General features: G+C 43.7%; 14 protein-coding genes and 1 long non-coding RNA gene across 29 annotated transcripts; 7 read left to right on the top strand and 8 right to left on the bottom strand.

Moving 5' to 3' along the window:
• Positions 1-43,971: 43,971 nt before the first annotated feature.
• Positions 43,972-52,067, bottom strand: LOC128765989 (uncharacterized). Of its 4 annotated transcripts, none has more exons than XR_008415939.1 (6): positions 51,149-51,491; positions 50,964-51,082; positions 50,342-50,425; positions 49,454-50,208; positions 47,839-48,238; positions 43,972-44,166 (listed from the first exon to the last, which is right to left on the bottom strand). It is a non-coding gene; the product is annotated as an uncharacterized LOC128765989 (long non-coding RNA). The 4 variants fall into 4 exon arrangements; XR_008415940.1 differs by lacking the exon at positions 43,972-44,166 and adding an exon at positions 51,630-52,067 and having other exon boundaries at positions 47,729-48,238; positions 51,149-51,278; XR_008415941.1 differs by lacking the exon at positions 43,972-44,166 and having other exon boundaries at positions 47,729-48,238; positions 49,454-49,601; positions 50,007-50,208.
• Positions 51,761-55,188, top strand: mmadhca (metabolism of cobalamin associated Da). Of its 3 annotated transcripts, XM_053877280.1 has the most exons (9): positions 51,761-52,390; positions 52,769-52,801; positions 52,927-53,059; positions 53,239-53,456; positions 54,086-54,191; positions 54,259-54,371; positions 54,446-54,532; positions 54,637-54,861; positions 54,924-55,188. In XM_053877280.1, exons 1-8 carry the CDS (start codon positions 52,247-52,249, stop codon positions 54,853-54,855), a joined length of 1,053 nt encoding a protein of 350 aa, XP_053733255.1. In that variant the 5' UTR covers positions 51,761-52,246; the 3' UTR covers positions 54,856-54,861; positions 54,924-55,188. The 3 variants fall into 3 exon arrangements, with proteins under 3 accessions (XP_053733255.1, XP_053733246.1, XP_053733264.1); XM_053877271.1 differs by having other exon boundaries at positions 51,762-52,390; positions 54,637-55,187; XM_053877289.1 differs by lacking the exon at positions 51,761-52,390 and adding an exon at positions 52,413-52,525 and having other exon boundaries at positions 54,637-55,188.
• A 525-nt stretch (positions 55,189-55,713) lies between these two features.
• Positions 55,714-64,787, bottom strand: LOC128746565 (ly6/PLAUR domain-containing protein 6-like). The gene is made up of 5 exons (XM_053843695.1): positions 64,756-64,787; positions 59,018-59,148; positions 58,183-58,281; positions 57,969-58,099; positions 55,714-57,904 (listed from the first exon to the last, which is right to left on the bottom strand). The coding sequence occupies exons 2-5, from the start codon at positions 59,121-59,123 to the stop codon at positions 57,752-57,754; spliced, it is 489 nt and encodes a 162-aa protein (XP_053699670.1). The 5' UTR covers positions 59,124-59,148; positions 64,756-64,787; the 3' UTR covers positions 55,714-57,751.
• A 7,377-nt stretch (positions 64,788-72,164) lies between these two features.
• trim25l (tripartite motif containing 25, like) lies at positions 72,165-78,592 on the top strand. The gene is made up of 16 exons (XM_053869085.1): positions 72,165-72,834; positions 73,499-73,594; positions 73,667-73,900; positions 74,048-74,207; positions 74,275-74,307; positions 74,558-74,593; positions 74,668-74,712; positions 74,783-74,836; positions 74,912-74,950; positions 75,014-75,070; positions 75,945-76,151; positions 76,221-76,337; positions 76,416-76,451; positions 76,777-76,839; positions 76,905-76,970; positions 77,220-78,592. Exons 1-16 carry the CDS (start codon positions 72,229-72,231, stop codon positions 77,792-77,794), a joined length of 2,424 nt encoding a protein of 807 aa, XP_053725060.1. The 5' UTR covers positions 72,165-72,228; the 3' UTR covers positions 77,795-78,592.
• On the bottom strand, positions 77,915-90,609 carry trak2 (trafficking protein, kinesin binding 2). Of its 5 annotated transcripts, XM_053869049.1 has the most exons (17): positions 90,480-90,609; positions 87,841-88,017; positions 87,022-87,213; positions 84,820-84,879; positions 84,249-84,325; positions 84,045-84,161; positions 83,751-83,969; positions 82,699-82,777; positions 82,478-82,608; positions 82,328-82,402; positions 82,082-82,219; positions 81,908-81,987; positions 81,508-81,648; positions 81,148-81,443; positions 80,608-81,072; positions 80,439-80,538; positions 77,917-80,188 (listed from the first exon to the last, which is right to left on the bottom strand). In XM_053869049.1, the coding sequence occupies exons 2-17, from the start codon at positions 87,893-87,895 to the stop codon at positions 79,417-79,419; spliced, it is 2,997 nt and encodes a 998-aa protein (XP_053725024.1). In that variant the 5' UTR covers positions 87,896-88,017; positions 90,480-90,609; the 3' UTR covers positions 77,917-79,416. The 5 variants fall into 5 exon arrangements, with proteins under 5 accessions (XP_053725048.1, XP_053725024.1, XP_053725030.1 ...); XM_053869073.1 differs by lacking the exon at positions 90,480-90,609 and having other exon boundaries at positions 77,915-80,188; positions 87,841-87,895; XM_053869055.1 differs by lacking the exon at positions 84,820-84,879.
• stradb (STE20 related adaptor beta) lies at positions 90,579-97,125 on the top strand. 2 transcript variants are annotated; one of them, XM_053869106.1, is made up of 13 exons: positions 90,579-91,654; positions 91,735-91,801; positions 92,212-92,256; positions 92,500-92,580; positions 93,915-94,017; positions 94,288-94,409; positions 94,476-94,584; positions 94,669-94,792; positions 94,878-95,049; positions 95,140-95,244; positions 95,357-95,613; positions 95,698-95,740; positions 96,022-97,125. In XM_053869106.1, the coding sequence occupies exons 4-13, from the start codon at positions 92,536-92,538 to the stop codon at positions 96,181-96,183; spliced, it is 1,242 nt and encodes a 413-aa protein (XP_053725081.1). In that variant the 5' UTR covers positions 90,579-91,654; positions 91,735-91,801; positions 92,212-92,256; positions 92,500-92,535; the 3' UTR covers positions 96,184-97,125. The 2 variants fall into 2 exon arrangements, with proteins under 2 accessions (XP_053725081.1, XP_053725073.1); XM_053869098.1 differs by lacking the exon at positions 92,212-92,256 and having other exon boundaries at positions 90,583-90,828; positions 91,582-91,654.
• A 796-nt stretch (positions 97,126-97,921) lies between these two features.
• Positions 97,922-132,032, top strand: nbeal1 (neurobeachin-like 1). Of its 2 annotated transcripts, XM_053854762.1 has the most exons (55): positions 97,922-98,283; positions 98,433-98,640; positions 105,026-105,117; positions 105,956-106,117; positions 106,196-106,277; positions 106,500-106,627; positions 106,772-106,854; positions 108,094-108,179; positions 109,132-109,501; positions 110,018-110,124; positions 111,331-111,417; positions 112,900-112,983; positions 113,146-113,244; positions 114,136-114,707; positions 114,850-114,982; positions 115,207-115,326; positions 115,436-115,745; positions 115,949-116,034; positions 116,126-116,215; positions 116,314-116,491; positions 116,769-116,902; positions 117,573-117,732; positions 118,451-118,553; positions 118,643-118,802; positions 119,437-119,595; positions 119,677-119,836; positions 120,697-120,785; positions 120,873-121,460; positions 122,044-122,219; positions 122,291-122,579; positions 122,658-122,966; positions 123,051-123,200; positions 123,276-123,433; positions 123,517-123,641; positions 123,729-123,858; positions 123,966-124,114; positions 124,194-124,327; positions 124,404-124,505; positions 124,587-124,682; positions 124,763-124,887; positions 124,971-125,111; positions 125,193-125,323; positions 125,427-125,536; positions 125,750-125,867; positions 126,277-126,374; positions 126,456-126,572; positions 126,656-126,745; positions 127,052-127,161; positions 127,329-127,501; positions 127,756-127,850; positions 128,000-128,116; positions 128,592-128,753; positions 129,077-129,225; positions 129,309-129,444; positions 130,255-132,032. In XM_053854762.1, the coding sequence occupies exons 2-55, from the start codon at positions 98,590-98,592 to the stop codon at positions 130,342-130,344; spliced, it is 8,253 nt and encodes a 2,750-aa protein (XP_053710737.1). In that variant the 5' UTR covers positions 97,922-98,283; positions 98,433-98,589; the 3' UTR covers positions 130,345-132,032. The 2 variants fall into 2 exon arrangements, with proteins under 2 accessions (XP_053710737.1, XP_053710738.1); XM_053854763.1 differs by lacking the exon at positions 111,331-111,417.
• A 12-nt stretch (positions 132,033-132,044) lies between these two features.
• LOC128752947 (uncharacterized) lies at positions 132,045-136,707 on the bottom strand. Of its 3 annotated transcripts, XM_053854767.1 has the most exons (8): positions 135,348-136,105; positions 134,684-134,902; positions 134,543-134,611; positions 134,411-134,457; positions 133,259-133,351; positions 133,026-133,163; positions 132,574-132,685; positions 132,045-132,235 (listed from the first exon to the last, which is right to left on the bottom strand). In XM_053854767.1, the coding sequence occupies exons 1-8, from the start codon at positions 135,469-135,471 to the stop codon at positions 132,162-132,164; spliced, it is 876 nt and encodes a 291-aa protein (XP_053710742.1). In that variant the 5' UTR covers positions 135,472-136,105; the 3' UTR covers positions 132,045-132,161. The 3 variants fall into 3 exon arrangements, with proteins under 3 accessions (XP_053710742.1, XP_053710741.1, XP_053710740.1); XM_053854766.1 differs by lacking the exon at positions 135,348-136,105 and adding an exon at positions 136,208-136,707 and having other exon boundaries at positions 133,259-134,457; XM_053854765.1 differs by having other exon boundaries at positions 133,259-134,457.
• fdx1 (ferredoxin 1) lies at positions 136,284-141,343 on the top strand. Its single transcript, XM_053854768.1, has 4 exons — positions 136,284-136,699; positions 138,332-138,456; positions 140,546-140,675; positions 140,876-141,343. The coding sequence occupies exons 1-4, from the start codon at positions 136,584-136,586 to the stop codon at positions 140,982-140,984; spliced, it is 480 nt and encodes a 159-aa protein (XP_053710743.1). The 5' UTR covers positions 136,284-136,583; the 3' UTR covers positions 140,985-141,343.
• An 81-nt stretch (positions 141,344-141,424) lies between these two features.
• LOC128752945 (rho GTPase-activating protein 20-like) lies at positions 141,425-153,775 on the bottom strand. Its single transcript, XM_053854764.1, has 16 exons — positions 153,569-153,775; positions 149,726-149,811; positions 146,777-146,950; positions 146,569-146,718; positions 146,232-146,273; positions 146,083-146,167; positions 145,922-145,999; positions 145,793-145,859; positions 145,515-145,703; positions 145,277-145,449; positions 144,755-144,919; positions 144,395-144,507; positions 144,140-144,332; positions 143,956-144,070; positions 142,842-143,617; positions 141,425-142,765 (listed from the first exon to the last, which is right to left on the bottom strand). Exons 1-16 carry the CDS (start codon positions 153,635-153,637, stop codon positions 142,142-142,144), a joined length of 3,099 nt encoding a protein of 1,032 aa, XP_053710739.1. The 5' UTR covers positions 153,638-153,775; the 3' UTR covers positions 141,425-142,141.
• A 1,105-nt stretch (positions 153,776-154,880) lies between these two features.
• Positions 154,881-161,385, bottom strand: pspc1 (paraspeckle component 1). Its single transcript, XM_053853393.1, has 10 exons — positions 160,900-161,385; positions 159,582-159,731; positions 159,361-159,512; positions 159,204-159,299; positions 158,890-159,086; positions 158,694-158,778; positions 157,913-158,018; positions 156,962-157,019; positions 156,621-156,757; positions 154,881-156,467 (listed from the first exon to the last, which is right to left on the bottom strand). The coding sequence occupies exons 1-10, from the start codon at positions 161,293-161,295 to the stop codon at positions 156,219-156,221; spliced, it is 1,626 nt and encodes a 541-aa protein (XP_053709368.1). The 5' UTR covers positions 161,296-161,385; the 3' UTR covers positions 154,881-156,218.
• Positions 161,386-161,438: 53 nt separating this feature from the next.
• nudt15 (nudix (nucleoside diphosphate linked moiety X)-type motif 15) lies at positions 161,439-162,907 on the top strand. Its single transcript, XM_053853397.1, has 3 exons — positions 161,439-161,833; positions 162,266-162,462; positions 162,520-162,907. The coding sequence occupies exons 1-3, from the start codon at positions 161,685-161,687 to the stop codon at positions 162,639-162,641; spliced, it is 468 nt and encodes a 155-aa protein (XP_053709372.1). The 5' UTR covers positions 161,439-161,684; the 3' UTR covers positions 162,642-162,907.
• A 163-nt stretch (positions 162,908-163,070) lies between these two features.
• On the bottom strand, positions 163,071-169,669 carry LOC128752319 (carboxypeptidase O-like). Its single transcript, XM_053853394.1, has 11 exons — positions 169,545-169,669; positions 169,235-169,251; positions 167,714-167,873; positions 167,543-167,582; positions 167,379-167,480; positions 167,210-167,314; positions 167,020-167,136; positions 165,018-165,111; positions 164,574-164,776; positions 164,401-164,485; positions 163,071-164,333 (listed from the first exon to the last, which is right to left on the bottom strand). The coding sequence occupies exons 3-11, from the start codon at positions 167,779-167,781 to the stop codon at positions 164,071-164,073; spliced, it is 1,077 nt and encodes a 358-aa protein (XP_053709369.1). The 5' UTR covers positions 167,782-167,873; positions 169,235-169,251; positions 169,545-169,669; the 3' UTR covers positions 163,071-164,070.
• Positions 169,670-169,867: 198 nt separating this feature from the next.
• Positions 169,868-174,423, bottom strand: cpo (carboxypeptidase O). Its single transcript, XM_053853396.1, has 9 exons — positions 174,335-174,423; positions 173,673-173,712; positions 173,288-173,389; positions 173,116-173,220; positions 172,484-172,594; positions 172,170-172,263; positions 171,872-172,074; positions 170,905-170,989; positions 169,868-170,831 (listed from the first exon to the last, which is right to left on the bottom strand). Exons 1-9 carry the CDS (start codon positions 174,406-174,408, stop codon positions 170,569-170,571), a joined length of 1,077 nt encoding a protein of 358 aa, XP_053709371.1. The 5' UTR covers positions 174,409-174,423; the 3' UTR covers positions 169,868-170,568.
• A 10,335-nt stretch (positions 174,424-184,758) lies between these two features.
• On the top strand, positions 184,759-238,659 carry cckbra (cholecystokinin B receptor a). Of its 2 annotated transcripts, XM_053874821.1 has the most exons (5): positions 184,759-185,051; positions 200,163-200,411; positions 216,972-217,233; positions 228,645-228,772; positions 230,969-238,659. In XM_053874821.1, exons 1-5 carry the CDS (start codon positions 184,919-184,921, stop codon positions 231,541-231,543), a joined length of 1,347 nt encoding a protein of 448 aa, XP_053730796.1. In that variant the 5' UTR covers positions 184,759-184,918; the 3' UTR covers positions 231,544-238,659. The 2 variants fall into 2 exon arrangements, with proteins under 2 accessions (XP_053730796.1, XP_053730805.1); XM_053874830.1 differs by lacking the exons at positions 184,759-185,051; positions 200,163-200,411 and adding an exon at positions 201,114-204,147.
• Positions 238,660-252,095: the final 13,436 nt, after the last annotated feature.

The following is a 252,095-nucleotide window of genomic DNA, read 5'->3' as shown; positions in this document are numbered from 1 at the left end:
CTGTCTGCTGTAAAAACTGTCTGCGCCATCTAGTGGCCTCTGAAAATCAGGACACTGTTTCATCAGCCTGGCAATTCTGTTTCATGATACCACATCTACACAGCACCACTGAATACTATTGAATAGGCCTGGCTCTGAAATGTTCTACATCATGGACACTGTTTCTGGTGCAGTCATGTTGTCGATTTACAATTGTGTTTCTCACATCTTACTGTATTTGATACTGATATTGTGCCCCACCTGGGAATGGTGGCCGAATACTTGGCAATACATGAGGCTGCCTTTAACTCAATTTTGCTTATGTTGCAATATGTTTTTTTGCCTTCATTGCCAACATATTTTTGAAAATTATTTAGTCAATGAAATTACCCGCTTTTCTTCTCTTCCCTCCCAAAAATAATGATGTTTGTTTTGCTTCTTTGCTGTCCTCCTGACGTTTATGAGTCTGGATTGGATTGTTTCACTGCCACGCTCAAGTGTCGTGCTGTCAACACAGAGAGGAGATATAGGTCACTTTGTGAGGCCGATGCAATCGGATGGAGGCTCCGGCAGCTGGGGCATAAACAGCCTCGTAGCCATGTTTATATTAAGAGTCGTGCATATCTCAGGTGTCAAATCTCTGGCTGACGAGGAGCTGGATGAAAGAAAGACGGAGAAAATGGAGCTTTTCAGTGTTTCATTGCGCTTCATCAAGCATTTGACTTGATGAGGTGACACCTGTGCTTGAGGAACTCGCTCTTGCCGGATCTGCACCCCGACCACACAGGAATGGTGCTTTCCTGTGCACGACAGAGCACAAACAGCCTCGAGCCAAGTCTTTTCGGAAGCACAAACGCATCCAGGACGACGCGGGTTTACCCCGGCTGTGGTGACCCAGTTGAATAATGGGATAAGATTGTGTTGCAAACTCGTGCTGTTGATTCTGATCAGAAATATAGGCGAGTGCCTTCATGTACGTTGACACAGACCCAAAAATACGATTAAACCGATGAACATATCAGCGGTCTGTAACATTGCCTCCTTCCATAACCAAGGTCGAAAGCTGGTTCTGATTTCCGTGGTGTCAGATTTCAAATCTGCACCAGTCCCTGGACCAGGTGGTCATTTGCAGCGAGGGCTGCCAAGCAAGCTTTCCTCCAGCAGCTGCCACGTTTGTCAATGACTTCATCTCACCCAGCCCACCTGAGATGGATGAGGTTGTCAGGTGAAAAATAAATGAAAAACACGCAACTGTGTCCTTGATGATTGCGGTTTTCACCTGTGGCGTTACTGCCTGACATTTTCAAAAACATTCTCTGATATCACAGCCCTCAACTGTGTATTAACGCAAACTGAAAACTCACCGTGAGTTTCTGTCACATTTATCCGGAAGCCTTTTCTAAGAAGTCTGTTTAATGTTTTGCATTGAGGATTTGCTTCCGAAAATCCAGTGGTTTGTTATGGGAGGAGGTGGGGTGGGGGTCAGTGATGATAATGGGTTTTACGTTTGATCTAGATGCCATAAAGCATCTGCAACAAGATTTTATGACATGTTTTAAGTGAAATATAACAGCTTTTTGGCTTCTTTACTCTTTCTCATGAATCTTTTGTGAGACCTACTTTTTATCCACTTCAGGCCGCCGTAGATCAAGCTACTTGCGCTAGCTGTTTGAGTTGATCAGGCTGAAATAAACAATGAATATGTGTCTTTTTCACGTGAGTTCCGTCATATCTCCGCTTTGCTTTTGCTGATTTTCTTCATTTTTTCTCTCTCTCGGATGAAGCGCTGATTTACGTATCTCGGATGCGTGTTGATGATGCGCTCAGGGGTGTCGGAATTTCCTATGCTACTGAAAATAACCGGCGTAATAGTAGCTGTGCTGCACAGCTGACCGGCTGTGGAGGCGGAGCCATGTTCTAGCGGGTTGACTGGACTGCGTAGCATCATGGGAAGTGTTTAGGTCACCGTAACTGACTGTGTTATTGGGACCAATGCTGCTCTGCCTAATGTAATGTTGACATTAGCACATTAAGCATGAACATTAAGCTGGATAAGAAGAGCCGGTTTGACGTCACGGTTTCCACTGTTACGTAGAACCTTTCAGTAGAACAAGATCTATACGTGGCGCTCATGAAATTACATTGAAAATATGAGTTTCTCAGCTCTCTCAATCAAAAAGGTTCCCGAGCCCTGCTCTACTGTCTGAAGATTTGGCTGAGGAACAACATCAGGTCTGCAGACTCACAAACTCAGATGAACTTCAGTGCTGGTCCCGTATGACTGCGAGCCATGTTTTTCCAGCACAGCTCTCTGGTTCATGCTGTTTGAGCGTTGCCTGTTCACAATGTTCCTAAAGCCATTTTTACATGGAAAACGTTCCAGTGTGTGATGGGTGGCACCACGCACATCTGAAAGGGCGGCACACATGTGGAAGGCCGTTCATGTCGCCCTTGTTTGCTCGCTCAGAGGGAACTCATCAGAAATGAGGCAAAACGATTCTGCGAGAGCCTCCGATGGGATAAAAGCAGAGGTGGAATGTAACTTTTGAGGCGTGACAGGATGCAGATGTAAAGTTAGAGTCGGGACACGGCGGAGCTCGAAACTGCTGGCATCGTTTCGTCAAGATGAAATCTTCCTGCTAAGCCTTTTCACCACCAGCATTTACTGCATCAGCTGCTGACTGATGCTGCAAATTCATTCCATGTTTGCCTTCTTGTCATGCAGATTCTCAGCTGCTCGGGATTTTTGGCTTCTCCGGTCTGTTATTGTGAAACAGGGACGCCGATGGCGAAAAGAAAAAAATAGTTTCAAGTTTGAAAATGTGTTCCAGCTCTTTCCTAACATGTCTTTTATGGTGTGTTTTATTGAGGCTGACTCTGGGAGGGGAAAGTTTTGGATGGTCTATTGTGTAACTCCCTCCTGGGCTGACATGGAAGCATGACTCACTCTTGACTGTTGCTGCTCGAAACCGGGGGAATAGAACCGAAACCAGCGGATCAGCTTTGCAAAGCAACGTTTTCCAGGGGGTAATATACATGAGTCAATACAGCTGATGACTCTGACAGCCACTTTTCTGTCTTATACAGATCCACGCTAAACAGCTTTGTTCAACTCAGTCAGTGGAACAGTTGGCGTCCAGACGAGGCCGATAGTTGACTGATGAAAGCTTTCTTCATTAGCAGTGAGAGATGTTAAGGCTTTCTTCTGGCGAAACTTTGAAGAGAGATTCCAGTTCTGCACAGAGACAGCAGTAACGGAACTGAGAAATGCATGCGCTCGTGCTGACCCGGGGCAAAGGGTTATATTTTCTTTTAGAAAATATAGCCTGCTGTATTCATTAGTTCACTGAAATATTTATTTTTCATGAATAACTTGTTGAATTAAAATAAATATAACGCTGAATAAATAATGACCAAATTGTGTAAAAACCATTTACCCGATAAATATAACAAATTCAAATGCACCAGAATACTCTGGCTTTGTTGTGGGAAGCCGCATGGTTGTATTAAAGAGGCTAAATAAGAGCGTAACTTCACAGCATTTCTTGTGTAACAGATCATCAACACCAACTTCATGTCTGTTTTTGGGCATAAGCTTCAAGACAACTTTGTTGCCCTAAAGGGTGTAAACGCTACGCAAGAAAACAACAGCTAACAAGACTGAAACTCGTGTGTTTGGTCAAACGGAGGGCGAACAAGTGCAGGCGGCATGAATAGTTGATAAGCTGTTTTATTTTCTTTGGGTTCTGGAGGGGGAGCTTGTCAGCGCCACAGACTGTGATGCAGCCTTTACAAACAGAGTCCAGCTCTGCCTACAACTGGTTTAAGAGGGAATTCGCAGCTGTATAACACCCACTAAAACGGACTTTGTTCCCTGCTCCATCTGCGTGTCCTCCATAAGCCTTGCAGCAGTGGCTGTCATGTGTAGCTGGTGTGGGAGGCTGGAGCCTGAGCTGAGACAACAAAGGAGAGTGGAGCTGTTTCGAAGCGATGCCACTTGATTTGAACAGGAACTAGACATGAGCTGACAGAGCCGGGGGAACCAGCTCCATCATCTTCACATGCTGGCGTCACCCTCTTCACGTACAAGCAAACACCACGAAGGTTTCAAACTTGGTATTAATAGCAGGAAAGTCTGAAGATGGTGGTCAGAAGGGCGTCGCTGCTTCGAAGCACAACTCAGATGTTGCTGTAGATTCCTCAGAGCCAAGTTAGAGCAGCCATATTGGCGCGTAATGTCGCTATGCTGAGGTGATGCTGCTGCGGTGTTTTTCAGTTAGTGACATCAAAGATCATGCATCACACATTTTTTTTTTTAATCCAGAGAGTTTGGAAGCAAACCTGTCCGATCTGCCTGTTATGACTTTAAATTGTATTGATGTAAAACAAAGAAATAAAATATCTTTCTATTCCAAATACAAATAATTAGATTTAAAACATTTTGAAAATTAATCAGCACAAATAAATGCAGTTGAATTGAATTTCTTTTACGCAGAATAGCAAATATTCACTGGAGCAAACTGAACATCATATAAATGGTTTGCGTCCACACCTGAGCCTGGACGCTAAAGCAAGGTCTTCAAACTCAAGTCAACCGAACTGAATATTCGGTGAAAAGTCCATATCAGACATTCATTAGGAGCAAATCTGAGTCAAACGGAAGAAGATTTTGGCAAAGAGGTTCAGCGGATTTCTCCTCAGGGCACGAACATGTACCCACAGTCCTGGCACACGCTTCTCTGTGAGGCTCACGGATGGGATTTGGGAGCATTATGAGTTCGCATTGAACTGAATGTTGAGTCAACTACAGTGTATTTATGTAAAGGTCTGGTGACTGAGGCCCCCGGGCCTCTGGTTTGGAATACACTCTGATGAAGGCTCCCCGTGTTCCAGTCAGTTGAGTTAAAAAAAAAAATTCCTCATGGCGGGTCACGAAGGCCATCCAGGCCTGATTATGCAGCTCAGTCCACACTGTTTCAGGTCTGACCCACATTCTGTACCAAGGGTTGTTGGTAAGTTTAAGAGAAGCGATGGAGGGAGGGGGGCTGGTCCATGGAGGGTCTGCAGCCCTTCCTACAGACCAGTGGAGGTGAGCTCATGCAGCGGTTGCAGATGTGCTGCGAATGATTTCCGCTCTTTTCCCAAGATCAGATATTTTCATCTGCAGCTGTTCCTGCTGTTTTTTTTTTTTTTCCCACAAGTGTCAGGTTGACTCACACGCAGAGAGAATGCTGGCAGCTCCCTGCGAGGGGAGCCCCTCCCTTCTCAGGAGGGGGGCGCACCACTCATTTGAAACGAAGCTTCGCGCTGAGCATCTGATCGATGATGGCCTTCCTCTTTAGAGGAAGTTAGTCTCATGCTGCAGCCCAACTTCGCTCCCACACTCAGGCTCAACACCGCGCCAGAGATGCTTTTCTCCGCTGCACGAGAGCATCCTCTTCTTCATTTGTCTGCCGGAACTTTCCGACAAGCGTGACACACTATTCATCATCTTGTTTGTAGAAGCCGGCAGCTCCTTTTCGCCATCTTGATTAGAAAATAAAACTGGCTTTATGGACCAGCGGCAACTTGGCAGAGCAGAAACCATCAGTCAGATGTGGCCGTTTTCCGTACATCAGCTCTGGTGAGGCGGAGGCCGGCAGGAAAGTGAGCTGTAAAGTTTCATGTCAATACAGCGCCAGTCACACCGCTATATTCTCACGCACTTTGGAATTCAAATCCCCAGGCTTCACCCGAGCGGAGAGCAGATACCCATCCCCTGCAGGAGCAGCTGGGACGGACACAGACTTGGAGCGCGCAGATCAATAGGTCTAATCTGGCGGAGCATTGTTCCCCCACAGTCCTGCTGCCTGAGACAATCCGTCATGCACAGCTGTAAAGTGGCGACCGGCTGAGAGCCCAACAATGGAGGTATTTTTACAGAAAAAGCTTGTGTTGGATCCACCAGAGGGTTCGAGAGAAAGGGAATGAAGACAAAACCGTGTGGCAGGGGTTCATTATGATCCAGCAGATCGCCAGTCAGGCGGATTCTACTGGTGAGGCTTCCATCTATAATTGATATTTCTACACAAGCAGCGGGGGATTTTGAAATCCTAGAGACATGGAGTGATCCCTCATTTTCTATCAGGGGCCCATCGGGTCAAACGAACCAAAGGAAAAAAGTATTTCATTTAAATTCAATTTTGTGAAACAAAGCGAAAAAAGAAAAAAGTGAAATTACGGCATGTTATTATAATCATAAAATATATTGCTGGACTATATGTTGCATCACTTTACATAAGGATTCTCCATTTTAATCACTTTATAAAAGCGCTTTTCCACTTTAATTTATTTATTAGGACAGGGAAAAGGATTAGTATGTAATATTTAAATTTTCAGACAGATAAACTGGACATCTAAAGTTATTTTTAGAATTTAAATATGAAAATAGAATTTAAAAAAAGTACAACTACCACTCATTGTCCTGTCATCCAAGGAAATAAATAAATAAACAAATACAAGCACAATATGCCTCAACTGTCTACTACTACCTACTTTTTTCATTTTCAGATTTTTTTTTTTCATTTTATTTTATTTTTGGGGCTATTTTCCTCCAAGTTATTAGAATGCTCTGCCCCCACAGTAGAGTGACGCTTTGGAAAAAGTACAGTCAATAGAAACATTATTATTATTATTATTATTATTATTATTATTATTAAGAGCAAGGGTGGGATTCACTTCCAAAAATCTAATTATTTAGTGAATCTCAATTAATCACATTATAATATGACCCAATTTAAGTTGAATCAACGCAGGACAACAAACCAGTAGCATTTTTGGGGCTTCTGTCTCACTGGGCTCCTTCATCATGGAAGCTGTGGTTACGACATTGTATGAGCATATGACATGACAGCATACCCCTCTCTGGCTTCTCAGCTCATGCTCAAGCCTCATGGGTTCTTGTTTTAATATGAACCTGGAAGAGAAAAATCATCAGCTCTGAGAATTGGACTGAAAGTTGGCTGCCAGACTCAGGCATCGACCGAAGGTGCCGTGTGGACAGCTGCGTGGTGAGAACATGACTGCTGTTCAGCAGATCCCTGTGGCCCTGAAACATGGATTTACCTAGAAGAGCTAGTGAAAGTTTCTGAGGAGGGGAAGCCTGGGCTTCTGCACTTTGCCTCCTGCCCTAGTGACCTGACCTCAGATGAGCAGTAAAGAGAGATGGATGTTTTGTTTTTTTCTTACCCATGTGGCCATTAAAATGTTTCATTGCAGGATTTGGAGTCACTCTTCTGTTGTTGTGATTTTCATTTGCCGAGTCGTCCAGTCATCTAACAGTAATGCGACTGTGACTCACTCCGTTGCCTCTGCCTTCATCAAAACAAAAGAGCCTTCGGTTCCTTAGTGCTGCAGTGTGTGAAGCAACTAAAGATAAACATGACGGATAACATAGTTTTGCTTTCAAATCAGTCACCGCACCTTGAATTGAATGTAAACCAATGTCAGAAATGAGCTTTCTTTTGTGTGAAAAGTCTGACGCTCAGTCCCGAGGACCATATGTCCGACTGCCCTCATGGCCGCCATGCAGCCCACTAACCTCCTGCTCCTCTACTGAAGAGCAGAGAAACTGCCATCTGGTCCCTTCTGGTCCAGGTCCAAGTGTTTGGTGGACTTATGTCTGAGCTCACGGTCCTTCTCCAGAGCGAGATTGTGATCATGCAGGAGGTGATGCTCGGCAGGCGACACACGGGTCACTAACCTGACGGCATCTTCACACATCAGTCACCCCAGAGGAGGATGAGCAAACACGCGTGCGTGAATAAGCTGAGCCATGAAGATGCTTCCATGGAACTCACCATTCTTCCCAGAGTCCTCATTGTCTGAAACAAAACAAAAACCCCATCTGCTGGGATTAGCATGAATCAGCTAAGAGAGGGAGCCAGGCCGGGCCACCAACCGCAGACACCCAGCCCAACGCCGCGCTCGGCCCTTCCGTCAGCGTCTGCTGCAGATGAGTCCCTGCTGTGCGCTGGTTTTGCTGCGCTCCAACTCGAGCGGAGCATGACAGTCACTTCCAATCATCTCACGGCGAGGCTCAATCTCTCGCTCATGGACATTGTTCCCCGTGACGGGGCTTTGAACGTCGCTTATCAGCTCGCCCGCCCCCGTCCTCTTTATGCCATGCAAATTGGCACCACAACACATTTTCATTCTGAAATATTTGCCTGAAGTGCAAAAGCAAACAAGATGACAGAGCGAATAAACCGGAGTGTGAAGTGCAGCGAGAAAAAAAACCCCAAGCCAAATCAGGAAATGAGGCTTTTAGAAGATCCTAAAATAGCACGCTGAGTTAGGAAAGCTGCGACTAAACTTCTCCCCATCATCGTGTTCTTCAAACCTTTTGTACACATTTACATTCCTCCCTGATGCATGTGAACGTCCAGCCTCAAAAAAAGCTATTGCTCAAGCAAAAAGGTCTGAATAAGAATGCGAAACTTAAAAACATTGTCGCAACATGAGAGCTCCAGTGTTTCGGGGTGGGGCGGAGCAGGGCTCCGAAATGTGCTGATGGAGCAGCGGGTGAAGACGCCGCACATTAGCATAACTGTTTACTAAGTCGATCAACCTCCTGCCAAGGTCACGCAGCCAATGAGGTGTCAGTCCGGTAATTATCTCCATGGTAACACACGACATTGTCCTCGTGCACTAATGGGTCGAGTTGTTGATGTTGCGAGATGTTTAATTCCAGGGTGCTATGCAGCGAAGCTTAAACATTCAAATGAGGAACAGAATGTTTTCAACTGGAGGGGAAGTTTAGTTAATGGTGTGTGTTTTGTTCAAACAGAAGAAGAGCCTGTGGACTCATGTAAAACCATCACATGCCTGAAAACATTTGCTTATTGCAGAATACTATACGCTCAGCTGAAGCTTTTCACGTTTGTAATAATTATACACGTATCTTTTCCATATTTCACATCTAGGAATATCACATCTAATGCATATGTTCATCTGTACCCCTTCAAGGTCAGCATATGTAATGAAATATTGTACTTACTTTCTACTGTAAATGTAATATTGCCTGTAAGAATTGAATGAACAGACTACAGATATGAACAAAAGTGAGGCTCAGTTATATAAAACACGGCTGCCCTACATAATTTCACTGGATATTACATTCTCCCTGTGTTTAGTGTCAGGAGTCACTCACAGCACTCGTGTGTGTGTTCCCTTCTTCCATCAAATAACTTCCCATTTTAACACTTTTTAAGTTGCCAGAGATTTAAATCCTCACTTTCAAGGAAGCCTGTTAAATAGCAAAACGTTCTGTCTCCTATACATATTGAAAGCTGTCATCAAATGGCTTAGCAGGATGGATTTGGGCCCCGGGCCTTGAGTTGGATGAAAAAAAAAAAGTGCTTGTCAAAAAACATATATTTTGTTTTATGTATTTAATAATTTCAGAAATATTTTATTTATGTTTCAAAGCTAAAAGTATTTCCTCTGAATCTGCACATCTTAAGACCATTGATGCTCTTATTTACCCATCTATTTCAAACGATTCTACCAGCACTGGTCACGTGCTTCTATGCATTTTAATGTTGGTATTGCTGTTCACCAATATATCCACCAGGGGGAGCAGCCCGAGTCAAAAGTTCATATTGATAATGTACCTCTTTCACAAAAGTCAGCGTTGTAGGAGGTGAGGCCGTGAAATATCTCACCACTGGCGGACGTAGAGTTTCCGCCTTTGTTATGTATTCTTCGTGTCTCTTTAGAACTACGTGTCAGGTAGTAACAGAAACACTGCCCCACATGGTTTCCGCTGGTACTGTTAGGTCCATATCTACAAACTTTGTGGAAAGGTGCAGAAATATGGACGAAATTAATACAGAACACGGACAGAAGGCTCCGTCCGTATCCCGATTTGTACGTAATGTAATAAATCGGCCTTTTCAGCTCAGTTAGGTTGGTTGGTTGACCTCATAAAGTCAAGACCACCTAACCCAAGACCAAATCAAGACAAAGTCCAGAGGAACCAAAGACTTAACAGTTTGAGACCAAGTCCTAGACAGAGACCAAACCCTGAATACAAAAGGACAAGTCAATTGTAAATCCAACTACGATGGTTCATGAGTGGACACTTGGCTAGCACTCAGGTGGTGGGTTGTCAAAAAACACCACTTTACTGGAATTGGTCTTCAGTACTGATGGGTAGATGATGTATCACATACAATATTGCAGGGCTGATGAAACAGCGTCCTGGTTTTCAGAGACATTTTAAAGCAGACAGCACCATCTGGTGTCCTCTGAAAATCAGGACAGTGTTTCATGAAACCTCATCTACCCATCACTACTGGAATGTAATTCGAGCAGTAGGACATTATGACATAGGACATAATGAAAAATATATCGGGCTGAACTGGACCAGTCTGATGAAGCCGCCCTAGAAGACATGAAAGTGACCTCACGATGCTCTTGTCCCATAAGCCACCCTGGTGTCAGTTAACAGACAGAATCCAAGTTCAGTGACACGTCCAGTTGACCCAGACGATCTGATACACCACGCTAACAACATTCAGTCATGAGATTGCAACGAGAATTCAGCTAAAAAGGTTAGCGCCAAGTACACACGCGCCATGTCAGGAATGAGATCACAGTTCAGCTGCGACCTTGGCTAAAGGTCATCGACAGTGAAAACCACTCAAAACACTTCCATCGTCCAGCTGCTGCTCTTTATAAACCTGCAGCGTGTTCCGTCATGCTCAGGCTTGTAAAACACAGATTAGAAAGCCAGTTACCTAGGTACATGACAGAGAGAGGCATGAGAGAAAAGCACCCAGGGAAATCAGGGGTTTCTAATCCCTCATCCCAATTCATGGACGCAGGTGCCTCATAACTTGGCGACATGCATGTTAAACCACCAAGGAGGTTATGCTGTACGTGGAATCCTGCTTGGACAGTAGTTGCCCATCCATGTTCAAACATAGTGATGGGTAGATGAGGCATCATGAAACAGTTTTGCAGGGTTGATGAAACAGTGTCCTGATTTTCAGAGGCCACTAGACGACGCTCTTGGTTTAGACATTATGTGAGGTTTCATTGAATTAGTTGTTCAACTCCAAACATTTTAGAGCAGAGAGCACCATCTGGTGGCCTCTGAAAATCAGGACACTGTTTCATGAAGCCTCATCAACCCATCACTATTCAAACACCTACAAAACCTTTACGACCAATAGAGCGAATTTCATGATTCCCATTCGTAAACTCTTTTTAACTTAAAGCTTCCAACAAACAACTTTTTCATATTTTCAGATCATGAGAATAAGCTAGTTGACATGTAGCAAACCATAACAAACCATACTGTTACGCGTGTTGGTTGTATGTCAGCGTGAAAAATATATATTTGGGAATTGTCAGGAAGTGTGTGCACAGAACCCAAGTGCAAGTGGTGACCAGCAGCAAAGAGACACAACAACACAAAAGCAGACAGAAGGAAGAACCAAGAGGAAACACAAACCGAGGAATAAATCTCAATTTAATTTAATTTAATTTAATTTTATTTTATTTTATTTTATAAGTGAAGGGAATTATTAACTGAATTTTGCTGGTTGTATGTCTTTTACATAATGTGAATTCAAATAAAATAATTGTTTATTTATGTTACTTTAATGCAATAAGTGGTAATGGAAGCGGTTTGGAACTGTGCACCTCGGACCTGTCTTCTCTTTCCCTTTCCCTGGCCTGCTCATACAGCAGTCTTGATCAATCTACTCGCATATATCTGGCATTTCGCTGGTCTTTTTGGATGAGTTCAGAAGAATTTTCTTTCCTCCAGTGTGGGTCTAAATCATTTGCTATGTCAGTAAATAAGTGCTACATTTGTTCAGAGACATGGACCAAGATGCACTTCAGCGAAATTCCTTTCAGTCAAAGATAATATTGGAGATGTATGGAACGGTAATCACAGTAGTTGAATGTGACATTGGAGTCTGAGTAACAGGCTGAAAGCAATTATGCTCTCGAGTGCCGTTGTTTTTATCTCAGTGTGCTGCCCATGTCTGCTGATATAGAGGCTATTAAACTTCAAAATATACCAGTAATTGAGTAAATCAAATCCATTAGTTGATATGAAGTAAGATGCTCCATCATCAGGAGTTGAAGCCCATGAGCGCAGACTTCACTCCTGCACGCAGGCTGACAACGTCGCAGTGTTTTGGGTAAGAAATATTGTCAAGGTTAGTCAGGCCGACTCCGACTGAGACAGAAACCTGGAGCAGAAACGGTGTGGAGATTCGGGAGCGGTCCAGGACTGAGTGGTGAGCGGAGTCTGTCAGCGGTGAGAAGCCCACTGACCCTGGGCTACCAGTCATCTGTGTGTGAGGCGGGATCACAGATGGAAGAGGCCGCCGCACTGTTACTAGAAAGCTTTCTGCAAATATTCACATGGATGCAGGCGCCAGCTCACCGAGCTGAAGGAGAGACCACGCACAAGAGCAGACCTGGGCAAAGTGTGTCCCGGGGGCAACATGTGGCCTGATACCTGTATTTTTGGGGCCCGTTTGATGTCAGACTAAAACTATAACTATTCTGTCCTATTTGTTGTTCTGTCTCTTTTAGTCACCACCACCACTTCAACATTAAATATAGCATGTTCTTGTTTCAAGACTAAAAGTTTATTCTTTTCATCGGCCATTTCGGTTTAATTCTTGTTCCTTAAAATACATTGAAGTAATACTGAAAACGTATTTTGAAATAAATTGCAAGAACACGGACCGAGAAATACTCTCAAGGGCAGGCGAAAACCTGAAAAGAGGCGAATTATAAATGAAGCCCAATTAACAGGGAGAACGCAAACACACTGGGACAAATAACAGAAAGCACTCGGTGGTGGTTCTACACACACACACACATACAAGGAAATAACTACGACGAGAGGAAAGCGAAGATGAGTTATACAAAGAACTCACATACAATCTAATAGCAAGAAACAGAAAACTGAGCGAGGAGAACAAACTAAGGATGCGACAGAAAGAAGATCAAGCATGCATGGAATTTTGAAATAAACAACAGGAACACGAGACACACAGAACGGAGGGTAGAGAGAGAGTTTACCGAGAGGACGTGGAGCAACCATCTGGCAACACAGACTGAAACCCAGGTGCAGAAATAAGTGGTGTCTGATCAGCAGAACGGGATCCAGCTGCGCTGCTGTGAAGCTGAAGAGCAAGAAGAAAACGACACACAGGAACACCGAAAATAACAAAATAAAAGCACAAACAAAATGAAACATGACAGTCTAGTCCAAACTTAATTTATATTCAAATTAAGTGCATATAAAATGAAATATTTCAATAGGTTTCATGGCATATTTACACTTCTTAATATCTTCAATTACATTTCATCTTCTTAGGTTCATTTGTCCTTGTTACTTATGTATGCGTTTTGGACATTTTTCCATCATGTTTTGTAGTCATCACTGTCTTTCTTTTGATGATAGCCCCTCACAACCGTTACAGTTTCGAATGTGGCCCTTAAGGAAGTTTAATTGCCCACCTCTGCACTAAAGCACTTGGAAGCCAACTTGGATTTTTCCAGAGTGAAAAGCAGAAATATGTTACTAGACGATTCTGTCAATTCTCTCAACCTGATGACCCAAATCTGTGGCAGAGTCTAGTTTTTGTCTTCAGGATATTCATCTGTGATTCATGGATCCCAAGATATTTTTGATGCAGAGTGAGATATGATGTGTCTCCCTGTGGTTTTTTTCCTACCTTCAGATCTGCCTTCTGATGAGCCTCAGGACGGCGTCCTTGTCACAACAAGCTTGGCCCACATTCTGTTGTTTTTCATGACAGTAAATACTGCAGTCGTGAAACCACACTTTAAACCCAAGATCAGGCCAAAAATCTGATGTTGATCTGTCCATGTATCGAACGTACATGATGAACCTCTGGAGGAATTCATGTTTAAAGCCAAAAAGAACAAGATTCCGCACAAAGAAGCAGCAGCTCTAACCTGAGTCTCTGCCGTGTGACACAAGAAGCAGTACCTTCATTCCCAGGGCACCGTGACTCTTGACCCACATATTTGGGACGTCTCTGTCAGAAAATTCACTTCATTAACTTTGAATTTATTCCTCTTAATCTTCCATCATTCTGTTGTTTTTATAGTTCTCAGGAGACCAAGGTGTTTTTTCCATTATAAGGATGTGATTCACACAGAGAGATGAAGGAAGTTAGTCCCCAGTCTGAGAGACCTTGAAGATGAATAGTTTTGCATAGTACTTAAATAACACGGTTGCTGTAAGGACACACAAACACGTAAATTTCTTCTTCGTGGCGGCGTAAATAACCCATGCTGCACGTCTCTACAGCCTTTCTGCTCCAAATATTCTATTCTATTCCATTCTATTCTATTTTATTTGATGGTTGGCTTCTCAATATGGTGGGAGAGTGGGTTTCCATTTATTTTTGTCAAGTCAAGGTTGTGTCCAGAACTTGTGTTTTATACAAGAGAGAAGAACAAGAACGAGATGCACATATAGCACATAAACCAGACTTCCATGATGATGATGATGATGTTAAAGGTGTGTGTGGGCTCGCTCATACTACTTTGTGGGGACCAATTCTTGACAAAAGACTGTCCTTGTGAAGATCGTATGACTTTGTGGAGACATTTGGCTGGGCCCCAAGAGGTTAAGACTCAATTTGAGGATGAAGACTTCAAAATAACTGGGTCAATATAATTGGGTTTCACACTGGTTCAGAGTTCTGGTTAAGGTCAGCCATGTGTTTTGGAGGGTTAGGTTTAGGATTAGAGGCTGGGGAAAGGGACATAATAAAAAAATAAAAATTAAAAAATGTACCACTACTAATAATAATACATTTCACAGTAGGTGCCCCACTTTCTGGGTTGAGGACCCCCCAAAAAAGTCAGTGCACATGCCTGGTGTTTAGTTCACTTTTGGTTCATAGGAAGGCCAGATGTATACACTTTACAGACGGTAAATGATGTAGCAGGGATCTTACTGAAGCTAGTTCCACTTCCAGCCCCAGCAACCCCACAGCAGCGAGGTAGTCCTGTGAGAGAAGCTCCTTGTGCTGGAATCCTCTCCAGCTGCCCGCTCTCTCTGGAGGTGCTCAACAGCCAGAAGCAATTTGCGCTACAGGAGGTTGTGGATGACTCCAGCACCAGTCAAAACTCAATTAAACAAGTGGGATATTGCGCAACTGAAGGAAAGAGGAAGGAAAGAGGAAAAAAAGAGCATCCCGAAGGAATGGCGTCTCCATCTGGAAAATTGAGAAATAACTGGGGAAAGTCCCGAAGGTGTCCTCGAACACCTCGCGCCGTGTAATCAGGTAATGGAGAGATAATTCATAGATCATGTCGAGCTCGTGCGGATACAGGTTTAATAGGTGCATATGTTCAATTCCCTGAACAAGAGCCATTGTTAACCCCGGTTCTGTCCGGGAAAGCAAGCAGCTAATGCTTTTTCAAGACAATAGCAAGCCTCCAGCCGCAGGGAAGGAAAGGCCACTCATGTAGCGCCGCTTGGTGTCGGAGTCTTTCTGCCAGACAATGGGCCTCTCGTCTTTTGTTGTGAAACCATTACCACACAGTCTTCTCACTCTACTCATTACACTTCCAGCTCTCTGCTTTAATTCCCGCGCCAGCGTGTCAAAACTCCTGCCTTCCCTTCAGCGGCAGGAAGAGATCCACCATGGCATCCTCAAAATCATAAAAGCTTTTTGCAGCTGTTGAGTGAAATTGTTGTGCGAGTGCTATCATTTACGGTAAAGTGCTGCTTTGGCTTATGCGGGGATAAGTGCAGTGTAAAACAGAGAGAGTGTGCCTCAGAAAGGAAATTGTAAGGAGAAGAAAGGGCAGGGCAGACGTGACTCCGGCTGACTTTAAATGGAGTGACTCCTTGTCATTGAGTGTCTTGACTTTACTGCATAAATCGTGATATTAGTGGAGTGAAAGAAAGAAGGACGGACATTGGACAGAAGAAAGAAATGATTTTCAGGTTTGTGGTTTTGTGTTTTTTCATAAACAAAGACCAAGATGCAAAAACAACAAAGAATGAATGAATCAAACCAGAGTCACTGAGCACCGTGGGGAAGTTGTTCACTAGAACTTGGAGACAGCACAGGTGGATCTGATGGGAGTTGAGATGGAAACGGCTTGTCTACAAATGAGACTTCCATTCAAAATAGTCTCTACTCAGTCCTTGCTTTCAGCAGGTCGCCTCCCTGGGGCTGGTGTTTTTTATCCGTTCCGTGCATCCGTCCCTTCATAGTGTGAGACGTTGTTTGACAGTGTATTTTGAAAGTTATTCTTTAAATTTAAATATTTTATTGACATATACATATATAGTATTGTTGTAAATGTAACTCTTGACATCTACCAGCAGGGTCATCAAACTGATTGTCCTCAGTCTAGTTGCTGGCATTAACTCGTGGTAAAATACAGATCTAAGCTGTAGTCAGTCATCGCATCACACCACAGAACTGCTGTCTTTCTTCGTTCACAAGTACAGAAAGATGATGACCTACCTGAGGCAAAAGAATCGCGCAGCATGAGCTGCAGACGATTGGAAGGAGAATGACCTTTGATTCTTCATGACCGGTTGACTCAAGCGAAGAAAATAGCAGATTGAGTCAAATGTCTGCATCTATTGTTTACTTTGGGAATTGATTCTTTGCTTTCTCTCTGTCTGTTAAAAGGTCACTGCTTTAAAGACATTGCTGTTTTTCTAGGTTTGTAGTTGCACGTGGTGACGCAGGTTTTACAGTGTCCACTGTTAATGTGCGAGCATAAAGTGTGAATTAGGGCACGGTTGATAAGGTTTGGGTTTTTTTTTACTTTCACCCATTGTCAGAATGATTTCAGTGAAAATTGTAGTTACTATGTTTGTAGTGAAACATATGTGATGCTGCTACAGTATAGTGTCACCGTGCAGTGTGACACAATTTTGTGGCTGAAGGTGAACGTGACAGCTTTGCAGATGATCCAGTTAATACCCTTGAAGTAATTCCCTTTATAGGTCAAAACGAAAACTAATGGGGAAGAGACTCCATGGACCATGATGTTTGCTGATGATATAGTTATTTCTGGCAAGACCAAAAGAGGGCAAACACGAGGATTGTCACAATCTTAAGCAATTTTTTTTTTTTTTCATCCGTCAGAGACTCCACACATGAAGATAAAATACAGTGTCATTGAGCAGTGTGACACAATTTGAGTCAGAAGGTAAACGTGACAGCAATGCTGCTTACAGATCATCCAGTTCATACCCTTGAAGTGGCTTGCTAGTTTGCAAACAGCATGTGACCCTGGATCTGAACCACGACTCTTTTCATCTTAGAGACCGGCTGTCGTCGTCCATGACACAGGGGTGTTCACTGTCGAGCATTGATTCGGGGGTGAACTGACCTTGTGAGAAAAATATGCCTCAAATGAAGTATTGATCCGGAATGTGAAAACTGTGAGCATAATGAGGTTGAAAAGCTGTCAGAAGAGATGATCTACGATGCAGCCCCGGTTTATTAATTACAGGCTTGTGATAGGCACCGACTCAAATGTGTTTTGTCAATTTATCTTTAATTAATCAGATTTCTGCAAGGACGACATTCAAATGGGTTCCAACAAAAATAAAGTCTAGATAAGTCTTTCTTGACAAAAATGTTATTTTGGTGAAATATGAGTCTTCAGAGGTCAAAAACAAAACTTTTCAAACAGGACTTTGTGTTTTCTCTTGTGTGACTGAGTGGGAGCCAAGTGGACAGGTGAAGTTCCAGGATGCAGAGATAAAGAAGGTGGAGGATTTTAAGTACTTAGGCTCAACTGTCCAGGGCAATGGAGAGTGTGAGAAAGAGGTGAGGAAGCGGGTGAAGGATGGATGGAATCATTGGGGAAAAGTGTCAGGTGTGATGTGTGACAAAAGGGTGTCGGCAAGGATGAAAGGGAAAGTGTACAAAAGGGTGGTGAGGCCAGCAATGTTGTATGGTTTGGAAACAGTGGCACTGAGGAAAAGACAGGAGGCAGAGCTGGAGATAGTAGAGATGAAGATGCTGAGCTTCTCTCTGGGAGTGAGCAGGATGGATAGGATCAGGAAGTAGTAGATCAGAGGGACAGCACATGTGGTCAGGTGTTTAGGAGACAAAGTCAGAGAGGCTAGATGGAGATGGTTTGGACATGTACAGTGGAGAGAGAGCCAGTACATTGGTAGGAAGATGTTGAGGTTGGAACTGCCAGGCAGAAGGTGGAGAGGAAGGCCAAAGAGGAGATTTATGGAGGTGGTGAAGGAGGACATGAGGTTTGTAGGTTTGAGAGAAGAGGAAGCAGAGGACAGGGTGAGATGGAGGAAGATGGCGACCCCTGAAGGGAGAAGCCCAAAGAGAAAGAAGAAGAAGGCTTTCTGTTTTCTCTCATGAAGGTAAACGGCTGCTCTCTTAATATGAATTTGAGGGAAGATAAAATTCTCTCTATGAATCAGCCTTCACCCCCTTCACCATAGCAAACAAATGGTGAGGAGTCTCCATGGACCATGATGTTTGCTGATGATATAGTGATTTGTTGCAAGCCCAAAGGAGGGCACACACACGGACTGTCACAATCTTAAGCAAGTTTATTTCATCCGTCAGAGACCCCACACATGAAGATAAAATATCTAATTGTTGTGTCTGTGGTGCTCCCTGATAATCTCAATCTCTTATATTTAATATGATTTTATTGCTGGAGATCTTACAGTTCCAAACTCATTATAACATCATAAGTCATTTTTAACTGTTGTCTGCATTGAATTATATGTATCGAGTCATTTGGAATGTGAAACTGGCTCAGCGCCCCCTAGTGTTTTTTTTAATCCGCCACTTCCCAGCAGCTGTCTTGATGCTTGTCCTCAAAAGAAAACACATCACACGGAAAACTTGGAAGTGGACATGGCGATGATCATTACAGGTGTTTTGTTTTCAGCAGAAAAATCCCCTCAGAAACATATAATAGTGATCACATCCGCTGCTCGTGGAGCAAAGCTCACGAGTGATGTCCAAACACCGGAAGAAACGGACCGAGTGAGCACAGCTGTAGACTGAGTGTTGTCATTGTCCATCAACCTCAATAAAAACCAAAACAAGGGATTTTACTTCCTTGTTGCCAAGTCAGATCGCTTCAAGATTGGTTACATTCCGTTCCACATCACAGTTGAAGTGGGGAGCCATCAGCTCTCCCCACTCACATAGAGATTTTTAGTCATAAACATTAAACATGTTCAATATTTGTGACAAATTTGCTCTTCACTAGTGATGAGCTGATAAGGCTTCATGAAACTGTGCCTCTCTAAATAGAGGGGTTATCGTTACGTGTGTAGCCCTCCTTAGAAGGAGGTGGAGAGGAAGCTGGAGAGGTGGTGATACATGCAGCTGAGAAGAAGAATGAAGATCAGGAAGTGAAACTGCAAGATGTAGAGGACGTTAAGTTCAGTTTTTCAGAAGAGAACTGAATGATCTCGAAAGATGTTTCAGTGAGTTTGCAGAGCATGTAAGCACACCAGTCCATGAGATCCAAATCCAGGACCACCACCTCCAACCAGCCACCTGCACAGCGACTCTAGCAATCACTCTGTGGGTGTTTCATCTGCATTGTCTCGACCTGACTGCACTTCATCACCTCAACTGACACTGAACTGAACCCCTGTCTTCACTGTACAGGGCAGATGGTCTGGGTTAACTCTTGTCAGTGTTATGGCGTGGGCTCTATGAACACAGGTACATTGTATTGATGGGACTTTGAATGTTCAGTGCAGCTGGATTATCTCAGCAGAGGAGAAGCGCTGGCTACAGTAACAGATTGTGACCCAGGAGAAATTGGCCTTTGTTGTTCTAGTGTCCGACTTTCAGCAAGTTGCCTTCCTTCTGCATCAAATTTTGAAGGGACAAGTGTTCACCCTTTGGACTGTGGGCCTTGGGTTTGACCCGTGACATCCAGGGTTAATATTTCTCGATCACCCTTCAAGCCTCTTTAAAAGGAAGTGGAAGCTGTGGTGGGTGTCACTTTGGGGAATCCATCCAGGCGTGCACAATCAATAGGACCACTTCCTCATGTATCGGGTGTCGGCGTATGGCTACATCCTGTGTCTGTCTCGATGGTTCCCCTCCACATGTGATCAATATCTGCTCGCTGAAGAGTGGAGATGGATCCGTTAACACCACTTTATTAACACAGTCATCCTACCTACCAAAGAGAGTCCACATTGAATTTCAGTAAGTGATTCCAATAACGTGAATCAAGCTTTAAATATGAATATTTTCCTCATCATATTCTCTGTCTTTAGTGTATTACAGTAATATCCTGCGATAAAACCCAGCAGAGTTGGAGGAATGTGTCCCTGCTCTTTGACCTTGCATGTAACTCAGGAGTGAGTGACTCCCTCCGTCCTCCTCCGTTCGCCTCCTTCCTCCCCTCGTGGTTCCTTCTTTTAACTGGGAGTGAATCCACCGCCGTTCAAAGAGAAGTCTCAGGAAACGCAGATACGAGGATGGCTGGTCTCAGGAAACATTTAGATCATTTAGAAAAAACGCGGATGAGCCGAGATAAACGGCGCATGTCAGATTGGGAGACAGCAGCACCAAACAGTCACTGCTGTTTATGTGACCCCTGATTCACCCCGCCGCATCTGCGCTGTGCTAAATCACAGGTGGAAATAAACGTGTGTCAGATTTAAAAGCTGCTATTTGTGGTTCAGTTTATGATTCAGATGAGTGGAGACTGCACACGTGCCGCAGGATGAATAAAAAAGCTCGTCCTGTTATTCATCTTTATGTTAGTTATCTCACGACTTCTGTTCCTTGGCTCCATGTTCCAGTGATTGGTGCAAAACACAGACGCAAAAGAAATTTAACTTCAACAACAAACATGTTTTAACAGGTTGGGTTATTTAAGCAAAAAAAACAATGAGATGAAAAAGTAGGAAATTGCAAAACAAATCTCAACTCTGTAATGCTTCTAACATCTGAAATTAAATTCATGTCGCACCTTCATTCTTCAGTGCTGCTGTCCATCTGTTTTCCGTCTGATTTCTCAGGGCAGTTGAGATCCAGACCAAGATGTGGGAAATATATTTTGATCACTCATCGAACGGCTCACACAATGATGCTTATCTCACGCCCTCATCCCTAACTTCCCATGCAAAGTCAGTGGTGCAGTATAGGGGACCTATATAACAGTCTTAGAAAGCAGAGTGAAAGAACCATGTTCATCCATTTATTAAAAGTGATGTCAGCAGATGTCAAGGTCATTCATGAACCCACAAAGGATCATGGGGTCGATGACGTCCCGCACACTGTAAAAACAGTGCCACTTAACTATTGCCTTGGAAGACGAAAAAGTGTGTTTTCATTTGAGGAAGAGAAGCATGCAGCCGACCCTAAAAAGTGAGCACGAACAAAGACTCCATGGACTACGTATGTTTTTGAAGGTGGAGCGGAGGCTGCAGGATCCTGATCCTGAACTTAACATAAAGACAAAACTGTGGCCTTTATGTGGTCCACAACAAACCAGAGGACAAACACATGAAGCCAGGGTGAAAGAGAGCATCTTATGTCAGCGTGTGAGTTGGGAGTGTGACTTCACATGCTTCAGCCAGTACACTGATCTAGAATGTGCTGAAATGATAGTTATAGAATATGTGTTTTTGGCAGCGCTGGTGGTCAAAGAGTGTTACTGCAAACAGCAGCCATCTAGTGCAACGCATTATTGATTTCAGTCACCGCTACATGTAACTATTATATAAACTGTTATATTTTGTTTGTAGTACTTCTATGTTTGTCTGTCGTATCTCCTACAGTGTATATAATGGTATATAATAGCTCTTCACACACTGTATTTTATAATGTAAATAACACTTTAAAATATGAAATATAGAGTAGTAACTGAAACAGTGGACGTACTTCATTTTAATCTAGATGTGTAGGAAATTGATTGATTTCGAAAAGTAAAACAATACAATCGTCAACATTAGTTTTGCACCATCACATATTTCTTTCTTTAGTATTGTTATTATTCATTGTAGTTTTATGCGTTAAAGTATCTCATTTCAATCATGCAGTGTGTTAAAAATGAACAAGTGTGTACAGGAGAGATTTACTGCAACACCAAGTTCAAACTCGGGGCTCCACCAAAGTCTGGATCTCATACCTTCAATCTGCTCATGTAACTCTCAGTCCTTGTAGAGAAATAAAAGTCTCTTCATCCACCTCCGTCGTCATAGGTGCGCCAGCAGCCGCTCTGGCGGTTTGTGGGCGTCGACATCAGGAGACAGCATCTTCTCCCTGTAGATCCGTCTCCTCGACGGAAGCTCAGTAAAACGGCTAATTAAAAAGTGCTGCGGGTTTGTCTGTGCCGCCTCTTTGGCTTTGATGAACGTCCGTGCACAGTACTGCATGGCTTCCAGGAATCTCAGCACCACTGCGGATCAGTTAAATATAGAAAGGACAAAAGTTCAGGTGAAAAAAGGGATTCAAAGTATTTTAGTTGAGCGAGACGTGAACTCTAAAGTTGGACCCATGAAAACACTGAGCGGCAGATTTGGTTCTTGTTCTGCTAACTACAGCTTTAAGTGATGAACAACTCACTGTGAAGGTCGATGGCCTCACAAAAGTAGACGCGTATATGAAGCTATGATCACTGTGAATGAATGACAGCTGTTTCCAGAAAGATTTGTTTTGAGGTCAGTGTTCTCTGTTTCCATCTCTGGTGTGATTCCCTCCAAATATGGATCGGATATGAAAGCGACAGCGGGAGTTTGTGACGTCTTTGCTGAGGGGGTTTCTGCTTCATATCCTTTAGGAATTGGTCACGTATCACCTGTCAAATTTTTTATGTGACAAGCACATCCTGATACGGTCCTTCTGTCCGTGCTCTACATCCTTTTCGTCCGTATTTCTGCATGCTTCCACAAAGCTTACAGATACAGACCAAACGGAGCTGTACCACTGGAAACCGTGGGCGGCAGTGTTGCCATGACTTGATACGTAGCTCTGATGAGAAATCCAGTCACGATATATATTTAAGGGCCTCACTGACCACCGCCTCCAACAACGTTGCCACCCTTTTCCTCTTTAGTGCCAGAGGGACATGATCAATGCTTACTAGAGTCAGGCTGACTACACTGGACAACACAAGTCTCTGAATGTCAGAGTAAAAGGTCTAACCAATGACTTTGTTCAAATACATTTTAGTACGTGTCACGTTAAGTTGCTTTAAATTCTACCAAAGCCATTTTCTGGTGAGATACAGTGACTTGTACTCTCATTTAAGTATCACTTTCAAGTTCTACAAGACTGCTGGTAAAGGAGAGAGAGGTGTTTTGATGACTACAAAAATAAATCCCTAAAAGTGTCTTTCCTAAAAGTGTCAGGACACCTGGACTAATCTCATCCTAAGCGCCGTGATATGACGAGAAGTTCTTCTGACTTGGCGTGTTCTCGTGGAGGAGAGTCTTCCCGGCTGGTGGGGACCCAGAAATGTCAGACTTTGATGTATTTTTATAAAAGACTCAGAGGAGGGAGATTTTTCTGCTCAAGCTACTGAGCATTTCTCCTGCCTTATAGACTCGCTTGTCAGTTAGTGTAAACGTGATGTCGTCCTCGCACACACACACACACACCATGCCCTATAGTGATGATAGCCAATGTCACAAGGTTGACCTGCAGTGTCAATGCTGGTTTTGTGTGCGCGGCAGTTTGTATTCACATGAGAGCAGATGACAGTGGTGAAAATAACAACACTACTGCACAAATTATTCATGTATACAATAAAATATTCATGACATAACCGTGTGAAAAAGAGGTTTCCCACCGCAAACACATGTTGTTTACCCCTCGATCATATGCGATCGCACATGCTGTTCTACCGCTGCAAAAACTTTAGTCGCACGCTTGCTTCTTTAAATATTAAATCAGGACATTACACTTGTCAACTTTTGTCTGATGGTTAAAAACAGTAATTGGGAATTGTTGTGACTTTGTTCTCTTTTACATGAAGTCATATAAAATCCATTTACAGTGGCACCTCGGTTCAGGCTTTTGTAGGAGTGAATGTAGAGTGTCTGCTGCAGGTGCGCTGTTCCTCTATGTGTGTGGCCACTGCATGTGGGAGGGGTTGCCGAGTGAGTGACGTCTCTCCAGAAGTGAAGAGGTGCCCGGTGCGTGTCCAGCTCTGAATGTGCGCTTCTGTGCAGTTTGGCTGTGACAAAGTCATAAACTAAGTCACGCTCTGTCCCAGACTCGCCTCATCCCTGTCCCAGCTCCAGCCCACAACAGGACATCAAACCCTGGAGTGAGCGCTCCAGCCTCGGAGGTGTGGAGAGCGAGCACCTCCCCTGTGACACTCTACCACGGTCCAGTGTGGAGACAAGAAAGGTTTTACACCTCAATATGAAGAAAAAACAGTCAGTTAGCTAACGGGACACGTCTGCATACAGAGGCTGCGTTATACACAATAACAAAGCGCGTCATGGGTCAGCTGATCGGTCCGTGCATGTTATGTTTTTCCGGCGTTTGAGTTCTGGATTTTCGTTTGATTTCCGAAGCAAAAAAATCTCGAAATTTGATTTTTCTATTTATTCGAAGTCCAGGACGTTGGAAAACCGAGGTACCACTGTATTAATATAGGCCTTCTCTACCTTCTCTCTTCAATCAACATTTCTTCATCAACAGCTTGTGGTTTAGCACTGAGCTGCATGAAGGTTCTCATAGTCGACTGTGCGTCCCACTCTGACGCAGCTGAGGCAGCCGTCAGTGCTCCATATTGACGCACAGGCATTTCAATGGAGGAAAAAAAAATTTGCATGGGGGGAACTACAAGGCACAGTGAGACATTCAGAAGCTCTGTTCAGCGGATTACAGCTGTCAGTTGCCATATATAACCCCAAATCAGTGTTGCTTTCAGTTTTAGTCTTAGTTCTAGTCTTTTGAATGAAAATACTAGTTTTAGTCACATTTTGGTCATGTCTTCTTTTAATAAGTAGTTTTTGTATAGTTTTAGTCAACGAAAATTAAAAAACATTACATTAAAGACACATCGCTGGATTAGTGAGTCATCCTCCATTACAGCTGGCTTGTCCAGTTCCAACTGAATTTCCTTTTTGACGACCCCATATATCATGAGGTCATTTGTCAACTGAGCGTGTGAGGTCTTAAGAGAGGATAACAGCTGTTGTATTTTGTAGTATTTTCTGTAATTATACAGTCGTTTATTGTCCTTCCGTTTTTTTCATTTTGTATATTTATTGAAGCTGTCTATCAAATACTGTTTTCTCCACTGACGACCATGAATCTGAAAGTCACAGACATCTGTTGCCGAAAATATAGCAATGGTGGAGGAGGAAGAATAGACCGAGTCACATGGCACCAGGTTGCTGGCATCATGTGACAGTTTGTCCACAGCAGCGGTAGAACAAAACTATGCCCACTCTTTGATTCAATGACTACGTTTATGGATGACTCGCTCGCACGCTGCTCTGAAAGGAATCGCTAAGATCCAGCTCCCACAGAAAATCTGCTTCAAACACAAGACGATCAAATCAAAAGAGGAAGCAGAAATTTCTCTGACACACAACACTAAAAAACTTTCATTGACTGACTAAACCAACATAAAGAGCCATTATCATCAGCAAACAAGTCGCCAATTGTTGTTGTTGGAAGATAAAAGCGGCCTGCTTCCAGTCCCTCTGTGATTTTGCCTTTTGTTTCGTGTTTGTGCTGCTCTGTAGTTTGAGGCGGAAAGAAAATGAGGTTTTCAGCTCCAAGACGACTTCAACAAAGGAGAGGAGCGTATCTTTGTCAGGCAGATGCAAGTGAGGAAGGAGAGCGGACATATCCAGTCATAATGAGGCAGTGATCGCGCTGCGTGTCTCAGTCTGCGACACAAGAACACGCACACAAACACACAACAGAGACCTTCAAGTGCAGACTGGCGCTTGTGTTGCCATTTGTGTCTCATTTTTACACTTCTGCTGCTCCTGAACTGTGATCCTCGTAGATGACAGTTTATATTGGAATGTAATCTGAAACAAAACAGACAGTGAAAATGAGACAATACTGGCTCAATAAACACAAACACCCAGTTTATGTTTTTATGCTTTGTTCGTTGACCTAACCCTTTCCCCAGCCTCTCCCCCAGAACTTAACCCTCCAAAACACGTGGCTCACCTTGATAGTGACGCAGCTATTCAGAAGTTTTAATCCTCAAACTTGTGGGGACCTGCAAAATGTCCCCACAAAGAGATGTGTTTCCCAGAATGACTCCCCACAAGTATCGCTATATAAGGGCCGCACAGACACTCACTCTCATTCAGGAGCATGTACAGAACGGTTTGGTGCCTTTGGCTCATTAACATGCACATAAATGCCGCATCACTGTTTCCTCAAACTAGTGACATCACGAGCGGCGCAGGTTTACTTATCCTTTTTCCATTGTCTCCAGGCGAAACATGAGCTTTAATTGCTTTCAAACTTTTAAATGAGAGCAGTTGGGCCGCCTGAAAACAAACCTTCTGCTGTTAAACTTCAAAGGAAACTTCACTCCTGCTGCACATCTGGCCACGTCTCATTTCCAGTCGCCACTAGGGAGTTCATTAGATTTGGAAATGAGATTTCTTAAATTTGGTTTCCCAGGGTCGGCATAACGTGCGAGAGCAGAATGTGAAATGAAAAATTCCCAGGTGTCCGTCTGCCCGTCATCGGGAAATTTGCTGAGGCTGACGCTGAGTGAGCGTGAAGCTTGAAGAACAAATCGAATGCATGAATCACCTCTCAACGCTTCTCCTGCCAAATGTGCAACATCGCCGCTTGACTTCCACATCACATGAGGCGTACACTGAATCCAGCACTGTTCCAATGATGGTTTTATTGGCCGTGAAGTGTGTAGAACTCAAAGTCATTAATTTGAAATTGTCGATAAATGTGTCCCATCATTTAACTTTCACTTACTAAAAAGTGGATGTTAAATCATGGGACATATTTTACTAAAAATATACTTACTAAATATATATGTATATACATATGTAATTACACTGATGCACAAGACACATGGCAGCTAGGACAACAACAACACACGGAGGAATCCCCTGAGAATACGTTACTGGGACTTATAGGGGCCAATTTTCATTTTAAGAAACTGCCTGATGGAAGCCTTGATAAGAATGTGGTTTTCTGCAAATTGTGCTTAAAGGAATTTGCATACCACCGGAGCGCATCAAGCCTACGATACCACCTGAATGCTAATGCAGCGGGCACTGAAACCACTGGAGCTGTTTGCACTTCAAGACCTGGTAGAAATGCCACCTTATGTGGAATTGTTGGTTATTTATTTAACATTTAAAACGAGGACTGTTCTGGAAAGCACTTGAAATGGCACTCTAACTGTGAGCGGTTGAATCTGACCCAGTTGTCTCTTTGGTTATGTATGAAAAGTAATATACTTGTATCTGTGTGTCTGCACAACATGGATCTCTTTTCTTTCATTTGCACATTCATATTTGATTCCACACTGCTTGTTTTGGGTCAGAACATCGCATGGACATTCCAAGGTCAAACTAGACTGCAAAATCATTTTCTTTAAATAACTTCCAAAACATCGCTAAAATGCCCTGACATCATTTTGTGACCCATAAAAGCCAGCACTCTGGCATGAGCGAGGCTCCAGATGTGGGCAGGTGTTGTGGGCTCTCTGGGCCCTGGGCAGGTGCTTGCAGGCAGAGCAGTGGCAGGAGGCTGCAGGGAGCAGCAGCGCTGATGTAAGTGGACAGAGTGTCACCGCAGAGTGCAGAAGTCTCCACAGGCTGCTGTCAAGTCGTGTTCGCCGACCGGACTCTGATGCCAATATAAAGCATATTCCTGCCGAAGCTCACAGTAAAATACATCCATCAGCCTTGTGAATATCATAACATGACAGAATATCAAGATCAAACCATTGAACAGAGTCAGCAATAGACAAAAAGAATATATCTGCGACATGCTGCAGTTCAATTGAAACAACTGAAAATGTTCCCCGACAGCAAGAATTATTTAGCTATTATTTTTAATGTTGAATGCAACGGCAAATGAAGCATATTTGTAACTTGAAGGGGGAAAGAACGTAATCTCCATAATCGTCAGCATAATCGCAGGCGAATCCTCCCCTGGTGCGGAGCTGCTCTCCGGTCGAAAGGATTTGCTTCGTGTGTCTTAAAATCAATACACAAGTGTGTTTACATGGATAAACTGGAAAGGAATAGGCTTTGACTGGATATTGATGAACTTTTAGACACTCATGGATTCAGCTGCAGCTCAGCCGCCAGCCTTCATCTTAACTCACTGTGACTGACTGCAAAAACGCAAAGTCACCTTCCGGATTTCTTTCCACTGATTTAATGAAGTTGGAATTTATTCCCCTTGATATTATGCTGATCCCTCCCTCGTTGGGGGGGTGTCGGAGAATCGTCCTGGCGGGAGGTGGAAGCGATCCTGCCGAGAAGCTGCTTCTCCACCAGACTGATGGTTGTGGAGACCAAAGGGAATTACCAACATATTTTCTTTCAGTTATTTTCAGATGAAACGCTCAGCCATTATCCCTCTGTAATCTCCATCACGCGCCAGAGGCCTCGGGGGTGTCGGCGCAGCAGCTGCCGTGGCAACTCTCCATATTGGGGATGGCAACAGTTTAGTCTGACAGTGACATACACGAAGCTGACACATTAAATATGGATGTACTTCATTAGACAGTGAGAGTGGAGGCGTGCCCTGCTGCCGCCTGTGTTTGTGTCCAGTCAGGCAGCCAACACCTTCCAGGCTCACTCTTAAAGCTGATCACAACCATTTAGGAATCTTATGATCCCACTGTTTTTTTTTAAAGAGCATAAAGGTGGGACGGCCCTCGAGCTGTGTGTCTGCGGTGTTCAGACTCCTGTTGGCTGTAAACACACTGAAACTTGATTTTCAGGTTCATGATATCACACGTTTGAGTGACAGACTAAACCTGCTGAGGAGTGCTGGTTATGTAACATTGGCCTCCCCGCAGACAAACGAGGGAAATAATCCCTGTTTTGTGCTTCAATAAGAAAAAGAAAAATTGTTTGCATTTTAATAAAAGTGTGCTAAACTGTCTGGTTGTCTGAAATATATCAGAGGGACAGATTAGTAGAAGGACGGCTGGGAACAGAGGATGGGGAGCAGGAGTAAGACAATGGGGGTGAAGACACAATAAAGGAAAGAAGTGGGGAAGGAAACTGAGGGAATGAAAGAGAGAGGGATTGTTGAAAGAAAGGAGAATATAATGGAAGGTAGACAGGAAGCAAGAATGGGCATTTTACTGTGATTGTAGGTAAGCAATTTAAATATAAAGAAAGAAGCAAGGAAACAAAGTTAAAACAGAGATACGGCAATTAATGACAAATCTAAATCCATAAGTAGGTAAACACTTACAGCATTACTGTCCTGTCCTGCTTTTATTTTGGCATCTTACTTCCTGTTTTTTTCCACTATCTGTCTCTGTGAGCTACACAGATGCTGCATGTGCTGCTGGAATAAAGGAAGGATGGATGGACGGAAGAACGACTGGGGCAGAGGGAATTGAGGGAGGAGGGAAGAGGCAGAAGGGAGGAAGGATGGAAGGAAAGATGGACAAGGGGCAGAAGCAAGGGAGGGCGGGAGGTTGTGATGCAGGAAGGCAGGAAGGAAGGAAGGATGGATGGACGACCAACAAGGGGCAAAAGGAAGGGAGGGAGAAGGGATGAAGGAAGGAAGGATAGATGGACAAGGGGCAGTAGGAAGGTCAGGAGATTGTGATGCAGGATGGAAGGAGAGGCAGGGAGGCAGGAAGGAAGGAAGGAAGGAAAGTAGGAATGAAAGAAGGAAAGCACGAAGGACGGACAGGCGGACGTGGGGCAGAAGGAAGGGAGGCAGGAAGGAAGGACGACGGGGTAGAGGGAAGGGAGGGAGGATGGAGGAGGCAGAAGGAAGGAAGGAAGGAAAGATGGACACGGGGCAAAAGGAAGGGAGGGAGGAAGTAAGGAAGGAAGATAGGACAGGGGGCAGAAGGAAGGGAGGGGGAAGGGAGGAAGGAAAGAAAAAAGGAAGGAGAGACGATGAGGGGCAGAAGGAAGGGCGGGAGGCTGTGATGCAGGAAGGCAGGAAGGAAGGAAGGAAGGATGGATGACCCGCAAGGGGCAAAAGGAAGGGAGGGAGGAAGGAAGGAAGATAGGACAGGGGGCAGAAGGAAGGGAGAGAGGGAGGCATGAAGGAAGATAGGACAGGGGGCAGAAGGAAGGGAGGGAGAAGGGAGGAAGGAAGGAAGATAGGACAGGGGGCAGAAGGAAGGGAGGGAGAAGGGAGGAAGGAAGAAAAAGGAAGGATAGACGACGAGGGGCAGAAAGAAGGGCGGGAGGTTGTGATGCAGAAACGAAGGAAGAACGGACGGACCGATGAGACAAAAGGAAGGGAGGGAGGGAGTATTAAATATTAGTTTGAAATATTAGCACTACAAAGAAAGCCTTGCTGCTGTACCAGTGATGTCAATGGAAAGTGTTCACTTGGAACCTGGGCTCTCTTCAGCGTGATGTAACGGAGGACAAACTCTTCCATGAGACCAGAACATGTGGAGAGGAATGGATTTGCTGTCATGTGCATGTTTAACACGAGGTCATGCGGCGAAGGCATCAATCAGCTCCCGCTGTGATCGAAGACTCACTATCTCCTGAAGAAGAAACACAGAGGGAAAACAGTCGCCCAGTGAGACGGCAAGGTTATTACTATCCAGTGCAAGGTCACCGGAGAACCGCTGGGTAATTGAGAGGAGCTGGAAAGGAAAGCGTGAGTGTGAAAAGGCTTCACCTCCATCTGTCAGGGGCACAGTCAATCCCAGCTATTGCATATCAAGGCTGGGTTTTGTGTAACGGGGAACAGAAGCAGCCGGAAATGAGAGTTTTTTTTTTTCCATTTCGGGTGCTCAGCAGAAACATGTGGCAAGAAAGGAGACGGAAGCTTATCTGCTGCAGGGAATTGGGCGAGTGGACTCTTGTTGCTGCGGGATTCAACAAAGGAAAAGCTCTCTGGCAGGAATCAAAGTGCCCCACTGTCTGCGTGAGTTCAGCACTGCGGCGGTGATTTCCACTTTTTGCCTGTTACCTGCAGAAGAGCTGATGGCAGCGGTTTCTGAAAAACTCGGTGGCTTGTCACCCAGCTGCACCGCCTGATAGCTTTCTTTCATTACGGTCTGTTTTGGAGAGGCCATCAGCTCCTCACAATGCCCCTCGGAGAGCCGCCTGTCCTTGACCCGCGTCCCCCCTTGTTTGCCTCCGTGTGTGCCCATGAATAAGCAGGCGAAATTGTGTTTGCAAAGGTGGCAGGTTTTTTTTTTTCTTTTTGTAGCGGCGACCAGAAAAGAATCTGTTAAATTCAAGGTTCCTCTGATTACAGATTCTTCACGTGCCTGCACATCCAGTTGACCGGAGCACAGTTACCGACGGTGAATTCCATGTTGGAATTGTTTCCGGGAATATTCAGCTGCTCCCTCAGCTCGCAGCTGCGTTCCGTTATTTAAAGAGCAAATATAATAGTTACAGAATTTTGAATGCAGTCATGAACGTCGAGGTGCCGCAAGGCTCGGTAATGTGCTGTCACAGACTGTTTACCTCCTTCATGTGGCCTCCACCAGAGCAGGGTGGGGGAAGAGCTGAGCTTGGAACGATCTGTCACTGTCTCTTATCCCCAACTCATCTACAACATCTCCTTTTGTTCTCCGTTGGTCAGCAGTTACCACTCTGCTGTTATCGAATCAAGGCCCAGTGATTTCATTTCAGGTCCTTCTGTTAGAGAGGTATATTTTCAGCATGGGACCACAGATTCATGGGAATTGTGCATCTATTATACAATATTAATATTGTTGGAATTGCTTGTGCCACTAATAAACAAGTTATTCACAGACGGAAGAATGCTGAATGTGAAAGTGTCCGTGAGAAAGAGAGAGGTTACAGTTGGAAGGAGTGAAGCAGACAATAGAGGCCTTGTAGGCGGGTCTAAGGTCAGACAGAGGCGGCTGGAAAGGAACCATCTTCTTCAGGGCTGGTCCTGATAAGAGCCACCTGGGTCCGAAGGAGGGGAGCGTGTCTTGTGGTCGTTGCCATGGTTACGGGGGAGCCAGCGACTGACACTGGTGTCAATGTCTGAGGACCAATCAGACGAGGACAGAGTCCACGTGAAGAAGTTTTGTGTATAAAGGGGTCAAGGTCTCAGATAGATTTTTGTCGCTCTACCGGAGGACTGCTAAGGCTAAGTCAGGTGTAGCTGCTGACCCAGAATTCTGTGTATGTATGGGACTCCTCTGTCAGGATTTCTTGGATGTGACTTGTTGGTTTCTTGGTAGTCATTCTCACGAGACGCGCGGAGATACACATGAGGTGTATCTCTAACAGGATGCAGACAACCTACACAGTACAGTACAGTATATCATCGCCAGTGTTGGTGTCTGTTGTCCACCACAGCATTGCCTAAACACCTTTCTTAATAAGGGACACACTGGCACTTTACATTCTTCAAGAGAAAACTAAGACTGCAGCCAGAACCAACAGTGTTATCAAGTCAATTTTGCCCGTACAAATGACTTAATTCAATGAAGCGTGCGATAAGTTTATTGTCGAGTGAGACCAAACATTTGGAACAACAAACAGCCAGACTGAAAACATAGAGGCTGAATTAAATAACGTTCATAAATTCTAAAATCTAAAAATCTCTGCCGATGAAAGGTTCAACTCCAAAATGATTCATGAGGCGGGATGCACACACACACACACACACACCTGTTTGTATTTCTATCCTTGTGGGGATATTGTGGGGACCTCTCGTTGCCATAACCCTTTCCCCACTCTCTCACCCTAAACCTAACCAACCAAAACAAGTGGCTGTCCTTAACCAAGACTCTGAACCCAAGTTGAAGCAAATTCTAATGACCCAGTTATTTTGAAGTTTTAACCCTGAAATTGAGGCATAAATGGTCCCCATGAAGGCATAAGGTCCGCACAAGGAGGTCAAGAATTGGTCCCCACAAGTGACGATAAACCGGGTATACACACATAGGTTTGTCGCACTTTGTTCGGTCCAATCACCGACATACTGTAATGCGATCTCTTGCTTTTCATCTTTAAATTAACCATCCAAAACACATGGCTACACGGAACCAAACAGCGACAGATAAGGCTACGACTCAATTTCAAGTCCCCCCTGCAAAAGGTCCCCCATAAATTGCAGCACATCATGTTTTGTGGGGGCATTTTATTGCCATAACCCTTTCCCCAGCCTCTCACCGTAAACCCAACCATCCAAAACAAATGTCTATTCTGAACCAGGACCAAACTGAAACCCAATTATAGTGACCTAGTTATTTTGATCCTCAAACTGAGGCTTAAGCTTGTGTGGACCAGCAAAAGTCCTCGTACTATAGCTATACAAGTTCACATACACGCACATTTATATGCAGTGTATTGCAGCCTCTGACACTGGGATCCCTTCTTGGCTGGGTTTACAGATCAATAGTTCATCAAAAATCTCTTTGATTGCTTCTGGATATTGCCGTCTTCTGCTTTCATCATTGAGCCCAGTCCACACACAAACACAAATTGATTCTTAGAAATTAGGATAATTCTCCTCGTCCTGTCAGCGGATCAAACGCAACATCGCAGACAGAATCAATATGAACTGAGCAGAAATGCGACTGGGAAGAGCAAAAGCAGTGTATTGTCTCAGTGTTCTTTTTCACTTTCACCGTCTACTCAAAAATACACCAGTAAACTTTACATAAAAGCACTTCACAGATGACGTTCATTTTTATTTCTTACCTTGAAGGGACTACATTAGCTACAGAAAGATTTGTTGAAGGTACTGAACGCTGAAAGCTAGTCGACATCTCAAGCCAATAATCACCCAAAATGTCTAACATGGTTTATATAAAGAAAGAGAAATGTTGCTGTTACTGACTGCGGATGGCAATAGGTCAATGAAGTCCAATTGTGTCATGTTCTTCCGGTCTACATGCAGCGAAGAGACAATCGAGCTATGAGTAGTTCACCTCCGTGACAAGGGGTGGCGCCTTCTTCAGTCCGTCCTTTTCTTGTGACTGTGGAGGAAGAGCAGTGGAATCTGATAGGTAGCAAGGAGCCGTTTCAGACTGTTCTACTGAACTGTGTGGACAGCGCTGGTGCTGACTGGTGAACTAGTTTCACTTCAGAGGTCCAGAATCAGAGAGCGATGGTTCAACGCCGACGCCGTCAACACGCTTCCTTTGGCAGATTTTGGAATTAAAGTCTGATGTTTCTGAATAAAATTAAATATTCAGGAGACTCTCTTGTCTTTGTACAAGAATGATAGATGTGAGGTAACTAAAGCACAGAGTCACTCTTTGGATAACTGGCGCGAGCCTTGACCAGCTTAGCAGCCATGCTAACGTTTGCTAACATGGAGGGAATGTCTCCTTGAACCAAGGGAAGTTGAAGACAAATCTGCAGATCATTGTTGTGAGTTCCAAAACACAGCTGATATCAGGTTTGTCATGTGATCACCGCAGACATGGGCTCAGACCGAGGTACACACACACTGCACATCAGGTTCCACACACCACTTCTCTGTTGTATAGAAGGTTATTAGACATCATTAGACCAGGAGTTTGTTTACTTCTGCTGCATAGCTGAAGCTCGCGGAGCCGCGCATCACCCAGCCCGATCATAGTCCAGCTACTGGCTACATTCGAGTTCAGTCCAGCTATAAACCACATTATCCAGGTGGTGTTGTCCGACTCTCTCTATTAAGCTGTTTACATACATTTTAAAAGTCTGACCCAAGCAGGACTAACACTGTTACTCAGGCTTCGGAGCCGTCATGTGACCGCACAGTGAAGGCACACCCATCGACAGCACTGAGAAATTTGAGCTATGATCCATTGTACTTTACAGTCTGTTTGCTGGAAAACCACAAACTCTTCCATACAATGCAGAGGTGGAGGATCATTGGTTTGCACCCCCTGGACCACTAAACCCACCTTTCTTGCTTATAGCTCCTCTATGTGAGCTGCTCATCAATTCCCATCAATGAACGTGGCCACCAGGGACTTCAGGGAGCGACCTCTTGACCTGAAAACCCACTTATCTAACCTTGAGAATACTGCTTTATTGCCTCGCTGCTGCCTTGATTCACTTATCTTGTCTAGTCATCGCAGAAACACACCAGCCCGCTGCTTCCCAGCGAACCCACTCAGGATCCAATATATGAGTTGCAGTCCGATGGAACTAAACTCATACACTTCCACAACAGCACCTGCAACAACAGGCTCATGCTTCCTTCAGTATTGATTTTAGAGCTCCTCCTCAGAGGTTGGGGTCTGGAATTGGGTGGCTTCATTAGTGTTGGCAGCCGGAGAGGAGGCACGGCTCCACTCGGAGAGGAAGATGTTGGGAGATTAAAGCAGGTACCGGTATTGATCGGCAGATGGATGGAAGTTAGGTGACTATTGATCCGCCACCGATTTATGGCCGCAACATAAATTGGGTGAATCAATGAGGCAAATAAAGAGCGAGCGCATCAGATCCCAAAATATGATCTTCTGTGTGTTCCCGGAAACAAAAAGGAAAATATTCCCTGCAATATTGGAGTGTTTACGCCGCGATGATCCAATTTAAACCTCATTTTGGCTGCAAATAATGTGTGCGCTGACATTTTTCTGTTTTGTCACCTTCATTCAGCGAGTCTCCGCGTCTCTGTGGAGCATTTTGACCTTTTCAAATGACCTTTGGATCAATACAACAATAGATACAATTCAGCTTCTTTTATATTCATGAGGCTCCACAAAAGAAAGAGCAGTCTGCATAACATTAGCACAGATGGAATATGGAGCGTAAGAGAATGTGCCCGAAAAACACCTGAGTGAGTAGAAGCTAGTGATGGGAAGTAGCGGTCTGAATGAGTTTATTATTCTAAGTTGCTTTACGGCAACGGAAACTGTAACGTTAAGTGGGTCATGTTCAGAGATGTCTGGAGAAATGGATAAAAAATACTTTATTTTTGCTGGCATCAGAACACCATTACATAAGTATTGCAATGAAATACATTAGATAAAACGAGATGATGATTTTCTCTGCAGCATGAGGGAGCACAGCCAAGCCCAACATCATCATTGTATTTCTCCAGAGAAGAAACACTAAGGAATGAAGATGCTGGGACCCACTTTCTCTGACTGAAAACATATGATCCGTGTGGACAGGGCCTCTGTGATACAGATCTGATGCGCACAGAGCCCCAGCCTTTGTCATCCCGAGCAGTGCGTCATCGATTCCATGATCCTGAGCATCCTGCAAACGAAACATTTTAGGCAGACCTATTTTTACAACTTCACAGATGGAGTCTCCTTTCATTCTCTCTCATCTCCCTTCACCGCATGAGTTGAATTATTTCAACCCATTACCCGTGGATCCACCTGGATGTTGAGGCGTCGCCTCCATCTGTTGAAAGCTCTGACACCTTCACATCAATGTTTGGTTCCACTTTTAAATATAGCTGCCAGACTTCAGTTCCACAAGTTCCATGGTCTGTTTCTAGTGATTTAGTTATTATGTTTCTTTTGGAATTTTTCTGTTAAAAACACACAGAAAACCTCCATAATCATGCCCACCCCCATGATGCATTGTGTTTGCCACATATTTCAATGTTTCCACTTCATATTAATAAGCACTGTCAATAGATTAAAATTTAAATCTCAATCAATCGCACTAAAGCCGAATTTACTTGCGATCAATGGCAGATGAATCACACGTTTTGTATCCGTTCAAAATGTAACTTAAAGGAAGCTGTTCTCAACAGAGTGGCCAGTAACATTTGTTTACTCCAACTGGGGCAAAGTATGGCCTGGGGGCCATATGTGGCCCTTAGCCTTCATTCATGCTGCCCTTATGAGATCATAGCGAAAACAGCACAAAATACTTGGGTTTTTTTTCATCATTCATTACTAATTGAATTCAAAATGTAACCCATTATTTATTTTTAGGTAGGAAAACTAAAGAAAAGACCTAAAATAAGTAGTGAGTATATTTATATATTCTTCTTCCAACAAAGCTATTAATAGTTTGAAATCGAATTGAAATCATTTTAATGAGCAATGCTCAATTTAACAATATTTATTGTCTATCAAAATATGAATAAAATACATATATTGAAAAATAGCTCCAGTATTTATGATCGCTATCGGAGATAAATGCAAATAACATGTACCATCCAATCACTTATTGTATAACGTTTTCTTTTTTTCCTTTCACCGTTTCGTAATATTTTAGGCGCTAAACTTCAAGAATATTTTTCTTCTGTCCTTCGGTCGTCAGCCTCTCACAAGAGTCAGAGTATAAGATGTGGCCCTTTGGAAAATGTAATTGCCCTGAGCCTCAGAGGCTCTGAAGAGGCTCAGCAACATGCTAACAGCATAGCATTGTAAACGTTACTGGCCACTCTGGTGTTGACATCGTCTGCCTATAACTTTCATTTAGAACAGGTACAACGTGTGGGATACAATTGGCAATTGTTGTCAGTTAACTCAGTGTGTTAGTGCGATTAATTGAGATGAAACACTTTTATCTTGACAGCCCTAGGTGTAATACATGTGATCTTTAAAAGAAACAGATCATTATTCTGTAGGGCCGGCAGCACAGGTAGCAGAAACCCAGCACCTCATTGTCTTTCTGGGGTGGTTACATCAAGGAGGATACCTGTTGTCTTCATCCATCTATATGGGCCGTGGGTCAGAGATGTCTTTGTGGCTCAGCAGACTGAAGAAGCATGGAGCACAAACAAGTCAACTGTCAAAGAAAAAGTGTGGATGTTTCAAGACAACATGTGGATTTCACCACCATCAGCAGAGCACATTCCAGCGGAGATGTCACCCGCTGTCAAGTGGCTGCAAAATAATGTTTAATAATAACCGTGGCCCAGCAGAACCGAGAAAACCTGGACATATTTCACTGGATTTCCTGCCAAAAAGGCTTCATGGAAGGAATGTAAGTTTGTCCTGGATCATTAAACCCACCATCATCCTCCCCACCCACCCCCACCTGACTCCTCTCCACCTGTCATGACGAACAGCTGCAGGGAATTCAGATGCTGCACGGGATGCTGATGCTAACATGATCAGATAAGAGATACCCCGACCAAATTAGGTCAGCCTCGGTCGGATCATTGCGCCTGTCTGATTGAAGCGAGGTCGGCGCCCTCACCTTGTCTGGCACACACACACTCGCACACTGTACCCTGGCAGACCCGGGCGGTAATAGCAGAGCAATATGGTCATGGTCCAGCGCGCAGCAGTGGGCCAACGCCTGGAGACCTCAAAACACAGACACTAGTCAAGTGCGCGCCGCTTTATGGACGGTGAGTCAGAGACTGAGGAAGGGGCATGTGCACACTTGGATTTGTCACAAGACCTTAATTTAATGAAGCTGCAGTGCAAAGGTTACCGGGGCAACAGGGTCGTAAACATTGGTATTACTATGACTATCGACTGCTCGGTTGATTGACAGCTCTTTTGAGGAATTCCTGTAGTTTAAACACACTGAAGGCGTGTGGATCGATAGTTCTTCATTTACAGAGCTGCGGATAACTGCCAGCAATGTGAAAGGTGACAGGCAGCGGTGATGACCCCGCAAAACATTAGATTTACTGGCGGTGGAGAGATCGCTTTGGTCGGCATTGCTTTCATCGCAGCTGCAACACTGACTCACATATTTCTAAGACAGTTCCTTTCATGTTGCGCAATCTTTCTTCCCACAACACAGACGCACTGTACAAGAAGGGTCAGGGTCGCCTCCATCTTCTGAGGGGACTCTGGTCCTTCGGCGTGTCCAGACCCCTGCTCAGGACCTTTTATGACTCTGTGGTAACCTCAGCCTTCTTCTACGTGTCTGTCTGCTGGGCCCCGGGCAGCACAGAGCAGGACTGGATGAGACTTAACAAGCTGGTCAGCAGGGCCAGTTCTGGACTCAGGGGAGGAGGAGGAGGTGAGTGAGAGGAGAATGCTGGCCAAGCCCACCTCCATCAGGGACAACAGCTCTCACCCATATATATATATATTATATATATATATAATTTCTCCTTGGTGAGGTCAATAAAGTCTGTCTTCTTATCTTCCATTTTGTTATTCTACTATTCTATTCTATATGACTACTTCTTTTAGCCTCGACTATGTTGATGGGCCATCGTGAATCACTGTGGTGGAATAAAAAAAAAAAGCCTACAGCTGACAGTAGTCAATAACATTCCCCTGTTCATTGCCATTTTAAGGAGAAAAATAAGCAGTTAACGCCTCAAAATCAGAATCAGCTTCTTTGTCAATGTCAGCGAGAATCCCACCAACTAGGAAGGTGCTTTGGCACATCGTGCAATAATAAAATAAAATAAAATAAAACAATTTACAAACAACAAATGCTGTTGACAGATTCATCAGGGAAGGCCTGTAGTTGTTGTTAGATCCAAGGCAATTGGATTCTCACCTTGAGTGAGATCACAATCTTGTCCTGTTGTGTGTCATTTCAAATTGTTTAATCATTGAAAATTGAAAGGTGATGAAGGATACCTTCCTGCATGTAAACCAAAATCCCACCTGAGGAGGTAGGAGACGTTTGGCGAGGCATGACAACCAACATCTTCCATCGGACTAGGCGCTGGGGTTGCATAGTTCGATAACTGAAGCATTTCACGGTGTACATGCATGAAAGCTGTTGTGATAATGGGATTCATTTGGTGGTGTCCTCCTTTACATTAACTTTTATGTAACAGTGGAGACGTTTCTTTGACACTGTTTCGACAAACAAACCCGCTCTTGAGAGTAGGATACGCACCTCCCCATCCTGCAGAGGCAAATGTTGATATCACATTGGGTAAACTTTGTTGGTCCACAGCGCCCTATCAGTGTTTGTTTCGGACAAAAACTGGCCCTCGCAGTTTGTTTTCCACAGCCTCCTTTGCCACAACTGATGATGGCGGTCCCTTCTTCTTGATGGATTAGATTAGGTTAGCTCCGTCTCTTGCTTGCTGTGAGCCACTACGATTGGTCTTCAACAGGCCACATGCTTCCTCTGTGGATCATAAATGCTACATCCACTCAGAGACGCTGTCTGTTTATTTCTGTGACACTTTCTGGCGTCCGCAGAAAATGATCTAAAACAGTATAGTACACATTCCAGGCCTATAGTGTGTGCTGTAATGCTCTAATAACAAACTAAGAAGACGTCATGGTGCATAGCATAGTAGCCAAAGAAACCCAGAAAGAGACATTGGTGTGGACCATTGATAAGATCAAGCTGTTATTATGAGTCACACTGAACTCTAAATCGACTAAGACAAGAGAGAGTGGCCTGGGACATGTGTTATCAGACCTGTGGGCACCTGCTTTTGGCTCCATTGACACTGGTGGGGTAGTCATCTGTATGAAGTGTGTGTTGGGTTACGAACATGGCGTTTTCAAATGTAACCAATGTATTGTCAGAGCGAGAACTTTTGAGGATACAACCGTCTTTGTGTGGACACACATTGACTGAGAATGAAAGTAAGCACACTGCGAGTATGTCCGAGCAACAAAAGACCCAATACTGCCTTGGTCTGTGGGTGATTCGTCACCTTGTCTGCTCTGTGTGCTGCCCACGGTGAGATAACACATGACACATACCTGCCTTATTACTGCTGTTTCCCTCTGGTGCGTTTGGATTACATTCTTCATCACAGTCTTCATGGTCACAGACACATCAACCAGCACTCTCTTCTTGTGGAATTCCGGCGCTCACTCCTCCGCTCTGCTTTCTATTTTGAAGGTTTCATTTTTCCTCCTAACAGTGAAGGACTCCAAAGGCAAGGGTACATTGCTGGTAGTAGAGGGGAGGGGAACAGCCCATTTAACATTCCATAGGGACAGGGCCTTCTGTCCGTGCTCCACATTCTGTTCATCTGTATTACTGCACATCTCCACAAAGCTTATGGATACAGACCAAACGGAGCAGTACCACTGGAAACCATGGGGGGCAGTGTTGCTATTATTACCCGATACATAGCTCTAATGAGACACAAAGAAGACATAACAATGCTGGAAATTCTCCGTCCTCCAGTGGTGATATATTTAACATCCTCACTGACCACCGCCTCCTGCAATGCTGCCTCTGTTTTCTTTTTTCTGCGATTATCACTGCCTCTCTCACAGTCGCCTTTTTTGGTTTTGGAGTTTGTTGTTGTCATAAGCATTTGACTGTGGGCTGCTCCCCCTGGTGGATACATTGGTGACCAGCAACACCTACGTAAAGAGCACATGGACGCATGTGATCAGTGACGCAACATCGTTTGAAAACGACAGGGACATATACGTACATAAAGAAACGTACACAGGCCTTTAACAAAACCAAAAGGTGGAGCTTCTGCCCATCTTCTTCTACGCCCATATATCTGACTACATGTCGGAGATAAAGAATAGTCGATTCATGAACAAGCCATCTGGGATCAACCGAAAGTGAATGTCACTGGAGTTTCATTCCCTTCCCTGCTGTAAAATGAATGAAATAGTATTTCAAATTAACTTTACACATTAGAGCTAGAGGCTGCTGAGTGCTGTGACCCCACCGCAGCAGATGCTTTTTGGATACCTTAGTAGGATGATCGCTGTTTGACTGACTGCTGCTAACACACGATCTCCACAGCATATTACCGCCTGACACAATGTTTTCCCCCCAGACTAACAGCAAATGAAGAGACACCAGTTGAACCCTGGAAACCATCCAGATGACCGTTCAGTGTGAGGCTTCTTAATTTCTGAAGGTTTCCTGACCACTGGCAGCAGGATCATGCTGGTGTGTGTAATGCAGCCAAGAAGAGTTAAATCAGCCCTGAGGCCGGTAATGTGTGATGAACTGGTGTGAGCGCCCCCAGCTGTCAGCTAGCATTAGCCACTTCTGTTAAATGATACTGGTCATTACTCTGGAGGCTAATGAACGCGTCTAATTGTTTAACTGGTCGGTGTCTCATATGACTCACGTGTATTTCCGTCACGGCAGCAGCAGCCAAACGTAAATACACAATACCCGATGCATTTCTGTGGATTTGAACACACACCATTAAGGTTCTTCTAAAAGTGTAGGAACAGAATATTTGTAAAATAAGAGCAATAGAAGCAATTGCTGTTTTAGAAATGTTATAATACAGTAATAAGTGTAGTTGCAATGACAGTGGTCATGGCATCACTTCTTGTGAAAATGCCCTTTGCATTCTACAGCATTTATACATAAACTGTTACCGCCTTAAAAAAGAGAGAGACACAACCTCCCACCATTCCTCTTTGGTTGGTGATCCTAAGCTGAGAGGAACAGACAGAGAAGGAAACAAGCTTTCAGTACTTCCGGTCTTCTTCATAAGCCTTCCTGGTTGACTCTTTCTATGTCTTCTTCCATTGCAACTGTGTCTGGCCTCCCTGATTCCCCTTTCATAACTCGCCAAACTGCTCCTTCTTAGTCAGTCCCATTGAAAACCAAGGCATCTGCAACTGCTTCTTGTGCTTGTGCTAGAGCTACTGTAACCCACACATCATGGCAAGCCTCACAGTCTCCTCCCACTCCACCATACCTACACTTTCCTCTTCGCCTCCCTTGATTGCTGTTCTATACCAAAATGCATTTGGCTGCAACTGATGAGTAAGTTTTTATTATTTTTTTTCCAAGTATGCAGAAAAAAAAATGAGTCAAAGAAGGGTAACTTGTCTCCTGCAAGGAAAAAGGGCAGGTGCATGACCACCTCTAGGGGTGCATATGTGCGTGTCCCATCTGCAGCCCTGGCCCTTTTTTTAATGCTGAAAAATCATTGACAATCCCTCCGGACAACTGAAGACGAGAGATTAAAACTGTAAGTTTCCATGTGGTTCCTGACTTCATGTTAATTTAACCTTACTGTTAAACCATTGTGGGAATTTGTGGCTGCAGAAATGTGCAGCATTGTTAAACACAACAGTGGGCCACGGCCGCTGAAGGTTTTCATAAACAATAAATCTGCACGACTGGTCCAGACGTGTTAAACAGTGGCTCCATCAATCACTGACATTCTGAAATAAAAAGTTTTTTTCTTTTCTCATGACACTGTGAAATCTGCCTCGCTGTTTTGATTCCTCTGGCTCCAGACATGACAGGAGTTATTTTTGCCCACTTTTAGAGCCCATTCCTGGTCGGCAGCACACGCACTGTAATCCGAACAGACAGTGCTGTGAGACAGTGGCAAGGTTTTACGTGCCTTCAGAAATGTCACAAATCCTTTCCTGCAGCTCCACACGCCAGCATGTGCATGTGACGATTTGAAATACATGGAGTTTAGCAGCACGACTGTTTCTCACAGCTAATTCACTGGCAGGATGAAGCTCCGAGCCCATGGTAAATGTCAGACTGAACCTTATGTGAAGTGAGCGTTAAACGGAAGGCTGTTCCAGAATGAGCAAATGGCAGTAAACAAAATATTGTACATTCCTCTTCTGCATCTTTAAACACAATCGAAGTGGTGCTAAATCGTCAGCCTGTCATTCTGACCTTCAAAGTTTCATCTGTCTGGACCGGCTCATCGCCTTGGCTGACCTTACAGGAGCATTGGAGTCCTGCTGAGATGAGCAACTGAGTCATTACAATCTGTCTTGTAATTCATTCTGACACAATTACACTTTCAATATGCCTCCACTAGCATAAAGACTCGGCATGTTGATGTAATAACAGTCATTTAGGCGAGCAGACAAACATGAATGTCAGATGGTAAATTGGAACTATGAATTATGGTGAAAGGGATGAGCCGCCACAAATCACAGGAGCCGGTTTCTTCCTCTCATTGGAGCTTTTTTTTTTTTTTTTTTTTTTTACGAGCGTTGTGGAATTCAGAGACATCTAGAGGTGAACGTCCAGATTGCAGTCAAATAAACGTTCAAATTCTTGGCCCAGCTACTGTGAAGAGCCAGTGTCCTTAAGGGCTTCTTCAATTCTGTTGACTAAGAAGCTGAAATCATGCAAAGAATTTGAGTCTGTGCTTCTCAGACGTGACTCGAATGATCTTCATCCTCTCTGATGCTTCGTAGTTGTCGTCTGTGGCGTCTTGTCACTGGTCCTCATTTCAATCACCAAGCTGAAGCGATTGGCAGCTAAAAAAAAAGCAGATCCTCAGAGAAGTCATTCAAAAATAGTTAGCAACGGAAACATGGCCTTCCCCAATGCAGAATTCTAAAAATGATCACATCCCTTTAGTTGGGGCTTTGAAGAGTCAGTGACACGCCTCTAAAACAATTTGTTTTTGAGAAGTGGTAGGGGAGAAACATTATTAGCAAAAGTCTCTTTAGAGAAGTGGGGGTAACTGTAACAATCCAAATGTGAGAACTTCACATTCTGTTGTTTTTGGTGGTGAGCACTAGTGGGAGCCGTTCTGTTTGTTTCAGTTGAGGTCTGTCCACACGTGTGGTTTTCGCTACTGTCTCAGCTCAAGTAACCAAACTTTGTGCTCCTTGATTTTCTTTAATAAACTGCGTCCCTTTTCAGTTGATGCCGCTTCTGTTTGTTTTGTTATCACGCGACCCCAAAACAGCGTTACAAAACGATGATTAAAATGGGCTGTACTTTAGACAGGGCCACTGTAAATGGGCCCCCAAAATGTAAATAAACAAAGATACTCATCTACAAGGGAAGATTAAGAATGTTGAGGAATGGTCTAGAAACTCCCCCAAACTAATACAAATCCCCCAAATTCCCCCCAAAACTTATAAAAAATCTCTTCAAATAATTGAAGTTAATAAGTTAATAATAAGTTGGCTGACATTCAATTCATATTTCATGTTTACTGAACTGTGTAATGCAAAAGTAATAATTTTTTCATTTACATTGTTCTGCCTCTGGCTGCTTTCCAAATGTTGCTGTTCTGAATGATCTTAAGACAAAACGTGCCTGTGCAGTCATATGTTTGTTGTCTTCACCTTCCTTCACCACCATTGCTGCAAAAGCATTAGCTGTCGTACGACAACTAACTGTTTGTTTTTGCTATTTGTGGCCGCATTAGTTTGGAGTGCGACTAGAAACATACTAGATACTAGACCCCAGTTAAAAGAGTGTCTGGTAGATGCTGAGGAAAAGTGCTCCACACAGCTTTCACTGGAGCGAAGCCTCCTCACGATAATCACTGCACAATTGTGTGTTGAATAAAGATGTCATTTCCATCAGCAACTCACACACACGAATGGTAAATATAGCAATTTAATATACTCGCCACCAGAAAATGCTAAATTGCATGTAAATCCCCCAACTTTCATGTTGACAGCAGCAAGCGTCCTGTTTTGTTTCGCGGTGTCTTTAGGCGTGAGCCAACCGTTTTGCACGTTTTGGTACCTGCAAGCCATCTGTGACTGCTCAATGTCTTTGGGTGATACAGTACTGTGTGGCAGGAAATAAATATGTGATCCAGAAGTTAAATCTACATTATGTCTGGGTTGCGTATTGTTGACTCTGCATCACTGTTTACATTACAATAGTTACTTGTTTGTTTGTTTTTTGCACAATTCTACTGTTTTTACTGCCCACAATACACAGTACATTACACTGTCACTCTTGCACTCCTAGTTGCACTTTAAATGTTTGCGCTCTCATTTTTAACTTGACATTGTTGTCATTTTTATTTTTTTTATTTTTTTTTTTTTACAGTTCTCGCTATTTACATCCAGTGCACTTAGCATTGAGCTACTGCACTGTGCACCTGTAGCCTTGTCACTACACTCTAAACTTTGCACGATGGTTGCCCCCTGCTTTTTTTTCTCACCATCTCATCATGCACACATTCCACCAGTCATATATATTGGATGTTATGTAAGTTATGTAAGTATGTTATACATGGTATATGTCACTGCACAGGCCGCCGAGTAATGACATTATGTAATGCATATCACATTGACAATAAAAGCTACCTTAACCTTAACCTTAACCTTAAGAGACCTTGTGTGATAAAGTGAATAGTCAGGTGCAGGGTTCATTTGCCAAAAGCAGCGTTTTATTGTTTTAAATGGGGGATATGATTGGGTATTGTTGTAAAAGCCTTTTTGTGCTGAGGGTTTGCAGCTCGCTGGCCCTGGAGTGAGTGAACAACACAGGGTGTCTATGTTAAACAGTTCCAATGTTTACCTGCCGTGTGTGGAATTACAGCATAATGATATGTAAAACAGCGTAACTGATGGCTGAGTCTCACACTGCAGTGTCTCACATGCAAACTGAGTCACACTCATCTTCCCGGCCATTAGAACGGCCGTGAATTCTGATGAGCTCTCGGCTGCACGGGCCCGCGCCTCTCAGGTGGTGTCATCTGCTACGACGTGTCAGCGCTCGGATGCACCCCGGGGTGGCCCATACATGTACACAGTACAGTGTGAACAGTGAAGCGTAGGTACACACACAGCTCATTAGTGACAGTGGCCCGAGGCTGACTGCTGGGGAAAAGGTCTAATTGCACAGTTCAGCGACACTGACAGTGCTGAGGGCGCTTTGGAATGCACTTCGACAAATGAGCAGCGGGTGAAATCACCTACAGTGAGAGCCTCCTGTTTCTGATCTCCTCTGTGTGGAGCGGCATTCTGAGCTAGTTACTGTAACTTTTCTAGAACAATGCCGGCACATCATCGAGAGCGAGAGCGACGGGAAGTGTAGAAAGCTGGAAAACCCTTCAGACTGATGGAACTCGACATAGCTTCTGTTTAGGACATGGAACGCATCGTTCACCATCCAGTGTCGTGGATCTGTGCGTGAGGGTTTTTAACAGCCTCCAGGGGTATTTACTGTTCATAAAGTCTCATTAATGACTCGGTTTAGAGCCTCTCATCTGAGCAAATATGACTCATGAAGAACTGCTATCTCAAGAGCAACACTCCCTCACTCACGTTGCATAATATATTGACATTGGGAGGTGGACTTTTGCATCCTATACTGATGCCAAACTCCCCTGCCAGACTGGGAATAGCAGGTGTAGCATCCTCTCCCATAGAAAATAAACATTTTTTTGTAGTACTGGAAATACTAGAATACATAGAATAAGTTTAACTAGTTTTTTGGGCACTAATGTGAGCCTAAATGGTACAGGTGAAGCAAGATAGCAAACTAGTAGACGGTTCTGTGTTACTAGTATCACCAGTAAAGCTATGAGTGATTATTTTCGAAGTCTACTAGTAGTACATGTAACTCAAAATTGTATACTAGTTGACAATTCTGCTTCACTTGGATCATATAGTGCGCAAAAAACTTCACTAGTAAAACTACTTTGTTTACTGATAGTTACTTCAAAACAACACAGAACAAAACAGCAACAACAAAATGTTCACAAGCAGTTTTTGGTTTGCCAGCCTGCTAGGAAAATCTTAAATTGCACTAGTAGTACTAGCAGATGTAATGCAAATGGAGGGGGGATTATAGCCAAATTCTGCTCTCTGATAGGCTAAAATATTTTCAGTAGACAATAAGAAGCCAGAATTCATGTTTTCCTGCCCAATTATTGGCATATAAGGGTTGCTAGTGGCACAAGTATGTGTTTTAGAGTTTACTAGTCCCACTAGATGTCTATATGTACGACTAGTGAACATTACTTGTAAGGTGTACTAGTGCACTAGTCAACTAAAACTGAGCACTAGTACTCGAAAATATAGTACTAAAACAAGATTGATTAGATTACATTAGATTAGATTGCCTTTATTCATAATCACCAATTTATGACCAAAGAGCTTTTGAGGGAGGCGTCAGGCCAACAACTTAGACTCTTCACATGCTTCTCAGAGACTGTTGGAATTCCTCACCAAGGAAGAAGCGTTTCCCCTTGATGACAGAAATGCCTCTGGATTCTCTTGACATGACCTTCAGCCAGTTTCACGTTTTCCTGGAGTTTTCTAAGTAGTCGTACTGTGCAAGCCTTGGTGGTGGTGAGATCATCCATGTCAGCTCTGACCAGTGGCAACCTCAGCCCTTGTTTCATCGGCTGTCCACCATGATCCCAGCGACAGGCCTGGGTGATGACCTCCATGGCAAGGGTGACTCTGCTGTTGACAAGCTGAGCTGGATGTCCTTGGGGTAGGCCTGGACGAGGGTGGTGAGACCAGCTGGGACCCTGATCCAAAGGCTGTCTATTGGAGGTTGTGAGGGCCTCCACAATGGTGATCCAGGAACACCAGCATTAAGTCATTTATCAGAGTTCCAACTCTGTGAGATGAGATGAAAGAGTTGTGTTGGGTTGATGCGGTTTCATGACACAGTGTCCTGAGTTTCAGACTCCACCAGATGGCGCTCTCTGCTCAAAAATCTTTGGATTTGAACAACCTTGTCAATGAAACCTCACATCACTTTAAAACCAAGAGCACCGTAGCAATATGAAGGGCGGAGGACACAGTGTTGAATGGTGTGTCCAGATTCTCAGAGTCCACTCCTGATGGCACTGTCTGCTGCAAAATGTTTGGTCTTGAACAACTAATTCAATGAAACCTCACATCAGTTTCAAACCAAGAGCGCCACCTGGTGGCCTCTGAAAATAGGACACTGTTTCATGAAGCCTCACCCACCCATAACCACAGTACAGCATTATCATTCAGAGATCATGATCAGAGCTTTCACTGAATTGCCATTTATGCCTTTCCTATGTTGCTTATTCCAACACTTTTCACTTTTTAAGAAACCCTCCGAGCCCTGACAGTTTTAATGATGCATTCACTGGCTCCCAAAGCTCATGTCAGCGGACTAATGAGGCAGCCGAGTGCTTGGCTCACTATTTATATTCGCTGTGCACCGTTCATGCCCTCCCAAACGCTCTGCGCCCGCTGTGGCCATATTCTCCCATCAGGAACAATATCCAGTCGAAAGCCAACAGTGATAAAATGAATTTGGAGGTGAAGACCCGATAAATGAGGACCATTGCGGAGATCCCACCCGGGGGACCCGAAGATGGAGCTTCTTTGACGCTGATGATGGAGATCTAGCATTTACACCGACGGCACAAGTGAATCACAGAGGCTAATGTCCTCAACAGGGACCACGTTAATCACGTCCCACGGGAACTACACTTGAACTGCTTACTGAAATACTTAACTGGTAAATATGGCTGTTATCTGGCAGCCAGAATATTCGGGATATATTTCCATGAAAGTCTCAAACAAGTTTGCAATCCTTAACATGAATTTTGTATGAAATTGTTTAAATAATGCATGTTTGGAGGGAAACATCTGAGCGCTGTATTTACCAGTTTTGTCTGCAAAACATTCTTATACATAAGGCCTGGTTTAAAAATGAATAATCCGTCTTAGTAGATGAGAATCTCATATTTACCTTCTCTCTAAAGGTAAGGATAAGTGCTTAACATCCCTCTAGCTGAGGGAACATCTCGCCACTGTCAGGTGTGGCGGGAGGTTTGGAAATGCCACGCACCTGTTCTCAAGTCAGAGTTGAACTTGGAAGGAATGACACCTTGAACACTGTGTGTTGTTTTCAGTTGAAGTCTTGCTGTGGGTGTTGAGCCCAGACTCGCCTCAGATGTTCAGGCCAGACAGGAAATAACAGTCTCTAACCTGAAACCCTTTAATGGAGGACAGAAGCACAATGGAAAGAGTGAGGATTTAAGGGCCATCACATGGGTGTCAGGGTTTAATTCCCATATCAGCAAGCGAGAGTGACCTCCAGGGCGAAGGTGCTTCAGGAAAACATCCTCATATGTCACAGCTTAACAGAGCTGCAGTGCCATTTTCTGTGTCAGGCAGTGTTAGAGATGTGTGTGTGTGTGTGTGTGTGTGTGTGTTCAGAAACATTTTTGATATCAGGCAGGTTCTGGCGCTGGATTACGTTTCCAGGCTCCAGAGCACCAGGACACTTCAATTACCAAACAAATCCTGTCTGAGGAGTTCAACAGATGAAGGGTTTTTAATATGAATGTACCTGGATTGCGAGGGCTGGTTTGGTGTCACATAAAAATGGTATTACCAACCTCTTCCATAGGAAACCTCCACTCACGATGAAGAAGAAAGTACCATGAGCTATAGAGTGCGCCGGAATATTAGCCACACCCACTAAATTTAAGGAGGAAAATACATCTTGTTCATCCATAAGCCGCAGTGGTCTATAAGCCGCGGGTGCAGTGGTGTCGTCTGCACCGTAGAAAGGTCGTCAGTGGTGCACCAGGCTTGAAACTGCATGAGGAGCAAAAAGACTGACTCATGAAACAAACTGGGCAATGTTCTGAACTTGAATCATCAACTCCTTACATCTGTTATTGACATTAAAACTAAATGTATTAATTAAAAATGTACTGTTTTCACCCACTTGTCCCAAGTTCTGACACCACAGCTGGTCTCAGCAGCTGCTTCTCATCTCTGGTCCTCCAGGAGACCGGCTCTGTGGGCACAGCTGCAGACACATGGGTGAATAAAACACCTGTGATGTCATCGGTTTGACGCTCTTTAGCAGGTAAAAATCCATATAGTAGCCGCGTCATTGATTAAGCTGCAAAATAAATAGATTTTAAATCATCTCAAAATGCGAAGAACAATTTTGCTAAGATTTTAGTTGATTTCCATTAGGTTTCTAAACAATTATCATTTTTATTTTTATTTCAGAAAGCAAAAATGATTGTGAATTCTAGTTTTCATTCGTTTCCTTTTACTATCATGACCTTGGTTCTACGCATATGCAACTGGAAGGACACCTTGCTGAGATCATGCCCACAGCTATGTGGGAGGCTCAATGGAGGAGATAAGTCTGGGCCTCTTTGTAACATGTTTACACAAGACACAAAGAAGAATAACCTTCAAAAGGTTCATGGAGTCAGATGGTTCAAGAACTAAAATCTACTCTTCTGTTCCTTGTCCTACTGTCAACATTCCCTGAAAAGTAAGACAAAGACAAACCCAGCCAGCAGGGTGAGCGTATGATTCGTAGTGCTTACATTAAAATGAAGTGGAATTCTGTCTCGCGTTGCTGTACTGCTGCACCACGCCTCAGCAGTGTCGCCCACGGAGGCTCAGTCGAGCTGCATGCAGGCCGTAGCGCCGCTACAAATGATCCCTGTGAGAGAGACGTTGACAAGCTCTCAGTGTAGCTCCACGTGCTCCATCACCACATCACACACACCCCCATAAGACGTGTCACACGGGCGCAGCTGCCCTCTGTGGTCCCGGGGTGAAATCCCTCTGCGAGTCCTGTCAGCTCCGACGCCTCAGTCAGCCGTCCCTGTCAGGGATGGGGCTGTACCACGTGCCGTCTATCTCGCACAATGGAAAATGAAACCAAAAATGCGATATTGTGGCTTTCAGACTTTCTGGGCAGTTTACACTTCCCAGAGGGAGAGAGAGCTGGTGTGTTCATTTAAATGGCTCAGACAATAGATTTCAAAGCACCAGATATGGAGTTACAGCGACAGTAAAAACTCATTAAATGAACATGTAACATTTGAACAAAACCATTCACCACCTACGTAGTGTTTCCCCTGACAGTGTGTACACCTCATAATTAATATGTAGCCCTCACATGACTCCATCACATTTTTGTTATGATCCTTTTTGTGCCTGCTATTGGCTTTATTTGTCCGTTTTAAAGTTGCCTTGTTTCCCACCTCAGCGTCCTGACTTTGTTCTTCACAACGGCAGGAATGTTTCTCGCTGCTTTGTCTGGCTTCAGCAGAATAAAAGGTACTCGAGAGTATTGAAATTGGTTTGAAGTAGTGAGCTGAATCATTCTGGATGGTTACCGACTCTTCAAATTAATCCCTGACATCTGTGCTGTGTTGTTTGGCGCATTGTTTGTGAGGTTCCCCCAGAGCTTTTTTCACACCAGGACCTCTTAAGCCCCTTTTAAGGCATTGCTCCTCTAAGCTGCGATGTTTGTCGTGCTTCTTTTGACCATTATTTATTGGCAGATAGTGTGGTCCATGCCTCCAGTGTTCCTCTACTATCACGTCCTGTACAGCCTAGGATATGTGACCTTATGCACGTTATTCTTTAATCTCATATATGTAATGCCGATATACTTTTAGAGCCTCCAAGAGTGTAGTCTCAGGTTGTCACTGGTATTCTTGTATTCTTGGCAGGATGTTGCCTCCTTCCTCTTAAAGTGTGTTTTGCTGCCATCTTGTGAGCAAAATGTAAAATGTTATTCTTTATTATTTGTTGACGGTAGCTGTTTTTTGGCCGCTAAAATTGTATCAAAGCCAAAACGTATTCACTATAGCATATGTTTGTGTTTTATGAAGCTGTTAAATTTAGTTTAGTAGATGCAAAACATGGTTGTTACTATGGGACGAAGTGCGAGTGCGCAGAATGTCCCTCGTCACTTCCCGTATTTGTTTTGCCATCGGGCGGACGTGAAGCTTTTGAGGTATGATCCACTGTGTTTAATATGTCCTTGTCTTGGAATGTTTTTGTTGTTGTTGTTTACGTGCGTGTATAGGAATCCTTATTTATGCTTCAAACTATGTACGATTTTATCGAACGGGAAGTCAGACAAGTGGAGGTATCGACAGGATTATTAACTGAGCCTTGTTTATTACATAACAATGAAAGTGTTTAGAGGAAATGAGACGACGAATACTATCTATTTTTGTTATTTGGATTCCCCATGTGTGAGAGTAAATTCGTGTTGAGATCTCTGAAGGACGTTTCGGGTGGTTGCATCATGTTAGCTGCTGTGCTAGCGGTGGTTAGCTTCGGCTTGTTTTGTTTACTGCTTTCGCTTTCATATTTTTATGTCTTATAGGTCGTGCAGTTCACCCTAAATATGCCTAGCAATGTAAGTATTTGTGTCCACCATTTCACTGAAAGCATTTCTTTGCCGTAACTTGATACATTCCTACTAATGTTATATATGAGATGTGATTTTATGTTTCTTATTTTTGCGTTTCTCATGTGTTGCAGGTGCTGTGTGGAGGAGGCCGGTGGATTATTTCCCGTCAAGCAAGGTCTCCTTTTAGGTTACTCAGCCTCGTAAGAATGTTTTCTGCCACAAGCCCAGATGAGCCTTACGTTTCCATATCTCATGCCGATTCAGGTGAGACGACCATTACTGGAAGGTTTTGGTTTACTAGGGCTTTCATTTTGTATTTTTCAAACCCTGGTTTCACTTACCTCAAACGGTTTGGTTGAGAGTTATGTAAGACTGGAAAACTAACAGTGGTGTTAGATCGCAGTGGTGGGTCTCAAAGATCAAGAGACTGTTGGTGCCCACAGGTCCAAGAACAGTTTGGCCGGATGAAAACATGGGACCATTCGGACCTCAGGACCAGCGCTTTCAGCTGCCGGGTAATGTCGGATTCGACAGCCACCTGGATGGAATTGAGGGCAGAAGAAAAACTCTGGTCCACAGAACAGTACCGGATGTACTGTCCGCGCCCAGCAGCACAGAGAGAGTCCAGTTCATACTGGCCCAGTTCGTCTCTGAGTTTCAAGTAGGATTTGTTTTGTCTCAATAAATAAACCGATAATAATCATGGATTGTTATTACCAAATAATGACCGATGCTTTAGCTAATCATAGGACAATATTCAGATTATTTCCCAAAAACGTTTTAGCTTCCAGAGATGTCCCAATCCAGATTTTTCTGCTGCTGAACCAATCCGATTCATGAGGGATTAATCCCTCAGATACAGATTCATAACTGAGTCAATACTTACTCTACGAATGCTTTGCTTAAAAACATTGATGTATGGAATATAGCTACACAATTACGGTATATGTACATGCTGAAAAATAAGTTGCTGTTTTTTCCTCTTGAAAGTGCTGAAGTTGTTGCTGCAACAAAAGAACTATTCTTACATTATTCTTATTCTTACAAACCATGGAAACAAAGTCCAATTATGTTCAAAAATCCTGTCATATTGACAGATTGATATCCTGTATCAATCTGTCAATATTTTGTCAGCGGGATTCACTAAACGGCAGGTGAGACACCCTCGGATCGGGACATCGCCATTAGCTTCTGTAGTTACTACTCTTCTGCTCTCCTCTGAACCTGAATGTGTCCAGTGTACAAGATGTAAAGAGTTGAGCCTAATTCATGAAATCTCATGTTTTTCAGGATAAACTTGGTCCTGTATCAACAAGAGTTCACAAGGCGGAGCAGTACTTTCCTCAGCCCCACACAGACTGTTCCATTAGTCCGTGCCCTGAGCTGCTAAAAAAAGGTACTTGTAACTTCCCAGGCCATCTTTCTAACTCTAGCTGGTGCTAAGGTGTGTGTGTCTGCGCCAGATCTTGAGCTGCTGTTTCCACTGGCCCCAAGCGCTGCCGCCACAGTCGTCACCGTGACACAGAAAAGTTTCAGTGAGGAGACGGAGCAGAACGATGATCAGCTGCTACACAGAGTGAGTCCAGCCACGATTTGCATTTTATGTTGAGAGCATCTGTGTAATGGAGACTGGGTTTCTCCGCGCTGCAGTTCGTGAACGGTGCCAAAGAGATGTGTTTCGCTCTGTGGACGGCAGGTTACTGGGCGGACTTCATCGATCCATCCACAGGAAAGGCTGTGAGTCTGAAGATAATTTAGATTTGTGTTGTCTTAGGCAACAATATGATGTGTTGGTCGCTGTATATCGAATCAATAATTTCATGTGGACTGTCCTTCTGCAGTTCTTTGCATCAGCCACTGGTCTGAACTCCCTGCATACAGAAGGAGAGCTGAGCAACTCAGGCTTCCACATCGAGGCTTCAGGTGCCTGCACAGTGATTCGCCACATCCTGAGGGGAACGTCCGTGTTTGTGGGGACAGTTTTTACCAACGCTCCCACTCACAGCATGGCTGTGACACGACTACAGGGACTCACAAGTGACTGGGACGACGAGCAGTAGAAGCTGGTCTGTAGTCTTATTACATGCTTGGTGACAGAATCAAGGACTTACTTGAGATTTAAACACAGATTTGGTGCTGCGACGGACCTTATCCTGCTGATCCTCACAACGGCAGGTGTTTGGTCCAAAGCTCCTCTCACAACTGTGTGACTGTGTGTGTGTGTGTGTCATGTGAACATCTACTCCGCCAGCTCTCTGCCTCACTCGCGGATGATAACACTTGAGACTTTTGCTTTATACTCTGGCGTTGTTGCACAAGCCTTTGTCATAGAGCGACATTGAAAAAGTATGTTGAATAAATCTACCTGTGAACAGAAAATGCGTTGTTCATTCTGGTCAGAACGTTAAGATGAACCTGGAAAGAGGCAATAATAGTTTAAGCTGCTCTGGAATAATTTGGTGGTGAATAAAACTGTTTCGATTTAGTTCTCTAACACCCGCGTGTTTTGCTTCTTTGAAACAGTAGTAGATGAGGTTTCATGAAACACTATTGGAGGGTGGATGTGGTTTCATGACACAGTGTCCTGATTTTCAGAGGTCACCAGATGGAATCTGTCTGTTGTGAAATGTTAGGACTTGAACAACCGATTCAATCAAATTTCACATTTTTTCCTAAACCAAGAGCGCCATCTAGTGGCCTCTGAAAATGAGCGCAGACACGAGTGGTATGTCACCGACTTGTTTTTAATTTAGACAGGTATTTTTATTTCTTATGTTCATTGGAAAGCTTCTGCAGACATGCGGTCTCGCCCTGGAGGGCAATAATAACTAGGCAGTTATTTGAATAGGCACTTGATGAATTTAAAGGAGGATGTGTCAAGAAATTCAAGGCCACAGATTAGTTACTGTGATCAGAAATGTTTTACAAACTGTAAAATGTCTCCCTCTGGTGGACAAAGGTGCTCAGCCAATGCGACAGACATAGTATATAGTATTACCATAAGGTAGTCACCTCCTCCAGGCTCAGAAATGGCTTTGACACCTCAAGGGAATTTATAAAGAAAAACACCCGGCAACACATATTCTATAAAATTCACCAAGAAGAGGTCAATTAACATGAGTGAAAGTTGTGTACAATGCCAAACTTCACATTTATGTTCTTCAGCAAAATTCAATTGTTTATTTCTATCATTTGTCAAAGACTGAACAAAAACAGGTGAAAAACGTTCTATTTTAGCTTCTTTATTAGATTTCACCGTCACTAATGTAGTCGAAAATTACTGACTATCCTACTGATTCATGAAGTAAGCAAGCATACTGTAAATATATTTTTTTTAAAAGTCTACTGGTGGGTCACATATCCACACAGGCCTCATCTTCCAGAAATATACACAGATCAACTACCGTATTTTCCGGACTACAGAGCGCACCGGAATATTAGCCGCACCCACCAAATCTAAGAAGGAAAATGGATTTTTTTCATACATAAGCCGCACCAGTCTATAAGCCGCGGGTGCACCGTTGCTGTCTGCGCCACAGAAAATGCATGAGAATCACTTCTAGCGATCCTCTAGTACTAGTTTTGAAAACGGGGTCCAGTGTCGAGACTGACTCATTAAACAATCTTGCCAATGTTCTGAACTCCAGTCATGAACTCCTCACATGTCATTTACATTTAAAGTGTTCAGAAAGCGCTGTTTTCACCCTCCAGTAGATCGTCTGTGTTAGCAGAGCTGTGGACACGCGGGCGAAAACAGCGCAATTTGAGCGCTTTAAAGGTAAATAAAACGCCTGTGATGTCATCGGTTTGATGTGACGAAGCTCAATATTTTTGCCAGCAAAGAGCATGCTCATTAGACTGTAAAAACTCGGGATGCTCCGAGAGACTGGGAGAGCACTCAGCTGAAGCAGCTGTCTTCAACCTCTTTCATGAAAGTTCTCACTCTGGACGGTTGCAAAAGTTTCAGATTTAGGTGGTGGACCGCGAACGCTGCATCTGACACACACAAGACTGCAGCGGATTCGGCCGCGGTTAATTCCGTCTTAAAACGACACCTGAGAAAGACTGCTCATCTGGCGCGGTGAAATTAATGATTATTTCTCGGGCAATATGCTTCGCGTTCTGAACGTCACGCTCAGACCGGCGAGTGTCGCGAGTGACCGCTGGTTCCTGCAGTTTAACTTTCATGAGCACCAGAAAACTCTCTGTGCTCCGTCAAGTGCTGGTGTTTTAAATATCGTATTGAATTCGTGGCGTTGACGCCCTTTAACGTGCATGTGCTGCAGGATGCAAACTTGACATGGCAGACTGAAAAAAGCTTTCGCATTAAACACGTCGTTGCCAAGCGAGTGGCGAGTCGGCAGGGAGGCGCGGACGCATCACAAACCGCGGGCGGTGCCTCATCAGAACAGCTTCTGTCACATGTGATCGGATTTTGTGACCGGCAATGACAGGCTGTGGTCGGCATTCACAGATCACAACCAGTTCAGCCTTTCATAATCGATTGCTTGGAATATCCCTGTATTAAAAATCCATATATTAGCCGCATTGTTTTATAAGCCACGGGGTTCAGACCGCGAGAAAAAAGTAGCGGCTTATAGTCCGGAAAATACGGTAATCTAAATGGACCATGAGTGTTAAGACATACTTTCTAGCAGAGAAGGGCAGATGAGGTTTCATGACACAGTGTCCTGAATTTCCGAGGCCACCAGATGGTACTGTCTGCTGTATAATGTTTGGACTTGAACAACTAATCAAATGAAACCTACTGAACCAAGAGCGAGTGGCCTCTGAAAATGAGGACACCGTCTCATCCACCCTGCACTACTGTTTCATGAAACCTCATCTACCCTAGTAGGAGCATGTCGAGAAGTCCATTTGTTTCTCTGCTCCTTCCAACATGACCCAAAGGAACCTGACAGATAGTCCCAACGGAGTCTGGTCTTCTGAGTCTTCTCAAATGAGTCTTGAGGTGATGCAGCTCAGAGTCACTGACATAAGTCCCCATCTAATGTCCCTCCGAGGCGACGTGGATGAGAACACGGCACTGCTTTCGTTCCTGGGCACCAGCATGTTGCAGATGTTCCCTTCACAACAAGACGAACACATCTGCAGGCAAACACACTTTTACTTCGGCTCCTCAAATCCACTCATGACTTTCCCTGATACCCACCTTATAGCCGTTATCAGGGACGTATGAACAGCCGGTCAGCAGGCAGTCCTCCCGAGTGGAGCAACGTTTGGTGACAGACACACTGTCTCCATGGTCGTCCATCACGTGCTGCGTGTAGCAGTACCTGCTCTCTGCAGGACCACAGAGTTTCACACTTCATACTCCCCAGACCGCTGAGAAACAGACACACTTTTGCATGTAAACGTTTGGTTACCTCTCGGACAGTAGACATCCGGCGCCCAGCGATTGCACTCATAGTTGTCTACAGCTTCTTGACATGTGAAACACTTGAAGCCTCCAGGAAAAGGAGTAGCTAGAAAAAAGACCAAACACATATTATCCCATGACTGACCACATCGTTCTCTTGCTGCTTTAATAACCTCCAGTCTTAGAAAAATACCAACTGATGTATATATATATATATATATATATATATATATATATATATATATATATATATATATATATATATATATATATATATATATATATATAAAAGCTTAAACATGAGGGAGTTGTGAACTTATGTGGCGCCTCCAGCTGTGTCCTAAACAGTCTCTGATTCTAAAACAGTGAAATGGATGTTTCATTAACTCGCATACATCATATTTATCAGAGTAGCAGATCATTTTTCTGGCTTCGATTATTTGCCCTGTGCATGTTCATTTCTTCATCTTCATCTCCTACTAGTTCTGCAGCTTATCTTCGCTAGCTGACAGGAGCGTTCACTCGACATCGGTCTTAGACACATCTCCGGGCGCATTTGTGACACCGCAGAATGAACAGAGTGAACCCTCCTGTCGATCATGTGAGCGTCGGTCTGGCTGTGAAATGACAGTTTAGGCAGAAACACATGACAGTGCAGTAGAAACAAAGGGAGGAATGTCATCATTACAAAGCCTGAAGCATCACCATTAAATGAGTCAGTCCAGATTATTATTGACAGTTGTGTCATTTATGGTTTATTATTGTGACAGGCCTCTCACAAATGGTGAATGAGCTCATTGTCTAATAAATAGAGGAACCACGGGTAGAAAGCCGGCCAGTACTTGAGGGGTGCAAGCGGACGATGTCTTTCGCGGTGAAGTCACGTGACAGTGCAGCCTTCACGTGGCTCAGCAGCAGGATCCAGGCCCAAGACGGCCACGGCTCCATCTCTGGACATCTATCGCTCGCCTCCCTGTGACAGACAGACAAGACAGGGATTCAACAAAAGTGTTTCACTATCTTCGGCTCATTTGCCTGACATTCTCCTCCCTCTGCTGGTGAGTGTCCGCATCAGCGCCACATGCTGCTCCCTCCAGGAAGCCATCTGCGCCCCCAAATCAATCACGCAAATCCTCCCCTTATTGTCTCCATTTCCATCTGCTTTTGCACCGTTCTTTCGCTTCTTGCCTCCGTCTTCATCGAAATGTTCTTTGGCATGAGTCGTATTCCATTCAATCAATGGAATATGTATTTAAAAAAATGCAAATGTGTAAAAACACTCCACACTAGAAGAGGCTTCACATCCCCTCGCGTAAGCCTTGAAACATTCAGGTGCTCAATGGAGTTATTCTCCAAGTGAAAATAAAGTTGCGCTGAACAAAACACCAGGCTTAAATATCCCAAGGATTCATCTCTGCCTCCGCTAATACTCGCCGCCGAATAGATGAATACATTACCTCTGTCTCTTCCAGCCACATCATCTATCGTGGCCATTAACGCTGTCACTGAAGATGAAGTAACGCTTCGATTCCAAGCAGGTTTTGGCCTTCTGGGAGAGCAGCCCTCGCCTCCATAACGACTCCTCTTTCCAGCCACGACGAGGGTCATTTATTGTTTTAGCCAAGTCAGCGAGTGCATTGTCTTTTGTCAGGCTCCATTAGACGTCAACAGCGACTGTCCTCCACCAGGAAATGTCCCCCTCGAGACCTTTTTCCCCTTCCACATCAGCTCCGTGGCTCAATCGCTCTTGGTTCTTCTGGGCCGCGTCATGTGAGGCCTGCAGTCTGCAGTACTGAACTGGCAGATATCATAAAAGCTTAGTGCTCACTTCTCTTTGTATTCACAAAGGTAGTCCACAGTACAGCAGTACATGACCTGGTTTCGCCGTCGAGAGTTTACATAAGATCAGCCTTTCAGGTCTCTGTGCTATCTTTTATCCCCAGGCATCGGGCTGAGTGTTTGGTTGTTAATGCTTGTTATTTTAGCATTATCCACGCCCCAATAAAAGCTCCCCCCACCCCCGAAATGCACAGTCTGTAGTGGATATAATATGCTCTTCAGTGCATCAGTGTATCAGATATGATGTTATCAGAACCGACACTGCCATCTACAGTAATCCTGCTAGTGTCATTGGTAACAAGAGACTAGCATTTTTATCCCCTGTTCGGTTCAGAAATGAACTACTGGCTCAGATGAAAGAAACACAACCACCATTTGAGGAATTCATCTTATAACAAAGCAGCAAAATCACTCAATTTTTTGGACCAGCTGAGGATAATAAAGTGATTTTGAAAAAAGAAAATGTTGGGTTTCGGTGCCCAAATCTTCAGGGATCATATTTGGAACAGATATTCGGCATTTCAATCATAGCAACTGGACATTCTGGCATCTTTAACCTTCGTCGTCCGTGTTGAAGTGAAGTTTTGATGTGACGTCACAATGGAGGTTTAGTCACCGTCGCTCTAGGTTCCAGATACATCGGACGTTGGAGCTCTGAGCTGAGAAGTGACGTCATTGCTCATCACGTTCCAGTTACCAAAGTCTAGTCTAACCTAGCCTAGTCTAACCTAACCTAACCTATTCTAGTCTAGTCTCGCCTAGTCTAGTCTAACCTATTCTATCCCATCCTATCCTATCCTATCCTATCCTATCCTAACCTAGACTAGTATAGTCTATCCTATCCTGTCCCATCCTATCCCATCCTATCCTATCCTATCCTATCCTATCCTATCCAATCCTATCCCATCCTATCCTGTCCCATCCTATCCTGTCCTGTCCTATCCTATCCTATCCTATCCTAACCTAACCTAGACTAGTATAGTCTATCCTATCCTGTCCTGTCCTATCCTATCCTATCCTATCCTGTCCTATCCTAACCTAACCTAGACTAGTATAGTCTATCCTATCCTGTCCTGTCCTATCCTATCCTATCCTATCCTATCCTATCCTAACCTAACCTAGACTAGTATAGTCTATCCTATCCTGTCCTGTCCTATCCTATCCTATCCTATCCTGTCCTATCCTAACCTAACCTAGACTAGTATAGTCTATCCTATCCTATCCTGTCCTGTCCTATCCTATCCTATCCTATCCTAACCTAGACTAGTATAGTCTATCCTATCCTGTCCTGTCCTGTCCTGTCCTGTCCTGTCCTGTCCTATCCTATCCTATCCTATCCTATTCTATTCCATCCTGTCCTGTCCTGTCCTGTCCTGTCCAGTCCTGTCCTGTCCTGTCCTGTCCTGTCCTGTCCTGTCCTATCCTATCCTATCCTATCCTATTCTATTCCATCCTGTCCTGTCCTGTCCTGTCCTGTCCAGTCCTGTCCTGTCCTGTCCTGTCCTGTCCTGTCCAGTCCTGTCCTGTCCTGTCCTGTCCAGTCCAGTCCTGTCCTGTCCTATCCTGTCCTGTCCTGTCCTGTCCTATCCTATCCTAGCGTAGCCGAATCTAATCTAATCTAACCTAGTCTAAAGTTTCGTGTGCGTAAACAATAGTACATTTTCCTCGAGCATAATTCTCTCTGAGAAACTGTGTCGTGTCACATGATCCAGATAAAACCATCAGCGGGTGGTTTGTAAACGCGTCTGCTTTGAAACGTTGATTCAAAGCAGACGCATGTCTGCACATGAGGAATGCTGGTTTCACTATAGCGCCGTCGCTGCTACACGCTGGAAGACTCAGGAGATCTGGGTCCCTGAATTGATGAAGTGCCGTTGCTACTGTATCGTTCCAAATGAAGTACTGTGGGCTGAATAGAGAACTTGGGATAAGCCCTCCGACTCTGAGCTGTCCCCGAGATGCCTGGGTCAAGTTTGTTCAGAGGAGGGGGCCGAACACCGAGGATTAGCCACAACAGAGAGGTTTAAGCCTCATCTCCCCTGACAACGGAGGTAGGGTTCGGAGGGTAAACGCTGAATGACCCAAGGCGGAAATCTGAATGAAGTGTTCTCTTCATGTACGCGGAGAAGGTCAACATTCTGGTTCGAAAATGAATAGTTTGCAGCAGAACAGCACAGAAGCTCTCATGATTCTGTCGTCAGAGCCAGCTGAAGTGGATCGAAACATGAGGAAGTGAGACCGGAGCAACGAACAATACTTTTTAAAAAAAATAACATTGACAGTGATACTGAGGAGGCCGATCCAAAGATGGCGGGAGGCTTGCTGCCACTGATGGTACCGTTTCAAACACGCACACCTATTTAAATGATCCATCATGTGTTTCATGCTTGGTAAGTTTGGTGAGACACAAGCACAAAAACATATTTTAACTACTGTTATGTGAAATTTGAACGTGAAAAGGCACTTCCTTAAACTAAAGGGTTCATTAAATACCCACTTGTTGTTACTAACCATATTGTTACAATTTATATAATAACATATAAATTATTATTACAAGATGTTATGTTAAATGTTATGTTAGGGTGGTACGGTGCGGCAATGGTTAGCACTGCTGATTAGCATTAGCAAGAAAGTTCTGGGTTCGAATCCAGCTTTCTGGGTGGAGTTGCAAGTTCTCGCTCTGCCTACGTGAGTTTTCGCCGAGTACTCTGGTTTCGTCCCACAGCCCAAAAACATATTATCATACGTTATTCTTTATATGATGAAACAACATAATCATTAATTTCACCGAGCTAGATGACCAGCTCTTCTCAGATGTCGTTTACGTGAATACGGAAACGACCAGATCCGTCGCCGTTTTGGAGTCAGGTGCAGTATTCGTTAGCCACTGGAATCTGAAACTTCTGCAATTGTCCGGAGTGGAAACTTTCATAAATGCAGTGCTCGCTGTGTCAGAGTCCCACAACAAACTGCCAGTATGTCAATTCATGAACATAAAGTCTCTGGATGTCCACCTGCGACGTCTCACATCAAATGAAACGTTTTTCAGTTGTCCTTCCGACAGAATAGTTGCTGCATTCCGCAAGGTTTTTCTACAGTTTGCCTCCTTGAAGAGGTATATAAAAACGTGTCTGAATTAAAATGATATAATGGTTCATGTTTTCACATCATGTACACAGATGGTCTCAACATTTAGATAACAAATGCATTGTCAGTCCATGTGATATATCGGTATCGGTGATCAGCCTGATCTGAGCAGCCCTAGATTTGTAGATGCTTCTAACCTTATTCTTCTCGAATGCAGCATCAAGTGTGAACCAAAATTAACAAAAGTTGTTTATCACCAACCTGAAAACACCCAGCAATGATGTAACAGCGCTGTCTGGCTGGGTACACACCCTTCAAGTACTTGATTTAGTCATGAAAGCCAGCTACATACAGACAAAGGCTCTTCATGAGTAACCAATCACAGCTTCAAATGTACGTCTTCGCCCTCCGCCTGTTCGCTCTCTGCCACCATGACCTTGACCTCCCTTTTAATCACTTCATCCCCAAATGTGAGCGGACATGTGTACCAGGTGTAATGAAAATCCCTGCAGGTGTTCCTGAGATATTCACAAGAATGTAAAGGTTATACGCACGAACGGACAACATGAAACATAATGCTGGTGGCCTCCACTGTCACCTGCCCACAGGCATCAAAATGAACAAGGAAGTCCAGCAGGATTACTGACCAGGACCGGACCAGTCAGTGGGTTCACGGAAATCAGGCGGTGAAATTGAAAACACTTTAAACTGAAGGCATATGAAAGGCGGCAGATTTGTCCGAGATGCCAAGCGGAGGAAGAGATTTGGGCCACCTGCCATGTTCCTGCTGCTGGTGCCCACCAGACACACATGGCACAGGCTTAACTTCTGCTCTTGTTACACACGGAGATCATGACCACAGCAGGGTCAGGGTCACACTCAATGCTGGTGTCTGCCCGACAAGAGCGAGACTTACACCGCTCTAACATTCTGGCCCAGCTCACACCAATGTTTGTTCAGTCTTTTCATCCGTTTTTTTTATTATATTCACTCAAACCTACATCATCTCACCTTAGTCTTCAAAAGCACAAGAGTGGCTTTACAGATCTCTGAGTTAAGTCTGTCTTGTTGCCTAGTTTTACATGTCCCTTTAACAACATAGAATCCTGCTTTTTAGTGGTTTTCCTTTTTGTTTTTAATAAACGTCGGTCCATTAACAATGAAGTTGGACTCACATATATATATATATATATATATATATATATATATATATATATATATATATATATATATATATATATATATATATATATATATATAATAACAGCTAATTTGAGGGTAAGAATGAATGTAGGCTCCGATTAAAAAAAAAAACATTAAGGTTCGCATTGCTTGCTTGATAATTAAGACTTCGTGAATAATGAATGAGTCTATTTATATGATTAATGTGGGGGGGATCAGCAACCCCCCATGGTTTCACTGACATTCTAAAACGACCTTCCTTTGTCACCGATAATTTTAAAAAGAATCAACGTTTCAAAGTAGAATTTTCAGAATTACAACCGGGATGCGATGACACCAACTTGCAAAGTGGACTCACAATCTAGAAAGTGACGCTCGAACCGCCAGACCAAAACACACTTCCACTGCAGAGAAAAGTATCGGCGTCTTGGTTGGTTTGGGTAAAAGCGGAAAAAGTGGAATCTTCACCTACCGCAGCAGCGTTGGGTCCCTCTTCCTCCAGACTCCGTCCGTCACCAAAGAAGGCTGCGCGGCGGGGACCAGGAGCGGGCGCGCTGACGTCAAACGCGTCATCGCCACTACTGCTCGACACGCGAACGTAAACATAACCACGTGATTTCGAATCGTTTATTATAATATGGTACATTAGTAAACGCCCCACGCTTCAAATGCGTGTGTACTAAGTACTAAAACATTGTTTTTTAAAATGTATTTATGTATTTATTTGTCTCGTAACGAGAGCCTGGACAGTCACGTACTTTCTATGGAAGGAAACTGACCCATTAAATGTTTAATATTCTGCATTTACTTGTCGATATGGATGGCGCCGCTGTACCTCATAACTTAAATGTTTACTTGAAAACGCTTGGAAATGGACAAACCTTGGCAGTTAAAGACAGATGAATGACAAAAAAAAAAAAAGAAAATCTGACAGAAATGGGTGCTAAAACAGGGAGTTGTGGTAAAAGCATCATTTGTAAACCAATAAAAGAATCTTACAATTAATTCTTATGCTGTCAAGATGTCCAATGCAGAGCTTTGAATACTGGCGCCATCATTTACTTTTGCTGTGAGTTCACTTTTCCTGTGGAAGTATCTAGTGCAAATGCTAAGATCACAGTAAAGGTTTTTTTTTTTTTACTTCAGTGTTGTGATAAAAGAATTTCACTTCACTCCAGACCTCATTGATTGAGAATTGTCCTGGTTGATCTGAAGAAAGTTCTCTGTAATCCATGTTTTTATATCTGAAATGCATATTGGAAGTTCCTCCCGTGGGCGTCGGTCATCTGGAGAGGTGCATATAGTGTCAACTGCGGATGATAACCCAAGTGTGGAACATTTACTTGTTGAAAAACAATTGGCCCTCAAAGCGACCTTTGTGGTGTAAGGAGTTATATTTGTTGTTTGTCTCTGTCGCTACGCGCGGGTCCGTTTTATTTTGGAGGGGTAACGGAAATGTGGAACGGTTGATTGGTGTTGACAATAAAGGAGCGGCAACGTTCGGGGCCGCTGTTCAATGAAACAATCTAGTTCTTGAGTCCTCAATTCCTCTTCTGCAGAACAGCTCGGCTACATTGGTGGCAGCGGTGGGATCACCGTGCGGGTGAGAATTCGTCGCTTAAGCTGCAGTGTGGAAGTTAGAGTTAGCACCTGCTAACCGCTGTAGGTAGTGTGAAGTTTTCAGACAGCACGTGGAAGAAAAATACCGCGTGTAGCCAGGTCGTTAGTTGTTCGAGAGCTTGGACCTGAGGAAGATGTGGGAACAAGTGGACGACTCAACAGACACCAAGTTCGAACGCCGTGACCGTTACTACTCAGGCAACGTTCGCATCGAACTACCCCCGCCCTTCGCCGGAGACGAGGAGCAGGGCTTCCCATGCTGGGTCCGACAGTATGAGGTGGCCGTGAGTGCGTTGGTTGGGAATAATGACCAGGAATGTGAAGATGAACTGAGTCACATTTTGCCAACTCGACTGACGAAAGCTGCCTTCCTACTGTGGGACAGCCTACCGAGGGCAGTGCAGAGGGACTATGCGGCCGTGAAGGCGAGATTGATGGAGGCGTTTGGTCATGGCTACTTTCTGGACCGCTTCAGAACGAATCTGTCCGCCCGGATGCGTGCCCCCGGTGAGAGTTTGGACGTTTATGCTGCGGACATTAGTCGACTCGTGCATGAAGCATTCCCAAACTATGGACAGGTGGCACAGAGGGAGGAGAAGTACCGCCGGTTCTTAGCTGGACTTGACCCGGCTTTAAGAGCAAAGTGCCATGAACAGGGGGCAACAGATCTGGAAGAAGCTTTGATGATCGCGAGCAGGTGCGAGATGGCCAGGGAAGCTCTAAAGATGGATTACGGGACCCCTTATCAACGCTCCGCCCCTGTTCTGCAAGCAGCTGGTACTGTGAATTCTATTTGTACACAGTCATCATTGGATCGTTTACTGGATGAGATGAGGGAAATGAGAGTGGAGATGAAGAAAATAATGGAGGAAAATGACAGATTGAGAAGGCAGGCAAACAGGAAAGAGTGTGAGTGGTCAAACCGTGGACGAAGGTGTAGATGCACTTGTGGAGAATTGGACTGTCAGTCAACTTTGTCCGACCGGCGCTGGCGGGAAAGGAACCGGGAACCCAGTCAGGAGAGAGTGCATAATGCTGGAGACCGAGGCCGGTCCCCCAGCCGGCGCAGTCCAGAGGCGACAGGTGGAAACACTCCGAGACGGGGAGGTGTGCGTTTTCTTTCTCCCAGGAGAGGGGAAGCGGGCAATCAGTCGGGAAATGCTCAGTAGCTGATGTTGTGGGCCAGACACCAGCTACGGTCACCAGGGGCCCTGAGTTACATGGAGACCTGCATCAACTCTCCAGGGAGCAACACTGCTGCACGTCATATATTAGGGGCAGCGTTGAGGGCACTGAAGTGAACATTTTGGTTGACTCTGGGTCCACTGAGTCGTTCATTAGTGCAGATTTTCGCATGTCAGTTCCTTCTTTGCGCAAACGACCCCTACAGACTGCTGTTGTGGTGGCTCATGCTGTGAATGGACAGATGCTGGACACATTAGGCTCAATAACTGTGACTCTGCGCATTGGTGAGCACTCTTGGCAACAAAGGTTTTACGTGCTAAGAGAGTCATCCCAATCTGCAATACTTGGACTGGACTTCCTTCTTTTGAATCACGCTCTTTTGGATTATACCCATCAAAGACTACAGTTATGGGATGTGGTCGTCCCCCTTATGCAGGACAAGGACTTGATCCCTTTATGTTGCAATGTCTCAGTATCATCGGACGTGACTTTGCCTCCCCTCAGTGAGACACTCCTGCCAGTAAGTGTTTCTGCTGCTGTGGGTAGAGATAAGAACATGGACTTTGTGGGGTATCTATCCCCTAACTTACCTTCTACATGTGAATGTGTTGTGGCTCATACCGTTACTCACGTAAAAGATGGAGTCACCACTGCAAGAATCTTGAATCCAACAGATCAAGACATGGTGTTGAAGAAAGGCATGCACCTTGGTGAGTTTTTTTCAAGGAACGAGACCGAAGTGCTGTCACTTCCACAACCTCTTTGTGTGGCTGAAGCAGTGATGCCAAATAAAGACCGTATTATGGAGTCATTACGGGAATCTCCAGCTGAGGGGCATCAGAAGATCCAGTTGATGGAATTACTTGAAGAGTTCCAGGACATCTTTAATGTATCGAAAGCTGTGGCAGGTAAATGTTCACTGGTAAAACACCATATTAGAACTGGTAATCATGCCCCACTTCGGCAACAAGCTTACAGAACTTCACCGGAGAAGAGAAAGGAGATTGACAACCAGGTGGCGACCCTTTTGTCTCAGGGGGTTATTGAGGAGAGCTGCAGTCCGTGGGCCTCACCTGTAGTGTTGGTGAAGAAAAAGAATGGCGACTGGAGGTTTTGTATTGATTATCGTCGCCTGAACAGTATCACCATAAGAGACTCTCATCCTCTTCCCAGGGTGGATGATACACTGGATGCATTGGCTGGCGCTTGCTGGTTCAGCACATTGGACTTTGCAAATGGTTACTGGCAAGTTGAGGTGGCGGAAGAAGACAGAGAAAAGACAGCATTTTCCACCGGCAGGGGCCTCTATCAATGGCGCTCGATGCCTATGGGCTTGACCAACGCTCCTGCTACGTTTCAACGCATGATGGAGTTGGTGTTGAGAGGGTTGCCATGGCAGGTGTGTATGGTTTACCTGGATGATGTGCTGGTGTACAGTCCTACCTTCGAGCATCACCTGTTGACTCTGCGTGAGGTATTGTCCCGGATTCAAAAGGCAGGACTGAAGCTGAATCCTAGCAAGTGTCATTTTGCACAAAACCATGTGGTGTTCCTAGGACATGTGGTATCGAATCAGGGGCTCCAGCCTGATCCCCGTAATGTTGAAAAGGTCTGTTCATGGCCCACACCCCAAAATCCTACAGAAGTCAGGGCTTTTGTCGGATTATGTTCATATTATAGACGTTTTGTGAAAGACTTTGCTTTGCATGCAGCTCCACTTCATAAACTGACTTGCAAAGACACACCCTTCAACTGGACTCCCGAATGTGATGCTGCTTTTCAATATCTCAGAAAAGTGTTGACGTCTCCGCCTGTGGTATTGATGCCTGACTTTACACTTCCTTTCAAGGTGTACACTGATGCGTCTTTGATGGCTGTGGGGGCAGTACTAGCTCAGGATCATGAGGGGTTAGAAGGAGTGGTTGCTTATGCTAGTCAAGCACTAACCTCCACTGAGAAACGCTGGTCTACATTTGATAGGGAGTTGTGGGCGATTGTGTGGGCGGTGCGTCAGTTTAGACATTACTTGGGGTCGGCAGAATTCACAATCTTCACTGACCACAGACCGCTATTGAACCTTCGTACTATGGCCATTGATAAAGATCCGTCTGGAAAGAGGGCTAGGTGGATTCTGGAGCTAGATCCATTTAACTGGGTCCTCAAATACAAAAAAGGAGAGTTGAATATTAATGCAGATGCTCTGTCGAGACGCCCTCAAGTCAGGTCGTGTGTGGTTGAGGGTGGTTTCTCACCGCAAGTCTCATCAGGGGTGAATTGTGTCATGACTCAACCGGATGAGGAATCTTCTCCTGTTGATGCGGCATTATTGGACCCTTCAGCGGATGCTTCGCTAAATGCAGAGCTGAATGCTGATGAACTAACAGACGTGCCAAGTTCTTTCCAACAAGAACTTTCTATTGACAGAGATATTCTGATTCAGCGCCAACAGTCTGATCCAGATATCCGAGTCGTTGTGAAATGGATTTCTGAGAATGTGTCCCGGCCTACGAGGTTTCAGATGAGGGGCAGTTCACGATGGTTGCGTAAGTTGTGGACAGAGTTTTCACGCTTGTCACTCCAGGATGGTCTGCTCTGCCGGTCTTTGACATCTTCACTCACTGGCGAGGCTCTCTGCCAAGTAGTGATTCCCTCCTCAATGGTGGAGGAGGTATTAAAGCAACTACATGGTGGTCCATTAGCAGCACATTTTGGGGCTGACAGAGTTTGGGAGAAAGCAAGAGTCTCCTGCTATTGGCCTTACATGTTTAAGGACATTCGTCAGTGGTGCGAACAATGTGTTCCCTGTCAGACTCGCAAAACTCCTACACCGAAGCATCGTGCGCCCATGGGGGGTGTACAAACAGGACGGCCTTTTCAGAGGGTGGCGATGGACATTCTTGAATTACCTGTAACTTCAAAGGGCAATAGATATGTGCTGGTGGTGGAAGATTATTTCACTAAATATGTCAATCTATATGCTCTGGCTAATCAAACGTCTCAGACTGTTGCTGGCTGCTTATTCGAGGATTATGTTCTGGCACATGGGGTTCCAGAAGTTCTGCATAGTGATCAAGGTAGACAGTTTGAATCAGAGGTTGTCCAAAAACTGTGCATGCTTTTGGGTATCAAGAAGACACGCACCTGCCCTTATAATCCGAAATCGGATGGCATGGTTGAACGTTTTAACAGGACTCTCATCAACCAACTGGCCAGAGCATTGCTTGACTGTGGTGGTGAATGGGATGACTTCGTGAAACATGTGGCGTTTGCGTACAACACTTCAGTCCATGCATCAACACGCTTCACTCCTTTTTACCTGACACACGGAAGGGAGGCTAGAACACCCATGGATATGCTCGTGCCAATTGGTCGACAACATCAGGGGCTGACGCACCCTGACTTTGTCACCTCATTAGCATTGAAACTTGACACTGCGTTCAAGGTGGCCCGGCTAAACAATATGGTCGCCCATGAGGAACAGAAACTGTATTATGACTCAACAGTTAGACATCATTCATATGCTGTTGGGGATTTGGTGTGGTTGAACAATCCGACAGAGGGTCGTTTGAAACTTGCTGCACATTGGAAAGGTCCATATCGTGTCATGTCTGTGTGTGAAACGCAGGGAGAAACAGGATTGACCTATCAAATCGGTGCTGCATTCGAGCTGGACGGTCGTACTCAAGTTGTTCATTATGATCGTCTAAAACCATATACATTGCCTGTTCCTGTTGAAAACCCCATTGTTTTTTTGCCTTCACAGCAAAACGAGCAGGCTGAGTGCATTGAAAATGTTGGGATGGAGAGTGATAACCCCATTCCGGAGAATGCCACAAGGGGGCCTCCTCAGGCTGTGACTCGTGCAGGGAGACGAGTTAGGGTCCCATCCCACTTTGATAACTTTGTTATGTCTTAATGGTGTTCTGTTAATGTTCTGTTAAGATAGAGTTATGCTTCATGTCAAACCTGTCAGACATATATCATTCCTTGGTGTGTTTTAAATCTGTCATATATCAGCTAATCTGGTATATAGGGACAGGTGGGAGTAGTAGTTCCTAATACCAAGGTTCTAAGTGATTGTGTGCATATGTGTATATATATATTCATTGTATTTCTGTGGGCACAGTGTTTGGAATGGTATTGCCTTTTCATGCGGTGAAACGGGGACGTTTCTTTCTCGAAGGGGGGGAGAACTGTAAGGAGTTATATTTGTTGTTTGTCTCTGTCGCTACGCGCGGGTCCGTTTTATTTTGGAGGGGTAACGGAAATGTGGAACGGTTGATTGGTGTTGACAATAAAGGAGCGGCAACGTTCGGGGCCGCTGTTCAATGAAACAATCTAGTTCTTGAGTCCTCAATTCCTCTTCTGCAGAACAGCTCGGCTACAGTGGTAACCCGCTGATAATAGATCAGTTAAAACAGCAGCAGCAAGGCCGACAAGGTGAAACCTGTTTATGTCATGGTGTGACGATCTGCTCTATCAAACAATGCTCTCAGCTCAAACCCAACCAGGACAAGAAGACTCCTCTTCTCACGCTTGGATTTTTAAGAAGAAACAATTTGCGCTTGGAGCTTTTACGTAGAAATAATGGTCAAACAGCGCCCCCTAGCTGCTATTCTGGTGTATAAAGTTGTATAAAAGAAGAGCATCCGGGGAGGAAAGCTCAAATCTAAAAAGAAAACTGACAATCTTTACGTTTAAATTACCGAGTAACTGTAATATCTATAATGTTAGAACAAGTATAGGCTTGCTAAAAAACTGTGTGTGAGCCTTTGAACTTAGTTTCATCTTAGTTAAATCAATAACAGGAAGAGCCAATGGATCACAGTTATTTAACACAGACAGACGTTTGAAATCATGCTATGCTTGTGCATCTGTTGCGCACTAATAACATGGGCTGAAAACGGAATCATTCGGGGGTTTAAAACAACAAATGATTGTCAATCTCCAGTTATTCTTAGACGTCTGCAACACTTGTTTTCCTCGCCAGACCTGCCAGGTGAGTCTGGCCCCGCCCATCTCACCTCTGTTCTCACCCGGGACACAAGATTTCCTTCTTTCACTCCGGGACACTCACCTGGGACCTGCGTTCTTCAGCGCTCCACTTCTGTATTAGGACTGCCGACCTGTTAGCGGGACCATGAGTAGCAAACCGTGGACAGAGGAGCAGTTTAACTGCCCAGTGTGTCTGGATCTCCCAAATGACCCGGTCACCATCCCCTGCGGACACAGCTACTGCATGGCCTGCATCAAAGACTACTGGAGCAAAGACGACCCTAAGGGGATCTACAGCTGCCCGCAGTGTCGCCAGACCTTCTGTCCAAAGCCGCCTCTGTCCAGGAACACCATGCTGGCGGAAGCTGTGGAGCAGCTCCGACAGAACCCTCACAGGTCTGATGGGAATAAAAGCATCCGCGGAAGTCGAGCCGGAACCAAGCTCTCCTCCTCGGCTGTGCAGTGCGACATGTGCAAGAGCAAGGCCAAGGCAGCTGTCAAGAGCTGCCTGGTGTGCATGAGCTCCTACTGCGAGGCCCACCTCAAGCCCCACCAGACCAAGAAGGCCCTTAAGCAGCACGAGCTGATTGCACCGACCTCCAATCTGTCGGAGAAGATCTGCACCCAGCACAAGTACCTGCAGGAGTTCTATTGCCGCCAGTGCAAGAGCTTCATCTGCTGGCTTTGCACCAGCGACCTGCACAAGGGTCATGACAGCGTGTCCACCAAGACTGAGCGCCTGGAGAAGCAGGTAGGATGGGTGATGCTGCGCTGCCCAGCTGGATGCATAGGATGGTAGTGGAAGGGGCCTTCAAATAAATGAATGAAAATGAACGCCAAAAGGATGAAATTCAAGTTGAATCTCTGAACATATGCTTAAAGTTTTAAACTTGTATTTTCCATCCATCAGCACAATGTCATTCAGTATCTTCCATCATGGATGATTTGGTTGTGTCACCACATTGTTTTAGGTTTCATGACCTTTATTAGTCCCACAGTGGGGACTAGTGATAGTAGTAGTAGTTTAAGTGGTGACTAAAAAAAGTTCCCTGAGAAAGAGAGCATGTATGAGATGAATCTGTTGTTTGAATGGCTTCATCGCTTCTACCCTATTTTAGATATGTTTCCAGGAGAGCAGAACCCTACATGTGCTTGTACTGCTTGTGGGCCATGAACAATATAGCGGCCCCAGGGCCTCAGGTCTGTCTTAGATGCCATCTGCTCCTGTTTGGAGGCCACTAAAGTTCTGTTTGTAGAAAGCCATGCTGGGGAGGAAGTGTTGAGGAAGTGTTCCTGCTGACTCTTCGGCGTGAGGGCGTGGTCCGCAGACACGCCACACCGCATTCCTCTCCATTCATAAGGCCACACGTGACTCCACCCTCTGACTCAGTGGTTTCCGTGACCTTGACTTACAGAAAGTGATATCAGAGATGCTGACGGGAAACCAGCAGAAACTGAAGGAACGAGAGCAGGAGCTGAAGGACATGAAGAAGATGATGGAGGGGATGAAGGTAGGGCCGTTGTCATTGCACATCTTCTCAAGACTCGCTCTTACTTGAGGTCAAGTTGCTGATGTTCCACAGCGCTCCGCAGACAAGGTGCACACCGACATGGGACAGGTCCTTGTGGAGCTACAGCGCTCTGTGGAGCGGCTGGAGGAGCTCCTGGAGGAGGTGCTGGATCAAGCCAACCTGGACAAGATGAACCAGGCTCAGGAGGTCACTGACAGCTTGGAGGCTGAAATCAAGGAGCTGAAGAAGAGAGGGGAGGAGATGAAGGACCTGTCCAGCTGTGAAGACCACATTCATTATCTGCAGGTCGCTGATGTTTACTGCTGTCAAGCGCTCAGTGGAGGTCGCTTTCATGAAATCTCCATCATTGTTGTTTAGTCCAAAACACTGAAAAACAATGCATGAATCCTAATATCACAATGACCCTGGTTTATCCACGTGACTCCCATGTAGACATACGAGTCCATGTGCGGCCCCCTGGAGAGCGGAGACCTTCCTGTAGTCAACGTCAACCCAGATGCTTCCTTTGAGCCTGTCATGAACGCCATCCTGGACCTCAGGGAGCGAGTGGAGGACATGTGCAACCAGGAGCTGGGGAAGATCTCCAAACAAGGTAAAAGGAAACTCGCGCTGACTCAGTGTTCTTTGCATCTCACTGCTCGTTCATTCGTCTTTTTCAGTCAACGACGTGATTCTGTTCACCCTGGGAGACTGTGAGTCCAACTTCAGTCTTGTTGTGTTGAGCGTATTGAGTAGTGATGGGTTGATGTGGTATCATGAAACAGTGTCTGATTTTCAGAGGCCACCAGATGGCGCTGTCTGCTGTGAAATGTTTGGACTAATGCAATGAAACCTCACATCACTTCTAAACCAAGAGCGCTACCAAGTGGTCTCTGATAATTAGGACACTGTTTCATTGACCCTGCAATAGTATTCAGTCACTGATTCATGTTTTCCAAGCAGCAAACCGAAATGGACCGAAAGGAGGGCTTTTAAAATGTGAGTTTGTTTTCATTCATGGATTTTTGTCTTTTTTTTGTGAAGCTCCTCTCTAATTGTTGTTTTCTATTCAGTGTTTTCTGGTCTGGGATCTCGCAACGCAAACAGCCGCTCTCCATGTACGTACAGAATCTGCTCGAATCCTGGATCATGCGTGCGAGAAAATATAACTGGCCTGCTTGTCCTCAGCTTCCACACCGACTCTCTCATCGGGGCCCCGTGGAGCTGACAGGCGAGGCGTCGGTACTGAGCCTTTTTATTCATATCTGTTTTCTGTGTATGTGCACGGGTTAACACACTCTTTAATTCTGGGATCAGGATATAAAAGTCAGGATGTGAGGAGCAGGGACACGAGAGGTGAGTCGTGAGCGGCACTGTGACATCGACTCAAGCTTACATGTTGCTCATTGCTTTCTCCAGGAAACACTGACTCACCCAGACAGAGACAACGGAGAGATGAAAGAGAAAGAGAGTCTGGTAGGTGTTTTCCCATCGAGCTTTCTCCATCCTGACCTCATTTTGTCTGTGGGTTTCTCCATGGCTCCGTTCTTTGCTAGCGATGGGCTACTGTGTTTAGGACAGGATTTAAAAAATCTGTTGGCACATGTTTAATAGTTCAGAATGAAGGGATAAAAAAAAAAAAAAAACTGTAACACGGTTACATTACCAGTAAACCCTCAAGAAAACAGACCTTTGCAAACTGATCATGCTCATCATACTGTTCTTTTGTTGAAACAAATATTATTGCACTGCATTCACAATGTATCTATGTCATTTTCTACCTTTTTTATTTGAAATGATTTTGAAATCAATGAGCTGAACAGAACAGTAGGTGATAGTAGCGTGCAGGAAGTCAAGTCAAAAACAAGTGGGGAATCCACAAAGATTTTTAGCCACAGGTGGCAATTCGGAACACAAATAATATTTACTCATCTTTTCCTCCACCCACAATCAGCGTTTACTGGATTGAAACTTGATGCCGTTTGGAATTTTCATCTACGTTGGATCGAATGCAAGTTCTACTTTTAGTCTTGACTGCTTGGCATCTCAGTTTTCGGTCAAAACTATAGCTGAAAAATTTCTATTTCTATTCCATAAACTGGTGAAATACATTATTCAGTAATAATTCATTGTTTCCCCACATATTTTTTGACTTCTACATTTGCAATCGTTTTTTAATTATTACACCACATTTATCAATACAATGTTGTTTCATTTAACAGCCAGTCGATTTTTGTGAAGTCACAGAATTACATTTATTATTGATAATATAATATAATATAATATAATATAATATAATATAATATAATATAATATAATATAATATAGTGATGAGTGATTGTGCTTGCAGTGAGGGAGCCCAACCTCAGACCCAGTCCCAGTTCCAGACCCAGTTCCAGTCCTCGACCGAGTCCCACCCCGAGCCGAAGAGAGTCCCACTCCTTGTGGAGCAGGTCCAGTCAAATGCAGGCAGCTCCCGCCCCAGCACAGACCCCTGCCACTCCTGCTGCACCGGCTCCAGCTCCAGCTCCAGCACCAGCTCCAGCACCATCAAGAAGTAAGACTTCATCCCACCTTACGACTCCAAACAACAAGACAGCAGAGCTTTCAAACAGGTATCCTCCAGGTTTTAGCCGCATGGCTTCCATCAGCAGCATCTTCCGCTCTCATCGTCGAGGCACAACTCCTGCCACACCTGTTAACTCGGACGTCAGCAACACACAAGCTGCAGGGACAAACCCATGTAAGACCACAGTTCAGCTGGTCATTGTCCCTCTCAACCAGGTGCCTAACTGTGTATGTAACCCTCTCTATACGACAGGGGGCGTTGCTGCTCTGCCTGAAACTCCGACAGACAGTAAGTGACACCACTTCGATACCACTTCATAATGAATCAGGATCAGCTTTAATGCCAAACTAGGAACGTGCAACAATCAACAAAACGTAACAATAATAATAATAAATGAAAAATAAAATGAATACAAGTAAAGAAAAATATTTTGACATAAAATAAAAATGAATAGAAATAATCAATGATAACGGGAGGCAACACGTGAATAAATAACCCACAAACAACGAGGGCTGTTCACGAATTCATCCATCTGATGGCCGAGGGGAATAAGATGCTCTTGTGACGGAGGTTCTGGTATGTCATAATCATAATCCTTATTGTGAATTTGCAGTCAATCCCGGTCTCTTCCTGGACTCTCCGTCACCCACGAATGACATGCCTGCTTTTCCTGCGTGTGAGTAACGTGCAAAAGTCAGCTACAGACTTCGTGGGTTGATCGTTCATCTCCTCTTGTTTCAGTGAGGGAAATTAACCTCGACAGCATCCAGGCACCGGAACCGAGGTCCAGAGAGGATTTCCTGCAGTGTAAGTCTCAATGTTGAAAGACATTTTATTACAATAGGGGCCATTCCAGACGTCGGGTATGGCGTTCATTAGCATCATCACAAAAAGAGGTCATTGTGTCCAGGGCACCGGTTTCTGCCATACTCAATTTGCATATTAACCTGAACTTCTGTTTTGTCAACCAAAAAATGTAAAGTCCTGGTTCCAAGTCCATGGATCTGAAGGGTCCAAAACAATCTCTAACATGATCATTCAACTTCCTCTTTCTAGATTCCGTGTCCCTCACTCTTGACCCAAACACCGCTCACCGACGGCTGGTTCTGTCCGAGGGCAACACCAAGGCAACCCTGCAGGGGGCGTCTAACCCGTATCCCGACATCCCTCAAAGGTTCGACGGCTGGACCCAGGTCATGTGCCAGAGCCCGCTCAGCAACCAGAGTTCTTACTGGGAGGTGGAGTGGAGAGGACGCGGCTCCTCCATGGGGGTAGCTTACGGGGCCTTGACCAGGAAAGGTGCAGACGCCAGGGCGGCGCTTGGTTACAACGCTCAGTCTTGGACCGTGGAGCTGTCCGACACCTGCTGCTCCGCCTTGCACGACAACGAGAAGAAGGACATACCGGTCACCTACTCGCCGCGCGTGGGCATCTTTCTGGACATGTCCGCGGGCACGCTGGCCTTCTACAGCGTGGCCGGGACCATGACACACCTTCACACCTTCCGGGCCAACTTCACACAGCCACTCTACGCCGTCTTCGGAGTGGGAAGTGGCGTTGGAGTTGGTTTGGACTTTGCACTTGGTCAGTTCAACTCCACCTCGGACAGCATCAAAATCTGCCCCATGTAATCACGCAGTTCAGCTGCCTGACTGAACGTTCCTCTGTCTCAATGTCAGCAGAAACATGAAGATCAATGTGTGAAATAACTGTGCAGAAAACAGCACCGATCATGAGAATTTATGACACACACAACAGACAACAACAATTCATCATTTTCCTTGGCTTTATTTTAAAAAAGAGGCATCAGAATTCAAGCTATTACAAGTTTACAGGTCCTCTTCTTACACAACATCGGGCCACACAGGAATTTCCTGAAGCCACAGACACGTGACCTTTGAGGGCAGTAGGGTCTTATACCAAGATGGCTGGACGCAACTTCTATAAATTAATAAAAAATAAAAACAGTCTCCATATTTCTTTCTTCAGCCCTACAAACAAAACATTTTCAAACTACTCATCCATCTGATGTGAAAACATGGTTTTGGCTTTAACCCCAGACCAGAGTTCCCTTTTCTGAAGGAGCACAATATCTGGAGCAAAATGATGGATAAAACACTGCATAAATGCGACGACCAAATGTTAGTCAAGGTCGTCACTAAGCCTTTAAATAACAGGCACACATTAATTACATCTACATATTCTCTTCCATATTTTAGCATCTGTATACTACAACATCTGTCAAAGAAAACGCAACGAAAAGTGCGGCAAGTTAGTGCTGGAATAAAAAGGTCACGGGGAGTCAAGTGCAAGCCAAGAGCTGGCCTGTGGCAAACAGAAAGGTATATACAGTTGCGGACACTGGGTCGACCAGTAACACCAATCACACTAAAAAATAAAAAATAAAAATAAATCGAACCTCAACGTGAACCGGGATGTGATTTGAAAAGAAAACAGTGGCCTCCTGAAAACAAACCCTTAAGTCAAATCAGTTTTTTAATGTGCTAAAGGTGCTTCACCTCAAGTCCCCACCAAGAGCAGCCAACACAGAGACAACAACAACAACACAGCGCAAAGGATGAGAATGCGTCACTACTTCATCATAAGGCCTCTACTATTAAAAACATTAAGACCTGAAGGGAACCTCATTTTACTTGCCTTTGGTTACTGATGTCTGTCAGAGCCTGGCCCCGCCCATCTGACTGTGACGGGCGCATGCTGGGACCTGCAGCTGGTCACTTTGCACGGGTCATGCAAGACATGGAGGCGGGCGGAGGCACACCGACATCAAATAGGACTATTACTTTAGCCACTACGAGATGAGCCTGGCAGTATGCAAGTTCTATTTCAAATTAAAAGCCCTTGAAATATAACATCTTTCTTTCTTTCTCACTTTCTTACATCATTCTCTTCTATCCTTCTTTCTTTCTCTTCTGACATGACTGAACATGCAGAGACCATTTGTCTTCAAACCTTCACTTCTTCCTTTCCCATCTACGTCCACAAACCATCTTTCACCTTCGCGAGTCTTCCATAACGGGTCGGAGAAGCTAAGGCTCAGGCCGCAACAACAACAAGCATCATGGTGTTACACGTACACACTAAAAACAGTCTGTAAAATTGTGCTTTAAAATAAGGTCATTAAAAAGAAGGGATGGTTGTGCCCACCTGGACAGCTCCCACAGCTGTAGGAAGGAGGAGTTGATATCAGGGAAAGGAGCTTGACATGGTTTAGAAGTCCATAATCTGGTTTTCAGCGTTTAGAATTTGGTGGCACACGTGACGCCAGCTGCTGACGCCGTTCTTTCAGGTTTCCCCAGGGCGGCGGGGGTATGGCGAGGGAGGTAGGGTGAGCTGGGGGTGGAGTCGGGTTTGCGGCAGATTTCCCAGGTCGCGCGTTGATCATGGCCGGGAGGCTCTGGTTGCGTCTGAGTCCGTCCATTAAGCTCCCACCGCCTGTGGACACAAATGTGGCAGAATCCTGTCGTGACTCTGCTCCCTGGAGAACTTTGGAGAACCCGAGTCTGCGAAGCCGTTCTAGCAGGCCCACGTTGACTGGGTCCGGGCTTAGATGTCCTGTTTTGAGGGATGTGGCAAGCGCCGCGGGTTCCTGGGTGGGGCTCGGCAGGTCTGGATGCCGCGTGCGACCCAGATTCAAGCCGTAAACATCCTGAAGAAAAAGCTCTGCGGGGCGCGATGCCAGAAAATTATCCGCCGAGTTCTGTCGTGACTCCGGGGGCACGGGTGAAGGCGTGCGGGAGTGTGACGGGGAGTTAGGCGGTGTTCCGGGGAGAAGTCGGAAAAGGGGCTGTTTGGCTGTGGGTCTTGGAGATGTTGGGGGCGTTTCAGTGGAGACTTGAGCCGAGATGCCTCTTTCCAACACCAGCTTGGCAAGACCGCTGGTGGCTGCAGGCGGGCGACGTGCAGGGAAGGAGTCTCCCAGACTGAGCCTGCAGGGGGTGACAGGTGTACTCGGTCCAGTCCTCATGGAGCTGGGCGTGTTTGCCATCACGGTCGACTGAGTGCTGCAATACAACACAGACACGCCAAGACACTTTAAAAGTGCTGCTCGTGCTCAAGTTATGAATGATTTGTGATGTGCTTCTGAGGCTTCATGAAACAGCGCCTTCATCTACAGAGCCATTCTTTGGCAGAGAAATTCTTTGGCTTGAAACAACCATTTTAATGAGATCTTTTTAAAATAAGAGCGCCACCTATATGAGCTTTGAAAATAAGGACACAGTTTCATGAAGCCCCATCAGCCCCTGAACTCACCTGGAAGTCACCTGTGTGATGTCACTAGGATGCAGGATGCGGCAGGTGGTGAATGTATAGGTGGAGAAGGTGGAGCTCTGACACTTTCCTGGATTTGGACCTGGAAGGAGAAATTATTTTTAGCAATGATGCTGAAGTAAAATGGCAAGACAGCCGTCTGATCACGTACCAGACGAAGAGCAAATCTGACTTTGTGACTGGACGGCTGGTGTGGAAAGCGTTTGGGAGGGATGGCTGGGTGTCTCTGTCCCATGACTGGTCACTGAGCTCATGCAGAGCTCAGGTGAGAAAGTGGCAATAGATGCGGGAGTGGCCGAAGACAGGAGTGTTGCGGGAACTGCCAAATTCTTCTTCTCCCTTCTCTCGTCTGGGGTCGACGAGTAGCGAACGTTGAAGACGATTCCGCCCTCATCTTCCTCCTCCTCGTCTTTACCTCTCTCGGCAGCCCCCTTCTCCAGGACAGCCATCCCTCTCAGCTCCACTTCCTCCTCATCCTCCTCCATGTCTGACAGGCGATAGACGGCGTCCTGTGCCAATGGCCGGAAGCCCTTGGTGACCACGCCAGGGTGGGGGTCCAGAATCGTAGCGAGATGAGGTTTAGCTAGCTGCTGCCAGTGATGGAGAGTCAAGGAGCCTGAATGGATAAAATGTTTAATTTTATCAAATATCCCACTGCTATGCTTTCTTTTGTCTGCATTTGAAGCTGTACCTTCCATGGGCTTGACAATCTGCAGCTTCTCTGGAAGGAAAGTCTTAAAGATGCTGGAGGTCATAGACAGTTCGGACAGATTGGAGTAGGAGGAGAGGACGCTGCCCATGGGCGAGCTGCAGCCGCTTCCCTCCACATCTGCATCTCCGGCTAGAGCCTGCAACTTCTTCTCACGTTCCGCCTGGAAGAACTGCCGCTCGCACAGAAAGTTCTGCCTCCGCAGCGATAATCGGTGCAGAGCTTTGGTGAGGTCGTTGCCCCCGGGGCTGCCAGGCTTCCCCATTTTCACCTCATCCCTGGAAACAGAAACGCTGCTAAATCACACCCATTCATTTATTATTCAACACCGGAGTGGCGCACCCTTGGGCAGACGCGAAGGGCTGTGCGGTCATCACCAGGGAGCTCTGGCCGGAACCAGGGATCGGAGGCGTTGCTGAAGATGGCCGGGATGTCAGGGAGTTGACGGAGCGGACGGTTTGGAATACACGTTTTTGGGAAATTCTGCATGGTATTAAAAGACAAACAGACAGTAAGAAAGTGTAATCCAAGCCACAAGAGAACAGCAATTCAAGATGTTGGTAGAGGTTGAGATGATATAACAAAAAAAATGACAGTCGCACACATCGCACACTTGTGCTGCAGCTCGGTAACATTTTCCTGCGATGAGGTCCAGCGTGTGATCAAAAAGAACTTTCAGTGCACTGTCAGAAATTAATTAATTAAATGAATCCAGAGCAAACAGACGCTGAAGGCTTCTCACTTTTGGTCCTCAAGCGCAGTTTCCTCTTCAACACTCAGCTCTCTTCTCATCGTGCCCTCAATCTCCGCTGCCAAAGAATCCTGAGGCACAAAAACGAAAAGTGTACTTGGATCCCTCTCATTTCAGCCTTACAGTTCAGTTCAGTTTCAGTTTAGGGTCAGCTGTGTGTCCCACCATGGGGAAGGGGCCGTAGGAGAGGTGTCTTCTCAACCCCACTGAAGGAGCGTTTTTACTGCGCAGCTCTTTGATCTCCTCCTGCGACTCGTGGAGCATCTCCACACATTCTGCATTCCTCTCCGCCAGCTCGTTCAGCTGCACACATCAGATTATGAGAGTATGTCCAGAGAGGTTCTACCAACAATTGACTTGCACTAATCCAGTTCCCTCAGAGTGCAAAATCTAAGACATAAATGTGTGCACCTCTGCTGTGAGTTGTCTCTGTGCATCTTTGGAAGCCTGCAGGTGGATCCGTAGATCTTCCTTCTCCAGGGCCAGCTATCGAGACAATAAAAGCAAATGCCTTGTAGCACCACAACCAATAGAATGGCACTTAAAAGGTCCTTCGCTCACCTCTTTGACTCGGTGCTGTAGTTCAACGATCTGCGAGAGGAGCTGAGCGATTTCCTCCTGATGCCTTAGCAGCTCCTCGTTCTTCTGAGTGAGTTCATCTGACAGAGTGACCATCTGGCTGCTGGACTCACCTGAGACAGAGGCACCACAAAGTTCCATCACTTACTCTGTGTGAAGAGTAACTTAGTTTCCAGACAGTAATCTGTGTGACTAATACTCACGTAGCTCCTTGACACAGTCACTGACCAGCCGTTGTTCCTTTTCCTCAAAATTGATGGTGTCTCTCTTCAGCTGGCAGGCCTGCCAGAAACACATCAACTGACTCAGTTATGGAACTGCATGTGATCGAGCACCTTGTAAAGTGTTCGGTTATAGTCTTTAAAAGTCATAGCTCTTATACGACTTCTGAATTACTTGCAAACAACCTCAGTGCAACTTTCCATGACCAAAGAATATTGAAGTTATACATTTATGCAACAGTCACATTCTTTTTCCAGATATTACACACCGTTTTGATGCTGTTATTCACAGATTTTTCGGAAGCGTTGATTTTTAAAACTCTTCTTCAGTCTTGAGTCGGGAAATTGCATCACAAAAGTCCCTGACTAGGTTTGCTAAAAACTAGGGCAGTGTATCGGCAGGTATCTTGCGATACGATAGGTAACCCGGTACAGGAGTGGTGACACGATACATGGTGATACCTGAAGTTCAACAATATATTGCAATAACAGTCATCATTATAGGGAAAAAAAATTACACAATTAAGTACAATATCATGTGCACGAAAACAAATTTCATCGGCTTGACATGACGCTCTTTAGCCTGTAAAAATCCAAACATTAGCCACATCCTTGAATAAGCAGCAGGGTTCAGACCGCGAGAAAAAAAAAGTGATTTATAGTCCAGAAATTATGGTAATTTGGACTACAGAATATGATTTGGATGGGCCAGAGAGTGAGAAGCCCAGACAATGGTTACTCATATCTTCTTGTGGGTGTAAAGGTCAAGGCTTTTGTGGTGTTTATGTCAGCAGTGTCGGCATTTTACCATAAACCTGCTTTCCTTTTTATAGAGTCATATTTTTGATCACTGTGGTTATCCAGTTGAATGAAGCCTTCGGCACAGTTATGGCCAGAGCCACTCCCATGGAGGAGAGAGGTCACTCAGGCACAAGGTTGAGTTTTAGTAATTGTTTCTTCATATATTGCCTATATATGATTCAGTTTATTGTACTAGTTTTAGAAAAACTAGCAGATTAAAGCCACCATCTCACCTCAGACCTCAAAGCCAAGTTCTCCTCTTCCAGGTCATGAAGTTTGCCTTGCAGGGACTCCAGCTGGCTGAGGGCAGCAGCAGCCGAGACAGACCCCGGTGGCTGCTTCTGCAGCAGAGGCGTTGACACGCTGGAATCGGTCTCGCTTTCCTCCGAGGCACTGGCGACCATGCGCAGCAGTTCGTCCTTCTTACTGAGCTCATGCTGCAGCTGGTGGACCTGTCCAGGTTTGAGAAACCAGTTTATTGAATGATTGAGTTTCAGATTGTAAGATTTCCAGGGTGCTTCGGTCACCTGGTCCAACGCCTGAGTGAGCTGCTCCTCCACGGCATCATTGCGTTCTTGGAGCAATTGGTTCCTCTGAAGCAAGGACTGACCGATCCGAGCCGCCAACTCCAAGTCTCTGTCCCGCTGTCCAACCACAGCAGGAGGGCATTCAATGTTAGACACTATATTCTCACATCTTATTAGGCAAAACAATGACAGAATCATTCTCACTTCTGCCAAGAGATGGGTGACCACTTCAATGTCATTGTAGGTCTTGGTCATCTGCTCTACCCGGTCAGCACTGAGGACTAAAAAAAAAAAAAAAAAGTTTGAGGCTTCAAAGGAAAACCAATAAATACCTGGCATGCTACCAAACTATAATTTAAGCTATGGTTACAACACACTCAAACAAAAAAGCAATTACAGAACAATCAAGCAGAAGCAATAAAACGAAATAGAGCGTTGCTAAACACAAGTTGTGACCACAAGCAACAAGGATTAGACATTTAAAAAATATGCACTTTCATTTTGTGTGCTGCTCCTGACCTCAATTATAATATTACTGAGTAATTTTAAACCTTTATTTGGGGAAAGATACACTTGAGAACAGAAGTTGCTTGTGGTCAATATGTTGTTATCAGACAAAACATTCCTCCACCAATACAAAAGAAAGACCACAATATACATCTCTATTTTGCAATTGAAGCAAAATGGAATCAGTGGATTCAATCTAAAATGTGAGTTTCAAAGAAACTGAAAAACCACAGGAGTTGCTGAACAAGATGGTGGAAACAAGAGATACCTTTGGAGAGGCTCTGAGAGCCCGCGTGGGAATAAGAGGAGGGCTCCAAAGCAAGATAGGCTAGACAGGTTTGAGAGAAAAGGAGGGATAAAGAGAAAGGCTGATAAGAACACAGTTGAAAAAGAACTTAGTAGAGGGTGACAGGTAAAGCGCCAATAAAATCAACATCTCCTACAGACATTAGTTTTCCGTCTCAGGCAATCTACACGTCTATTAGCTTGGTCTGAAATCGGCACCTGAGTTGGTGTCACCATCTCTGCACCGCTCAGCCTTCCACCTGTTTGAAGAGAGTTGCATTTCTAATCACTCATCTGGCAACTGGACCAAGGCAGCCACAGGAGGATTTTAGTTGTTGTCAACATGCTGAACTCGACTGGTGCAGCATTAAGTGGAATTGCATCGTTGCGCTGTTGACTCCCTGAATATACTTGAATACTCACTAGCATTGTTTACTTCTAGTCATGTGACGTTGTGAAGGCGTGGAGCTACCGAAGCCCACAACTCTGTCATCACACTGTACTGCAACAGATGCAAGTCTTCACCTTTAAATCAAGTGTCATGCAAAGATCCAAATGTCGGCATAGATTATGTGCAATAAAGAGAGAAAAGCAGCTTCAAGTGATGCAGCTGCTCATCCAGTAATCCGAGGCTCACACTGACCTCTGGATCCAAGCACCGGTTAAATATAGCTCCAGCTAAAGCGGCCAGATACTGCACACTTACTGATCACATTGTTACAGTGACGTAAAGGCAACAGCCTTTCATTTTAAATACTGAAAGGGTTTACACAGCAGCGTATGGGAAAGATACATTAAGATAACTGATAGCCAAGATCAGAAATGTCACACAAGAATTGCATCTTTGTCACGGTAATGAAAACCTGAATGCACACCAAATAAACCTTTGTTTTCAATGGACAAGACTCCTAAAAGCATTTAATATTAAGGACGCACACAGTTTGAACTTAAATAGTGAGTATGTGAAACTCAACACATGCCGATATCCTTCTAATAATATTTTTACATTTAAACAAACACTGCTCTGATCCCCTGGCAGCACATGCAGACAGTACTTAAAAAGAATCATTAAAATAATTAAATATAACTTCGATAAATATCAGAAAAAAAGTTGCCAAGTCAAAAAGTTGATCATGTGATCACAGAACGTCAAAACATACCAAGTACAGTGTTTCATAATTTATTTAATGTAGCAGTAAGTAAACACTTCTATCATGTAGGTTTATCTCTGTGGTACAGTTAAATATGAGACATTTTAATATATAATTGGCTCAGTCGTTAAATCTGCATCTAAAGATAGACAGTCTTTCAACAGACATCGGCAACAGTTGAGTGGGAACATGACACTCGACCTCATTCTTGTTCTGCACGTGCAAAAACAATCACCAGCACATCACAAAAAATGCATTCTGTTCAGTGAATGCTTTAACGTGCACATATTATCAACTATCACATCAGGAGCGAAGCATGGATGCATAGATGCATGTCAGGACAGGAACCAACTTTAGGGAACAAAAAACAAACAGGAAGTTGATATCTCCAGGCAGGCATGTTCAATGTAAACACAAGGCCTTCGTTCATACTTGCTCACTTCCTGGTTTAACCCTGTAAGGAGTTATTGGAAACACACACGAGCATCAAGGCATCAAGACTCCCCCAGCACCCCCGCCCCAATCGCCACATTTCACGGATGTTGAAGACACAAATAAAACTAATATCTTCCCAGCCACATATAAATGCAGTACAGACTGAATGAAGAGCAGAGTCTCTGCTTACCCTCCATGGCAAAAACCTCATACAGATCCTCATTAAAGACGTTTAAAATGGGCATGTTCTATCTCAGCCTTTCGTCCTTCATTCTTTTGCTCTCTGTCCCGTGACTACAGCCCTGATTGTGAACTCAGCTGTGCTTCACTCTGGATATCCCTCCCTCCTTGCTCCCTCCCATATTCACAAAGCTGTGCCGCACACTCAGGCTAACACCAGCAGACAGTGTCCAATTATATCCACTGTAAATCCCTTCAACAGTTACTGACCAGGATGTCAGCTGAAAAGGTGACGACAAAACTCACCTACAAACAACATCTTTTACCAATGATATTAGAAGTCTTGAGTGTAAAATAAAAATGAACTAAACAATAAAATATAGCATTTTAAAAAGTGATTTAACATCAGCAGAACTCACTCATGTAGCGGAAAGTCTCCTCAGCCAGCAGTGGCGAGATCGCTGTGAGCTGGGCTGGTCCTTCATCAGGTGAGCAGCTCGGAGACACCACCCAGTCCTGGCTGTCTGACAAGTAGAGCGACCCAGAGCCAGCCGAACCAGATCCAAGCGACCCTGATCCAAAATGCTTCCCACTGCTGCCAAGGCCTTCATCTGCACGTCAAAACATAGACGTTGATACACTTGTAGTCATAATAACGGGCAGATATTGAGAATTGATTAACCCATCATCTGATATAGACATGGAACCACCAAAGTGGCACCCAGATTATGACTTGCCAACATAAAAATGGTCGACTGAAAACCACTGAAATTACTATTCAGGTGTGATGAAACAGTATAAGAAGCCCTGGCAAAAACACATCTGAATGTTGGAACTGGAAAAATGTATTTCAAAACTTATTTTTAACTGAATGATATATTGAAAAAATAAAATAAAAACAGCTGCAAATGGAGCGTGTTGGATGTGGGATCCATAATCCATACTGATTTATCATCTTACAAGGCTCCTTCAAAACAAAAACATGAGAGTGCATTTATTAGTGCCTCAGCCATTGACACATCTCGGCTAATGCACTGCCATTGTCAGCCTATGTGTGTTGACTCATTAGGGAAATTCTGTTCCACTTCAAATGTATGGCTGTTTGGGACAGATCTGGCAGCTCACCGGCGTCGGCGGCATTGGTCACTCTGCCTAAGCAGTGACCACACTAGTCTCTTGACAAGCACTGGATCAAAAATAGCATTGCTCTATCTATCATTGCAGCACAAACATCTTACCTGTCTCAGTGCTGGATTCCTTCCTATCTACCTTGCGGTGTTTGACTTCAAACATGTTGGGAGTGGCAGCAATGCCACACTCACAGTTCGGGTAGAAACAGTGGTGCTGCTACAGCTGCGGCATCACATTCTGTAACTGCAACTGGGTGGTGCCCACACAAACACACACCTTTTTACCTGCAAGAGAAGAGTTGTCAATAATGTTTTATTATAATTGTCTTTTTTAACGTAACTAAAAAGCACCTTGGTCAACAATCACAGTGGAAATAAACCTTTCTGACAATCAGTCATATACTATAAATAATAAATATAGAAATCACTAAGCAAATAGGCCCCAACACATGGAAGAACACTGGAAGTATAGCATCACGTTATTTAAATGGATTTCACTTCATATTTATATATATATTATATATTTATATATTTATTATGGACATTTCTGTCAGAAGAAATATGACGCACAGAATTGTCTTACGTTATTAATCCCGTAAAATGAAAATTCTGGACTTGAGAACAAATGCAAGCTCATGTTCATTCAATATGAGAGCATGACGAGTTAAAAAAAAAACCTTTTCTTTAGTAGGGTGAAAAAGCACTGACCAATTAAAGTAGTTCTTGTAAATACAGAGGCAACCTACTGTTTCCACTCCTCCTTGAGGCAGTTCACAAACCTCTAAGGGTTTAAATACGGTGGGAGACAGGATGTGCTTCCGGGTAGTTACTGTTCTTCAGGCCTGCATTTCGCCATTAGTCACTGGTGCTAGACTACTAGCTTTTCATAATATTCTGCTGTGTGGTCGACATATGATGCAACAAAATGAAAAAAGAATTTCTAAACAGTAGGTGAGAGTGAGAAAAACACATATATTATATTTCAATTCTTTTTTTTTTTTTATTTAACCGTGGTCAGTTATTAAGCTACTGTCTTAGAGCGACTATGAGAAGACTAAAAATCTTTAGAATGGATTAAAAAAAGACGAAGAAACTGATCACTATCACAAAACATGAACTAACCTTCAGCGACCTTCATGACCATAATTAAATATCAGCATATTGAATCCGCACAGTTATCATGGGTCACAAAAATATGACTTAGGGCCACATTTGCGCTTCCAAAATGCAGTATGACTTCCCTTTATAGCTGTCCAGTGACAACTTAAAAAAAACACAATAAAACAAGATATATTGTAAATGTGAAAGCGAAATGACACCAAAAATTGTCAGAGTGAGAGACAAAATTTATTCAAGAAGAAGCTGAGGTAGTTAATATAGATCAGGGTTTTGATAATCCCAGAAAACAGACACTTGAGGGCAGAGCAAAACTGCTGGCGCAGAATGCCAGAGAAAATGTGCATCGCTGTCATTGACTCTGGAATGAGTCCTTGAGCAGCGCTCATCTGCCTCTTACATAAGACTGAAACTGAAACAGTTGGTTCATGAAGAAGATTACAATGATGCACGACATGCTGCTGTCTAAAGCGTTGCTTATCATTACCGGCACGTTGAAATCAAGGTAAGTGCTTAATGATAGGGCAGACAACCTGCTTGGCTTCTTATTGGCGTTGCCCTTGCTTTTAGAGGATGTAAAACAATGCAACTGGGATGGAAATCTTGAGTGTCTCAGTTTTTCCTAATGCACTTTTACCGTGCAGAATACTGTAAGAGTAACACGGGAGCAGGCGTCATACAGTAAACATATTAAACACAACCACAAATTGTACTACAATTTTCACAACAGAAAGCGACAACATTAGAAATCAACTATGATTTCAAGATGAAACCAATGAGTGTCTTCATAATCTAATCACATGCGGAATAAGAAGGTAACTGCATTACCAGATAAACAGCCTGCTCACATCAGCTTATCCAAAAACACCCATGGAAGCTGCTTTCATTAGGAGAGCAGTCTGCCTGCAGGCATCCATCACACTGGCACCTCTAACAGTGTGTCATTTAGGACACTCGTCCAAATGTGGACTCGTCATACACAGACAAAACACAGGCTGACTTCTGCTCCAAGTCTAAAAGTCTTGGACCGTTGTGACCAAGCGCTAGCATCCAAAAGTATTGAAGTGTCGCCATAAAAAACATCACTCCATAAAAACACAAGCAAAAGAGAATGTGTGCAGATGAAGCCACTTATATGACACACATAAGAAATGATGCTATTCCTACTGGTTGTACACGACATTCCAAAGTGAGGACGTTTTGCCATATGGACTACAGTGAAGCACACATGAATTCACATGAAATAGACAAAACAATGTTCGCTTGTGAAATTTATGAAATCATTTGAATTGAACATATAGCTACCTACAGTAGATAAATAATATACGTACTATGGTTGACAATACAAAACCAAAACACTAATATCGAGGGGTCCGAAATGTCTACGTCGGAGTTACAAGAATAACAGTAAAATCAACAATATGCTAATTATCAAATAGTAATGGCAAAGAAACAGCACAATCCAGAGATTAGCCTTGTGCACTTCCATCAAAAGGGCGAGGATGACAGCTTCCCTGCTGCCAAGAGCATTAGCATGAGCTAGCATCATCGTCACATGATCGGCAAACGAAACCTCCGATCTACATGATTAAACAGAGGGTAGAATAGGTTCAACTGAGCCATAAACTCACCCAATATCGAAATTATTCCACTGCATTCCAACAAAACATACGTCGCCTGTCTGTCTCTAAGTACAAGGCAGGAACAATGGTGGACGGGATGTGAGGAGTCATCAAGCTGCGACAGCGCCGTAGGCGGTTATGACGAGTTTATCCCCCGTCTGACATATGTGTCAAATTAAAAGACCCGACAGCGGTGTTAGGGGACACCATTCCGTAAAACAATATGCTTATAAGATGTTAATTCAGACATTGAATCGACACGTTTGTAACTAATCGAACTATTATGGATTTGTTCGGAGTTATGGACGCGGTTCTATATATTTGCAGAATTGTTTACGTCGAAAGCTTCTGTCTGAAGGTAAGCACATTCTACAGTATAATAACCGTCAACACACGTTATCGACATTTACTGACTGCTTAAAACGTTAGTTTGCCTCGTGTTAATGATCAGACTGTCAAAGTGTTTTCGGGCAAGTCATTCTGATAAAAGGCACAACTCGCTTTTGTGTTGTTTTTGTCATTCGATATCCTAATTCTGTATGTATTCATCTACTCATTCTATTCGGATTATTACCACATATGCAATTTAAATGATAGTCCGTGCTAAATATCACCGAAATTGAAATAACCTTGACTTACCTTGACCCATAATAACTGCAAGAGGAAACTATACATGAATTCTGAGGACATTCAACACATTAATAAGGTAATAAAATGTTATAACGCAGATTTTCTTGTATACTGTTTCCGATTTTTCTTGACAATTTTATGTGTTATAAGAGAGAGGTGTGGAGATTAGGGAAGGACATCAACATTGTTTTTGGCACAATAATGAGATGGGTTCATCTATGGTTATGCAAATTTTGATATTTGTGGACATCACTGTCAATTATAGTGAAACAATTGTGTAGTGAGACAAACCTGTGGCATCAAGTGTTCATGCACTCACATACTGTACAGTAGGTCAAATAGCAAGTGTGAAAATATCTAGTAACTGAAATCATATCGTGTTCATTCAATGAGACATGGAAGAAAGAAAAAAAAGCCCCCAGCTTTCTAATGGCTTTAGCTGAGGCAGAGGTTTTGTGATGTGTTTACTTCCTATCATCAGCATTGATGCCACTGATGCTGCTGGACGGGGATTAGCTGTTTCCCCAGACTTGGAGCTGATCTAATGCATGCAGGTAAACATGATGCATCTGTTGGCTGCTCGACCGGAAATTGCTCTGTCTCATATTACACTGCCTCACATTGTCTCTTGCAGTCAGTGAGTGGATGAATGTCAGAGCAACTAGTTTTACCGTCACCCAAAGGACCCCATGTCTTTCCTGGTAAGACAACATGAATGAATGTTTGGTTACTATTGTGAACTGTTTACTCTTTTACCTTTGGAGCTTTAGATATCATCTTGATGGGGATATTTAAGGGTATTTCACCTTTAGGTATATAAACTTAACAACGTAGTGACTAAGAATTAGTCTTGCTTAGTTTCAAATAAGTGTCATGTAGGAACGTTTTAGGAATCAACTTACTGGTATTGTGTTGGTATGCCCTATGGAAATGAACTATTTAATACTGAAATTTGAATTTTTCATTCAGCAGAAAATACATTCTGTGGAGGTCCACACATTTATCAGCTCTAGCATAGAATACTCACTCAGCACTTCGTTATTGTACAGAAATTGAATGAGTAGTTGATTTCTACCTTTGGTCTCCGTACGACATCTGTGTTAACATGCAGCACACTCGAGGACTCCCAACATGTCTATCTTATGGAGACATTTAGGTGGGAAATAACTGACACTATTCCATTGCTTTCAATTATGCATGCTGCTCATGTGTTGCCCTATTGGGACCCATCACTCTCTTCACCGCTGTCAATTTCTTTTATCACTCCCTGTATAGTGCCTTTCACGCTGATATCACCACATGCTTGCTCTTCTGCTTCCCTTCCTCCGAGTGAAGCATCACTTCACCCTCCATTCACCATGTAGCATGTGCTCACCTCTGCTCCTCCCCCCTCCACCAGGACTGTTCCTGCATCTCCCACACTCAGGTCCAGCCCATGGACATAGAGGAGCACTATGAAGACAGCAGCCACCAGTTTCTGGTTAGTAGCATGGACAGAGGCATCCCCTTGGTACAAGTCCATCATATCATTTCCATTCCACTCATTTTTTTGCCTTTAAATATCCATAATATCCATGTCTGACAAAAACACATTTTAGTGAATTTGAAGCCTTATCTGTTGGTTCCTACAAATGCAGGGATTTCATGGATAAGGTTGTCAAACTCTAAGACGATGTAAACCTGTCATCTTTAACTTTGGCTTTTGGGTCAAATATATGCTGATAATATAGTGTGTAGGTGTCATATATATATGTTTTTGTTGTGTGTTTGGTTGGGCTGCCATAGTGATGTATAGACCGTGGGTCATGTGGGTTTACCAGTGCAGCATATAGGGGCTGGACTACTGTAAATGTGTATGTTGATGAGCCAAGTTAGGTAGCCGTTATTTTTGTTGACAGTATTTTTCTCATGATCTAAAAGACACTAAATTCAGTTTGACTCTAGCTGCTGTAGTAGCAGTCATGCATGCTTTTTGGATTGACTGCGATGCAATACAGTGTGAGAGTAATGACGAGTTGGAGAGAGGTGAAGTTCGAGTTAGAGAGAAGATATTGTATGTGTGAAAATACAACTGATGAAGTTACAGCATGATTTGAGGTTGTGAAAATAGATGAATTCATGTGTTTTTCATCAGTCTTATATAGTTATCGACAAGGGAAGTGAAGTGAGTGCACGCAGGGTGAAACAGGTCTAGACAACTGGTAGGGGTGATCTCTGCCAAAAGAGAGTAGCACCGAGAGTGAAAGAAAAAGTCAGTTGGACAGATATCTGACATGAACTTAACAACAAACTCAAACTCAAGTTGCACTTTGACTTGAAATTGTCATCATCAAGATTGCTTTGTCTTGTGTCCAGATGTATTCAAATAAATGTCTATTGAACACATATAAAGTGGAATTCCGAATATTAGATCAGAAACATTTTGACCCCACAGACTTGGTAAACTGCTCTGTGAGTGTGAGTCCTGTTTAGATAGCATGGCATTTATTATCAAAAGAAAACTAATAAACTTCGTGTGATGATTTTTTATTTAGCGTAAGAGATGTTGTCATACACTGTTTACACTAATTTTATTAGTTTCCTTCTTGCTGATGCTTGACACCCATCTTCCTTTTCCTTTCTAAATAGTTGCCTTCCATGTGACCAAAAATGTCAGCAGAAAACAATTTAGTAAACTCTTAACATTTTAATGGCTACTGAAAAAATAGCTACTGATTTGATGTAATGAAGTATGAATCCACTTATAAATTCACATGCTATGTGTTGCTATTGTGCCGGACATTGCAGCTGATGCGTCTGTTTATGTCCCAACAGAGCTCAGACACTTCTGAATATACCCTGCAGGGTCCATCAAGCAGTGATGACATCACAGGACTGTCAGCTGAGCCAGCTCACTACCAGATTCTTGCTGAGCTAGGTGAGAACGCCTGAGAGCTGAATCTACTCTTGTCTGTTTTTCAGCTTGTTTTTTATTTTTAATGTTTCATTGACCAATCTCTTAGCAAATGCTGCCTTACAATATTGACGCATGTTAAAGGAATGCGTGATGTCAAATTAAGAATGGTTTTGAATGTGAAATTCAAATAGCTAAATAAATGCGCTTTTGTGGCCTTTAAAAGTGGCCGTTGAACTTCTGCTTGGCTCTAATCCACTGGTTTCCGCTTGGAATCGATATCTTCTGCTGCAGGGAGGGGCTTTAACAGCCTGAGCCTGGTGAACCTGGCTCGTCACACCCCGACAGGTCAGATGGTGGCCATCAAACGGACCAATCTGGATGAGTGCACCGAGGAGGAGCTGCTTCACCTCATGGTGAACATTTATATCGAGGCTTTGAAGGAGTCCTGTTGGTTGACTGCGTTTGTGTCCTTCCTCTAGAATGAAGTTTTGCTCTCCAGGCTGTTCCGTCACACAAACTTGCTGACCTCTCGTCTGGTCTTCAGCTCGTGTAGTCAGCTGTGGGTCCTCACACCTCTCATGTCTTACGGTCAGTGGCACTCCCTCAGTGTTCTTTTCTTGTCAAGGATGCTCATTTTTCTTTTCTACCTCCTTAAAAACTCACCAATCCCAGGTTCTGCAGACTCTTTACTGAGAACTTACTTCCCTGATGGAATGAGTGAGTCATTAATCGCATATCTACTGTTTGGTGTGCTGAAAGCCTTGGAGTACTTGCACCGTATGGGCTATGTTCACAGGTCAGTGACATATTTGACTTGTAAACCATTAATATTTCAATTATTTATATATTAATTCTGATGTCATGTAATCATCTCCTGTCAGAGGTGTGAAGGCCAGTCATATCCTGCTGTCAGAAGATGGCCATGTCTACCTATCAGGGCTCCATAGTATTTACAGCTTGATGCGTGACGGCAAGCGGATGAGAGCCGTATTTGACATGCCCCACCACAGCCCCGCCCAGCTGCCCTGGCTCAGCCCGGAACTACTGCGACAGGTCCTTTAATTTTAAGCCTCTTCTGGTCGATCATCAGAATGAGTCTAATTTTAGTCCCTATTCCTTGTCATTGTTTATCGCTGCCAATAGGATCTGCATGGGTACGGTGTGAAGTCAGACATCTACAGTCTGGGCATTGTAGCTTGCGAGTTGGTCAGTGGCAGGGTGCCCTTCCAGGATATGCCACCCACTCAGGTAGTTAAACCTGCGCATCGTTTCACAGTTGAATGCTGTTTCCATCTGGTGGCCTCTGAACTCCAGGACACTGTCTTATGAAACCACGAATGTGACTCTTGTGTCTTTGCAGATGCTCCTTCAGAAGTTGCGCGGCTCTCACTGCTGCCTTCTGGATATTGCCCCCTTCCCACTGGGCGAGCTTGGGGGACTTAAAGTGTCTCGCTCTGGAATTGACTCTGGAATTGGGGAGAGTGTAGTCACTGGAAGTCTGACCCACAGCGCCACTGCCCCACCCACCGACAGACCTCAGAGCCCTGGACCTAAAAATCACTCGGCCACTCTGCACAACCTGGTGCAGCTGTGCCTACAGCAGCAACCAGAGAGAAGGTCTGTTAGGAAGAGCTTGACCTAATTGAATTAGCTACATATTCCAGAAACCTGCCACCATTCATACCTTAATATTGTTTGCAGGCCGTCTGCATCGACACTGTTGACCCACGCCTTCTTTAAACAGGTGAATATTTTAGCCAGTTTATTCAGTGTTTATTTTCAATGTCAGGGTCAGTTTTTGACATTTAAGTTATTTAATTTGTTTAGTTTTTTTAGATTCTACATATTCGATTCAGATTCTAGAAAACAAGAACAAATGTAGTCAACTGAGCCGGTCCAATTTTATTAAATGATTTGCCCCATATAATTCAGATTGCATTACATCTGTTATTGTATGATAGTTGAATCAAGAAGGATGACTTGCAGTTGAAGTAGATTATAAATGCAATGTACTATGTGTTGCAGGTGAAGAGACACACCAGAGACTCTTTTCTTAGCCTTATGTACCCAGCAGCTCCTCTCACCAGCCCTGAGGATCCTCCAGTGTCCTGCCCTCCCGGCTGCTCTGACCACACTTCCACTCCGACCGTGGGGGACACAGCAGAGTCTGTGTGGGACTTCTCCTAACTGGCTTCTAATTGTTTTTCTTTGCAAGCCAAAACTATACACAACAATACAGTGAAAGGCCAAACCCTACTGTGCTTGTATTTTCAATCCTATATAGTCTTAGAATTATTTTATATAATGATAAGATAATCCTTTTAATGGTTTATTTCATTGTTGCACATTTGAATTGAGGGAGTTGAGGTGGATTGAGGTTTGTTTTAATAATACGTTTTTTTTTATTGTTAAAATAGTAATAGAGTAATGTGAATCTCATGCTGTGACCAATCAAACAATATGAATTCAAAGTATACTGGGTACTATCTATGTTCATTGTTATGAAGTGGTCCTGAATAATGTGAAGGTATTTAAAGTTAAAAATACACAGGGTCATTCATACAATGTGGATCTATCGAGTTTCATCTCATATTTTGCCATTCAGTTTTTATCCAATTGAACACATGCGAAAACAATGTAAATACATTTGTTGCTGTATGTTTCATGAGTTGTAAAAGATGCCTCATAGCAGCGAGGACAAACCTAAGATGTAGAGGATTGCTTGTCTCAAAAGCTGTGAGTAGATGCAGTAATATATCTATGAACAATCTATTTTACTGTTCTGTGACCACTTAAGGCCTTTATGTTATCATTCAAAGTATGATAATGTTATGTGTAACTGTGAATAAATGTGCTATGTAGTTGGCTGGACATATCAAACATGGTAGCTATTTGAGCCTTATTTTAAACTATATATACTATATATTCTTGTATATGCAAATGTGACTTTAAATAACCTGTCTTGTTTCTGTTTTTTATGTTGTTTATTTAAATATATATTTTTTAAATGCTACTTTCATTTTGATAAACATTGTCATTTCAATTCATTGAAATGTTTCTATTTCCCTCCTCGTTTCAACCATGAGTTTGTTTTCATGCCAAGCCTGGAGCTGATAGTTACCAACCAGTAACTGCAATGTTTGCTGGATTCATTATGATTTCCTTCAATAAACTGTTGAGTTTTGTTAAGCGCTTAATTCTTCACTGCACATTTAAAATGCGAAGTTTGGGAAGTTGAAGAAGAAACTGACATAGTATGTAAACACATTGCTGTTTGTTTAAAAATAATATTTATCCAGTTTTAAATTCTAACCACTAGTTAATGAACGTGTTTTTAGTTTGAGAAGCTTCCTCTAGATGGCAGCAAAATATTTACCATAGCCTGTAGCATAACACGATCGCGGTTAAATTCGATTGGATTATCCTATAAAAATCTCATCAATTGTTGCTGATCAAAACGGATTCATAAATCACCTACATTTTCTCTACTTTTCGATATTTAACCGTTTACAAATAAAGCGCTCACGCTAGTGAACGATGTTTTACGCCGCCACCAACCACGGGATACTAGGTCCTGTCGCCAAAATAAAGGTATCACTGCAAATTTATTTTTTACTCCTTTATTTTTATAAGTGCTTTTACATTGCCATATTCCTTTCAAGAAATGCCATACACGTCACACTTAATCAATGTATGTTTTGCATAATAATACAATAATACAATCTTGCTTTTTTTTAACTGTTGGGATTTAAACTAAAACCAATTTAAACTAAAACAGGTCAACTTTATAAATTGTTGATACAGACGCCCAGTGCTTAATTTTAAAATATTTTTGCAGTGGACTGTCGCGCTGTTGTTTTATTTTGAAATTTGAACCACGTCGTTTAACCGGAAGACTATTTTTTTCTTGACGAGTTTGCCAACTTGACGTATTGACAACAACTCTGAAAAGGCGTCAGTTGTCAGTGGTAGGGCTCCTCGATGCTCAGGTGGATGGTCCAGCCGCGACAGCAATAACCAGGTAGTTACTCGTTAATAAAGTCATTCCGGGCAGGAATCCAAAGGGGAGCTGTGAAGGACGCCGCGGTTATGTCACATGAGCGGGGGCAGGAGGAGAAACACAGCCTCATAATATAGAAATAGCCGTTTTTGACAGCTAGCTATCTGCTAACGTTAGCCTGGTCAGGTAGGGTCGACTGGGAGAGCAACCGAAAGTGTAACGCCAAGAGGCACGGATCTAATGGAAGTCTGTTCTTTGGCCGGAGACGTCTGAGGTCCGCACCAGAGGTTCGTATTTTCCTCTCGTATTGCTCGGAGCCAGAAGGTGGCCGCAGCGCGAGTGAATATGTCTAACATTTGCTCAGCACTGTCGCGAACGTATAATAGTCAGTAATGTTGTACTTGACAACCTCTTTGGCCTGATATTTTCCATCCAGTACTCGGGCCCGGGGGAGAGGGATAATACATGTGGCGATGTTGAGCACCGACCACGTCCATCGGGAGAGGTTCACGTCATGAGTAACATGGAGCAGCAGCAGCCTGATAAGTGACCTCGGCGGACAGAACAGCCCGACTGTGCTGGACACCAGCACCATGGCGTCCAAGGAGAGGCTCTATGAAGTCTGGATGCTCTACTGCAACAAGGTAGGGTGCGTTCTTCCCCGGTCCTTTCATCGCACATGCATTGTATTTTAATGGACTGGCTAAACAACTTGTCACTAGTTGCTTGAATTGGGTTTAGTGCTGAGTTATCATCACGGGATCGACTTCCTTGGAGACCCTTGTCTTATCTATACATATAAACGAGTGGATTACTGTGACTGTACGAAGAATATTCTGGTGCACACATTTGTATACATGCTGAACCGACCCAGGATGCTGAGATTGCACATTCTCAGCACAGTTTAATTTTGGTCGCAAAATCCATGTACAACATGCATCCTAGTTTCAGAAAATGATAGCGTAGTATTGGTCAGCAGTGTTCTAATTCGGAGTCAGTATGCTAATGGTTCTGTTGGTTGTGTTGTTTTTGGTCCAAATAGTTCCAAGTGAAGTAGATTATTTGCACATTTTGATGGCCTTAGAGATAGATGCTTCAGTCACTGATAACAGGTAATTCTTTAATATGGAGAATCAATAATAGAGACCAACAGTTTTACTACAAAGCTATCTAATACCACAAAGGCAATCTGAAGCATTGGTTATCGCAAAAAAAATGCATTGTGTCATGTGTCAGCTAAAAGAATTCCGGCTGTAATTGAGATTCAGAGTAGAACAAAGACAAAGCCTCACTACTTCTACTAATGAGATTTATACATTAGAATTGCTACAATTCAATACTATAGTTTGGTGTTTCTAAATCAAAATAATAAGTCTAGGAGAAGTGGATGTTGTCAATTTGTTGTTATGTCATATGATTATTCTCTATGTGGTTTGACGAAGTAGAAATTTCCATATGAAAGATTGATTTCAAATTGAATTTATTTAAACATCGAGTGTGTCGAGTCTTGACCTCTTCAGGTTATTGATCACAAGCATGAGGCTCCAGTCAAATGCATGAAGATTATGTAATAAGGCTGCAGTGTGCTACATCTATGGTCCATGAATGAAATGCCCACCGGTGGAGCAACTTTGAGTCAGCTGTTGGCTAGATTTAATTCGGTTGGCGATAAAGCACGAGCACATGCTGACGTCCAATCAAAAGGGGCCGTCTGAGCTGAGCTTCATGTGACTGCGGACTCACACTCCAACTGCAATCCCTCCCCTCTTTACGCTGACTAACACAGTTTGCAGATCTATTGGTTAGCTCGAAAAATGAAGCTGTGTGTGACATGGGCAATCGTGGATAAATAAAGCTTGCTAGCTTGAAAGATGTGCCAGGGAGAAGTTTGGTGGTTGCGAGGGCTTTGCTTTCCATGTCTCAGTCACTTGTGAAAATGGCATCATTTGCTGCAAGCATACACATTGGATTTGTTCTAGCAGGAGAGTGTATTTGCATTGACAGAGCTTCAGTCTGTGAGGAAGGCTCATTTCATTTCAGCCTGGATTAAAGCCAAGAGCCTACCAGGCTGATAAGTCTTTCAGTGTGAAGCTGTGGAGATGTCAGGGAAGCAGCATTAAAATGTAAGCATGTGTAACAGCCTGTTTCTTGCCCAGAGGAACTGAAATGTCAGGTATGGCTCAGTTTATAAAAAAAGAAGGCTCCCTGGATGTTAGCCGTCATTGAGGATTTCCAGTCATGTGCCCTTAATAAGATGAGGAATGTCAATGTGCAACCCTGGTCAATGACACCCCCCTTTGTTTCTCACTGAAGGGTTAATAATTCAACATGGAAACCCAGTACTATCATTTGTTTTCTCGTGCCAGATGCATATAATGTGCCTTTGTTGCGCTGTTGGAATGAAAGTATGAAATAATTTTCATTTTCTGGTTGTTGCATGTCAATGTAAAGTTCAATAGTAGTGAGTAAAAAACAAACAAAAAAAACAAAACAAAGTGTCACATGTTTGTTGTTCATCTTGAACAAGCACTCATGGAATTCACAGTTGCTCTGGTGCTGTAGGCACATCCTCTGTGACAATGTTCTTGACCTTCTTCCTCATTTTTATCTGTTTAATGATTAGCAAGAGCACGATTGATATAATAAAGGCCAGAGTTCAGCACTCTGCGAGATGACGAGTTAAATGAGAGAAGAGGCTGCCCGACTCGTCCCTTTTGACATCAGCCACCGATTTCTTATCAGTCTGTGTCAGGATCGCGGTGCTCGCCCACTTCCTGTTGCAGGGCTATTAAATTACTCTTCTAGAATTCAAAACCAGGTCAGAAATAACATGGTCCGACTTTTCTGGACTTTCACGACAGCTGTCTTGGTGATGAGGTCAGACATTTCCAGCTGTGGCGAGCTGAGTTTGGTGTGAGTTGATTGAGTTGGAAAATTCAACAGCTGAATTGTAGAATTAAACAAAAGAACAAGCCAGAGGATATTAGTTTGAGATGGCTAAATGGTATCATATTCAGGCAGCTGAATATGACTGTGGACATTGACATGGAGCTTTCAACCATGGTCTCAGAATGTTTATTCATTTCACACTGTCAAGCAGGCAGGCTTGTAAACACGTGCTCTAAAGTATATCATTACTCAAAATATGAAATGGAATGATTTAAATACTCTTCAAAGTATTAGATTAATCACTTCATTTTAGAGTTTTGAGAAACCAGCAAGCAGATTAATGTAGTGTTGAGTTTGTAAATGGATTCGGTATACAGTTTAGATGTGTAAGTGGCCAGTGACAGTCGGGTCTGCATAATCTGGTGATATGATACGTATCCCGATACAGGTGTGGCGTTACAATATATTGCGATACATGGAAATCAATTACAATAAAACAACATTATGTGAATAAAACAAATCTTTTGCTACAAATGACTTCAGTCCAACAGGGATCAACAGCGGCTTTGGTCTACAAATAACTCAAGCGCACAGATGGACAACATTTGATACCTTAAACAATAATGTGTGTTGCATCAAAAACACGTCAGCATATACAATATTTATTTACTAAATTTCAATATTATGGACTGAAAATACCAATACAATATGGTGCTATATTGAGTGTATCAGTATTTTTTAGGATTCTAATATATCATCTGTTTCAACCCAGTAGAATTAGCGAGAACTAGGCTTCAGCTTGCTTCTAGAGTTGTGAAGAGCTGAGAGGTTGCATACGAAAGCTAAAGAGTGTTATGTAAGCAGCGATCCTCTTAGCTGCTGTCACTGGTTCGTGCCTGTGTGTTGTTGTTGTCCATCCAGCAGACGCAGCGGCTGCGTGCTGCTGCTGCGTCTGCTGGTAGCAACAACAGAAGGCTATGCCTCTCTCTTTCCCCAGCTATATTCAGATGAGTTTGTCAAAAAGGAAGGCCTGTGCAGGCCTCAGGCCAGTAATGAAGTCTTGCTGGTGCCAGGAAGCCCTCTTGCTTTATAAATACGGGGTGCAAATCCCAGGAGCAGGAATATTACCCAGTCCAGTTGCTGTACTCTTCAGTTTTTGTTATACGGGCCACTGCATTATTTCTTCTTTGTCAACCCAATTCTACACAGCATGTAATGTTTACATCAAGGAGATCCAAACCACTGTCTCCTTGTTATTGCTTCTTTCTGTGTAAAATCCCTTGCTTTTCATCCTCATTGCTTTTGCGTTGTGTTACTATTTTCTTAGCAATAACACTGATGTCACTGCCATCGTATAACAGACCTGCCTTGTGTGGTTTCACCCCCCCCCCATCTGCCTCTATAAATAGTCCCTGAATGATGATATCACTGGAGTAGAAAGGACTATGATGGAGCAGAAACTGAATAACCATAGGGATCTTTTAAAAACCTACTGGGAGGAAACCTTTAAAACGTTGTGGGTTTCCTTGGCAGCCTCTGTGGCCCTTCCTCAATGACAGGTCATCTGCTGCCACCCGACCAGTGAGCCGACCACGCCTGTCTGGCGAGTTAGAAACTGCACTGGCATAGTTCAATTGAGTCAGTAATGACTTTAAAGAGCGTCATGATGGTCATGGTTTAAATTGAATTTACTAGTGCTTCTGAACAAAGCACAATGGCTCAACGCTGTCAGCTGGGGTCATAGTTTGGTTTCATTGTCCTTGTTCCATTAGTTCCTTTTCAAGGCGCTCATGATGACATAAGAGGAAAACTAATAAGATATTGAGTCACATTGCGAGACCTTACTAAGTTTAGCCCTATTCTTTATCTCTGTTTTACCTTGTAAACATACCCGACTGGTGGCTTAAAGGAATTTCATGAATCTGAATCTAGAACTACAACATATAAAATGAATACCTGGTGGAGCATAAATTAATCAGAGAGAAAGTCAAGTATCTTAACATCAATTATTGATAAGCCACTTTACCCAAGAGACTGGTTCTCTTTTTAGACTTATAAGGATCTCATTCAATTAATAGCTTGACTCTTCTGGTGGGCAACGTTTATCACTGCGCTGAGGTCTGTTTAATTCACTTGTACGATTTCGATGGACATGCTGGAGAAGGAAGATAATAAGATTATGGATTTGCATGTGATCCTCCAGTGGGAATTATTTTGGACCGGCTGAGACACAAGATGATTGTCATAAGAGGAAAAAGGTTGAGCATTGTATTCCGACTAAGTACAACAACTGCTGTGTTGAAGTGTGTGTGTGTGTTTGTCAGGGCGAGAGGTGAAAAATAAACAGAAATGTTGAGCAGGGTGTGTCCAGAACTGCCACAGTCCAATCCTCAATGGGCATCTGTGCTCCAAACCCGCTGCTTACACGAGGGCATTCTTTTCCTCTCAGAGAAACTGCAGACGACATATGCTTTTGCTCCAATCATCATTTTGTTTGTACATCTGTCCACCTGTAATACATAATCAATGAAGAGACAATGAAGATCAATCTGGAAAAAAGACATTGAACTCCCAGCTGAACAAAATATTCACACGTGGCTGCTGCTGACTTCATTCCTGTACTTTCCTCTTTCAGTTTTTCCTCCTCTCCCTCTCACAGTGTCTAGTGTCACAGGATCGGTCTAATGACATCATAGGAACAGCACTTGGTTGGCTTCCCGCTTTGTTTTGGACGATTCCCACTCTGACACGCAGACAGAAGCAGTCCACAGCCCCCCAACCCCTCCCCCCGAGGCCAAACTTTTTTTGCAGTCCTCAACCTTTTTATCCCCTCATTGCAGACCGTCAGAACTACAGTTACTGTGGTAAACTTGTAGCGCAGTCACTGCCACATATCTCGTGCTGAAATCATCCCCAAACGAAATTGCTTTATTTTCTGTAACATCTTTGAATAATTCCCCAGATCTTCTCTTTTTCCTCAACTTCTAGTTTTCTTAGCAACCACCGGATAATCAAATTCACATTCAAAATGGCTTGCTGCTACCTTGCAATGTTGTGAGTGTTTATTTGCACATTTCTCGTATATCATACTTTGATCATTTAATTTTTGCACTTTGTATGATTGTCCTCCTGGCTATTGTGCTCTGCGTTACATCATGCATAATCCAAGTTTCATCAACAGGGAAATAATTTGACGTCTTTTTGCATTTGCATTTAAACTGCCCAGATCCACTGCTTCTTTACTGTTGGAACTATAACACACTTTAAGCACAATATGTCAGTCTCCTGTTAATCCTCTCAGCTCACCTCCTCAGCCTTCCTTGACCTAGATTGTTTGTGCCCCCCTCCTGAGGAGTGGGGAGCCTTCATACACAAAAAAATCCAGTTTCTAAGTCACAAGGAAGTCGACAAGTACTCAGGTTCTTACAAGTGTATGTGTGACACATCAACAAGTTGCTGTTTGTATTTGCACGCTCATGTCTAGAACTGACTAGATATTAAGAGGGTGAAATCAGATAACATTAATCAACTATCCAACCATTTAACAAGCACCATTTAAAGCTGAGAACAAAGACTGGGAAGTGTAACCAATCCACTGTCACTCTGACATTATGGAAAATAATCTCACATCTAAGATCCAAAACCGTTATATGTGCATGCCGTGGTGTTTTTCTTTTGTTGTGACCTTTTCTTATGTGGCCATCCTCAGAGAATAGCATTGCAATCCCATTTTTTTTCACTGGGCACTGTTCCAGGAATTTAAGAAATGTCGCTCAACTGACTGCTTGCAAGTCCCCCCCTCCCTTTCAGCAGTATGCAGCATGACTAGTTTTCTAGTCTAACAGGTGCCTGTTTTAGCTTCAGGTGCTTAAAAAGATAAGGAATACCCCCACACCCATCTGACACATTCCTGCTGTTGTGTGCGTGACATCTAACAGATCTTGAAGAGACAGAAATCGCTGCAGAAACAGAGCTATGCAGCATAATCGTTTAGGTTCCACAAGTTTTGGAAATAAAAATAGGTTTTGAATTTGCCTCTTGTAATGTATGAGCTTACACAATTTGCTAACGGACTAGTAAAGATAGCAACTGTTATCTCAACTCCTGTGTTTTGCCAATCTCTTCCTTGTCTTCTCTTAGAGAGATCCAGACTATTTCAAGCTCTGGCTGGAGATTTTCATCAGCTCCTACGAGAGGTGCCTGGATGTTGACTTTGAAAAGCAGCCTTCAAGGTAACGTGTTGCCTGCCAAGTGTGACTGCAAATGAAATGTACTACTGCATATTAAAATAGGCTGATTGACTCTTGTCTGAGGTTATGATGTGAGATGTGCTACTACCGGTAGCTTCCATGGGAATCAGCTTGGTGTGTTTTTTTTTTCCTCCCCACAGATATACTGTGGTCTACATGTAAGATATTAAGCCAGAGTTTGTTATATTTAAACCATTTGATCGTTATATATCTGTAATTACATGTCGGTTTAGTGATCTTGTTTATGTAATTTGATGGTTAAGGATATTAAACCTATAATCAGGTTTTGATACAGACCTCAGGTGATTTTTTTTTTTTTCAAATTAATTCAAAACAAACCAACAAAAGCAACGCTGCTTGTCCTTTTCTCTTCAGTCATAACAGCATGTGGACATATGATAATCCACCCTTAAGTACATATCTACAAGGGCTGTACTGTATCTAGAAGTTAGATTGTGTGCAAAGACATTCAAACAATCCCCAGGTAACTACCACAATCCAAAACACACAAGCCTTGTGACGAAGTAAAATTGCTGTTTGAGCTCTGTGTTTGATGTCAGTCATTTCCCTTTTTAGCTCGCTCTCACTTTCTCTTTAAACCCTTCCTGGATCCTCCTGCTGCTGCAGTCTCTTCCCCTCCTCCCACTGTGGCTGCCACATCTGTCCTGTTTTCACATCCAACTCGTGGCTTCTCTGTTCCTCTTGTGCAGTGTAGCACAGATGTTGTTTTTCTTGTTCTGTTTGATAGGAGAGATGCAGAGAATCTTCACAATAAACATTGATGCTGTACTGTCAGGTTCATATCCCTTTGTGTCCACAGGCCAGAAGAGGTCCCCCCAGTGTTGACCCTCCTTCCTGACAACATCCTGCAGGTCTTGCGCCACCAGCTGCTACAATGTGTCCAAAAAGCCTCTGATGGCTTGGAGCCTGAGCAGCAGAACCTGGCACTACTGCTCCTCAAATTCCTCATCATCATCTGCAGGTCTAAACAGCAACACAACACAACACAATTTTCCCCAAGCAAAATTGCTGTGAACTAAATTAACTCTTGTTCTTTAAGGAATCTCTCTAATGTGGAGGAAATTGGCACTTGCTCTTATATTAATCACATCATCACCATGACGACACTCTACGTCCAGCAGGTCTACTTTTCTCTTATTTTCCACTATATATTAATACTTATTTATACTTTCCACTGGTGCTTCAAAAAACTGTGATGAAATATACCTGTGAAGGAATATGTGAAGGAAAAAGCTGATGTTAAATGATAACTGCAACTGAGGTCACCTGGAACGCAATACCAGTTCCGTTCTTGTTGTATATTTAATGCAACTATTATTGCATTTGTGCTTTGTCCTTTTTAGCTGAAGAGCAAGACCAAAGAGAAGGAGATGATCGATCAAAGCCAGGCTGAAGAGTTTGTCCGCCATGCTCTTGCATTTTGTGAAAGCCTCTATGACCCATATCGCAACTGGAGGCTTCGTAACTTGGGGTAACCTCAAAACTCCCTATATTAATCAGTAATTTTATATTTGTGTTCTTTGAATTCAATGGGAAAACACAAGATAAACCAGTAGAGTCCATGATGAATCTTGTCATCTTCATGTTTTGGATACAAATCTGTTTAACTTTCCAGAGAGCAGCTGGGCACAGTGGAAAGAAGCAGACAGAAGTACAAGGCAGCTCCTCTCACTGTCGAGTTTGTTCCCTTCTTCTACCGTAGGTTTTTTTTTTTTTTCGTTACTTGTGTTTAAATCTTTGCTCCATTAAATCAACTGATTATGTGACAAGGCTTCATCTCACTTCATCTTATGTTAGTCATCACTACTGCTAAGTCTTCTGTTAGTTCTGCGTCCCAGTAAGCTGATAGTAATCAGAACACCCCGTCTCGTGTGGCGGATGTGGTTTTTCTTGACTCGATTTCACTTCCACTTTTATTTTACTATTCCATTTGTGAAGTTAAAAGCCAGCATTTTGAAGGTCAAATGCAACACAGTAAATAACCTCGGAATACATTTTACTGTTACAGTTTCCAGCTTTCTCTTCATTTTTCATTAAATCAACCAATTTCCTCCTGTATTTAATTGAATCTAAGGATAAACAAAATAGATTAACTGTATTTTAATCTATAGTAATTAGATATTGCCTCCTTATTAGTGTAAATGATTTCTTAATGAGTGATCTGAACAAAGCAGACAGCATGGAGCCAAGACAGCACCAGCCTTCTGGCAAATCAGATGTGTTGACCGATAAGTTAATCGATGACTGCATCCAAAATGACCCAGAGGTCAATGGCAGGACAATCACCTGTCTTGTTTGTGCACATTGTGTGCTCTGTTGGCATTAATCTTATCTGGTTTGCAGATTTCTGTGAAGCTCTGTGCACGTGAGCTTGACAGCGGCAGACAAGAAATCCAATGTCTGTGTGCGAAATCGTAATTGACATGATGGGATTGATTGTGATTGTTGGCTATTTGACTTCCAACTGCATCATCAAAGAATTTGCAAAAAAAATTAATGAACCTTTATTGGCCTTGATGAACAAAGCAAACATAATAGGAATTACGAAGAATGTATATTTTCCATATACTGTACTGTATGTACTGTGTTGGGTACATGTGGGTACAGTGTTGTGTCTTGTGGTGATGAAACGTTAACATATTAACACTAAATTATGTTCAATATAATGGTACATTCAGTTAAATGGGACACAAATGTTCACAGAGAAACTCACGCTGCTCTTAAAGTGAAAGTATGAGTCTCATCCATTGAATTCCAGATTCCTGCTGGTGTGACGCTGACATGAGCGACACGCTCCCGTTGTCTGCTTTCACATGAACCTCTGTTCATATTCAGTCATTTCCATGTGTTTATTACATTGTGTCATATGTTAACAGTATTTTAAGGGTGAAATGAACATCCACAGTTGTGTCATCTTCCTGTGTTCGATTCATCCAGAATGCTTTCAAGAAAGCGAGCACCTGAAGGAAAGTCTCAAATGCTGCCTGCTGCACCTGTTTGGGGCCATCATTGCTGGTGATCAGGTAGAGCGATGTTTAATAGTGTTTAAGAGCCCTGGTTCTTCTTCCTTTCATGGTGTGTACTTGGCTATTGGTTGCATGTTGATTTGCATCAAAAAAAATTCCTTGTATAAGGTACCCTTTAATCTGCTCTTCATTACACTTATTAGACTACGGACCTATGTGGTGTATTATTTTTCCAACCATCAAAATAATAAGCGTGATATAGGCCTTTCGCAAATTTTGCTGGTTGATGAATTGTTCCCCAAATTATTGCAGATAAATGATATTGTCAAAAATATTTTCAGACTAAAACGACCACTAATTTAATAACATATCTATAGTAACAGAAGTACACCCATAAAATGCAATTATTTAATTTATTATCACTTTTATTTATTTTTTATTAGGAGATGTTACAATTGCAATTACAATGTACAATAAAGTATAATTTTAAAAAATGCATTGATATGACCTGAAAAGAATTAGGGATTACCTTTGTACTTCACTAGTCACCCTGTACGCCTGTTTGTGTACTTGATGATACTTTTCAATTGCTTCAATTTCAATTGCTTTATATACTTGTGTACCTTTGGATGGTATGATCAAAAATGAACCTGCACGGTTCATTGTTTGACATCTCTGTTCAAGCTCAAATTACATCCTATGGATTAAAGCAAACGCTGAATTCATTCATCAGCATTTTCTTCTACACATGTTGTCTCTGGATGGGGAAAAAATAAAATAAAATCAATCTATTTTAATATATCTTTGTATAAAGATGGGCATCTACCAGTGTTGTGTCCATGTCTATTGATATTTACAACTGTGTATAGTCTTCAGTTCCCTCTACCGGAAGACAATGTGCTGCCTGTACTTGTATATTAATCCCTCTCCTTTGAGTACCTACATACCTTTCACTTTATCTCCAAGATCCAACTTAGATTCCTTCCCTTTGTCCCCTCTTCTCCAACAGAGGAATGCAGTGCTCGCCATCTCTCCTGCCACCATGGAAGTGTTGATGCGGGTGCTTGTTGATTGCTCCATGGGTAGCTCCTCTACAGATGAGGGTGAGGACTGGGACAGCGAGGCCCCTGACCGGAAGGCACTACTGACTTTGGGCTGCCTAAGGGAGGTCGTGCAACGTCTACTTGCCTCCAGCTCTGACCAGCGGCAAGTGGAAATTGCTTCTGTGCTGGAGAATTACTTCAAGCTGCTCAACTCAGACCCCGCTGCTGTTGTTGCTGCTCGACAGCAGCAACATCAGCAGCAAGCAAAGGGGCGAGTTCCAACATTGGGTCGACACTGGGAAAGCCGATTTGTTGCTCTACAAGTACAAATGCTCGGTAAGTGAAGCTCATTTCGATAGCCAAGTCTAAATCTATACATCATGGTTTCATTATTTTTGAGTCATTTAATGTCGGCATTGAAAATGTGGATGATATTTATTTTGCTTATTAATTAGTTTTTGCTTTAGAGAACAGCAATAACATTATTTCGTACATATTTTACGTCAGGGATGTATAACCCAACATTAAAGTAATAGCCATGTCATGATGCACTGGTGAGAATCAAGCTTTAGCAGTGTGGCTTTTTTAAATACTGCGATGTGCTGCCACTGAGTGCTGATTCATCTTCACTCTTCCAACTGCCAATGCTTCAGTGTTGACAAACTAGCAATTCTGCAGTCGATGTCCAGTCGATGTAAGACCGCTTTAAACAACATTTACTGTCCTAGAAACATTCCTTGCTCTAAACTCAGTTGGCTATATCATTGCAGCTTTATTGCAAGGAATGATGTCATTCATGTTAACAAGTTTTTCCATCGGGTATCTCATTGAATTTTTGTTTCTGCGCAACAGACACTATCAGGGACATGTTCCTGTGTTCAGACAGACCTGTTCTACAAGCAATCTTCCTCAACAGCAACTGTTTTGAACATCTCACCCGTCTGCTGCAGAATAGCAAGGTAACAACTCTCCCGTGCTAAAAAAGTTTTGTTTCCATTTGCGAGAATTGCAAGAATATTCTTGGGGAAATGTGCTATATGCTCACTGAAGACCTGTATACTGTGCAGACACAGGTCCAGTTTCAATGATGCATGAAGTGGAATGGACATGCAAAAGTTTTGATTCATGATGGTTTAATGGTTCTGGATCCTGGGTAGGTGGGGCTGTCGTGGCGTTATTGCTTCCCTCTGTGGTCAGCTGTGATACATGGATTCTGACATCAGACTGGAAGTCTAATGGAAGTCTTGTGAAGTGGCCATTTTCAGTGCTGTCACACCCTGCATCGTGTTCATGAGATTTCAAAGGGGAGTAATAATTAAAACAGCAATGACTTAGAGTTTGGGTGTCCTTTAAAAAGATATTGGTTCCCTGTGTGTGTCTATTTGCACAAAACTCGCTATGATTTGAAATATTTATATTGGAAATGTGCATACGCCCCGCCCATCGAAAATGCTTCTTTATGCGGGAATCCTGGATGGTCGCTGAAGGTTGTGCCTTTCTTGCCCTCTGACTGGCCATTTCATTTGTCCACCAAAACGCCATCTCACATTCAGAGCAGGCTAAACTTCTGAGGTAAATAGCTGCGGCGTCATCTCACCTGGAACTGAACAATTGAGGTAAGTAGCTGAGCAGAGGCAAAATAACGCAATTTGAAATTGGCTTTGGTTAGGGGAGCAGAGGCATTCTAGCCAGTCAGAAGTGAGGTGTCTTCCCATACCATCCTGGGATTCGCAGACTTACTCCCAGGAGCTGAACTCTTGTTCACCCAGCCAAGCCCAGCTGCTATGATTGGTCAGGAGGAACCCTTCAGCCCGCCTCTGCTGACAGCTGCTGTCAAACAGGAGCATCTTGCTGCCCACTAAATTATCTGGATGCTCGCCACCCACGACTGTCAAATGTTGCTTTCAAAGAAGTGATGACAAAGCATTTTGCCACTTTTTATGTTAATGTCACCTCTGCCAGGCTGTTTCACTAACCCCATCCTCTGATTGGCCCCTGCTTAGGGTCATGGCTTTTAACCTGTTAACCTTGTCATGATATCTTTACTCCTCTGCATCAAGCACACATCCCTCTCCCCCCTCCACCCTGTCGATGACCGCCCTCTTTCCTTTTCTGCACATGCAATGTTGACATGCCTGTTGTGTCTGTCTGTGTGTGTGTGTCAGCTGGTTAATGCTAGGTGCACGGCGGCAGACAAGGACCAGAAAGATATAACCAACAACAGGTTACTGACAAGAGAGAGGGACACTCAGGTACCGCCGAGAGAAGCCCATTTCACCTCTCTACCATTCGCCATCCATCTTTGTGACACTTTCACTGACCTGCTGTTGCCAAGTCCTTACCAAGTCTCAGTTGACTCATAGCAACTCCACAGCAAGACCCATACAGTCGTTATTCATTTTAGTAAAAAAAACAAACAAACAAACAAAAAAAACCTGGGCATGAGCTCTCCTCCAGGTATTCTAACTTTTAGTCTTGGCTTTGTTATGATCCATTCCTTGAAGAATAAAAACAGGTGGATCGACCTGAAATAAACACACATGCACCACACACTTCACACAAAGGCACATTGTTAGACGTTATTACAGTCATTGTAACCCGATCCCGTGGCAGATGCCACAGTCTGCATGTTGGCAACTTAGTCCTGCTGTGGATTGACCTTTTTCCTCCCTCAGACACCAACTTTAATTTTCAATGTCCTCAGAGCTCTCCTAACGTCTTCACTCCCTTCCACTCCCTTCATCCTCCGTGTCCTTCTCGGCATAAAGTGGGTTGTGTAGTGGACGTTTAATTAACATCTTGCGCATTCACTCAGAGTTCTGTGGCTTGAGGTGATTTGGTCTCAGTGATGCTGGTCTCAGTGTTTCATTATGTTTCACCGTCCCTCTCCAGCTGGTCCAATTTCAAAAAGGAGCCATTGATTCACATTGGATTCTCCCACAATATTTAGAGTCACATGATCAGTGTTGGGCTTGAGAGGGACGGAGCAGGATGGAGATGTTTTTATTTAAAGATGCTGGCATTGGTTGCATGTGTCCTGCTTGAGAATAAAAGGCTCTTGTTGTGGGGGTTTGTGTGTGGAAGTGGATGGTTTTGTCAGTTTTGAGTCTTCCTGCTCCAGTCTAAATGTCCGTGCTGATGATGAATCTTACCACTGGAGCAGAAAGGAAACACTATGCAATTATACTGTAACCTTTACAGGAACGAAAGTCGGTATTCAACTCAAGTATGAAACATTCTGACTACCTTGTGTTAACTTCAAGAGAGAGCTGTTTTGTACTCGAGTTGATTTGATGGTTTTGCGATCCCTTTTTGGGTCTGTGTTATTTGTTTTTTATATTCAATTTCAAACATCAAAAAATGTAAGAAAAATGTAACTCTTCAAATGGTCTCTGTCATTGGTCAAGCTAAATCCAATGTACAATTGCTAAAATGTTAGATCTACGACTAGTTCAGACAAGAGTTAATTTATTGTATTTTGATACATTAAAGGCTAATTGTTACTTGTTACTTTGATTATGAAATCATAGCCTTGAAATGGTCTTGATGTTTGATTCTCAATTGGATATGAAAAATGATTCATGGGCCCTCGTCTGTTCCTAATGTTTTGAGACGTCTGCATGTCTTGCGCTTTCAGACGTTTACCTATTTTTTCATTGGCAATTTTAAAGGTGTTTTATGTTCATCCAGAAGAATGGAAAAGTGATGAAACATACCGTAAAAATTTCTTTCAGGTTTTTCAGGGGCGACTTGACTCCCTCGCTGTGGCAACTATTAAAGCCCTGACAACAGTGATGCATAAATCACCAGCTGCAAAGGCAAGACAAAACTACAATGTGTCACAGTCTAAATATTTTTTTTATTTGAACACTTGTACAAGATATACATTATAAATACACAATTGTTTTCATTTATATTTAAGTTACTGCCATGTCATGCCCTAATTAAAATGGTATTGTCCACATTTTCACCAATTCTAGGAAGTGTTCAAGGAGAGAATTGGTTACAACCACTTGTACGAGGTGCTCATCTCTCTCGGCCAGCCGTCCCGTCACCTTCTGAAGGAACTAATGAACATGGTAACAACTTGTCCTGCAAACTGAGGGGTTTATATTTTGTTGGTCTCCATGGTGGGGCGGGAGTTAAAATCAGTATGTTCTCATTGGCAATTATTATTAATAATATTATAGGTGTTGTTGCTACTGCTGATAATTATTTTCATAATTACAATTACAAATACATAGCATTTGTTAATGTTTCAAAAGAGAAGAGCCGACAAGTAAATTACAATTTCACATCTTGTTTTATTTATTTATTTACTTCAGTTTGCAGAAGAAATATACACTATCAAAAGTTCGGACCAACCTTCTGATTCATTTTTTTTTTCTTAGCTTAGTTTTACTCCTTTCTACATTATAGATACTGTAGGCTGAAGCTATATGAAGCAGGATGTATGGAATAATGAAGCAAGGGATGTAGCCACCATTTGCTTTGTTGGCCTTGCTGTAAACCCTTCCCAAGTTTGGCATGCAAGCCGATAATTTGTATTTTTCACTTTCATTAACTCAAATTACACACTGATGTGTTTAGTAATCAAATATCTGAAAATACATGTGTCACACTTTAGATTAGGGAATATTTATTACTTGAAATAAACAACGTATTCATACGTGTATTAGATGGATATTAGCCAGTAATTGATCAATATTAAGTATTGATTAGTGTCTTGTTAAGACTGACGAGATTTTACCCTGCAATAGTCACTGAAAGTTCACTCTAAACAACATCATAATTACCAAGTATGAACCATATGAAAACACTTATTAATAGGTAATTTGTTCCTCACTCTAAAGTGTTACCAAAAATCAGGACAAGATTCATGTCAAGTTCTAGATGTTCCAGTACAGATGTATTTTTAACTCAAGCCCTCAAGTCATTGATAATAGATTTGTGTTTGTATGTGTGTGCAGGCTGTTGAGGGTGAACACACCTCGGTGGGTCTACTTGGCATCAGTAATGTTGATCCCCTGCTGCTGCTGGTCCAGTGGCTTCCTGAGCTGGATTCTTCTGAGTCACAGCTTTTCACTGCCGACTGGCTCCGTCGTCTCAGCTGCCTGAATTGCCAGACCCGGGCCACCTGTGTTAATGCTGCCATGGTCATGCGAGCCTTGGATGCCTTGGATTGCCACCAGAAGCTCCACCGTGCCTGTGCAGAGAGTCTGTTTGGATTGGTGGGGTCTCTCGGCTCTCAATCCTTGAGTGCCCGGGAGCTTCTGAGGCTCTTACGCCTCCTCAGGCCACCGGAGTCCAACCAAGCCCATCCGTACGTGGCTCCAGCTCTGAAGGCGCTACTAGCGATGGTGCGCAAACAGGGTTTGGAAAGTGCCATGCAGTACTTTGACTTGTCACCGAGCATGGCTGGCATTGCAGTTCCAACCATTCAGCGTTGGCCAGGTTCTGCATTCAGCTTCCTGGCCTGGTTCTCCCTGGACCAGGACCAGCTGGGACCAACCAGCAAGGACAAGAGAAAGCAGCTCTACAGGTGGGATTTGATTTTTTGACAGAAAAGTATGCAATCTTTAATCATGATCTGCTGAACACTAAAACTGTAGTCAAATCTCATGAGAAAGCACTCCTGTTGAGACAATAGACTCAGGTCTCTCTCTATCATATGTCTGATGCAGCTTTTTTACCTCAAGCGGAATGGGATTTGAAGCTTTTATCAGCTCAGTGGGAGTGTTGGTCGTTGCTGTATGCACAAAGAAGGAATACGTCACTGTCATGCTGCCTGACTACTGCTTCTGTGACTCTCTGTGGGTGAGTTGACTAACTGTAGGTACTACACCTAATGCAAGATCAGTTAATATCCATCAGCGTAAAACCGTTTTGTACTAAGACCACCACATTTACATAAACCCCTTTGCCATTTTAATATATGTGAACATGTCCAAATATTTAAAAATGCAAATCCCTTTGTTTAATCTGAGTCATACATCCAGGCTATACACACATTAAAAGGAAAACTTAATTACCTTCTGCAGCACAGCGTCGGTGTGGTGCATATCCCAGGAAAGAGGCCATTTGGACAAAGTCTGGTCTACATTTATGTAGATGGACAGCAGAAACTGTCTGCACCCCTCAAGTATCCCACTATGACCGAGGTAACGTACTGGAATAAGCTCAAATATATGCATTTGCCAATATTTTTAACATTAACATTTAGTTTGGTGCTGAACACATTTGCCAATCATTTTTCTTTTCCATCCACAGGCATTTACCTCCTGCTGCATTGGTTCAGCAGGGCATCGGACCACCACACCTCCACCTTCCCAGATTCCAGACCCTCCATTTTCATCAGCTACGACACCCACCACCCGTTCCTCACTTAGTGGCATCCTGTCACCACAAACCTGGGGTGGATTTCTTGGTGGGAAACCAGAGTCAGTGACAAAGATCATTTCAGCTGGCACCCAGGACAGTGAATGGGGCAGCCCCACCTCCCTGCAGGGCCAACTTGGGACCGTGATGGTCTTCCACGAACCTTTGCAGCCCAACCACATAAAGGTCATCTGTAGTGCTGGTGAGCAACACCGCTTTCCTGTCAAAAAAAGAATTTATTGCATTATTTATCATCAACAGATCCTTTTTTGTTTCTATTTATTTTGTAATTCTTTTATTTTGTATTAGAAAACAGTGTAAGGATTAAGGGTAGTGTCACCTCTCAACCTAGAATTTCAGTTTGTCTCATCATATTTATATGAGATGTATATGTTTCTTTTCCAGGTCCAAACTGCATTTGTCCATTTAGAACCCAAGAAGCCGAACTTAGTGACCTTCCATCCAAACTGCTCTTATACTACTCACCCAAGGTTATAATTATTTTATATTTTTCATTTCCAAAATTCCATTTGTATTGTAACTGGAGCAACTCACTTGAGATTGTTGTTTTTTTCCCAACAGGCCTGTAGAAACCCCATCTGTCTGGATCTGTCTCCCAACACTCTGCATGGTCGTCTGACCGGCAATAAAGTTGTTAACTGGGATATCAAGGTGGGTCACATGATCATTCTCACTGCTTTATAACCTGATTGTATGCTTCTGTAATATAGTTCTTATCTCAGAGGTGCCTCCCCTTTTGTTTTTTTCAGGACATGATCAACTGTGTGGGCGGCCTGCCCGTCCTCTTCCCAATACTTGAGCAGTTAGTTCTAGTAGCCCCTGACCCGCAAAGCAGTGATTCTGTAACTGGGTCTGATTTCGTCACTCCTGAGGTTACAACACCAGCTGATGGGGACTGGGTGATTCTTCCTTCCAACAAGTCTTCAGGTGCGGTTTACGGGCAGCACTTGTGAAATGTATTGTATTGTTTTGTGTTCTTGCGCTCAACAGTTCTTGGTGAAATTGTTGTACAGTATTTATAGTAAATAATGTAGAGATGACATCAGAGATAAGTTTCAGGGTTGAATCTTGTGAAGAGAAGGATGTGTTATTTGTCAAGTTAGTTACAATGTGTTTCACCATTATGAGAAATGTATTTTGCTTTTCAGTTGTGAATGAAAGTATTTTAGAAGCCAGGAATAAAGAAGATGTTTGTTTTCTACAGAGGCTCGTTTGGAGAAGAACCTGGTGGCAACATTCTTACTGGTGCTGAAGCATTTTCTGCAGAGACATCCGATTAACCAGGAGAATCTGCTCCATACACATGGGGTCGGCACTTTGGGGGCACTGCTGCAAAAGGTCTGTTCCAATGTAAAGACGAAGCATCTGTTTATACACACATCAAACATATTAAAAAAGATTATTAGATGAGTCATAATCAGTCTGTTCACAAGGCCTCGGCATGGACATGTTGCTGAGGCAGCAAATGAAAAGCATTGCATCACAAAGCCTTGTTTATAACAAAAGGTCTCTGCGAAACACAGTAACAGAGCTATGTGCAAAGTACTGTTGAGACTGGATTAGATTAAGTTTCAAAGCACAAGAATTTGAGATGTTTTGTTGCAAAACAAGCACAGGACAATTCCGTTGCAAAATAAAGGAAGCATTTAGGCCATTTCAATTGTTTCTTTATCCACTCACACTGTCTGGCATTTTTTTTGTCATTTGCCTGGACTTGTTTATGTTCATGTCTGTCAAATGTTAGTGTGGTGGATTATCTTTCAATCAGCGTATGAAAGCAAAAGTCTCCTGAGAGATCCTGATTAAACAACATGTCTTAAATGCTGCGGTAATGGTTGCTTCAGGCATGAAGCCGCACCCTGCAAACAATTATGTGTTTTTTCCCCCAGTCTGGCTTCTTTCTTATCTGATATGGTGGCTTTATGGTGTACTTCTTAATCCTGTCACTTTATTCAGTGTATCTTATACAGTATTTGTGAAACTCATCACGGTTTCTTCTCTCCTTTAGCTCCCTGCTGGTCATGTAGATGTCAACGTGCTCATCGCTGTGCAGCTTTTGATTGAGCAGGTGACTCATGAGAAGAATCAGGCTCTGCTCCAGCAGCTTCACTCACATTTGCTGTTCAATTTCAACATTTGGAACAAAGGAGACTTCCCTTTAAGGATAGGTAAAATCGATATTTTTATTACCGTAAATTCCAGACTATATGGTGCACTGAAATACAGTATCAGCTACACTCACTAAATTAGAAATAGATCTTGTCTTGGCCGCAGTGGTCTATAAGCCGTTGGTGCATTGGTGCTGTCTGCGCTGTAGAAAGGTCAGTGGTGCACCCGGGATAAAAATGCATGAGGATCATTTCTAAACTGGTTTTGAAAACGGGTTCCACGTAGGAGACTGACTCATGAAACAAACCATGAATGATGAATGAATGAATCAATGCCAATTTTTTTATTTTTTTTATGAGTTTTTTTTTTTTTTTCTTTATAACATTTATATTAAAGTGCTAATAATTTGCTGTTTTCGCCTAAGTGTCGGATGTTCCGACACCACCGCCGGTCTCAGCTACTGCTTCTCGTCTCCGGGCCAGGGGATCGGCTCTGTTGGCAGAGCTGTGGACACGTGGGCGAAAGCAGTGCATTTCGAGTGCTTATTTCATCAGTTTGTTGCGATGAAACTCAATATTTTTGGCAGCATGACACTCTTTAGCCTGACAAAATCCATACATTGTTGAATTAGCCATATGGTTCAGACCACAAGAAAAAAGTTGCGCCTTATAGTCCAGAAATTATGGCAGTAACTCTGTTTTCATATTGCATAAGCACTTCCAGGATGATATGCTGTTGTGATGCAGAGAGCACTGTGTCTGTTCATTCCCTCTGAAGGTCATATCCAGTACATGTCCACTGTGATCAAAGACAACAGGAAACAGTTTCGGAAAAAATACGGTGTCCAGTTCCTCCTGGACACTGTACGACTTTACTATGGGTACGTTTTCATTCCAGCACATCCCCCTTTTTTATGTGTTGTGTGAAATGTTTCTGCTGACACTCTTCACACTCTTACCCATGTGTTAGCAAAAACAGCAGCAGAGATTGTGATCTGAGTGATGATGACATCCGCACTATCCGGGCATCTCTGTGCGGCCTCGTCAAGTACTATATCAGCAAGGGCATGTCGCAAGAAGAGATGCACAGCATTCTGGGATACATGGCTGCCATCGCAGATGAGGATCAGGTGGGGAGGCCTAACACACTTGTGTTATTGTGTTGCAACGGCATCATACACAGGATTAATGGAATGTGTTTTCTCCTTCTTGTCTTGCTGCCGAACCCTTATCACAAGGCAGGAGTAATTAGCTGATGGATTGACCTCGATAAATAAACCCCTTAAAGTGGAGGTGGAACACACCAGGATTCTTATTATACGATATGTGAGGTCCTGTTATTGATGGCAGTTTTCTCAGTCATTGATTGCTAATGTATCATAACAGGATACCAATGGTTCCTGTGGGAGTTGCTGCTGGGACGCCTGCAAGGGAAGCTGCTTACACACTTCCTACAGAGGGGTTTCCATTTCTTCCCTGCTTATTAGAATTTTCCCTTTGTAAGCAATAAAGGTTGAGGCGAGTTTCCTCCAAAATAACCATCCAAAATGTCACTAGGGAGAATACTTCATTTCCTTGTCACATTTGCTTCAGTGATGGTGGGTTATTTTTGTCACACTCCATACACTCATCATTCTTGGCTATTCTTTTTTTTAATCTTTCAGCTTTCTCTGATTCTCAGAGGTGTCTTCCATCCTGTTATTCTCATGCCCCATCTCCTTCTAATCTTTTTCACCCACTATATTTCTTCTGCTTGTTCCACAGCTTTGTGGACTCTTGGAGTTGCTACTCAGTCTCCTTCAGAGCAGCCCAGCCAGGGACCAGCTCTTCCTGCTGCTCTTTGAGCCCGGGGCGGCCGACTCCTGCTACGCTCTTCTGCTTAACAACAAACACTCGGACAGACTGCGAGAACTTGTCTTCAAGGTAAATCAGACCCAAATGCACCTCAACTATAATGTATGTCACAGAGCTTCTAATGATTCGGCCAACTCTCCTCTGTTGCAGTTATTCGAGCGAATGTTGCGCTGCGACCGTGTCTACGAGAAAAACAAGCAACGTTTGCGTCTAAGAGAGGCAGGATACAGCGGCCTGTCGCTTTTATTCTCCGAACTTCACATCACTCCCTCACTCATCCGTTGTTTACTCAACCAAGTCCTCCACACAGGTCTGTTTAATTGTGGCAGTGTTTAAATATTCATTTCAACTATTACATGTGTCAGTCATTATGTCAGCCAAGCTTTTAAACTGTCTGGTCTGAGTGGAGCTGCCGCAGTGATATGATTTGATTAGCGCCAGCTCATGTTCAACTGGAAAAGCACTCAGAGAGTGCACACCTCCACTAAGCAGCTTCAGTCCACCTCCAACTCAATGCCAAATTATCTTTCAAGAAGGATAACCTCCTTGGTGGAGGCCAGTTCACATGTGAAAATGAAGCTAGTGAAAAACTAGGGACCTTATGATCTTCAGTCTAATAATGGAATCATTTATTCCTTGTCCAATTTCACATATTTCCTACAGTTCCTCCAAATTCGTCCATGACCTTTTAAATTATTTTGAACACAGACAGTCCAACAAATCTACGCTGTCGAAAACATAACCTCCTTGGCACAGATAGTGAATACTGAATGAATTTCACACAAGTCTGTGTTTGTTGCTCATCAGTTGCTCATGGTTATCTGTCAGAAACATACAATTGCATGACTTATAAAGGTTATGTTTGTAACTCGGTAGTACTTGTTTCTGTAGTACTGACAAAAAGAAATGATTCATTGTTTTATTGACTGACTATAGCAATGTCTTGTGATTTTCTGTGACCCCATTTAAATTCATTTGTTTTAATGTGCTGTGAAGATAATTTGCCTTTAGTTGTATAGACTGTCTCTTGTTCACACAGATACAACACTGTTACTAAGTTGTAGCGACTACAGCGTATCACTAGTTACCTGCATTTGGAATATTTAGTCGGCCATTGCTAACAGATTGACTTCTTACTGTTCTAAATTGAAATATACCCTGTATTTATAGACACAGTAGTCAGCTACAAAGATCTGATGGCACTGGTTCAGCTCACACATCGGGCCGGACCAAGTGTGCGATTGATTGTCTGCAAGAGGGTGAGTGCATTCGAAGACTTCTTCCTCAATTTGCTTCTGCCAGTCATCTCCTGCAGATTTTAGTTATCGTCATGATTTGCTTTTTAGGTTTACCAGCTGCTGCAGTCGCATCATGAAGCTGCAGTCCAGATTGCCAAGCAGCAGTGTTGGCAAGACACACTAATGCGACTGTACTTGCGAAGCGAAGGTTCATTGCGGAACTCGGACACAATTAGCACATGTAGCCTGGATTTGAGCCGGTCCAGCTTTAGTAACACTAACCGCCTAGACCTTCCACTGGAGCGGAGGACGAGGGCAGGCAGCGCTTGCCGTCTGGAGGACGACCGTCTCAGCATTGGCGACACACGCTCTGTGGACAGTATGGAGAACGGTGATGTCATCTCCTTGCTGGACACACCGTCATCGTCTGCCTCTGCAGAGCCACAGCTACACAGCAAGCCCTGGGTGATTGGGAAATCCGGAGGCCTGACCCTTGATCTTTCCCACCTGCAAGCCTATGAGGGGGTGGAAAGTGGCAGTCAGACTCCTGGGAGCAACCCCAGCACTCCTTCGCCAATTGAGAATTCCAAGCCTTTTCCTGGAAGCAGTGATCGAGAAGGACCCTCCTTCCTAAATGAAGACAGTTTTCTTTTCGGTGACAGCATCTCTCTTGGGGAGTCCTTCAATAATGCTGAGGTGAGTCATCATTTTATCTGACTGAATCTCTGAGCAACTTTAAGGTATGAGATGAGTTAACTTACTATGCACGTGCAGGATGCCACTTTATACATCATGCCAAGGCAAATATCATGTTTGTTACCTTGTACAATTATCATTCTTCATGTAATGAAATTGTGCACTATTTACATATCAATTGGACTAATATGTGTTAGCCTCTTCATTGCACAGCTGCCGTTGGCTCCTTAAAACCTAAAAAATGAGTTGCTCTGATGAATCCTTACATCCTGCAAACAGTAGGCCTCATATTTGCCTCAGGGTTCACAGTAAAAAAAAAAACAAAACACCATCTCCTCATCATGTGTCGTGCCAGTTGCTGCCAGCTGCTTGCTGCCTTTAACAAAACCTGGAGTGATATATTTCCTAAAATGCACGGCTTGAAACTGTAGTCCATTTGAGTATCACTGAATCTGCATTTTAATGAGCTGCTGGAAGTGCACAAACATCGTTTCTATTTTCAGCTGTGGTGCTCATGGGCACTAACACGGTTATTATAAACGAAATACATCTTTTCTTTCTGTTTGTTTTTGTCACCACCTAGCGGGCAGAAGAAGAACTGTGCAATATGCTGCTGGAGATCGTCCTGGGTGTTATGTGGCGTGGAGTGGAGGGCTCCGACGACTCAGCGTGGATGGAGCGTGGTCAAGTCTTCTCGGCTCTCACTAAACTGGGAACAGCCAATGAGCTGCTCCTTCCTGTTGACCAAATCAAGCTAAGGTACATTCATCTCCACACTGACATTTAATTCCTCAGTATTTGGTGTTGACTTGCTTCCATGCTGCTTGCAGTCTTATGGAACGTATGCTGGAGTGGGCTGTCAGCGACAACCGTGAAGCTTCTGCAGCCACGTTGCCCCAACACACAGAGAACGCTGTGCGTTTGCTTCACATGGTGCAAGACTTCCTACAAGCCGAGGGCCTGGTCAATCCTGCGCTGTGGACGGAGAAGGTGCTGGATGAGACGGTTACATTAATGGACAGCCTCATGGTGTGGTACTCCTCAGGCACTCAATGGTTTCAGCTTTCTCAAGTGGGGTTGAGACTCCTGCTGGGATTCATGGCTCAGGAAGATGCGGAGGTGAGTTTCCTCCCGTGGTTCTGATACCGTCTTTTTTTGTTGCAAGCCTCAATATGTCCGCTCTGCTGTCCCTCTCAGGTGTGTGCAATGGCTACTGCCAAACTCAATGGTATCCTGCAGACAAAGGAAGTGTCCAGCCAGGACGAAGCCTGCTACCTGCTGGGAAAGGTGGAGGTAATCCTACGGCGTTCCATCCAAGAACGAACCGAGGAAATGTACTCGTTCCTGGTTCCCCTGTTGCGAACTCTGCTCTCCAAAGTTCACCGGCTCCTCTACATGGAGCTTCACCTCCCTAAGCTTCCGGACACCAACGGCAGTCCTTCTTTTTTTGAGGACTTCCAGATCTACTGCAACTCCCCAGAGTGGCGTGTCTACCTCGACAAATATGTGGGTTGCTAATTTTGACTTAGCTGCTGTTGTTTAACATCCTTGTAGAACATTAAATGAAGTTTAATGCTTAATATTTTTTAGATCATTCCGTACATGAAGCAGTATGAAATTGAGACTTTCAGTCAGGGTCATGAGACCATGGCTCTCTACTGGAAGGACTGCTATGAGGCTTTCATGATCAACCTGCATAAAAGAGAGAGGGAAAGAGGCGAGAGCAAGATTCGTTTCCAGGTTAGTTGTTTTTCATTACTGTCATAAAACCTCAGAAATCTGTGCCTTATTTTTACTGTCTAACCTAATGAACAGGAGCAGTTTGTTGAGGCCTTCTCCCGTCGCGGGCGTCAGGAGAATCTGCGCTACAATAGCATGTTGAAGCAGCAGCATAGCCAAAACAGCACCACCCTGAGGCAATGGAAGTCAGCTCGACGGGGTCTTGTGTGTGAGAGAGGACCTTGGGCTGAGAGGTAATAACAGCAGAACTACAGTCCATCAGGATAACACAGGAGTCTTCCTAAATCCTCAAATCAATTTGTTTTCCCACTAACAGGCTGGAGGAGGAGCTACATTGGCGGTTGTCCAGTGCAGAGAACTTTTCACGCATGAGACTGAAACTAATCCGGAATTACAATTTTGACTCTCACAAAGAAGCCAGTGCCCTGAGAGACAATCTGGGTAAGACAACTGTGGTCACTGCTGGTGGTCTTCAGGGTTCCACAATCATGCGTCTCTCTGAAATGTGTCTTTTGTATGCTGCTCAAGGTGTTAATCAACAAAGGGTGAATGAAGCTGAGTCTCTGCTGCTGGAAGCTGTGAAGCAGGTCAAAGTTAGTGACCTAGAAGATGACATTCTGGAGCTGCCGGATGATGACCCTGCAGCTGCAAATAACCAGTCAGTCCCGCATCATCAAAGTCCCTTACTTACTTATTAATGATCTGATGATAAGTAAAGCTCGCCTGACCCGGCCCTGCCTCTGTAACGTGTCCTATTTATTGCAGGGCTGAGGCCGAGGAGGCCGGGCAGAAGGAAAAACTTGTGCTGTGGGAAGACTGCGAGCTGGTCACTGTGGTGGATGTGGTGCCAGGCCGCCTGGAACTCACCACTCAACACATTTACTTCTATGACAGCAGCCAGGAGAAAGAAGAAGGTACAGACTTGCTGGAGGAAATTGTTGAGTCGCAGATATCTGGTTTGGATTTCAATAACTCCTCATCGCTTTTCTTCAGGTGTTGGACATGACTTTAAGTGGCCACTGTCTCAAATCCGTGAGGTCCATTTAAGAAGGTATAACCTGCGGCGTTCGGCCTTGGAGATCTTCCTCATTGACCAAACCAACTACTTCCTGAACTTCAAAAAGGAGGTACTCACTGTCATTTAAAGTGCGTCCAACAATTTTCTGAAAGGAAGGATAAATAACGCCTGATCTTGAATGACAGGTGCGAAACAAGGTCTACAGTCGCATGCTGCTGCTGCGGTCCCTCAGCCTGTACGGAACCCGTTCACCTCAAGAGCTGCTGAAGGCCTCTGGGCTCACACAGGTCAGGGACACAAGAATGCTATCCATTTTGACAGTGCATTCCTTCCTGGCTGCTTTTTTACAATGTTTTGAATGTTGACAGAAATGGGTGAATCGTGAGCTTTCCAACTTCGACTATCTGATGCAGCTAAACACTATTGCGGGCAGAACCTACAACAACTTAGCCCAGTACCCGGTGGTATGTTGCACAATGCTTTAGTAACATCAGCGCATACTCCTGCTATGACCAGTGATTTATTTTTTTTTCCTTTTGTTAAGTTTCCCTGGATTCTCTCAGACTACACTTCAGAAGAGTTGGACTTGTCGGATCCGGGTGTGTTCAGGGACCTGTCCAAGCCAGTGGCTGTGCTGAACAGCCGTAATGCCAAGGCTGTGCGAGAGAAGTAGGTCTCCACCTGGTGAAAACATTTCCCGTCCTATTTAACTTGTTAATGTCTCAACACCTTTTTAAAATATTGTCCTTCAGGTATGAAAGCTTTGAGGACCCAACTGGCACCATCGACAGGTTTCATTATGGGACCCACTACTCAAACGCTGCAGGGGTGATGCACTACCTGATCAGAGTAGAGCCGTTTACTTCCCTGCACATTCAGCTGCAGAGTGGACGGTACACAAGCTTTCCTCTCTAATTTTGGACTGAAAGCATCAACACTCTCCACAACAGTATTCGTATTCCCATTCCTCACAGGTTTGACTGCGCGGACCGACAGTTCCATTCCATCCCTGCAACATGGCAGACCCTCATGGACAACCCAAACGATGTCAAAGAGCTGATTCCAGAATTCTTCTACTTCCCTGAATTCCTTGAGAATCAAAATGGTAGCAGTCATTTTTTCAGCCCTTGATAAAATCATACAATTGAAGGTGAATATTTGAAAAACAGGTCAAGTTTGTGCTTTCAAAATGACTTGTTTCCACCTAGGATTTGATTTGGGTCGACTTCAGATCTCCAAAGAAAAAGTTGGTGATGTCATTCTGCCAAAATGGGCCAAATCCCCCGAGGACTTTATCTATAAGCATCGCAAAGCTCTGGTGAGACTTACAGCTGTTGTGCCGGCTTTTTGAAAGATCGTGTTTGTATTTTAGGCTTCTCATTTGTAGTGCTCAGGTGATCTTTATGCATAATAATGATTTTTTTTTTTTCTACTTAAAATGGTTTAAGGTAGACACAACTTTGACTTGCACCATGTGCCCTGACGGCCTACAAACTGTTATCCTTCTTTTATTCTGTCTGTTCTACTGCAGGAGTCGGAGTATGTATCAGCTCACCTTCATGAATGGATCGATCTCATATTTGGTTACAAGCAGAGAGGTCCTGCTGCAGTTGAGGCCCTTAACGTCTTCTACTATTGCACATACGAGGGTAAAGAAAAATTCAGATTCAACTTCAAAATGGAGTATTGAAATGTAACTTTCAAGACTGGTCTATTGGTTCATTTGAATTTATAAGCGTACTATAGTTGGGTTTTCAGTCGGCCTGGCAGCACATCCAGTCATGTGACCAGCTCCAGTTTAAACTCACATATATCCCTGACATCAACATATATCGACATACATCCAAGCATGCTAAAAAATTGCGACAAACTGATATAGACTTATTGTCACAGATCAGATGTTCCTGGCATATGCTTTAGACAAATGTGAAAGTCTACAACATATGTTTTTCAGTATGTCTTGCCACAAAAATGAAGTCATTGAGCTTGACCTTAAAGAAAATTTTGCAGAAGTGTGCACGTGTTCTTATCAAATATGTCTAATTCCTGGTGATGCAGGGGCCGTTGATCTGGACGCTATTACTGATGAAAAAGAACGTAAAGCCTTGGAGGGAATGATCAGCAACTTTGGACAGACACCGTGCCAGTTGCTCAAGGTAGAGAGCCACACAGTTTGTGTGATGAATGCCAAATAAAATTATTGAGCGTTATTCATGTTGGTGGTTTCATCTGCAAAGGAGCCCCATCCAGTCCGTCTGTCGCAAGAAGAAGTGGAGAAGCGAAAGGCCCAGTTGGACTCGTCTCCTCTCAGCATGTTTGAGCACCTTAGTAACCTCAAGTCTTTCTTTGTTGAGGTTGTTAATTATTCAAATGCACTGAACTGGATTTGAAACGTTCATAACTACATATAGTATGTGTTTATTTTTCTGTGCTGCAGGGCATCAGTGACAAAGTCCCACTGGTGAAGGCTGTTGTGCCAAAGAATCAGTCGCACTCCTTCATTACCCAGGGAAGCCCAGACTCCATGGTAATTTCCATTACAACAATACTGTGTGACTGTTAGCTGTGTTTTATTCATAGGAGACCAAGGTTGCCACACGTGTTAAACTAAAGGACTGCGGCCCAATTTAAAAAGGCCCATGAGAGCTTGAGTTGAAATATAACCATAATATGCCCGGTGTTTGGCCATGAGCGACATCTCCCACTACTCACCTTTGTTTGTCAGCCCTGCAATAGTGTTTCATTGTACCTCATCGACCCATCACTATGTTGTTGTTGTTTTAAGTGAATGACGCACTCCTGAATCAGTCAATGATGTATCCATGGTCTGCAGGTGACAGTGAGTCAGAACTGTCTTGTTGGGACTCATGGCTGGCTGCCTTACAACAAGAACATCTCCAACTACTTCACGTTCATTAAGGATCCCACTGTGTCTACCAGCAAGTAAGACAAACACTAGGTTAATGGAACTGTGAATCAAAGTCTCTAGTTTTCTGTACACACAGAAAAATGAAGTTTCCATTGCCGTTTCTGTTTTTGGAAAAATGTGTGTATACATGTAATATATTTGCTGCCTATTGATGCCTTTTTTGTTTGTTTGTTTTTTTTAGGACTCAGCGATATCTGTCTGGGCCCTTTGCCCCTGGTGTTGAAGTGACAGCTGGGCTTTTTGTTGTCTCTCATGATGGAAAGTTGCTCTTTAGTGGCGGTCATTGGGACAACAGCCTTAGGGTCACCTCACTGGTCAAAGGCAAAACTGTTGGGCATCACATTCGACACATGGGTAAACCATCATATATTCATCTGATTTCAGCACAGACTTGTTTCCACTTGTAGTTAAGAAAGAAATAGAGTGCTTAAATTTAACTTAACACTGTTATATTTGGTTTATTGCTATCGAGTATACCAAACATCTGTCAGTGTTATTAAGAGTCAGAAAGTTCTGGCCAGCAGGTGGCAGTGTTGCCTTACATACTGTATAGAAAGAAAGCGTCCAAGTGCCTGTGTTGTATTGACTGCCTCACTGTTCTCTTTCAGATGTTGTCACCTGCCTGTCGACTGACCACTGTGGCATCCACCTCATCTCTGGATCCAGAGACACCACATGCATGGTGTGGCAAGTTCTGCAGCAGGTGACAACAACAAATTGTTTATTTACAGTGTTATCATATTGATCCATTGTGAGAAAATTGCAGCAAATATGTGCCCGATCCATTTCTTCTTCATGTTTTTTTTTTTAAATGAATGGCTTGTTATGTGTGTCTGTTGTTGTTATCTGAAGGGTGGAGCTCCGGTGGGTCTATATCCAAAACCAGTTCAGGTGTTATATGGACACACAGACGAGGTTCTGAGCGTTAGCATCAGCACGGAGCTGGACATGGCAGTGTCTGGATCACGGGTAAGTACAGTCACACTCTCTTTCGTGTGTCCATTCAAGTCAAATATTGATTTTGAGTGATGAATTGTTTCTTGAAAATGGACCTTGATGTTGGTTAGCCCCTCCAGGCGAAGGTGATGTTGAGATCACAACTATAATGCGCGACACCAAACGCTCACATTTGCCTACAATGATGGCCGGACATGAACGATTCTGAATCCAATCATAAATGTCCAAATTCCAATGATTGAAACGTAGAATAGACGGAAGTAGAAAGTGGAACTCACTAGTGCAGCGTCAGCCGAACACTATACGGCGTGGACGTAAACAAACATAGCTGACTGCCAGCTCCATCTCTCCCCAGGCTATTTCTGCTAACAACAACAACAACATCCCCACGGTTACCTCTCAGACTCTGCCTGTCCACATCGGTCATATTTTTAAAAAACTGCAAAAGTTTTCTAAGTAGTGAAAGGTGTCTCTCTCTCTGTCTCAGGATGGGACTGTGATCATCCACACGGTGCGTCGAGGTCAGTACATGCGTTGTTTGCGGCCGCCTTGTGAAAGCTCGCTGCCTCTGTCCATCCCTCACCTGGCTGTGTCATGGGAGGGTCACCTGCTGGTCCATACCTGCTTGGAGGGCAAGGCAACTCTCAAGGTACGAACAGAAACAGACAGCTTATATGACGGTGACAAATTTATAAAATCACATTTGAAGAGACCCATGTCCAAGGATAAGATTGCTTGACCGGTATGTGTCCGGCCGGACATATGAAGTGACGGGCGAGGTGAAGACAGCTTCAGCTCGGAGAGAGATTTCCTTCTCATGCTTAGAAACCAGCGTTTTTCAAATCAAGAAATATCAAAACTGTTTAGTTTCATACATTTGATCATACATTTGAAGCCATATGGATGATTGTGTGTGACGGTGGCAGCTAAAATGGCACACCTGAGGTCCACTTGTGTTTATCCCCCTCCCAGGATAAAAACGCCCTTCATCTCTATTCTGTGAATGGGAAACATCTCTGCAGTGAACCGCTGAAGGAGCAGATGACCGACATGTGTGTGTCAGGAGAGTTTGTCGTCATAGGCAGCGAGCAGGGTTACCTGTCGATTCGTGACCTCTACAGGTAAACACCATGACTGAATGGCTGTGATAAGTTGGAGTCTGGTGGTATGGCTTTGACCAACATGAGCGTTCTGTTCTGTGCAGTCTATCTCTCTGTACTGAGCCGATGGCGATGCGAGTGCCGGTCCGCTGTGTCTCAGTCACGAAGGAGCAGAGCCATGTTCTGGTCGGCCTGGAGGACGGCAAGCTGATCATCGTGGGTGTGGGCAAGCCAGCGGAGGTAAAGAACTCTCTGAGGAACTACATCGCTCAGAGCCTGGAGGGATCGCCTCTCATGGCTTCCCCTCTGCTGGCCCCACTCCGCGCTCGCTCCCCCACTCGTCTGCTGCATCAGCGCGACCAGCTCGTATTCAGCCCCACTCCCAGCGCTCACAATCCTTAACTGCCACTTCCCTGCCACTAGATCTGAGGCCCACACGTAGATAAACCTCTCTTCCTCAGGGATGGTTGTCACTTTCACACTTGGTCCATCTCCAATCCAGTGTAGACACAAAGTCATTGACACAGTGGACTAGAAATCACTTCAGTGTGCAACATCTAGTCGTCTTACCTCTCAGTGTTTGCTCAAAATATTTGACTCCCGGGCAATGTTTGACTGACTGGCCGTCGTCCTGGTAGGAGGTGATCCTGTGCTGTGCGCCTCAAGTGTCATTATTTCATTTGGTTATATAAGCTAAACACACGTATGCTGTGGAACTAACTTCAAGCTTCAGCAAGCCATATTCAGGATGTAGCGGCAAAGCAACAATGCAAACACAATAGCCCTGCGCTGCGGTAGAAATTGATGTTTAAATGTTGAAGTACGGCTCCAAATCAAGTCATCGTGGTATTTCCTTGCTTTTTTTTTAAACACAGATTTATTTATTTATTTATTTTTTTATTACCATTGAATGCCCCAGTAGGGTGATCAGTCCCTCATGGTTCACATCCCTCTTCCTTTTCCCCCTCCCTCTCCTTTTATTTCCTTTGACTTCATCCTTTTGTTTTCACCCTCCTCCGCTGCTTCCCACCTTCCTCCTCTTCCTCGCAGATCACACGGAAGCTGTGGGGTTCCAGCAAGAGACTGACCCAGATCTCCTCGGGGGAGACGGTGTACAACACCCAGCACGATCACAACTGACTCCTTCCCCAGCTCCCCCACACCACCCCCTCACCCTCTCCATCACCACCTGACATTCCTGTCCATCCTTGTTGCTCTCTGGATTAGTTGGGTTGCATTTAACTAACCCAGAGTCCATCGTCACTCATCTGTTTGGGTGGAACACACAGTGCTGGCGCTGTGGTTCACACCGTTAAGGAACATAGCTGCTGCTTCCATGTCTGTCACTACACTACTTTTCTCATCCAGTGTCTGTTGGTAGAGTGTTACCTTGTTTATCTTCATCGTTGCCTTTGTTCTTCATTTTATTTGCCTTTTACGGACACAGGCCGGTGCTCTGTAGGCCGAGGTGTTTTTCATTTGCCAAGCAGCAGCCTTATGCCGAAACTTTGCTCTACGCCTCTCATGCTTTTACATCTTCTGTGCTAATCTCTGTGGTTTTATTTGTTTTCTTAAAACTGTTTCTGTGCCCCGAAACTGTGGCATTTTTCTGTGTTCTTTTTTAAATATTTGTGTTTATACTCATCACGCATTATGTGTTTTTGTTTGTTTAGAAGCAATCGAAATGAACCGGACGTTATTGAACACAGCAAGCTTCCACGTAAAGTTTTATGATTGCAGTACCAGAGGAACATGAGCGAATGTTTGAAGTTACTTGAATCCATGTTAATTTATAAGTAGCAGTTAAAATGGCACTGTTGTTTCGTGAATCTTGGCGCCGTGATACTCTCTTGACTGTTCAGATGATCTGCAAAAGACGGAACTACTCTCAAGGGCTCGATAAGATGTCAGTGCTCCAAGCAATATTGTTGGTTATTGGATAAACTGTTCACTTTGCTTTGCCAGTCGTTGTTTTCCTGTGTCGTCCATGGGAAATGAAATAGTAGCTTTTATGTCTTCCCTTCTAATCTGGCAGTGTCATGTCAGACTTTTCACATCTCGTTCCTCCTCCTTCTGCCTCTCTGTGGGGTTTATGCTCATGATGGATGATCCACTGTGGATTTCTCATAGCTGAACATTGCCTGAAGTAGATTGGTGGTGGCTGTTCCAAATACTGAGATTCTGCTTCATCGTTTTGTCTGTATATTTATTCCTTGTTTCGCTCCACGGTTTCAACTGATTGTTCGGGAGGACTTGATTGTGTTTGAAGCCAAATTTAATGTGTCTGATCACACAGGTCCAAATTCGGCATTGGACAAAAATATGTTTGGTTTTTTTTTTTTATATGGTTTTAAGTGTAACAGAGATGTGGAGAGCCTATCTCCTAAGTTATTGTGTTGTTTTTCTCATTTGCTCAGTCAAAGACAAAGTTTGCTTTCGCAACAGATGGAGTGCCTTTATCCCTCTGCAGAGTCATGTACGTGTTGTTAACTGAGCTCGACTTCACTGACAAATCAAAGGAAAACTGCATTCCAAGACTTCCACTGCGGGGAGCCCAGAATCTTTAGATCTAAATCAGAAGTACTATTTATATACTTCCTCTCTTGTGTCTTAGCTGCATTCTCTGTGACTGTCACCAAATGGATATGTGTATATCTGTGATTATTTATGACGACGATATATATGAATATAGTGTACAGCATGATTTTTATTTGAAATGTACTTTTGCACTTTCCAGGTACTAAATAGTTTTAACTCTGCTCTCACTAATGTGTACAAGCTGCATTTGTATACACCAGTGAAAACTGATCATTAAAGTCTCAACATGAGCGTTGCGCTTTATTTCTCTGATGGAAACCGTGTTTGCAAGGTAGGACATTTACACTCGCAAGTCGTCATTGTGCTCAGTTTTTTATTCGCCGTTCATTTCCACTTCTGCCGATGAGTCTTTCAGGTCGTCACGGAGACACCGGGTACGAACAGATGGAGGCTCTCTCCAGCTCGCAGTCTGCAGCCGTCCACCAGCTCTCGTCTGTGGAAGCATAGGCAGAGCTAAGCTCATGATCCAAAAGTCGTAATTACTGTTGCAAGTGAGCTGCATTCTCACTTGAGGCCGAAGGTTAATTAAGCTGGCAGTTTTTAATCTTATCAATTGGAGAGAAAGACTCTTATGTAAGTGTCTTAATTCCAGTGCTTTCATTGACTATGATTAGAGAGTTGGAAAAACACTGTGTTCAACTATGTCACAATCCGCCATGTACCAACTCATCTTATCGCTAGATCAACCTTTTCATCCTGCAGTCCTGTTCTAACTCAAACAAAATACTCAGTGTCATTGCCATAGCAAGTTTGGCGTCGGGGCTTTCTTACCAATGTGAAACATCTCCACACACACTGGTTTGTCTGTGTGTATGTTGGGTTGACCAGGCATCCAGTCGCTGTAAGTCCACTCTGATCCGTCCACCCATGACGCCTGCTGGTTCTGAAACATCCGCAAGACCTTACTAGTTCAGAAACTTTGGTCTTGTTTTTAAATTCTTCCTGCACTGCAGATGTGTATCCAACCTTGCTAGGTGGTGTTGTAACAAACAGCCACAGGTTAATGTTCTTCCAAGGCAACAGAAACGCAGTGTCCCGCTGATAATGTCTGATTAATCTCCCCTGGGGCCTCTGAGTCGAGGCCACGGCATTGAGTTTGCCGGCGCCGAGAAATCCAGTCAGTGTTTATTACTGTGACAGCTGCTGCTTGTTTTCATGTATTCATGGCCAGATCAGTTCACTAGCGTCTGACTGCTTGGTTGATATCACTTTGGTGAGCTTACCTTGACCGTTCCTCCCAGCCACATCTGCGGTGGCCTGTTCCCACTCTGCAGGGTTACCAGTGAAACCAAGCGGGAATGCAGGTCTCGGCTGCTGACGGAGGAGAGCTCTGCTTTTGGGGCGAGAGCTCTGCACCGGTCCTGTGAACAGGCAGAGTGATGTTTTGGAGGTTTGATTGTAAAATAAGTAATGGTGGAAATATTCTGTTCTGGATGGGGTGTAGGACGGTATTTACCTGGGCGTCTCTGAAGGCCAGGGGTGTAGGGTTGAACTCGTAGCAGTTACCATTGATGACTTGGCCCTCACATTTGGTCGAGGGTTCAGTGCCCTGTCGGAAGCCCCCAAATGACTTCACTTGATCAGCGGGTTCTGTTCCCTGTCTGAAACCATCAGGAATAGACTTGATGGGTTCTGTTCCCTGTCTGAAACCATCGGGAATAGACTTGTGGGGTTCTGTTCCCTGTCTGAAACCGTCGGGAATAGACTTGTGGGGTTCTGTTCCCTGTCTGAAACCGTCGGGAATAGACTTGTGGGGTTCTGTTCCCTGTCTGAAACCATCGGGAATAGACTTGATGGGTTCTGTTCCCTGTCTGAAACCATCGGGAATAGACTTGTGGGGTTCTGTTCCCTGTCTGAAACCGTCGGGAATAGACTTGTGGGGTTCTGTTCCCTGTCTGAAACCATGAGGAATAGACTTGTGGGGTTCTGTTCCCTGTCTGAAACCATGAGGAATAGACTTGTGGGGTTCTGTTCCCTGTCTGAAACCGTCGGGAATAGACTTGTGGGGTTCTGTTCCCCGTCTGAAACCATCAGGGATAGACTTGTGGGGTTCTGTTCCCCGTCTGAAACCATCAGGGATAGACTTGTGGGGTTCTGTTCCCTGTCTGAAACCATCAGGGATAGACTTGTGGGGTTCTGTTCCCTGTCTGAAACCATCAGGGATAGACTTGTGGGGCTCTGTTCCCTGTCTGAAACCATCAGGGATAGACTTGTGGGGTTCTGTTCCCTGTCTGAAACCATCAGGGATAGACTTGTGGGGTTCTGTTCCCTGTCTGAAACCATCAGGGATAGACTTGTGGGGTTCTGTTCCCTGTCTGAAACCATTAGGGATAGACTTGTGGGGCTCTGTTCTCTGTCTGAAACCATCAGGGATAGACTTGTGGGGCTCTGTTCCCTGTCTGAAACCATCAGGAATAGACTTGTGGGGCTCTGTTCCCTGTCTGAAACCATCAGGAATAGACTTGTGGGGTTCTGTTCCCTGTCTGAAACCATCAGGGATAGACTTGTGGGGTTCTGTTCCCTGTCTGAAACCATCAGGAATAGACTTGTGGGGTTCTGTTCCCTGTCTGAAACCATCTTGTTGGTAAGAAGCAGAGGGTTCCTCAACTCGAATCCAGCCTCCTGTGAGCTTCTGCACTGGGACGTCATCAGTGACTAAGGAGAGGGTGACAGAGAAGGTCGAAGGTCAGGTGTCATTTTTAACATGAGCCAAGGACAGTGAAAGTGATTCTGAGCTCACCATCATCTGCCAACCAGTGCCTTCTCTCCATCTCCCCAAACCCATTTCCAAAAGCAGGTTGGACGGCATCTGGATGATAAATGAGTGGTTCATTCAGCAGGCCATCGGCTGACATGTCAAGCGGCTTCTAAAGTCACTTACCTGCTCTCCTCTCCATCTCACTCACGTGCTCCTTCACCAGGCCTGTGCTCTGGTCAACAATGAATCTGCGGGAGGGTGCGGTGCCTTGTCGAAAGTCCTCTGGGATCTGTCCGAGGATGTGGGAATTCTCTGTGCCCTGTCGGAATCCATCAGGCAGTTGGACAGTTGGAGGTTTCTCCTGCGAAGTTTTAGGAGCGGCGATGGGGGCAGCCTGCAACCCTGTAACACAAGACATGAAACTGATACTAATAACAGGCAATAAATGTATCATTAATGCCTGGCTGACCTTATCCACCTGTCATATCTGGACATCAATTATTAACTCAGCGATGAACAGCAACATCTAGGCCAGTGTGGTAAATGAACTCTGCTCTAATCTAATCTGTCCTAGCTCCACGTATTAGTTTGTGCTGCCATGACAACATGATGCAATCAATTCTGCCTCCAACCTCAATCTTCCTTTTGCTCGGGACAATTTCAACGCCACTGTCTTTTTTTCAACACAGTGAAGCGGCTGTGTTAGCTTTATCATCTTCATGTTTTTCAGGACAAGAATCAGGTCATTCACATCGTCATAAAATACAAAAGAACATAAATAATTCAAATTATCTAATAAAAATAAGAACACTGTGGAAGAATATTTGATCTGAATCAACGACCTTACCATACAGAGACAGGAGCAGCAGCAGCACTAGCCTGAACATCCTGCAAACAACACAGTCCTGGCCTCCAACCCACAGAGACGGCAGCGGCGCACACTGAGCGAACACACATCTATGTAAGGGCATTAATATACCTCTGCCTCGGCCATAAACCGGAGAGCTGCCAATAAGAACCACCGTTCCTGTCAGGAGTTATTCATTACCCCATTGAGCTGCACTTCATCTGGTCACATAACAGTGACCATGTTATAGTTGAACAGAAAAACGCAAATAAACTGCGCTTTATTGTTTGTTTAGTCACTTACTTTTCTATATCTATTTTCGATCAGCAAGCCCATCTATGTGTATAGTAATCCTGCCCGGTGGTTTAACCATCAATATTTTATCCACGGTTCAACAAAGTTGATATCTTATATAGTGTATTTATATAGGACGTTTCTTTTCGAACCTCCAGGGTAGGAAACGGGATCGGATGTCAATCGAGCAATTGACACCTCGCCTTTTGACGCCATGGCAGGTTTAGGCGGGTGGTATGTATTTTTTTACATTATATTAATAAGGAAATGACTTAAACACCGCCTTTCTGGATAGTAAAAGTGACATGTAACGAACGTGTCCTCCCTCGCACCTTGATTGGTGCCTTCCGCGCGCACGTGCACAGACATGGAGGAGCTAAACAGATACGTCAAGTTCCAGAAAACAGACTCAAACGGGAAACTATTAAGCTTTCAAAATGTATTGTAGCCGGGGTGAAGATGGACGTAACACGCTGCTCTTTTAAAATCGGTCTCATTAAAATACAATCTCAGCTCTACGCATGTGAATAAATGGCTCCTCTTTTTTCGTAAAGTGGGTTGCTCACAAACTACGGCCGTTCCCGCAGTCCTTTAATTTGGAGGATCACGGAAGGAAGTGAAGTGTTGGTCGTCATTGCTGCCATTGACCGGAAATACAGCCGCTCACAAAAGTTCGGATGTTTGCCCACTGTCGTCCTCTCCAGCTGACAGCACGCTTCCACGGGCGGTTTCCAGACAGCGACGTCTACAACTGTATCGTGACGTCGACCCTCCTGCGGAAGGTTACATGTGACGTAATGAGCGTGACAGTGAATGAGTGACTTGTAGCTACAAGAAGCTATCGAGCTTAGCTTTGCTCGGTAGGCGGCGTGAAGTCGGGCTGCTTCGCGACGGAGTCTTCTGCTCTGAGAGTTCACCGAGCGGTCCACACCTGTGAAGGAAATGGCTTTCGCCACGGCTTTAAGGAGACTCGCAACCCTGCGGTTACGGGAATGTTCCCGCAGGACGCTCTTGCTGCCCGGAAGCCGGAGCTTCGTCACCAGCTCTCACCCGCTAAGGTATGTCCTTCACACCCAACTGCTGCTGCCGCCTACCCGTCCAAACTTTGAACCCAGTACCGCTCACCGTGCTGGTTTCTAATGAATCACGCTCCCACCTTACGCGACTTTGATTCAGTTCCACCTTATCTAAGGTCGCATCATGTTATGTGTACAGAAAGGTTTCGTAAGCATGCGCCATTAGTCATAATTCGTCTGTTGTCATGTCGTCATCATTGGAAATAACCAACACAATGGCTTGGTTTTTCACATATTCTTGTATATTTTAATGCGACACATCAGCTGTGTTGGATGTGCTACTCGGATCTTCTGTTGTTTTCTTCAAAACAACGAAGTTATGTGGAAACCATCTGGAGCTGCAAGAGTTTATTGTGTGGCAACTTGTGGTAACTTCACAAAATAATACTTTTTTCTAAATGATGTGGATCAGGCTCAAGCACATCTAAAAAATGTCCACATAAGATCAGTGTCTTGTCCAAGATTGGTCCATACAAGAATATTAATACATGTACATTGAGTGTTAAAGAAATAATTGTTGCTACCTACCATCAGAGTTTAAAAAAACTGTAGCCCATTGCTAGATCGGGTTTATAGTTCTACAATCTCCTAAAGCTCTGTTTTCACAGCTAATGTCACTTGCCTCTGCATTTTTGCAAACATTAATGCCCGTACTTCTTCCACAAAGCAGCTGAGTCTACACAGAAGTCACAATATCAGTGTCTTGTTAAACATTGTATTTACTGATTGTAGTTTGCACCTTTTGATATGGCCAAAGTACAGTCAATTGTGTACAATTGAGGTGTTCAAGATTGCATTTAAATGGTGTCAACTTGCTGTTTTACTTGCTTTGACTTTTGCTGATATGTTATCCAACCACATTTATGTCCGTTTATGTTCACATAGGGACCTGTGTCTGCCCACAAGTCTGGGTCTTGTTTCTCTCCTCTCTGTAAAGTAGTTTGGTGTCTAGTGTTCTGATGTTTTATTGTTGTCTCATAGTTTCATTTTTTTCCCAATGCTCTCTCTTGAATGGATAAAATGTCTGCTTTGTTTTTAATCTTTTTTTTGAAAGCTGCTTTGGTTCTAGCCAAGTGAAGAATGTTAATCCTTGAACTTCTTCAAGGCTATGCGCCACAACTCGATGCGGCTGCCTTTTCTCACATGGATTTTTTTTCCCTGCTTCGGGGGTGTCTCCAATCGCGGGTTGGGGGAGGCCATGTGTTAGTTTTTGATCATGAGAATGATTAAAGCCTTGCACTGTGCGTTGTACATCCTTCATGGTCCTCCTTAAGGTCCCGCCTTGAAAGGTGGAGTCCCACTCGAATGATATTGAGGGAGCACTGACATTGGGGTCATAGTTCACTACATTTTGCAAAAGGGTTGCAAATTATCAAATTTATATTTGCCGGCATTACCTGGGGGAAACACCCTTTTCATGGAAACCAGTGTGATGACACTGCGAGTAGGGCATCATACTGGCACATTTAGGGCGTCCTGGCGAGAAAAACTGGGCTTCCGTTTTTTCATGTTTTGCAGCATAGACGCCCCCTAGTGAAAAGCCGGTTCTGAAGCCTTGATTTTTCTGGTTGTTTGTAGCAACCCATTTCTGAAACATGTTTGACTCTCTTGCAGGTCGGACAGCAAGGTGACCGTCAACTTTGTCAACAGAGATGGTGAGAGGATCTCGGTCAAGGGTTCTCCGGGAGATTCACTGCTGGATGTGGTCATCAACGAGGACCTGGATTTTGATGGGTTTGGTATGTCAACAATGATGTTGAAAGTCTACTCGCTTTACTGCAAGACCATGGTGTCATTTGGCTTTAAATAATGACTGCAGTGGGTGTTCAGACTCTGCCTGAAACCTCCATAATGCAGAACAAACGAAACCATTTTTTTCCATTTGTTTATTTTTAAATGAACATTAAGAGGGATGTGACTCCTCTGACAGTAAGGACAAGCTCCGCTAGAAAGGAATCTAATAGTGATACTGCATTAACTCGAAGCCAATGATCACAAATCAGAGCTCAGTTGACTTTAAGAAAATTAAAATTCTACTAGGACTTCCTGCAAGAATTTTTTTAACTAACGCAGCCTCTCAAGAGCATTTTGGTGGGATGATGACGTCACACCTGGCAGCCATTTTAATGAGCCAGAGAAACTTGAAATGAAGCAGCTGATGGCAATTTTACCACACGCCAAACATTTATATCCGCAAAAGATGTTTGTGATGTGCTGAGATTATAGTTTTCATTTGACATCGAAACAGCACCAGAATGGACTCCTCGACTGTCTGTCATGCACCTCTGAAAATACGTTTATTTAGGGATGCATTGATACAAGGGATGCTCCAATCAATCGGCCACTGATCATGATCAGCCGATTTCAGTGTGATCGGTGAATGCCAATCACTAACTGTCATTGCCGATCACAACAACCGATCACATGTGACAGGTCTGGTGAAGCCCCGTTGGTTGTGATGCGTCCGCTCCTCCCTTCCTCACTGCTGTATGCTCAGCAGCAGCATATCTGCTGTGGAGGTTCTTTCAATCTGTCATGCAAAGTTTGCATCCTGCTGCGTGTGCACGGTAAAATGCTGTACAGGGAAGCGCCTTCAAATTAAGTACACCATTTTAAATCACCAGCACTTGACAGAGCACAGAGAGATGGAAACAACCGGATCCGTCCTGTTTTGGAGTCAGGTGCAAAGTTTGTTACCCACCTGAATCTGTAACTTTTGAAAATATCCGAAAACATAAATGCAGTGCTCTCTGTCTCAAAGTCCCGCTACAAGCGGCCAGTATGTTAATATTTCTCGAATGTAGCAAAGTGTCAAGAGATGTTTTCATCTGTTCTTTTGACAGAATAGTTGCTGCATGCTGCAAGGTTTTTCTATTATTTGCCTCCTTGAAGAGTTGTATAAAAAGACGTCTGAACTAAAATGATTTAATGGTTCATTTTTTCACATGTGCATCATTTTGATTACAAATTCATTGTCGATCAATGTGATTGGTATCGGTGATTGGCAGCAAAAATCCTGCATCGCTAATTGATACCAGTTTTTTCCTAAACGAGCAGTGTACGAGTACTTACGTTTGAGTACTTACCCATACTGAGTACTAACACCATTGCACATAGTCACTTTTTCTTAGTTTCTAGCAGACCGATGCGTATACTGGTATCGGTGCATCCCAACCAAGCATGTTTCACCCTCCCTACATGTTTTTATCAGACAGTCATCAGAAGTGGAACAGAACACTTTGCAAAGAACCTGATGACAGATATAAATGTTTGCAGATATAAATGTTCAGTATGTGGTAGAAAGTGACAACATACAGTTCATTTCCAGTTTCTCTGGCTCATTAAAAAGTTTGATTGTAGCTGCTGGGTGTGTTGCCATCATCAGCGGCAGGTAGGACTCATTCCACAAGATTTGGTACCTGCACCTGCAGTCAGATTAGGAAGCGTGTTTGGGAGTTTTGACATTTATCGAGTTGACAACGATAAAAAAAAATGCTAGTTTTTAATCCCACCTGCAGCCGTCGTCACCCAGTCTGTCTCTTCATCTGTCTGGCCGGATGCAAGACGGTAGTTCCGTGAGCAACCAACTTATTCCTGTCATGTTGTTATTGTGTTGTTTCTTTTTGGGGATTTTTCCATTAAAAACTGCCATAACCACATCCACTTCCTCGATGTGTTTCACTTGTTTTAATCCGTTTGATCAGGTAAGTTTTCATCCAAAACAGAGCATTGTTCTGAAGGCAGCTCCAGGTCCATCTGTCCATCATAACAGGGTTCCACTACAAGAGTATTTCCCTGCCAACGTGTGTGTGTGTGTTGTGCATGCAGGAGCGTGTGAGGGGACACTGGCTTGCTCCACATGCCACCTCATCTTTGAGGAGGACGTCTACAAGAAGCTGGGCCCGATCACGGATGAGGAGATGGACATGCTCGACCTGGCTTATGGTCTGACGGACACGTACGTACTTCACAGTTCCGTCTACATTCAGGGCTGCTCTTTAGAGCCGAGGTAACATGAAGCATGAATAGTTCTCCAGGCTGCTTTCACCGTGGACATTGTGTTTGTTTAGCAAGCAAACAGCCGGCAGCTTTCTTCCTTCAGTCTGATAATCTGGTTTCAGCAAACCGGGCCTAAGACAACTTGTTCTTCCGCCGCAGGTCTCGACTCGGATGCCAGATCTGTCTGACCAAGTCTCTGGAGGGGATGGTGGCCCGGGTTCCAGAGAGCGTAGCCGACATCCGACAGATCAAAGACGGCTCCTCCTAACAGAGGACTGTCACCCCAAAACTGTCAGTGCTGCAGAGTTGGGCGGGCTCTCCCTCTTCCTCTCTGGATTTCCAGCTCCAACCCTGCTGGAGGCTTCTTTTTATAACCAGTCATGATGTAATCCAAATGTTGGGCAGGAGCTCTAGAGCTGCAGGGGACAGTAGTTGTCTTTTGAGTGTCTCTGACGAGGGAACTCCGGTAGCACCTACCACGTCAGGCGATTTTAATCTCAATCCCAGATCTCACCTGCCATGTAACTGCATCTAATTTGTCATTGAGTGGTTGTACATAACTGGAGAGAAATATATCTTTGTGTGGAGCGCAGAATAAAAGTCACTGTCTGGCAGCAGCTCCATTTATGTTTGTGTGCAATGTCATTATTTATGCAGAAACATTCAACGGCTGCACTGCAACCTAATCTCTGACTTGTAATTTCTCCCCCTGCAGACGCGTCTTTGAATATTCATGCAGTCATGATTGTGTGACGGTTGGTGGGTAAACAAGATGACGGTCGCCTCATTCGTGCTGCAGACGCTACACGTGGTGTTGAGCGTTTCGCTGCCTTCTGACGCACCAGAAGTGTTCACATCAGTCTTGGTGATCGCCGACCTGCAGGTCAGGTTTCCATCAGGTTGTTCCTCAAGACTGAGGGAAATTAGTTGCTCATCTGCTCTCTGGTTGAACTGGTTGATCACAGGAAAAGGAGATCAGTATTGTGAAGGAAGAAAAGAGTGAGCCTTCAACTCTTAGTCGAGTCCCCAGGTGAGGAAGAAACGCCTCTTCAATGACTTTATTCAAACTTAATGACGACATTTCAGTGACCAGAATAATGTAGAGATCCAGCTTGATCAAGTGTGAAGCGCAAAAACAAACATGGTGACTGAACAGGCTTCGTAAACTCCAGTATTTACATAACAATTTTCACTTCCTGTCACTCGTGTAAACAGTGCTTTTGTCGACAAGTCAGAGAACATGGCCGCTTCATTGACGGGGTGGTTTACTGCGTGTGTGAGCTAGTTTCAACTATGAATGAAAAAGGCTTTAACTTCTTCAGTCTATCAAGCGAAGCGGAGCACTTATATCGGAGCTTTCTACATTTGCTACATTAAGTATGAGTTGCAGCTTGGGTGGAGGTCATGACGCCCGTTTGCAGGAAGTCAGACGTAAGATTCTTCAGCGAAGAGCAGCTGGTCCAAGTCAGTCTCTGCAGCGGGATCACTGCACCTCTGCCTGTCCTTCTCTAGCAGCGCCAGCGCCACCTGCTGGCTGCTATCGGGGTGAGCGTTGGGGTGAGTGGAGAAATAGTCCCTGACCACTTGGCTTGCGTGCGGAGAGACGCAGTAACGTGAAGCAGCGCCCTCATCTGAATCCACCTCAGACACCTTCAGCCCCGGGTCACTGGGCAGCCTGGCCCGGCTCAAGCCCGTCACCTGATCCATCACCCGACTCTCTGGCTCGGACCCTCGGCGCAGGTGCAGTCTGTTGCTACACACCCATTTTTGCCGCTTGAAGAGAGACAGACTGGGCCCACTTGGCTTGTAGAACAATGGCAGCGCCGCGCGTCTCTCGCTCGAGCTATGAAGCGTTTGACCTATTGTAGAGCAGTGATGGGACACAGAGAGCGGCCCCTCCTCCTTACTAGGATGCTCGGTCGCATGGGCCTCTGCTACTTTCCCGGCTCGGCTTCTGCACTTTACTGAGAGGTTGATGGGGGTCTCTTGCCCCGCATTTGCTTTCCCTGCCACTTTCTTACAAAGACCGGTGGACTTGTCCCCGCATCCCTGTTTGGAGAAAGACAGCACACGGTTAGCGGCTGGAAAACCCTGACACAAGAAAATGTGATGAAGTTCGGCTCACCCCTGTCTCTTCCTCAGCTCGCTCCGCTTGGTTCAAGGACAGTCGCCGGTCTTTCTTCAGCCAAGAGTTTGGGTGGAGGCCTCTGTGGCACTTGACAGCGCTCAGGTTTATTGGCTCCTTGGATGGTGAGCAGGTTTCAGAGCTCCAGCGGTTCTTGGTGGAACCCTGTGGGCCGCCGCCTGAGAGGCTGTGGTCGTTGCAGAGGGAGTCCAGAGAGTCCAGGGAGGAGGGTGTGGGTGCAGGGGAGGTGGAGGCGAAGCTGGAGGAGCTGGTCTCTAGGGCAGCTGATCTGAGGAGGGTTGTCCTGGACGATGAGCCTCTTCTGGCTTGAGTGCTGATCTTCCTGTTCAAGTTCAAATCACCACCATCATCATCATCGTCGTCGTCTTCGTCCTCGCCAGTGAGGCCGTCCGTGCTCTGTGAAGCGCACGTCAGTCTGCTCACGTAGGCCAGAGCTGGTTCTGAGCGCCGACGCTCTCTGTGATGACCATCCAGGGACCAGGTGTCCGCAGCCGAGGGACTATCTGTGGGCACCTCATCCTCACCACCACGCCCAAGGTCTGCATCAGGCGTGTGGGCTCTTGGTCTACCAAGGGGGTGAAGGTCCCTGTCCTGGTCGCAGTCACTGAATGTGAGGATGGAGTCCAGGCTGCCCTGTAGGGCTTTCGATCGTAAACGCCTTCTTCTGCAGGAGCCAGGGGAGCCGCCACTGCTGTTGTCCAGCTCGTTCTCCAGACTGTCGTAGGACGAGTCGGTCATCGGGTACATCCACGACTCTGGAGCACCAGCGACCAGGTCACCACACATTCACGCAATACAGGTATATTCAGTTGTGAGAAGAAGCTGAGGTCCTCTCAAAGATGCACCAAATAATGAATTTCTCCACTGTGGGAATAATAACGGCCACCGAATCGAATAGAATCTAAACCCTGAGGTTTATTAAGATAAAAAATAAGTACCTTTAATCGCCGCAAGATGGCAGCATATACTCAAAACACTTCGTTGTTCTGATTTAACCTGAGGGTAAACGTCTCTACCAGTCATCGCCCCTCAGAACACCCTCCACTAGGGGGCGGTTTAGTCTAGACATGCAGCAGTTGTGAACAGTCAGTACCTGATTCCGACTCTGGAAGGTTCTCTCTTTTCGGTGGCCCTCCGAACAGAGCGGCAGGTTCGTGTCCTAAAACCTGCGGACTGTGTTCAATCATAAACCTGACCAAATGGCACACCTGAGAGGAGAAACCAAAAGTGAAGGAGGGGGACAACTGGTGCTCTCTGAGCACCACCGGAGCCGTTACCCTCTTCGTTGCTTCTCCCTCCACCTCAGAGCTGCAGGGGGCTCCAGGAGGCCAAAGCATGCTGGGAGCGATGCACACAGACAGGTTGAAGCTGGTCATCTGGTTCTCATGAGCATAGCTTTGGATGGCATAGAGTACGGCCAGCAGGTGGCGCAGCAACACGGCGTTTTCCTTGGGCAACCTCGCTATCAACCTGCAGGACCCAAGTCAAGAACTGTGTTTCTCTTCAACAGTGTTCAGCAGGATTTCATCAACCTCTGAATGTCCTGCAGCCGCTCCTCCTCCTCCTCCTCCTCCTCAAGCACCTCCACCCAGTCCTCATAGAGCTCCGAACTCAACAGGCTCCCTGGAATGCTGCGCAAGAAGTCCTTAAAAACACAAACGTCTGGAGGTGATACACCGTGGGCTCACATGAATACTGTACAGGATCCTGAAGAGAAGCGATCGGCACTTGGACAAGTTGTCCTGCTCACATGGCTGACGGCGAATTTAACTTGGGCTGAGTGGGATCCAAACAGATTTAGGAAGAGCTTAAAGATGTGGGTCAATGAGGCAGCTAATAAGCCGAGCGTGTGAACAAACATGACGGTCGCTGTGCGTATGGAGGCCACTGACCTTAAAGACCCCAGCGATGACAAAGACATGGTCCCGGGTCAGAGGGAGTTGGAACCCACCAGCATCCAGAGAGTCGCGCAACTCCCTGACCGCTCGGGCACCCGCAGGTCGACGGAAGATGCCACGAGTCCAAGAACCCTCATGGTAGAGGAAGGTCAACATGTCCTACAAGGGCAGAGGGCAGTCAAGAATTCACCCCAAACCATAGATGAGCGTGTTAGTGGGACGTCGAGGGTTTGTCTCTGACTCGATGGGGAAAAATGTTTGGACTTGAACAACTAATTCAACGACACCTCACATCATTTCTAAACCAAGAGCGCCATCTGGTAGCCTCTGAAAATTAGGACACTGTTTCATGAAGCCTCATCTACCCATCACTAGTGGTTACAAACATGTGTCATTGTTCCATAAGAGCATTTCATACTTTTCTTCATGTGCTGTAAAGCCACTTGAGACAGTGACGAGTTTGATTTAGCTCACCTCAAAGACAGAGCATTGAGGAATTGAATCTCAATCACCCACCAAAACTGGCTTTGGCAGCGCCTCCTCGACGCACACGGCACTCAGCGGCTGGTTGAACAAGCAGCCCGGTGCCGCACTAGAAGGCGACAGTTGGTGGAGTTGCGTGTAAGAGCCTCGCCAGAAGGCCCAGGTGATGAGCGAGCGCCGCCTTCTGAAGGTTTTCTGTGGGAAATCTGGGGGGAAAAAACACGACTGTCACTCCAGCACAAACTGCCAGCATGACTGAGCCCCATCTCACCGGCTGTCATCTGCTGCAGGGCTGTTTCCAGGGGGCGGGGCTTCAGGATGAACTGGCACATCTTTGAACCATGCTCTAGATGCAAGGCCCTCTGTCTGTCTGTAGGGGGCGCAGCGCTTTCTCCACTGCCCACCTGAATCAGCATTTGCCTCACGTGACTCATCTGGATGCTGAAGGGAAACTCGTGACCTGAAACCAGAGGACAAGTCACTAACTAGGAGCAGATATTCAACATCAAGCTTTGAACAGTGATTCAGCGAGGGAAAATGTGTCCTCACCAATGAGCGGATAGGGTGCGTTGTCTCTCTTGGAGACGACCCACAGTTGGTAGTCTTTCACTTTCCCCTGCACCATAGAAAAGCTTTAGATTCAGGACAAGCGCTGATCAAGAAGCACCGGTTACTTACGATGATGCTGAACTGCTGCAGGGCCAGACGGATGACTTCGTTGGTGGAGTCCCAGTTGCTGACCGGAAGAGTTTTGGTCTGGAAGGAAGTGGATACAGGACAGACCACTGCTCACAGTGATGTTCCGATGTGCCTCAGAGCGACTCTAAAGAGGAACCTACAACAGCGAACGCGTTGATGCCCTTCCCGTAGACCCTCAGAGGAATAGTCTTGGACACTTCCTTCTCTTTTTCTTCTTTGATGCGACTGTGCGTGAAGCAGAAGCGGCACTGAGTAGATGCTCGGGGCCAAAATGCTGAGTGAGTCTTACCTTTTGATGAGAGACAGCCATTGTTCCTTCAGTTCTGCGGAGCTGAGAGGGCCGCAGACAGACAGACAGACAGGTCCGGTGAGACCGATTTGAACCTTTTCACAACCAAGTCATTTGACTGTTTATATACTTGACTGCATTAATCTGGATTCAGACAGATTTGAGCACCGACGGCAGTTGTTTCATAACACAGTGGACTTAGTTTTATCCCCAAGTGAAGCCCTGGAAGTTCATGACTCCTCTAGAAACACATTTACTGTTGAAATGTAAACCCTGTTAATCGCCCAGCGGCGACTCAGAGGAACTGACTATGTGACTGTTGCTGTATGACGCCCACCTGAACATGGCAGCACAGTTGCAGGTGGGCCAGCCCAAAACAAAGCTCCTCTCCGGGCTGGTGCTTCCCTCACACACCTCCTCCATGCAGTTGGCTGTCCACATCTCACACACAAGCACCTGAGCTTTCTGTTTAAAGTGGGTGGCCGTCCTGGAAGAGCAGACCGATGCTCACACACATGTTCCCAGCTGAACGAAGCGCTACATACTTGGCCTTGGCGATGACCAGAATGTCGTTGAACATGAAGAGGTGTCTGTCCTGGGTCTGCATGCCAGTCTTCAGCTGGGCGTGACCGTGGAGGAGGAATGACCTGTGTGAGGTTTTGAGAAGGGACTGGACAAGCGGACAAGTCTCGACTCCCACAGGAACCAGGAAGCTCTCTCTGGAATCAGAACACACACGATTTAGTGAAACCTGGAGAAGAAAGCATGTGAGGAACGTGGTGTGAAGAGGCCGGGGGTGATGCAGTATCTCTATATTGTGGTGTGGTGTTGAAGCCAGAGTCAGATGACCAATGGCCCATGCTGTTGCTCAAGCACCACGGCTCGGCTGGCGAGATCATCTTGTTTTATAGCATGGAGTTAAGAGGTAAAGAGTGGAGGCTGTTGGAGCCAAGGGGTCTCAAGTGGTGCATGAGAAGTTCATGAAGCGTGATAGTTAACCTTCAATGTATCGAGAAACAAACTCTCTACCATCAATCCTGTTTGAGAACCCTCAGATTAAAGTAGTGAGACTTTGCCCTGTTTCCACTGGGTCCAGGGAGGTAAAGGGGTCCCTTTTCCCCAGGCCTGTTTTAGGTCCCCACAGAGTCAACACGAGGCGTCACTCCCAAGGCGTCAAATACCCACTATTTTCAAGTGAGCACTGGTGATGCAGAGGCATGGTGAGGTGAGGTTCAGACTTGGTGGTCTCAAAGTCACTTCCCTGGCTGGATCAAAGAGCTCACACGTCCATTGTGGCATCATCCGGTAAGAGTGGAGCTAATGCTAAGTGGCATTTCAGCCCGCTACAAAACTCTTCTCTTCCGTGCATTTATTATATTTTGTGTTGGACTCAGGTTTTCTCTCAGAAGGGACCACGTGTTGCTCACATGAGATGAAGTTTTTCCAATCATCCGTCATCTGGCCTCTTGGGTAAAGAAGATCGACTTTAAAGCTTCTGAGCTTCTGTTTATTTTAAATACTAGACTAGTTTAAATAACAATACAAACCTTTAATTTGATTTTTACTTGCTCTTCCCTTCAGTGAAATACATTGTTTTGATCACTGTTTACTCTGTGCTTGCCATTGTGCTTCTACATCCACCTTCTGTACAGTACAGTCTGAGTGAGTTGGGGTCGCTGAGGATTGTCCCTTATTTTTATTTAACCAAGTGTAACGGCATCCACTGAAGTGGAACGCTGTTTATTTAAGAAAATCCTCCTTACAATGAGCACAACTTCCCCAAAGTTTGGTTACTTGAGCTAAGAGAGATCACGACAGGTCTGAACTGTCACAAACGAAACTGCGCCCACTAGTGCTCACCACCAAAAACAACAGAAGGAGAAGTTCTCACATTTGGATTGTCATGTCAAAAAACAACATGTATAGCTTTGAAAATGCTGTGACCTCCAAGATGGCTCCTTTTTCAAACCAACGAGAGAAGAAGCATGTTAGCGGCGCAACAAATGAGCATTGGGATGGTGAGGAAAATCACATTCCTAAGACGTCGGTCAGGCGCTGGGTCTAAGCAGGATCCATTTAATGAGATGATTCCTTTAACACTGTCGCAGTGCATACAGACAAAGGCAGCTTCTATTAATAGGAGGTAGATCTGCGGCAAAATCTGGATTATCTGTCCGAGCGGACGACACAGCTCAACACTGTGTGTTTGTGTGTGTGTGTGTGTGTGTGAGACAGGACGATAAAGAGACAGACTGAAGGAATCCTGGCTCCATGAGCTCAGTGGAACAAGGCCTGGCTGTTAGTTGCTGTGACCTTCTCACCTTAGCGTGACTCTGAGACAGCGTCTCCTGACGGACTGACGGCTCTTCGCCACATTTAAACACACAGAGGCTTGTTGAACGAGCAAAAGTGTTATCGCTCGTAACTTCACCACCAGGCTGAACTCTGTTGTTTTACAGCCAGTTAGTTGTTTCTCTCAGCTCCAAGGACGGAGTTGCCTTTTGGGATCTCCATACCTGAGAGCTGCACTCACTTCACACATTGTGTCCCAGACTTTCCTACGCAACAGTTTTACAGTGAAGGGTCTGCAGCGGGTGAGAAGCTCATGAAGCTTCATGAAACCGGGTCCTTATTTTCAGAGCCCACCAGATGCTGCTCTTGGTTTAAAAATGCTGTGAGGTTTCATTGAAATGGTTGTTGAAATTCAAAGGTTTTGGAGCAGAGAGCGCCATCTGGTGTGCTCTGAAAATAAGGACAGTGTTTCATGAAGCCTCGCAAGCCTTGACTGGATGTGTGCATGTGTGTTTTTTCTGTCTTTGGTGGTGGTAGTTGTATGATTGTTTACTGTGGAGGATTCGTATGACAATAAAACATCCATCTACCTACAGTATTTACCTGGAACTCAACTTCGTCCAGGTCATACGACTAGTTAATTCATCCGGTTTTCAGCAGGAAGTTATGTTTAAGATCATAATGTTTGGTAGTAGACGTTGATGAAAAAAAGTATGATGGGAGGTTAGGAAACTATATGAGCAAACAATGAGTGATGGGTAGATGAGGCTTCATGAAACAGTGTGCAGATTTTCAGAGGCCACTAGATGGCGCTCTTGGTTTACAAATGAGGTGCTGTTTCAGTGGAATAGTTGACCAAGTCCAAACATTTTACAGCAGACAGCGCCACCTGGTGGCCTCTGAAAATCAGGACACTGTTTCATGATGCCTCATCAACCCATTACTACAAACCACTTGGAGTTGAATAAATGACATCTAAGTGGCATTAGCTGACTATCAAGCAGTAGACAAGTGCACCCAGGAGAAGGAGAAGAGGCCACCAGTGGTGGCAGGTTTGACCCAGGAGGATGATGACGCTGGGTTGAGGTGGGACCCCCTGATGGGGCTGTTGAAGGAACTGGGTTGCTATTCTAACCATGGCAGTTTTACAATGATCTGGGAATCCTCCTGAACTCAAGATTGACTGAGATCTCCTGAGTGACCTGGAGAGCGTCTTGGATCTGGTGAGAGCCTTGGTGATGACCAGAGACGGGGCAGACTGGCGCCGATAGCTCTGAGACTTCATCCGCTGAAAAAAGACAGAGAAAAAACAAGTTTCCTCACAAACCTTTTAGACTGAGCCACATCTGATGCAAACAGGAGAGAACATCTGCTCCCAACAGGTGGATTCAGTCTGTGGACAGGATGTTGCCACACCTGCAGTCCAACTTCCTGGTTAGCAAAGAGTGGGCCAGCTGGACGTCCCGATGTCAGCAGCTGAGAGCAGTCTCTTACATGTACTACACATTTCCTTCTCGATCTTATGAGTCCTTTTATGGATGGAGTATGGAGAATAGCAGAAACATTTTTTAAAGTTCAATGCTCTGTTGTGGCATAATCGGAGGTAAACAAAACAACTGTGATGCAGGAGGTAATTACCTGCTCCTGTTGTGGCCCTGCTGACTGTCAAATTGAGATCCTATTATCCTGCACTTAATCTCATTGGAGGAAGATTTATGAGTGTGCAGTAAGGGAGGGTGACAAACAAGCATTGCACAAGCACACTGGTGTCAGGTGATCACAACCTCACTGTTCACGCCACTCGCCTGCGCAGCAGCTCCAGTTTGTCAAACCATTTGTAGCTGCTGCTTTTCAGGCCGAGTGCGATCGTCCCTGTGTCCAGGGGATGAGTCAGCACTGGTTAAAGCCAGAGTGCAGAGGAACACTAACATGAGCCAGCCTTCTTCTCCAGTTAAACTGCACCAGTATGGCTTCATTCTAGTGCAGATGACTGCAAGTAACGTCATTCATAAGAATCCTTCAACACAAAAACTCTCTTTCTTTCATTCCAGCAGTCAGACATTCATGGCCTGAAAGACTGTCCTGAGTAAAACCACGGATCACCTACGAACAGTTGTTGCAACTAATGATGGGCTGCTGAGGCTTTGTGAAACAGTGTCCTTATTTTCAGAGCCCACCAGATGGCACTGTTGGTTTACAAATTACGTGGGGATTCATTCATATTGTCGGTCGAATCCGAAGACTTTAGAGCAGAGACCGCCATTTCGTGGCCGCTGAAAGGGAGGACACTGTTTCATGAAGCCTCATCTGCCCATCACTAGTTGCAACCCATCCTCACTCCCATATAGTTACGCTGGGAAAGTGGACTTTTGTGTCCTATGCTGACGCCGAAGGCAGTCTTCAGAGTTGCATATTGACACTTTAGTTTTTCAATTGAAGCACATGTTCCGCGTTCCTTGACATATCCTGACACTCCTGAGGCCAGCACGTCACGTAAAAGAAAAACAAAATGTTGAGCTTCAGTAAACCATGGGATAAAGAGCTACACCACTTCTCTGGCCACATGGACGAAGCTGAATTGGAAGCATCAAAGACACGGTCAATATGGGAAGAAAAAAACGACAGAGAGGCTGTGTAAACAAGCAAAATATAAAACGACTTGGAGAACTGCTGCAGAAGACATGTTACATGACAACATGTTACTGGAAAACCTAGCCGAAAATGAGTGAAAGTATGATGCGGTTGGTTCTGGCGAAGTGACTACCTGAGCTGCTTGGACTTGATTTGAGTCACACCCCATCATTGAACATGCAACACACTCCCATGGTGTAATGTATTGAAGTTGGGAAAGTGGACTTCTGCGTCCTATACTGACACCGAAGGCAGCTTTCAGGGTTGCATGCTGACACGTTAAGGCTTTCAATTGAAGCACATGTTCTGTCTTCCGCTGTATATTCCGATGCTGGGCGCAGTGTGTCGCGTCAAAGAAAGGCAGCGGTCGGGTCAGGTAAGCCATGGATGGCGCTCCCTTCGTTCTACACACAACAACGTGTCTATTCCTCCACACGCCCTCTGGAAAACATTCGTGACTCCATTGACATGCATAATGCATCAACAGGCAACGGTGAAGGCTGCCTTCGCCGTCAGTATAGGACGCAAAAATCCACCTTCCCAACGTCAGTATATTCTGTCATGGGAGTGAGGATGGGATCTCCGGATCAAATCAGTGTGACTGACCAGGTAAAGTGACAACATTTTCATTCTGAATGTGAACTTTCATCCACCAGTGGCTTTCACTTGCTGAGAGACCGATCCTGGCGCACAGACAGTTAGTCTCACTGCAACATTCAACAGGCTCACGCAATAAAACAGGGCTTCCTCGCTACGTTTAGTCTGGCTCAAATGAAGTGGGTCACACGGCGCCCTGAAGCGGATCGAGTCCGAGCGAGGTGTCGGTCAGAAGGAGATCAGTGGCGCACGGTTTTCACACATTTCTGACATTTCACAATGAAATATTATTGATTCAGCAGGCTGGCGACACATTCCCGAGCCCTCAGTTACAACAGTGCAGTACTGGCCTCCAGCGCTAAAAATAACAGGGAAAACAAGCCTCAGCAGCGTAGAAATTACTACACAGAGTCAAATACATCCAGAGCTTATTATGAGTAAAACTACCAACGATCAGCTGCCAGGAGATTCAGGCTCATCACAACAACAACGGTCACCTGAGAAGTTTTCCAGGAGCTTAGAGATGGGAGGAGAGGAGACTATGAGACATTGGCCGCTCTACCGTGAGTCTCAGATGGATGAACTGCCTCCTCAACTATAATCACAGCAGCTGCCAGTTGTTCGCACAGGAAACATGAATGAAAGGAGCGGCACTTCTCACCAGCAGGGGGCAACGATGATGTGACCCTCTGACAGAACTAGATTTAGAAAAACACGGTGGTTCTTAAAGTGACCTCCAGACAGGTCAGACAGCCTTGGGCTGGAATCCACAACCCTCCACTTGAAACATGTACCACGTATACAGTCACTCCGGGATTTCGTTGTTTTTTGTTGTTGCTGCCAAAATGTATTAAATATATATATTTTTTAAAGTTGTGATTATTTATGGTCTGGGACAACATGAGTGGAAATAAAGACCTTTACAAATGAGCTTGTAAAAATAATAGTGTCAGCTTTTAGCCTTAGCTGCAATGATTTGAACAAAATATATATTTCAAGTACAAACAATAAATAAATATATAAATGTCCATGCTAAATAAAAAAAAGATGATCACATAAGTCCATCTTCTTTATGATGATTCCGTGAGTAGTTTCCAGGCTGACAGCGTGTAGTGAGCGCTCATTGTTCTGTTACAGGGCTCCTCACAAGGGCGGAGCCTGATGGAGGTTTGGATGGGCGGAGTCTGAGAGGTGAAGGTAGGGAATGTTTGTGTGTGTGTGAGCAGCCAATCACAACAGTAGCTCAGGTCCGAATCGCGACCCTTGGCGGCAGTAGTTCTGGGTAAATGAGAGCGTTTTTGCATATGACTTCATCTCAACAAAGAGGGAGGGAATATGGGAATATTGCTGGAATTGCGTTAATAGTTGTAATCGCAATATCACTGGAGGCACTGGTTATTAATAGAAGGAAAAATAACGTTAAAGCCCAACAATTCATCGGTAAAAACATTACTAGTGTGCAAATATGAAAATGAAAAATTGTATCATAAGCATGCTGAAAGGAAACTTTTCTTCATCACATATAAATGTACACACAACTATATATACACACAACTATATATATATATATATATATATATATATATATATATATATATATATATATATATATAGTTGTGTGTACACAACTATATATGTACACATATATACATATATATTATAGCAATATATATATTGCTATAAAACAATTGATGGGCGAGTGGGTTTTTATTGTTCAGAGCATGGTGATATAAAATGATGCTAAATTGTTGGATAATACTTTGGGAAGTTGTTGAGAGTGAACTCATTTCAGTGGAATATAAGCAATAAATCTGTACCCGCTTGTTCTCGTGCTGTCCCCGCCTCAGGTTTTCCTGCTGCTGCTGCTGAGGAGACATGTCGTCCATCCAGCCCGGGTCTTCAGGTGGAGCAGGGCTCTAATCCCGTTCACTTTACACTCCCATCTCACTGGTGTAGAGCCAGTGGAGGCAGCAGGCTGCGCTCCATCACGGAGAGAAGTTCCAGTGCGCAGCAGCGGCGGCTCCTGTCTGGATTAGTTGGAGTTGAACTTTACAATCCGTCTTTACGCGCAGATCGGAGGCGGCGCCAGCGACTGCGCACAAATACCACCGCCTATTTATAACCACGTGAGGAAGACATCTATGATCATAATCACTATTTTCAGAGGTTAACCACGTGTTGACGAGAAACGGACGCATGTCGCGGCTGAGGCCACATTTTTGCGCGTCATCGATACGATTGTCTTATCGATCGGCCATGAGTCGATACTCTTTCACACCGCACATATTTGAATTGAAAGGCCGTTACCATGAGAAAAGCAAACACATGTTTTCATGAGATCACATGACACTCAAACTTCAGCAAATAAAACCATCTTAAAGAAGTAAATATGAAGGACACGGACTCTGCATTCAGTAATGAAAGATGAGGTAAAGACCTAATGTTGACAGAGAACATTTAAAAATTAGAGTGAAAATAAGATTAAAACAGATGAAATAGTAAACATATGGAGAATGTGGATGGGCCTGTGTTCAACCTGTCAAAGACGATAAATCAATTCATGGCCATGGGCTCAAAGACTCCCTTCATTTTTCGACTGCTGTGCTGGAGAGGTGACTTGGACCTAGGTACCTGCTGCATCGGCTGGTTTCCCAGCAGACTGAGCCACCTACATCAAACAGCCTGCGCCTGCCTTCCAACGTTGTTTGTTCCAGACTCTCCAGTTGAACAGGGAAGTTGAGTTTTTGACACAAAAGTCCTGATGATTGTAGAAAACAGAAATGGGTCACAAACTGGGCTAAACTGTCAACCAGGCCAGAAAGTGAGGGCTAGAATGTTCCTTTCCCAAATATGGTGCCATCAGCCCCGTTTAAAGTGGATCACCTCGATGATGTTGATAATGAACAGCCTTGGGCAGGGCAAAGAAAAGCAACAGCCCTCCTCAAACCACTTTCAGACTGCCTTCAATGGAGGCGACAAACTTGCTGCGCCTTTGTGACAAGCTTCCTCATTTAAAGTGACAGTAAGAGCTATACCAACGGGAAAAGATGCATGATTCTGAGCCACCTACATGGACGGTACAGTACATACACAGTAAAGGCCACAATACATACGCAACTCAAAGACTGTTCAGTTTTTATTGGGTCTCCCAAAGAATAAATAAATGGTCTATTACCAAGCATTATTACATGCGAGGCCTTGATTCCATTTCACCCAATGTGAAAGACAATGCATTGATCAGAGTTGACAAAGTACTGCACACAGATCAACTGTAAACAATGAAAAGATGGAGGAGGAAGCCACACACGCCTTCAATAATCACACATTTCTGTGGAACCACCATGTTCATGTTGGCTTAACGGATCAGCTGCACTAAGTAAATGTTTCGCGGCACCAACTCTTCACTGTCTTGGTAAATAGTATCATTTGTCTATAAAATGATCGCAAGTACACCTCTGCATAACATTGTATCCTTGTTAGCATTAAAGAAAAGAAAAATTAACATTGTTTTTGTCTGTAACAGAAAAAAAAGTGCATCAATTTACCTGAAGTTAAAAAGAACAGAAATCACGAGAGGGACCCGCTCCACTGTTTGAGGCGGACTGGGTGAAAGTCTCACCTTAGCGCAGCAGTGTCAAAACTAGAAACTCAGTCTGCCTCACTGCAACTGGCTGCCAGGACAAGGGTTTGATGTTTAACAATTGGTGGTGTGGCACTGCGAGGCCATGTGTTCCACAGGTACTGGCTAGTGCTGGGTACATGAGGTATCATGAAACAGTATAGATGTCTATACTGGATAGCGCTCTTCTTACATCACAACCCAACACGAATTTTACAGGAGACAGTGCCACCTGGTGGCCTCTGAAAATCATGACACCGTTTTATGAATCCTGATCAACCCATTGCTAGTTCTGGCAGCTACTGATCATAAGTAGTGTATGTCCTGGTCCACATGCAGGGCTGCGTTCCCCTGGATGAGAGTGGATGCGCCAAGAAAAATATTCAGTTCAGTTTCCTGCAGATCATTGCTGTCGCGAAAGAGGAGTTCAACAACGTGAAGCACCACCAACAGCCTCTGGTGTCCTCTTAAGCTCGGTAATAACACGATGTATCTTCACTGAGACCTTGTACAAAGTCACCCTCAGGTTTAGCTTTCACCACCAAGAGACACACATCACTCCCAGACCCTTTATTTCTCAGTAGCGTTTGTGAAGCAAGACAGTATCTTCAGGCTGTTCCTGGAGGACCATGTCCAATGTTTAGACATGAGTGAGAGTGTGGTTTGGACTGTCATCAGGTACTAACAACACACACTCAAATAATATTAGGCATTCAGTTATAAAAATAGAATAAAATATGACATCCTTGACTCTGAGTCCATATTTCAAACTTCCAAACTGCACATATTACAGCATGAAGAAACAAAAGAAAGTAGCAGGCCGTCTTAAAGGCTGTTGAGATGCCGCATCAGTATCTGCGGCGCTTATTGTTTGGACCGTCAAACACTCCGCCGACTGGGCTGCCAGCGTTGAACCCAAGTGGTGGTCCCACTTGTGGCCCCAACTGTGGTGGTGGTGGTTGCTGCTGCTGCTGCTGCTGCTGCTGTTGCTGTTGCTGTTGCTGTTGCTGCTGTAGCTGTAGCTGTAGCTGCTGCTGTGGAGACTCGACCTCTGGTCGTCCCCCGACTGCGCCCCCTTGAGGGTATTTATCATTTCGCTTTGAGGTGAGAATCACACGGCAGTATTGTGGAGTTGATTTGTCAGCAGGCGTCCATCACAATATGGTCACGGAGGGAGGAAAGGAGAGGAAAACCATCCGTCGTGAGCACTTCATTGTATGACATCATGATGAAACATGAATGAACTGTACCATAGCTCCATTCTCAGCCTTTATGGTTGCGCCCACCATATTTGGCAGCCCCTCTGCCACCATCGGTGCTCCTCGGCCAACGAAGCCCATCATTTGACCCTGGTGACCGCTCGACCCTGCAGCCGTGTTGAAAGCATCTGAAGGCGAACCAGATGAGGGTCACAACAAATCTCATTCCACCAGATTCAAAACACAGATGCAGCCGTCACCACACGATGTGAAGAAGAGACCATCAATGAAATAAGCATGGCTGTTTGAACTAAGCTTCAGTAAACTGCACCAGTCACCTCACGTGATCCTGAAGCACAGTCACTTTTGCATGAACCAAATCACCACCATACCTGCCATGTTGTTGACTCCACGAAGGCCAAGCTCGCCGCCTTTCACATCCTGCTCCCTCTAGAAGAAGATGAAGAAGAAGATGATGAAGAAGAAGAAGATGATGAAGATGATGATGATGATGATGATGATGCTGCTTTCATTTCAGAGCATGCTATTAACATCTGCCATTTCTCATTGACAACAAAAGCCAGTCCACTGGCTCACTGTGGCTTCCTGCCAGTATCATGGGACTAGTGTACATTGTTTAATATATATATATTAGGGGTGGGATTCGATGAAAACAATGAATCTAGTTAATTAGAGAATTTGTGGTTAATTAATCTCAATTTCTCACAGTTTAATGGTATAAGTATATTTGCCACAAGAAGCCAGATTTTTCAAATTGAATGAATTTGGTATATTACAGAATCAAAAGAAGCAGCAGCTGAGACCGGCTATGGTGTCAGAACTTCAAACACGCGGGTGAAAACAGTCTATTTTGAGCGCTTTAATGTCAATAAAAGATGTGAGGAGTTGATGATTCAGGATCAGAACATTGCCCAGTTTGTTTCATGAGTCAGTCTCCATGCAGGAGCCTGTTTTCCATACTAGTTTAGAAGTGATCCTCATGCATTCTTAAGCCTAGTGCACCACTGACCTTTCTGCACTGCACTTGCGGCTTGTAGACCAATGCGCTTATGGATGAACAAGATCCATTTTCCTTCTTACATTTAGTGGGTGGCGCTAATATTCCAGTGCACTCTACAGTCCGGAATTTAGAATACTAGTGTATTACAAGCTCACAAATGTTGCTCAGATTGAGGTTGCAGTAGAAATCTGCGATCTGCTTGTGTAAAGTAGCATCTATATCAGGCTCTGTATTTGTTTAAAAGCCACAATTTTGCGACTCCAGCATGTGCCATGAAGGACGCCCACATTAATAGGAAACCTCAGAGGAGAACAGTACTCACATTGTCAATGTAGTTTGGTTTGAAACCCTCTGGTTGGCGTCTGATCTCCTCCTGCCCACCATGTCTCATCATCTCCTCCTCCCTCCTTCGTCTCTCTTCTTCGTGCCTATACAGGGAAAAGCCGCATGAGCACAAGTGTCCCTGAGATATTTTATCCAACTGCATGTACCGATCCATGATGTCCTGAAACCAACTGGCTTTTCTTCACCGAGTGCTCACCAGGGATGGCAATTCAATTTCCAATGGGGTCACAATGTATACTGTAAGAAATCTGAAGTGCCGTTGACCCGAAGGACAGGAGAAAAACCTTCTTCTTAAATTTTGACATTTTGGAAAGTGTTATCATGCCATGACTCGACATACTTATTAATACTATATTGTTGTATTGCAATCTTTTACACACTGAGTTTGAAGAAGCTCAATACAAATTGTAAATATTTGAAGAGCTTGGGAACACAACTATGAGTAAAGCATGTTATTATGATATCAAGAATCATTATTAAAAGATGGGGGAAATGAATGATGAAAAAAAGTAAAATCTCTTTCATAGTTTAGACCTCATGAGGGCAGTACTTTGACCACCTCTAGTGTACATCACATCACAAGCCTCCAGGGTTGAAAGTGTCTCTACCAAACTTCTGACGTCACCAGCTAGTTCCAGTCGACATATACAGTATTTTAAAGGTTTCAATAATACGACATGTTTATTATCATCATAATGACATCATTCTAACGCAGGATGTGAATGTGTTTTTGCTAAGGATAAAAGATGCCACAGAACCTCATTTCTATCTGCTTTCTTCTCTGCAGCTCCTGATTCCGAAGCTCTTCCAGTCGCCGCAGCTCCTCCTGACGCCGCATCAAGTCTGCAAAGAAAAGTGAACACAATGGGGAAATGCTTTCACAAAGACCTGGCACGAAACATTCACTCGGACGAGGCCAGATAGGAAGGATCAAGTGTCTGGAGTGTGTCCTACCCTGCCTCATCAACATCAGCTGTCGCTCATGTTTGGCCGACTCCAGCTCGGCTTCCAGCTTCTCCTTGGCCATTTTAATGTTCTTGTCCACTTGCTCACGCTGCTGCTTCTCCATCTCGTCGAGCGCTCGCCAGCGCGACGCATATTCAAACTCAAATGTCCCAGGTTGAGCAAAATGAGGAGGAGCTTCTCGTTCCCTGAGGACACGAAGGAAGAAAATGTTACAGGAGAACGATGAAACATGTGGGAGACTGATGTGTATGTCTAACATTTGACTTAGCGATGAAGCTGGCCACACGATCATGCTCACTTACTTCAGGTACTTTGGAGTCCTAGGTATATTTTTTTCGGGCACGCCATCCTCATCGTCAAACTGCTCCAAGGGTTCCACAATAACTGGACAAGGAGTCCTGAATGGAGGCAGAACAGTAAACACAAACCGAACCCTCTTCACAAACTGTATTTACTTACGTGGTGAGAAGCAGTGCACCGCCGGTGCAGCGCTCCAGAGCTTTACGTGCGGCCATTTTGTTTGCAAACTCAACAATTCCTTTCCCAACAGGACGCCCTCGATCGTCCGTGACGACGACGGCTCGCTCCACCGGCCCGAACTGTGAGAACGCCTGTGGGCCGGGAGCATCAACAGCTCAGCTTTGCTGCACAACACAGTCCACGCACTCCTGCTCTATTACCTGCTCCAGCAGCTCGTTGGTCACAACCGGCAACAAGTTGCGCACTTTAAGAGCAGAGCCGTGGCTCGCGAAGCGGACTCTGATTGGTCGATTGTTCACGGTTGTGCCATCCAGTTCAACTTTGGCAATTTCAGCCAGTGTTCGGGTTTCCTGGGGAAAAAAGTATTGCAGAGCTGAATAGAGATGAAAGACACCAGAGACCACCAAGTGTGCCTGCTTATTAAAGACAAGGAAGCAGGCAGAATACATACATGACATTCATATGAGTTAAAAACAGTGGAAGGACTTTAACAAATGCATTACAATAAAAAAAAAATTACATTTAATTTAACAGTTTGCTCTCTAGACAACAGGGAACCTTTGTAAGTGCAGGAGTTCCTGGTCCACTGATCACACTGATGCACAAGACACGTGGCAGCTAGGATGATAACAACAACAACAAACATGGAGGAATCCCTGAACAAAAGCAAACAAAAGCATCTGTTTGCTTCAGTTCAGGGAGGTTTTTCACTACACAATGGCCAGGGTTTCCTCTACTCTGAATGGACTTGAAATCCTTATAAAATTGAAATTCTTATACAAATATTTTCAAGACATTAAAAGAGCTTCAGTTCAAATAAGGTGATATAAAAACTTGAATATAGTCACTGTCATGATTCATTGTGCTATTGTCAAACTGACGCAAAATAAACAATATTTTGTTGTTTAAATGTATGTATGGGTCCCTCATTTGATTCAGTAATATACCAAATTCATTCAAATTGAAAATGTGGCTTCTTGTGGCAAATATTCTTATACCGTTAAACTGCAAATAATTGAGATTAATTAATCAAAATTCTCAAATTAACTAGATCCATTTTTTAAATCCCACCCCTAGTTAAAAAAAACATAAATACTACTTAACATTTGGTTCAAGCATGAGGAGGCACGTGTGCCAGAGTTGTTTGTTTGGCTGTGTACCAAGTGGAGTTATTATGTGACTGTGCTGTTGAATGAGTTTTGGAGCCACTCTTATTCAGGTTGGAAAAATGCGTTAACGGTGGAGTGTTGTGAAGGCACCAACCTACACCATGCTACGAACATAAAACCCCAAATTAGGGCTCGATATTAGCAGAAATTGTATTGTATCTAAGTCGGAGATTTAGTTTTTGTTTGAGAGAAAATGTTACTAAAGGCATCACTATAATGATAATGTGCTAATTTACTGACAGCAGATATGATGTGGTCTGAGTTGCACACATCTTTTTATATCACAATATCGACATATCGGACATCGACACGTTGTGAATATGGGACATCCCTGAACCAGCTGACATACCAGGCGCACGAAACCGAAGCCTCGCTCTCGGTTGATGAAGACCTCGCTAACGCTGCCGTACTTGGCGAAGATGCTCTTAAAGTCCTCCTCCTGCATGTCCGCATGAAGGTTGGCCACGTAGAGACGGCACCGCTGAGTGAACGTCTTCTCGCCGGCCTTACGAAACCTTGCCAGGTCAAACGTAATCACAGTGGCGGAGGCATCAGCGCTTGGGTCTTGAGCCGGTTCCTCCTCGGTTGGTTCGGCCGCTGCAGGCTCGCGGGTCGGAGACGGCGTCGCGCTGCCTTTGTCCGCCGGTGCTGACTCCGCTGCCGGGGAGTCGCCGGCGCGTTTAGCCGCCTGCGGTGAGGTGCTGCTTTCTGCGTTGGGCTGCTGCACACTAGCGCTTTCCATCATGTCCGAAAAATATAAATTACAATATACAATAAATACCTGGACAGAGAGGAAATATGGGAACCATTGCTTGTTTTCGGTGGCCCGCGAGAACCTATGCGCATGCGTCACGATTACAATTTCCTGTGACGTGAGTTCTTTCAAAATAAGTGCGGCAAGATGACGAGAAGACATTTTTGCAAATTGGCTTAAATAAGGTTAACAAGTTTAGATCTGAAATTTAGAAAGCGGCAACGTAAAAGTCATGTATATCATTAGTCGAACCAAAATCTGTCGCGGTATAGGTGAATTCCTAGCTTTATTCGAAGGAGTCAGCGGAAGTAAACACGTGTTGTTCGTGTCAAAGGCGCTGGTTAGCTTTCCCCTGCGCAGCTGAGTCCACTTTAATTCAGATGTCAGCCAAAGTTACAAGGCGCCCGGGGGTCGGTGTTGGGGTCGTGGTGACTGACGCCGCCCATCCAGGCTGCGTCCTCCTGGGAAAAAGGAAGAGCGAAATGGGGAACGGAAGACACCAGCTCCCCGGTGGCCATCTGGAGTTCGGGTTTGTAGGAAGCAGTGGCTCATTGCTTTACTGCGGATGATAACATCTACAGTAACTATAGTGGTACTCACAAAGGAGGTGTAACAATAAAAGATACAATGATAACCAATGTCTAACATGTAATGTTTTCGTTGTTCAATCCTGTTTAATATAATTTATAAATAAAATAGATTTTTAATTTGTTTGAACTGTCAATAATCTAGTCACTGTTTAAACAAAGTATGAAGTCTTAAATAATGTTGTGTTTTTGAATAACACTGATGTGATAAACAGGCTATTACAGCTTATTACACCTGAGTAATTACTTGTATAAAATGAAATAATCCGTTCTTCCAAGTGTCTCGCATTAAAACGTGGGCTGCCGGCGTGTAAGCGTTCTTACTAGACGTGTGTTTGTTGGAATGAACGGCTCAGTAACGCTGCGACTTGCAGGGAGACCTGGGAAGAGTGCACTCGCAGGGAGGTGCTGGAAGAAGCGGGAATTCATTTGGTGAATGTTCACTTCGCGTCGGTGGTGAACTCCATCAAACTGGACGAGCAGTACCACTATGTCACCATCATCATGCAGGGAGACCTGGACCATCAGCACTCGCAGGAGCCCCGGAACCTTGAACCGGAGAAGAATGAGGGTAACTATAGAAAGGTTTATGTGACTGAACCCCTGACTAGAAGAATCATTCTTCTAGGTTGGACTTGGACCCAGTGGGACCAGTTCCCTCCAGAGGAGCAGCTCTTCCTGCCTCTGGCAGGTCTGAGACAGCAAGGTTTCCAGCCATTCAAGAGGGCAGACATCAACGGTGACACATGAAAGTAACAGGAAGAGCTGGAGATTTTACTTCCAACTCATACTGTGACCGCTGGCCAAGGCATGTCAGTTAGGGCGATCATATATTTCCTTTGATATTGATATTTACATGATTAAAATAAAGTTTTTCTTTGAACAAAATGAAATATTTGGCTGATCACAACCGTAAGCCGATTTATACAGAATGCTAGATGAAAATAGTCACACTGGCTTCTGATGCTCGCCTCCGGCAAGATATGCTTCTGAACACTTACCCGAGGGAAACACATATGAACCATTAATAAACTAATTACTTATTTACTCTGGATGCTTTGATCAGGGTTTTTTTGCTGCGATACCGATCACCGATACCAATTGCATGGATTGACAATGAATTAGCTATAAAAAAAGGTCGAGACCTCCTGAGTACATGTGAAAACATCAGCCATTAAATCATTTTAATTCAGACACGTGTTAATATTCCTCTTTAGGAAGGCAAGAACAGGAAAAAAAACTCACAGAATCCAGCAAATATTCTGTCAAAAGGACAACTAACAAAAACATTTAATTTGATGTGAGATGTCGCAGTTTGGTGAATCTCTTGAGACTTTGCTGAGTCTGTGAAATATTGACATACTGGCCGCTTGTAGCGGGAGTGAGAGACAGAGAGCACTGAATTTATGAAAGTTTCCACTCTGGACGTTTTCAAAAGTTTCAGATTGAGGTGGCTATTGAATGCAGCTCCACTCCAAAACAGCAACAGACTTGGTTGTTTCTGTCTCCGTATAAACAACACCTGAGAAAGGCTGCATCCAAATCCAGTTCCAGTTCGATCGGAGCGTCCCTATAATTTACTGTAAAGAACAGGTGACATGTAGAGTGATATTTTGCTGACTATTCCAAGGTCCAATACAGTCAGGCAAGACACTAATCGGTCGTTTATTATAATTAATTGCTGTGTAATATACAGGTAATACACATATGAATAAGTCACGTCCTCTAATCTAAAGTGCAGCTGAATAAACAGTTCTTCATAAGTAAAATCATTTTCAGATTGAGATTTTCAGTTAAAAAAATCAGGATGCCGATAGACTTAATGTTTAATCTCAATCGCACATTTTGTATCTGTTCTAAATGTAGCTTGAAGATAGCTGTTCTCAACAGCAGAGTGGCCAATAAGTTTTCCTCATGCAAACATTTGTTTACTCCAACGGCCCAACACAACAAGATACTGTCCAGAACATTCTTTAGAAGAACCTCAGAGGCTCTGAAGAGGCTCAACAACATGCCAAGTGCAGGACATTGGAAACATCACTGGCCTCTCTGGTGTTAATAATATCTGCCTTTAAGATACATTTAGAACAGGGATAAACATGGGATTCGTTTTCCATTAACCGTGAGTTAAGGTTTAGTGTGGTTAATTGACATAAAAAAAAAATTAACAAGTGCTTGTTCATCCACTTGTTTGAATGACTCCTATTGCCAAGAGGAGGATTGACAGAAATCCGACCGTGCTCCTCGTGGCACCATTGAAGGTCTTGTCGTGGACATAGGTGATGATGTGGAGGAGACCACTGTAGGCCTCCTCACAGGTGGGCTTGATCTGGTCCTCCGGAAGCTCAAAGCCAAATGTTCCGGTGTCCCTCAGCTCAAACGTGTAAGAGAAGGGGATTCCCTGGTGCCGAGCCCAATCTCTGGATGAGCCAGAGTACGCATCTGAGGAAAATGCACATCTGTTTTCATCCTCTTCTGCAGCACAGATCAGTGGAATGAGTTGACTTACACAGTATTTCATGTGGCGTTCCAACAGTATACTTCTTTCCATGGACTTTTTTGATCGCATCCGCTGCAGCGGTGCCCACCTTCATCTGAGAGATACAGTGGGTTTCATACATTTTGCTTCATAAATAATCTATAACTCCACAATAAATGGGACGTTTATCTTGCTGCTCATACCAGCTCGTTGTAGTTTGGGTCAGTGTTGTTGGGTTGTCCGTATGGAACCAGCAGCATTTGTCCGTAAGAGTGTATGGTAAAGAAGCAAAGGAAGTCTTCTCTCCGGCTTCCTACAAAGTAGGTGACAGCCTGCGCCTCCTGCTCAGAAGCAGCTTCTCTTCCACAATAGGTGATTTCGCAGCAGTCATGTGACGTTCCCAGTGCTGTCAGAGAAATGCAAAAGTAAGTCACAGCACTGTCTTGTGTCATTTTTTGTGTAACTGTAAGTTCACACACAATAACATACATGGTTTGCTGGCTGTGGCTTGCTGGCTTTTGACACAATTCTATTATAGTATAGATACTGCTGGGTTCTGTTTTTGTTTTAGATGTATGACAGATATTATTCCATAAAATACCTTTTCATCAAGAATCTTTAACATGTGTTAAATGAAGGACACTCACTGCCCCAGCTGGCGTCGAAGTTTCGGTTAAGATCCGTGCCGGTGCAGTTGCAGCCAGCAGGGCCCGGTGACATGTTCTTCCTCCACAGTCGGGTCTAAGAAGCCAATAAATACAGTTCCAGTTCAGGCAGGCTACTATCACTGAATCAATGTTAGTTAGACAACTGACAAGCAAATCTCTAATCTGGTCTTGTTTTCTTCATCCTTCTTTTCAGTTTGGACACGTCAATGAACGCTAGGGGGCGCTCGTGTATGGCACAAAAAGTCAATGTTGGTTACATTTATGACGTTAGTATTCACACACGTTATTATACACACACACACACACGAACAAAGATTTTCTTCTGGCTGTAATGATTTAATGGACTACTTATCACTGACCACCTCCAATGTGGTGATTCATTAATTCATTCACCATGTTTTTTAGTGACTCATCTCTATTTATACATGGTTTGACAAAAAAGTCCTTTATTGTCCTTTTCCAGTTTCTGTTTCCCCTCAGTTTTTATGTGAATGGACAGCTTGAAAACCTTTCCTGGACCAGCAACAAGAAAATAATTTACACCAGTGTTGTTCAACCTGTTTTAAGCCACAGTACAATCTGTTCATTGAAAAAGACCCAGAGGCTCATCACCACCAAAGGGACCACAGTAAACCAAAAGTCCTGTAGAAAATACCTTTTCATTTGTGAAATTCTTTAGCAACTGACATTCGGCTATTTTAGCATGGTTGAAAACGTGTCCAGAAAGTGGTGGGCAATATGCCAAAATATATTAATGATGTATTAATTTAATTAAAATCAATAACTGTTTCGATCACTTCATTTATATCATTGTTATGTAATTTTTGAGACTAACTTGCAAGTTTCTGGTTCATTCTAATGGAAAAAGAAAAATCTGACAATTTAGGCTAAACAACTTTATTATTCTAGTTTGGGTAATTTCCAAATAAATCTTTTACTTTCTTTGCCTCAGCATCATAACCACTGTACGATGATTCTTTCTCTCTTCACATTTTGCAGCAAATGTGTTTGGTTCCACATTTAGTTTTTAGCCAATATGTGAAGAATGAAGCAACTTTGATGGTCTGCGAGTGTCAGTAAAGTAGCTCTGCGGCTCGGGCAGTCACACTCCATCGTTCTGTGTTGAAGGTGTGTGGTCAAGTTAGAGTCACATCAGGTTTGAAAACAACTGGACGTTGCACATTTGACCAGCTTCTTCGCTGTGAGTGTGTGTGGGTAGAGAACCAGCGCAGCTCAGTCGTGTGTGATTGGATGAGGCATTGACCCATCAGCATAGATCTATAGTTAATAGAAAGAATGTGGCTGAGTCCATTTCTGGTGTTGGTAGATCATCAACAGGTTCTAATAGTTCATGATTTAATGTCATCATCCGGACGAATTGGGTGAAACTGGATCATTCCCCCCGGAACACTAGTGCAATGGTTTGACGTAGATTAGAGGTTTGAGCTTTGTTTTCCCCTTGCCTCTTATTTTACAACAGTGAAATTGAATTCCAGTACAGTAATGACCTTCTCATGAATCAAAATCACAATCATTGTCATTCCCACATCACTCATTGATTACTCTGACACTCATTTACAAGACAAGCAACACTGCGAACACCCAGTGAGAAATTCATCGTCAGGAATATTTAGAGTCATAAAAACGGTGTGATGACAGACTGTACTCTCATATTTGCAATACATTACTATTTAATGTGAAAAGATGGCCCTAACATAACACGAGTCTTGTCTTTCTCATCCTGCTTTTATTGTTCTTCTCCAAACAGTCGCTGGAAATTATTCTTATAGTTGCACGTTTCTCGAGTCAGCATGTTTTGTGTAAGATAAGGTTTGTACACTACAGCTACAGTTCATAATCACTGATATGAGCGCTGTGTTTTTGACCTCCGTGTTCTTACTGAGTGTGTAAAAGTATTACTAGTCAAAAAAGACATGAAAGGTAATGAAACAAGTGTCAGACGGAAGCGGCAGAAACAGACCTGGTTGCTCTTCCAGGTGTGGAAGTAGCCGTCCATGTTGAGCACCGGCGTCACATAAAAGTCCATGTGGGTCATCATTTCTTTGACTTTGGGGTCCTTGTCATGGGCTTGAAGCATCTTTAAATTAAAATACATAACACATAAATACCGCGAGAGAAAGATGTGTTGCAGATTTGCTGCTGCATTCTACCTGCTTGACAAAGTACTGGCAGAAGGCCGGGGCGATCCACTCCCTGGCGTGAATTCCACAGTCCATCCAGACGGCTTTCTTCTTTGCCTCAGACTTCAGACCGATCTTGAAAAGCAAGCAAGATGTTGCTCAGAAATAGCACCATTAGAACCTGAAATGAATCGAGCACCTTGAGCAAACGGATCGGTCGTAGCTGGTAGGTCTTTCCGTACTCTTGGATGGTGACAATATTTGGATAACTTTTGGCCATCTGGAGCATCCAGGCAGAGATCTGCGTAGCAGTGAAATGCGTGTGAACGAGTTGAAATAGATGCTACTTTTGTGGCTCCTTACCTCAGAAATAGGGTGGTACTTAAAGTAGTCATACTCCTCACTGTTACACACAAACACAGGAAGACACAACTGGAGTTTTGTGGCGCATTTGGGGTTCAATCATTTAATAAAGGCAGAAGCAAAAAAACAATTTCAAACCATCCTCAACATTTCCCTGCGAATCAGCCTCACCTTGTAACTATGGTGGTTCCCGCTACAGACAGGAGAGCCAGGAGGCGCAGTCCCTGAGATGTTATCATGATTGTGACAGTCCTGGAAAGGTCTCATGGAAATCCTCCCAGATAAGAGACAAGCCGCACCTCGAAGCCTTACGCATGCACGCTGTGGGTTACTATTTAACCGAGGAAAAACACACATAAAGAACATCCCATAGCTGTCATCCATCACCACCATTGTACAATGAAGATAGTTCCCACTGCAGTTACTGCGATTATTATCTCCAGATAAGTTGTGAAACCTGAGTGGATTTTCTTATCAATCCACAATCCATGTAATCTGTGCTCTTCCCTCTCGTGACGCCCTTGTTACATAAACAATATGCACATATGTCCTTCGGTGCCTAAACACCAGTTAGATTACTTAACATTAGATTACATTAGATGGTCTTCATTTGTCCCACAGTGGGGACATTCAGCATGTCACAGCAGCAGCAAGCAAAGACACTAAGACATCAAAGACAACAAACACATCAAAGATACACGTCAACAGCAAAGATACGCACAGCCAACAGCAAACATAAAACTGTGTCATTTTCACAATTATAGGAGTAAATAGATAATATATCAATAGATCATGCGTGATATAAACAATAAATTATATAAATACGTGGATAATAAATAAACAAATGATCCACGGTCAATCAATTCCATTCGTTTTTACTTTACTTGTACAACCTGACAGCACCGGGGGTCTGGATCAGCCAGAAGGTGCGGCCCAGGGCCGGTGTGGGTTGAATAATCATAAACCATGAATGGACCTGCTCATGCCACCAACGGTAGATAAGGGGGATGTTGGATGTGAATGGACGTTTGTGTCCCTCACATTGATCGTGTCACTGAGGTTAGCAGTTTGAAAAAACGAAAAAACATGGAGTCTTTCCTCAATTGGTATCAAAACTGTTAATTATTAAACCTTTAAACTGCATGAGATAAGTAACACCTCGGTCTCACAGGGTCACAGCAGATGTGTTGACTGTATGTAGCTTGACATCTAACTGTTATTTTACCCAGAAAGCTCATCGATAATAACCGATGTAGCGAGAGATGTTTAATGCTAATGTGTTAAAAGCATTGGTGAAACCTTTGTTCTGCCCTATGACATTAAAATAAAACACATCAACCATTGGACTTGTCAGGTTGGAGGTGAGAAGCCTCTGAGGGAGAGACTTTCGAGTACTCAAATCAACAATAATCCAACAAAAGGTGCTCCATTTGGAAAGAAGATACCAGACTTGACTTGATTCGACTCGATGTGACACAGACTTGACAACAAGATGGTACAATGAACACAGAAACAGAGGGGCAGATAAGGCCAGCAAAGCAAAACACCTCAATTATGGGATTACGGGTAGACGAAAACAAGATGCCAAAATAAAACAGGAAGTGGACGAGAACAAGACAACAAACGGTAGAAATCCAGATGCCTGCCTAAAGATAACAAAACGTAACATAACCAACGACGCGTAACACTCACCAGTGAGAAAGATGGTTCTGTCGTGGCAAAGAACAACAGAGAGGAATTTGATGCAAAAAAAAGTAAAAGTTTAATTAAACATCCTGGCTTGAAAGAGTGGTTCAACTTGGTTAAATTGCGAAAAAGAAACATCGACAAACAAGGCGTCGGGTTGTTTTAAATTGGTGGAAGACAATAACTATTAAAATGACCTTTAAGAAGTCTTGACGTTTTACTGTAGATTAGGCTGCTATAAAAATATTTGCCACACAAGCATATTACAAGTTCCAAGTTGCTTCAGTGAATATTTATCCTCTTCAATGAGACTTACTTTTTGTCCACTGCAGTCCACCGTAGATCAAGTGACTAGTGCTACCTGCCTGTGCTGATCAGGCTGAAATAAACAAGGAATATGTTTCTTTTTCACACGACGGTGCGTGGGAGCAAGCACGTCACGCCTTTCACTGCTTTTCTTTATTTCCTTCTCTTGGGTGAAGCGCTGATCAACGGATCTTGGACACGTGTGGATGATGTGTTCATGAGTGTCGCAATTTTCTAAACTAAAATAACTGCGGTTAGAATGGCTTGCAGGATTTGCATGTGGTGGGGACAAGACCACAGCCCATCTGAAATGAACCATCTTGGAACCAAACTGTAATCTTCACAGGGAAGATAACATTACAAGGATTTTTTCCCCTCATTGCCACTTGCTTCTTCCTGTGTGTATGGACCTGTAGCGGGTCATCGAGGTCTAGAGTAATCCTGGTCTGATCACTGATGCTGACGTTCCTAGTCTGCCATGCTGCCCAGGGAACTGTTCTTCTGCTCCTTTTAGATGTTTGATGTTAGATTGAAATAATCTTATCAAGCGTATCAAAAAGGGTCCAACTGACTAGTAGCTAACTGTGATGGCTACATGAGGCATCATGAAACAGTATCACAGGGCTGACGAAACAGTGTCCTAATTTTCAGGGGCCACTAGATGCCTTTCTTGACTTTGAAATAATATGAAGTGTCATTGTACTTGTTGGTATTAGTCATTGTTCCTTTTACAGCAGACAGTGCCACCTGGTCTGAAAATCAGGACACTGTTTCATAAAGCCTCATCAACTCAACACTGGTAGCGTGCATATTTTTGAGGTGTAACATGTTTTTCATCTTCAGGGAGAATCAGATTGAAAGGTGGAGATTCTGTATCAGGCTTTGTTTATTTACTAAATATTTGGGTGGAAGGGGTGTTCTAAAAATGTCCACTTATATAAAGGTCTTTTGTCCATGTTTACTCATCCCTCATTACGAACAAGAGCAAGAACGGTCAAACACAGACTGATTCATAGTCAGCTGAATGGCTTTGTTTATAGGTGTGAGCTGGTGACCCCTGCTGCCAACAGCACAGTCCACAGTGTGGCAGCCATGATGCTGGTGGCGCTGTTAAAAGCCTTGTCATGGGCGTAGCCAATGATGTGCATGGCGCCGCTGTAGGCCTCCTCACAGGTGGGCTTGATCTGGTCCTCAGGAAGTATAAAGCCAAAGGTGCCTTTGTCTCGCAGCTCAAAGGTGAATGAATAGGGGATTCCCTGCATTCGAGCCCAGTCTCTGGAGGAACCAGAGTTGGGATCTGAGGAAAGAGTCCACTGCTTATTTATATTCCAATCACTTGAGTGTGGAAGAGGTGAGAGAGGTTGACTTACACAACACTGCCGGAGAAGTTCCCACTGTGTAGTTGGTCCCATGGACCATCCTGATGGCATCTGCCGCAGCTAAGCCCACATCCATCTGAAATGGTACGGTCAAGAGAAAGGAGCATGAGGAGCTAGAGTCAACCTTCAGCAAAAAGTACAATACTTGGTTTTATGAAGTGTGCTTCAATATAATTATACTCCAGACCATAGCCGAGAAGATTAGTAGAAAGTATACTCATTTTATACTTCGTTGGAGTAAACATTTAATTTACGTTTACTAAATTACACGCAAGAATTCAGCTAGCAGTAGTGACAGGCATATAGAGCACTTCTTATGCACACTTCCATTGTAGATTTCACAAACGAAAACTCTGTCAAACTAGTGAAGGGTCGATGATGGCACAGTACTGATGGGTCGATGAGGCTTCATGAAACAGTGTCCTGATATTCATGGGCCACCAGATGGCGCTGTCTGCTGTAAAATGTAAAACTAATGCAACGTCTATATCATTTCCAATCATTTCTAAATCAAGAGCGCAACCTAGTGGCCTCTGAAAAAAAACACGGTTTCCTGACACCTCATCTACCCATCACTACGTATGAGCTACATACAGAGGTCTATGTAGTTAGCCATGACTATCAAGCTTATACATTACAAAGTAAAGGAGTTCATGCTGATAAACACATCACCTTTGGTTGATGGCCGACGGTCACACTCATGGTGACAAACAATTATTAAGTAATTAAATAAAAGTACAGCTCTCTAATAAGCACCAAACAATATCAGAGCAAAAGTATCTTAACAATAACAGCAAGTCTCTTTCTACCACAAAGTCACTCACTTCCATGATCCTTTGCACATTTTGCTTCTAGATCAGTAATATACGTTTGAGCACGAAGAATAAAAGCTGTATACTTGAGGTTATTTCCATCAAGTGTGTGGCACATGCAAATTATGTTTTCTTGATGAACATACCAGCTCCTGGTAGTTTGTGGCGGTGAAGTTGGGGTGACCATAAGGGAGCAGGAGCAGCTGACCGTAGGAGTGGATGGTGAGGAAGCACAGGAAGTCCTCGCGCCGACTCCCAACAAAGTAGGTAACTGCTTGGGCCTCCGGCTCAGAAACCGCAGACCGTCCAGGGTAGATTTCAGAGGTGCAGTTGAAGTTCACACCAATCGCTTCAGGAAAGACAAAAGGGTGTCTTCAGGTGTCTGTCAGGTGTCTTTTTTTTTGTCTCTGTCGCGCTATTTATGTGCCTCTGTCGGACACTCACTGCCCCAGTTGGCGTCAAAGTTGCGGTTCAGGTCAGTGCCGGAGCAGTTCAGGCCTTCAGGCCCAGGGGACATGTTCTTCCTCCAGAGTCGGTTCTGTATGAGTTGTGACACAAAATACACTCTATTTCAAAATTAGCTCCTGGCAAAATAGGCACAATATGACAACGATCTATTTATTATTTATTATTTATTATTTATTATATATTGTTTTTAAAGACAAGAACAGCACAATCTACACTGGAGAAACTAAAAAGAAATATAAAAACAAAACAATGATTACAGTGATTATCAATGAAAATTACTGAAAACTTACCGTACTCCAGGTGTAGATGTAGCCATCGATGTTGAGCACAGGCGTGACGTAAAAGTCCATGTTTTTCAGCATCTCTTCAATCTTTGTGTTTGTTTGGTAGCTTTGCAAGATCTGTTTGTTGAGAAAACAATACAGGTGGGATGTGGTCAGACATTTTGGGCGGATGGTGCTCAAGCCAGATAAAATGATTGTTCATGCTGCTGGGTCGGTTCATCACTGAGATCAAACTTTAAAACTTTAGAAAGTCGTCACGTCCTTGTAGTGGTATAGGGTCGATGAGGTTTCATGAAACCGTCTCCTGATATTCAGAGGCCACCAGGTGGCACTGTCTGCTGTGGGGAGTATCTAATATCTTTGGATTTAAGAAACCATTTCCATAAAACCGCACATCATTTTTAAACCAAGACCGCCACCTGGTGGGATCTGAAAATAAGGACACTGTTTCATGAAGCCTCATCAGCCCATCGCAATTAATTCAGTGAAACCTCACCATTTCTAAACCAAGAGCACCATCTAATGATGGTGAGGTTTCATTGAAATTGTTGTTTAAATCCAAGTATTAGTATTATTATCCAGTATTATTATTGCAAAGTGCCTTCATCCTGACTTTGCTCTTTAATGACTGTTTGTACCTGGTTGACGAAGTACTGGCAGAAGGCCGGAGAGATCCACTCCCTGGCGTGAATCCCACAGTCCATCCAGATGGCTTTCTTCTTCAGGCCAGTGTTCAGGCCGATCTAGGATCACACACAGGCATGTCAGCAAAGACGCAGTGTCGCAGAGCCTTGAATAGAAATTGGAAACCTTTAACAGACTGATGGTCCGGAGCTCGTAGGTCTTCCCATACTCTACTATGGACACCACATCTGGGTGAGTCTTTGCAATTTGAGCCATCCACTCAGAGATCTGCCGAATAAAAATAGAGAGACGGACAGCTTCATGTCAGTGATGCGGACATGAGGTTTCATGACACAGCATTGAAGAGTTGATGAGGTTTCATGAAACAGTGTCCTGGTTTCAGGTGGCACTGTCTGCAAGTAATTCTCTGAACCCTCACATAATTTCTAAACCAAGAGCGCCAGCTAATGGTTTCTTCAGTCGTGCAATACTGTGTCATGATACCTCATTTTCCCATCACTACTTCATGTGAATGAATATTCATCTAATGATCAAGCCAACGTCCTCTCACCTCTGGCATCGTGTGATATTTGAAGTAATCATAATCCACTCTGGAATGTAAAACACATTCGTAAGACAAGCTCTCAGGATGAATTAACTCATAAAACCACATTAAAATGTTGGGATCTAAGTCATAAAACACATGCTTGCGCAAGATTATCAAACTGCAAGACAGGAAATCACCAGCCGTGTCAGCTTTTTGTCATATCAACTGCTGACACGGCAAGAGAAACGGCTCTCCTTTATCTTGCAGAAGATTAGAAAACCAATTTTCAGCAAATGACAAAACGACATAAACCATTTAATGTGTTGGCTGTGGGCCATTTACTGACAGTAAACACCAAAATAACTGAAGTGAAATGGAGGTGAAGAGCGTGAAAAGCGTGTACAACTAAAAACAAACAAGAGGAAAGTTTTATATTAAATATTAATAATAAATCTGAACTAAAGTTTGCTGTAGCAAATCACCTCCAGTGGATATTATTCAGATATATATCAATACTCATTTTTCCTTTTCCTGTTGATCTGACAAGGCGACTTTAAACTTGGTGCAGAACAATTCAACAACTCAACTATTTTGCCAGACCGACAGCAATATGACCATTTAATCCGAAAACTTCCGAGCTATATGGATGAGCAGATAATTCAACCGCGGTTTAACATGATATTTACCTTTCAATTGAAACAGATCCCGCTCGCCAAAGAAACACAGCCAAGATACATCCCAAAACATCAAGCCCCCTCATTCTGCTCAGACTCAAGCTTGCCACAAATGAACGACTTCAGAACACCGCTGGCCTTTAAAGAAGACGGTGAACAGATAAAGAGAGCAGTGAGAAGGGTGTGTAATCCCATCTGTATGTTATCATTTTGCTCCTGAGGTTAATGTGCAAACTGGGGAGAGGCGTAGGATTCTTAACTAGATTATCGGCCCTTTAATATCAAATAAAAACTGAACTAAACAGGGCTTCATGAATCCTGATAACTGCTTTTGATTTTTGCAGTTATCAGTATTCATGAAGCAAATCTCTCTCCCTCTGTGTAACTAGGCTAAATTATTAGCAGATGTACCAAATCCAAGCTCTGTTTAAATACCTCAACATTTCCAGTTAGATAAAACTTTATTGATCCATGAGGAAAGGTTTTATTGTAGCCATTGGCTCATCCATTGTCCCCAGCCAGATCAATAGAGGAAAACCGTGTACAAAAGCTAATAGAAACAAGATTAAAAGTCCGGGTGATGTTTGCAAGATTGATTTGGTTTGAGCCAGTTGTGAGGCTTTGTCTGATGCTGAGTCACTAACGGAAGCGACTGTCCAAAAGTGCTTTGTCTGTGGCGCGCTTCTGAGTCTCCCTCCGTTGGTAGATTTCAGCTTTACAAATGGCGGTGGTGGTACAAGTCCACGTACAGTTAAATGCAAATTGCATTTTGATGCAATTTCTCCAAACTCGGAAGAGTGTGAGTCTCGAGAACACAACAGTGATGGTATGAAATTGGTTTTCTGGTCAATATTTTTGTCGCTCTTTTAAAAAATGATTCTGTTTCGTTTGTGAGAGAGCAGTTTGTGGGTGTCATCGATTATGGAATGGATCCATGAAACAATGTCTTTCTTTTCAGAGCCCACCAGATGGTACTCTAAAATCTTAGTCACATCATTTTAAAATCAAAAGAGCCATCTCGTAGGCTCTGAAAATAAAGACACTGTTTCATGAAGCCTCAGCAACACATCATTACACCAAGGTACTTGTCTTGAACCAGCTTCAGTTCAAGGAGATATGTATTTATAATATTCTTATTTTGTTTGGAAGACACAATGCAGACAGTCTTTTCAGGATTCAAAAGGAGACATGACTTTGTGAGCCACTCTTGAGGGCCAATGCAGTTCTTGGGACATGGCTGTACAGTTTTGCTGCACTATAGTACTGCGTCGACGTTTATGTAGTAGTCATCAGGGATTTGTGTTACACAAAGCGTCACGTTCACTTAGAGAAGAAAAACAGTGGATTGGAAACCAGTCCTATGAAAGTATCTTCGTTTTTTTGTTGCTAATCAACAAGATATAATTGACAACAAGATGAGGGGAAGAGTCGACCAACATACTGAGAGCCTCCTATTTAGTACGGTCGAACTTAGAGATTCACTGTAGCAAGTTGAATTGAAGAGTGGATCATGACCAGCAGAGGTCAGTAGAGACCCACACGAGCCGGCTTTTTTTTTCCTCTTTCATTTTTTTGTGAGGCAAATTGGCTCGTGTCTCATTGTTTTTGATTTTTTTTAAGGAGCTATTGACGGCGTTCACTGTATCTAAAAGATGCACAACTATAGTCCATATTTACGTTGAAATATGGAGAACGTTCATCAACCCTACAGCAGGGTTTTGTCGTCTGTATGATATGTAAATAAAACGAATGAAATCGAATTAAATCAGGATGTTACTGTTTGATCTCACAGTGGTGTCTGACAAAATTCTATACAAAATACAACAGCAATAGAGAGTGCCACTGTGAGATCGTTTGCTGCACAAATTATTCTGTTTGGATGTTTTCAGCCTTATCAGTCTTCGACCTTTTCTAGCGGTATTTTTCTAGCGTTTTTTTTTTAAATCATATATATATATATATATATATATGACTGAGGAAAGTTGTCTCTCCAAATATGCTTTCTGCTGCGTGGTGGAAAAAAAAATGTTGATTCAAATTAAATGATGTTTAAAAAATGAGAAGAAAAAAAAAACAAAAAACGCTAGAAAAATACCCGGAAAAGGCTGAAGACTGATAAGGCTGAAAACATTCAAACAGAATAATTTGTGCAGCAAATGTTTTCGTCCATATCTCATTTGTTGAAGAAGATGTTTACTCAGTGTTTGGTTGTTCTTTTTTTTTTTTTTTTTTTAATAAGAAACAAGAGACAACTTGTCCCAGCACAACACAGGATGTGTTTACATCTCGTATCCAGCATCAGGCTTTGGGTAATAGGCTGCTTCCTGAGCAAGATGGATGGGAGAGTTAATGCTTCAGGACAAGCCAGAGTTCATCACACTGCTGCAGCCAAGGCTTTTTTGTTGGAGGGGAGGCGAGGTTTATCTTCAAGATAATTAACGCCCAGAATCTGCCAAGAACAGCTGGCTCACCACATCACTCATAATATGTCATATAATAAGTGTTTTTTATTTTCTTCAGTAGTGGCTGCTGCTCCGGTGGCGACAGGGATTGCAACATGAAGTGCAGGATTTGGGTGCCTGCATTCCTCAAGGGCTCGCATTACTTCTGGGTGACAGACAGACTGTGATGCCTGCTGTCCTGTGATGTCAAGTGCCTCCCAGATCCTTCAGGCACACCCCGAATGTGCCTGACTTAACTGGCACACACTTCTACATGTGTTTTAAACCAGTGATTCTTAACCATAGCGCGTGGTTGGGCCGAGAGCGCCCCCTAGAGGGTTAGAAGTTTTGTGTTTGACACCTCAGGGTCCTGAGAAGCTCAGTTTTAATACACTTGCCACATATGGTGGCAGCAGTGTGTCATTGAATTGACTTGACAGCTGCAAATTTGTGACAGTTGCCAACTATGGAGAAGGTCTTAAAAAGAAAAAAATGATAAGGAAAACCATGGCGCCCCAAACAGTAAAAACTGTTCACCTGTTGGAGCAGTTGTTATTTAGATTCATTTACACTTTACTTATCTTCTTTCGAGTATATTTATGATAAAGAAAATATTTTATGGTATTTAGACGTTGCTGGATTATATTTATTTTATTCAGAATTTTATTCATGACGTATCGTATTTCCAATTTCCACAACAGTTTCCATCAAGGGTATTTTTTTTACTTCTTTTTTTCTGTAGTAAATTTGATAAGCATGACTTGCACCTGCTTCTGCTGCCGGTTAGACTTTTCAATGGCAAATAGCTTTGCGCTGATCAGATGGTTTCATGTTCTTTGACAAGGTTTTGGTTTGTTTACATGTATGATTATTGAACACAAATGAAATGAGTAATTCTGAAATCAGAAATCAGTAATCTCAGTCATGACAAAGTTCTACTCCTTGAATGGGCAGCAGAGCCATTGGCCCCGAGATCCAAAAGGTTTAGAACACAACCAGTGTCTAAAAGAAAGAAAGTAATGACAGTGGTGCTTGTGCCAGTGGGGAAAACTGCAGATCATCAGTTTAAAATTCCTGAAAAGAACTTGAAATTCGTTGGTGTCAGATTGTATCGGAGTACTGGAGCATTTTCACAAATCATGACGCCCATAATTGAATAAATGTTTACAAGAAACTTGGGTTGGATTCTGCTGAAGAACAAGTCAGTCGAACATGAAAGAATAGAGACCCACATTCATCACTGCGTATCTTAACTCATGCTTCATGAAAGTGAAATCTACATCCTTGTCTGACTATATTTGGTTGGAAAAAGTTTTTTTTCCAGGACCATTAATGTGACAATCTGTTATCAAGTTGCAGCAGCTCCAGGAATGAAAAGCAGATGGAATTTTAAGAAGCACACAGACGACAGAGAGTACTTTTCTTGGTGACAAATCTCAATGATTCAACACTTTAAAAAGACTCTTGAGGATCATAAATATTTATAGTTCCTTCCTTTATTTCATTAAATTGCCCTGCAGGTGTTTTAGACTCCGTTTAAATCCTACTAAAAATGCATATTAGTGGGAAATTAAATGACAGGAAGTGTTCCTCAGGGATCTATATTGAGCCCACTGGTTTTTATTTTTTGACATCCCAATAATCTGCTGGAGGAAGGTGGGGGCGGAGACGCCGATGTGAAGCGAATGAGTTCCACAAACTAATAGCCAGAACTAATAAAGGCAAGAGAACAAAGTGGAAGCATTTTAAGATGACAGATCTAAGAACCAATGACCTATATGAGAAATTATCTGAATTCATAATGAGTCTTGCTTTTCTAAAAAGAAGTTTTTAGGTTGCTATCCATGTCTCTTCTACTGGTATTGGCTTACTCCCCAACTCAGTCTAACCTAGCCAAAGCCCAGTTTTGAGTGTTTACACTGCATACAGAATAACAGAACATATAAATGTAGGTCTGGAACTTCAATTTCAATTAATTTCAGACAAAAATATTAGTTTGAAACAATGACTGAATAATTAGTAAGGGGCTGGTGCCACCAGACGGCGCTCTCTGCTCCAAAATCTTTGGATTTAAATAATCATTTCAATGAAACCTCATATCATTTTCAGACCGAATGCTCCATCTGGTGGCCTTTGAAATTTAGGACAGTGTTTCATGAAGCCTCATCAGCCCATTGCCAGTAAATATGCACTTGAAACAAGTTAAATTATCTGTCCATGCAGCAAGGTAATATCGCTGGATAAGAATTCTTGAATTAAGAAATGTATACCTGTATAGGGGGCTGTAAAAAGTTGACAGTGTTCAACATATGACTTTTGGCAGTCAAAAATACACTAAATGTAGCCATAAAAAAAGCAGAAAACACTTAGTTTTAAGATGATTTTTTTAGATTAAACATTTAACAGGCCCCATAATAGTTGAGATATACTCAACACAAGAATATTAAAGCAGATATCTGATTTTAACAGCCTCAACTTCAATTTGACCATTCTGGCGTCAAATATTAAATTGTTATTCGCTATATATATATTTAATATTTTTTATTTATTTATTTATTATTTTTTAATATTTTTTAAATATGATGTATAACACTATTTTCCACATCCAGTAAAGAACTGATCTTGATTGAATTAGTTGTTATTCAAGGCCAAACAGCGCCATCTGGTCGCCTCTGAAAATCAGGACACTGTTTCATGAAACAGTTTCATCAACCCTTCACTAATATGCCATCAAAAGAAAACAGTTACTTAAGCTTCTTCTGTGCTTGGTTAATCTTTGCTGTACTGTGACATTTACTTGTTTTTTATTTCTTCAGTTGTTAGAAGCTCTTGCAAAAAAATGTACAAGACACTGGAACCAAAGTCGCTTGTGCACCTCCCAACAGTCAAAGGATTTCACGCTCAACTTCTCTCGGGACAGCAGATTAGTCTGTCGACCTTGAGAATGAAACAGATTTTTGCAATGAATGGGAAACTTGTTTTGTCCCCGGCTCTGGCATTCTCTCAGACATCCGTGCACTTTGATTCAAAGCAATCCCACATACTGGACAAACAGAATCAATGTGACTGAAGGCTGTTAAATCACAGCAAAACATGGTTTGAGAAGATATGGAAGAAGCCATTTAGCAAGCTTCTCATGTCAGCAGCAATTGAAATGTAGAGGGTCTGATTGGTGGAGGGCTTGCGTAAACGTGTAAATCTGCTCGCAAAAAATATGCAACGTGATTTATCACTTATCAGTTCCTCTGAGATCTGCACTTTTTTTAAATTGTTGCAGCCAAAAAGATCACATCTTGTGGCAGATTTTGCAAAAATTGTGATGATTTATGGTTCTAGAACAACATGGCAGTAAATTCAGACCTTTGCGAATGAGCTTGTAAAAAACTAACGTCAGTTTTTTGCCAGAAAAAATGTTCCAGTCAGCAATGATTTTGATGAAACATAATTTATTTGCCAAATTCAGTATTTCTAGAGCAAACAACACACACTCACACAATAAATAAATGTATATTCTAAATCATCATCTTGTTTATGATGATGTTCTGTGAGTAGTTCCCAGGTGGACGGCGTGTAGTGAGCGCTGGTTATTTTGTTACGGAGCTCCTCACAAGGGCGGAGCTCCTCACAAGGGCGGAGCTCCTCACAAGGGCGGAACCTGATGGAGGTTTGGATGGGCGGAGTCTGAGAGGTGAAGGTGGGGAACGTTTGTGTGTGTGTGAGCAGCCAATCACAACAGTAGCTGCTGATCTGTTCCACAGGGTCGGGATGTAGAGGGTCAGAAATATGCTGGAGAGAGATGGATCTGGGGGTCAGCCATGTTTGTTTACGTCCGCCCGTATAGCGTTCGGGTGACGCTGCACTAGTGAGTTCCGTCTATTCTACATTTAAATCATGGAAATACGGACATTTATCAATGGATTCAGAACCGTTCACGTCCGAATCACGACCCCTGGTGGCAACATTTGACTTTGGTTAGCATCTTCTGAATGTGAAGGGGAAAAGTGTCTATAGTACGATCCATTGCAAAAAATAAATATTGGCCAAAATCCAAGATACAAATTCGGCGTGTGTGTGATATACAGTTGCAGCAAGCAGAGATCCTAGTGAACCTGAGCATGAGGCCGCAAACGTTTCTCTACTAATACAATGGCGTTAGAAAGCTTGTTAATTCAAGACCATGAGAATATGTTTAAAGTGTTTATTATGTGGTGCATATCACCTTGAAATGAAATCCTGCAGTGATCCGGTGGAAAACATCATTTGAAAACCCTGTTCTCTGTAGCACCCAGATGATCAATCAGGTGGATACCTTCACGTACTCAACAGTCCCTTGAGAATATTTCCTCCGTTCGAGCTGAAGCTCCCAATCAATGTCTGGTTCAAAAAAAAAAAAAAAAAAAAGAAACGCCGATGTAATTCATCCTTCGAGATCACACAATGGCTTTAAAAGCCAGCATTCTACTTCAGGCAATGTTTATTATCTGGGAAAGAGTGCCTGCACTGGCCAAGACGCTTCGGTTTTATAAAGTTAATGCATGTTATTACCCTGAGGCAGGTCCACAATATCATAGTGCAGCAGTAAAGCCGTGCTGCATGACAATGGGCTGACCGAGACTGGCCTTGATGTGGACCACAGATGTGAGGCGTTGAAGGTTTTCCTCCAGCTGCAGGAGAGAGAACATCATGTTGGGCCAGAACGCTCTGACACCAGTGAGTTTTAAGAACGTGAATGACCTCATCAGATGTTGGTCATGACCTCAGTGAAGAGAGGAAACAAAGGAGCCGCCAATGAAAATATGAAAAAAAAAATAAAATGATGATGGACGTCTTCAAAAGCACCACGTGCGTGGAGGAACTTTATGACTGTCCAACTGAACATTGGACCTCGTGAGGCAAGTACAGCCTAGAATAAAGGGCATGTGGAAAACTGGAGTAGGAGGAGCCTCAGATCCTTGCTCATGGGTGGAGCAGTCAAGAGGACATTATGGATGTGCTATAGCTTTGACAACATGAACGCTCTAGATCTGTGAGCCTGTGACATCTAACCTAACCTCTCACTATAAACGGCAACATTTACGGACAGAATGAAGGTCACAAAGGTCATCCTCCATCACAAAAAAAAACTACAGATCAGTGTCACTGTTACCTCCATTCTGCAAAATACTAGAAAAACTGTCTCCTGAATGATAAACAGTTTGGGTTCAGGAACAGGAGATCGACCACCATGGCAGTGATGAGTGTAAGAGATGACATAGCCACAGCAGTAGTCGAGCAAAAAAAAAAAAAAAGAAAGGAATATTTCTAGATGTTAAATAAAGCACTTGACATCATTGACCATGATACACTGGTGTCTGAACTGGATCAGAGGCCAAGCAAAAGGGTGGATAAAAAGCTACCTGAGCAGGAGGCAGCAGTACGGAAAGTCTATCATAGAGGTGTCAATATTTTACTCTCTCATGATTCGATTCTGATTTTCGGGGCCACGATTCGATTTTTAATCGATTTTCTGATTCAAAATGATTTCATTGATAATGAATTCTGTTCATGATCTAGTCCCATCAACTTTGAATGACAATTAGAGACAGTAAAAGTTTCACATTTATTACGCTAAAAACATTCATCCGCGCTTGACATGGAATTGCTGCAACTGTTAACATTAAAGCAATATCACACATTGCTTGACTAACTAAATAAAAGTGCCTCTTTACTTTAAAACACATTAGCTTTAAATTTTGCGGAAAGCGTCCATACTTTTACTATCTTGGTAAAACTGTGGCACAGCTGTCTCAGTTCTTCTCTCCATGAAGCACGGCGGCGCGCGATTGATAGCTGCGGTCTCTGGGTGGGTGACGCCTCGCAATATGAGCCAACTTTATGTGTCCAGTCCAGATCGGGGTTTCCAGGCACTTGGTTGCTCATATCGCGAGACTTCATGGAAACAGCGAAGAACAGACAGCACAATGAAAATATGAATATGTCAGCTGTATGTACTGTAATGCAAATTCTACTGGAATGAAAGATTGTTGCGAACACTGTGCTGTACTCTGATACCCCCACACCAGCTCTGCGGAGTGGAGGTGTGGGGGAACACCTACCACAGTCACACAAGACCACTGCTTCTGTGACAGAAGGCTAAGAATCGTATTTAAGGCAGATTACAGAGCACATACCAAAGGAGCACATGCTAGAACCACACTGAGACACATGTACACTGCAATAGAGGGAGGGGAAATCTGGAACTCACTGACAAAGGAAAAGAAAAACCTCTGAAATACTTACAACAGTGAACCCCTTAATTCATGGTCATGCGAATGTCATATCACTTGTCACGTGTTTACAGTCTGTTAGAAGGGATCGAAGTCAACATTCATTCATATCAGATTGGCACAAACACTCATCGAAGATGACAGTATCCACGACACAAACAACAACAAAGTAACTCCCCTATGGAATAAAAGCCCCCCGCTCCCACCCCACATGCACCGCTGCCCTGCAGGTATTGTGAACGGCATCTGTTTCATTTCTCGAGGGGTTGAACTTCAATTCCAGCGGCGATCAGAAGCCTGGCATCAGACTCTGTGCTTCATGCAAATTTAGCAGGTGCACCATGACACCCCCTCACGCTGACGCAGATCACTTCAAACATTCATACTGTAATTTGAATCTTTTCTACAGCAACCACAGTAAGTGCAACCGGAACACCAAAATGGCTTCTACTGAAAGAAAATGCTTCTTTTTCTCATAGATTCTAAGAAAAGCCAAGAGAATATGAATTTAACTTAATCCACGACTAGGAGTTGAATCAGTGGTCAAACAAAAAGCATAACAACCAACCCAGCAATGACCAATTGAGGTTTCATGAAACAGTGTCCTGATTTTCAGACCAGCAGATGGCGCTGTCTGCTCTGAAATGTTTGGACTTGAACAACTAATTCAATGGAACCTCTCATCATTTCTGAACCAAGAGCGCCATCTAGTGGCCTCTGAAAATTAAGACGCTGTTTCATCGACCCTGCTACACTGTTTCATGATGCCTCATCTATCCACCACTAGTCATTACTGTTTTGACCGTGGGTCCTAAAACCCTCAGGGTCGTAATCCCGGTTTTCTTCTGAGGTATAGAAAATTCCGACGCTGATGAACGCACCATGCGCATGCATAAGAGAGATATGTAGATAAGAGAGGGAAGTTAAAAAAAAAAAATCAGTGAAAGCACACCGCAGAGAGAACGCGTATCACGTGTCAGGTGTAAGTCTGAGATGAAGATAATACTGTGGCGTGTAAAATAGACATGTTCTTGGTTTATTTCGGCCGGATCAACCGAAACAGATAGCTTTCAGCAAGCTTCATCTATGGCGGCCTGAAGTGGACAAAAAGCAGGTCTCACTCCTCGTGATACATATTAAAGTTCAAAAAACGATATTTCACTGAAGACAAGTAATAAGCTTGGATGGCAGGTGATTTTACAGTGGCCTAATCTGAAGTAAAACCCACTACAATCATGGTGCTCCACACCCACAAGCCCTTGTAAAAATGTAAGCGCTGAACACCTGCGGTGCAGGTAAGTATCGTTTGTGGCCACATGGGAGCAGCAATAGCACATCTTTCGCTCTGTCACACCTCGCAGTGAACATGTTTATGAAGATCAATGGCTATTTGGGTTGCAGGTATCCAGCATAAACAGACCTCTTGGAGGCGGACATGCAACGCTCGGGTGTTACACTGCTGCACTTTATCTTTGTCGCCGGATGTTGATCGTGTCTCTGAATGTCCTTGTCATCTATAGTGCTTTTCCATTTAAACTAAACCTGTGCACCTGCCCTTCTGGTGGAATCATTGACCTAAGTTCACGAGACGCAACTTAAAATAGTCTCTCACGGCCCGTAATAGCTGTGTTGCGTGTGCGCCGCGTGCGTGAGTGCGCGCGCGCGCCGCGCGCGTCCCACACTGTTGCTGTTGCCTTAGCAGCGCAGCTTCATTCCTCCACAGTCGCTCTAGAGTCCGGAGCCGAGCGTTGACTCTCACTCACTGTGAGCGCGTTTCTCGCTCGTGTTCCGCGGTCCTAACCTGCCCACCCAAGAACAAACACCTCACCCGGCTGTTATGAAGGAAAAGCAACGCTGAGCCACAAGTTGAGCCACAGTCAGACGGCAGCATGCAGGCCAACGCGAGTGTGCTGGAGGTGCCGCTGTGCTTGGAGCAGGGGAACCTCACCGTGGAGATGAGCGACTTTAACATCAGCTGCAGGAATGACTCCTCAGTCCTCCTCAGACCCACCAGACCCAAAGGTACGCGCTCTTTTCACTTCTTTTGATAGTTCGCTCCCTGCTGAGCCTGTCGGGAGGCAGTGACAACAATACATTTACAGTTTGCCTAAACTTGATTGTCATTAATCCACAGTAACTCTGAATGTTTCAATGAATAAAGCGAGAACGAAGAGGATATTTCTGTGACCAGTCAATGATGTGACAGAATGATTCTTGGCCAGCGGTTATTGATGTGGTAATCATTTTTAAAAAATATATAAAACAAATACGCTTTGGAATATTAGAGGCGTAGCATGTGCTGAAGCACGTCTCATCAACCACTGTATAATAACACAACTAAAGTCGTCTTAGTTATGAGCAATATTTACTTTCCATTGCATTAGGTACATAGCCGGACGGTATTTTCCAGCCTTTTGACGTGTACATCGAGTTATAAAACCGAGTCCTGTTTGTAGCCATTTAAACATGCATGGAAAAACTGGAAAAAACATTATTTATTTATTAAAATTGTACACACAGGTTCTAATTAATGATCTTGTTCATTTAAAATAGTGAACATTGCAGCAGCAACTTGGACGATGAATTAAACCTCCGTGGTCCAATATCAAGTGCCTTTCTTTGAGCACAGAGATCCAACTGTTTGGATCTCCTCTCTCTCTCTCTCTCTGTTCCTCCGTTCCACACAGCCTCGCCGGTGAATTAGTGTGTTGAATGCCATTTTGTGTATTCAACAGTTGGCTTTGTCCAGCCTGGTGAGTGATCAATCAGCATCAGCCCAATTTCCTGCTGCAGCCCCGACATCAATAACACGGCCTCCCTCAAAACATGCGGCGCAACAGCAGCTCACTCCTTATGATGACTTCCTTGCTTGTCATCATCAAGCATTGCATGGACTGATATCTGAAATCCAAGTGCACACAGTCTTGCGCTGCCGTTCCCCAGAGCACCACTCACATGCCTGGAATATTGGGCTTGATCAGCTAATGGGGTCTAAACGTGGGCGACGGTGCCTCAAATTTGCCCCCCTCCCGCCCACTCGCCCGCTGCACAGCTGCTGCAGCAGCATTGAGAAAAATTTCCAATCTTGCGCCACTAAATTATTCACAGCCGTCCCTCCTCCTGCGCTGCGTTACTTTTATTTACCTTGTAAGGCTGACGCAGGCTGAAACAAAAGCGCTCGGCTACCCCGAGACCGTGCTTGGACCAGCGGGGTCACAGCGCTGCCCCGACTTGCCAAAAGCCTCCTGTCACTTCTTCTGTGGTCTCAAATCCACTGTGAGTGATGGAGCCTTAACACACAGACTTATTTCTCTGAGGGTGGCGGCCCATTGTGTCACCTATGAAGTTGTTACCCCCCCAAAATCTCTTTACTTTTATACAATGTCTTCCACACTTTGCTCAGTATTTTTAAGTGACTCATTTAATGTAAGCAATTCATTGCACGTACAGTTAAGGGCGACTTTCAATTCATTGACAAAAAAAAGTGCAGGAATACACACGAAGTGGGGGTGCACAGAGCCACACACATTCACAGCGACAGGAAATCACTCTGGGACTTTCCATCTTTAAGACCTGAGGACCACTAACTGTAGTGCTTCTTCAACACTTACGCTGCATTCTAATGTGCTTATTCAATGTAATATATGCAACATTCCTGGAGAAGATTTGGTTCAAACCTGCTCTGAATCCATCCGGTCCTCATTAAGTCTGTGTTAAACGTAGAAACTAACCGATAACCCTCACTGCTGTAATGGTCCCACTATTAAAGAGTCTGGGCTGTCTTTTAAATCATCTTATTTCCTGTGTCATTTGTCTTCAAAAATACATTTTGTATATGTGGTTCTTAATTTCAATGTTTTTTCATATTTATTTATTGCCTTCATGTGATTCCCAGTTTTGCACAGCTTAAACCTGCAGCTGTTATTCTAATACTTCATTTTCCTTTCCTGCTCACCTAAAATGTTTAATCTCAATTAATCGCACTGAAGCTGAGTTAACTCACGATTAATGGCAACTAAATCACACATTTTGTATCTGTTCTAAATGTAGTTTAAAGGAAGATGTTATCAACCCCAGAGTGGCCAATAATGTTGACAAAGTGATGCTGTTAGCATGTTGTTGAGCCTCTTCTGAGCCTCTGAGGTTCTTCTAAAGAATGTTCTGTACATTATATGTTATGTTGGTTTGTTGAGAACGTATTCCTTTAAGTTACATACAAAAAATGTGATTAACTGGCCCTTGATCGTGAGTTAACAAATTTTAGTCACGTGACAGCCCTAATATTGTTATTCAGAAATAACTAGGTTTGGTGCCAACTCAAAGTGTCTGTACATGACGCAGCCGTTTGTAAACATTATAGATGGGCATTACTGGTGCACATGGTTTGCAGCCAAAGTAGCAGTCAATGTTCTATGGCTCCATCTAAACAAGATCTATCAGTAGCAGTAGTGAACCCCGGGCAGCAGACAAGCTAACATCGATCTCCAGTTCTGATAATGGTGTCAGGAGGTCATCAAACGCCACTGCATCAGAATCAGAGAAGCAGTGCTTTGGGATATTCCCCCTGCTGGACAGTTGATGAACTGTGCCAAAATCGACAACTTGACTCCAACACCTGAATATGTTAAAAAAGAGGGGAAACAAACTCACTGGACCTGTTATTGAAACACCCCCAGACAGCTGAGTTCTACATCTCTGCCGTTGGATCTGAATTGCTTTTTAAAAGCTGTGGTTATTTGAAATAAATGTGCCAGTTCTCTCCGCATCTCCAACGCATAAGCCACTCATTTTGGAAAAAAAAAACCAAACAAAACAATTGAAATCTAATTACCTGGAGGGATAGTCTGAGAGCACAGACCTTGTGTTTCCTGATCAATTTAAACCTGCCGTCTTGATTTATAGCACCTGCTCTGCCCTGCGTCTCGGAGCCTCTTGAACCTGCACAAGACTTTAAAACAAATAAACAAAGATTGAATATTGTTTTATTCAGGCACAAACAAATACAGAAAAGTCAGAAATCATTCATTCTTGTTAATAATCCTTGAAGTTACGCCCTATTTCTGGGCTCTCACCCTCTGAGAATTGCCCTTCTTTATTGAACGTTATTGAATCTTGGACATGACTGTCGTCATTTATTTTGTGCTCCCTAAGCTGGCTGGCATTAGATGTTGCAGTGTATAGGATTTCAAACTCATTTGTCTTGCAAGAATCCAGCTCCTTTTCCTTATGTTGTCGCCAGGATAGAGAGCAATGTCCGCATTGTTGTCCATTCATGCCTTTTTTGGGTTGGTATATGGGTAAGGTTGTGCACAGTTGCACATCTGAAATGTTGTGAGCCCATAACCCCTTTCAACTTCAAATCCACTCTCAGGTTACACTGTGGTCAAAGACCAAGCGGCAAAAGTTTTGTCTAATGTTGTTATGGAGGATGAAAGCCAAAATTAAAAGGTTAACCTAAAGGTAGCTTCTGCTGGCTCCTCTTGCGTACTGCATGGTATTCAGTGGCCTGCGGTGAGATCTTTAAAAATCTATTGTCCGCTGTTCAACTCTCCTTAAACCAATACGAGCTCTACCTTACATTTGATTCCAGACATCAAAAGCAAGAGAGCAAGCGGGTTCAGACAAGGTCTCGCTGATGTGGATCAGCATCTGCACCTCGACTCCCTCTGCTGCTGATTCAAAGTGGCACTTTGCTGAGCTCATCCAGTCCTCCTGAGTGCATGTGTGATTAGCAGTCATCTTCTCATGAACATCAAATGTTTGAGTTGGTGGAGGGAAAACATCCCTGCCGAAGTGAGATGTTTTGCACGATACATTTGCATCCAGCTTCCTTCGGGTGTTCTAGGATCTCTGATCAAATAAGTTGAAGCCGGTGATCCTGAGCAAACAGCAAAAGTACACACGCTCTGTTTCATGACTACAGGTTCTATACAAGCCATGTTTTTTTAACATTGAACTTCAACAAAAACAGACACTTCTGATAAGAGCTATCATTTCCTATGATGGGAATCTTTTGCAGCAAGTACAGTGAAATTTATACTTCACATCACTTGCCAACCTAAGAATCAGTTTTAAAATAAAGTAGTGTGTAAATATAGAATTGTCATTTTAGAGTTTGTTGGCAGAGCTGGAGTTTAGTTTCCTCCTGTTTTTGCCGCCGACCTGACTTGTTTACTTCACCTCTCTTCCACTGACATTTACATTGCTTGCGTGACATTGCTGTATTTATATTGCTTCAGGTACAGTACATACACAATGAGCATCGTAGCGAGGATCTGACTGTCCTTGTAGTTTCTGTGCCCTTACTTTCCCTAGCAGTGGTTGTATGTTGCTGTGTGTGTGCCTTTTGTTTGTTTTGTTTTCTCAGGGCTGATAAGATGTCAGTACAGTTGATTTCCTCTCGTGTCTCGTGTCCTGATCGTGACCTGATCTTTCAAGTCTCTTCTCTCGAGTGTTCTTGAAGTTTCTGTATCAGACTCTTATTACACATTGTTTCGGGTTTTCATTTCCTTTGTCAGTGAGTTCCATGATTTCATTCCAACTATTGGGCTGTACACTTGTCTCAGGGTGGTTCTAGCTTGTGGTTGAAAGAAATTCCCTCCTCTTCGCTGCTCCTCTCGATCAGGAGTTAGATTTTAGTGGCTATTTTTCAAGCGCACTTTTGTTATTTATTTTGCTGCTGAAGCCAGCCTTGGGTCATAGGTGTTTCAATGGAGGCAAATGTTTCCCCCTGAGTGACTTTTGAAAAGGATCATTTGGGATGGCCTGGAATGGTTGACCGTTGCAAGCGCTCAAGAGTGATGGGTAGATGAGATATCATGAGATCGTATTACTGGGTTGATGAAACCGTGTCCTGATTTTCAGAGGCCACTAGATGGCGCTCTTGGTTTACAAATGATGTAAGGTCTCATTGAATTAGTTGTTGAAGTCCAAACCTTTTACAGCAGACAGTGCCATCTTGTGGCTGCTGGAAATCAGGACACTGTTTCATGAAACCTAGATACTGGTGCTCATCACTACTTTGACAGGGATGTCATTTGGTCTCTCAGCACAAGTGGCGCCTCATCATGGCCTGACCCTTTCGGCAGGCTTTAGGAGTTTTTTCAATCCATGACCCGGGGGTGGCTTTCAGTAAAGAAAGTATTGTCATACAAGATAGCATTAAACGGTGTAAAGTCACAAGCTAATGTTGCAGTTAAGCACTTGCATATTGGTTTACACAGAGCTGCACATTCAGGGACTTTTTAATCATTTCATCCCCAAATAAGAGAGCCTAACTCATAAGGATTGTAGTGCACATCTAAAAAGATGGTCAACGATTATGGAACCTCAGCATTCTTACCTGCCATGAAACACGAAGCAGAGGTTATATTGTGATTTGCTGGAGCGTGAGGGAGAAAATAAAGAGTGAGCTCTTGAACATGTATTGATTTGTGAGCCATAGCTCCATTTGACCGACAGAAGGTAGGAGTTTTGGACGTCTGTTAGCCGTCGGTGTCAGGGAGATGCAACTTTTCATTAAAACTTGTGAGTTTGAGTTTCCTCGGCTTAGTTAGTTTAGTCTGTTCCTGTCAGTGCTGTGATGCTGAAGCTCCAGCACAGCCGCTCAAAGAGCAGTGAACAGTCGCTTCTTATTTAGTCGAGGGAGTCAACTTTATAGGCCAAGTTTGTGGTCCTTTTAGACTCGATATAAACCCCATGGATGTCAAAAGGACAGGTTGCATTTAGACGTGCGAAAGTATACAACTTACTAGAGGGCTTTGTGGCATTACTCGCCGACTGATTCCGCTGGCGCTGCTCCACACAGTCCTGGCTCGACTCCCTGCACTGTCTAGTCATCAGAGAAGTTTAGCAATATTTCGGTCAGGTCAGTCTCCTGTTGGCTCCCAGGACAGTCCACCACCGTCTTTAGACTGGTTGCTATTTAAGATTATTTAACCCATTTTTTTCCGCAGGTTGACGGAATATTCATTCTTCTCAATGCCTGAATGAAGAAAAGTGCATGACAGTTGAAAAATCCAGATATCCATCATGTCAGATCTTCACAACTGTGCTGTGTTTCCATGGTAACTAGTCGACGCTGCTGGTACGCTTCAGAACAGAAAAAGAAAACATACAAGCCAGGAAAACAGATTCCGTACTGTGAGTCCGTTGTGATGCTGCTGCGGAGCAATCACAATCTATGTATAGCCATATACGCTCATATTAATTGCTGACTCAAAACAATCACTGACAACAAGACCATTGGTATCTCATTCCAACTCAATTTGTTGCACCGCCAAATCAGAATTAACAAGTGTGTTGCTGGTGTCCCTCAGGGAAGCATTGTTTACAGCTTGCCTTGCTGAATGTGAAACCTCCAAAGATACAGCTGCATTGTGGTCACATTTGTTACCGAGTGCAACAAAGCTTCTGTGATTCTTGGAATTGTTGTAGCATGAGTTGCAGGAAGTGTTTCGTTGTCCATTTCAGTTGTTCACGAGTTACTCAGACGTGTTGGAAGTCACAGTTTTTTTGCAAGTCCAGCAGCTGGCAATTACCTCATCCAAACTCTTTCCCTCAGGAGACATTATTTGGTGTTGCTTCGAGTCAAATGTTGGCAGGCGTTGTCTCTGGGGGTGCACCAGGACCAGAACCAGAAGAATTTGTCACCTTCAGGAGAAGCCGCTCCGCAGTCATTCTGCCAGTTTGCTCGACCTAAAATAGACTTAAGCTCGCACCTCCTGTGCATGTGCAGTTTGCCTTCTTCCCGACTTGCCTACGCATTTTCCACACTTTGAAGCTCCGTGGATGAGACAAGAAGAGTTGAGCGCCACTCCGCCGCGTTCATCCTGACCCATAATTGAATTTATGCCCAGCTTTGTGTGGAACAAGCTTTTGCCTGTGTATAAGAATGTCAGACAAATGTTGGATCAATAAGCTCCCCGGTGATACACTAATTGTGCTGACTGTAATGGTAACTCTCCTTATTACAGGTTATAAAGTGTGACTGGCGAGTGCACAATGGGCTGGAGCAGCACTGCTGTCAAAGGAGTAATTCGCCAGCCTCTTTATTATAGCTGGCGGAGCAGCGTGGTCATGACAAATATGAGGGTCAGGTTTCTCATTTTATGGACTCACACTTGAAGTTTGTCTTGTACATGAAACAATTAGGATTTCATGTTGAACATGGAACAGGAAATACTGGCCGACTGGTGCCGAGGCCATCACAAAGGCTGCTTTTGGGACATGAATATACATAATATGGCCAACCAAACTCTTTCATTTGTGACTTGTGATGATGAATTGTCACACTAATCCTCCTTTGGTATTGAACATCAGGAAGAGGAGCTGTGTTGAATGTGAAACGTATTCTGGAACAGTTGTGAGGTCGTGACCCAGGACCGTGTGGATTCCTCTGTTGCGCTGTTTTCACCCTTAGGTCACCAAACAGCAGAAAAAATAATTGCCAGTCAGTCACTTATTTAGAAACACAAAGATGGGAAATAAATTTTCAATTGTTGGATTAAAGCCAAACAACATCTTGTGTTCCATGCCTGGTATGACTTTATTCCAGAAGAAGTGAAAGCTTTGGTCACATTTCTGGTGCGGTATGTTGCTATAGCAGTTTTAAATTAATCTTAACCACATATTTGGATTTATTCTGAAAAAAAAAAACGCAAAAAAGAAAGCAGTGTTTTTGTCAGGTGTAGCTGGAATAGTCTTTAATAAGGATGCACTGAACTTTCGAATACAGAGAAAAAAAGGCAACATTCGCTACCAAAGCCAAATAGTGGCGTGTGATGCACTTCGGATATTCAGTATTACAGTGGTACCTCGGTTCTCGACCACAATCCGTTCCAGATGGCCGTTCGAGAAGCGATTTGTTCGAAATCCGAATGGTTTTTTTCCCCATTACAGTGAATGGAAAAAGAAATAATGCGTTCCAAGCCTTAAAATAGGCTTCTGTAGGAGTGAATGTAGAGTGTCTGCTGCAGGTGCGCTGTTCCTCTATGTGTTGTTTCCTAGATAAAAACCTGTTGCGCCACCAACATCTGGCAGTAAAACTGCTGCACTGTAGATGCACTGCCACAGCTGCACTCTGTTTTGGACACTAGATGGAAAAAAAACATTTAGCCTCGAGCAGGCCTGAGGTTAATGGGAAATAATGTGGATCTGTCAATTCAATCAAGCTCAAGCATTATGTACATGCCTTAGACGCTGAGGTTAACTCTTTCACCATTCAGCCGCATCCCTGTCTTTTAGTGTCTAAGACTACATTGACATGCAGCAGGTGCCCCGACTGCGCCAAATCACACATCAATAGAAAAAATGATACGGACGACTCTTCATTAAGCTGCTCATGCCACCACCCAAAATATGGCGGCCCTGCCTAGACCCCGTGGACTCTGGTCACAGGTCCTTCTGTTCCAGAGAAGAGACACACACACAGCACACAGGAAGTCAGTTTGCCAGTGGCTGTGCAGAACACAATATACATCACTTTATTGTATATGTTTCATCCAAAAATTAAATTTACTGAAATTAAATGTAGTTATGTGAGTTTGCTATCTGCCACCAAACATGCAACAGGTAGATAGGAAAGGGCCACGGCAGTAGAATGAGACTGTGTTAATGGTTTCCTGTCTCTTGCTCTGCCGGTGTCCTGGCTGCAGGCTTCTAACTGAGTCACACATTAGTCACCGTATCAAAGTGCCCTCTCTGTGTGGAAGGACATAGTCGCAGCGTGAAGGGACCAAAGAGAACACACAAGTGAGAGTGTAGCGTGTAAATATTGGCAAAAGTAGAAGGATATGAATGTGAAGAACGCAAAAGTCCCAAAATTGTGGAGCATATTCTACTGTGATTATGACAAAATGATCATCGTGATTATTTTGATTCATGTCATAATCACGATTATTCAACGACTTAATTTTGCTATCATTGTAAACAGAGCTCAGTGAGGACCACAGAAGTTCATTCTACGGAGAGAGCTGCCTGGGCCACTTTGCAAAGTCAGCATCCCCCACAATGTGACCCTGGCTTAGCAGTGGAAAGTGGCTGGATGGATGGACGATTTCACACCACTACAACCTAAAAATCAATAAACGTAATAGCACATTTGGGAAATGTGATACTGCGTAGTCAAATGTTAAATGGATTTAATGCGTTTGTCCAGTATTTCAGCATTGAATCTAAGTAGAAGATATTTCTGGAAAACATATTCATGCTTGGTCACCAGCAGGTTTCATTTCCCCGGCCATTTTCCTGCATGTTATCCTGGGAAACTGGCAGAGTGGGAGGAGGGGTGTTTATCAAGACGTCACTTGTCCCAGTGCTGGAGATGCTTATGTTGCTAGCTGGAGAACTATATTCTGTTAAATATTGTTGCATAATACTTTTGGCAACATTAAATTTGTGTCTTTTTACCTATGACTCAGAGGGATGTCATGCTTCAACATAATTCTTTGAGAACCAAGGCAGTTGTTTACGAACATCAGATGGTTAGACAGTGCTCTTGAAGTGTTAGTCTGTATTGATCTCAGCTCACTGAGGGGATCAGTTCAAAGGTGTGGTGTCCTGGATGAGAGGGGTTGTCCTGCTTAAACTTCTCAGTGTCCTCGAGACTTGCATATCTCCAAGCTATGAAGGAGGGCACCTTATCACCTATCCAGCTGTCCTTATGAACCACTGCACATCCCAGAGTACTGTAGTACTGTAACATCTCCTGCTAGATGTAGTTGGGGTCACTGTAAAAGATGCTCTGCAGTCATGAAATGGAAGTCAGGGTCATGTTTTTTCCATTTTTTTTTTTATGGAGCTCCATCCGTCCATCCTCATACGCTTATCCATTGTCGGATCGCGGGGGCAGCAGCTTCTGAAGGTTGTGCCAAACACCCTTCTCCCAGGCAACATCCACCAGGTCCAACTGGGGGATCCTGAGACGCTCCCAAGTCAGTGAAGAGATACTATCCCTCCACCTGGTCCTGGGTCGTCCCCTCTACCTCCTCCCAGCTGGCCGTGCCTGGAACACCTCCAAAGGGAGGTGTCCGGGGGCATCCTCATGATAACCACCTCAACTGATGCATAAAAGCAGCGGCTCTACCCCGAGTCTCTCCCGAGTGACAGACCTCTCACCCTCTCTCTAAAGGAGATGCATGCCACGGATCGGGGAAAGCTAATTTCTGTTGTATCCGGGATCCCGCTGTTTCTGTCATGACCACAGTTGAGGGTCCGACTGGTCGGTAAATAGAGGGTTTTGCCTTTTGGCTCAGCAGTTTATGAAGTTATGACATGTTTTTTTGTGACTTTGCTTTGAACTTTCTTGCTTTCTTGTGATCGATGAAGACAGGAGGTAATGCAGGATCATTTACCGTTTGGTCGCTCCCGTACTTTGTACTTCATCTATATAATTTATTTGATAAACGGCAGTTTGGGAAAATTGGGCAAGACGAATTGTTCCATTTGGTGTAAGAGTAATAGCTTGAAACAACGTGTTTGTCTTCTTAAATGCTGCCATCCAATTTATGAAGCGCAGACGATCTGTTCTGTGCCGCAGCTTGATCATCTTTCTCTCGGCATGATTTGCGACGCAAACTAACTTACATTTTCAGTTGATAGTTGTAGACGATTTTCCAGACAAAATAAGTTTTACCGCATTGATTTTAATCGGGGAATTGTCTCCCAACGTGAGACCAACCATCTCACTCATCACAAAACGCATAGAAAAAAATTCAAGTCATAAACCACACACAAAAAAGGCAATATCAATTTACACTACTAGAATTAATGTTGCAGTCATCTATACTAATTTTATCCAAACAATTGTTTCTCTTTTTCCTTCTGTGTTTGCTGAGTTGGTTGTGATACTGATAATCTATGTTTAACGCCCAATCTTCGGTGCCATAAACCAGTACCTCCCAGGATTTTGCAGACATTTTTTTGACTGTAGATGCCTGATTTTGCGGCAGATTAAAAAAACAAAAAACTTGCAGTGAAACATTTATGGTTGTGGAACACCATGACAGGAAATAAGGACCTTTTAAATTAGCTTTTAAAGTCAGTTTTAGCACAAAAATCTCCAGGATGCAATAGTTTTACCAAGATATGCTTTATTTGCAAAAAGCAATGAGTGTTTCAAGTGTAAATAACACACACACACAGACGAAATGAATAAATAACTGGACAGGCTTTATAAAAATGATGATAAAATAAGTCCATCTTTTTTTGATGATGTTCTGTGAGTGGTTTCCGCGCTGACAAGCGTGTAGTGAGCGCTTGCTGTTTCTCCTCACAAGGATGGAATTGTTGGCAGCGAGGAATAATTATAATATTTCCGAAGCAAAATGGTGAGACCTGAGTTGATTCTGAATCTGGCCTTGAACAAATCAATGCCATTATCAGCCAATCTCTGCAACCGGCTGTGGAAAACTAAGGGGTGTCAGAAAGAGCCGGGGTATCAATTGCTCTTCCCATGGCGTCTGTGTCAAACAGGAACTGCCGTTTGAAGAATGACCCAGAAGTCAGAACAATTGATCCGCAGACATCCTCTCTTCATCAATGTTGCCGGGGAACCTTTCCTGTCCACCACTGCGCTGTTTTGGTTGCTCAGCGGAAAAGAATTCAATTCAAACCATTACAGTACAATCACAGCGGGGCAGTCGTTTTGATGCTTTTATTGGATTTAAAATTGCGTCTTCAGAATAAGATCTGATGACACATTTTAGTGCTGTTGATAACTCAAACATATAGCCCATAAACAGTGGGCAGCTCATGTGTGAGACAAACGTGGTACCATGCTAGTGGTCCTCACAGGGAAATATAATTACGCTGTGACCATAAAGACGAGCAGAGATTAGTAACACAAACACTGAAGAGCTTTTGTGTGATCGCTATCTCACTGGTCACTGCTATATTTACCCGCTGCTTCGTGTGTATTGGTGAGGTGGATGCCGTTCTTTAATCCATTTGTATTTAAAGATTTGTGTGGATTTGAGCGCAGCTGTCTTGCTTGACGCTGGCCGGCCGAACTCCACATATCTTTGCTGCATTATAAACACAGACCTCCATTTTCACCCGGCGAGGTCACAGCCTTTACAAGAGAGGTCGGTGAGCCAGAGTGCCTGTCAAGGTAGGCTCACAAGTCATTTGCTGATTTTGCATAAAGCACATGACTCCCTAGCGTCAACACAGCGAACCTTGAGTTGACTCTTAGAGTCATCAAAGGAGTTTTATTAATGTATTTTTCTCACACTCGGCATCCTCAGGTGATTGAGACGCATCCTGCTCCGGGTTCTAATATGCACCGTCGCCATGGAGTTCTTCAGTCGGCTGATTATTTCCAGAATGTAAATGAATCCTGTTCCTTTGCACAGGAACAAAAAAAAAAAAGCTGCGTGGGGATATACATAAATGATTCACCGTGCTTAATATTCAGGAAGCTGCCTCTGGCCTCGTCCCTGCACAAGGCCGCATGGAATCGATTCAATGTGACAGATTCCCACTAAATATAGTTAGCATGATTTGTTTCAACTTAAATGCTCGACAACTTTCTAACTCTGTTTTGACAGAAACTTTTTTCTCAGTGTTTAGTGCTGACATGCACGTAACACTGCTGCCTCTGTTTATACCAAATAAATCTTTCAAAATAAAGGAGGTTGAATACGGGAAATTCTGTGTTTTTGTGTGTTTTGTGTTTGGCGTATATGCAGGTCTGTGAGGCTCTGGTTCCACAGGCTGTTGGCTTCTGCCCTCCTGACCTGCTCTGTGTTTCTGACATTCTGACAAATACACATGGAAAATATGAACTCCAGTGAAGGGGAAAGTGATAGGAGGCGCCAGAGTTCACCATACTGCATTTAAGTTACGGTTGACTTCATAAAATTGTGACAAAATGTGGGTTGTGAAGTTGTTACAAACCCCGACTCGTTTTGCATGACAGGACTGGAGAATGATGTGTAAGTGACAAGCGCACGCTACTGAACAGTAAACAGCTCAGCGGTGCAGTTTTTTTTTATAGTGTTGATGTGCGTAGTCAACTTAATGAACAATTTTAGGTCCGTCACACGCAGCAGGGCACCAGCTCGGCTGAGGAAAAAAAACACATTAGTCTGAGCAGATGTTAACTGGATAAAATTAAATAAAAATACGGGCTGTGGCTCATCGATCAGCTCATCTGTTGTTTTTGAGACAAGTTTTTGAACTTTTTAAATGCAGTTGTGCGGATGCTGTTCAGGGTTTTGATTGAGAAATTGTTGAACTGAAGATGCCATGGGAAAGTCTGCGCTTTCACCAGCCCTGTGAGGACCAGCTTGACAGCCGAGTCTGTATATGACCTGCAGACACTCGGTGAACAAAATATTACCATAGGGTGGGCTGCAGCTTTAGTCTCAACAGACGGTCGTGAATGGGGGAAAAAAAATGGTGGATCGGGATGGTTATTCAGAACAGCACCTGACGGTGTCTTTTCCCATTAATAACATTTCCTTTAAGTGTCAGTTTGTTATGAAATAAACACTGACGATCACATAACCTCCTCTGTGGAGTCAACAAGCATGCAACGTGATGACTGCGAGAAGTTGATTCCAGCCTGGCCTAACTTACTGAGCTCACCGAGTGAAGTGTTTTAAAACGGCTTCAACAGATTTCACGGTGCTGAATGTTGTTACGGCTACAGAATGTTAGCATCAACCAGTGGATGACACTGTTGTTTAGCCAAGAGCGATGGAAAAAAAAAAAAAGAAAAACTAGAATACTGTAGAGAAATATAATGAATATTTAAACATTTTTCTACTCGACTGTAGCAAATTCAAAAAGACAGTTGAGAACCCTCTGAGAATGTTTCAGTTTCTTCATGAAAACCGAAGTCAAACAGATTGGCTTATGATACTGCATTCCTGATGGAGCACATTTTTACCGTCACAACATCCAATATAGTAGGAGTAGGTGACGGAATGCAGTGACACCCTTTTATTTAGAGGACTCTAACTTAAACTCTCACAGAAGAGGCTTTTGTCAGGCCACACTTCCCATTTGTCTGGCCTTCCTAGCTGAGGGACTTCATATCTATATATATTATGAATGCGGTCCGTGGTGCAGTGGTGTGACGGTTGGCTGCCTGATGCTAGCATCAGCGACAAGTCCTTGGTCTACATTTGACAATGTTGGTGTTTGAGAATAAAAGCTGGTCACGAGTATTAAACTTGTGTGTTTGATCGGCTGCTCTGTTGAGCAGGAGACACGCTTGAGCTCAGCTTCCCAACTGTTTATCAGGGAACGGATATGACATTGTATCTTGCCGCCGTCATAATGTGGTAAAAAATGGATTCTGGGCAGAAATATCGATAAATATCGGAAGAAACAGCTACATATATATGGAAATCAGTATAACAGTGTTGAGTTAACCACCTCTTGGCTGGTGCCTTGCTTCATGCTGCGGAACTTGGGATGCCTAGATCAGTGCGGCACATGGCCGCCTGACTCTGTCATGTCATATTCTCTCTTTCTCAAGCTGAGTTACTGTGACAGGGTGCAGTGAGTGACAGGAGCATCCCTAAATCCCTGTGGCTGGACCACCCTGCTCTCACTGATGCTCAACTGTTCAGCAGAGTGAAACTATCCGAAACACTTTAATATATATATATATATATATATATATATATATATATATATATATATATATACATAGACTCCTGCACTCGCCCTTACATTGTGTTATTTTTATCTTATTTCACACTCACGAAGCCCAGCTCATTTAAAATTATTCCAATATAGTATGTTTTAATCAACTCAACGTTGAAGCTGTTTCTCAGCCCAACACTTTGGAGCTTCTCCTTTTCAATATAAATTGGATTTTAAGAGGTAATGAGAGTGTCATAATGAAGCCAATTGGCTTCATTATGTGTTGAGATTACTGTGCATCAATGAACATTTTCAATTATCTCCAATAATGAAACAAGACTTGTGCTTTTCAGTCACATATTTTGTTACATTTGTGAAGTAGCACATTATTTTTCCATCCACTTTTGTCAAATAAGTATGAAACCTTCCATTGTTTCAGACGTTTTGGGTGTTTTTCTATGTAATGTTTTGCAACCCTGTGATTGAGTTGAACATCTCTGTCCTAGAGGTTGACCATGTGTGTCTTTCTGGCAGAGATGGACGCCTTCCGCATCCTTCTCTACGTGCTCATCTTCCTGCTGAGCGCCTTCGGGAACCTGCTGATTATCATCGTGCTGATCATGAACAAGCGGATGCGCACCGTCACCAACTGCTTCCTGCTGTCGCTGGCGGTCAGCGACTTGATGATGGCCATCTTCTGCATGCCTTTCACGCTGGTCCCCAACATCCTGGAGGACTTCATCTTTGGGGCTGCCATGTGCAAGACGGTGACTTACTTCATGGGTGAGGAGAGACTTCAGCAAACTCTTTATTGCCGTGCCAAGCATTTTGCGGCATGTCTGGTGTTATTTACATTGAAGTGCAGCACTGTTTCACTGATTGCAGCATTCTTGAGTCATCGTGAACAACTCTGTCTCAGCTCTTTTGGAGAAAACTCCGCTCTGCTGGTGTATTCCAGCAGTTTAAAGTAGTGCTCAGACATTTCTTCACTGATCATGTGAAATGTATTGTGCTGGCGGTTTTTTACTGTCATCACTATATCACATTGCATTACATGTCCCTGTGATTCTTAACCATAGGGCCAATGCAAGCGCCCCGTAGAGGGCCGCTACAGGTTTTTTGTTTTATACCTCTAGGCTCTGGCACATTTAGTTTGAATACACTAGTTTTAATACCACATAAGGTGGCAGCAGTGTGTCATTGTATTGACTTGACAGCTGCAAATTTGTGATAGTTAGCGCCTATGGACAAGTTCTTGAAAAGAAAAAATAATAAAGAAAGTGAAGTCGCCCCAACAGTAAAAACTGTTCATGAAAGCACCTGTGGCGCAGATTAAAATGAATTAAAAAATTAATTAGAACATTTGATGGCGATTCTTTCATTTACACTTTTTTTGTTTATTTCTGAAAAAAAATATGATCCCTAGACATTGTTTTATAATATTAATTTTATTCAAAATTTGATTCATGATGTGCCGTCTTTTACAACATTCTCATTAGTTTGCATTATTATTTTAATTTTTTTCTTAAGTTAATTTGATGAACATGACTTGCTTCTGGTTCTGCTGCTGGCTGGAATTTTTATTTATTTAATATTTTTGCACTGATCACAGGCTTTCATATCATTTCTCAAGGTTTTGGTTTGTTTCATCTATGGTTATTGAACACAAATAGATTCTGTAATTCTGAAATCAGTAGTCACAGTAATGAATCAGTTCTATCCCTTGAATGGGCCCCGGAGCCATTTGTTCTGGAAAAGGTGGGGCCTGAGATCAAAAAGGTTAAAAACCCCTGACACATCCCATGCGTTACTCTCTTTTACAATCATTTTCCTATTGAATTGTGTAAAAATCCAAGGACCTCCCGTCCTGATGAATGGAGAAATGTAATGTGGTATGGGCAGTGCAAGCCAAGTGCTTTTGAGCGACATCAAGGGGCCGTGCCGCCATGTGTGGAACCAAGACACACACCTGTGTGTGATCACTGGCACCGGCGCTAAAGAGAGTGGGAGGATAAAGACAGTGAGAAGCCAAGAGTGACACCTGTTCCCTGCAGGATGGAGGTGGAATTCTCCAGCAGTTTCAGGGTCGAGAGACAGCCTGGATTTGGCCTCAGTCTGGAGCATGGAAGGGTGTCATAGTGATAGATGGTTGCTTCGGTGTCAGCTGAAACAAGCAGCACCAGACTGATCGACTGGTTACAATGTTCCGACACCTGATCCTCATCTGCCAAAAACACCAACAAACACCCAGTGGGACAGATAAGTGAAATATCCATACTCAGGTTTGGTTTCAGACGTTGCATGAGACAGTATGCACAAGTTTTATTTTCCATTGACGTTACCAGGAAAAGCTACACACCTTGAGAAAACTTTGTTTTATTTACATTTTTGTGTAAATATTACACCCTAAATATCAGCAGTGTGTTGCAACAGATGGATACTGCTGTTTTTTTGACAGTAAATTAGTGATGGACTGCTGAGGCTTCATGAAATGGTTATTATATATGACATTATTTTCAGAGCACAATGGATGGCGCTCTTGGTTTAAAAATGATTAATAGTAATGGTTAGTTAAATCGAAAGATTTTAGAGCAGAGAGTGACTTTTAGTGGGTTCTGAAAATAAGGACACTCTTTCATGAAGCCTCATCAGCAAGTCGCCACAGTAAATGGATCAAAGTGAACATGGCCAGTAGCCTTGCCTCAAGAAAATAATTTAAAGAACACCGACGCATTTTCCGTCCCTACCGTTTGTCAGATTCAGATCATGGCGACCTCTGGTGGCGAACACCCTTTTACTTTGCATCCAAAAAAGTCACATCAACATGAATTACTCAAACAGGACATTTTTCTGTTTTACTGTAGCTGCATTTATGAGGTGAGTCTTCAAAAAACTAGTTGAAAGACATGTTAAAAACTACAAACCAATAAGGTACATGGAATATGAACACCTTATGACCATATTTTTATTATGCCAGCAAAGCTTGAACGCTATTGCACATTGAATTTCTTTGTATAGATTTAAAAAATAATAATTTGGTTTGATAGAGCAGCACGCGTCACATTTGTCAGAGTGCAACTGGCATGTTCAGAGGATTTCAGTACAGACCGCTAGCACATTCCAAATCCCCCCAATTCTCCTTTGTGCCTCGTCAATATTATTGATCATTGCGTGGCAGATGGGGAGATGGCAATGAGGCTGTCAGCAAATTGCCAGTGAAAAATCCATAATCTGTGCCAGAAAATATGATTTTCTTGATGTGCGTGGCCTGGAAGAAGGTGACTAGCATCCGGGCGGGCTGAAAGAGTCACATCTGAGAGACTGGCGATGCGATGCCTCACCAGGCTGGAGTCAGTGTTACACGTGACTTCTGATTCAGCGGATCAGACAAGGCGACACTGGAAGCAGTGGCTGGTTGAAAAGACATATTGAATGTTGAGGCGGGCCATTTTCACACAGCCAGATATGTGTTGGAGCAACGATGGGAGTGGAACCAGCCCGCTGAATCTGCTTTTCAATTTCTGAGCTTTCAGACCTGAGACAGGGAGCAGATGAGGAGAATGGTTTAGACTGCGATTGGGGTAAAAAAGAAAGAAAGCACCATCTTGCCGAGGTGTGATGGCTGCGCCACGTTCCACTGCTCACTGTTAAACTCAATCAAAAGGCCCTGCAAAGACAAATCTGCCTGATGATGATGTCATCGTCTGTTGGATTTCACCAGGGGAGAAGCAACAGAGTGTGATGTGTGTGACCGGGATCGGTTCCGATCAACCGGTCCTATGTCAGATTGGACGTATTTCAAAATGGCCAACGCAAGGTTTACAGGTACTACTGTAGTGGTAGATGGCTGTGTGAAAGTGAGATGCTGGGATACTGTGCTGCTGTAACTGTCGTACACGTTGCCAGACATTGAATTAAAAAAAAAAAATCTGCTGGCCGTGGTCGTAAGTACAGGTGGATGCAAGTCGAGCAGGTCGTAAGTCGGACGTTACGTGTACATGGTATGCAGCCGGGTGAGTTTGAAGAGGCACGTTCAGTTCACAGAAATAATATGGGCCTTTGGACAACACTTCTGTGGTGGAATATCATAATTAATAAATAACAACTCAAGGAAGTTCACACAAAACAATCACGAATAAGACAGGAAGCCATTTACTTTATTACACTTACCAGGGATTGATAGTCCAGTGTTTGTCTGGGTACTATTTGAAAGCAAACTATTGCTATGTCGTCTGTCTCCTCACTAGAATTACTGCAGCCATGTGTGCATAATAAGGTTTGTACGTGCTTACATTAAAAACTGTCATGTCTGCACTTTATTGTCTGATCCTTTTTTTATTTTTCGCTCGTGCTTTTATTTTGTTACCTCCGGTTGCCTTTGTTTCCTGTTCCTGCTTTGTCTCCAGCTTCACTGGCAACACAGCTGGCATTAATCTCCTCATCAGTCCTCACTCCTTGGATATAAAAACCTGTGAACGACAGCCCTGTTTGCCAGATTGTTGCTTCTCGCTTCACCAAGGTAGAACTCTTCCAAGACTCCCACGTGTTCGCTTTCCTCCCTGATCTTTTCTAAATTCTCCTTGCGCGCTTGATTTCTATTTCAGCCGTATCCTGATTTTTCCTCCTTTTTCCTTCCGCTTATGTTTTTCCTTCCAATTCAGACCGCATGTGAGCTGTTTATCTAAGCCTCACTTTTAGTTATAGATGCGTCAGTTTACTCCTCGTGTGTGCGAGTGTGATTAGCCGCCGCCACCGAGCGCTTTCAGTTTAGTGCCACCACCACGTTGAGCTTAACTCCGGGTGTGTGTTTTCTGTCACTTATATAGTAGGTCGTTGATTCTTATCCGCATCTCTTGTTTTCCAGATTCACCCCGTTCCCTGTGTGTTGTTCCCGGTCCGCGTTTTGGCCTTAGTTTCTAGTCATTTGTCTGTCTGTATTTATTTGTTCCAGTGAATAAATCTTTGTAATTTAACCTGGTCTCCCGTGCCTTCTGCCGACCAACACTTCCTGCATTTGGGTCCATCATCCTGAAATATGATTAAAAACATGCTTTAAAGAGTCTAACTTTCCACAGTCTAGTTTGACAACTCATTGAGTGTGATAAATAAATTAACTTTCTCCTCCCAGAAATTCGAAATTATGTGTTAACGCCCTGAATTGCACACATTGCTACTTCTCTCCTGAAAAATGTCATGTTTGCATGCATTTTACTACAGATCTTAAGTAAATCGCTCCAGTGCAATATAATTCATGAAGGAAAATGTGAGTCTGTCAATATACATTGAGGGGTGTCAGCAGAGTAAAATGTTTAATCACAATAAATTGCATTAAAGATGCGTTAACTCGCGATTAATGTGAAATGAAAACTGAAAGGAAGGTGTTATGAGTAGCATAGTGGCCAATGATATTTATGTGATGCTGTTAGCATGTTACAGATCCTCTTCAGAGCCTCATGTTATTATAAAGAATGTCCTTGACAGCATCTGTTATTTTGGGTTGTTGGAACAATACAAAACAAATGTTTGCATGAGGAAAGCATCATGGTTCACTCTGGTGTTGAGAACATCTTCCTTTAAGCTACATTTATGGAAAATGGAATCTTCATCACATGGAAAATGTGTGATTCAGTTTCCATTAATAGCCAGTTAACTCAGCTTGAGTACGATTAATTGAGATTCAAGTTTTTAATCTTTCGTCTGCCCTGTATTACGTTCAGTTTCCTAGCCTTAGGGAAACGTCAACCTGTTTGAATTTACTTTCACTCTGAATAGCAATTTGTCCTAATGCAAATAGACTATCTCAACAAAATGTTATAGACTTAAGAGAGCGTCTTCTAGTGAAAGTTTGCTTGAATTTTGTCATCTATTTGTGTAAGTGATGGTGGTGTACAATTCCACAGGTTGTAGAAATGTTTAAACAATTGAAGCACCGTCGCAGTCATTTTGATATTGTTTTAAATAGTGGTTGTTTTTCTGGCTGTTAATCTAAAATATGGATTTGTGCTGTATATTGTAAAGTCAGGTTTAGTGAAAGCAAAAAGCGGCTAAAGAAAAATGCCATTCGATTTTAATCATATAATCCAAAACCTAGCCTTGTTCTGAGGTCATAAAACCTTTATGCTATTGATAGACCAGCTGTGTCTCCTGATAAAAATATCTTCTTCCGTAACAAGCCTTTGTTTGTCCCTAGACGAAGGCTCGTCACAATTGTTTATTCCCTGATTATTCACTTTGACGTCTCATCTGGCTAAGTAATAGATGACCTTTGTGTTGCTTCGTGAAAGCACTGTAAAATAACCTCCATTGATCAGGAAAGGTCACCATTGTCAAGATGGTTTTCATTGCCACAAATTTAAAAGCAATTTGTTTTGTTCCTTTGACTTTAAAATATAACATCTCTGTGCATAACAGCTCCAATTTCACAACAGCTGCTTTAAAACCGGCGGTGGAAGGTTGTAAATCAAACCCCTCCTCATGGCGATCGCCGGCTCTTCTATCAAACACACATGATCAATAGCCGGGATTATTGTGATGATACTAGGCCATTGATTTTAGCACAAACTCATCTAGCCTTTGCAAATTCATCTGTTGGCCCGAGCCCATTAGAGATGTAATCCACCATCCCTCCATTTCGCCGGTGGACCGCCGAGCCGTTCATTCCTCTGCAGCTCGATAATCATGTAAGTCACTGCTCTCTTGCTCCTCCGGCAGCGGTGGGGAGATTTATGCTGCAATATTGGGGCTGTTTGTGTGCAGATTTTAATCATATTTATGGTTATTTGCGCATGGTTCTATTGCCAGTCTTGTTGCATCTGTCAGCATTCGGGGGTGTCCACAGAAGGGAGTGAATCACACATCCTGGACGGTTCAACACACTTGTCTTGATTTGTTCTTCTTCAATGGCTTGTCTCTGTTTCCGTCACGAGTTTCCAATAGCACTAATATCTTGACTTTGTCAAACAGAAAGGGGAGATGTTGTCAAAGCCCTTTAGGGTCCTGCCGCCTGAATGTGTTCAGAAAACATTGTCAGCCTGTTGAACTAAACCCCCATGGGCAACAGAAAGCCTGCTATTTAAATATATGGCCCATTATGCTGTCATGATGCATAGGTGTGTTCCAGTTATGACCCCATGTTACCTCAGCGATGTGTCAGCCAATCCTCACTTCCCCAGGAGCGCAATCCAAGATCCCTGAATGTGAACAGGAAGTAGAAGTTTTTAAGCAATGAAACACAATAACAAACAAACACAAGCAAATCTGCATTTCCACTTCATCCTGAATGTTTTCTAGTCATCAGAGCGTGTATTTATCAAGAAGTTGCTTGAATATAGATAAGGCACACATGAAAGTAGGTTTCGTGGACGTCACTATCGATGACCAGTACAGTGGTACCTCGGTTTGCGGCGTTCAAACAAAATTTTTGTTTTTTTTGCTTCTGATTTTGAACGAAAATCCAGAACTCGAACGCCCCCGAAAAAAGATGGAAAAAAATAACGTGCCTGGACGATCAACTGACCCACAACGCGCTTTGTTATTGTGTATAACGCAGCCTCTGTATGCAGACGTGTCCCGTTACCTACATTTACTGACTGTTTTTTCTTCATATTGAGGTGTAAAACCTTTCCTGTCTCCACACTGGACCGTGGTAGAGTGTCACTGGGCAGGTGCTCGCTCTCCACACCTCTGAGGCTGGAGCGCTCACTCCAGGGTTTGATGTCCTGGAGCTGGGACAGGGATGAGGCGAGTCTGGGACAGAGCGTTACTTGGTTGATGACTTTGTCACAGCCAAACTGCACAGAAGCGCACATTCAGAGCTGGACACGCACCGGGCACCTCTTCACTTCTGGAGAGACGTCACTCACTCGGCAACCCCTCCCACATGCAGCGGCCACACACATAGAGGAACAGCGCACCTGCAGCAGACACTCTACATTCACTCCTACAAAAGACTATTTTAAGGCTTGGGATGCAGTATTTCTTCTTCCATTCATTGTAATGGGAAAAATTGATTCGGATTTCGAACAATTCGCTTCTCGAACGGCTGTCTGGAACGAATTGTGGTCGAGAACCGAGGTACCACTGTACTCTGCTTTGACATCATTCCCAGCCGCAACTCAACTTTTTGGACGGTAAATGGAACTTCATTTCACTTTTGCCACATCGTCTCTCATTAACACCTGTGTTCTGTGTTAACAGAAACAATCATTACTGAGACTGAAGGGCGTATGTGATGTTTTTGTGAGCCCTGAGCTTACATGAGCTCCACATGAGCATTGTTGCCTGCTTTATTTGCTTTATTTATGTTACTGGAAAGTGTGTCACATGACTGTGTGTGAGCGAGGCCCCGAGTGTTTATGCTATCTTTAGTTATCCACCCAGCCTACATCCCTGGAGAAGCTATACTGAACAAGTGTGTGCTTGGTCAAAATTAGCAGGGAGTGCTAACCGTATTAGACTGCCTATTCTTCCCACTATATTCTTCCTCCCTCTGGTTTAAAAATACAATTTTCCTTAGAATGTTAGAGATGTAAATTCAAAGGGGGCAGACCTGCTGCACAGACAAGTGACAACTCCACGTGCTGTCTAAGAGTTGAGTCTAAGTTGACAACACCTTGGTTAACGTTTCACTTGCTCCTGAACACATAACATTATGACAGTATTAAACAGAAAACAGGCATTATGTTTGGCAGGTACGTTTATGGTAAATTGATTCCGCGGCTAGGTATAGCCTTCAACTCCGGGCTCTAGACTTCGCCTCAGATTCTTGTGGAGCGCTCCCAGTGGGGGGGCTGTTTACCCCTCATGTCACTGTCCTCACCGTGACTGAAACACACGGCCGTTTGTGGGGCTCTAAATAGCAATTGACGCAAGGTAGCATGAAAAGAGCATCATCTTGTGGATTCCCTATACACACCTCAGTCTTTCGTTAATGTCACACATTTCCCACAGTGTCAGGATGTGCTGCGGAAGGCAGAACATGTGCTCCAATTGAAAACCTGCAACGCGGAAGGCTGCCATCGGCGTCAGTGTAAGATGCGAAAGTCCACTTCCCTGACATCAATATAGTGCAGCGTGAGGATGGGTAGGTTGGATGTGTGACGTAAGTGGGTTGTGTCACAATGAAAGCAGAGCGTGCGGACGGCTGTAATACTAAATAAACAATTAAATAAATCCACAAATATTGTGTTTTTCCAAGTCAAAGTTGCAATCTTTGTGTCTGGCTGCCATCGGCGTCAGTGTAGGATGCGAAAGTCCACTTCCCTGACATCAATATAGTGCAGCATGAGCATGAGGATGGGTAGGTTGTGGATGTGTGACGTTAGTGGGTTGTGTCACAATGAAAGCAGAGCGTGCGGACGGCTGTAATACTAAATAAACAATTAAATAAATCCACAAATATTGTGTTTTTCCAAGTCAAAGTTGCAATCTTTGTGTCTGAATCGAAGCTCTGTATGTTTCGAAACAGTCCACCTCAGAACCGCTGCCTTCTCAGACAGAATTGAACTCATTCAGCGTTACGAAGAAGCAAGGCATTCACAGACTCACCTGGAGTGAATTTATTATTCTTTTTTTTTTTTCCTCGCTGAGAGACCCTCCTATTCTTAGGCAGGGACTAGTTATCAAGCAGCCCTGCTGTGAAGCTGCGCTCACTTCTGGCTTAATGAACAAGAAAAGGGATTAGGGCTTTTTCATCTGGAGAAGAGAGGAAGATAAAGCGCAGGGGGAAAGTGCGAGCATTTCGTCGGTAATTATCTTGACAGCGACTCGTCTGGATTCGCAGAACTCTGCTCTCATCAAACATTAGCCTCTCAATACTTCCATGCTCTTTCATCAGGAGCAGACTTTCACAAGCACTAACCGACTCGCCGGAGACAAGAGAGAAACACTCAAATATGCGCTGAAAACCTCCGCGTCAGCAGCTCTTTTGGAAACCAGGGCCATAAATAAACTGCAAAAACAGTTCATAACTCTTCTCTACTGGTGAACAAATGATGTTCTGGAGCAGGCTTTAATTACCTGAATGGGGTGAAATAGATTAACTGGCACACAGCTGCAGAGCTGCTCCTGCCGTTTTATGGCAGGATTCTTGGAATAAATATTCAAAAACAAAATTGTGTTTTCTTTTTTCGAGCTTCAATGGGAGACACTCAAATGAATCTCAAAGGATGTCGGTCCACATTCACTTATGTTCGAGTAACTGCCCAACATTGTCCTTGACGTGACTGGAAAGCAATCTCATTTCTGTCCCTTTGTTATCAGGGTTTTCCTCTTATAGTTTCCTATAGTGTGTGTATGTCAAATCATATGGGTAAATACAACGACAGTCCTGTCAGTGAAATGTGGGGCAATAAATATTAATAAAAAAATTTCAAAGCTGAACAACCCCGACCCATCTAAAAATATTCCTGGTGTGCTGAAAGGGGACACCTGGGCTCATTTGGGAATTGTTGGAAAGCAAGGTCTTGATAAGAGACGTGCTAGAGAAGGTATGTTGCTGAATAATCTAACCACATCAGCCGTTTCCATCAGAGGAAGCTAACTCCAGCAATTGCGACTGTAGCAGCAGGACCGGAATAAACAAAAGTAGGTCTTTTAATACATTTTACATTTAATGTGCTCAGACTTTCTTCGTTTTTGTGATGTTTGCCACATCCAAGATGTGACTTTTCTTGAACTCGAAGGCATTTCGAGAGGCCGTTACAAGGATGCAGACTAACTTGTGTGTGTGCCTTGTATAGCTATACTTGTGGGTACCAACTTTTGGAAACACGCCAGCTTATGGGGACCTTTTGTCAGACCCCAAAAGGTCAGGTTTAGTTAGTTTAGTCCAACGTTAGCCGTTTGTTTTGGATGGTTGGGTTTAGGGTGAGAGGCTGGGGAAAGGGTTATGGCAATGAGAAGTCCACACAAAGATAGTATGACAAACCTGAGCGTGTGTGTGATGAAGGAGGGAACAGTTACTGAATGATAAAGAAAGAAAGTTGGAATTGATCTGACCACTTGTTTTTCTCATTGATTAACAAAAAGTAGATTTTCAGTAACTGAAGAATTCAGGATGTAAACTGTTGTAATGAGTCCTGATGCATTGTGATATTGAATTGGATCACGTCGGGTACGTAATGGAATCGTGAGACCACTGGAGATTCACAGCCCAAATCTCACATGAGTAATGAAACACAGCATACAGTCAAACCAATGAATCAACCTCCACGATTCAAGGATCGTGTCGGCCGATGGAAAAATGAGAAGAAAAAAAAACTTTGCATGATAGAGTCATACTGGAAATGCTCCACAGGTGACCATTTCTCATTGATCCCAAAATTCCATGTAAATTTATGGTCAACTTTTTGAGTCATGCTGGTGACTATCAAACAAACAAACCAATGCACAAACAAACCAATGCACATACATATCCACCACCTCATCTCAGTGAGTCCTTCCGTTGCCTTTATTTAATCCTAGCTTAGAAGAAACAGCTTTCTGATTTAATCATTATTTAATATTTAAAACCAAAAATATATTATTTTTGACCTCACCCCTTGTTGACAAACCTCATCCTGAAAGTATGTGTGTAATAAAACACGTACCCTTACAGAAAAAACGAAAGCAAAATAGCATGAGTCCAGGCTAATACTTGACCTCCCGTATGGAATATGGAATTTCCAGAGAGGATGAAATGCAAATTTCTTTATTAACCATCCACCATCAGACGTCTCTTAAGCTCTCCCACCTGCCCCCTGAATTTTCAGCGGTCTAGCAGATAAATCTCAGCGATGAACTGAAGCAACAGTAATTACGTTTCTGGCAGCTTTCACACCTGCTGCTCTAAGGTCAGAACCATCATGGGGTAAAAAGTCTAATCATGCAGCTTGTCACCTCTTCCTGTGTGTGGCCAAAAGGTTCTGAGAATGAAGCGAAGCTCCCTGGGTGTGTTTGCCTGAACCGTATTGTCCAGCAGGTACCAAAGTCCGACCCAATTACAGGAGGTGAACCAGAACAGAGAGGATTAAGGGTCTTAGTGGGGAAGCAAACGGAACAACAGGTGTCCCAATGGACACACTTGTGATCTGGACTAACATATACGTGTAACTGTGTCAACAGTGATTGTGGTACCCAAAATACAGCATTTCGCTGTTGACTCAGTCTCTATGATGTGCTGAGGTGAAAAAAATCTCTGGGTATCTGTTTGATTTACTTTTTACAGCCAAATAAAACCCTTAATTTAATGTTCAGATGGCATATCAACCAACGCATCCCCACCCTCACGGCATTATATATTGATGTTGGGAAGATGGACTTTTGTGTCCTACGCTGACGACAAAGGCAGCGCATAGGCGCACGTATTCCTTCCCGTGTAGCGTGCACAATGAGCGTGGCTTGCGTGATAGGAGGGACATGCTTGAATTGAAAACCTAATATGTCAATATGGAATACTGTCAATATGTTTGACGCTGTGAAGACTGTGTGCCTGTTGCTTCTGAGGGTCAGAATGTCTGCATGAGTTATAATGGTCACACCGAGTGTCATAGTTGTCTTTTCTTTTATTGCATGCGTAACATGAGTGATGTCAAAGAAAGTATGAGGGTATATTGTCCGACCAATAGCATTTGTTAGGGCTGATGTGTTTTAAAATGCAATTTTATGAATGCTTCAGTGTCTGCCGAACTGAGGTTGATAGCTGAAAAAGAAAAAGAGTTGGGAGTGTGAGTGGGAGGGGTATGATGCCAAATGCGTGACGATGACTCTAACAGCTGCACAGACTGAGGTTCTGCATCCCTGCGTGTTGGTTGAATAACTAACATTATTTTTTGGACTATTTTTTGTTGGCCAAAGTTCGGCCATTTCTAACAGCTCTGAGGTCTGGTGAGCTGTCAATCACATGCCACATGCCTTTCACTGCCTTTCATTTTCTCCACAGTGACATGCCTGTGTTTAGGACTTGTTAAAGAGATGTATTTTGTTGGGTAAGTTTGTGTTGTGTTTGAACAGACTTTTGATAGACACTGTGGTCTTGAACACTCGTGCTTGATTTTGGACAATGTTTTTTACTCTTTTTTTTGTAAATACTGACCATTCGATTTGTTCTTGTTTGGCTCAGGTTCTTCATTGTAAAGCCATATTTTTTTGTAGCAACAGGTCTGCTCTGAGCTCCTGCCGCATGGTTGGTGTTATTTTAAATTTATCATAATTTGCAGACTACACAGCGCACCGGGACGTTTGCCACACCCATTAAATTAAAGAAGGAAAATACATCTTGTTCATCCATAAGCTGCACTGGTCTATAAGCTGCAGGTGCAGTGGTGTTGTTTGCACCGTAGAAAGGTCATTGGTGCTCCATGCTTAAAAATGTATGAGGATCACTTCTTAACTAGTTTTGAAAACACAGTCCAGCATGGAGACTGACTCATGAAACAAACTGGGCAATGTTCTGAACTGGAATTGTCAACCCAAGTTCCGACACCACAGCCAGTCTTAGCTGCTGCTTCACTCCTCCAGGAGATCGGCTCTGTCGACGCTGGCAAGTGTGTTTTAGAGTTGAACTTCCAGTTCTTTGTTGGGACACAACTTCTTTTGCCCACCAATGGTGATGGGGTCTGGAGGCGTCCTATACAGCTGGGAGTCTGCCACATGCACAGACTTAATGGTGTCGAGTTACAGCTGATCGAGGCGCTAAAGCTCTCCAGTGATGCTCCAAGATAGAGGTGGTGGGACACCCTGGAAAGCTGCATCTTACAAGTTAAGGAATCACAAATTAGACTTAATGGGTTCCTTGACGGCGAGCGATTTTGACGGATAAAAAAAGCTTTGGGGAAAGGGATCTGTCTGTGAACATTGAAGTGGGGCTACAGTGTGTGATTCTGACTGTGTGTCAGCGGGTCGGTGGTTTGATAAGTTTCCTGTCAGGTTTCATTTAATAATGCACAGCCGAGTGTCTTCAGCTGCTTTCAGAGCATGAGATTCTCTCTGATGTGTTTCGTGGGTTGTACTGCTTTTTTCTTGTTCTTGTTGCTCCAGACCTCCAATCCTTGTGCAGGAATTAAGTGAAGCTGTTGGAATGCACACATTAGATACACTGAACATATGTTGTTGGTCACTTTTAGTGAAGAAACAATTCACTTAATCCCTCTGCGATTGTTTGTGCCGGCTGGTGAGACAAAGCGATATCATCCATCTTGAACCACAAATGAGCGTAACGGTATCGCAGATCGTAACGTAATACAACCACGTCCCCGCTCCAATCCTGGTTTCATCAAAGAGATTCTGGGTTTCAAAATCCACTTTGCATCCAGGATACAGTTAGATTTCAGGCTAAACACTAGGTGAGAGTGCAAATTATTCCTTGCCTTCAGTAAATCACATATAGTTGTTGATGTACTTCAGTTTGGCCTCAGTTAAAACAAGGGCAAACTAGCATCTGTGCTCAAGTTAGCACATTTTCTGCCAGGAAAAAATGAAATTTAGCATTTTCAAACCTAAGTTACCAATGCTTAGAGCAGTTTTGTATATTGTATATGTATTGCTGTGCACACAGGAAAACAGAAGGGCACCTTATTGCCCGGGAGTTTGTGGGACACCTTTTGACGCAACACAATCAGGAGGGGGAGATGAAACCTGGAGAGATTTTATAGACACTGATGACATGCAGGCATGGCTCTATTAATGCTATTTGTCTTGCTTCGGCAGACGAGGCAATCACAGAGCTCACGCCCCCTGTAGGTTATGAATATTAATATATGTAAATGACACGCTGTTCCCTATTGTTGGTGCAGAAACGTAATTTGTTGTGAGACCTACAGAGGGACACTATTGAATGAAACATTGGTTTTTAAAAATGGACTGAAGGGCAAGTTATTTTGTTCCTCAGACAAGGGTTACTGATGAAATATGTTAATGGTGATGCCAACTGACTCGATAAACCACGGCTGACGATGATCCTCCTACTGAGCGTCCACAGCGCTCAATGAGAGGACAGCAAATGTCAGACACTCCTTTGTTCTGTAATGCCTAGCGATGCATGAAAGGTGACATTTATCAAGGGTGTCGCCTTTTTTGGACGAGTCAAAAGTTTGTTTACAGCATGACCCCAGCGCTTCGAAAGTTGTGTGAATTTCAAAAAACCTTTCCCCGTCAGATGCCAAGAAGCACCTTTTCGCTGTGTCATTGGGCGTTTGACCCGAATTTCAACTGAAGTTGTGTCACATATTTTGTTTTATCATTAATATTCATAATCGGTAGTAGCAAGTAAGTGAAGCCCTTCTGTCAACTCACACACATGCTGCTGCTGCTGCTGCTGACATTCATTAATCCATTCATTGAAGTCCATGATAAATGGTATTGCTGTTCACCAACGTATCCAGCAGGAGGAGCAGCCCAGACTCAAACATTTATGACAACATCAAACTACAAAACAAACACAGCGACTGTTGAAGAAGTCTTGATAATGTACCTAATGTGCTTAAATATATCGCCACTGGAGGACAGAAAATTTCCCCCCTTGTTATGTCTTCTTCGTGTCTCATAACAGCTACATATCGTAAAAACAACACTGCCCCCAATGGTTTCAGGTGGTACTATTTGGTCCGTATCCATACATTTTGTGGAAATGTGCAGAAATTTGGATGAAATGAACGCACAGAATGGACAGAAGGGTCCGTCCAGATCCAGATTTGTACATAACGTTGAGCATAAATGGCCCTTATGGTCTAGTCGGCGGTCTAACTCGGCAAACACCCAAAAGCCTGTACCAGGAAGTATGTGAAGTACAGGGGCTCCTTGTTCCACACACAGACCAACTTGGGGCACATTGTGTCTTGGGCGGCCACTTGGTCTTTGGACACCAGAAGTAATCTATATGTGATGGGCTGTAGTGGAGGAAGACAATTTCCATCAGGTAGCGGGAATCGGGCTTTGCTCCATTTCTGTACTGAAAAGATTGAGCAAAGATGAGATCGCGGATACAAGCGGCTGAGATGAGTTTCCTACGCAGGGTGGCTGGGCGCACCCTTAGAGATAGGGTGAGGAGTTCGGTCATCCGGGAGGAGCTTGGGGTGGAGCCGCTGCTCCTCCACATCGAGAGGAACCAGCTGAGGTGGCTCGGGCATCTGATCCGGATGCCCCCTGGACGCCTCCCTGGGGAGGTGTTCCGGGCATGTCCTACCGGGAGGAGACCCCGGGGAAGACCCAGGACTCGCTGGAGAGATTATGTCTCCGGTCTGGCCTGGGAACGCCTCGGGATCCCCCAGGAGGAACTGGAGGAGGTTTGTGCGGACCGGGAAGTTTGGGCTTCCCTGCTCCGAATGCTGCCTCCGCAACCCGACCCCAGATAAGCGGTAGAAGAAGGTGAAAAGATTGAGCAAGGATCTATGCTATAACCCGTGACAAGGAAAGGGTCAATGCCGTCTCTGTCTGGGAGCAGCAAGTGCCTCAAGGCGACACAGGTGTGTCAATCCTCCATGCTGCCGTCAACGCACCACCACAACCATAAATACAACTGCGCTCTCAGGGGCTCCTGCAAAGCCACTGTTGGTTGTGAAAGCTTCTGTGCAGAACATTTATTTATCTGTCTGTCGCTCTGTCTGTAATGGTGAAGTTTACAGCATATGCATCCAGCCAGAGTTCAAGTCAATTTGAAGATGAAGAAAACAAAAGATGTGATGCAATCCTCAGGTGACTGACTCACAGTCCACCTCCGCTCATCCGTGGTGGAGAAAAGAGTCCGAGGCCACAGCCATCAGGAATACATAGTCATCTTTGTTGTTATACAACTGCGATTTTCAAATGACATATTCCAATAATATTCGTGACCACACAATACCAAAGGCATTGGCTGCGTTCCATTACAAAAGGCAAATAAAATAGCATTTTCAGTTCACGTCACAAAGCGGGTTGACAGCTGCTAGCGCCATTGTTTGCTTCTGTCATGTATCCATTTATACAAAGCATCCCAGCCCTTTTTGAATGTGTCAAATATTTTCTTGCAAGAGCTTACGACAGGGAATAAACTCACTTAACTGTTCAATTCGAGCACACTCCTGACACTGCTGACATCGTCCTTTTAAGAGACGCAGCTTCAAAAGATGATTTTAATTGTATCATCAACAAAGAAGCAGTTTGGTCCCCGTTGGCAACCTGTTCCCAAATATAAATATTAATCGAGGCTCGTGATCATTTTCTGCCTTGAGCTTAGTCATGTTTTGTAATTTCATTTTGTCTCAGAATCGCCGGCTATTTCCAGTCAGAGTTAATCATTTATTTGCTCGGTATTGAAAGCTGAATAATGCTGAATAAAGTTAAGAATGAAAAATGATAAAATGGATCAATTCTTTTTTTCTTTTCACGCAGGAATCTCTGTCAGCATTTCGACCTTCAGCCTCGTGGCCATTGCCATTGAACGCTACAACGCCATCTGCAACCCTCTAAAGTCTCGATCGTGGCAAACCAAATCCCATGCTTATAAAGTCATCTCGGCCACCTGGGTGGTGTCGCTGCTCCTCATGATCCCCTACCCGGTGTTCAGCGTCATCCGAGTCTTTCCAAAAGGCAACGGCACCGTGGGTCACATGTGTCGCCTGGCCTGGCCGAGTCCTCAGTCTGAGCAGAGCTGGTGAGTTCACCTCTGACTCCTTCGCAGCTGCATGGATCTGCCTGAACTCTGGAAACACTGTCAAACGCTACAAAAATGCTGAGATATAACTGAGTTCATAGTACTGTTCCCTGTGTTTTAAATGTCGGTGAATGTAGCTCATGTTTTGGACAGATCAGTATTCCAGGCTCCACCGAGTGGTGGAGAGCAAGAGCTGGCTGGATGAAGTTTCAGGGACAAATCCAACTCACTTCCAAATAAGTTCAGATTTACATTCTGTCTTATCACTTCATTTACATAAGCATTTGCATAACGGGCTCGCGCTTACAGCAATAAGACCGGTTGCTCCTTATTGCATACGCGTTTGGTGAATTCAGACAAATGGTGCAGACCTTCAGGGATCGTCTGCTCATTACACCAGATTCACTTGTTTCATTATGCAGCATGGATCTTCTGGTAATTAGTCCATCTCAAATTAGTCGGACATTTTTCTCAAGCCAAGCTGATGATCAAGTGGTGCGTATTTGAATAAACCTGGAGAAGTTTTTAAAGCTGTGAGACGACGAGGATGTTGTGACTCCTGGCCTGTAGGGTTGTGTATCCAGGTATAGATTAGGGACGCTCCGATTTTTGCTGCCGATCACGATACCATGAGACATTCTGTGTCGATGATGTGAAAAAATGAACTTTAAATCATTTTAATAAACACGTTTTATATACCTCTTCAAGGTGGCAAAAAAAAAAAAAAAAAACTTGCTGAATGCAGCAATTATTCTGTCAAAAGGACAACTGGAAAACATTTGATTCGATGTGAGACATTGCAGGTGAATCTCTAGAGACTGTGCTATGTCCGTGAAATTTTTATATACTGTAGCGGGACTCTGAGACGGCGAGCACAGCATTTATGAAAGTTTCCTCTCAGGATGTTTTCTAAAGTTTCAGATTCAGGTGCTAAGCATCAGCTGCGCTAACAGCCGCTGAAGAACCAGCGATCTCACTTTCATGAGCCCAGAAAACTCTCCATGTTCTGTCAAGTACCAGTGCTTTAAATGGCATGTTTAATTTCAAGGCACTTCCCTGCACAGCATTTTCCCGTGCGTATGCTGCAGGATGTAAATGTTGTATGACAGAATGTAAGAATCTGCACAGAAGACATGCTGCTGCATAGTGAGCAGCGAGTAGAGAGGAATGGACTCGTCACAACCAGCAGGGCTTCATCAGAGCGCCAGCTGTCACCCGTGATCAGTTGTTATGATCAGCAGTGACAGGTATTGATCGACATTCAATTCACCGATCACGCTGAAATCAGCCGATCATGATCGGTGACCGATCGATCGGAGCATCCCTAGTATCGAGCTACTTGCAGGTGTCCTCATCTTTTAATTGAAATGAAATAGGAGAAAAACGAAAACTTGACTTGTTTGTGTTATTTATCAGCGTTCAGGATTCAATAAGGGCCAGCATGGTAGGCTGTTCCATGCTCGTGTGTCCTGCAAGTGTTTGGCTGGGGTTAATCGATGAATGCCTGCACGCGAGTGTTGTTCCATGAGTTTTTCTGACGGTTTTCTGCATTGTATCTTTGTGCGCTTGCGATGGCCACCAGTTCTATTCTCCCTTATTATGGTCATTGTAAGGGCTGTTGATTTCATTTTACATACCAGCTGAACTCAACAGCATGTCTAAAATGCTCTATAAATATCAAGATGGCTCTATGTAGATGACGTGCTCCCGCCCAAACACGCCCCTTTGTTGTCATTGGTCAACTAGAGCTGGAAGCTATACCTACATGCTATACCTGCTGACCTATACCTACAAAGCTATACCTACATGCTGAACATGTCAGCATGTTCAATTGCCTTATGTAGCATTGGCTGACAGATCTTCTTATGTGCCGATATAGCAGACTGATACTGATTTTTGCTGAATGTTTTTTCTTTTTTCCCACGACTAAATCACACACAAAAAAGTCAGTATTTTTTAATAAATTTCACAAATAACAACAATACTGAACAACACTGCATAGAAAACGTTGCAACTTTTAAAGCAAAATAAATGACAAATTAACAATGCAAAAGTGTTTAAATGTTACAAATAAATAGCTTTTATTCCCTTTTCATTGAACCGTGTAGAGATCAAACCTTCACTCTTAACTTCTCTCATCACTTGTTACGTACAGGAATGTTGACCAATAACCTAATAGGCCGCTCCTCTTTTCATGGTTCTACATAACCAGGGTAGTGGTTGTGTTGTAGACAAGACCGCACCAACCAAGATATTATGGAGAGTATTGAGGCCAAGACGAGACTAAGATATTTTGAGGTTGAGACCAAGACAAGAGCAAGGCAAAACAATTGTTACTTTAGTTGGAAGAGCCCAAACTCCTCTTCATTAATAAATGGGCAGCTCAGGGCTTCGGGGTGTTCTCAACAACATTGTTGGGGGAATCACCTTACCCCCTGAGAACCTGTTGGCTACCAGTCAAAAACCATCCAAGTAGCCATGATGGAAAGTAGTGCAATTCTTTATGAATTCCTCTGTAAGAAACTGGACAAAACTGAACTGAAGCTGCTCCACTGAGAGCATCAGAAATGCACATCGATTCTAAGGAACCAAAGACTCAACAACGGTTATGTATATGGCCATTTTTTTTTCTTTTCAATAGACCGCCTGAGTCTGGACTCCCTAACTTCCCCACTTGAGTTGTTCCTCTTTTATGTTCATTTCTAATGTTGTCCTTCCTCGTCACTGCCAGTGAAAACCAATGCCACGGTGGTTATTTCAGTAGATACTGCTGCAGTTTCTGTTAATATTCTTTGCAGATTGCTGAGCTTATTCATTAAAAATATATATCACTTTATTTATAGCGAGGCAACCGAAAAGCAGTCAGCAGACATGACTTTAAAACTTTCATTTAAAAGTGTTCTCGAGGATCAAGGAAGCACGGTCAAAGGTCCAGTTCTGGCTGGCGAGGAGAGCTGCTGGCAGGCGGAGGAGCCAAGAAACTCAGAGAATTGGAGTCGAAAGAGGTGAAAACAAATTTCTAATTTAGTTAGCAAAGCAATATCAGACCATCAGTCGGCAACGCGCCGGATCATAACTCTGTGTCTGGGTGATAAGAAGAGATGTCAAGTTTATTTTTGCAAGATATTACTAACAAAGAAAAACATTTCACGTTTCAACTCACTTTAAACTTTGTTTTCCCGATGCCAGCCTGTGATAATGTGCTGCAAGGCAAAAAAATTTCTCTCGTGCCGCCGAGGCCAAGCGTATGTGTGTAATATGGAATATAATTCATCTGCTGGTGCAGCGGGGGAAAGTTAGAATTAACATAATGGCTGTGTGCACTGTAAGCGAAAGGTCAGGATGGAGGAAGGATGATGGCAGCCGTAGTTCGGATTGTTCGGGGTTGGCAAGTAATCCAGCAGGCGATGTGTTCCTGACAGACGGATAGAAGCCCTCTCCTCTGTGCGCATGCACCGTGGAAGAGTGCAACACTCACAGCCTTCGATTCACGTCTGTTACCTAAATAGTCTTGAAACGCAATTAAAGATGTATGGCATCTGCTATGTGCAGCCTTTTGAACTGAACACTGTCAAGAATTCAGCTTCAACTTTGGTCCATCAAACTTGCCAAGTTTGGGGGGGAACCTGTTAATTAGCCTGAGAGGAAGACGGCATGTTCATGCCATCCAGAACCGGGACCTTTAGAAGGGACTGTCTCAACTTCTCACATCACTCCAGCGACACCCGTCGTCTGAGGTTCGACCTTTTCCCCTTTTCGTCTCATTGTTCTGCAAATGAGCTTAATAAGCTGTCGTAATGGTGTCACAGCCAGGATGAAGCGCATGGCCACACACGGGGCCCACTGGTGGGCGACGGTTCCATTTAAGCTTCTTCAGTGTCTTCATCAAGTCGCCTGGAAACATGAGATGACGCGCAGTCAAGCCAAAATACACTTCCAAAGCAAATGTTTGAGAATCATGAGAACATTTTCCCAAATGTCGTCATCTGCTTTCATAATAGCGGCACATCAGCCCTGAGAGCTGTTGACAGTACTGTCTCCTCTCTCTGTGTTTGACACTTGTCACTCAGCAAGCAAAGCCCCCAAGCAGCAAGCAAAGTTCAACCTCAGCTGTTTATTTTAGAACACGTGAATGGTACAGTGCACATGTTTTTTTTCTTTGTTTGTTTGTTTTTCATGAAGGATGCAACTGAAAAGAAAAAAACATCATTAGGATCTGCTGCTGGAATTTGGATTTGAATGAGAGCAGACATTTTCACTTCTCCAGACAAATCCTCTGAGTCATGGCAACTCTTCACTCAGAACATAACCTCTGCTCATGGTTCTCCTCCGTCCTTCATATACGCCACTCTTATGTGTAGCTGAGGAAATAGACACAAACCACTCTACTGGTTTTGTTGATGAAAGTAGTTACATTGCACAGCCTTTTCATTTCTCCACTAACGTTTAACTCTGATACCGTCACTTCATCACCAACCCGTTATACTGTGAGGTCATTTCATCAAACCAATTAAGGCGAGCCTTTAACTTCTGAACCCTTGTATGTTTCTCGAACAATGCCACAATTCCAAAGGCTATCCATTAGATTAATACGTTTTTTAAGTCATCCCGTGCTATTTGTAACTCTTTAACATCACGCCATTTGGATTCAACCACCGATTCCTTCAATGTTTAGCATCAACATCCAGCAGCAGCAGCATCGCACTGAGCTGTCAGAACAGCAGTTCCAGTGCCACTGTTACTGAGAACTGGAAATTGGGCGGAGCTAAAGATTTAAATCTGGACAATAAGAAATATGGCTTTTCAGTTTATATGGCACAACATACGAAGCGAGTTTCAGAGCTCTAGTCAGTGGCAGATAGTCAATAGCCGCCTCCCAGTCATTGCCCCACACATATTATATAGTCTTTAAAGTCACATTTTGTTTATTGTTTTTGATTAATCATAGGTGGGTGTTCAGCGGACCATAAATCATGATTTTTTTTTTTCAAGAAAGAACTTTCTATTCATTACGTACAGCTTGTAAGGCACTGGACAAAGTGCCCCTTCAGCACGTGGGAATAGTGGCACCAGGTATTCGTCCAGTCAGCGTCCTGTAATATGTTGGCTGTGTGACACTTTCTATAATGCTCCAGTTTTTATAACACAGAACCTCCATGAATTCAGTGAGTGTTTTTGTTCTGCACCCAATGATTTCTAAGAAATGTTGTAAATGCTTTCCCACCAGACGCTGCTGGTTTTAATTTTATTTTGTGATGGCAAGAATGACTGGGTTACAGAGAGTCCACCATGGACTGGAATGTGGTTTCCATCCACCTATTCTTATTTGTGTTTTCACATACGATTAAAATGAACATTCATTTAAAACAATAGAAATGTGACAAAAAAACTAAACGCTTTGTAAAGATAACAGTTGTCAGTCGAGATAATTTTCATCCCGGGATAAAAAAAAAAAAAAAGTCATGCGTGTCGCTTCCAGGGATTTGTAATACGTATAGCTTAGCCTCATGTGGTATTATTTTGAGTAGAAGGCGCTTGATCAGAGTGTTAAAAGCGCACAGACTTGCAGACAGTGACTGACAACGTTGAAGAACCGTTACGAAGCCATGGGAGACATAGTGGTTACAGGAGCATGTGTACAAAATGCTTTGCCAGAGAGGCAGTTACGCAGGCGCTGACATTTACGATTGTATCTCTAGATAATCTTTATCTCAAGATAGTTATTATTACGGGATACAAATTATCACAAGATAAAAATGATCTTGAGATAACTGTGATCTCGGGATAAAAAAATAAAGACATGCATGTCACTTCCAGGGCTCCGTATGGATTTGCCTGTACATCGATAAAAGGAAATTACAACTCATTGCTATGGAAACAGGTTTTGTGGATGAATGATGACTGGACCTGATACCAAGTTACATGTATACGTTGTGGTCCAAAACTGGTGGCAGACGATAAAGGGTGATATTCAGTGGATGAAGAAATGGAAATTTATCTGGTGTTGATCAGACTGCAGGTAGTTTGTGTTTTGTTTTGTGTCAAAGAGACACACTCCGATAACATCATCTCATTGTGTACTCTCCTCTCAGCAATCGCAAAATAATAACCAATGTAAACAAGCATTTTCTTTTTGAGTATTTTCAGTAAATTCGTTAAAAAACGTCGAAACACTGGGATTGAAACCTCACTATTGTCTGCTCACTTTCTGGCTTTTTTCCAGCATATTAACCTCCATACACTGCATCCCCTCCTCATTCACACTGCATGCAACTCTGCCCTTCACCAGCTCTGTAATGGTAGTACTGAAAATGCAGCGTTGCAGCTGGATGCCTCCTTGGTTTAGCTCAAGTTTAGTCAAGTTAGTTCTTTCGTATTTTGAAGACAAATCAAAATTTATTGTGATATTTTATTCAAGGTTAAATAGGCCACATCCCACCTCTTTTGTGGAGCTCCACTGGACTTTCTTTTATTGAAGCACTTAAATTATGTACAGGAGAATCATCGCCCCTAACTGTTATTGTCATTATTGGGATCTTCCTGTATTGAAAATACATTTAAAAATCTAATATTGAACAAAAGAGAAAGCCGAGTGGGTGGAGCTTGTGCACATGGACTCTCTAACACATCATCATTTGATCAGTGGACCAGATATCCTTAAAGAATTTGTCTGTTTTTCTCAATCCCTTAAAACAGCTAATTTACACAGTCTTGAATGTGTAAAACCTCAGCTTAACAAAACAGACTTGCGAGCTCATGTACTTTTTCATTATCGTACAATAACTCTCTGTTTCTGTCAAGAGAGTTCATTCTTACTGAAGAAAATAAGGGAGGAGACTGTCTTCATCTGGGCAGGAGAACTTATCTCTCTGCCTGTGACTGTGGAGCAGTGTGCACGAGGTCTCGCCCAGGGTCCCATGACACTTCCCACTAGTATTGGAAATGACACTCACAGCCTTGGCACTTGGGCATCAGCTCAGTAGAGCCACATTTCCCGGAACAATTCACACTATTCTCCCTCAGGTCGGTGTAACTTGAGTGTGATCGGGGAGAGGAAAACACATATAAATATGTTTTATCACACCTTGTGTGTCTGTCAAAAACAACTGCTCCCTCATTCGTTGTTGGTTTTCATCACATCACCAACATAAATGTGTTGCACAACATTATAATCAGCGCTCGATTGACCAGCCAATTTGTCTGTGCCAAAATGGGCATTTATGACAAATAAAAGCCGATATTTTCTCTTTTTCAATAAGATGCTTGTATTCCTACATGATGAGCATTGTCATTATAAAACAATGTGGAAATGATTTTGAAAATGAAAATGAAATTGCCATGCTGCGAAAACCATGGCGATCATTTGGCGATACTTCTCTGTCAGGGAAAATGACAACCGAATTGGATTCAGCCACCACAGTGAACAAGACACTCATGTCACCTCACCAAATTTGGGTGCTACCAAGCTAACCACAGGCAAAACCAATTCTAACAGTGTTGCTTATTTTGGACGCGCAGCTGAGTTCTGTTGTTGACCGGAGCTATCAGCGGCTAATAGCACAGCTGGAACCCAGCTGTCCCCCCTGGACAGGTGGTCGATGAAAAGAGGAGCAGTCTGTCAGGTTATAAGGCAACATTCTGCTATTTAACAAGTGATGAGTGAAGTTTATGTTGTGGGTTTGATCTGCTCATTTATCCTTGAAAAGGGAATACAAGTTATTAATATTTTTTATTTCTTTTTAATTATTTTTTTGTACCTTGTATTACTATTTATTTTACTTTTAAAATTACAATGTTTTTTATACAGTGTTGTTCAGTCATGTTGTTATTTAGTACATTCTTGCAAGGAATTAAAAGGAAATAGTGACTTGTGATGTGATTAGTCGTGGAAAAATAGAGAAACAAAATGGTATCAGCCTGTTGGGACTTTCAGAAAATCTGCAATGAGTATCAGCCAAAAACAAGATGCACCCCTAAATGTCCAGTCCATCATGAGCACTCACTCATTTAGACTATTTCATGGTGAGGTGAGAGACTGAGAGTGTGATTCCAAGATCCTGCTGCCTGATACACAACAAGCAGCAGCAGTCAGATGGATCAAATGGAAGCGAACAGTCAAAGAGGACTCTGAGATTTATGCCTGTAGGTGTTGTGTTTTTCCACAGGAGAACAAAGCCACAGCCAGGGAAGGTAAAATAGTTTTGTGAGGAAATAGTTTCAGACAGACTCAGCTGGGGAGCCCTTTATTCCATCCATCAGTCTGTCTTTTTTTTCTTACTGCTAGAAAAGAAATGAAATGATAGTCTATCATTATCACTTCTAGTTGGTTCAGTATTAAGTTCTGTCTTGGTCTCGACTAACTGAAGCGGGTTTATATCTCATTTGTATTGAAAACATTTTCCCCACTTTAGCTGGAAGTGTGAGTGGGTGTCGTGGGTGAACTATCCTGGAACCGTCCGAAACCGTCACCTCACTTCTGCATCCATATTCAGCTCCTGGCAGATTCTGCGCAGGATCAAACAGCCAGCTGATGAGACGCTGCGAGAGTCGCCGTCGTCACAGTGAGATGTAAAAGAGTTCAGAAGGTTTCCTCGGAATACATTAGAATATCAAGGACGAGCTGAGCTTCCTGCTTACACTTCTATTCACGTGTTAAAACAAAAGCTATAAGAATGAATCAAAAGCTTGCTGTGGCTCCTGATATTGGAGGTTAATCAGGATCAAAGACATGTTGTCTTTCATTTACTTTTTGCTGTAATGCCTTGTGTTTTATTCAGCGTGGTTGCTGGTAGAGGACTTATAATGTTCTCATTATCCCGAGCCTTTTCAGAGAACGCTGCTGCAGTTGGCATTAAAACACCTTCCTTCCTAAAGAACAGAGAATATTTTCTGTTCTTTGAGGTGCATTTGACTTCGACATTTCTTTTACTCTTTCTTTTTGACATCTTTAGGATTCCAAGACCTCACACTGTGTCGCCGAGGATGAAAGCGAATGAAAAACATTAATATTTTACTGTAAAAATGCTTCTGAAGGAGCGATGAAGAAGAGTTTCAAAGCACACACAAAGCTGTTTATAGCTCAGGTCCTGTTGTTAGCGGATAGTTAAATATGCTCAAAGTAGCTGTGTAAATGGTCGGTTTGTCATCACCATCCTTTGGAAAAGGTTGTGACATGGTGATGAGCGATTCTTCGCCTTTGTCTTGATCCAGACAGCGTTTGTTTGCGTCATAAACTCGGAGTCGTCTGCTGGCTAAAGTTTGTATTGTCTGCCCGACGCACAAACTCTACAACAATGTTTACAGCCGCCCTTTCTCCAAGTCTTTCATTTAAAGGTCTCGCATTGTGTTAAATTATGCAACAACAGGTGCCCATCTACACAACCTCAGGGTGGAGCAACTGATTCTCTTTGCAGACGTTTTCCAAAAAAAAGCTTGCGTCTACACAAACACACCACTGCTGATGTTCGTATGTGGTGTACATGCCTGGGCTCCTCCAGTTGTGTTCCAAAGGGTTTGTGTTCATGTAAGAAGGAGTCCCAGTTTAATGGCTGATGGAAGAAGGAGTCCCAGTTTAATGGCTGATGGAAGAAGGAGTCCCAGTTTAATGGCAGAAGTTGGGATGCAACTAAGAATTAGTTTAAGAATCGATCACTCGATGATCAGATTAAAAGTTGCTCCTTGAACTTTGGGCTGTATAAAGTACTGTTTCCATACTATAATACAGACTGGAATATTAGAAGTAAGTATTAAGAAGTAAAATAGATCTTGTTCATCCCTAAACCGCATGAGGATCACTGCTAAACTAGTTTTGACTCCAGCATGGAGACTGACTCATGAAACAAACTGGGCAATGTTCTGAACTTCAGCTCATATCATATCTTTTATTCACATTAAAGCGCTGAAAATAGGCTGTTTTCACCCGCGTGTTCGAAGTTCCGACACCACAGCCGGTCTCAGCTGCTGCTTCTTGTCTCTGGTCCTCCAGGAGATTGGCACTATGGGCGGAGCTCTGGACACTCGGGCGAAAAAAGGTCAATAAAACGCTTGTGATTTCATCAGTTTGATGTGATGAGGCTCAGTATTTTGACAGTGTGATGCTCTTCACCCTGTAAAAATCCATGTATTAGCTGCAATGTCGTACAAGCCGCAGGGTTCAGTAGTAGCGGCATATAATTACAGTAATTTTAATAATTAATTCATTTTAAAGCAACATACTGATGTATGTTCCACATCTTCCAGATATACAGACCTCTGCAATTTAAAAGGGGGAGGCAGTATCAATGATATTAGGTACTGAGACTGGTTCAGTGTTTTTTTTTTTCTAACTCATCCAAGCCACGCATCTCTCCAGATGTTTGCATCATCAAACTTGGATCAGATCAGATGTTGAATGTGATAGTGTGTGATGTATGTTTGGTATTATTCATCATGAATCGCTGTGTAGAAATTTGAATTCAGCGTCAACAGGCACCACACACTCGCAGACTATATGAAAACTGATCCTTCTTTTAACCAGCGAACATAAACATGTTTACTGATTTAGGAGGGCGTTTCGTATAACAATGGTGTTTTGTGTGAATCTCAGCGCTGCAGTGATGTCACCAGTGTCCCTCATCTGTCGGTGTAAACACACACTCTGCTGAGAGGACTGTCGCCAAACAAGTGTCACAGTGTCATGGGGCGCTCAAATGATCATGAATTAATAAACTGACTCGTGACATTTCCAGAGGTGGAATAAAATACCTCGTGCCACACTGAGGAATATTTGATATTTAGAGGGATTTAGTTCTGGGAGAAACAGTCTGTAAGTATCAGTAGATCTGTATATTATTATAGATTTTATCAATCCCATTTATAATTCTTCTTACTGATGTAACAATTGTTAGTTTAAGAGAAAGTTAAGTGTAAAGGTGCAACAAATCAGCCATGTTTTAATTCAGTTAGTTACTTATTAAATGAAATTCACATTGTGCCTCCTTATTTAAATCTCACTTTGTCAGTGCAAGAGAATGAAGAGAAACCCCTGCTGTTGCTGACATGTACAAAGCAAGGAGCCGCTTTGATCTGACGCAAGAAAGCAGGAAAATGCGGTGGAAGCAATATCTAAACACTTAGGGATTCATGGAAACAAGAAGTCAGCAAAAAGCTCAGACGGCGGGGAGATGAGAGGTAAACAGCAGGACATCGATGAGGCTGACGGGGGCAGAAGTAGGCAGTTTACAGTGACCTGGAAGGCCGCTGACCATCTGCTTCTGCCTGGATTTAACTGCCCACAAGTTTCCAAGAAGTCTTTTGGTTTTTGATGCGTGCGCCTGCAGCAGGAGTCTTTCATCTGTTTGGATGATTTTCAACAGCCTTTTTTCCTTTGTCTTCCTTTTTACCTCTGTTCTTCTACTCTGGCTGTTTCTCAGGTATGTTCTGCTGCTGCTCATTCTCTTCTTCATCCCGGGGGTGGTGATGATGGTTGCCTACGGCATGATATCCAGAGAGCTCTACAGAGGCATGCAGTTTGAAGCGGGCCAGAGCAATGAAGCCGCTGGTGAGGACAATAACACACGTTGTAAAAATGGATGCTTCTTGTGACATATTTGCCTGCTGCGGGTGTCACTGCGAGCAAGTCCTTAACTGACCTTCGGAAAACATGCTGCTAGTTACAAACCTGATACACATATTCATCTGGTCGATGTCATTTGACATGTGAGCGTGCTGATTTTACTCACTCCTACGACACGCTGGATGTGATTCACCCTCTAATGATGTGTGTGTGCACGTGTGATGAATTCCTAATGGAGCCCTATTACTTTTCTGTGCTAGCTACAGTGCTAGCTAGATGAGACGTCCCCTTTACCCATATTTTTTATATGCAACGATGTTCTCTGCAAAAACCCCAAATTCTACCATGCCTTATTTTTACTCAAAATATCTCAACCTGCTTCACTTTGTTCAATGTAAATGTACAGCGAAAGAAGTGAAAAATAAGTGAAAAAACAACATTTAAGGCTCGACAAACTTAGAGTTTTTACATGTATTATATTTATATGTAATTATGTTTTTTAAACAAGATAAATAAAAAACACCAAAAAAAAAGACCATGGCTGTCACATGGTCTGAGCTTAAGCTGGGCAACGTTTTTATTCACAATTCACAGCTCACGATTCCGGTTCTAACACAGCGCGTACAATACTGACGTTGGGGACGTGGAAGTGATGATGGCAGCGCTCCTTTGAAACACCTACGCATCAACCTGCAAAGCTGAAGGCTGCTGTCTGCGTCAGCATAAGACACAAAAGTCCACTTTCCTAACGTCAATATGTTACGCCATGGGAGTGAAATGCAACGGAGAAGAAGAACTGGGAAGCAGCTAAACAAGAAGAAGAATCAGACAGAGAATCAAAAGAGCAGACGTGCGGGGGTTGATGTTTATTGAACTGATGACAGTAAAAACATTAGTTTCTAATTTTGAGAAGTGAATCACAGTCCATCCGTAGCCGTCTTCACCTGGTCCGTCTCTTCATATGTCTGGACAGGATGCGCGACTTCAGTCCTGTAGGACGTGTTGCTGTCATTTAGTTATCATCATGTTTCTTTCATGATTTTTTTCATTACAAACACGTCCAAAACCACCATCATCATGTCCCCTCCATGTTGTTTTCCACTTGTTTCAATGTTTCCACTTCGTTTTAACACGTGTGATCACATGAAATTGCAACGTGGAAAAAGAGATTATAATTCTAAAGGCACAGCGGCTTTCGTTGGTGTCGTGTTTTCTTCTATATGGGAGTGTGGCCTGTCAATCAACAACATACTTAGTGAGGCAGGTTGAGATAAATCCCCTAGTGACTCAATGCGGTAGCCTCCTAGGGGCGACCCGGATTTCAAGCAGGTTTGATTTTCATCTGAACCATCAAAGAGACTTAGTCGATGCATTTTTTGACTTTCTTTATGGGCCGCAAATTTAGCGACTTTTGTTTCTGTGAAAAGCACGTACTGCAGCGTTTCCTGCCGTGTGCCCTTCCCCTTCACAAAGATGTCGCTCTCATTCACTAAAATGTCTTGGAGCACCCTCTTCCGTAGTCAGAGACCGGTGAATTCCGGCACCACACCGTCTCCAGGCTACGAATGAATCGTGCGAAGCCATCATGCAAATTAGGTAATGATGTAATTTAACGACTTCTAGCGACATCTGGGGCAGCCATTTGTGACTTTGCTGTTTTTGGTGATAGGTGCTTACCTCCCACCCCCATGTTTCCACATCAGCTCTGCTCCATCTTAAGTGAACTAATAAAACACGACGAAGGAGCAAAGCACCAGCTCAGCAAAAACAGAAATGAACCCTGCCTTTTGTCGTCTTGTGAATGGATGAAAAAAGATGAGCAGCAACATTGTTTGTCTTTAGCTATTGGGTGCCATGAGTGGAGACAGTCTCTCTGAATATTTTCATGACTGACGTTCCAGCAGAGATGACTTTTGTTTTGCCTGCAGCTTGTGTTGACATTCTTTTGATGCGCAGGTTCTGGACCTCAAACACTGTTCTGACTTGTCACAATTGGCTTGTTCTCGTGCCAACATGGATTTTCTCCATCGCGCTTTTCTGCTCGTGTTTCCAGGGAAAATAGACAATCTGTCAGTCAGAGCTGAGTGTTAATGTTCGCCCAGAAACGTTCCTCTTTTTACTGAAGGAAAGGCTCTTTCCATGGACTCTGAAGGTCCTTCCTGATTCTCTCATGTCCTACAGGCCAGAAGAATGGTCTCAAGAGCCGGAGCGCCCCCAACAACGATGATGATGACGGTTGCTACGTCCAAGTGTCGAAAAAGCCAGGCACCTCGGTGGAGATGCCGACTCTGGCTTCATCTGGCCAGGCCCAGCCCAAGACCGACTCTCGCAGCAACACCTCCGAAGCAAAGATGCAAGCCAAGCGGCGAGTCATTCGCATGCTGATGGTGATCGTGGCGCTCTTCTTCATCTGCTGGCTGCCGCTGTACTTCGCCAACACCTGGAAGGCCTTCGACTTGAGGACAGCCGCCAGAGCCCTGTCTGGTGCGCCCATCTCCTTCATCCACCTGCTGTCCTACACCTCCGCCTGCGTCAACCCCATCATCTACTGCTTCATGAACACGCGGTTCCGCAAAGCTCTGCTGGCCACCTTCGCCTGCTGTTACCGCAACCGCTTCTGCCGCCAGTGTTGGTGGTGCAAGAAGAAGGAGGCGCTGGGAGACGACGGCCTCACCGCTACCACCATGGGCACCACGATGGTCACATCCGTGACCAAGACCGGCTACACTTCCGTCAACACTAACGCCAACTGTTGAGGAAAGAAAACAGCCAGTTGTTGTTTTCTCCCGTGAGGCAAGAAGCCCATCAATCATAGGACTGGTTCCTGAAGGTTCAAATTGCATGGTTCCAGAAAGCTCTCCAGGAGGCTGTCAATCACACCGTTGACATCCGTTTTCTCCAGACTCTCCAATTGTTGCATCCTGACACGAACATCAAGTGCCTGTACTCTCTGTGTGGCTTTGTTTGTCCTCATCCTTTGGCCAAGATGTGTTTATATGTAAATACTGTCGTGATGTTCTTACTTTGCCAAAGGAGGTTCGGTGTGCATACATGTATGTTTAACCTCATTCATTCAAGACACTTTTTTTTAAGTTGACATAAGCTAGAACGGAAGTGACCATCATATTCATGCTGAAAATATCTAGCTGTTAATTTTGACTGGGCTTTTCTTGGCGCGTAATTTGGATAGGATTGGGCCAAACCTTCTTCATGCTCTGGCCTGCTGCCATACAATCAGATTGTAATGTATTTAGGGTTTCGGTAAGAAGAATGTGATGACAATAGTTAGCTGAAGGATGTAACTAGCGACGGGCGGATGAGGCTTCATGAAAGAGTGCTTATTTTCAGAGGCCACCAGATGGCGCTCTTGGTATAAAAATGATGTGAGGTTTCATTTAAACGGTTGTTTAAATCCAAAGATTTTGAAGCAGAGCCCTGATCTCTGAAAATACAGTCAGGACGCTGTTTCATGAAGCCCCAGCTGCTCATCACTAGATGTAACGGTTGTCGATGTTATTACCAGATTTTGGGGTTGTGGTCTTATATGAAGTGAAAAGTGCCGGTCGTGCGACATTGTTTGTCTGTTCTTTTGTTAATGGTGATGGTCTGGAAGAGGACATGTCTGTGGAGGGTGTAACCAGTCACTTCCCAATGTGTGCCCGACTTCTGTGGTTGCTCATTCACTTCCTGTGCCAATTCACGTTTCGCTTGGTGTTTACGTCTCTCAGAATGGAAACGGAGCAATACTCTGGCAATCTCGCTCTTTGATGGTGTGGCGCGCTGGTGTGTCTTCAGCACTAATGCGAGCATTAGGATGGCAGAGCCAATGACTGGAAGGATGAAAGGACAGGCATGTTGCTCCGCTCTTCCTCTGCCTGTCAAACTTACATTTTCAGCTCAATTATCTCCTTGTGGTCCTTTGTGTTCCCTCGCTGCCGCAGTGCAGCCAATTACACTAAGTATGACCTGAACCCCGCAGAAAGCCGTGGCTTCTTGGCTTGGACTTAACAAGGTGTTCCTGAGGACCAGGATATGCACTGATGACAAATTGCTCATCAAACATGCTTGACCAACAACAAACCAGAGCCGTGTCACGTCTGCTGCGCAGCGCTGCGCTGCAATGTGAGACTCATTGGCAGCAGTGTTTCCCCAATAAAAAAAGATTTCAGATTAATGATGCTAAAAGAATAAGTAAACCATGGACTGAGACTCCTTTTGAACGATGGCTGAGCAGAAGCAGGCGTTTTTCAAAACCCTCCAGTGTGAGAACTTAACACACCATGGAAATGTGCAAATGAAGTTGTTCCCCTTGGAGCAGTGCTGCCCTCTTGGTAATTCAAACTCCAAAACAACGTGACTTGAATGTTTCTTTGAATATGAATTTAAGCGCTGCAACTCTTCCAGTCTGAGCTGCGAGGCATCGCCAGTCCAATTTACACATTGAGATCATTAAAAGAATTTAGTGGAGGGTAATAGCACAGCCCATTAACAAGCGCTGTGTGTGGTGCATGGTTTTGCCTGCATTGACACTATTGTTGTATCAAGCTGGCCAAAAATGTTGTGGTGAAACGCAGGAGTTACATGGAGCATAGCGGAGGTTTCCTGGAGTCCAAGCAGCCAATGAAAAATATATAGTTTGTTTACCGTACCACTTATGAGAAAAGACACCCAAAGTTAACTTTGCATATTGGTAGATGAAAGTCATGCATCTACCACACAAACATTGTTTGTATTGTTAACCAGGACCCCACTGAAATTCAATTATAATAACCCTGTTATTTTGAAGCTTTAAAACCTTGTGTTTCCAAGAATTGGAGTATAGCTAAACAACACACACACACCGTGGATCTGTATGCTGAAACTGTGAAATCAATGGGAAGACATTTTGCGGCAGCCTTATTTTCTACCTCATTTGACAGGAGATTGTGTATTTTTCATAAACATTAGAACTTAATGATAACCACATTATTTATTTTTCGTTCTCCTAGTTCGGTGTATCAACAGTACCTTATTGCGTTACATTCTAACACTGGTGTCTCTGCCTTCAAGACAGCAGTGAAATCCACAACTTTGCAGGGATGAGCCTCTTGAAACAGCAAATTGCAGTCATGATAGCTGAAATGACATGTTGTTTTAAACAGAAATCCAAGCCAAACTAGGACTCAGGACTTCCTTCTGACATTGAGCAGCACCGCTAGTCGACCTGGGTGAATCTACTTTGCTGTGGTGTAAAATGACTTTGGCCATTTGAAGGTAGAAGGAATGAAGCTGGTTTGTCGGCAGTCCTTGCCTTTGCTCACTTGTTTTCCTGTTGCTGAAGTCAAAACGTTATGGTTAAGCCCTGAGTGTGTGTTCAGGTAAATCAGGAGCACTGATCTGTGTCATGTGACTCGCCTGCTGTCAGACACTCCGACCCACTCGGGGATACAAGTGGACATAATGACTTCCAGTAGCAGCGAGGCGACCTTGTCACCAGTGGCACCCAGCACACAGACGATTCACATGTCGGCGCGGCCATCTGCTCCGCCAGTCACCACCAGTATTGTTAGCTGCATCAGACTCTTGCAACATTCCTCCAGGGTTGGACCTCCCTGCCTCACAGTCTCAACAACTCCAGAGCTCACCTCTACACTTGTGGTGGGTCACTAAACCCAGCACTGCAAAGAAGGGCTCACCTAAAAAAAACAAGATAAAACACTCATTTGGAGTAAATACATACTTGAAACAAATGAAATCATCTGCCCGTAGATCATTTCACTTGAGATGATTTCTTGAATTAAGATTGACATATCTAGAAATGGGATTTATGCAGGGGGCTGTAAAATGAGTGGGGGAAAAAAAGCAGTTTTTAGTTGATATTACTAAAAATGTTATTTTTGACAAGTATAATACCCTATTTTTAAGCATAAAATAGCTGCAAAATATCTGGTTTTAAGAAGATTTTTCTAAGATTATAGCTTTTAACAGCCCAAACTAGGTGAAATAAATGATGAGCTGTAGCGCAACGGGCTTGAAATTAGAGTAATAATCAACCCTTTTGAATGAAGCAACTTGAGTTTGTTCCTAAATCTGAGAACAAGATTTATTTTGATGAGGCATGGGCAGAGATGGAAAACATCATAGTTGTACTGTTACTGTCCTTGTTTTTGGAGCTGTTATGTGTGGTGACATGCATGATGAAAGCTCAGAGCCAATGCAAACACCAAAACACAACAACATTAACTCACCACACATCTGCCAAGGCCGCCACTTGTTCACGCGCTCTAACATGATATTACGCTGCAACATAACATAATATCAACCACAATGGAAATTCGCCGCAAAAAAGACAATTCATGGTAACCTGGAAGGATGGAAAATATATGCAAGTCCCTATCCTATGGGGTCGACTACACGCTAATACTTTTCAAACAGTACATTTCTAAAAACCAGAACGCGACTTGAAACATTTAAACTTACTTTTACGAAATCTTTCGCCACTTTCTCCCTCAGTCATTTGGTCCTTGGCTGCCGCAGTCCCGGCACTGGCCCGCGAGCTTCTGTTGTGGTTTACGTAGTAATGTTGCCATTTATTGTCATTGTGTTTTGGTGTTTGCCTTTGCTATGACTTTCCCAGCCACCATTGCAGAGTTATGGACCAAAAAACAAAGGAAAAGTTTAATTTAACTGAACAGTCGAACACCAGAAATAAGAAGTTTGTGCTCAAAACAAGATAAATTATCTAGCAGTGAAGGGCAGGAGCTGGAGACACAGCGACTGACACAGACGGTGTTCCACTTCCTGTTCAAATCCAAGATGAGTTAGTGACATGAAATCCTCACTCTGGCGTGGGAACACATCAAGATTCCTGTATCCGTAATTGGAAGTGAAGCTACTGCAGGTCAATACATTCTGACTTGCTGAAGGGATTCAAATGAATTTGTGGATGAAAAAACAGTGAGGCGATTGATCCAACGCGCCAAATATGTGTCAGGTGTGTTTTTGCTGTAAATATTTCACCATGAAACAGCAGCACCACACATGTTGTGGCTCTCCAGCTGACTTTGTCCCTCTCTCTCCCGCTCGCCCATCGACTCCCACTTCCTGCCGCCCACCCGTCAGCCCTCGGCAGCGCTCAACTGTTTGAATAACGCTTTCTGCCATGTCAAGCAAAAGCTCACTGAATGTTTTTTTGGATGTGCACTTCATAATTTGGTGTGAAATGAAGCTCAAATAGAGCAGGACTTAAACAAATGCCTTCATTTTCCTCTTGCCACTGAACAGCAGGTGTTTCATTTGGCTGGGAAGTAGGGAACCTTTGAGGGTCAGGTTAATTGTGAGTGCTCTCACCCTCATATGCGCCTCTGCCAGACCATTTCATTTGGATTACTATGTGTCTGTTTTATGAAGAGCATCAGCCATGAAAGTTTCAGGAGCAAGGTCTGAATCTATGGCTGTTCTCAGTTAGAGTCATTCTCAGAGCCTCTGGACGTGTCCTACAGCTGTGGGGCATCAAGACATTCCACTCGTGACTTGTGAAATTCCAGAGGAACAGACCCTACTTTCACCTGTCAATACACCAGTTTTTGTGTCTACGTTTATATGCCAAATTGCTCTTGACCCAGAGTTCAAAAGCACCAGCTGACAGGGGAATGTGAAGCCTTTCCTTCACCTGAACAACCAGAAAAGTCAAGCACATGGAAGACACTGAAGGGTGGACTTGGTCAAACATGGCTGTAAGAGGGATCTTGCTGCGTGAGCGTGGAGATGACAAGTTTTTGTTGTGGTTTGACAGCCATTAAAATGAAAACCTTGGGGTCAAATGGAAATATACATTTAAGAATGGTATTGGACTGTACTATGGAGACATATATTGCTTGGATGTATACGTTACATGGTGGAAGTTTATTTGCAAAATGATGAAATAAAGTCATTATGCATCGATGTTTTTCCTTTTTAGGACATTAAGTTAATCTCTTAAAGTTGCTCAACAAACCGTCACATAGAACAGTTTCGGGTTTACAGTATTGGCAAATGGTGCATTAAGATTTATTGTAATATATATGTTATTTATGTAGCTAATATAATGTTCGCTGTACAGTTCATATATTAGGGGATTATTTTCTCTAGTTCATTTATCTCTGCTCTTTCACTGGCATCACTCCGTTGCTGAAAACTCTCTTAATGAAGGACAGAAAGTACATGTTCAGAAATTCTCACCTGAGGAATGTAATTCTGCGACATGATGGATAAACTGCTCCCATCTTTTGGCATCATCATACGCGGAGGTGAAGCGCCGTCGTCTCTATTTTTAGAACCTGGTTTGGAACTGCCGTAGCTCCGTAGCAAACCATCAGTTTTGCAGCTACATGCATTGCCATCATCACTGTCCCTCCACTTACAGGACGTTCATTTCTTTCTTTTCTACCTCGTGTCAAATGTTTCTGATCTGGTGTTTCAATGCGGAAGGCAGGGTGCAACTTGATAGCAATATATAGCTCCTGAGAAATGAAATGTATGTGGCAGCAATGGCCCTCCGTTGACAGACACATCCTGTATTTGGAGCAGGACTTAATCTTGACAGCTTCCTGACAGTCCTGGTGCTGAGAGGCGTGATGATGAAGACTGTTTGACATTTCTGCCCTGACCAGACCAGAAGGATCGCAGTGACCCCAGACAGAAGTCAGGCTGAACTGCACTTGTACCATCACACTGCAGCAAGCACTTTATTCCATGTAGCAAGGGGCTGTGAATCCAGCAGGTGAAACAGGGCAATATCAAGTGTCACTTTACAAGAAAGTGACGGCGGCTTCACACTACAAGGCAGAAAGTATCGGCTTCTAAAGCTTAAACGTGTCATAGTCAGACAGTGGTGAGCGCGTCGGAGCTTGTTTGTTCATTAGTTATGTCAACACACTGGAAGATATGGGAGAGTAATATGCATGTCCCCGCTGGAGATCTTTTTTAAACTCGCCACTCTTCGGCGGAATGATTTATATTTAAGTTTGATACGTGCCTGAGGCAGTAACATTTTGTTTTGGCCGACAGATTACACGTTGGTGAGTAAACAAAATTAATGTGAGCTGTCAAGGAAAAGTTTCATTGCCTGTTTTGTGTGTTAAAAAAAGGGAGACTATTCATACCTGTGTTATTAATGTGACGCAAGAAGAATCTTTCACCGAATTAATGCTGGGAAAAGATGGAAATGAAGTGGTCCATCCTGGTGAAGTTGTTTGTGCTTTTGTGTCTTATGGTCTTTGCACGTCTGGGACGATGAACGTGAACGTGATAGAAATGAAAAACTGCTCACGCTGAGATTAAGATTGTCAACTTCAGTCTTTGTGGCTGAGTTCTGATAGGGGCGTTACACCTCCTCCCCAAAATCACAACCTTGACATGGATTTTTTTTTCGCTCTAGCGACATATATTTCACATTCCTATAGAACCATTTATGGTCAAACAAAAATGTAAGCGCCGCTCTCAACAGCACACCCCGACACTGTCGCCAATAAACATCATATCATGTGACACAAAGAAAATGGCTCTAAATAAACAAAGTATGTGCCAAAAAATAGTCCTCTGTTTGTTTTGGGCTCAACAAACAAAGTCCCTGACGTGCAAAGACCTGTACTGTACATGTTTACCAAAGCAGCCTCTGCTAACTTTTGTAAAGAATATCGCCAATTCTGGTGCCTGCTTGTATGACGTTGTTATACCAGTTGGTATTGGGGGAAAAAAAGCGTCAGAAAAAGAACCTGTCAATCTGAGGTTTTAAATGTTTGATGTTTGTGCCGTTTTGCATTACGTGTACTATGCTGTCTTGGTTTTACGTTTGTTTACTGGTTATTGGCTTCACAGTGTTTTGCCTTGACTCCATTATTTGTCAATAATAAATACTGGGAATTATGTACGTCGTCTCTCTGTGGTTCGTTTGCTTCGAAGGTGGTCTTCAACTTTCTAAACAAGTCAGGGGGTGTGCATGTGCCTCAGGTGAGTGAGAGGGTGAACAAGAGAGATCTTCTCCACACCACAGAGGCAGGTTCTTCATATCCTCATAGGGCAGCCTTACGACGACGATCTATCATTCTCCCCTAATCCCAGCAGCTGTGTGGTGGGTCTCTCCAGAAGAAAGGGGTTCCATGTCTTAAAAAATGTCTCCACAGAACCCTGCCACGAGTGGTTCTCCAGCCTAAGTTCCAGCAAAACATCCCAAATCCTGTGGGAAATTGTGGGAGTGGCCACTTTAAAAGAATGAGGCAGCGTCCTAATGGTGCAGTGAAGGCGACTACCGTGGGGGTTTCTACTACAGCTCCTACAAATGTTGCCACCATGGGATCTGGAGCTATTCTGACTTCCAATACAAGGGAGCGGGCTTCAAAGGTGCCTCTCCACAATCCGTCCAATTTAGGGCTCCACCAAAACATGGCCTCAGCTCAGACCGTAGGTGCCAAACCCGTCCGCTAACCAAATGTGTCCGGCCTGCCGTCGGATGATGACGTCACATCCAACCGATACGGCAAATGAATAAAAATATCTGCTGAGGTGGATAACTGTCTGCCATGAGAGAAGAAAATCTACCGCGGCACCAACCACATATGGGGTCAGATTGTTTGCGGAACCTAACAGTTTTAGAGTTTGAGAACTCTTTGAGAACTTTCAATTGTATTGGGCAGAGTGTTTTAAAACCTTTGTTCATATTTCATCATCTCGTTGAACCTGGAGATGTTGTTCCCAGTGGTTTTTAATTTTAGACATGGAGATGGAATCCATATGGGAAATCTGAATTGCGTGACATTGTCTTTTTGCTTGTTTTGTCAATGGACATTATGTCTTCCATAGTTGTGGTTGGGGGCTTGTTGCCAAAATTTTGTTGAATTGAAAACTAAATGCGTCGACATGCAACGCTGGAGGAGAAGCGTCGCAGAAGAATACATGCACCAAGGCAGCGCATCTTTGTTCCGTATAGCTGTGTTGCAGGCAGAGGAATTAGCACAGTGTGTCTCAGAAAAAGCAGAGAGAATTGAAATTTTGTGGAAGAAGGCAAACGCTTGGACTAAAAGATACGTTCTTCCCTTGGTGTTGATGAGACCAGTGAGGCAAATTCATGTCTGAAATGTAAGGAAAGTAAAGCATTAGTCTAAGATTATTGGTTTGTTTGAAGACAGTGTGGCTAATGAGCTAACTGAGCCTTGATAAAAACAGGGAAAAGCTCCGTCTGTGGAAGTCGGTGGAGACGAGTGTTTGCTGAGCTTCGCTGTGACGATGAGATGAGCTCTGTAAAGCTTTGGGATTGACAGCTAGATGGGTGAGGGCTGCATCGCGCCTCTGTGTATTGTTTGCTCGTTCCTTTGCAAACAAACTAAATCCAGGACAAACTTGCAGCGATAAATCCTTCAAACACTTAGTAGAGTAAAATGCTGTCAAACATGTCACATCTTCACCTCATATAAGGACAGACTTGCCATGAAACAGATTTGTTTATCTGCCCCTCTTTGATGCTGCCTGTACGTACGAAATTGTACCTGTCCGTTTTAAACCATGTCACTGATCACGTGCTTGCATGCGTTCTTTACATTAGTATTGCTGTTCACCAATATATCCACCAGGGGGAGCAGCCCATAGTCAAACTCCAAAACCAACATGGCGACTGTGGGAGACGTACTGATAATAAAAAAAAGAGGAAACAGAGGCACTGTTGTAGGAGGCGGTGGTCGGTGAGGCTGTTCCACAGGAGGACGGACAATTTCCTCCATTGTTACCTCTTCTTCATGTCTCATTAGAGCTACGTATTGGGTAGTGACAGCAACCCTGCCCCCCATGGTTTCAGGTGGTACTGCTCCGTTTGGTCCGTATCCATAAGCCTTGTGGAAACATGCAGAAAACAACTGAGGAAATGAAGGGAGACCACACGCAGAAGGCTCCGTCGGTATCCAGATCTGTACGTAACGTTGAGTAGAAAAGTGCCGCTGTGGCACCAGTCACATGACCACCTCTAGAATAAAAAGCAAAAGTGAAAACCTGACTTTTTAAGTTTAATCCTGTTTCACTTGACTTAGCTTTAAGCCACTTGTATTATAACACAAACTCCTACATTTTTCTGTATTGCTTAGTGCTGGGGCCGTGGCAAGGGACCTTTACCAGGGGCATGTACTGTACTCCTCCTTGTGGTCCTCATTTGAAAACCATCATCTGCATACCCTCTTAAAATAGTGTCCAAAAATGCTTCTTTCTTTTCTTGAAATAATGTGAAATAATGGACTGTTATAGTGAGACGCGTAAATGGCATCACAGTTGTCCACTGTAATTTGCCAGAGAGCAGTGGAAAAGCATGAAAAAAGCCTGATGAATTGAGAAGCAGCAGCTGACAATGGTGAGCCGACCTCCCCGGTGAATACTCCTGGGTCTGAATCAAAGTCCTCAGGAGCTGAGACACCCTCAGGATGTTCGCGCTCGGCGCGAGCTGAGGAAGGCTCCGGACACTCGGGAGCCCCTCGCCATAGCAACGTGCCCTGTTCCTGCCTTTATCCGTCGTCTCCGGCGAGAAATTGTGAAAAATACATATTTTTGTGTTTTACATCAAAGGTCCCAGGAAAAACAATGCGAATAGGAAAGAAGACTCAAGAGAAGGACGTTTGTTTCGTATCTCTCCGACGGTGATGAAGACGCTGAGGCGGCGTAAATATTTTATTTGGTGGAAGCGCACAGAGAAATATATCTCAGCGTCTGAATATTAATGGCCACCTTCACGGCTGTAATGGATTTTGCTTGTAAGGTTTGTTTTATGAGTCGGGACTAAATCTTACCAATACTTTTGTTTAGTTTGAGAGTAAATAAGACCACGAATCCTGTGATGCGTTCAAGAGTCAGGATGAAGTAGTACAGTTCTAAACATTCTTGCAAAATCAAAGTGTGTTTTCTTTTCAATTGGCTCCAGTAAGTGATGTGGTTTCATGCTAATTTGCCAGAGGGGAAGAGTCTTTGAATTTGTGGCCGAACAAAATAGATTTTAAGAGGTGATGAGACCAAACAGCTCATAGCTGTTTTTGAGGAGTGTGGGCCAAGGCATATGTCGTAATACAGACCCGCTCCAGGCAGCATGGATGTGGTCATTGCCCAGATTTAACAGCAGAAGGTCCAACTGTTAGAGTCCAGCTTGTCCATTTGTTGTGTCGGCCGCTCGTTCAAATATAAACAGATGCGCTTGTGACTGATAATTGGTGTGTGGGTGTTTTTTCCTCACTTGTGGAGACCAATTCTTGACAAAACACCTCCTTGTCAGGACCATTTGTCTTTATGGGAAGCCCATAATTCATGCCTCAATTTGAGGATGAGGTTACTATCATTACGTTTCAGTTTGGTTAAGCCAAACTTGTTTAGGATGGTTTATGAGCTAAGGGTGAGAGGCTGAGGAAAGGGTTACGGCAATGAAATGTCCACACAAGGATACAGGACAAATGTGTGTTTGTGTGTGTGCTTGTTTATCCTGCCTATTGGGGACCAATTCTTGACAAAATATTATCCATCTGGGGACCTTTGGCCCTCGTGCGGACCGTCAATTTGAGAATGAAGACAGTGTGAGTATGTGTGTACCTGGTTTAGCGGACCAATTCTTGAAAACACACCGACTTGTAAGGACATTTGTTCAGTCCAAACAAGGTTATGACAATTTGAGGATGAAGAGTTCAAAATAACTGGGTCATTATGGATGTGTTGACCTGAACCCTAACCTTAACCTGGTTCAGGTTAACCATGTGTTTTGGATGGTTAGGTTCAGGGGGAGAGACTGGGGAAAGGGTTATGACATTGATGACTCTCGCAATGTCCCCACAAGGATATACGCAAGGAACATGTGCGTGTACTTGTATGTTTATGCTCATGGGCACAAATTCTTCAAACCTCTCCTACTTGCAAGGACATTTGTCTTCGGCCCCCACAAGTCCAAGCCTACAGTAATGAGAGGTCTCAATAAAGGATAGTGCCACAAACGTGTGTGTGTGTGTGTGTGTGTGTGTGTGTGTGTGTGTGTGTGCATGAGTGTCGACAGACAGAAGCCAGATAGAAGATAGAACCCAAGCAAACTCCGGTCATCCCTCCCTGCAGCCACGTCAGGTCTTGTCCCTGGTGTTTTGCCTGTGATCCAGCTGCTCATCTGTATTGCCGGTCAACAGACTTGCTGCTTTACATGCCATTTGTCACGGCCGTTGTCTACCAGAGCAAGGCAAGTCAATATAGTGGGATGTGGTAAACGGACACGCCTTCATTTTTCTTCCCCCGCCCCCCTCCACCTTCCTCTCCTCTACCTCATTTATCTTCTATCCAATCTCCTGCCAGGTATTCCTAATGGTCTGTCCCCACCTCCGGCAGGCAGGGAGTGCAGGATGTGGGCATGTGTGCTTGCACTCCCACCACGCTCCCTCAAGCGTGCTACGACAACAAGGGTGCGCACCGTTTGTCCTGACAAAGCCTGAGTAGCATATGAAAGCCCTCATGAATGAGCAAGTCCTTGGTTTGAATGACAATGATATTTTGAGGGGGGGAAAGAAATTGGCATTGACACCTCACGAATCATTGTAAAAGTGCTTGTTATTAATATTAATGGTGTTATTATGAGCATTGGACTGCTGCATCTGTCTCTGAAATTGTTCCTGTTGCGGCTGACGTCCTTCTTCCGTGGGACAAGACTAATGGCTGCGGTAAAACAATTGGTTATGTCAAATGATATAATCAGAAGAAGACCTTCATCATGATCGTGTACCTGGGTCTGAGAGCTGCAGGAAGGACTTCCTACAGAGATTGTTCAGGCTGCAGAACTGAAGGAATTGTCATGAGATGGAAACGAAGCGGGACCCAAGTGCAGATGGCAACTGGACAGGAACACACAACCAGGAGAACCGAGGACGTCACCAGACCGGGAGAGAAAAACACATGGAAACCGAGGTAACAGACAGAACACAGACACTGCTGTCAGCACAAGCGTGTGATACAAACAGAAGCACCGCAACACGACAGTCTACTACACGCTTCATGCAAAATATGAAAACAGGAGCAGAAAGTAACATGGTGGTCAGGACTCACGCGCGATAACAGAAAGAGAAGTAAAGTAAGGAGAACTAAAGGAGAGTGGCTGAAAACACTAGCACACAAATAAATACAACACAAATAAAGCTCAAGCACCAGGAAGATGCACGAGACAGAGAGGCCAGTGTGGGAACGATGAGGCACAGTGGATGGGAACCTTGGCTCTTATACAGAGAAGCTGGTGTCATCAGACAAAATAAAAACAAAACAAGAGCTGAACATGACACTGGTGTTACTCACAGACAGCCTTTACAAATCTGTTACAGCCTGTCCAGAATTCACACAGGCAAACGCACCCCAATATTTCGCTTTGATGATGGGATACATTCAATAAGCTCCTGCACAATTCATTTTGAGTCCAACCACTGTCCAACCACCATCCATGAATGAAAATGAGTGATGAGGCTTCATGAAACAGTGTCCTGATTTTCAGAGTCCACCAGATGGAGCCACCAGATGATGTTGAATTCCAAAGATTTTAGAGCAGACAGCACCATCTGGTGGTCTCAGAGAATAAGGACACTGTTTCTTGAAGCCCCATCAGCCTGTCCACTCCTCTACTTGTGAGCTCGGTATCATCATCATGAGCATATAAACCCAAGACCTTAAACCTGTAGGAGGCGCTTACCTACTTGCTTAGATAGATGCTGGATGTCTAGGTGGGGTTTCATGAAACAGTGTCCTGATTTTCAGAGGCCACCAGGTGGCACTGTAGAATATTTGGACTTGAACAAACTAATTCATTGACAACTCGACAACATCGTTTGTAAACCAAGAGCGCCATCTAGTGGACCCTGAAAATGAGGACACTGTTTCATCAACCCTGCAATACTGTTTCATGATGCCTCATCTACCAGGCAGAGTGTCAAATATTTCTGAGTCTTGCACATGTAAACCGGATGGTACAATGTTGGTCGGGTGTTGGTTGGAGGGTTGGTCAGGTTTAGATTGAATGACTGGCAAACACGGTGGATCAAGGGTGTGGTGTTGGATGGCGACTTGGTTGAAAAATAAAGCAGTATAAATCCACTATTTCTGTGCTCAAAATTTTTCGATATCTCCTCAATGAAAGGCTTGAAATTCTCCTGTTTTTGTTTATTTCATACCGAAACTGCAGCCATTTTAAACCTGAATTTATTCCTAGCACTTTGGGATCATTGAGTTCAGAACACCGACCAATAAAACATGCCGTCGTCTAATGAAAGGGAACAAGGAGGAAAAGATCACTCAGATGTCGTATGGGATCAACTTGATGTCGTGACTCTGCTGAGGAAAGAAATCAGTTGGAACCACAGTATTCTTTTTAAGGAAATTGTATGAACATGAACACCTTCAGTAAACTCTGCAATGAAGGAGTCATAGTTGGACAAAACTGGTGAGACATGTTAAAATTCCCTCCTTCAACACGTTTCCAACATGGGCTGCGTCCCAATCACCTTCAGAAATGAAACTTCATTATCAGCAATCTGTAAAGGCAACTTCAGGTAAGATTTATGTGTCTCTCAACATCACGTATTAAAAAGATGATTGACAGGTTTGTGGGTCAAATGCCGACCCTAGGAATCAAGCACAGACACTCTCATTCTGTTTGCTCTATAAACATCTTTGGGTTTTCTTTTCATTAATACACCAGAGCAAGAGTTGCAAACTAAATATTGTTTGTGGTGTTCAGTTCCAGGCTTGGCCCCGGGGAACCGTGCAACACTGAACTCAAGTTCAACTAAACTTGGGAGCTGAAATTGTTTGTTTTTGTTTTTTTCCAAAGATGGGCACTGAGCCTCGGCATTGGCCAAAAACAAAAGAGGGCACGGCTGAAAATGCCAATGTGGCAGGCCAACCTTGACGTCCAACACGTCCTTCTAGAACCTTCATTGCAACAGTCCAGTAACAAAGGAGGTGTCCTTCTGTGCGTCAGACTTGTGTGGCGGAGAGCTGCGGTTTGACAGTTATGTGATATGTGAAGCAGTTGCTAAGGAACTGAGCTGTGAGGACCAGTTTCTCAGGTCTTGCTCACGCAAGCACTTGAATTAGCTTGGGGTTTGAGAACGGCAGCGCAGAGGGGAAGTGGTTAAATTGACGTTGTCAGGAGTGCATGAGATATTCCCACACTCATTCCCATTCGCTGGTCAATTTTCCCAGACCTTCAGGTATAGCAGAGGCCGTGAAATTATGCGCTTGATTTGGTTATTATAGTTTTTTAATAAATGCATTTCCGCCTGTCTTCTGCCTTGGATGCCTCAGGTTTCCGGACTGGAGCGTGTCATGCATGCGTTTCATGTCCAACAGGAACGTGTGAAGGAGTGAGTCAGTTCAAGATGGTTTGCCCTGGACACTTCAGGCTCCCAGTCCTTCCTACAGAATCGCACTCCAGTCAAGAGACAGCGTGGTCCCTCTGAAACCCCGGCCAACAGCACCAGACTCATAAAAGTGATTGGCATGGGAACCATGTCAAACTAGCGGGCGAAACATTCCCATTCTGTTTGTTTCTCAAGCAATTTTCTTTTCCCCTCATGAGCGGTTTCCGAGTTCCATGCGACGCACTCGTGTGTGCAGCAGACGCTGCCTTAAAAAAGACACCGGCTCACAGAGAGGCCGCTTTGTCTAAGCTCGTCTTTTCAGGAAAATTGAAGGACCAGCAAGCTGTTTTAAAGAGGGTAAACATTTAGAGGGCAGATCATTATTTGCAGGACCTCACCACCCCGGAGTCCCAGCTTTAAGTGGAAGAAATATATGGATGGAATGACAAATGGACGGATGAAGTGATTGTCCGTTGCATGTTGGGCCGTCACACGGGACAGTTCCATTATGCATCGCCAAATCATGGGGAAAAACAGGTGGCAGTGGAGCTAATATAAATTCATGAAGGACTCTTTAAATGGAGTGTTTGTCTGGATGTTCTTAGTGGAGATAGAGCCCTGGATTCTTGTTTTAGTTAATGCAGAAGGTGGACGTCAGTGACAGTTCACGCACAACATATTAAACCAGAGGTGGGCAATTAAATTAGCTCAAGGGACATATTATAAACTGCGAGTGTTGTGAGGGGCCTTCATGCGAAAAAAAAAAAAGAGGGTGGTGACAATTAAACATTACATGCTCTGCCTTAATTTCGTCCATATTTCTGCATGTTTCCACAAAGCTTACAGATGTTTCAAACAGAGTACCACTAGGTACCACAGGGGGCAGTGTTGCTGTTACTACTCGATACATAGCTCTAATGAGACACAAAGAAGACATAACAATGGAGGAAATTCTCCGTCCTCTAGTCACAATATAAGGGCCTCACCCACCACCGCCTCCTGCATCACTGCCTCCGTTTCCTCTTCTGCGCAAGAGGTACATTATCAATGCTTCTTCCACAATCGCCATGTGGGTTTTGGAGTTTGACTCTGGGCTGCTCCCCCTGGTGGATATATTGGTGAACAGCTATACTGACATAAAGAACACATGGAAGCATGTGATCAGTGACATTGACAGTGACATTAATACTGTACATGTCTTGTCATCACTTCACAAGCCATGTTACGGGAAGAAGCTATTCCAGCGCTGGCAACAGTAGCTCATACGACAAAGCAGCCAAAGAAGAGGCAAAAAAAAAAATCAGACTAGAAATGAACATCTGCAGTGCCTTTCTGAGATGGAGAGAACTGTGGGATCGAAACTGGATTCAGAGCTGGCAGTGCAGCGCTCCGCCTGGACAGACCGAATACTGCAACATTTTTAAAACGTGTGAGTATGTGTGTTTTCATGCTAATGACTAGCCTTTTGATCACCACAGCTGACTCACATATACATACGCCCTCCCTCCCCCCTATGCAGTGTTCAGTAGAATGGTAGGGGAAGCTACCGCTATCCCTGTCCTCCAACTGGCTATATAAGACCTCATCTCACATGAGAAACAGCAAAATAAAGAGAGTTTCTATGCTTGAGACTTTGCAGTGGCACAGTGGCGAGAGGACAGTCCCATGGTTTGCGTCTATTAATGCGGTAATAAATTCATTATTACTGTGACCCAGTTTAAAATATCAAAATGATAAATAACAAGGTAATTTACCATGTGTTTAAGTACCGAAGCATGGAACCATTTGACCTGACGTGAAGTCATGAACTTGTATTTACATGGAGTCAAATCCGGACCAACAAAAGTATCCATGGTCATTCGGGAATAACATGATCTGAAAACTTCAGTCCGACCTCCTCCTGAGCCATCGTTTGCACCAGTGAACCAGAATCCACCTGCACATTGCAAAGCTCGAATACCACCACCGAAACCCATCTTGGAGCTACGCACCACCAGATTTGATGGTGATGGTTTGTCGCACGTGTTTGTCTCAGGTATCTGTCTTCATCTCTGCTGCCTCAGAATGAAATGAAGTCCTCCTCAGGCACAGGCACATCTCTCCTCAGAACTCAATCTCTGTCGGTTCCTGTAGAACCAAGGTGACAGACAACCAAGCAGAACCTTGTCTGCCAAGGCAATCAATCCCCTGGAGGCCCTGGCTCATTCAGCGCCTGGTCCTCCAGCTGCTTCCCTGGACTCAGACAAACAAGCTGAAGAGCAAAATGCCCAACAACACGTCAGTACCTTTTCAGGCCCGGCGCCCACCTGCAATATCACCATGCTCCTCTGGTTCAATCGATAGTTGGAGCAGAGAAAACATGATGTCTAGAAAATACCGGCTATTTTCAAAACACTTGGGGAGTTTTCCACTATTGATCTAACGGTGTTCCCCTCAGCCGGAACAAAAAAAGCCTGCAGGTCCACTGAATGTGAGCAGACCAAAAAGATGGAGAATAAGAGTCAGAGTGCAACACGTCACTTTCTTCTTGAACACAGCAGCAGCTGTTGGCTGGTGTCTGCACCGGGCCATGCAAAAGTCTTCCTCTGCCCATCACTCAGCAGGTCGGTGACAGCTTCCACCCTGACATCGGGATGATTATCTAATGAAAGCTAATAATTGCTGAGCCTCAGCAGCTCCTGCGCAGTTCAGGCTGCTGCACCTCAGGCTGGTGTACAGAGCTGATAACCACTTCCTAATGTGATTGAGTCTCGCGAGCCTTTCCATTACAGTGATGAAAGTTGTGCTGGTAATTACAGCGCGGCTGGATTCAATCTCTCCACTGATCCGTCCATGTAAACACCCAGGTTTGATGAGGCGCTCTCATGCAGACGCACTTTGATCACTGGTAGGAAGTGGAGCGGCGGATGGTGCGCAGGATCCCTTCATTGCTATTAATATGAATAGAGCAGGCCAACGGCTTCCTGTCACTGCTGTTGTTTTTCACTGTTGTTTCAGTGACTTCAGCTAAAAAGAAAAAAAAATATTTGTATATATATATATATATATATATATATATATATATATATATATATATATATATATATATATATATATATATATATATATTTATATACATACATATATATACAGTCACCAACAGATGACAATATTAATATATAATATTGTCACCTGTTGGAAAACCTGATCAGTTCACAACATCATGAAGCTCATCATGAGAAGCCAAGAGTGAGCAAAGGAGTCTTCAAAGCGAAGGGAGGCTGTTTGGAAAAATGTGTGACACTGACGTTTTCGAGTTTAATATGTGGACATCCACTGAGGTGTCGGTCAGACAGACAGTCCGCCACAAACACTCATGAGTGCCGCTCTTTTGGTTGCCAAAGTCAGGAGTCAAAGATGTGCAGCAGCCAAATATGCTGGACACACTGAGAAGAAACAAAGAGATAGTGGGGAAGCCAGGTCAACTGCTTGTGGCTCGCAGTAGAGCCACTGCTTATCTACAGTATTTTGAGATAACAAAAGTACTGAATTACTGATGGGTGTTGGCTCAATTGTTGGGTATTGAATATCATTATCAAACATTGTTTCTTGCAGACAACCTTGTCTTCAACATTTTCAACAACATTGTCTTCAACATTTTTTTTTTTTTTTATTGCAGTCAAGGTTGCGATCATTTATAGTGCTGAAACAACATGATTTGAAATAAGGACCTGTGTAAATGAGCTTGTTAAAAACTAGTGTCAGTTTTTAGCCTGAAAAAAACTACAGGCTCCATTGATATCAAACATGCTTTATACTAAGTGCAATAATCACACACATACAATAAATAAATAAATGCACATGCTAAGTTAAAAAATCTTTTTTATGACGATATTCTGTGAGTACTTGTTTTGTTACGGAGCTCCTCACAAGGGCGGAGCCTGACGTAGGTTTGGATGGGTGGAGTCTGAGAGGTGAAGGTGGGGAATGTTTGTCTGTGTGTGTGAGCAGCCAATCACAACAGTAGCTGCTGATCTGTTCTACAGGGTCGGGATGTGGATGGTCAGAAATATTCTGCCATGTTCGTTTACGTCTGCCCCGTATAGTGTTCGGGTGACGCTGCACTAGTGAGTTCCGCTTTTTACTTCCGTCTATTCTACATTTCAGTCATGTGAATTTGGACATTTAGTTGTTCACGCCTGAATCGCGACACTTGGTGGCAACATTTGTGGACAATTGTGAGTGTTTGACTTCATCTCAACAAGGAGGGAGGGAATATGATGCTGCACATGCCGCATAGAGTGAAGCGAGAAAGGAGACTAAAGTGGATCGGTTGTACTTGCGCTGGAGGGACTGGTTATTTGCTTATTTCCTTGAGTCCGTTGATCTCTCCCCTCTATAATTCATCTCTACTGACTCATCATTTTAATAAAGTCTCCTGAAGTGTTGCAGTGTTTCACAGTTGGCGTCTCTGTAATTACAACAGAGGAGACTCCTCCTCCTCCTCCTCTTCCCTCAATGTCCTTCAGGCCCCACTCTCTTATTCCTGTACCTCGGAGACCAAGCTAACAAGGCGACATCATCCGTCATCCTTGCTGACACCTCATTATGAAAAGGCTGCTCCCCTCTGCCACGCCACATGGCATCATGGCAGCAGGCCCCCTGCTGAGCCTATGCTTCCGCCAGACCACAGGGCAAACCATGGAAGAAGAAGAGGTTGACGGGATCTCCTGAAATATTTTGGCATCATCATGATCGACTGCAGATTAATCTCACTGGAGGTGTGATGGTCCCAAGCTCATGTGTAGGGCCCGCATCTACTGCAGATGTCGCCTGTGTCGGTCTCTCGTTCAAATATTTTACTGGCAAGTAACAAAAAAAAAAAAGTTTTAAGAGATGGTAATGATTCATCTGAGTCTGGCTGAAATGGTGTCGGCAGTTTGGAATGTCTGGAGTGCTATCAATGGGCATGAAAGACGGGATTGATATTGGAGTCATGAGCAGGAAATATATATTAAAACATGTTCAAATGGCCATAAATGCAGATATATATCCTGCTGTAAGGAAATAAACACACACAGAAGTGTGAGTATAAATAACAAAATACGTACATCAATGAACTGCAGCATTTTCTGCAACTTTTTTCTGTGTATGTCTTTGTTTTCAATCCCTTCTTTATTCACTAAGTCTCACTAAGTGAGGTATGAGACGTGCACTCTTTCCTCAGAACCAGAGTTTGGTGTGTGTGTGTATGTGTGTACATGGTTTAGCTGTACTTGTGGAGACCAGTTCTTTGAAACAGGACAAGCCTCAATTTTTTGAATTAAAACTGGGTCATTATAGTTGGATTTCAGTGCGGGTCAGAGTCGTGGTTCAGGTTAGCCATGTGTTATAGATGGTTGGGTTTACGGTGAGAGGGATATGTCAACCAGCGGTCCCCACAAAGATGGTGTGACAAACCTGTGTGTGTCTTCATGTGGACAGAAGGACATCTATAAACCAGCGACTACATACTGAAACTTTCGTCCGGTGAGTCAGTTGGTCCGAGTTCCTAATGCCCACACTGGGTACTTCACCGTGTGGGGACACAAGACTAGTCTGAGGAAAATGGACCCAAGACAAACATGGACCACTTGGTTATTGTATTCATCTTTTGTCTTTGTCCGGCTTTTGGTTTGTCACTGCTTGATACTTTCTTCCGCACATAGAACTAAGCAGCCTTCACATATCTCAATGTAATTGTCAACTGTGTTGCCAATAATATGATGAACTTGGTGTTCTGTGGTGTTCTTTTGGCATGTTGCCTTTTTCCAATTCTTCGGAGGAACCAACTATCTTGGCCCCAGATGCCCACAGGCCTATTTCTGTGGGGTCGTGTACAGCAATGAATTCCCAGGGCTCCTTCATCGGTCCCTGTGGGAATCACTGTTGAGGAAGCTCATCCTGGCTCTCAATGGTTTTCACTGTCACACCAA

The sequence above is a fragment of the Synchiropus splendidus genome, chromosome 1 (assembly GCF_027744825.2).
Source record: "Synchiropus splendidus isolate RoL2022-P1 chromosome 1, RoL_Sspl_1.0, whole genome shotgun sequence".
In the NCBI taxonomy this organism is placed as follows: Eukaryota; Metazoa; Chordata; class Actinopteri; order Syngnathiformes; family Callionymidae; genus Synchiropus; species Synchiropus splendidus.
Note: the sequence above shows the minus strand (reverse complement) of the source record. Positions and strands in the feature narration are given on the sequence as shown.

Excerpts from the sequence above, each read along its gene's own strand:
- LOC128752947 (XM_053854765.1), bottom strand. The coding sequence starts at position 135,471 with ATGCCCTTACATAGATGTGTGTTCGCTCAGTGTGCGCCGCTGCCGTCT. Across the intron at positions 134,903-135,347 it reads GCTGCTCCTGTCTCTGTATG|GGTTGCAGGCTGCCCCCATC; the intron begins GTAAGGTCGTTG and ends CTTGTGTTACAG. Across the intron at positions 134,612-134,683 it reads TGAGATGGAGAGGAGAGCAG|ATGCCGTCCAACCTGCTTTT; the intron begins GTAAGTGACTTT and ends TTTATCATCCAG.
- cckbra (XM_053874821.1), top strand. The coding sequence starts at position 184,919 with ATGCAGGCCAACGCGAGTGTGCTGGAGGTGCCGCTGTGCTTGGAGCAG. Across the intron at positions 200,412-216,971 it reads GACGGTGACTTACTTCATGG|GAATCTCTGTCAGCATTTCG; the intron begins GTGAGGAGAGAC and ends CTTTTCACGCAG. Across the intron at positions 217,234-228,644 it reads CCTCAGTCTGAGCAGAGCTG|GTATGTTCTGCTGCTGCTCA; the intron begins GTGAGTTCACCT and ends GCTGTTTCTCAG.
- trak2 (XM_053869049.1), bottom strand. The coding sequence starts at position 87,895 with ATGTTTGAAGTCAAACACCGCAAGGTAGATAGGAAGGAATCCAGCACT. Across the intron at positions 82,778-83,750 it reads ACTTGGCTTTGAGGTCTGAG|GCCTGCCAGCTGAAGAGAGA; the intron begins GTGAGATGGTGG and ends TGTTTCTGGCAG. Across the intron at positions 82,609-82,698 it reads TGACTGTGTCAAGGAGCTAC|GTGAGTCCAGCAGCCAGATG; the intron begins GTGAGTATTAGT and ends CCTCTGTCTCAG.
- LOC128746565 (XM_053843695.1), bottom strand. The coding sequence starts at position 59,123 with ATGGAGCCGTGGCCGTCTTGGGCCTGGATCCTGCTGCTGAGCCACGTG. Across the intron at positions 58,100-58,182 it reads GGATGTCTACTGTCCGAGAG|AGAGCAGGTACTGCTACACG; the intron begins GTAACCAAACGT and ends GTGGTCCTGCAG. Across the intron at positions 57,905-57,968 it reads TCCCTGATAACGGCTATAAG|ATGTGTTCGTCTTGTTGTGA; the intron begins GTGGGTATCAGG and ends GTTTGCCTGCAG.
- stradb (XM_053869098.1), top strand. Across the intron at positions 94,410-94,475 it reads AGGAGCTGCTTCACCTCATG|AATGAAGTTTTGCTCTCCAG; the intron begins GTGAACATTTAT and ends TCCTTCCTCTAG. Across the intron at positions 94,585-94,668 it reads CACACCTCTCATGTCTTACG|GTTCTGCAGACTCTTTACTG; the intron begins GTCAGTGGCACT and ends CACCAATCCCAG.
- cpo (XM_053853396.1), bottom strand. The coding sequence starts at position 174,408 with ATGAGGGGGCTTGATGTTTTGGGATGTATCTTGGCTGTGTTTCTTTGG. Across the intron at positions 173,221-173,287 it reads GGACCATCAGTCTGTTAAAG|ATCGGCCTGAACACTGGCCT; the intron begins GTTTCCAATTTC and ends GTGTGATCCTAG. Across the intron at positions 172,595-173,115 it reads GCCAGTACTTCGTCAACCAG|ATCTTGCAAAGCTACCAAAC; the intron begins GTACAAACAGTC and ends CTCAACAAACAG.
- fdx1 (XM_053854768.1), top strand. The coding sequence starts at position 136,584 with ATGGCTTTCGCCACGGCTTTAAGGAGACTCGCAACCCTGCGGTTACGG. Across the intron at positions 136,700-138,331 it reads ACCAGCTCTCACCCGCTAAG|GTCGGACAGCAAGGTGACCG; the intron begins GTATGTCCTTCA and ends ACTCTCTTGCAG. Across the intron at positions 140,676-140,875 it reads GCTTATGGTCTGACGGACAC|GTCTCGACTCGGATGCCAGA; the intron begins GTACGTACTTCA and ends CTTCCGCCGCAG.
- LOC128752945 (XM_053854764.1), bottom strand. The coding sequence starts at position 153,637 with ATGGACGACATGTCTCCTCAGCAGCAGCAGCAGGAAAACCTGAGGCGG. Across the intron at positions 146,168-146,231 it reads TGGCTGTCTCTCATCAAAAG|TCGCATCAAAGAAGAAAAAG; the intron begins GTAAGACTCACT and ends CTTCACGCACAG. Across the intron at positions 146,000-146,082 it reads GCATCAACGCGTTCGCTGTT|ACCAAAACTCTTCCGGTCAG; the intron begins GTAGGTTCCTCT and ends ACTTCCTTCCAG.
- pspc1 (XM_053853393.1), bottom strand. The coding sequence starts at position 161,295 with ATGATGGAAAGCGCTAGTGTGCAGCAGCCCAACGCAGAAAGCAGCACC. Across the intron at positions 159,513-159,581 it reads CCAACGAGCTGCTGGAGCAG|GCGTTCTCACAGTTCGGGCC; the intron begins GTAATAGAGCAG and ends CCCGGCCCACAG. Across the intron at positions 156,758-156,961 it reads TGGAGTCAACAACATGGCAG|ATGCTTTCAACACGGCTGCA; the intron begins GTATGGTGGTGA and ends GTTCGCCTTCAG.
- mmadhca (XM_053877280.1), top strand. The coding sequence starts at position 52,247 with ATGTTTGTGTTTTATGAAGCTGTTAAATTTAGTTTAGTAGATGCAAAA. Across the intron at positions 52,802-52,926 it reads CCCTAAATATGCCTAGCAAT|GTGCTGTGTGGAGGAGGCCG; the intron begins GTAAGTATTTGT and ends CATGTGTTGCAG. Across the intron at positions 54,192-54,258 it reads CCCTGAGCTGCTAAAAAAAG|ATCTTGAGCTGCTGTTTCCA; the intron begins GTACTTGTAACT and ends TGTCTGCGCCAG.
- nbeal1 (XM_053854762.1), top strand. The coding sequence starts at position 98,590 with ATGGCGTCCAAGGAGAGGCTCTATGAAGTCTGGATGCTCTACTGCAAC. Across the intron at positions 113,245-114,135 it reads TGAAGGAACTAATGAACATG|GCTGTTGAGGGTGAACACAC; the intron begins GTAACAACTTGT and ends ATGTGTGTGCAG. Across the intron at positions 126,746-127,051 it reads AGGGAAGCCCAGACTCCATG|GTGACAGTGAGTCAGAACTG; the intron begins GTAATTTCCATT and ends CATGGTCTGCAG.
- LOC128752319 (XM_053853394.1), bottom strand. The coding sequence starts at position 167,781 with ATGATAACATCTCAGGGACTGCGCCTCCTGGCTCTCCTGTCTGTAGCG. Across the intron at positions 167,583-167,713 it reads GGAACCACCATAGTTACAAG|TGAGGAGTATGACTACTTTA; the intron begins GTGAGGCTGATT and ends TGTGTGTAACAG. Across the intron at positions 167,315-167,378 it reads GACCGATCCGTTTGCTCAAG|ATCGGTCTGAAGTCTGAGGC; the intron begins GTGCTCGATTCA and ends TTGCTTTTCAAG.
- trim25l (XM_053869085.1), top strand. The coding sequence starts at position 72,229 with ATGAGTAGCAAACCGTGGACAGAGGAGCAGTTTAACTGCCCAGTGTGT. Across the intron at positions 74,308-74,557 it reads TCTGTTCACCCTGGGAGACT|CAAACCGAAATGGACCGAAA; the intron begins GTGAGTCCAACT and ends TTTTCCAAGCAG. Across the intron at positions 75,071-75,944 it reads TGAAAGAGAAAGAGAGTCTG|TGAGGGAGCCCAACCTCAGA; the intron begins GTAGGTGTTTTC and ends TTGTGCTTGCAG.
- nudt15 (XM_053853397.1), top strand. The coding sequence starts at position 161,685 with ATGTCAGCCAAAGTTACAAGGCGCCCGGGGGTCGGTGTTGGGGTCGTG. Across the intron at positions 161,834-162,265 it reads GGTGGCCATCTGGAGTTCGG|GGAGACCTGGGAAGAGTGCA; the intron begins GTTTGTAGGAAG and ends TGCGACTTGCAG. Across the intron at positions 162,463-162,519 it reads TGAACCGGAGAAGAATGAGG|GTTGGACTTGGACCCAGTGG; the intron begins GTAACTATAGAA and ends TCATTCTTCTAG.